Below are 288,358 nucleotides of genomic sequence, written 5' to 3'. Positions count from 1 at the left end.
TGCTCTCCTTAGATGTTGCCTCCCCCAGGAAGCCTTCCTGGACTATGTATGAGCAGGACGGTAGCCGCCCAGCCTCAGTGCTACTTTCCATACTCCCTGAGTTTCCTTCTGTGCTTGTGCATTGTTTTGTCGCTTCCTGTTGGTGTGTTTGGCACGTGCAGTAGGACACGCTTGAGGACAGGAGCTGCTCCTTGCTTCGGTGATTCCAGCACACAGCAACTCCAGCACCCTGCTTCATCCCCTTCCCTCTGTACAATTCTCATGGGTTCCATTTCTCCCTTCCTGTCTTTTTTTCCCTATTGCCCCAATCTCTCTCCCCGGCTACATGCCTCAGTTCCCAGGTGCTCTCCACCCCGTGTCTCTGCTGCCCCCGCCCTCCTGGCTTCCAATCTGCATGACTGTGTCCTCTCCACACTTCTTCACCGACACACACCCCTCATGCCTGCATTTCCCACTCTGCCCTCCACCTCCTCAGGCCCTCCACTGCTCTTCATGCCCGGGTGGGGGCTCTCCTCTCTCCTCCCCGCCGCTGGACGTTCATGCCCTGTATCTGTCTCCTCTCTCTCCTCCAGCTCCACTCTCTTGCCCTCTCATCTCTGTTTTTATCTCCATGTCCCTGTCTCTGTCTTGCTCTTTCTCTCACCCACTCTCTCTCCTTGTCCCTCACCCTTTTTCTCCATGGCCCCTATAGAACACACATAATGCTGATTTGGGGAGGGAGGGGTGCTGTTCTGGGGTGTCATCCTTCACCCCATATCGGAGGGGTGGTGGTCGGTGAGCCTCCTGAAAGCAGACACATCTGCGTCCTTCGCTGGGGACGCCATCAGCTGGGCTACAGGCTGTTCATCCTGTGACCCACTCTGTGCCTCTGTGAGCTCGTGTGTGTGAGTATGGGCGTGTGTGTCCATATGCATGTCGTGTATATGTGGGATGTACGGAAATGGATGAAGGAGGAGGAGCTGCATAACGGTGCACAGTGAGGGAAGCCGGGGTCAGCTCCCCCTAGCCCTGTCTGCTGCCGCAGCTCTCCCTCAGGCCCTGGTGGCCAACAGACACATTCAGCCACAGGCGGGGAGGATGGCTTGCCCTGCAGGGCTCCCTCTCAGGCATTGCACATGCAGCCCAGAGACAGATGTGCTCCAGAAACAGCGCAGTGCTTGGGTGCTGTGCTCGAAAGCTGCAGTGCCTGGGCTCAAATTCTGCACCACCCACCACCCCCCTACCGCCTCCACTATCTGTGTGATCAGGACACTAGTTTGACCTCCTCGTACCCCATCTCCTCCTCTCCAATGTGGAGGTAATGACGTTGGCCCAGAGAGCTGGCACAGGATCTCAGTGAGAGAGCACTGGGGGCTGTGTATCTGCCCGAGCAGCCTGTGGATTAGGACTCCTCCAGGGCACCGGGAAGGGAATCAGGAGATGGGAGTTCTAGCTCAAGCTTTGCCACCCATGATCCTGTGGTTTATCAAAGCACCATAGCCTCGCCAGGCACGGCGTACTCCTTTGTGGAATGAGATAACAGAACCCATCTACTCTAGAACTATCCATTGGCAAACATTTATCAAAGATGAAAAATAGGGTGCTTGGGGGACTCAGTGGGTTGGGGGTCTGCCTTCGGCTCAGGTCATGATCCTGGGGTCCTGGGATGGAGCCGAGCGTGGGGCTCTCTGCTCAGCGGGGAGCCTGCCTCTCCCTCTCCTCCCTGCTCGTGCTCTCTCTTGCTATCTCTGTTACTCTCTCTGTCTCTCTCTCTCTAAATAAATAGAATCTTAAAAAAGAAAAAATGAAAAATGTTCAAAAGAGAAAAGAAAGGGGAAGAAAAGCCCGCCGTGCCGCCAACCACCAACAGAGGGTGTGAGCAGTCGCTGGTACAGAGCCACCTGGGACGCGGAACCAGGTTCCCAGCCTTGAGCTCCTTTTGCATCTCAACTTTGGTAACACCTTACATCGGTGGTTCTCGAAGCCTGGGTCCCAGAGCAGCAGCAGCTTCACCTGGGAGCTGTTCTAAACATAGGTTCTTGGGCCTCATACCAGGCTTACTGACACAGAGATTCTGGAGGTAGGTCCAGGGTGTGTTTAAATAAGTCCTCCTGGGATTCCGAGAAGCACCGGTTTTCTGCAGAGTCCGGTGGGCACCCAGTGGACCAGCTGATGGGAAGGTGCTTTACAAACCACGCAGAACCAGTAGGAAGGGGCTGTTTTACCTCCCATCCCTCAGGCAGTGGTGCTGCATTTTAACCTGGGCTTAAATTCATAGCTGGAAGCTTTTAAGATCTTTCCACTGAAGACATGGAGATTACAGGCTTGATAGGGAGCAGGAAGGGGTGAGGTGACTCAGCCTGCTGCAGCTCCAGAGAGGGGGCCATGGCTCTGGATTTTTGTGCTTTAGCTTGAAATAACATGTGCAGACTCAGTGGCCCCGGGTACTGCCCAGAGTTAGCCCCCCTTAGCTCCCATAGGCTGATCCTGAAGATGCCCCCAGGAGTAGGAATGGCAAGTATCCTGATTGCCTCATGGGAGAGGAGCTTCTCAAGTTGGAAGGCAGGTGTGAGGCCTCAGAGACTTGGTCTTAGAGATACACTCACAGCCGGGCTGCCCTTCCCAGATGCCCTTCAGCCAGCCCAGTCCCTGACAGTGGCCCTCCTCCCCCCAGGTCCTGCTCCCTCTGCCCCTTGGTGCCTGGTTCCCCCTTTGGCACCCAAGGAATGCGCCATGCATTCTCCTCCGGGCTGGCTCAGCATAAAGCCCTTCCATTCCAAGGATACCCCTGACACCCAGTCACCACCCAGAAGTTTCCTCCAATGTCTTACAATTTCATGATTAAGACCCTCAATAGCCCCTGACTCATTCTATGGGGCCAGAATTGCCCTGACACCAAATCCAGATAATGACATCACAAAAAAAGAAGATATAGAGCAATATCCCTGCTGAATATAGATGGTCTAAGGTCTAAGTAACTGGTGTGTTACCTGTCAGCACTTTACCTGCACAGTCTGCTTTGACCCTACCAACAACCCCATGGAGCGGCATTCCTTTTTCAGGTGGGAGGGCAGGTGACTTGAATGCACAGCCGCAGAGCTACTGAGAGGCAGAACTGGGATACAGACTCATTTGCAACTGTAAGCAAGACAGCCCTTCCTGCAGCACCACCTGGCCGTCCACAGAGGGAAAGAGAAACAGCCCACCCAGCTGGTCTGCCCTTTGCACAGGATCGCCTCTGCACGGATGCTCACTCAGGTGACTCACCAAAGTAGTTTCTCCCTGCAGGTGAGACTCTCCCCTCTGCAGCCTGCTGGGAAGGGCACAGAGCCCACTAGAAAACGACTCCTTAGCCAAAGAACACGCAGCAGCCTACGCGCCGTGAGAGCTATGTGCACAGGGAGAAGGTGGAGTGGGAGGACAATCTGTCACTGCCGGGGCGAAGCCTTTACCTCTCTGCACCTCAGTCCCCCCACCTGCAAAATGGGGGCAAATTTCCCAAACACTGATGACAGCAAATGCTGGTCATGATGTGGCGCGACAGGGCATCTCGTTCATTGCTGGTGGGAACACAAGGTGGCACAGCCACTTTGGAAGGCAGTTTGGCAGTGTCTTACAAAACTAAACATACTCGTGCCATACAATCCAGCCACTGTGCTCCTTGGCATTTACCCAAAGGAGTTGAAAGCTTGCGTCTATACAAGACCTGCGTGTGGTGTTTACAGCAGTAAACAGCCTTATTCATCATTGCCCAAACTTGGAAGCAACCGTGACGTCATTCAGCAGGTGAACGGATAAACAATGGAATAGTGCTCGGCACTAAAAGGACATGAGCCTTGAAGCCATGAAAAGTCATGGAGGAAACTTAAGTGCATATTACGAAGTGAAAGAAGCCACTCTGCAAAGGCCACATACAGTATGATTCCAACCACAGGACATTCTGGAAAAGGCAAAACTGTGGAGATGGTAACAAGATCAGAGGTTGCCAGGGGTTAAGGGGGAGAAGGGATGCCTTAATAGGCAGACAGAGGATTTCAGAGCAGTGAAACCATCCTGTATGCTCCTGTAACGGCGGACACACAACATCGCACATTTGTCAAAACCCACACCAAGCAGGAACCTTAAACGTAAACTATGGACTTTGGGTGACAACCATGTGTCAATGCAGGTTCGTGGATGGTAACAAATGTCCCACTCTGGTGCATGCAGGATGCTGATAGAGACAGAGGCTCTGTCTATAGAAGGGGTGAGGGGTGTGCGGGAATTCTGTATTTTCTGCTCTGTTTCGCTGTGAACCTAAAGCTGCCCTAAAGAATAAAAATCTATCTTAAAAACCAGAAGCAAAATGACCCAGGTCTGAGACTAGGATAAACACGCTTGTGACCATGGAGATCATTTGTAGACAGCAAGTTGGTTTATTGGTATGAGGGATCAGTGATATTATGTTATTAAATCCCAGCTGCACCAGAAATCGGCGGTGGAGTTCAGGTCGGTCATTTTGACTTTTTGGGTCCCAATATCCTTCATTATGAACCAAGGAAAAGAATACTTGTTCTTTTGTTCCCATCCCCATGACAACCCCTCAGAGAGTGAGTAGTGATAATGATGATAATAGGCACCATTTATGTCTAGGCACTGTGTTAAGCACTCTGTACACACGATTTCATTTAATTCTTACTCCCATCCTGACTTTATAGATGAGAAACAAAAGCATGGGCTTGGCAGAGGAGGGGTAGCAGCAGGTGGAGTAGGGAACAGGCAACTTGCCCTGGGTCGCCCAGCCAGTCAGTGGCAAAGAAGGTTTCTAGAAGGCCTAATGCTTGTATTCAACCTCCTGTTTTATCCCCATGCTTTTCAGGCTGACCAAGCCCCAGGGGTTGGTCCCAATGCCTGATCACTGAGGACTGGTTTCATAATAACAAGTGATGATCATAGCCAACATTTCTGCAGGACTTAGTGTGAGCCCAGACCAACCTCAGGCACATGACACACACCGTTTCATTTATTTCTTACAATAACTCTGTGGAATAGGTAGTTTTAATGCCTACTTTAAGAAGAGAAATTTGAAGCTTAGACGTCAAAGAGCAGAAAATGTCAGACCCAAGAAGGAGTGTGGGGAGCAGCTGGTCCGAGTTTTTTATTGCACATTTTGCACTGACCCCCTCGGGTCCCTGAGCTGCGGTGAGGTCAGTTGAGTCAGGCATGAGTGAGCAAGTGTGTGTGTGTGTGTGTGTGTGTGTGCTGTTGCCTGTAATCCTTCCTTTTGGGACCCACCAAATCAATAGCCAAGAGAGGCCAAACCTGGGCCTCCAAAGCCTTGGCTCCTGCCGCATTCCCCCCAGGAGCACCTGGCGGTACAAGCCCATTTGCCCTTTTGACTTCTGACCCCATATTTCAGGCCAGCAGAGGAAAGCTTTAAACACGGAGGAGGCCCTTGGAGCAGGGATGGGTCACCATGCAGGGAGGGGGCAGGTAGTAGCCCGGGGGAAAGTAAAGCATCTATGGCTGGAAACAAGTCCCTGTAGAGTGTGCTGACTCCCCACAGGTGTGCGCCCCAAGGCTGGAGGGGAGGGGCTGGTGTCCCTGTAGGGCCCTCCTGTATCCACGGGATAGAGACAGGATTTTAAGTAGGAGCCCACCAGAGAGGATGTTTTGTGTGGCCATCAGGAGCATAAGACTTTAGAATCAGCCCGATCTGAGTCTCAATCCCCTCTCTGCTACTTGCTGGCTGTATGACCTTGGTTGAATTCCTTAGCCTCTGTGGGCCCTAGTTTCTTATGCTATCAGCTAGGGATAATGAATGATCGCAGCCACCTACTGGGGCAAAGTCTGTATCTGGCCTGGGATGGGGCCTGGAAGGTGTAAGGACTCAGAACATATTAGCTACTTATCAGCAGTCTATTGGGATTCCTAGTAATAGCTGTTTTGCCATGAAGGTAAAATGAGTTACATATATGAAAAGTGCATAGGAGGGATCCTGGCCCAAAGAAGGCACTGACTATTTTTAATATTAATACCCTCTTGGGGCACCTAGGTGGCTCAGTGATTGAGCATCTGCTTTTAGTTCAGGTTGTAATCCCAGGGTCCTGCGACGGAGTCCCACATCGGGCTCCTGCAGGGAGCCTGCTTCTCCCTCTGCCTGTGTCTCTGCCTCTTTTTCTGTGTCTCTCATGAATAAATAAGTAAAATCTTAAAAACAAACAAAAAAAACCACCCTTTTTCCTTCTCCCCCTTCTCATGTGTTCAGGGAACCTAGGGCAGGGGAATGGGGCTGCTTGACTTTAGGGTGCAAAGTACAAAGCTAGCAGTAGGTTCAGCTGCCTCCCTATAGTGGTGGAGTAAAGATGGGGCTGCAGGAATTCGTTAGCACCAATTAACACCGTGAGGCTCCCTTCTGCTCTCACCCTGGTCTGCCTCCCTGCTGGCTCGGGGCCTAGAAGCACATGGCAGACAAAGCAGCCAGGCCTGGGGCGGGGCGAGAGGCATGCTGTGGAAACACCATCTAAGACTGGGCACCTCAGCAGGTATTATTCCAGGTTCCAGAAAGGGGTGAAGTGGGCATAGAGTATCAGGTAGGCCTGGTCTCAAGGTCATAGGCAACTGCTCTCCCAGGCAGTGACCCTTTCTAGAGCATCTGGCTCCTAGAGTGAGGGTCATTCATTCCGCTGTACAAGGAACTTACTAGTAGCTATAATCCTGCAATGAAAGAAATAATCAGGGGCACCTGAGTGGCTCAGTGGTTGAGCATCTGCCTTTGGCTCAGGTTGTGATCCTAGGGTCCTGGGATCGAGTCTGCATTGGGTTCCTCATGGGGAGCCTGCTTCTCTCTCTGCCGGTATCTCTGCCTTTCTCTGGGTCTTTCATGAATAAATAAATAAAAATTCTTAAAAAATAAGATAAAAAAATAAGATAAAAATAAGATAATAAAATAAAAAAAGACAGGAGTAATAAAAATTGCTGGAAGAGATGCAGACAATGAGAATGTTTTTAAAAGATATATATATATATATATATATACACACACATGCCAATAAAAAATTTACAAGTACAAAAAAGGAAAATAGCGATGATTAATACTTTTTAGTTACATTAATATATATTTGAAAACACACAAAAAACTTGTATCTCTATAGTAGCCTGTTGAGGTAGCAAATAATCACATTACAGCATCTGCAAATATGGAAATGCATCCGAATTAATCTTCCCAAATCACATTCAGTTCATGACACTGCAGCCAGAGTTGCCCATCCATGTTTGCTCATAATTCATGAAATAACAATGATTAATTTTAACCTCGGAAAACTTTCTTCCACATGGAGCAACAGATATATAAGTAGGAGAAGTCTTAAATATAAGGATAAATTTGGTCGAGATTATTACACAACAAAATCTAGAAATTACAATGCATTTATTTCTTTGTTTCTTTAGTATTGATTACAGTGGTTTTCAAATGTTTCCATAGTCAAAAACTTCCAGTAAAAGATCTTTGCCAGAAAACTTTCACTCCACTTGGTAAAACCTCAAGTTTTTTTTTTTTCTCCAAAAAATCAGAGAAAATAGCTGAAAGAGGTTATTGACATGATCTTGACCCATTGCTTTAGAGAGATGACAGTCGACCAGTTCATGTTCTGTTTCTTCATTTTTACAATGACCCTGTACTGTAGTCACTGATGATTTTGAATCTATGAAGACACAAAGGATGCCCAAAGCTTGAAAGAATTCACTGTAATTGAAGTGTTCTCCAAACAATGCTGTGTAGAAGCTTAGTTTAGGTGTGATGAAGCCCTCTGTATGATTGGCAGTCCTCTAAATTGACTCATGTTGAAAACACTGTTTATTAAATAGTAAGTAAAAGCTGACTTATAATACCCCCTTGCCCAGTCCACACACACACACACACACACACACACACACACACACACAACAATAAATACAGTAGTTATGTAGAACTTAAACCCTCCAATGTTCTCAAAGGATATTGTAACATCTTCCTCTGGGTTTGGTATGATGGTAATGCTGGCCTCCAAGAATGAGTGAGAAGGAGTCCTTCCTCTTCTGTTTTATGGAAGAGTTTAGGAAAGATGGGAGTCAATTCTTCTTTAAATGATTGGTGGAATTCACCAGGGAGGCCTTCCAGTTCTGGGCTTGGCTCTGTTGGGAGATTTTTCATTACAGATTCAATCTCTTTACTTCTTACAGTTCTGTCCAGATTTTCATTTTCTGCTGGAGTCAAGTTTGGTAGTTTGTGTCTTTCTAAGAATTTGTGCATTTTATCCAGGTCCTCCAGTTTTTTGGCTTTCAGTTGGTTGGTTGTACTCTCGTAACCTTTTAAAATTTCTGTAGAGTTGGTAGTAATGCCTCCAGTATCATTTCCGACCTTAGTTGCTTGAGGTTTACCTCTTTCCTTAATGTTATGTCAATTTTGTAAACTTCCCGAAGAAACAACTTTTGGTTTCATCAGCTTTCTCTGCTTTTCTAATGTCTATTTGGTTTTATCTCTGCTCTAGTCATTATTAAGTCCTCCCTTCTGCTTGCTTTGGGTTCAGATTGCTCTTTTTATTAATTTATTTAAGATTTTATTTTTTATTATTTTTTGATTTTTTGAACGATTTTATTATATTTATTCAGTCATGAGAGACACACAGAGAGAGGCAGAGACATGGGCAGAGGAAGAAGCAGGCTTCCTGCAGGGAGCCCAATAGGGCACTCCATCCCAGGACCTCGGGATCATGACCTGAACCAAAAGTAGACGCTCAACCACTGAGCCACCCAGGTGTCCCTAAAGATTTTATTTTTAATTAAGCTCTAGGCCCAATGTGGGGAACTAACAACCCCAAGATGAAAAGTCTCATGCTCCACCGACTGAGCCAGCCAGGTGCCTCTCTTCTCTCTGGTTTCTTAAGGTGTAAAGTTATGGTACTAATTTGAGAACGTTCTCCTTTTATAATGTAGGCATTTCCCACTACAAATTTCCCTCCCGGCACTGCTTTCCCTGAATCCTAGAAGTTCTGGTATGTTGTGTTTTTGTTTGTATTGTATAAAAGTGTTTTCTAACTTCCTCATTTCCCTTGTGATTTCTTCTTTTACCCACTGGTTACTTAAGACTGTGCTGTTTGATTTCACATATTTGTGAATTTTCCAGTTTTCCTTCTTTGTTGGTTTCTAGTTTCGTCCCACTGGAAACTAGAGAAGATAGTGGTTGGAGAAGATAGTTTGGATGAGGTACATTTCCAAGATTCACTGAGAATTGTTTTATGACCTAACATATGATCTATCCTGGAGAACCTTCCATGTGCACTGGGGAAGAATATGTATTCTGCTGTTGTTGGGTGGAATATTTTGTATATGCCTTTCAGGTCTATGGTTTATAATTCTGTTCAAGTCCTTTATTTCCTTGTTGATCTTTCTCATAGTTGTCCTATGCATTATTGAAAGTGGAGTATTAAAGCCTTTTATTATAATTGCAGAACTGTGTACTTCTCTTTTCAATTCTGTCAATGGTTGCTTCATGTATTTCAGGACTCTGTTGCTAAGTGCACATTTGTTTATGTCCTTATATCTTCTTGTTGGATGGACCCTTTTATGAATATATAATATTCTTGTCTCTGGTAACAATTTTTTATTTTAAATCTCTTTTGCCTGGTATTAGTATGTATGGCCACTCTGCCTTATTTTGGTCTATCTTTGCATAGGATATCTTTTTCCATCCTTTCATTCCAACCTATTTGTGTCTTTGGGGGGCTTCCAGTATAGGGTTGCCAGATTTAGCAAATAAAAATATAGGACATTCAGTTAAATTTGAATTTCGAGACACAATGAGTAATTTTTTAGTATAAGTATATTCCATGTACTCTTTGGGATGCATTTTACTAAAAAAAAATATTCACTTTTTATCTGAAATTCAAATTTAACTGAGCATTCTGTATTTTATCTGAGAACCTAATTCCAATAAGAATGTAAGGACACAGCCCTATGCTCTGGAAACTTCTGATTTAAGGGAAAAACTCAGGGCCTAGCTTGGACAGTTACTTACTTCAAGGGGGAAGCATAATCCCTGTCCAGGCGGCTCACCATCTGAAGGAGATGAGGAAGAGGGAAGGCAGCACGATCTCACTATGAAGGCAAAAGGGGCTAGGCAGGCCTTGGCACCAAGGTCCCTGCTCCTTCTTGGTTCTTCCAAGGTTCCCTCACCCACTGTTCATTGACCACCCAGTGTCTAGCACCCAAAGTCCACCTTTTCACCCAGTGGGTAGGAGCTGAGGAGTCCTAGTCAGCCTGCTTTTAGGGACAAGGCATGTGGGAGACCAGAGCACTTGCAAACCCCACAACATGTGCATTCTCCTAGACACATGCACAGTCACCACAGCTCATAAACATGCTCTTACCAGCACACCAGTCACTAGATACACATTCCCATGCACTACGGTACACACAGGATCACCCAACACACCACCGGATAAACACATTCTCGTCTGCTCAGGTCCCTGAAACATGTTCCACTGACACAGACACCTGGCCCTGGACACATTTGCATATGTGTTTACACCCTGTCGACCCTGTACCCAACAGGGACAGTCACAACAAACCTCATATACTCTGCTCATCCTTTCTCAGGCACTCGTGTGTGTGTGTGGGGGGGGGGGGGCATTTTTCTCCTTCGATCCCTATCTGGGTATCCGTCCAGCCTCCTGTCTTCCACCCCAGCCATCCTCTCCCTCCCCGCAGGGAAGGCTGAGGGAGGGTGGGCAGGCCCGGTCTCCATGACAACCGAGGACCCTCCACCTGGGAAGGAGAAGGTGCTGGGAAGCAGTGCTGGCTTCTGCCCAGGCCCTGGCTCTGAGGGGGGCTGGGGGCGAGGGCAGTGGGGAGAGTGGGGGAGGACGGCCTGGGATGGCCATCTGGACCCAGGAGAGGGGAGCTGCAGGCCCTGCCCAAGTGCTCCACCATGGCAGATGGGCATGATGGTGCCTGAGAGGCGGGGGGGAGGGAGACAGCCCAGCAGAGCGTCTGCAGCCCAGTCCTCCCCGACAATCTTATCTCCTTGAGCACTCTCAGCCTCACAGATTTTGGAAAAACACCTTCCAAAGTGCCCTGGGACCCCGCCGGTACTGAGAGGTGGAGCTGTGCTGGGAGTGTGTGGTGGGGCACCCAGGCTCCTGCAAACCACCAGGGCTCTCCGTCCTTCGTCCTTCGGTTGCCGTTCCCCTGGAGGGCCGTGTGGCCCCTCCTCAATTCGCATTTTGGATCCTCTCCCTGGGGCTGCTGGTGTGCCATATGAAACCCGAGGAGTGGGTGCTAATTTGTGCAAACCTCCCAGCAGGGCGAGGAGGCCTGAGCTCTGATTCCTCTGGGTGCCTCGGGTTGTCCAGGCTCTGCCGTTGTGCAGACTGGCCCCAGGCCCTGAAAACCGCATGTGCAAGGGAGGGTCTACACTGGGCTACTCAAGGAGACCAACCGGCAAAGGTTGATGAGGAAACGGGGTGTTTGTGGAGCACATCGCTTTGAAAGAAGGGGAGGCTGCGGCCTGTCCCGTCTGTCTCCAGGAAAGTACTTGCAGACCCCCTCCAGGGAGTGCAGCCAGAGGACAGCTTCCAGCACCTTCCATCAGCAGCCCTCAGCCAATATGTGTGAGCACAGCAGGTTTCAGGGGTCTCCCCGTGTGCAGGTGGAAGTGGAGGACCCCTCAGACTGGCGGTCTGTGCTCCAGGGGTCCCTGCTGGGTGGGGGTTCGGGGGGGACTTTGTGAGGCTTGTGCAGGGCCTGCCCTGCATCTTCCCCTCCCTGTCTGCCACAAGTTTAAGCCTCGACAAACCTCCTGCACCCCTAGCTCCTCCCGCAGGACCCAAAGTGACACAGATGCCAAGAGCCACAATGGCCCACATGGGAGCACGTGGAAGCACAGGGTGGTCATGACACCCTGGAGTTAAGGAGGCGGCAGGCCTCCCTGGCCTCTGGTGGACACCGCCTGGAACCACGCTCCCCCAGTGGAGGCAGGTGGGCCGCGGGTAAGGGTCTCTCCGTGTGGCCTCAGGTTCACTGACTGTTCGCAGGGTTCACTTTACTAACAGGGAAACTGAGGTCCAGGGAGAGAAAGGATTGGTGACATAAAAGGCCCTGTGATGGGATGAGCACTGGGTGTTATTCTATATGTTGGCAAATTGAACACCAATAAAAAATAAATTTATTAAAAAAATAATAATAATAAAAATAAAAGGCCTCGCAAGTGACAACATCTTGTCACCACCAAACCTGTTTCCTCTGCTGCCCCCTCTTCTGGGCTCCAGCTGGTGCCGTCAACCTTGCTCTCTTCTTCCTTTGGGAGCCAATCCCACACACGTGCATCCTTTCTTACACGGGCCTTCTGCACTACCCCTGCTCCCCGAGCCCCTGTGACTGCCCCCCACCTCCCTGCAGCCCAGCGACCTTCTTGAAACTAGCCTACGTGGCAGCCCAGCCTCTGCACTGTGGTCCCTCCTCCCATCTGGCTGCTTCCCACCCTCACCCAACTGTCACTGAGCACCTGAGCCCCGCAGAAGCCCCACATCCCCCAGCCCAGGTGCAGTTGTTTCCGCCACGTGGACTGAGCGCCCTGCACCCACGGCCCGTCTCAGAGGCTTTCTCCCGTGTGGCAGGTGTAAGAGTCCCTTATTGCTGTTAAAACAAATTACCGCAAGCCTAGTGACTTCACCACCACACAAGTTTGTTCTCTCACAGAAAGTCAGAAGTCCAAAATCAGTCTCGCTGGGCTAAAGTCAAGGTGTCAGCAGGGCTCGTTATTCTGCAAACCTATTGAGGCCACTACTCAGTAGGCAAGGTTCAATCTGTGCGTTCAGAGTGTAAGAAGGGGGACGGGTCTTTATTTTCTTAAGCCAAAATGACCTCTGATGCATATATTTTTTCTCGTACCACCAAACAGTTCTGCACTTCTCCGTGGACACTGATCGGGTGTCCCACAACAGTTTTTTTAAAAGATTTTCTTTGCTTATACGTGAGAGACACAGAGAGAGGCAGAGACACAGGCAGAGGGAGAAGCAGGCTCCCTGCGGGCAGCTGATGCGGGATTTGATCCCAGCACCCCAGGATCATGACCTGAGCCCAAGGCAGACGCTCAACCACTGAGCCACTCAGGTGCCCCGGCTATCCCACAAATTTAACTCAGTTCTGACACTCTCTATCTGAAGATAGCATCTGATCCCAAAGGATAAGGGCCCAGTACTATAGGATTATCCCCTCATTCAGATGTCAATCCCAAGTCCCTATGTTGTTCACCTGGGCTTCCGACCCACTGGCTGTGGATCAGAGGTTCCCACGACCCCCTCCTTGGGTTTGATCGATTTGCTAAAGTGGTTCACAGAATTCAGAGGAGCATTTACTTACATTTACCAGTTTCTTATAAGGGATAAAGGTCAGGAACAGCCAAGTGGAAGAGATACACAGGGGAAGAGATGTGGGAAAGGGTCTGGAGCTTCCAGATGCTCCAAGCATGCCCTCTCCCCAAATCTCCACATGGCCACCTGCTGTTCGATGGTCTCTATAGAGCTTCATGCGTGGCCACTACCTCCCTTCCCCTTTCCAGGAGGTCCTTGTCTGGGTCTGAATGTTCCAACTCTCTAATTACTCAGTGTTTCTGGTGGCTAGCCCCATCCCGAGGCAATCTAGGGGCTCCGTCCTAAGTCACCCCATCAGCCTACATTCAGGTGTGCTCAAAAGGGGCTCCTGATGAATGACACTCCTAATACTTTGGGAAATTCCAAGGGTTTTAAGAGCTCTGTTCCAGAGTCAGGGGACAAAGATCATATACATTTCCCCTTTTTTAGGTTTTATTTATTTGAGAGAGAGAAAGAGAGAGCACAAGCAGGGGGAGAAGCAGGCAGAGGGAGAGGGAGAAGCAGGTTCACAGCTGAGCAGGGAGCCCAACATGGGCCTCAATCCCAGGACCTGAGCCCAAGGCAGAAGCCCAACTGACTGAGCCACCTAGGCACCCCGATCACATATACATTTCTTTTTACATCACAGGCACCAACCAAAGTTGTTGGCAAGAAGTCGACCATGCATTTCCCTAGATTCCAGAAATCCACTGATGAAGTAAAGCTGAGTTTCCTAGACCTCTTGCAGCTCTGACAGGCTGTCAGCAAGTGTCCAAAATGGGGAGCAGGCGGCGGGGGTGGGGGGGAGAGCACTGATATGATTTGAGAGCCTCTACTTGCCTGAAGCAGCGGGAAATTGCTGGGACAGAGGACAGTGCACAGGGACCCGAGGGGGCGGGGGCCGGTAGAAGGGGCGCGAAGTGGGTCTGCATCTGGTACTTAGTAGACTAGTCCATTAGCGCACAGTCTTCCCATTCCCGGAGCAAGTCACGGAGTCATTTCCTCTTGGTCTCTGTTTAACACAGGATGGGAACTGTCTTAGTCTCGTGTTCTGCTTCAAGAAGCAACTTCAGCGGCATCACATCCCTGCCTGGACCTGCTGCCTCTCTGAGAGGGGCTGCAGGGGGCAGGGAGCAGAGACGCCCTCTCCAGCAGGGTCCCACTGCACGGACCACATCCCCCCACCCTCACCCCGCCATCCCTGCCAGGCTGCAAGGCCTCCCAGCTCATCACTTGTCCCCCAGGGCACTCTGTGTGGCCTGGCCTCTGACCTCCCCAGGCAGGCCCACTTCCCCCTCCAGCCCTCAATGCCCACAACACCCAGCACCCATTTGATGCCACCCAGCCTGCCCTGCCAGCGGCCTGGCAGGATTTCTCAGATCCTCGCCTGCTCCAAATCTTGTGGGCAGCTTGCTAAAATGCAGACTCCTGGGCCCTGTCACCGGAGATGCTGCTGCGGCACAGTCGGAGTGGGAGCCAGGGATCTGGTTTGGGGGGTCTTCTGACCACACTTTGAGAAAGATGGGCTGAACCTCTAAGATGATGAAGCACAGGGTAATTTCTACCTTAATAAAATTCTTAATGAAACACCTTGGCACTTTTAACTAGCAGGGCTGCCACTGAGTTATCATTGTTCCTTGCCCCCCAGGACTGCGGTTGCGGTAAAGCACGGCCGTGTCTTACACATATCTGCCTCCCCACCCTTCCTGCCTAGCGAGCGCAATAGTGTCCAGCATGTAATGTGCTCAGGAAATATTTACTGAGATGAGATGATACGGCAGTGAAACAGAAACACGCTCGCTCTGTGTCCTGCGTGGGCCAGTTCCTCATCGTTTCGTCATTTTATTCCCCACAACTCCTCGGTGGGGTGGGTGTCAGGACCTGTAGACAGGGACCAGAGGCTCCGAGAGGGGAATTAACTGCCCCAACGTCACACAGCAAGTTAAGGCAGAGCTGGGATTTGCCCCAAGCTCTGCCCAGCTCCTCACACCTACCTCTCCTGCAGCCCCCAGCAACGAGCTAGTGGGGAGGCTGGTGGCCCCATGTCCTCCCCCTCCTTTTCTCTTGGAGACCACATCCTGTCTGGAGTCCAGGGGAGGGCAGTTGCTTTCTCCTCCTCACCCCCACCCTCCCAGCTCTCTGGAGCTCCAGCAGAACCCCTGGGCCTGCCAGGCAGTGGCAGCAGGAGTTTCCAGAGAGGCTGGGTTTAGGTGAGAGATGCATGTTGCATGGGAGGTCCCCACTGGGGTATCCCCAAAGCGAGTCAGGAACCAGTGTCACCTGGCAGCTTCTCCTGTGCTGCCCCAGGCCACTGGCCCACCAGGGCACTCACTGGCCCTTGCAGAAGCCCTTGTGCCTCCTCTGCCGTCCCTGCCGCCCTATTCTGGGAGGTGCCCGCAAGTACCTGCCAGGCTGCCTGCCTGCCATGGGGTTAAGACCTCCCTCGACTGCGAGGGCTCCCCTCCTCCCCCACCAAAGGCCGATCACAGCACCCATATGCCCACCACTTGAAGTGTGTCTTTGGGGCCTTCCAGAGGCAAGCCCAGTCTAACTGAACAGAGGGAAGACACTGCTGGGAGGTGGGTAAGTGTGATGCCAGGCAATTTTGTCATCCTTCGTTCCCTGCACCCCTGTCCTTGCCTATGGAGTCCCAGGGAGCAGTGCAGACTCTGAGGGCGGACCGCCCAGCATCAAGTCTCAGCTTTGCCACCCATCAGCTCTGTGACCTCGGACAGTCACTTAGCCTCTCTAGGCTTCAAAGTGAGAATGAAAACAATGGTACCTACCTCGAAGGGTTCCATGTAAAGCACTGAGACCAGAGCCTGGCTCCTAGGAAGCCCTCAGAGAAGATGCAGTTATGGGTATGAGGTGGCCTTATTTTTGAAAAGCTGGGCCTGCCATGTGCAGGTCTGGGTTCCGCTCCCCTGCACCCCCATTTTCCAGAGGTACCACCTCAGATGGATCGGCCCTGACCCTCAGCTTCCTTATCAGCATCCCTCCCAGGCTTCTGTTGAGGTTGGAACCCCATAGGGTAATGCTCTGTGTGTCCCCCTCTGAGCCCTGGCGAGGACGTAAGTGGGACAGACCTCGTGTGGGGCTCTGTGTTCCTGTCGTCTCCTTTCAGTGAGGCAGCTAAGCTTTGCCTTTCCCTTCCCGGGGACGTTCACGGCCAACAAGAGCCATTTGTTTCCAAGAGCTTCCAAGAGCTGGAAGCCTGAGTCATGTGCCAAGAGTCCCTGAGAGAGGTCTGCAGGGGGTGATTCTGAGATGCAGGGAGAAGAGGCCCACAGGCCCCAGGAGTGGGCTCCAGGAGGTGGCCAGACCCCTGCGAGGTGGCTTGGGCCGAGGATCACGGGGGCTTGGACGGTGAGGAAGAGGGCAGCCCGGGCCAGAGCGAGCGCCTCCTGTTCTGGTGCAACCCCGGGTGGGAGAGAAGACCCCCGATAACCCCCGAAGGACTCCTTACCAACCTGGCGGGACGAGCTCCCTGCAGAAGGAACATGATCTCAGGGAGGTAAAGAGCAACCCAGATGTACCCGAGGGTATGGACTGGGGCTCGCCTTGCTCCACAAACGAAGTGCTTTGGCTCTTGGGGGGAGGCACTTGGGGGTCCGTTTGACCTCCACATCTCTGGCCTGAGTCACGTCGGCCTGGGCTTTCTAAACCTTCCATTTGTGTACTTTGTGAGCCCGGTGGCCTTCTAGAGGGGAGGCCAACACCCAACTATACTTGTATTTGCATCACAAAAGGTAACAACTGACCACATGTGTGTGAAAGAGTGGGGGGAGCCAGTGGCTAGTGTGGGAAGGGGAGACGTGGCTCCCAGAGATGACCCACCTGACCGGAAGCCTGGGGGAGCCCTGCCACCCGGTTCCCTGTGGCGCTCAGGAGACGAGAGCTTTGCTCTTTCCCTGATGGCCCCAGCTCTTGTCACCCCATCTTTCTTCCTGTCCTGCATCCCTGTTGCCAGTTGGCATTGTGGGAAGACAGTTAAGATGAGTGGGTTCCCCTTCTTCTGAACTTTTCTTCTTTTTAGCCCCTGAACTCCCTCTCATCCCTCGGGGGGCCCCCCCTTCCAGGGGTCCAGAGGGAGGTAGGCTTTCTCTTTTTTCCTCTTCGGAGCCTGCCCTCATCTGCACTTACCTTTACCCCTTCTGGTTCTAACTCGCCTCCACCCTCTCCCCCCAGCACTTGGGTCATGGGGGGAGGGCCAGATGGTAGTCTGTGACCTTGAGACTGACCAGACGGACCCTGACCCCTGGCCCTCTGCACAGATTCCCCTGAGGGAACCCAGTCCCAGCTCCCCTCCTTCCAGACTCTGCCACGTGTCATCAGAAGAGCACTGGAGAGAGGAGGGGGCCACGTTCCTACCTCCCCCAGACTGCAGAGCTGGGGAAACCATCAGCTGGGAGCCAAGACTTTCTCTCATGTCTGACAATGTCCTAGCAGAGAAATTTCATCACGATGGAAAGCAAGAGCTCACCACCATGACCAGGGCATGTGGGCCCCTCTCCCAACATCGTGCTCACAGATTTCTGGATTTCTGGATTTCTTGGGAGGCAACCCAGGGAGGAGGCAGGTGAGCCCCAGAGCCGGGCGCTGCCACCGCCCGCCCTCTCCATTGGCCACCCCCCACCGCACCCTGGGGTGGGGGAGCACTGACAGGAGCAGGGCTGTGAGTTGTTCTGACATAACTGGGTTGGGTCACCTACAGCAGAGCTTGTTTGTTCTCCAAGTCCCTCTGTTTGCTCATTTGCATTAAAGGTGTGGTCTGGCCTAGAACCTGCTCTAGTTTGGGGGGCGGGAGGAGGGGAATGCGAGAGGAAGGGAAGAAACTGTTTGTGGGCAGCCACCTGGTGTTGTTCCAGGTGGGACCACCCAGCGTCCTCCCGCCCTGACTTCCTGGCCACCTGCGTGGGAGCAATTAGTACTTCTGGGAGTCCAAAGTCACCCAGCGTGGAGGCCACGTCACTGGGTGTCAGCCACCGTGACCCTTCCAGCAATCCAGGAGGACGCAGGGCTGGTTGGAGGACCCAGTTTCACACGCGGTGGAAAGACCCCATGGGCTTAGGGTCAAGTGGCTGCCCCAGGACGGGGAGCAGGAAGTGAGGAGCCGGCCGAGCTGGGATGCCAGTTGGGGACAGGCTGGGAGGATCACAACCCCGGGACAGGTGGGGAAAGGCAGCTAGGCTCGCAGCCTCCAAGAGTTACGCATCATCCATTGGCCAACAAATCTGTTCTGCGAGCTCACAGGGAAGCCACAGATGCTCCCTGGACACAGACAGTGCCATGGGGGCCTTCCTGACACGACAGTCTTCAGTGACAGTGAGGACAAGTACCTGTGAAGAGGGACAGCTTGGCCTGCCGGAGGCTGGGCAGCATAGGAAGGGGCCTCCCCACTTCGCAGTCCCCACTGTGGAGCAGGGTCCGGTGTGTGCTGGGCTGGGTCCCAGGCCCGGGAGGGAGGCCTCGGAGAAGTCTGGAAGGGAGGACTGGGACTGACAAAGGGCCAGCCAAAACAGCCATCCCTCTGTTTCCAGAAATAGCACAGGGGCTGTGGCTCTTCGAACCCAGGCTCCAGAGTGGGCAGGGGGCAGATAGAGCCCTGCGTGGGCGTCCAGAGGTCTGGGCCTACCTTCTCATCCCATCTCTGATCAGCTGTGTGACCTTGGACAAGACAGTCTCTGGCAAAGTTCAAGTTGGAAGGAACTTTAGAGAGAATCCCGAGTGCACACTGAGACCCCCCAAGGACCCTACAAATGCAGATGCCCGGGGCCTCACTGCAGAGAATCTGGTTTAATCAGCTTGGACGCAAGGCCTCAGCATCTGTGCCTTTATTACTTAAAAAAGTGCTTAGTTAATTATTTTTTTAAAAAAGATTTTATTTATTGATTCATGAGAGACACACAGAGAGAGGCAGAGACACAGGTAGAAAGAGAAGCAGGCTCCGTGTGGGGAGCCCGATGTGGGACTCGATCCCGGGATCCAGGAATCATGACCCGAGCCCAAGGCAGATACTCAAGCACTGAGCCCCCAGGTGCCCCTAGTTAATTATTTTTTTTAAAGTAAACTTGATCCACAATGTGGGGTTCAGACTCAGCCCTGAGATCAAGGGTCATGTGCCCTACCGAGCAGGCCAGGCGCCCCATCAGCATCTGAATTTTTAAAACACTGTACCCAGGGCTGGAAAGCACCATGCTGTCCGATCCGGGCTGCTCCTTCCAGTTAGAGCCCCCCCCGCCCCCGCCCCCAGGTATCAGACAGGCCTGGGTTCCCATCCCAGCTCTGCCTTCGCTGTCAGGGTGCCTTGTCTGACTTTGGCCCCCCACACCGGGGGATTGGGTGTTGAACCCTGGTGCCACCCCTCCCCCTCACCTGTCACCCCACTCAGCCTGGCTCGCCCTGGTTTCCTGATCCACGACTGAGAGCAATACCCTCTCCGTGGGGCGGATGAGAAGGGTAAAAGCGCTGGGGCTGCATCGGGCATGTGGGGAGTGGGCTGGGGGGCACCCCGCATTCCACACAGGATGCTCTCTTCCTTCGGGCCCCGGGTGACTTCGAGTCACAGCGGGGAGCACCAGGTGGCTCACTGCCCCTCTGGGCCTCAGGACTGTGGTGGGGTGAGGGCCAGACTCCGATCTGTTCTGGGGAAGCCCCGGGCTCTGGACGCAGACCAGCTCCTGATTTCCAATAGACTTTTTGGTTTATCTTTTTGTTTTCTTTTTATCATTAAAAAAAAAAAATATATATATATATATATATATATATATATATATATTTATTTATTTACTTAGAGAGTGTGAGCAGGGGGAGGGGCAGAGGGAAATGGAGAGAGAATCTCCAGCAGGCTCTACACCCAGCGGGACCCAGGGCTCAATGTCACGACCTTGAGATCATGACCTGAGCCAAAATCAAGAGTCAGATGTTTAATCGCCTGAGCCACCCAGGAGCCCCTATTATTTTTTTTCTTTTTGTGAAAGCCGTGTCTATTTATTGTAGAAATTTATGGTCTAGGGCAGCCCGGGTGGCTCAGTGGTTTAGCACCGCCTTCAGCCCAGGGCATGATCCTGGAATCCTGGAATCCTGGGATCCTGAGATCGAGTCCCCGCATCGGGCTCTCTGCATGGGGCCTGCTTCTCCCTCTGCCTGTGTCTCTGCCTCTCTCTCTATGTGTCTCTCATGAATAAATAAATAAATAAAATCTTTAAAAAAAAAGAAATTTATTGTCTATTTAATGTAGAAAATTATAGAGAAGCAAGAAAAGAAAAAAATAAAATCACAAAAACAAAACAAAAAAAACCCCAAAGTCCCAGATTTATAACCAATCAAGGTTTCACTTTAGCATATTGCTTTCAAATTTCTTTCTTTGAAATTTTCTTGGTGGAGTTGTTTATACCATTAAGACAGTTGTGCATGATATAAGTATTTTATCTTACACATACTTTGATGTAGGAAAGTATTTCATTTTTTTCAAGCATCTTTTTTGGGGGCCTCACAATCTTCCTACCGGGGACCCTGAATTCCTAACCATCGCCCTGTTGTTCATTTGATTGTTTTCTTTCCCCCAATGATAACACGGCCATGAGATACAGCTCTGTACATAAATCTTTTCTCCCACATCTCTGCTTATTTCCTTAGGACCCGTTCCCAGAAGGGAAACTACTGAATAAAAGCAAAGGAGCATTTTCCAAGCTAGAGCTTCCGAAGCTGCTCTCCAGACACACCACTTCACCACCCCCACCCAAGTGTCCCCACCAACCCGGCCACCCTGGTGATCTCTGAGGACGTTCTCCTGTTGAATAGCTATTTCTTTGATTTTTCATGAAGGTGAGCATCCTTTTCCATCTATTTCCTAGTCATTTGCTGATGGAGCCTTCATAGGCCCTACCCCGAGACCGGGGCCCCGCAGGGTGTCTAGTGGACACGATAGCCCCCAACTCTCCTTGACAGTGGGGGAAGTCAATGATTCCACAGACACCCCCACCCCCACCCCACAAAGACCGGGGCTGATTCTGTGGTTTATCAGGGAATTAGGAACGAAGGGGGTGAAAGGCCAGGAAACTAGCCGGCTGCCCCAGCCCAAGTCATAGGGCCTTTGAACTGATATGCTTCAGTCGCCAGGTCTGCGAAGACGAAGGGGCCTGGGCTGGAGGGCTGCCTGGGGGAGGAGGTTAAGATCTGTTCAGGCCCCAGCAGCCATAGCTTCTCCAGGTGGGACTCCCAGGGCCTCCACGTAGGCATCTCCAGGCCTCCTGAGGGCTTTTTGTTTCACTTGAAGCCCTCGGCAGAGCCCAGATGAGTCCAGGAGTCCACCTGCTCGCCCCAAGTCCTGAGGCATGCACCCCTGGGTGGCCCATCCTCCCCTGTGGATAAGCCCTGTCCCTCTTGGCCTCTTGGCCAGCCACTCACCTGTGTTCCAAATGTGACCCATGGCACCACCTACTGGCAAAGCCAAAGCCTCCACGTTGTTTGACTTCTTCCTCATAGGCCAACAGTCAGCAGCTGAGCTCCTTTCACCCGGTGGCTGTCTCTCCAACCTGTCACTGCCATGCTCATTTCCTGCTAGACTGCCACTCAGACTCCAGCCAGGTCTCCCACCTCTTCTTTTTATCCTCTGCAACCCATTCTCCATTTCGAAGCCAGAAGGACCTTTCTAGGATTCCAATATGACCCAGCCACCCCCTGCTTATGAGGCTTATTCCTCAAAGGCTCCCCGTTGCTCGTAAGGCCCTGGGTGGTCTGGCCCCTGCCCTGGTTTCCCTCCTCATCCCTGACAGCATGCTCCCTCCCCCCCCAAATCCTCATCACACCATGAATGGGGCACAGGAGTGGCAGGAGCCCTCTTGTTTCCTGGTCCTTGGCCGTTGCCCAAGCTATTCGTCTGCCCCTTTGCGGGATTCACTCCTACTAACTCTTCAAAACCCTGCTAGACATCACTTCCTCCAAGCAGCCTTCACCTTGACATTAGGTTCCTGTGGCTTCTGTAACCAACTACCACGAACTCTTGGTTTAAAAGCAAGAAAAATTTATTCTCTTCTACTTCTGGAGGTCAGAAGTCCAAAAAGAGTCTTAGGGGACTCAAATCAAGGTGTCAGCAGGGCTGTATTCCTTCCAGAGGGCTCAGTGGCACATCTGATCTTTGCCTTTCTTGGCATCTGAGGCCGCCTGCGTTCCTTGCTTTGTGGCCCTGCCTCAGATCGCTCCAGCCCCTCTGACATTCCTGCCTCCCTCCCGCAAGGACTATGGTGATTACACTGGGTCTGCCCAGAGAACCCAGGATAATCCCCCCATTGCACGATTCTTAATTTCATCACATCTGTAAACATTTGCAACATAAAGCGACATTCGCAGGTTCTGAGATTTAGAACATGGACATATTTGGGGGGGGGGCGCCTTATTCAGCCTACCACAGTCGCCTTTCCTGCAGCTATGGGTGAGATGCTTTTCTTTGTGCTTGTGCAGCTCCCTAAGATCTCCTCTGTATAAGCACACCCACCTGGATGACTCTGTTTCCTTCTCTGACTCCTTTGCCAGGCTGAGCTGCAGGGACTGGGCTGTCCTATGCACCCCCCTCCTGTGTACCCGGGGCCTGGCAGTGTGCCCGGCGTGCCAGCAGTGCTCACTGAATGTTTGTTAAGTGTATCAGTGGCTACCTGTCTGGCTTCTTCAGTCACCCAAAGGCCGATGGCAGGTGGCCTGGCTCTGCAACCACCAAGCACCCTGGTAAAGCAGCAAGCATCCCTGTTTCTTGCCCCCTCTGCTCCCGTGAGACAGTGACCCAGCCAGCCACTAGGTTGGGAGACCCACTTGAACTCAGGTCTGGAGGCAAGATCAAGGATGCTGTTGTAATTGGAGAGGCTGACAATTTGGGGTGGCTGTGATGAGCAAGGGGGAGCAGGCAGGAAATGAGGCAGGACAGGGTCTTAATCATGTTTGGTGGGGTGAGGGGGGGCTCAAATATGTACAGGAGGCAGTCTGCAATGGGGGAGGAGGTGGTTCCAGCCAGCTGGTGTTGAGAAGACTGGAGACTCACAGGCACACACTCGCACACAGCCTCCCTCTGATGGGGCTGTCACCGAGGCAACAGATGAAGCCGGTTGCCCAGCAACGAGGCCCACCTCCCCCATCCCTCTGAGGGCCATTTCTGCCCCTCGAGAGCTTTGTGCCCTTTCTAGATTGCTCCGGTGTTTTGATGGAACCAAATTCCTTCTGTGTCCAAATCCCAAGGGTTGCAGATGAAAGGGGCTCGTCTTGTGATGGTTGCGCTCGGGGTCATGGATTTGGCATCGGGAGAAAGGTGGGCTGAGTCAGCCTAGGGGAGGAGAGGAGACCAGGGAGTGTTTCAGCCTCAATCGCTCCTGGGGTTTTTTCTTTTTCCATTTTTACTTAAACGAAGCAGGAAGAATACCAACCTGGGAGTCAGGAGACCTGGAGTCATGGCCTGATTCTGCTTCTTACTTGCTGAATGTTTTGAGCAAGGGACCTCTTGTTGGTTCTCAGTTTCTCCACCCATAATAGGAGGATTTAAGCCAGTGGTTCCTTTCTGGGCCTGACATTTTGTGATCCCAGAACTTCAGGGGCAGAGATGGAGCAGACACCAGGCCCCAAGTTCCAGCCGGATCTCTGCACGGCCACCCGCCCAACCCATAGCAGCCGGTCTTGGTTTATGGGAGGGAGAAGGAAGGAGAGTCACTTGGCTCTGGGCCTTGCATTCACGAAGGACCCCAAATCTAGACTTTAGATGTCATACCAGAGAAGTTACAGTCACTGTCATGTTTTATAAGTGGAAACTCTTCATCTGGAATCATAAGTATTTAAAATAAGCTGCAGTCTTCGTAACTCTAGTTGCCACTTTTCATTTTTCAAATAGACCATGGTCTGAAGAAATGGGAGCGGCCCAGGCCTCCATCCCTCTGCGAGGGTCCTGGCTCCCTGGCTCCAGGGGCTCAGCCACTCAACACCTCTCCCAGGAGCCCTGGGGGGTCTGGGCTGCCTGGAGACGATGCGGGATCTGCAGAAGAAGTGAGGTGTCTGGTCAAGGTCCAGATCTGTTGGGGGTGCAGTAGGGGGCTAGCATTGGGGAGGAAAGGAGGCTGGGGAGGCAGAGCTGGGAGAGAGGCTGTCTCTGTTCCCTCTGCTCCTAGAGCTGCAAACAAGGCCAGAGACAGCACAGCCTTGTGCCCAGCTCATGCAGGGACCGGGGGGTAAGGATCTCCAAGGGGAGAGGAGCCACCTTTTGTGTTAGGTTGTGCCTTGAGCCTGCAGGTTGTGCCTTGAGCTCCTGGGAGTCATTTGCTGGGTCTCTCAGCTCCTGAGAGTGAGGTACTTGATTGCTTGGGCTGGGGGTCAGGCACTCACCTGGAATGAGTCCCTAGGGAGCAGAGGACATCCCGGCTCTGTGCCCTCTGAGCTGCCTCTTTCAGGTCATGCCCTAATTTCTCCTAATTCCACCCCGCCCCACTCATCTTGGCCAATGACCCTCGAGAAAGGCTGAGTGGGGAACTCTGTTCAAGGTCATCCAAGGGGTAGGCAGCCTGGGTCCCCTCAGTGTCCTCTGGCTGGAAAGAGACCTCATTCCCAGCCTGCTGGAGAAAACCTTTCCACCAGCAGCTGCGAGATTTGTTCTGAGACACCACCACCTGCTGGCCCTTCTGGGTATGACATCCATCCCTTCTCCGGAGACCCCGCAATCCTAGAACTCTGCCTTATATTAAAATGTACCTGTTGAGGCTTACTTTGCCGGGATCAATAAGTTATTCAAGATAGACGTTATCATGTTCCAATTTTACAGATCCGAAACCCATCTTCAGAAACTTTAAATAAGTCGCCTAAGTTGGTCAGGGGTTGGGGTGGAATTCAACGCTGCCATGTGGCCCTATAGCCCCTCACATCACTACCTATCTCCCCTTGAAGGGGAGTTTCCAGAAGGGGCCCTAGCCTGAGGCTGAGTGACCTGCCAAAGCCATACGATTGAGAGTCAATGACAAAGTTGGGAAGAAACCAAAGTCAACAAGAAGGAACATTACATCCCTTGGGGGCTCTTCCAAGTTTATTTGGGGCTTGTCTGAGCAACTCAGCATCTTCATGCTGGGGAGAAAGAAGTAGCTTCAAATCTACCTCAACTGAGCAGTGTTCTTCACCGGCAACTCCCAGCCTCAAGCACACCTGGGGCCTGGCATCTCTCCCATCCACATCCTGGCTGACTCTACCCACTCTTGGGTGTGGAAAACCTAACAAGTGTAGTGTTCCCCCTCCAGGGAGCAGGGAGCAAGGAGCTCACCAAGACAGTGCAGCTAAGTGACTGGTCCCTGACTTGTTACCAGAAGTTCCATGGTCATGGCCCAATTGCCAGCTCAGGGCTTTCTCCATTGCCTCCTTCCTGTGACACCTTCACCCTGGCCCCCAGAAGGCCTGAGCAGGTTCAGCTGGAGGCTGGCCAGGGCCAGAATGGGAATAGGATGGAAGGGACTGGAAATCCTTGCCCAAGTTGTAGGAGCTTTAGGTGCCATAAGCGCAGACACATTAGGACAGTCTGCTAACCTATCAACAAACCAATTAAAAAGACACACACACACACACACACACACAACCCAAAAACCAAAAACAACAACAACAACAACAAAACAAGCATGAGAGGTCTAGATGAAAAATTCTAGAAAGGAAAACTGACAGATTAAGAAGTGCAACCAAACCCTCAGGGGGATGCACACAGCACCCAGCAAGGTCCCTCAGTGGGGTGACATCACAGGCCCACCTCCAGGACAGATTTACCTATACATCTGGTATATTCACTCATATTACATATATATATGCCAGGCCAACATACTGAAAATGATTATTTCTGGGTAGTAGGATTGCAAGTGATTTTTCTTTTCCTTGATTTTATTTATTTTCTATTTTTTCTGCAAAGAATTTGTATTGCTCCTGTAATAAGGCAAAAAAAAAAAAAAAGATCTGTAGAAAGGAAGCATGGAGGAGGATCTCTCTATGACTTGAGGAAGGAGAGGAAGAATTTCTTAAACAAACTACAAAACCCATAAACCAATAAAGAAAAGATTAGCAAGGCGGCCTAAAAATATTTGCCACTCATATGGCAAAAAAGGGATGAGGGGATGATGTAGGAAGAACTCCTAGCAATCATTAAGAAAATGTAAATAATCCAAGATAAAAATGGGCTGAGAATATGAGAGGCAGTTTGCAGATGAGGACGCCCAAGTCATCAATAAACACACGAAGAGGTGTTCAGCCTCACTGGTTGGAACATTTCTCATTTATCACAGGGACAGAAATGCAAGTCTGAATGTAGTGAGTACTGGGAAAGATGGGGAGACACGAATACTCTCATTTGCACCTGGAAGGAGTATAAATGAGGAAGGCCACTTTGGACAGCGACTGGGCAGTAAGTGGTAAATCTGAGAACGTCCACAGCAGCTTCATTTTGACATATATGGCTAGAGAAACGTTCACATATACACACAGGGAGGCGTGTGCACGGTGGTGTGCTGGAACCCACGGGTGCCGGCTCGCAGGACCCTAGGATGGCCAATTCTCCACAGTTTTGCGTTGGGTGACATCATGTCAGTAGTTTGAAATCGGTCATGGCTGGAGTATTCACACGTGAGAGTTAACAAACACTACAAACAGGGCTCTACCCGCCCCACCCCGGAGACTGATGGTTAAACATTCACCAGCAAACCCCACAAATATGTTTTTTGCAGCTTTGATTTCAATAGAAAAAACTTTGGCTAATTTACATGCCCATTAACAGAAGAGTAGATAAATAAAATGTGGTATACTTATCCTATGGAATAATGCACAGAAATGAAAAGAATCAGATTTATGTATCATCATGGACTGATCTAAAAAAAAAACATACGGTTAAGCTAAAAACAACAGGTGACTGAATGAAACATTCAGTAGGATATGGCTCTGGAGATTAAAAACAATAATCAATATTATGCATGGGACATATGTCTACGGGAGGAGTCCTTCAGAGACTCTAGTTACAGGTGCAGAAGGCTGCTGGGGGTGCCTCACAGATCACTGAGGGTCTGTTTTTTCTTTTATTCTATTTTTTTCTTTTATTCTCCATTCATTCAATTTCTATTATTATGCCTTTAAATTTACGATTCCTTTTCTTCTGCAGTATCAAGTGGGCTGTTAATCCCATCAGGTATATTTTTCATCTTAGACATTATTTTTTTCATCTCTAGGTGTTTGCTTTGTCCCTGGGGGCACCTGGGTAGCTCAGTCAGTTAAGCATCTTGATTTTGGCTCAGGTCATGATCTCAGGGTCATAAGATCGAGCCCCATGTCAGGCTCCTTGCTTAGTTGTGGAGTCTGCTTGAGATTCTCTCTCTCCCTCTCCTTCTACTCCTCCCTTTGCTCACAATAAATAAATAAATAAATAAATAAATAAATAAATAAAATCTTTAAGAGAGAGAAAAGTTTGGTTTGTCCCTTTCTGTATCTTCCATGTCTCTACTTAACATACTTGATTTTTTCTTTACCATCTTGAACATATGGAATGCAGATATAATAACTATTCTACTGTCGTTGTCTGCTAAGTTTATCACCCGTATCATTTCTGGATCTGTTTCTATTGACTGATCTTTCTTCTCATTAAGGGTTATATTTTCCTGCTTCTTTGCATGCCCGTCCTTTTTTTTTTTTAAGATTTTATTTATTTATTCATGAGAGACACAGAGAAAGATAGAGACATAGCAGAGGGAGAAGCAGGCTCCCTGCGGGGAGCCTGATGCGGGACTCGATCCCTAGGACTCCGGGGATCACAACCTGACTTGAAGGCAGGTGCTCAACCACTGAGCCACCCAGGTGCCCCACGACTGTCCATTTTTTATTAGATGCCAGATATTGTGCATTTTACCATGTTGGGTGCTGCTTATTTTTGTACAACTATAGATGTGTTTAAGCTTTGTTCTAGGAAATTACATGGAAACAATTTTATGTTTTTTAAATTCCATTTATTTAAACTAAAAAAAGGCAACAAAATATCCAATTCAACCACATCTCATGTTTAATTCTATCTTCCTTTTTTTTTTTTTTTTTGGCTGTCAGTTCAGCGTCTGTTTTGTAATTTACTTCATTTTGTATTGTATTTTAAACTTATAAACTGATTGAAGTCTTTTTTTTTTTTTGGAATGAGGCAGGTTATAAATGAATTTATTTTCAAATCCAATAGGTAAATAAGATGTAATCCAACAAGACAGAAAGAAAGTGTCATGAGTAGTTGCTGGAAATATTAGCTCATATTTGTGGCTTTTTTTTTTTGGTCCTGGACTAAAGGACTGGATGATGGAGTGGATGCAAGGCCAACGCTAGCTGAGGTCAAGGTCAGTGGAGGCAAAGATCAGCCTAACACCAGAGAGGGGCAGGAACAAGTCTAGATGAAGGACAATACAAGGCAACATCCATTTGTTCCCTCATTTAATCATTCACTCAATAAACTATTAAGCACCAGGCACTGGAGCAGAAGCAGGTGGCCTGCTGGGGAGGAAGAAAACGCACCGCACCGGGCAGTGAAGGTGGGCCAGGCAGGAGGCCGACAGCTCCTGGTGGCCCATCTAGAGACCCCAGCTCCAGAATTACCAAAGCCCAGCTTGGGAAACCAACAAGGGGCACCCAGAGGATCTGGGCTGGGGATGGCCTGTTGTTTCCATCTCGACAGGACTCTTCCTAGTCCTTGGAACCCCCAGAAGTCCTGGGGAGAGCTGAGCCAGGATTCTCTCTACAGAAATTCATTCCACATACAACCCGAATAGGCATGTAGTATTGGACAAGTGAGGAAAGAAGGGAAATCGTAATTGGACAGCCGAATCTCAAAGCCAGGTCCTGGGAGGTCTTAGAGCAAGTGGCTCAATGTCTCTGAGGTGGGTTTATTCTTCTGCAAGATGAACGCCACCGTTTCTTGTCCCGCCAACCTCCTGGCAGGAAATGCAAGGGAGGAGAGTCTTGGAAAATAATGGACAATCAACAGAAAAGAGCCTCGAGTCCATTCTCTGCCCAGAAATGGAGGGCGGCGAGCACAGTTTGCTGTTGGCATTCTGCACTGGAAAATGAGTGACATGAGTTGGCAGAGAATGGGAGAGCTCGTGGGGTGAGGCCTGGGGTGTGGGAGACCCTGTGTTGAGAAAGTGAGACCTTTTTGGAGGAAATGCCAAGTCTCTGGGTGGCCACTGACCCTGACACGGCCATGCCCCATTTTCCCACCCATAGCCTTGAGGCTGAGGCCTGGGGACATCTGGGCCTGAGCTCAGGAGGCAACCTTGGCTCCTGCCACCCCCATAGGGTGCCCACAGCCTCCCAGACAGGCCACATTTACCTTGACTCTTTATCCTACTGAACTGGATCAGGGGATGTTTCTCTCCTGAGAAAGGAATGTTTTGGCCAGGGCCTAGGATGAGGAAGCCTCCATGGCTCCTTCAAATGCAGCCCTAGCTGTTGCTCTGCTCCCCTCTCCCAGCATTACCACCTCCTTGCCTGTTCCAGCAGGCTCCAAAGGGAGGAGGGCACGAGCCTGGTCTGGAGCACTAGGCCTTCACCTCAGGGAGCTTCAGGGATGGTGGGAAAGGCCAGTGGAATAACCCCATTCTTTATCTCAAGAACTTTATTTTTTAATTTTATTTATTTATTTTTTTTAAAGATGTATTTATTTATGACAGAGAGAGAAAGAGCTTGGGAGCATGAGCAGGAGGAGGGGCAGAGGAAGAGGGAAGAGCCTGGAGACCCATGTGGGGCCCAATCCCAGGACCTCGAGATCATGACCTGCGCTGAAATCAAGTCAGAAGCCTAACAAACTGAACCACCCAGGGGCCCCTATCTCAAGAACTTTGAAATGCAGAGAGCAGTCATCCCCACACAGGCACGCAATTCTCTCCTATTCTAATCGGATTCACAATTCAATTCAAGAAATGGAATTTACCCCTTAACGTGTGCCAGGGGCTCAGGTGGGTAGGGTAGGAAGGCCTTGGGAGTCAGGCAAACCGGAGATCTAACCCTTACAGCTGCATACGCTTTTGCATATCAAAACAATGAAAAGGTGCAAACAAGTGAAATGACTCCCCCAGATTGAAAAGTTAGAGGGAGGGGACCCGCAAAGGCTTGGTTTCACCTCTTTGGGCCTTCCTCAATGATCGAAGAGCCCATCTGTGCCCGGCATTGTAACTTGGATCAGGACTCCTTCAATCCGCACAACGCCCCGTGAAAGCAGGCCTAGGACGGCCATCACTTCACAAGAAGCAGAAAATGAGTCACAGGAAGGTTCGAGAGCCAGCAGATGTTTCAGGCTGTCTGTGCTGCGTCACCTTAAGGAATATCGCTCAGTCTCTGCAGTGCAGGGCGCTGTGCCAGGCGCCAGAGGGAGCACAGATAGGTCTACGATGTCACCCCCATCCTAAGTGTTTAGGGTCATGGTGGGGTGTGATGTCCACCCCCTCGTTCACCTGGGAGAGCTCAGCGGCTCTCCTCCAGGTGGAAGGACCACTCCTGCTTTCTGTGCCCATGGCGTGGACACTATTCTGTACACGTATGCCACATGGTATCTACTCATTTGTTTCCCCAGTTCTCCCCCTCTTTGAAAGAGGGCTTCTCAAGGGCATAGCCTGAGTGTACCCAGCAACGAGCTCAGAGGCTGGGAAAAATGAGGGGTTCAGGGCATGTATGCCAGGTGGATGGGTCAATCAATGGACTATTTATTTTAATTTTTTAAGATTGATTTATTCATGAGAGACACACAGAGAGAGGCAGAGACACAGGCAGAGGGAGAAGCAAGCTCCCTGTGGGGACCCCGATGTGGGACTCGATCCCAGGACCCCAGGATCATGCCCTGAGCTGAAGGCAGAGGCTCAACCACTGAACCACCTAGGTGTCCTTCAATCAGTGGATTAAATGGTGACTAGTGCCACGGCTCACAAGCAACACACGTGCATGTGCGCACACACGCACACACACATGCACCGCGTGTTGTTACATATTATCTCTCAATTGCTCTTCTTAATAATTCTCTGAGGAAGGCACCATCTTTATCTACCCTTTACAGATGGGGAAACTGAGCCACAGAGTGGTCCAGCCGCTTGCTCAGGAAGGGGAGAGCCAGGGTGTAGGTCTCACCTCTGCTCTCAGCCACCGCCCTCCACAATGGGCTGTGTTCAGTGCAGGTGTAACACCTGGCTGGGCTGGTGTGGTCAGCAGGCTGTGGGCCGCGTAGCCCACAGAGAAAGGCATGGGGAGGATTTTCCAGGAGGAAAGCAGGTGACTCATCCAACAGGCTAATTGTCAGAGGGAGGGTGGGGAGAAGGAAGGGAAAGGATCCCAAGTTGCAGGGAGGCTTTGTGCCCTCACCTGAATGGCCACTGGGCAGGGGACTGCAAAGGCAAGGCTGGGAACACCTGGTTGGCAACCACAAGCAGGACGGCTGCGGAGAGACCAGGGCAGGATGGAGGGGAGATTTCTACAGTTGTCCCAGGGAGGAGGAATGGAAGTCCTGAGCTCAGACCAGGCCCAGAGACTGGAAAGAAGGCAGAGATTCAAGAGTCAGTTCAAGGGAAGGCTCCTTGGAAGCAGGGGGGAATGTCTCCATGGGAACGATGCACTCCACCTCTGGGAAACTGGCCTTGCTGGCCTTCCAGTTGCATTTTTAGTGACTCCCACAAGCCCCTGGGGTGGAAAGGTGGGGGTGGGGATCCACCAGCCCTTGGATGCTTGTGGTCTCTGTGTCTCTGCCATGTCAGCAATGGTCTCAGACACCAAGATAAACAGCCACTTGACCTGGCCCAGGCCTGAGAATGATGCTGATAGGGCCTGTGAATCAGCCCCCGGCTCCAGTCCAGGACAGAGATGTTTCCCAGCCAGCGGGAAGGGAACAAGCCAGCCACTGTTCTAGAAATTTCCACTCATATTATCGTCCTTTTAGAAGGGAGAAAGCTGAGTGCTACAGAGGGGACAGGGCTTGTTCAAGGTCACATAGCCAGTCAGCAGCAGAGCCAGTATTGGAGAATGTCTCCCCGTTAGGACCCAAGCCCAGCGCCACTGTGCCTGTAGCCATTTCTGGCTCACAATGCCTCCCCCTGCTGGAAGCCTTCCTGAGTTATCTCCGCCAGTCTAACGTGATGCTTTCAGGATTGGCACTCGTTGGAGGTGAGGCATGTCCCTTGTTCTACAATAAATTCTGACAACCCAGGAGAAGTCTGCAGCAAGGTGTTTCTTGTTAAATACACCAGGTGATGAAGCATTACTTAACAAACCCCAAGGTGACCACTGGTTATCAAAGAGGGAGCCTACGCAATACATGAGCAGGCACTAGGACTGGTCAACAGTATTCCCATGTCCCTCCTCCTTGGTGTATGGTAGGCAGGACTGCATGTCTCTCTTTGGAAGTTAAAGGAAGCCATATACCTGGACCTGGCCTTTGAGATGTCAACAGAGTGATGTATGACCCTTCTGGGAGGCTCTAAGAGCCAGTGCACAGTTTCGGCCAGGTGTTCTTCCCGCATGGCAACTAGGAGAGTAGGTGTTGAGATAGATGGGCCTGGTTGCTGAGTGACTAACCCGAGTGAGGCTCTTTCCTTCTGGCCCACACTACACGTGTAGTATGAGCCAGAAATAAACTCTTGTTCATTTGTTGCTCGCATTGTTTAGACTAGCCTACTCTGACTGACACAGACATTTGTATTTGCAAGTGGGGTGTTACTGAAACAAACAAAAAACTAAAAGATGTTTAGTTTTTTTAGATCTTTTAGTTTTTTAGAGGTTGAGTGGCAGGCAGTGAGAAGACTGCTGTTGGAGGCTGGCCAGCTGGTGACCCAGGTAGTGGGGAAGCATTTGGTAAAACTATTACCTGTGGTCACTTGGAATGTACTCTAGGGAAAGGAGTTTGAAGACAGAAAGTGAATAGTGTGATATTCTTAGTGTTGGCTGCAAAAAAGTGATGAGCTCAGAAATCATGTGGTTAAGGACGGGCCAGGTTGATACATGGGTGCCTATGGTAGGATAGGATGTGGAACACTTGGGGTCTTCCAATTCCAGCCCTGAGTTGAGAAGGTAGAACTGAATTTAGGGACCCCAAGGCAGGTGGAATTCACAGGGCACAGATGACAGCTAAGAGAGCCTCAGAGAGAAAGAACTCCAGAGATCCCCAGAGGGTCCCCCTCAAGTCTTCACAGAGTACTGAGAAGCCCATGTAGGGAGGAAATGACATGGGGACCAGCGGAGAAAGCATTGGAAGAATTAGAAGGAACAGTAGGACTCACCCAGGGCCAGGAGGAATGTTCTCCAGCCAGACTGAACAATCTCATCATTCACAGGGCACCGGGCAAAGCACTCAGAAGGATCTTGCTTCAGGAGTCGGGGAGCGTTAGCTCTAAAAGGTGTTATTTTGATAAAACTAACTCACCACTGGCACTATAACTATGGTACTCACTGTAGTGAGATGGATTCCTTTGGGTTTGGCATATTATGATCTCATGTAATGATCCAACTCCTCCGTCACTTTTCCCTCTATCCAAACTACTCTAAAACCTTTGTTCACACAGCCTGACGTGACTCGGTGTGAACTTGTCATCTTTGTGCTCTGCTTCTTCCTAGCCTCGTGAGCCCCTGAAAATGAAGTAGCACTGCTTGGTGCCAACATGACTCTCAATTCAAATGAAAATTAGGGCCCTGAAAGCACACGATGATACTTAATTATCAAATATTTAAATAAACCCGTGATTTTCAAGGTGTCAGCCCCCTAGGAGCTTCCTGAGCACTCTCTGGGGCTCTACAAAGTTAAAAACTATTCTCATAATAGTACTAAGGCATTATTTTCCTTTGACTGTGTTGGAATTTGCACCGATGGAGCAAAATCAAAGGTAGGTAACACTGCTGGTACTTTAGCATACATTAGGGTAGTAGCACCAGGCTCTGGTAGTGGTCGCTGATTTTGGTTTTCACCACTATACAGTTACACTGGGGGGGAAAAAGTTGGTTCGGCTTAAGAATGTCCTGATTAAGCAGTAAAAATTATTCATTTTATTAAATATGGAAACTTGAGTACCTGCCTTTTTTAATATTCTGGTTCTGTGTGGCAAAATGGGAAAAATGCATAAAGTACTTCTGCTGCATACGAAAGTATTAGGGTTATCTAGAGGACAGGGACTGTGTGATTGATTGAATTATGAGCTAAACTTAGATTTTTTTCATGGAACACCATTTTTACTTGAAAGACAGATAAAGTATAGTTCCCCAGGCTTGTGTATTTGGCAGACACAATCTTGAAAATGAATGAAATAAGCCCATCACTTCAAGGAAAAGGATCGACAATAATTGTTGCCGATTATAACACTCAGGCTTTCAAGAGCAAATTAGAATTTTGGAAAATTTGTATCTGCCACTGTGAGATCGACACCTTCCCAATACATGGTGATTGGTCGTAATATTGAGGAATGTTTTTTTTTAATATTGTATAATGAAATGTATCAACATTTGGAAGATCTAAATAACTCAGTGAACCAGTATTTTCCAAATGCTCAGGGCATGATGTTTTAAGACCAGGCATAGGCAAAAGATGCATTGAAAGTGCAAGGTTGACAAGCGGATCTTCATGTAACAGAGTATGAAAAGTTCACTACTATGATTTCAGATTCCTCATTGCAACTAAGCCGTTTTTTTTTGTTTTTTTTTTTTTAAATAAGCTCTAGGCCCAATGTAGGGCTCAAACTCATGACCCTGAAATGAAGAGTCACACACTCCCAACTAAGCCAGCCAGGTGCCCCTCGTTGCAACTACCCTTTAAGAAACTACGATTTGCTGAGCTTTGGTGCATTGTCAAAGCAGAATATTCACAGTCATCTTAAAAACTTAAAATCCTCCTCCCTTTTCCAACGACATGTGTGTGTGACACCAGATTTTCTTTAAAATAAAAGCTTTCTGGGGATCCCCCGGTGGCTCAGCGGTTTAGCGCCGCCTTCAGCCCAGGGTGTGATCCTGGAGACCCAGGATCAAGTCTTGCGTCGGGCTCCCTGCCTGGAGCCTGCTTCTCCCTCTGCCTGTGTCTCTGCCTCTCTCTCTCTCTCTGTGTGTGTCTCATGCATAAATAAATAAAATCTTTAAAAATAAATAAAATAAAATAAAAGCTTTCAAAAGCAGCTTTATTGTGATATCACTGGCATATAAAGACTATATATATTTATGGCGCACAACTGTTTGATACACATACATATCGTGGAAAGATCACCATAATCTAACATATCTATCACTTTACATAGTTATCACGGTGTGTGTGTGTGTGTGTGTGTGTGTGTGTGTGGTGAGAAGCAGAATTTCTTTGGATACTTCAACCAAAACAACATCAAAATAGATGGACGGCAGGGGCAGATAGAAGAATCCAGCTTTCTTTCATTAGATCAAACATCAAAGAGAGGCTCCAAACATGTAAAGTAATGCCATTCTTTTCACTAATTTTATTTGTTTTGGAAAATATGGTTATTTTCTTACAATGCATAATGTTGATCATCGTTATTTTAGAATAAATTCACATTACAAACATTTCTCCATTTTTCTAGAAGGGAATTATAGACATTGCCTGTGTGTTCCAGTTATCAATTTATTGACCATCAGTTCTAAATTCATCCTTCACTGCCTACTCTGCAAAAATGGAGCCGAACCCTTTAAATATTTTTTTCTTTTGCCAACAGGCACAAGGCTAACCTTGGTCAGTAGAGGGTGCTAGAGGCATTGCAGGAGGAAGGGGCTTTCCTTTCTGGTTCAGTGCCCTCTCTTGGCAGGCTCTTGGCAGTGCCTGATTTTGTTACTCTGACTACATTTGCTCTTGATCCCTGAACTATCCCTTCTGCTGTAGCAGCCTATGGATGTTAAGTAGCATAATGAAATTCAAATGTAATGTGAATTCTTGAATTTAGACCCAAAAACTGAAACAGAAGAGCGGGATTGCCAAAGGGGTGCCTGGGTGGTGCAGTTGGTTAAAGGTCTGACTCTTGATTTTAGCTCAGGTCGTGATCTCAGAGTTGTGAGATCAAGCCCCATTTCAACCTCCATGCTGGACATGGAACCTGCTAAAGATTCTCCTTCTCCCTCTCCCTCTGCCTCTCTTCCTGCTCATGCATGCTCTCTTAAATAAATAAATAAATACATAAATACATAAATAAAATATTTTTTTAAGAGAGTGTGATATAAGGGCATCTGGGTGGCTCAGGGGTTGAGCGTCTGCCTTTGGCTCAGGTCATAATCCTGAGGTCCTGGGATCAAGTCCTGCATCAGGCTCCTTGCAGGGAGTCTGCTTCTCCCTCTGCCTATATCTCTGCCTCTCTCTCTCTCTCTCTGTATTTTTCATGAATAAATAAATAAGAAATAAATAGGAGTGTTATGTAATAATTTAAAAAATCAATAGATTTCCAAACCATCAGTGCCTCAGCGCCTTAGTGAGCTTGCCTAACACAAATGAAGACCTTGGCTATGTGTCCTTCCCTGATGGGACAAAGTGAGACCCAGGTCTGTGAGAACTTACAGGCTGCTATAATGACACCCGTTCCCCTCCTTAGGGGTTCAAGTACCCTGCCCAGGGTGCAAGAAGTCCTGATGGATCCAGGAATCCCTTTTTTCTCCCACTGGGTCTAAGGAGGTTGGGAGATAACCACGAAGCTGATGTTTTATTGTTGTTGCATTCACAGCATAGTGAGCTTCCTTTCTCTAGGGAGATACCCATTTGCTTAGAGTAAATTTGAAGACCAGGTTTTAATCAAAATAATAACGAGAACTGAAGTGGGGCCAAATCAGTTGAGGTGATCTGACCATGCAGAGGAAGGGGGAGTGCAATCCATGAGTTTTAGCAACCACGGACTTCAGCAGCAGATGCCAGGGCCACCCCCAGGACCTCCTCACCATCACCAGCGTGAGGAGCACTCTAGACCAGCCCCTCTGCAACTGTACTCAGCATTTAGGGGACACTACACAAGTCCAAAGAGCCATCTCTCTCCCAGATGCCATACCTTGTACATTTTTACCTAATGAAATGAAGCATTGTTTTAAAAAGACCAAATTATTTTATGCAATTTAAAATTATTGGGGTAGATTAAGTTATAATGTTTCTTCCCTGTGTTACCCAATGGATAGTGACTTGAAGGACATCAGATCAATTATTGGGAAAGAAAGATAAAATTATATATTTCTCTGAACATCTGAAGATGGCTTGAGACCCTGCTACCTGGATATACTTTATCTTGCTCCCCTAAATGGTGCCCTTCCTATGAATAGGATTTTCCCTCTCCCTCATGCCAGACATCTGATAGTCCATGCATACTCATTAAATTGAAGTTATTGAATACCTCCTGCATTCTACAGAAGGAGTCAGAAGCTTTTCCTGTGCTGGGCCAGATAGTAAGTATTTAAGAATTGAAGACTTTTAAGTATTTAAGACTTTGTAGGTCCCTTTAGCAATTACTCAGCTTTGCTGTTGTAGTATGAAAGCAAACATAGACAAAAGTAAACAAAACTGCATTCCAATAAAACTTTATTTACAAAAAACATGCAATATGCTACCTTTGCTTGTGGGCTATCTATAGTTTGTTAGCTTCTGTTCTAAAGTATAGTAGCCAGAGTGTGCCCAAGATCTTGCCTATCGCTGTCTTTGGAGACTAAGGGCCTCTCTTCTTCTCTCTTCTAAATCTCATATGAAGCCCTCTCCTAGGCAAACTAATCCAGAACCATTCTGAAGTGAATTCTGGGAAATGTGGTTCTTAGTTTCTCCTCTTCAAGAGGGTAGCAGTGATGCTTATTGGCAACAGATAATCCAGCACACCAAGGTATCAGAATCACTGACGATTTATAGGCCATGGTGCCAGAATGACAGAAACCAAGTTTTTAGAATCATCTATTGTTCTTTGAATTAAACTAGTGAATTCAGCTTGCTTAAAGGAGGCAGTTAAGTTCCCTTTCTTGTTATATAGGCCTGGGATAGTGCTCCCCAGTGTCAGGAGCTCAAGCTAATTTGATCTCAGTGTCCCATCAATCATAACTTCCCTGCCAAGGTCACTTTATCATTCAGGGTGGCTGCCGGAGCCAGGTCCAAACTACAGCCAACAGGAAGCAGGATGGGTGGAAGGCCAACTCTCCATATATGGGCATTTCCTAAAAAGTATGTATGCTTCTTCTGTTCACATGTCACTGACCTGAGTTCAGTTATAAGGACATTATAAACCTGCAAGAGAGGATGAGAAATTTAATTATTATTTCAGGTGACCATGTGCTCAGCTAAAAATTAGGTGGCTTGTAACCAAGGAAGAACAGGTATCAAGAGACAACTAACGGTCTTTGATATGCCAAGCATTCGATCACACTTCATAAAGATGAAGTTTCTGAAACCATAGCATGTTACTACAGGCCAGGTTACTTGCATCGCATTCTTATTGGCCAAAGTGCTGAGCTGCTGTGCTATTATATGCCAGGATTTAGAATCACATAAAGTTTTCTTTGGCCAATGCTCTAGAATTAGATAAAATTCATTCAGGCTAAAATTCCAAATTCACATAAATTTCTTACAAGCCAAGATTCAGAAGCAAAATCCAATAAACCAACCTTCCTAAATCACATAAAATTCTCTTGATCAAGCATTCAGAATTATCTGAAATTCCTACAAAACAAGTTTTCAGACTCATGGAAGAGTTCTATAGGCTAAGGCACATGGAGACCAAGACTCCAGAATCACACTTAATTTTTTATAGACCAAGCTTCCAAATCACATATTCTTGTATAGCAAGTTTCTGAAATAACAGTGTTATTACAGTAATATTCTCATAGCCAAGATCCTGGAATCAAGTATACTAATTTTTTCAGGCCAAGTTTTGAGAATCACATAACATTTTCATAAATGAAGTTTTCAGTCATGTACGTTTATTGCAGGTCATGTTTCACAAAACGTTATGAAATGGCATAACATTATCATAAGCCAAAATTGTAAATCATATAACATTATTACAGGTTAATGCTTCAGAATGACTCAAAGCTCTTTTAAGCCATTTAATCTAGAATCATACAGAGTTCCTAGAGCCCAGTGTTCCATAAACCCATACAAGTCTCACAGACCAAATTTCCAAATCTTACTGTGTTCTTAAATGACCTGTGTGCTGGAGTCCCACACAGTGCTTGTAGATGACCTTCTGGTTCTCTGGCTCCTTAGTCTCCACTGAGCTGGCATTTGAAATTTTGCCTGTCTCAAGTTAGGACTTATACATCACCCTCTTATAGGGCCAGCGGCAGGCACTCTTCCTCTTGCTCATCTCCTCCAGCTGTTGTATATCCTATAACAGATCTCAGAGATGTTTCTATATTTGTGAGAGGCAGGAAGCCAGAGTGAGAGGTGGCATCATCTGTGTATGAAGCGTTAATAATAATAATAACAACATTTATTGAATACCTATTATGTGCATCATACTATTCTTGACGTTTTTGATTTCATTTCATCATCCCAGCAACCCTATGATAGAATTACCACTTTGACTAACATCATTAATAATTATTATCAATATCCTCATTTTAAAGATGATCAAATTCATCTAAGGTCATGCAAATATGAAATTTATTCAAAATTGTGACTGGTTGTTGGTTCTGGTTGTTGGTTCCAGAGGTACAGGGAGATCCCTTGAGCTTTAGGGCAGAGCAGAGTTATCACTAATTGGCTAACATCAAATGATACAGCCCCACTGGTTCCAGCTCTAGTCTATCTACCTATTGGTGACTCTACCCCAGGTCCCTCTTGGTCAGGTTTATCTGCCTACTTGTTCATACTGTCACCAATATTTTTGAATATATATTATATGTCTGTATAATCTGCAAACCTGCTAACCCGCCTCTGCTTTCCTCAGCCCAGCTGAGAGTTTCTGAATTAAAATTCAGCACCCAGGATTTCCATTTCTGACCATGCTGGAGTAGCAGAATTCAGGCTTATTTTCCCACCATAACAAACCAGGAAAAGGATCAGAATATATTAAACAACTATTTTCAGACACTGGTTAATAGACTGCATAGGAATATGATCCCTGAGAGAAAGGAAACAGATAAGAGGAGCCCAGTGATTTCTACAGGCACATTGTGATATACAGAAGAAATCTCAAACAGAGCACAGAGGCCTCATTGAATTGAGAAGGTGGAGCTCAGTGTCCAGGGTTGCTGAAATAGCTGGAAAGGTAGCTAGAGCTCTGGAGAGGAGCTATGCAGAAGAAGAAATCCCCCAAATTGCATACGGGTTCCCTGGAATGCTTGCTGAATTTTAAGCCCTGCATATGAAGCCTGAAACATCATGACTTCAAGCAAGGAACAATGGGATTCGTCAGTTGCACCATTCCCAAAATTCATACAGGGGAGGTGATGTTAAGCTCCAACCAGAGTGGAAATTTTATATTGATCATCCAGGGCATTCAGCTCCAGACCTGTCCTAACAAAAGTTTAAGAAAGCCTTGAAAGGGGTAAGCTAATCCTTGGCAATTGAATATTCTGATGTAAAAATTCCAACACTCTTTACTGGAAGGCAACAAAATAGTTGACAGCATAATATTCACAATGAAATAAAAAATTTAACTCAAAATCACTAGACACACCAAGAAACAGGATAACATGACTCAAAGTGAGGAGGAAAATCAGTCAGTAGACTGGTTAGACTCTTTAAAGACTAGACTGTTAAAGACTGACTCTTTAAAGGGCTATTATAGGGACGCCTGGGTGGCTCAGTGGTTGAACGTCTGCTTTTGGCTCTGGTCATAATCCTGGGGTCCTGGGATTGAGTTCTGCATTGGGTTCCCTGTGCGGAGCCTGCTTCTCCTTCAGCCTGTGTCTCTGCCAATCTCTGTGTCTCTCATGGATAAATAAATGAAATCTTAAACAAATAAATAAAAGCTGCTATAAATGTGCTCAAGAGGCATTTGGCTGGCCTAGTCAGTAGAACATGTGCGTGATTCTTGATCTCAGGGTCATGGGTTCAAGCCCCAAACTGGGTATAGAGATTACTAAATAAATAAATAAACTTTAAAAAATGCTCAGTATGTTCAAGGCCCTAATGAAAAATATGAATATAATGATGAAAAACAGAAGATAAAAAAATCCTACATAGAGTTTTTAGAGGCAAAAATACAATATGTGAAGTGAAAAATTCACTAGATGGGGTTAAGAGTAGATTAAGAATAGATTAAAGCATCAATGAACTTAAAGACATAGCAATAGAAACTGTCTAAATTCAAGCTTAGAAGTTTTTAAAAAGACTGAGCAATAAATAAAGAGCCACAGTGACCTATGGGACAGCATAAACAATCTAACATATATGTTGCTAAAGTTCCAGAGGAGAGGAAAAGGCACAGAAAAATATTTAAAGAACTATTAGCAAAACTTTTCCATATTTGATGAAAAAAATGTAAACTTGTAGATCCAAGAACTTCAATAAATCCCAAGCAGAACAAAAATAAGGAAAGCCAGACAAAGGCACATCATGATCAAATTGTTGAAAACCAATAATGAAATTATTAAAAACATCTAAAGATAAAAAGCCACTCTATGTCAAAGAATAAAAGATAACAATACCACACAGACTTTTTGTCACAAGCTGTGCAAACCAGAAAACAAGAAAAGAGACCTTTGAGGTGCTGAAAGAAAAAAAAGAAATACTCTGTCAATATAGAATTCTGTAGTTAGAGAAAGTATTCTTTAAAAATGAAAACAAACTAAAGACTTTTTCAGGCAACAAAGGCTGATAGATTCATTACTGGCAGAACCACACAACAAGAAAGATTAAAGGAGATTCTTCAGGAAGAAAAAAATGGTACCAACTATAAATTTGGATCTATTGAAAGAAGTAAAGAGCATCAAAAAATGTGTAACTATGTTAGTAAATGTTTTCCTTATTCTTTAAGTTCTTTAAAAGAAAATGGAATAAATGTTTGATGATAATAACATAAAGGATAGGAGGCAGAAATGAATGTATAGTGTTGTAAGAGTAAAAAACTGCACTTGAAAGGATATAATTTGATTTAAAGGGGAACTGCAATGAACTAAAATTTTCTATTGTAAGCTGTGGAGAAACCACTAAAAAAAAATAAAGTGTATCTAAATTAGTCAATAGTGGAGATTGAATGAAATGAAAATGACACCTAATTAACCCAAAGGAAGGCAGAGAAAGAAGGAAAAAGAAGCAAAGAACAGGTGGGACAAATAGGAAATAAGAAACAAGATGGTAGGGGCATCTGGGTGGCTCAGTGTTTGAGCATCTGCTTTTTACTCGGGTCATGGTCCTGGGGTCCTGAGATTGAGTCCCCTATCAGGGTCCTTGTGGGGAGCCTGCTTCTCCCTCTGCCTATGTCTCTGCCTCTTTCTCTGTGTGTCTCTCATGAATAAATAGGTAAAACCTTAAAAAAAAAAGAAAGAAACAAGATGATAGATTCACACCAAAACTTACATTAAATATAAATGGTCTAAATACCCCAATTTAAAAATCAAAACTATCAGAATAAAAAGGTAGATCCAACTATATGCTGTCTACAAGAAATCTACTTTAAATGTAAAGTCACAGATAGTTTGCAAGTAAAAGGATGGAATCAGATACACCATGACAAAAATAAGAAGACATGTGGGACTGTATTATTATCAGAAAAAATAGCTGGATGGCTTTGGACACCTGTTCATCTTGGTGTAGGACCACTTAGTGCCAGGCCTTGCAGATTTGATCTTTTCTCCTTGTGGATCAGAGGCCTCTGCCACAGTTATGTTACACCAGATCCTGGGTCAGGCCAAAACACACCCAAGCTTGATCCTCCTCTTCATATTTATTAGGGCAGGAGGTACTGGAGCATCATTGTATGTCTTACACTTGGCATTGTTCAATCCCAATGTCATTTAGGATAGGAAGAATAACCCAGAACCTTGGAACAAATGGGATCCCCATGAGCAATACAAGTTCCATTCAATGAGTGTAGACTATGGCAAAGTGAAGATGGAAGGTCCAGACTTGTAAGTGAAATGTTTCACTAGAATGCTGCTTAGAAAGAAGGTCTTCCAGAAGCCATCTGCACAATTGTCCACTTGTCCAGGAAATATTTCCCCTCTAAATGCATGAAATCATGTTGGTGTATTGTGTTGGGGTTTACATTGATTAATAAAAATCTGCAACTTAAAAAGGGAAAGAAAACGTGGTATTGAGAAAAGAGATATGATCAGAGATAAAAATGAATATTTAATTATAATAAAGCACTACTCATCGAGAAATACAAAATCCTAAATGCACATACTTTTACTAAGATAATTTCAAAGTTAATGAAACCAAATTTATGGAACTTCAAAGATAAATAGGTGGACCCATACTTATTGTTGGAGATTTCAATACTTTCCTCTCAATTACTGATAGAACAAAAATAAAAATAAATCAGTAAACATAAAAAACACCTGATCAACACTTTGAGCCAATTTGACCTAATTGACATTTATTGAGCATCCACTTAATGACAGCACGCACAATTTTTTAAAGTGCACATGGAGCATGCACGAGAATGCCATAGAATAAATCTCAGTATATCTGGAGGACTAAAAACAAAGTCTGTTTAATTTCAACAAAATGGAATTAAGCCAAAAATCAGTAACAGAAAGATATCTAAGACCCCCAGATATGTAGAAATTAAACAATCCATTTCTTTTTTTTTTTAAGATTTATTTATTTATTTGAGAGAGAGAGAGGGAGAGAGAGCATGGGGAGGAGTAGAGGGAAAAGGAGAGGGAAAGCGCACTCCCAGCTGATTGCGGGGGGGGGGGGGGGGCTTCTGTGGGGATCCACCTCACAACCCTGAGATCATGACCTGGGTCAAAATCAAGAGTCAGACACTCAATCAAATGAGCCACCCAGGTCCCCCAAACTACACACTTCTTGATTCAAAAGCCCTTGATTCAAAAATTAAATCACAAGGGATATTTACAAAGATATCTTAGAAAGTGATTATGAAAACTCAACATAAAATTTGTGGGATACTACTTGATGAAAATTTTTTGCCTCTAAATGTTTATTTTAGAAAGGTATTTTATCAATATTTCTAGGTTCATTCTGGGGAAAAAAAGACTAGGAAAAGAAGAACAAATGACACCCAAAGTAAATGATTAAGAAAGAAAGAATAAGGAGTAGAAATAGAAAATGGACAAATAATTAAGGACTTCAACAAAATCAAAAGCAGGCTTCGGAAAAGGCCAATAAATTGAAAAACTTATGGCAAGATTCTTAGAGAATAAAAGAGATAGAGATAGAGATAGAGATATAGATGAGAGAGAGAGAGAGAGAGAGAGAGAGAGAGAAATTACTAATGTAATGAATGAAAGAAGCTAGCCACAGAATCTAGAGACAGTAAATAACAGAATAGTAAGGGAATGTGATGAACAACTTCATGCCAATAAAATCAACAAATTGGATGAAATGACCAATTGCTTAAAATACAACTTACTCAAGAAGAAAAAAAAAGGGAGGTACCTAGGTGGCTCAGTGGTTGAGCGTCTGCCTTTGGCTCAGGTGTGATCCCAGGGTCCTGGGATCGAGTACAACATTGGGCTCCCTGTTGTGAGCCTGCTTCTCCCTCTGCCTATGTCTCTGCCTCTCTTCTGTATCTCTCACAAATAAATAAATAAATAAAATATTTAAAAAAAGAAGAAGAAGAAACCCATCATAGACTGATGTGTGCTTTGAATGTGTCTCAAACTTTGTGAGTGATACCTCTCATACTTAGAGCGATTTGTATTACCTATGATGGCCTGCTTTGACTAATATGGCTGGCACCATGTAAAGAACATAAACAAATAAAATGTTTGGCTACTTCCCCCTAAACTGATAAGCACACATAGAGCAAAAAGCAGTAAATAGAGTTATGCTCACCAAGACATTAACTATGGAAGCATACTGATGATGAATACTATATCTTCTGACCAGGGAGAGCCAGAGAACAAGATGCCAGTTGGTCACACCATCATCAAGCCACTTTCCATTGGGCAACCCTGTGTTTGGCTGTCTGTATTTCTCCAAGAAACCCTGGAATGTCAGAGATCAAAGGACACCTGATCTTGATTTAGGGAGAGAAAAAGATTGATTCAGGGATTCAGGTTGTCTATCCCATTACACCTTTTTTTTTTTTTTTTTTTTTTTTGGATTTTTCCATTACACCTTTTAAGTTTGCTTTTGCCATTTAGCTTTTAAAAAAAAATAATTGCTTGAATGTATGGTGTTTAATTAAGTCACTTGAGGGTCTCTTAGTTCTGCTTCTGCATATAGTTTTTGCTAAAATCTGAGTAACGTTGAAATTGAAACTGAAGTTGGAAACTTAAGCACAACACATAGTTCATTTTAAAATTGGATTAATAATTTAAAAGCTTCCTTCCAAGACCAAACAAAACATTCCAGATCGAGATGGCTTCACCAGTGAATTCCAGCAAACATTTAAGAAAGAGATAATACCAATTTTAAATGAATTCTTTTAGAAAAAGGAGGAGAGAACACGGTCCACTCTTTATGAGATCATCATATCCTGATACTGGAACTACCTAAAGACATTATTTAAAAAAAACAACTCTAGACCAGTATTCTTCATGAACATATACTTAAAATCCCTTACAAAATATAAACAAAATACAACTTACAAAAATAGATTATTAATCCTTAAATAAATCCTTACAAAATAGTACTAGTGATATCTTAAGGGATAATACAAAGGCAAAAATAGAGTTTATCTCAGGAAGACAATCATTAACTGTAATATTTTAACATTAAAAATCAATGTAATTCACCACTGTAGTAGAATGAAGAATAAAAATTGTATGACCATCTCAATAGATGCAGAGGAGGTATTTGAGGAAATTCAACAGTAATTTGTGATAAAACTTCTCAATAGAAAGAACTTTCTATTTTGATGAAGAGGATCAGTTAATGATAAAGGTCTGTGTGCTTTCCTAATAATGTGAGAAATAAGACAAATGGGTGCTTTTACCACTTCTGTTCAACATTGTCCTAGAGAACCTACCTAGTGCATTAATTCAAGAGAGAGAAACAAAGGTCTCCTGAATTGGAAAGGAAGGAGCAAAAATGTCTTCATTCATAGATGATCTGATTGTGTACACAGAAAATCCTAAGGAATCTTCTTAAGAAAGGCTACTAGAACTACTGAGCGACTTTGGCAAGATGAGGGGATGCAAGGCCAATATGCAAAAATCAACTACTTTTCTCTAGCAACAACAGCTAGACAGCAAAACTTAACAAAAGAACATTCATGGTGTCATCCAGTAATAGGAAATATTTGGGGGATAACTTTGACAAAATATAGGCAAGCCCCGTACTCTATAAATCATCGCTGAGAGAAATCAAAGAGGACCCAAATAAACAGAGAACTATATTCTGTTCGTGGATTGGAATACTGTTAAAATATTAATCCACTCCATATTGACCAATAGAGTCAAAGCAATCCCAATGAAATCCCAACAGGCCTCCACTTCTTTTTAAAAAATTGACAAACATATTCTGGAATGTACATGGAAAGTATGGAAGGCATATGGAATATGCAATGTATATGGAATATACGAAAGACAAGCTAGATGAAAAAAAAAAAACATTGAAAGACTCATATTACCCGAGTTCAGTGCTTATTATAAAGCCCAAGAGAGTTGTGGTGCTGGCACTAAACTAGTCACAGTGGAACAGAGTAAAGAGTGAAGATAACTCAGATACATGCTCCATTGATTTTTGACATATTTCAATAAAGGAAAGGACAGTTTTTTAACACATGGTGCTGGAGTAGCTCCATGTCTGTATGGGGTGGAGGTGATAAATGAACATCCATCCCTCCTGAACACCACGCATAGAAATGAGCCCAAATAGGTAAGAGACCTAAAGGTAAAATTATAAGACTTACAGGAAAAAAATAGGAGAAAAAATTTGCAACTTTGGGGTAGGCAAGCATTTCTTAGCTAGGAATTAAAAAGTAAAAACCATGAAAGAAAAAAATGGAGCCCTTGGTCTGTGTATTGGTCGGCAAGGGCTTCCTCCACAGGTTGGGGGCGCTGAAGGAACAGAATTGGATTTCCTCAGGATTCTGGAGGCTAGAAGCCCAACATCAAGGTGCTGGTAGGTTGGTTTCTAGTGATGACTCTCCTTGGCTTGCAGAGGGCTGCCTTATCCTTCACATGGCCTTTTATTTGCCCTGGTGTCTCTTTCTCTTTTTCTAAAATGCCAGTTCTATCAGATGAAGAGCCTCATCTCCAAATATGGGGTGGGGGGGCATGGGGCTTCACTTGGGGGTGAGGGCTTCAAACTGTGAATTTTAGGGGAACGAGAATTCAGTTCAGAACAGTCTCTACCAAAACTAAAAATTTCTGCTCTTTGAAAAACATCTTTAATAAATTAAAAGACAAGCCACAGGCTGGAAGAAAATATTCACTTGACATATCATCTATCTGACAAAGGACTTCTATCCTGAATATAGGAAGAACTGCCATAACCCAATAACAACAGAAAATTGACCTAAATATGTTCAGTGGATTGGGAGAGACACTTTACAAAAGAAAATGTAAATGAGTGGCCAAAAAGCATGTGAAAAGATGCCTGACATCATTTGTCATCAGGGACAGGAAAATTAAAAACCACCGTGGGCTACAACTACACAGCCCCCAGAGTGGTTAGTACTAAAAACCTGACAATTTCAGGAATTGGAAAGATGTAGAGCTTGGGGAATAGTGGTGTTAGTGTAAAATGGTATAGCCTCGTTAGAAAATTTTGGCAGTTTTTATAAAGTTGAGCATGCATCTAGCACATGATCCAGCAATCCTACTTGTAGGCACTTCTTAAGAATCATGAAGACCCCAGTCCATGAAAGACTCACCCATAAATGTTTACTAGCAGCTTAATAAAAGCCCCAAACTAAAAATAACCAAAATGTCCATAAAGTAGTGAGTGGATAAATAAATTGTGGTTCACGCATATGGACTATTAATCTGCAATAAAAAGGAATGACTATTGAAACATACAACCACATGGATGGATACCAAAATAATTATGCTGTGTGAAAGCAGCCAGTTATAAAAGAACACATACTAAGAATTCCATTCATTTGAAATGCTAGAAACTCCAGAAACAAATCTTTTGCTACAGTGACAAAAAGCTGATCAGTGGTTGCCTAGGGCTGGTTGTCAATCACTCTGATGGACCGGGACAGGGCACAAGCACACTTTGGGGGAGGGGGTGAGGAAAGTACTTCATTTTGACTTTGATGGTGTTTACGTGAATGTATACATTTGTTCAAATTCTTTGTACTACGTAGTTTAAATAGGTTCCTTTTACTGTATATATGCATATACACATGTGAGCATGAATGCACATATGTATAAATAGTGCCTCAATAAAGTTGATTAAAACAATTTTAAAAATCCAGCAAGCCAAGCTTGAGTCTGCCTGGCAGCCCATTTTCTAAACAATGTTGACAATTTTGACCTCCTTCATGGATTGCGGTTTTGTGCTCGGGACAGATGTGAATCAGGCTGAATTTGAGACAGGAGTTTAGAAATTTTCATTGAATGAGCAAACAACAGAAATTGCATTTCTACTTTTTAACAAATGAAGAATATTTTCCCCAAACCCTGTCAAAGCCTCTGTCGAGAATTGTGTTTGTCTCAACTTGGTAACTCATCAAGCCTACTTGAATTCCATGACCCAGACTGAGGGGACACAATTTTTTTCCAAATTTTGACAAGCTAACTGGTAATCTGCTTCAACATATCTGTAGTCTTTCCTGACTGGTTCGGGAAGGTTTCATAGACAGTTCTTCTTCCCTTTTCAAAATGCTTCAGAATCTATGTTGAAAATAAAGGTTGTATTCTCTCCACCCCTGGACTTCTGAATGACTTATTTCAGAAACGGCTTCAATTTATATGCCTGTCATTTTCAACCATAACAGGACCCATTTAATGGTTAAATGATGTCAGCTTGCTTTATTTGCAGGAGGGAGGGAGAGCTGTGGAGGGGGGGATGGTTACTGGGGTTTTTTGCTGGGTTAAGCTGCCTGTCTGAGAAGGGGCGGATTTATCTGATTTAGTTATCACCAGATGTGCCTAAATATAAGACAGAGAAAACAAATACTGAGTAGGAATTTTAGTGAATTTGTTGTAGTTCTCATAAATTCCTGTGGGTTTCTTTTGGCACCAGAAATTAATTTATTATTCTCAGTTCCTTTTAAATAAAAATCTGATGCAATAGTTAGAGCCAGGGTCAGGCTGGGAGCCTCCCTTCCTCATCAGCTGCTGCAACACAATATAAATCAATTCAGCAAGCATCCCTAGAGCATCTGTTGTGTACTCCGACCCTTGGTGAGCCTGATGGAACATACAGAAGAAGGTTCTGGCTTCAGGGAGCCCACAATTTAAAAAGGAGCATGAATGGTGGCTGGACTTGGATTGGAAATAACTAAATTTTTGCTAGAATTCTTCCACTTTATTAGTAGCATTCATTCAAGAATGCTCCTTAACTTCTCCACTAAATGAATTTTATGAGCTAAGGTATCATGATTTTCAAAATGGGAAATTGTATCTCTGTGTACTCTACTGGATTAAGGTGAAGTTCAAAGATGATAATGCTTAAGATGTCAGTTTATAAACTACACATGCAAGAAAGTTGTAAAGTTCATTTATTAGAATACAATTGGGGAGATCAGCCTAAGGTGACTCAGTGAAAAGTGTATGAAAGTATATATGCTTTATTTGCATGTGACTTCACAAAATAACAAAAATGGATTGGGGGAAATAGTTTTGATGGACTCAAAAATCATTAAAGCAAGATTTTAAAGGATAGCAAGATATCACTCTAGGCTATGATGCAGAAGCTTGTGTCAAATGGAGGTTTTCATTGAGACCGACTAAAAAAGCTGGATAAAGTGTTTATTTAAATTTCTTGGTAGAGTTTTAAGACTCCCAAGGTAGCCACAATTCAAGGGGCCAAGATTTTGGAGGAAAAAAAAACTCTTTGAAAGATAAGGACATCTGGTCCTGACTTTTCCCCTTGGGACATTTGGTGTAGGGTGAGAGGCTGAAGTCCTCTGGTCATCAAGGAGGAGGTATAGAAGCCTGCAGAGATTTTAGTTGTCTCACAGAGCAGGGAAATACAAAGCACAGTTCTGGGCTTCCAAGATCTCAAGAAGTCAAGATCCAAGAGACGGTAGAGACACAGAGGAGTGAACTTGGCAGTGATATCTTTCTCCTTGAGGTATTTGCCAATTCTTAGCTATGCAGGGCAAGAAGTCAAGCAAAATTTAGGATTTGCCAAGGGTAAAGGACCCAAGAATGACCATAGGTTCTCAGCTGGGACCACTGGAGGGCTATAACTGGGAAGGAAAGACCATCTAGAGGAAGACCAAGTCTTAACAAAGCCTGAAACCAGGCCTCAGGTCCATTCAGTCCTTGACTTAATTGAGGCAGACAGGCAGCCCCTTTCCTAGCTGTTGGAGGATAGGGTGAATCCCTTACAGAGGAAGATGACACCATCCAGAGCCCACACAGTTTCATATAAGCCCATTCAATCAGAAAGATTAAGTGTACCACTTTAGGACCAAGAGAAAAAAACAGACAAGAAAAACAGGGAAAACAAACCCACAAGCACCTACATGTTAGGGTTGACAGACACTAACTTTAAAATAACTGATTAATATTTATAAAAATAAATATGAGGTAAAAATAAACAGGGCTAATGGGAAACAGGCACAATCACAAATATAAGGAGAGACTCTAATATATCTTTTTCAGTAATTGATGCAATAAGCAACAAAAATCTATAAGGATAGAAATCAGGATGACGCAGTTGACAAAATTCCCTAATTTGCATACACAAAACCTGCACTTAGCATCCGTGGAAAACAGATTCATTTCAAGCATGCACAAAACATTTATCGGCTTTGACCACGTGCTAACCCATAAAGCAAATCTCAACAAATTTCAAATGGTAGGAATGATTCAAAATATGTCCGTTGACCATAGTGTACTCAATCTAAAAATCAGGAAGACAAAAATAGCTTGAAAATTCCCAGATATCTGAAAATTAACCATGCTCATACAGATGGAAAACACACAGGAGAAATTAGAACTGAATGATATGGCGATATGACATATCAAAATGTATGAAGCTAAAGCCATGCTCAGAGGAAAATTCATAGCCTTAAAATGCATATATCAGAAAAGAAGAAGGGCTCCAATCAATTTATCTAATATTCACCTAAAGATACAGCTGAAGCTACATCCATAAACATGTGTGATTGGAGAGATTGTGATTAGAGAGAAATGTATAACCTTATGCACATATGAAAAGAAGGCTGAAAATCCGTTATGTAAGTATTCAACTCAAGAAGTTAGAAAAATCGCGAATTATACCTAGAGAAAATAGTAGGGAAAGAAAAAAGAAAATAGTCAGAAGGAAACAGTAGATATAAGAGCAGATGTTCATGAAATAGAACATAAATACTAAAAGAAAATCAACAAAGCCAAAAGTTAGTTGTTTGAAAGACTAATGAAATTGAGAAGCCTGTAGAAAGACAAATCAAGAACAAAAGGAGAGGGCACAAATTGTCAATATTGATGATGAAAAGATAAATATTCACACTGCATTTATACGGGCCATACGCAGAGTAGTTAAGAACTTCTAAAACCAGAATGCTTAGGTCTTTCAGGTTTAAAATAGAATTAATATTATTCATATTAATGACAGCAAGATAAGGAAACTGTCCATCAACGGATGATAGATAAAGATGTGATGTACACACACACACACACACACACACACACACTGGAATATTCTCCAGACATGAGAAAGGATATCCTGTTGTTTACAACAACATAGATGAAATTTGACAGCATTATGCTGAGTTCAAAGACAGAGAAAGACAAATACTGTAAGATATCACTTATTTGTGAAATGCAAAAAAGCTGAACTTTTTTTTTATAAATTTATTTTTTATTGATGTTCAATTTGCCAACATATAGAATAACACCCAGTGTTCATCCCGTCAAGTGCCCCCCTCAGTGCCCGTCACCCAGTCATCCCAACCCCCCGCCCACCTCCCCTTCCACCACCCCCTAGTTCGTTTCCCAGAGTTAGGAGTCTTTCATGTTCTGTCTCCCTTTCTGATATTTCCCACTCATTTTTTCTCCTTTCCCCTTTATTCCCTTTCACTATTTTTTATATTCCCCAAATGAATGAGACCATATAATGTTTGTCCTTCTCCAACTGACTTATTTCATTCAGCATAATACCCTCCAGTTCCATCCACATCAAAGCAAATGGTGGGTATTTGTCGTTTCTAATGGCTGAGGAATATTCCATTGTATACATAGACCACATCTTCTTTATCCATTCATAAAAGCTGAACTTATAGAAACACACCCTAGAATTTAGAATGGTAGTTACCAGGAGCTTGAGGATGAGGGCACAGGGAAGATGTTGGTCAAAGGGTACAAACTTCCAGTTATAAGATGGATAAGTCCTGGGGATGGAATGTACAGCCTGGTGATGAGAATCCTATATTATATACTTGAAAGTGGATCTTGAAGGTTCTCATCATAGAAAAGCAATGGTCATATGTGACGTGACGCTGGTGTTAGCTAACGCTGCAGTGTAACCATTTTGCAACATGTAAGTGTGTCAAACCAACACAGTGTACACCTTACACTTATACAGTGTCGTATGTCAATCCTATCTCAATAAATCTGGACAAAAGTGAAATAGAATAGAATTACCAAGAATTAACAATGTAGAATTAACCTACCTAACAGTTTTGGAAAATTCTTGGCCATTGTCTTTTCTAATAAGGCGTTTGCCCCGTTTCCTGATTTTTCTTCTTTTGAGACTCCAATCACACATGCTTATGGATGTCGCTTCTGTGTGTCTGCACACCTTTCTGAAGTCAGATCTCCTTGACGCTTGTCTGTCCTGGTCACATTTTCTGCAGGCTACTGGGACTGGGTGTCTCCCAAGGAGTCCTCTGTAGGATATTTCTGTCCTGCGGGGTGGGGGGTGGCACGGGGCACCACCACACAGCACAGCCTCCATGCACACATGTACGATGCCCAGCTATGTGCATCTATGAGTGTGAGGGTTTCCCCAGGTGTGAGAGGCTCCCCGAGACCCTGCATGCTCTGCATCCTCAAGTGGGAGGGGCTACGTCCTCAAATGTGAGGAGGCTCTGCATTTCCAAGACCCTACATCCCCAAGTGTGAGGGGCTCCCCGAGCCCTGCATACTCTACCTTTGTTCCTGTCTATGCAGGTTTGGGCCTGGAGCTGGACAGCTGGGGCGTGCTGTCTGGAATAAGTGACCAGAGAACATAGGCCCAGCCCAAGCTCATCATGCTAGACTGGAGGTCATTCCAGGGCGCTGAACTAAGGGTCTGGAGACCCAGGGTCTGAGGGACCAAGCCCGTCTGGCTCACTCATGTCTTTGAGGGCCCCTTGACTTCTCAGTGTTTACAGTCATGAAGAGAAGACCTGTTTTTCCCTCTGGCCAGCCCCCAATTCCTGCCTCCCCTGGCTCTGTCTGAAAGGAGAAGGAAAGGTCATCATGGTGTTATGAGGGAGCCCCTGGGAAGTCCTAGGGTGGAGACCATCCCGGAGTGTGTTTCTCCAGCTGCAGCTGAAGTGCTTGCTCAGATGAGTCGGACTCTCACAGCAAGACCGCAGGGAGGATGGGGTCTAGAGGCTGCCTCCTGGGAGGAGGAGAGGAGAGCCCCTAGGCAGGAGAGAGGAGTCAAGGAAATTGGGAGGGAGCAGGAAAGGGGGTGGGGGGGACGAGACAGAGGGGAGGGAAAGGGGCCTGGAGAGAGGAGAGGCAGAGGGGGTGCAGAAGAGGACAGAGAATGGAGGGACAGGGGAGAAGAGCCTGTCCCTAGGTCACGGTCACTTGCACTTTCCATAGGCTGACTCAAGAGGACTTGCACTTTGCCAGAGATGGTACCTAAGATCCCAGAGTGAGAAGCACTAAAGGTGAGATTTCATACCCAGGGTTCTCGAATACTTGAGATGCCTCTCTGTCTGCGAGGCCTGACTTCCCTGCCGAGATTGAGGATTCATCCCCAGAAGCTGGAACCCAACCCTGGCAACTGAGCGCTGGAAATGGGAGGTCTTTCTCGTGTGTTTTCAAAAAGCCTCTGCTCTTTCAAAACAACTTTTCAGTGAGAAGCTTGAACTCCAGAATCTCCCCCCAAGCTTAAACCGGCCTCCCTCCAAGCCCATGTTCTAGATCCCAGAAGCTTCTCTGTCATCCTAGGATCATGCGCTCAGACTCTCCATGGCCTTGTGAGCACATGGGCCAGTGTGAGGAGTGTCATTTCAAAGCATGGGATGGCCAGATCGATAATAAATCACCGTCCCACATGTATGGTTTGGCTCCTTGGCCCTTCTGGGAATGGGGATTCAGGGCAAAAGAATCTCCCTGATGGTTTTTCCAAAGACCCAGTCCTGCGCTTCCATGATTCTGGCCCTCAGAGGCCCCCCGTCTACCTCTGCCCGGCCCTTAGCCAGGACCATCTCCTCCATGGGCCCCCAGACTCTGGAACCGAAGGCGGCTTGTGGCTTGAAAGATGGATGGAGAAGGCGGTCTGTCCGCTCAGTGGGGAGGAGAAAGAGCACTACCAGCTGCGGAACAGAGCACGCACGCCAGGCCACCGCTGGCAAGGGAGGTTGCTTTCCAAGTGGAAAGTGGTGAGAAGTATGTTGGAATCTGCCTCCAGAGTCATGGAAATTTTTTTTTTAATGTCCTTTTTAAACACATACTTTGAAAAAATATTTAAAGGCAGGGGAAATTAATTAGGGCTCTTTGTGCTGGAATCGCCTTCCCAGAGCTCCTCTGGCTGGAGAAGTAAAAATAGAACCTGCGAGGGGTTGAAAATGCACTGCAAACAAAGATCGTATTTAAGAGCCCAACTAAGCATGACCATCCAAATAGGAAGAAAGGGGCTATTTCCAGCGCTGAAGAAGGAAATGGAGGCAGTCTACTTGGGGGTCCCTGGGAACAGCCCTCAAACTGGAAAAACCCCAGGAGGCTGGGAGGAGAGGCATTTCCGAGGGACAGACCCTGATTATGCCCCTCAAATAATCATGACTTTTGTCCTAACTCTACTACTGAGGAGGAGTGAGGAAGTCAGGAAGGAAAAATGGAGAAAAGCAGAGTTTGTAGGGCATTCAAAAGCTCTTCCATTCATGCAACATTTTGACCTTTTTAATAGATTCTGCTACTGGTTTGCTCCTGGACTCCCCCCTGGGAAGAAGGCCTGGCAGGGTCTGCATATTCTCCAGATGGCAATGCTAGGCAAGTCTAAGGTGACACAAAGGTGTTGCCTGGTGGGTCACATAAGGCCTAGGGGTCAGATGTTCGATTCCCAGCCTGGCCGAGTTTCAGTACAACACAGATGATGGGAGCAGGCTTGGGAGTCAGAGAGGCCCCAGAGAAGTCTTGGCTCAGCAACTTACAGGCAAGTGGGAAACTAGGACCCCACTCTGAGCTTCAGTTTGTCTCCCGGGATCTTCAGTCTTAAATAGATCTCACTTTTTAAAGGTCGTCATGGGGGGGCACCTGGGTGGCTCAGTCTGTTGAGCATCCAACTCTTGATTTCGGCTCAGGTCATTAGCTCAGTGTCGTGAGATTGAGCCCCATGGAGGATGTTGCTGGAGATGCAAGGACAAAGAAGCCATCGAGAACACTCCACACTGAGGCTGGCGGCCTCATGGCACGAGTCTTAAAATGGGAGTCAGTGGTCCTCTGAGTCATGTGATTTTGGGAAATTCACGTGATCTTTAAGTCTCAGTATTCTTGTCTGTAAGATGGGGCTGATAATGCCTTGTGTGGCTGAGACAATGCTATGTGTCCACCCTACCATTTCTTCTTCCTAGATTCACAGCTCCCTTGCAGTCAGATCCAGGGCCCTGTAACGGAGTTCTTCCCAATGGAAAGTAGGGACAAGGGATGTAAGTTATTCCAGTCCTGGCCTTACAGATATTCATGTGTTCCAGAAGGCCCATTTCCTTCTTCTGAGGACACAAAGAGGGTATAGCTATAGGATACAGGAGACCTGGTGGCTTTAAGGCACGACACAAAACAGAGTCACCTGACCTGAGGTGAGGGGGAGGAAAGTGTTTGCTGTGAAAAGTCACAGAGGTTAGGGGATTATTTGTTACCTCAGCATGTCTAACTTGGCCTGACTAACATACCTTCCAACACAGAGGGGCCATGAGGATCAGATGAAATCTCGTGCGTGGCAGGGCTTTGTCAACGGTGGATGGCTGCCCTTCTAGTTTCAGGACAGAGGATTTGGGCATGAATTCAGTGCCACAGACACTTGGGTCCCACAGACACTTCTCCTGGGATCTTTAGGCTTAAATACTAACACTGAAGAAAACTGCCATTTTACTGAGCATGTACTACTCAAATAAATAAAATCTTTAAAAATATATTCTATATATTTATTTAAGAGACAGAGAGATAGAGAGCACACACAAACAGGGGGAAGGGGTAGAGGGAGAGAGGGAGGCAGACTCCCCACTGAGCAAGGAGTCAGACATGGGGCTCGATCCCAGGACCCTGAGATCCTGACCGGAGCTGAAGGCAGATGCCTGACAGACTGAGCCATCCAGGTGCCCTGCACACTATAGTTTTAACTATAAATTTCTACATTCTGTCTCATTTCGTCAGATATTCTAATTCCCACTTTGCAAACAGAAAAACCGAAGTTTGGAGAAAGGGATGACTTACCCAAGATTTCTCCCTTCATAGTGGGTGAGGCAGGGCTTGAACCCAGGACTCTTTCCTCCACACAGCAGTATAACTGGGTAGCCTGTCCCTGCAGTTTCGGGCTTGCCTGAGGCAGCCCCATTTTCCCCCACGGCCTGTTCCTCTCTTTCTAGGTTGGCCTCCAGCTTCTCTGAGGGCTCCAGGGGACCAGGACAGTGCCATCTCACAGGAGAGCCACCTGGCTGTGTTGGAAGCAGAGTGACTGGCCATCCCCAGAGCTGAGGGGAGCCCCTGGGAGGGGGCGAGGCCAAGGTTTGCCATGGTCCAGGCTGCTAAGGAGGATCTGGCCAGAGCATATGCTGTACAGATGCCCAGAGCAGAGGCTGTTCGTTCAGCAGCAGTGATAAGACCTGGGGTTCCCTGCAGTGCAGAGGGGAGCAAGGGCTGCTCATGGAGCCCAGGCCAGCCTCAGGCCCATGGGAGCCAGTCTCTGGCCCATGGCTCCAGCCATACACTGACTCCTAACCCTCGCCAGGACTGATGCCAAGCCTGACCACACAAAGATGCTTAAAACCAGGCACAAAATGGCTCCAAACTCATCACAGGCTGACCTCAAACCTAATCCCAGTTACCCTACCAGAAGACTAGCTGTGAGCATGAACCATCCTTGAACACTGACCCCAGCCCTCAAGGGCTGCCCCTAACTGCAGTGAACTAGTTACTTACTGCCCACAGACTGACCTTTAACCCCAGTGCCAGACTGACCTACTGCATCATGGCCAGTCTGACCCTGGCACAGCTTGATCTAGAGCAAGTGTCATTGGTCACACAAGTACAAAGTGCTGGTGGGTCTGCCCAGTACATCTTCACTGTGGAATCCTTAGACCCCCATAAGGTTGGGGAAGGGGGTGGTCAGGGTCAGTCTCTATAGGCACATATGTCACCAGTATTCTCTGGGGAAAACCTTGATTTGAGGAAAACACATGGTGAGATTATCTCAGCCAACTCCCCAGGCCTCGGCAGCGTAAGAGCCCAGGCTCACAGAAATCCTAACAGAAAGAGAGAGGCCCCTATTGCATTGCTTGCAAAACTTGGTAAGGACAGGACAGGAAGAGAATTTCAGACAGTTCCACTTATTGACATCGTGGTAATTCTTCATGAAACAGCAAATGGGGCGCCCGGATGGCTTAGTCGGTTGAGCGTCCAACTCTTGATTTGGCTCAGGTCATGATCTCAGGGTCGTGGGATCGAGCCCCACATTGGGCTCCACGCTTCGCACAGAGTCAGTTGGGGATTCTCTCTTTCTCCCTCTGACCCCCTGCACACAGGCCCCACATGCATGCATAGTCTCTCTCTCTCAGATAAGTAAATAATTTTTTAAAAACCATTAGCAAATTATTTTAAAATAGCACATCATGACTAAGAATGTTTTATCTCAGGAATGTAAGGATGCTCCAGGATCAGGGAATCTATCCATATATTTTACTACATTAATAAACTAAGGGAGAAAAATCACAGGAGGTCTCAACAGATGCACACAGAGTATTTGAAAAGTTCATCATCTTTTTAGGATAAACATCCTTAGAGGCTAAAATAGAAGGGGACCTACTTAACTTTAGAAAGTTTCTCTACTTACATGCTACAGCAAATATACTCGACAAAAAAAAAATTTTTTTTGAGTTCAGATATATTCCTCTTCTGTGAGGATAGAAGGCAGGGATGCCCACCGTGACTAGTATTACTCCAATATAACATTGGAAGGCCCAGCCAAGGCAATCAAATGAAGAAAAGAAATAAAAATTATAATATGAAAATTGTAATAGAAAGCATTAAACTCTAATTATCTTCAAATAAAAGGTAATATTCAGCAGGCAAACTAATAGAACTAAAATAAATAGTTCTTCAGGATGGCTGGATATAAGATCAACCTACAATATTCATTAGCATTCCCTTTAAGTATCAATAATCAATTAGAAACTAAGTAGAAAATAAACTCCTATTTACAATAGTGATGAATTTATGAATCATCTAGAGATGAACCGAGTAAAATATTAATAAAACATTCGTGGATCAGATTGTAAAACTTTATAGCAAAGGTAAACACCAATTGGATGCAAAAGGTCGATCTAAAAACTTCTAGGGGCACCTGCCTGTCACAGTTGGTCGATCAAACAACGGTTGATCTTGGGATGGTGAGTTCAAATCCCAAGCTGGGTGTATAGATTACTTAAAAATAAAAATCCAAAAACAAAACAAAAAAAGCAAATTTAGAGAAGACATACTAGAAGCATATCTTTCATCTGGGGATGGCAAATGATTTCTTATGCAAGGCACCAAACACAGAAACTTAAAAAAGAAAAGAGATGATTTGTCTATGTCAAAATTGACAATTTTTGTTCAATAAAGAACATAATAAAAAAAGAACATAATGTATAAGTTGAACAATGATAATCTGGGAGGTAATATTTTTCAATGGCTAAAATGGGCTATGGATATAGAATGACACAAAAGAAACTCTTGCAAATGTACAAATTAACACACAACCCAATGCCAATTAATAAATTAGGAAAGGAAATAAACAAGCTGTTCACGGAAGAATAATATCAATGGCTACAAAGTTTGTGAAGGGACATGCAAGCTCATGGCCCTCAAACAACTATGACACCCATAATCCTGGCAAAAAGTAGAAAGTCAGAGAATATCAAAAATGGTTCAGAAGCAGAGGAGCAGGAGCCACTTACCTAGGTGGGAGCATCTAATCTGAAGAGCCATCTGGCCACACTTAGTGAATAAATTTTGTGCCGTTCTCATGGGCCAGTGATCACACCAATGGGTATACAATCCAGAAACACTCTCACACATCCATAAAGAAGATATAAGAGGACATTCACTCCAGGAAAGCTGGTGGCAACAGAGCAACTGCAGAAATCTTGGTGTGCTAAGTTGATTGTTATCAATGTGTCCTCTGGAACCTGTATAACAGGCAAGTGTGACACCCTGCGTGTGCACAGAGCCATAGGGATAGGCTTGTAAAAATGCAGAATTGACAAAAAAAAATGTAAGGAAGTGTGAGAGCTAAAGCACAATAACATTTATGAAAATTTAAAACATAAAGAAATAAATAAAATAAAACATATACACATGAAGGAACACTGTACGTTCCCCAAGACACACACGTATGACACGTAGCACCTATGCTGGGGTGGAGGCTAATGTGGAGGCTGGGAACTGTGTTCATTTTGGTGGGTGGAAGCTAAAACTGAAACAAAACGAAGGTTGTATTCATTTCTTACTGCTGGTAACAAACTTCTACAAACCTAGTGGCTTATAACAGTATACATTTATTATCAGAGGCCAAAATCAGCCTCATGGGGCTGAAGTCATGGTGTCAGTAGCATTGGTTCCTTCTGGAAACCCTAGGGAAAAACCTGTTTCTTTGCCTTTGCCTTTGCCTTTCCTTCTGGGGGCTGCTTGCGTTCCCTGGCTCACGGCTACCTCCTCTTTGAGGCCAGCAGCATGGCATCTCTGGATCTCCCTCCCTCACTCTGCTTCCACTATCACATTGCTTTTTTTGACTCTGGCCCTCCTGCCTCCTTCTAACATGGACTTTTTTTTTTAAGATTTTATTTATTTATTCATGAGAGACGGGGAGAGAGAGAGAGAGAGAGAGAGGGAGAGAGGCAGAGACACAGGCAGAGGGAGAAGCAGGCTCCATGCAGGGAGCCCGACGTGGGACTAGATCCCAGGTCTCCAGGATCATTCCCTGGGCTGAAGGCGGCGCTAAACCGCTGCCCTAACATGGACCCTTGTGATTGCATTGGCCCCATCCAGATGATCCAGAATAATCTATCTCAAGATTCTCTTTTTTTAAGATTTTATTTATTTATTCATGAAAGACATGGAGAGAGAGAGGCAGAGACACAGGCCAAGGGAGAAGCAGACTCCCTGCAGGGAGCCCGATGCGGGACTCGATCCCAGTACCCTGGGATCATGCGCTGAGCCAAAGGCAGACAGACACTCAACCACTGAGCCACTCAGGCATCCCTTTATCTCAAGATTATTACCTTAATCTCATCTATAAACTCTGCCCCAACATTTTCAGGCGACATATTCACAGGATCATTACCTCGCCTGCCACAGGGACTTTGCATCGATAGATGATGTCAGAATCCCATGAGTCAGAGAGAGTAATTTCTCAACTCTCTGTAGTTCACGGTTTCTAGAAAAGTGCTGGGAGGAAATGTGGAGTGCGGGGAGGGTGTACATTGCCGGTGCTGAGTCCCTCTTGGAAGGCTTGGGTGGCTTTCCCGGAGATGTGATGCTTGAGCAGACCTTGGAGGGACATGCAGACATTTAGCAGGCCAAGGCGGTGAGGAGGAGGAGGGTCTGGAGGATGCTGGCACCGGGCCTCTTCTGTTACAGTTGTGCTCCTTCACCCTGTCCCCGATGCTGGGCCATGGACCCTTACTGCAGGAGCCACCTCCTCCATTTTTCCCCCTCTTCCTCCTCCTGGGGTGACCCACTCTGTGGGCTCTGGGTCCTTCTCAAGGACTGGCACCATTGTCATCCATCTGTCTTGTTCTCCGTCTCTGCTCCACATGCTGTTGGGGATGTAACACGGTCACATAATTCCCATCTCGAAGACAAGAAACCAACCAACCAACCAACCTTCCTCTATTCCTCCTTCCTCACTCTCATCTAATGCACTCTCTCCTTTCCTCTGTAGCCTAATTTCTGGAAAGAGTTGTCCATGCACACAGCACTCACAACCTCCCTGGCCATGGCTATCTGGGCTTGCCCCTACCTCTCGTAATGAAATGGCTTTTGCCAAGATAATCAATGACCTCCTTGTCAATAAATTGGGTGAATATATTTCTTTTCTCATCTTACTTGGCATTTGACACTGCTGCCGTGTCCACCTTGTCATGTACTCTTTGTGTGACTTCCGTGCAACCTCTCCTGTGGTTTCCCTCCTCCCTCTCTGCTCACTGCCTCCCTTCTTCTCTACAGATTTCTTTCCTCCAATGGCTCCTTATAGTTGGATGCTTCTAGGGGCTCTGTCCACGGCCACTTTTTCCTTTCTCTCCACGCAAATGCTCTCTGGAAGCCACGTCCTCAGCTTCCATTATTCTTCCCAGGTGAAAGACTTCCAAATTGCTATCTCCAGACAGGTGACCTGCCTGTATTCATTTCTTAGAGCCACTGTAACCAGGTACCATCAACCTAGTAGCTCTAAAGAACAGGAAAGTATTCTCTGTTTTGGAGACTTGGAGTCCAGCCTCGAGGTGTCAGCAGGGCCACTCTCTCTCCGAAGGCTCTGGAGAGAATGTGTGCCGTGCCTTTCTCTTAGCTTCTGGTGTTGTCATCCCTTACCACATGGTATCCTCTCTGGGTGTCTCTGTGTCTGTCTCTTCTCTTCTTAGAAGGACACAGTCATGATGGATTAGGACCCACCCTTATGACCTCGACTTGATCACATCTGCAAAGACCCTATTCCCAAATAGAGGCACATTCACAGGTCCCAGGTGTTAGGGTTTCAACAGGTCTTCTTTAGGGGGACATGATTCAACCCATAGCAGTGCCCCTGTCATGGGCTCCCATGGCGCATGTATGTAGTTCTGTATGGCAATTGCTGGTCCTCCCGTCTACTCTCCTACCAGGAAGGGGGAGTGGAACCAGCACAGTCAGGCTCCCCATTCCATCCCCAGGGCCTGGCACATGGTGCAGAGAATATTTTTTGAATGCATGAATGCTGATCTACTGAGCAAACAGATTCCTTCACTTCCCATACCTGCCCACTCCTTCTTGCCCTAGTGGTCTGCCTGGACTTGACTGCATTTGCCAGACCCCCCCACTCAGCACCACAGAGGAGTCTTAGTCTGAAGGGAGTGGACACTAGCAGTCACAGAGCACTCCTGCGACCTCAGTCCCCCGGCCACAACCCAGGGGCAGAGGCTGCAAAGGTGAGTGTTGCATGCTCATCCTCAAATTGGCCCGCCTGCATATCTACTTGGAAGCTGCAGCCAGTGCCACAGGCCAGCTCCAGTGCCCCTCACTGCACAGACTCACTGCTCAGGGCGGGAGGTGGGACCCCCTACCACCAGCATCCCAAAATAGGCCTCTTGATGCCTCATCTGAGAACTTCCTCACCAGTGTCGGAGGGGATGGGCAGGAGGATGCAGGAGGGGAAAATGTGCAAAAGCCAATCCCTTTGACCTGGTTCTCCTTGAGAAACGTGGGCTCTCCTGGTTGCTGTCACCCATGGGGCATGAAAGGGGCACTTGGGGCAAGGGAGCAGTAGGCCTGCCCCACGTGGGTTCACATGAGGGGACCTGGGGCTCTTCCGTGGCATCACAAATGTCAGAACCATGATGATTCCTGCTGATCCTCCCTTTAAATTACGTGGTGGGAGGTGCTGAGGGGGTGGCCTGAATGGAATTCTGTACAAAGATAAAAGCCTGAGACCGAAGAAGCACAAACTCCCGCAAAGAACTGGGGAAGCAGCACCCAACACTTGACGGTTACATAATCTCATCAAGTCACCTGCTCAGCAGCCTTGTGAGGTGAGAGGGCAGGAACTGTACTCGGGGGTAGGGGGAGCCCCAAGGGCAGAAGGCAGAGGGAGATGCTGGCCATGCTGGAGACTCAGGCCTGAGGCTGGGCTGCATTTTCTGGGGCCTACAGTCCCCCCTAGTCCCTCTTGGCTGGTTGTCTAATGTATAACAGTTGGCTAATATAAGAGCCCAGGCTCTGGAGTTTTCTAGAAGGGTAGAAAGGGCTTCGAGGATTCTAGGACCCAAACTGATAGACTTTGGGAGGCAGAGAGCTTACTGTTCCCAGGAGCCGGAAGTCAGGCCTTGGGGCCTGCAAATATCATTACCCCAAAGAGACGTGCTTGGCTGTCCAGAGCTTTCAAGTCTTTAATGAAAACCAACCTGTTAACACTTCAGGAATTTGCTGGCTGGCTCTGGAGCAACCTAGTCCCCCTGCTTCCTTGGGGACGGAGTTTCCAGCAGAACCAGGCCAGATGTGGGCAGCTGGAGATGAGCCTGCGGGTGGTGAGAGGGTAGTGCAAGGTGAGCAGGCCAGACGGGGCTGGAGCAAACCCTCTGAGCTGCGCGGACAGGCTCCAGGGGCTCAGAGCAGACACTGACATCTAGAGAAAAGATCAATAAGAACCCTGGCTGGGGCAGCCCCGGTGGCTTAGCGGTTTAGCGCTGCCTTCAGCCTGGGGTGTGATCCTGGAGACCGGGGATCGAGTCCTGCGTTGGGCTCCCTGCATGGAGCCTGCTTCTCCCTCTGCCTGTGTCTCTGCCTCACTCTCTCTCTCTGTCATGAATAAATAAATAAAAATATTTTTTTTAAAAAAAGAACCCTGGCTGGCCAGCAGCAGAAACCTAAAATGTGGCCGGACAAAAGGAGGGGGAGAGGTGACTGGGGCTGGTGAGCCGGGCCCAGGTGGGCAGCAAGGATGACAGGCAGGTTTGGATCTTCCAACTAACTGCTGTTTCCCTCTCTCCAGCCTTTCCTTCTGCTCCCATGTCCTCGCTGTCTTTTCCTGATGACATCCTTCCCTTCCTTGAAGGCACTCCTCACAAGCTTCCCCTCCCAAAGGAGACCTGTCTCCTCCCATCTCCTCCCCAGACTCTCCCCACAGGCCGCCCAGCGAGGGTCCCCGCACGCACAAGCAGATGGACGGCCTGAAGCTCCGTGCATAGCCCAGGGGACGCCTGCCCAGACCCACCAGGAGCTTCAGGAGCAACCCCACTGTCTTCTCAGATCCCCAGACACCCCCACCCTCCGCTGCTCAGAGTGGGATCCCACTCTCCATCCTGCTCCTGCCAGGATGTCAGCCCAGGCCACGGGCTCTGTGGTCCTCCTTGCAATTGAAGTCTCTTGGGTGAGAAATTAGTGCAATTGAAATACTACTGTCACCATTCACAGCTCTAACTTCCATTGAACCTGAATTGCACTCTTCCCCGACTCCTTTTTCTGTGTCATGCTCTTGGTTTGGGCCCCACCGGGGATTTCCTTTCGTAGGCAGATGTCAGGTTTTTGCAAGTTCCAGAAGATCCAGCTGTTTGGAGCAAGCCTCATTTACATGGACAGAATCCATAGCTGGGGATGAGGCTGCCACGGGCTGAGCAAGGCAGATGTTGGTTGTACAAGGTACTGCAGGGACGGCCAGGGCAGCGGGTCCGTGGCCTGTCTTCCAAGTGACAATGAGTCTGGGAAGAAAAGGGGTATGGCCTGGTCAGTGGGCACACTAGGCTCACCAGGTCCCCGAATGCCCAGGGACAGTTGGTTCCAGTCCTCGGGACACGCTGCTTGGTCAAAACTGGCTCACACTCTGGGTAAAGGGAACTGAGGGGCTGTGGTCGAGCAGAAAGGGGTCTGATACCCGTAGAATCCAGCCCAATGGGCATGTCTGCCATGGCAGGGCATTGACCAGCCTTCCTCCATGCCAGCTTCAGGAAAAGTCCCCATGGGGCACCTGGGTGGCTCAGTGGTTGAGCATCTGCCTATGGCTCAGGTCGTGATCCCGGGGTCCTGGGATCGAGTCCCACATCGGGTTCCCCACATGGAGCCTGCTTCTCTCTCTGCCTGTGTCTCTGCCTCTCCCTCTGTTTCTCATGAATAAATAAATAAAATCTTAAAAAAAAAAAAAAAAGAAAAGGACACATTCCCACCCTGGCACCATGAGGCAGTGAGGACTCTTTCAGAAACCAGCTCAATGCTGATGAACCAACATGTATTTACAGCTTGTGTTTGCTCCGTGCAGGACTCCCTGGTCCTCACCACAACCTCGAGCTACGTGTTCTTTTCCCCATTGACAGATGAGGAGTACGAGGCGGAGAGTGGACCAAGGTCTCTCTCCTGGCAGGCGGTAGAGCCAAGATTTGGCCCAGGCAGTCTCACCCCAGAGCCCATCCTGACCCCTGCCGAGTGGAAAATCTTCCTCGAAGTGGGCCTGCACCCAGAAGTTTGGTTTCATCAGGCCACACTCTCCTGTTTCTCAGCTGGCTGTCGGTGTTGCTTCCAGTCTCATGCCTTTTCATGAGGCCACCAGCAGCTGAGGCCTACTTGACCCCAACTATTCTAATCCCAGAAAGGGGGCTCATAGTTTAACTTCTGAGCCACTCTTTGTGGCCCAAGGCATCTGATGCTCTAAAAAAGCCAGAGTTGGGTCACAGGACCCACCTGGGAGCCAGGCCTGGAATCAGAACACCATGACCCCAGGACTTGGGAGTGGGGAGAAAGGACATTTGCCCAGAAGACAAGGGAACAGGTGCTCCACAGGCAAGGACAACAATTGCGTCTAAAATAGCATTATTTACCTCCAATGTGTTTTAATGGGGGCGAGGGGACATAACAGCATCCTTAAAGGATGTTCTGGAAACAACCCCCCATCCCCGGCCAAGCCACACCGAACATTACAACCCTATTTGCTCTTGCTTATTACCTCCAGATATTGGAATTATTGTCCACACACATACATCTTTTGAAACAATAGATCCTCCGTCTGCAAAGAAGCCCTAGAGAAACAATGGCCTGGAGACAGTGTGGCCGGCTGCTTTCATAAAAGATACAAAGGAATCATATCACTCTGGGCCTCTAACCTCAATCCTATCATTCCCAGAGTGTTCTGGGTTTGCGGATTGGTTGGTCCGTTGGTTTTTTGATGTTTGGAATTTTGCCCTTATAGCTCTGTGGAAACGAGGGTGGCTGGTTTCTGGGGTGCTGGGTGGCAAGACTGGGAAATACCAGGTGGCAGTGCCTGGCCCTGACCAACTCCCCGTCCCCCTCCACCCCATGCCACACAGGCCGGCCTGGGCTGATCCTTATACTTGGGGTCATCCTGTGTGAGTCCTTCACCAAGGGCTTCTCTGGGCTGGTTCTCAATGCCTGGGTGGCCTATGAGCAGATGGCCAGGATCCTTTAAGCTAAGTGATGGTGGCATGGATAGTAATAAGCACAATGCACTTTGCCCAGCATGCTCCATATGACAAGTGCCACGCAAAGCCTTTTGCGCATGTTCTTTCACTGAACTCTTGTAACAACATTGCAATATAGGTACTGTCGTTGCCCTGTTTCCCACAGGAGTTTCCACCTCATCGAAGCCACCCAGATAGAGAAGGTGCAGCCCTGATCCAAAGCCACCCGTCAGACCCATGTCCTCAACCACATTGAGAGGGGAAGCACGAGGTGAAAGGGCACAGATCCTGGACCCAGACATCTTGGCTGTGTGGCTCTGAGCAGGTTACGCAACGTCTCTGTGCCTTAGCATCCTCACCTGCACAATGGGATAATTTCATCACCTACTTCGTAGGGCTGTTATAAGGGTACATGAGCTAATGCTCATAAAATACTTCGACTTCGGCCAGGCACCTAGTAAGTGCTCAGTAAACTCTAGCTATTAGTATCACACTGATGCAGTCTTGAAAAAGAGTCAGTCTTCCACGAAGGGGCTGAGGACCCAGTTCAAATGGGACATTGTGCTTGGCCCTGGGCGGGGTACAGGAAGGAGGGATAGACCCAGGGATATGTAGGTAGGACAACAGCCATGTACAGTGAACACTAAAATAAGGCAGACTAAGTTTCTTTCTAATATACTTGACAGACTTGTGTTCAGAGATGGAGGGGAAGTTGTTCGACTCTCAGTAGAAATCTGGGAGGGCTTCAAGGAAGGGGCAGCTTTTGACTTAGACCTTGATAGAAGCCCAGGACCAGGTAGGCAGATGAAGAGGAGGCATTGTGAACAGGGGCAAAGAGATAAGGAAGGTGTGGGGTCCTGGTATGAGGCTAGAGGGTCAGTACTGCAACAGAAGGTTCAGGAGGTATGGAGGGAGGGGTAGGAGGGAGGCAGGGCCCCAGGAATTTGGGCATGTTTGCTTCGAGAGGTGGTCAGCCCGGTAGCCCAAGAGGAGGGTTTATGAGAAAGCCCTGTAGCCGGGCCATGCTCCCCACCCCCTCGTCTCTGCACTCAGGGCCCAGGCAGGTCACAGCTCCATCCACCGCCACCTGGGTGGGCTGCGCCACTCGGCACAGGGCACTGGCCCTCCCCACCCGCACAGACCCCAGGAGGGAAAGCAGTCACTGTGCTCAGACTTGCTACCTCTCCCAGGCCCCTTCCCTGAACAAAGCCAGCATTTAGGGCGCGGGCGCTCTGGGGTAGGGCTACCCAGCCTGTTTATGACTTGGGATGGAGGATTTTCCTGGAGAGCAGAAGCCCCTTTCTGTCCCGTCTCAAAGCCATTTGGGCCTTTTGAAAGGATCTGGGTGATGGCATTTTGCCCTTAAAAATATGGCAAAGACCAGAAACTGGAAAGAATTCTGATGGAGTCATCCCTCCTTCCAGAGAGCTGCTTAGGCCTGAACAGGATTCCCAGGTTTTTAGAAACATGGGCAGCCCTCAGACAGTAGCAGTCTCAGTCAGGAACAGCAGCCATTCAGGGCAAGGGGAACCTGTAGTACCCCAGCACCAGGCCAGCCTGCTGGAAACAGGGAGGGGGTCTCCAGGTCCCGGCCCACATAGTCTGGCCTGGGTGCTCCAGCCACGGAAGGAGATGGACGATGGGCCTGATGGGCCAGCTGGGCTCTGAGGCCTTGTGCTCATGCTGTGTAGCATCTGCTGAAAGAGCTTCAGGGCACCAGGGGCAGGGGCCACAGAGGAGAGATTCAAGCTGCTTCCACCCTCCTTAGGAAGACGCACGGCTATCTTGACTCCCAGGCCCGGATTTAAGGCCCTACCTCATCCCCCACACCTCCATGTGCTGCCCAGAATCCCAGGCCATGCAGAGAGATGGGTGACCTCTAGCACCTGGATCCCTGCCCGAGTACATGCCAAGCTGTCCCCACTTCCTATTGCACTTTGTGATTTGAGGGGCTCCGGGAAGCCTCTTTTCTTTTCCAAGTTGCTCCTCCAACCCTGCCATGGTCCTGCTCTGAGGCCCAGGCATTGCCAGGGTCAGATTTATCACTTGGGGTCCAGGGACTGTGTCCCCAGGAGGCTCTACTTGCAAGTGAGCATCACATGCTAGGAAAAGTATGGATGAATTAGGAACAGGGAGCCTGGCAGAGGAGATGGGAGGTGTGGGGCAGGCTTTGGCAAACCCAAGAAAGACAAGGGGCTTGGAGAAAGTGTTTGATGAGTTTAAAATCTGGTGGGATGGGGCAGCCCTGGTGGCTCAGCAGCCCAGAGTGGGATCCTGGAGACCAGGGATCGAGTCCCACATCGGGCTCCCTGCATGGAGCCTGCTTCTCCCTCTGCCTGTGTCTCGGCCTCTCTCTCTCTCTCTCTCTCTGTTTCTCATGAATAAATAAATAAAATCTCTAAAAAAATAAATAAATAAAATAAAATCTGGTGGGATGATGAGACACAAAGGAGAAAGAGTAAGGGTAAGAACGGGAGCAGGAAGTGAGGGAGAGGAAAGAAGAGGCAGAGAGGCCAGAAAGGAAGGGGAGTAGGGGCAGGAGGGCGGGAACCAGGGGTAGGGGTGGCGGAAGGGAGAACAGAGAGGGTGGGGGTGGAGAGAGAAGGGCAAGTGAGGAGGCTGGGTCTGAGGATCTCTGCTTGCCCTCTGTCCAGGGGGTCCTGGTGGCGGGCGGTGGGTGGGGGGACAGCCAGTGCTGCTCCGTGGGGGCTTCTCCTCCTAGATTCTGGGGTCCTCACTTACAGTTAGACCGGGGAGCTGCTGAGAGCTCCTCATCTTCCACCTTTACCCACCAGTTTATGACCTGCAATCAGCCTCTCTTTCCGTTTGGGGGGAAAGAGAATCTGAGTATTCCCAGGAAAGCTCATTAACTCTGCAGCAGACCCTTGGCTACCTAACCAACAGACAGACACACGCACGTGCCCACCTGCACACTCACTTACACCCTCTAGACCTGCCAAGCCCCAAATGGCAGGCATCCATTCCGTGTTGTACAGCGCGGACACAGAGTGTTTCCACCATCGCAGAAAGTTCTACCTCCCAGCGCAGCTCTAGGTTCTCCCCAGAACCCTGCTCTTGCTTAGGCACCCACCTTCCCGCGTGTTTTGGAAGGTGACAGCCAAGGGTGGGTGTTGATTAGCTTGAGCCAATCTCTGCAATCCCCTATTCCTTGTCAGTGGCGGGCTTAGTCCTGGCCTGTGATGCAGCTTTGGCCAATGAGACACAAGGGGAATTCTGCTTGGGGAGGAGGGGTAGATTCTGGAACATCTTCCACACTAATAAGCTTCTTCCATGAGCTCCATCCTTCCTATGTGAATCCCCTGGAAATGCCACATCTGTCCTGCCACGTGCTGGCTGTGTCACTAAGCCTGAACTCACCCGCTCTTGGGGGCGCTGGACTGCTGGTTGTATGATGCCAGATATTTTCCTCATGTTTTAGTTATGAATTGTTACTTGCAGCCAAACGCATCCTAACACACACAACAGTTCTGTGGGGTTTTTTGTTTGTTTTGTTTTGTTTTTGTTTTTGTTTACAATTTATTTATTTTAGAGGGAGAGAGAAAGAGAGTACACAAGTGGGTGGGACAGGGAGAAGGAGAGAGAATCTCAAGCAGACTCCCTGCTGAGTGTGGAGACCTACTTGGGGCTCAATCTCATGACCCTGAGATCAGGACCTGAGCTGAAACCAAGCGTTGGATGCTTAACCAACTTTGCCACCCAGGTACAACTCCACATGTTGGTTTTAAATGAAATAATTTATGAGCCAGCTACTCTCTGCAAACGGAGCCATGTGAACTGATGCAGGTACAAGACGGGTATTTACGTGGGGAGGCAGACATTTGGCTTCTGGCAGGTAGAAGAATATTGAATTTAGAGTCAGCAGAGCTAAGGTCAGACCTAAAACTCCTACTAACTCACTAACCTTGGGCAACTCAAAGACCAGCTGAGTGTTAGTATTCCCATCTGTGAAACGGGGAGAATGACAGAGCCCTCATAGAAAAGGCATGGGATCAAAAAAAAAAAAAAAAAAAAAAAAGAGAAAAGGCATGGGATCTATGGCAGTTATAATAGTTACACCTGATACTAATAATCCTTTTCCTTTGTACAGATGATAAGTGATTCTGGTTGTCTGATCTATAAAACCCTATTTTTTAAAACAATTTTATTTATTTATTCATGAGAGGCACAGAGAGAGAGAGAGAGAGAGGCAGAGACACAAGCAGGCTCCATGCAGGGAGCCCGACGCAGGACTCGATCCCGGGTCTCCAGGATCATGCCCTGGGCTGAAGGTAGGTGTTAAACTGCTGAGCCACCCAGGCAGCCCTATAAAACCCTACTGAGATAGATGTTACTGCCTCCATTTTAGAGAAGAGGATCCTGAGTCCAGCATGTCTTAAGCTTTGCCCAAGGCCACAGCCGTCCAGGGACAGAGCTGGGATTTCCACCTGCCATCCAGCCCCGGCGCCGTCTTCTCTGACCTGGGAGGGGCTGATGGCATCCACTCACCCTTTTGTGTGATTTAGCTTCACACTGTCCAAGTGGTGGCCACAGTTGAAATGCAGGCCTGTGGTTGGGGAAGGGACTGGAACTTGAGCGGCCTGGAGAGCTGGTCCCACCTACAGCAGGCAGGCAGGTGAGCAGCCCAGGGGTTATGCCATGGTGAGGGTGCACCCGCTACTGCTTTAGAGCCCTTCACACTGGGCAGTGTTCTGGCGGAGGCCTCAGGAGACCCAGGTTCAATTCCCAACTCCGCCCTTTCTAGCTGTGTGATCCGGGCAAGTCCCTTAACCAACGTGGGCCTCAGTTTCCCCACCTGTAAAATGGAAACAATAATCCTCACCCTTATCATGTTGAACCGTAAAGCATTAGAAGTCTAAGGGATTGCTTTAAGGGTGAAAAGAACATCAAGAAGAAAAACCCAGATACGTTGTCAGACAAAGCACAAGACCCCTCGTATGGTGGGGTCTGGGTCCTGCTCTGGGGTCACTGGGGACTTGTCCCAGCACCAGGAGAAACAGCAGTTTGCCTGGAAAATGCTGACAAAAAGCCAAAGCACGCAGGAGGGCAGCTTGTTAAAAAACCAACCTGGTGAGGCCGGGGGGCCATTAATGAGGTGTGATCCCCAAAGTGCAAGACCTGAGTGGGTTCTGCAGAAAGCTTGCTGGCTTTGATCCCCCTTCTCTCATAAAATGTTATTTCTGCTCTTGGCTCCTCAAATTCCTAGACGGACGAATCAGTCTGGGCTGCCCGTGGAATTTGAAAAGAATAAGTTTTCAAAAAACCACACTTGGGAACAATGGTTACCAGAAGTGTCTGGGTCTCAGAGGGAAAACAAACACCCCGTCCCGGGCTTCCAAGTGTTTCCCAAAACACCCTTGTACCTAATGCCTTCTGCTGTCGCCTCCACCTACCAGGAGGCATGCCGGTTAATGAGGAGTAGCTTACCCCATGCTTCTGAGGCATGACAATAAAATGCAACCAGACACAGCAGCTGGGGCCCAGCAGATTGCCCCACACCCCTCCCCTAGGGAGCCAGCTTCTCCCCCCTCCCCTGGGGGGGGCTCACTTTCTGCACCACTATTTCCCCAGGGGCAGGGGCACAGAGGGCAGGGCCCTGCTATGGGGGAGGAAGTGTAGCAGTCATCTTGTCATCTTGTCTTTTACCTGCATTTAAACTGCTTAATTGAAATTTGAATTCCAACAGAAGCAATACATACATGTGCTTAGTTTCACGACGTCACAGAGTCCCATCAAATTTATAACAAACAGCAGTTATCCTGATTTTGGAAATGAGGCAACAGCCATTTGCAATACTTTCTGGAGTGCATTTGCCTTCCTATTTCTATATAACAAACTTGTAATTCCGATTCTTGATTTTTTTTTTTTTTTAATGTTGGCCATTAACTGTCAAAGAGGACAGCTCGGCTCTCTTAGTCCTGCCTCTCAGCGCTAACGACCTACGCGCACACGTGTGTGCACACACCTACAGACACACACGGACACATATGCACATGCACCAGGTGCACAAGCACACACATGTACCAGCCACGCACACAGAGGCACACACATTTCCTAAACACACATTTCCCGACATAATTGTATCACAATTTTTACCTAAGTCGCCTAAGTCTCTGTTCAGTACTGATAGGATTATGACTGTATAAATAACACACGCTTGTGGACCACAATTACGTTTCTTTGGAACAGCTTTTGTCTTTTTCAGAAGTCAATAATTGCTTTTCCCCTTTCATTTGTTTGCTTCCCATGAACCTATAAGTGACTCAGCCCCTTACCTTCTAAACTGGGAACATTCCTGCTGCACGCTCAACGGACCTCCTAAGCTGAGCCTTGTCCTGGGCCATCCCCTTCGGGCCCGTGTTCCTCTGCTCCCGTCTGAACTCTGGGATTGCTGAGCCTGTGTACATCTGTCACCCGGCCTATAACAAGGACAGGGTGGGTACACCGGTTTGGGGACAATTGCCGTGGTCTGTGGACTCTACCCTGGTGGGAGCAGAGCGTGTGGGCCAACCAGAGAGTGGCCGACAGCAGTGTGCTGTGCAGGAGAAACACAGGTGTCGGCTGGAGAGCGAGGAGGGCATAATGAGTGAGCATTGTGTCAGGCTGGCTGGGGGGACGTCCCCAGGGCTGGGGACGGGGAGTAGCAGGCACGTCTCCTGACCAGGGAAATCAGAGAGGGCTTCCCAGTGGAAGTGACATGGGAGCTGGGCCTCGGGCAATTAATAAGATTTCAATATGATGGGGAGTGGGAAATCCAAACATCATTTGGGGCAAAGGAAATAGTATAAGAATGGGAGCAGAGACCTGCAAGTGAATTGTAAGGAGTGGCTGGCTGCACGTTGCCAGAGCTTGTGACATGTGGAAAGGGTGTGCTGGGGATGAGCTCGCCTGGATATGGAGGGTGGGGGGGAGGAGTGCATATGTGGGGGCCAAGGAGCGTGCACAAGTGGTGGTCACATGCAGGTCTAGTTTATTCCATTCTAACGGCTTTGTGTGCTCTGGCAAGGAATGTGCACTTTATATCCTTTGCTGAAACAGAGCCACGGAGTATCAGAGTTTCGAGCAAGAGTGTCCTGCTGTGAGGACAGGGCGAGCAATCAGAACCTGGAGGGATGATCACAGCCAGGGGCCGGAGAAGAGACTCCTACTCTATTAAACAAGTGTATCGTTATTTTCCTAAAGTCTGTCTTCTTTGCCGGAGAACCTAGACGGGCCCGTGCCCTAAAGCTAGACAGGTGAATGCACTAGTGGGTTTTTGGTGAATATTTGACAAATGAATGAATCCCTAGGCCCACAGCTCAGCCATTGCCCCAGGAAATGGACCTCAGCTCCCCCTCCCCACAAACCTGCCAGCTTCCAGCCCTTCCCCGGACAACGTGGGATCTCCCACTGTCTGTTGCCACCACCCCCGTCCCCAGGCCCTGTCTATCCCCTTTGCTGGCATCATCCCCTTGTGAGTGCAGGCTTTCCCAGAAACCTGGAAAGGAGACTGTTCCAAATCCATTCTCTATTGTGTCTGCAGAGATTCCTGAGGAGAGGGAGCCCGAAAGCCCAGCCTTGGTCTCAGAGTGGGAAAGAACTTGATGCAGAAAAGAAAAAAAAACTAAAGATCTTTTCGATCCTTCCACAAAGCAAAAGTAAACACAAATAAACGTCTCCACAGGTTGCCCTATGCCTGGCAGGTACCCCAATGTTCTGTTGTTGCTAATAGCAACTGTGAAATGCCCCCTGGGGTCATGAAGGGCACCGTCCTTGCCTCCAGCTGCTCAGGCCGCCAGGGGACCCTTCCTCCTTCTCTTCCCAACCCCGGGTTGGCAGCAGAGCCCTAGGAATGACGCGTGGGTCAGGATCGGTGCTCCTGGCCACTTTGGGAAGGTCCCCACTGGCTCTGAGCTCTTTGCATACTCCAGCAGCTGCCCTGGGGACACGGGCTGTGAGGTCACCTCTGGCAAAGGCTCTCCCTCTGCATCCTTCTTGTCTTGAGTCAAAGCAACACATGATTTGGCCTCCAGGGAAAAGGAGTGAAGAGCAGTGAAAACAACCTGAAGGACTTGAGGGGAAGAGGTCAAGCCACAGGGCTGCCTGATGGGATTGCATGACCCACGTGGGGACAGACGACATCTCTGCTCACTGCAATTTACTGGTTCTGCGTGACCTCGGAGAGGTTATAAATCTCTTGGAGTCTGTTTTCTCATCTGTACAATGAGAATCATAGATCCTAACTCTTGGGTGGTCATGAGGGTTAAAGTGGACAGTACGGTCCACAAGCTGTGTTTTTACTGGGGAGGTGAAAATAGAGGGGACACGTTCAGAAATGTGTATAAGGCTTTGAAACTGCCTGACGTCCACGCATGTGATCAGTGGACTGGCCTCCCTGCGTAGCGTGTCGACCAAAATATTGATCTTCAGTGGACTGGACGTATATTTTTAAAACCAAAACCAAAAACCTGGTCCTTTGCTACCAGTAGCTTGCGAAGCACCGCTGTACAGGATCTGGCTCCCCAGGACACACCGTCACGATCCGAGCGGGGTGGTACTCAGAGTGGACTGGTGTTCGGGGGCTTCCCTTGCTCTCAACTGCCCGAGGTCGGTGGATGCAACCCACCCTCCTATCTCGGGGCTCCTCCAGGCCTGGCACTGGGCCTGGGGCTGGATCATCACCTCTGACTCGTGCCTCCAGCTCAGCTCTCATATCCGGCCAGTTGTCAAGCCACCAGCAGAGCTCAGGTCTTTATGACGCTAAGCTACTGTGGCCTTCCCCATTCAACTCCATCCTCCACAGTGCTTGCAGAGGGAGTTGTTTTTATTTATTTATTAATTTTTTAAGACTTCATTTATTTATTCATGAAAGACACAGAGAGAGACACACACACACAGGCAGAAGGAGAGGCAGTCTCCCCATGGGGAGCCTGATGCGGGACTTGATCCCAGGACCCTGGGATCATGCCCTGAGCCAAAGGCAGATAGATGCTCAACCACTGAGCCACGCAGGTGCCCTTCAATTTATTTAAATAAGCTTTTTATCTGAGAATAGTTTCAGACTTGCAGAAAGGTTGCAAAGGTTGCATACAGAATTTTCTTATGCTCTCAACCAGCTCCCTCTTTTGCTAACATCCTAGGAGATATTCATCACAACCAATGTTTGCGACGGCACATTACTATTACTTACTATTATTGGCACGTTACTTACTAGTCACTAAAGTCCACACCTGTCTGGATGTCATTGGTTGTTCATTGATGTCCTTTTTCTGTTCCAGGTGCCTCTCTATGCTATGCCGCCTCATTACATTTAGGAATGGGATACTCTTAGCCACCTCTGGTCTGCATCAGTTTCTCAGCAGATAGAGTATTTGAAAATGAACTTCATGGGATCTGGCCGTGCAATGACCTCCCCATTGCCAGATTCCATGACCTTCCATGGCTTGGCCCACTCTAGTCACCCTCTTCTTCCACTGTTGTATTCTCCAACCATCCTAACACCAACCAGCAGACAGCTCTGGGTGTGGCGAGGCAGTCAGAATCCGAGGGCCTGGGGTCCAGAAGAGCCCATGGTGTAATTCGCAGCCCCAAGGGCAGGAGAAGACCACATCCTAGCACAATCGTCCGGCAGAGTGGCCTGGCAATTCTCCAGGGCTTTATTGTTCTCTTTCCTTCTTAATCTATGAAAATCCTTCTTATCCTTCAAGAAAGAGCTGGAATAAAATCTCAACCTTTCTGATCACCCGCACAAGGCTCCTCCCATGGCTCACTGCTGATGCATCTGTTTAGCACTGATTCTGTTTAATTTCTATATCTTTCTCCCATCACACATAAATCCCAACAACCAGGGGGTTTGTAGTGTAGGTTAAACAGGAAGAGCCGACCCAGCTATGTTACATTAGACCAATGTCTTAGTTTCTCTGTGACTCAATCCCCTTATTTTTAAAATGAAGCCCCAAATTTATGTTCACAGAATTGTGGTAAGTGCTTAAGTAAGCAATATACGCAGAGCAGGTCACGTAGTAAATGCTCAATAAATTATATTAACGTCTTTAATATTACCTTTGTACTGCCCCCCCCCAAGTCCCCTTCCCCCTAGAGGCTGGCACATAAAAGGCATTCAAGAATGGAATTTTATGTAAAAGCCCTATCACTCTGCCAAAGTTTTTAGCATTTACAAAGAGGACTCACCAAAAGCAAAACAAAACAAAACAAAACACAATGCTGAACCCAATGGAATAAATCACGAACGGTGGAATTCCAGGCACTAGCAGAAGAGGTATTTGGGGAAAGACATTTCCTGTCTGTGCTTCTGGAGTCACACCCTGTCTGACTGTGAACCCTGGCCATGGAGCCCTGGAGTCCAGCACCCCTAGCCTTCCTCACCAACCCCACAAGGACGCCACGGGGGCTCATTCCCATGCTAGTCACATGAGTCTTGTCTCCGAGGCAAGATCACCCATAAGTCAGCTCCGGGGACTGACACACAGGCCTCGATCGGGCAAGCAGAGCTTCCAACCACGTAGACATTTATCATCAGATGCCAACCGTCATGGGGCCCTTAGACAAGCATCTCAGAGGACAGATGAGGAGCCCGAGACCTAAGGATGGAAAGCACTTGCCCACTGTGGGTCATCAGTCATTCATTCATTTGATCATTCATTCATTCAATAACCATTTGGGGAACATTTTCTCTAAAGCAGATCCCATGCTGTTGGAGACAAAATGATGAATGTATTTCCACAGTTGAGAGAAAAAAAGCAATTAGCTGAGGCTCAGTGGCATAGAAGCAATCCATAGAATGCCTTCTGGGCAGCTGTATCCCCCACGCTGGAGACACGGTGGCTTGGTTTGCCATGGAAAGCTCGTGAATAGCTCCAGCTAATCTATATGGAGCCTCAATCCCCCATGGGGTGCCGTTCCTTCCAGTTCAAGATTTGTCTTCAAATCAGCCTCTGATCCTGCTATTCTCTCCTTATCATTCCCAATCCATTCCTTCCCCTTGCCTGTGCCCTGTGCCAGTTTTATTTACCACTTGAACCCTAGCACCTAGAATAGTCCCCAGCACATGGGAGGTGCTGATAAATGAATGAAGATGCTATGTAAACTTGAAGGCCCAATACAGACCCCAGGACTAGTAGTGTTGTGGTTGGGAAGGTTGTATGTGGTTGGCTTCAGTCACTGTAGCTACTGGGGTCTTCTTGGGTTTAAACCCCAACCCAGTTTCTGGCTATACAACCACCTGGTTGGCTTTGGACAAGTCAGTTCCCCTCTGTGGGCCTGTTTCCTCCTTCACTTCATAAGATCAAATGAGACAGCCTCTCATAAGACACCAGTTCTCTGTGTGCCCACCACACAAAGGATAATCTATTAAAACTGCGTGGTTATGTTTGTCTTTCACTGTTCAGTTTGTCCTCACATAGCGGGCAGCTGGGTGTTAGGGAAGGAGAATAGAGACAGGAAATAGACACTAACAAGGCTCTCTGAAAATTCACTATTGCCATCAGCCACTGAGATCTTGGGACTGTTTGTTACTAAAGCATTACCCAGTCCCTCCTGACTAACACAGGGCCCCTTTGGGAACCTGTTGAAAGCTGGGACCGCAGGAAAATTGCACATTCACGTTAAATTAAGAACCTTTCAACTTTAATGTTGTAAAATTTCACCTGTGTCTCTAAGATCCTCAGTGCCCCACAGCCTCCTCTTCTCAGCCTTGGAAGTGGGGCCATGTGGGTGTGATCGTGATGCTGGTTGGGAGCTGTAATGTGGCAGAGGAGGAGGAACACCGTCACCAAGGAGCAAGGCCTAGGACTGTGCATGTGAGTCAGGAGCTGGGGAGAGGACTTGAACCCAAGTGTGGTGCTGTTGGGATGCTTTCTTGAGTCTGAGCTTGTTTTCCAGAGCTTTCATGAGCTTGTTGTTTGGATGCTTTCTGCTGCCAGCTACTTTATAGCCCCTCCTAGTGTGACGGCATTTTATGTTCAAAGGGCTGCAGAAGGAAGGGGCTTGTTGCTATTGTGAGCAAACACTGCATAAACAATCAACTCAGGCTGTCCCAGAGCATGTGACCAATGGCCGGGAGGGCGGGGAGGGGGTGCTCTGAGGTCCACAGAAGTCTCACTTAAGGGGCATCTCTATAGGTGGGAGCAGGGAGTCAATGCCAAGGCCACATGCCCAGGACAGAGGGTCCCAATCACTGATGGCACTGAAAACAGGAGAAGCTTCAGCACCCGCAAGGAGTCCACACTCTCAGCCTGAGTCACACTTGGAGCCTCTCCTGGGTCACACATACCCCTCTGGCTGAAAAGGCCAAGCTTCGGGGCCAATTGATGAGTTCAGAAGGCTGCCCGGGGATGTCTCTGGCCACTCAAGGGCGTGCACTTGAGAGTGGCTGGTGTGGGCTGAAAGAAGGACCCTAGCCTGGGGATCAGGACTCTTGGTTCAAATCCTGGCCTCGCCATCAGCCTCCTAAGGGTGACAAGGCTAGGTCACCTGCTCTCTGGGTGTCTCGCTGTCTGGGTGCCACTAGTGTTCTCTCCAGCTTTGAAGGCAGGGGTCTCATTCACGGGCCTTTCTGCTAGCTCAGGGTCAAGGCTGGCTTCCCAGGAGCTGGCAAGTGCCCAACTGGTGGAGCTCGACCACTTCCTCCTGTCGGATGCTCACAGCTCAGTCACTGGGCAGGGGCCACAGGAAGCTGGCGTTCACCCCAATATCTCCCTGCTGGTTGTTACTATTCAGTGTAGGAAGAGGAGGCCATTCTCCTGCCTTCGCATCAGTTACCAAAGACCTGGGGTCTGGAGTTAGAGCCTTAAGCCCGGGAGGATACAGAGCCTCCTATAACATGCGAATGCCCCCGGGCAGAGAGAACTCCTGAAGCCTATCAGTTGTGCACACCTTAGTGTGAGCCGACCAATAGCCCCTTTCCAAGAGCCAGGTGGCAGGAGCCGGATTTGGATAAAAGAGAAGGAAACTCGGGGGCCTAGAAGACAGGAACCCATGTGTGTGGGAGCGTGGTACCAACAAGCTAACAGCGAACACAGTGCCAGGCACTGTTCTGAACAATCAGTACAGATCCAGACACTGATTGACCCGTTTAATTCTGACAATAGCTCTATGGCGCAGGTGTTATCACCACCATCTTACAAATGAGGAAACTGAGGCACAGAAAGGTCCCATGAGCTAGCCTTTGCCCTCCAGATCCACCCTCCACCTTTCTCTCTGCTGCTCTGCGCCCCGAGAAGTTCATCTACAGTGGGACAAGCCCTCTGCAAGAGCCCCTGGGGCACACCGTCACCCCTGCACACACCTCCGGGAGTCGCCCCTTCTGCAAGCTCTGCTCAGTTGGATCCTGTGAGGGGCCATCTGTTCCCGGCGGCTCAAGATCACCCTTCTAGTAAGGAGCACAGGCTGCAGGCTATAGGCTCCTCTCAGCAACAAAGGCCGCAGCACCTACGGGTCTGCAGAATGGAACCCTGCAGGACCCAGGGGTCCTTGTGCGGGTAAATCAGGCCTGCCAGGGGCGCTGGGCTCCGCGCGATGCTCTTCCCAAGTGCGATTCGCGGAGACTGCGGATCCAGGACGTGGCTGCCACTCCTCTATTGCTCAGCCCTGACAGGCCGAAATGCCAGCCACCACCTCCCGGCGAACTGAACTCTCCGGGCCAGCCACCCGAGGCTGCGTGCATCAATCCTTGGAAGTGATAAAGCACCTGCTTCGTCGAGAAGGTGGTGCAGACCTGGTGGGGAGGAAGCTTGGCTGGGAGTCGGGGACGGGGTTCTGTAGAAGTCATCTGGCCCACTGCCTGCATCCGGCACCCTTCCCCGAGCCAGCCCCAGACTGTGGTCACCCATCTGACGCTCCAAGCCGGAGACCACCTCCAGAAGCCTCCAGGGCCAGCCCAGGTGAGCCCATACACAGCACTCCCTTCCTCCTCCAGCTTCCCAGTGTGGATGGATTTTCCCTGCAAGTTCGACCCCATCTTCCGAATGGGAGGCCTGGGGTTCCGGGCTGTCTCTATAGTGTGTGGACAAGACGCTACGCCCCTGAAACATAGGGAAGTGGTCTAAGCACCAGGGGGACAGCCACAGCGACCTTGCAGTGCCTGCCACATGGCAGCACCGCGGGCCGCATGGACCAGGCCTTCGCACCATGCAGCCCAGCCTCTTTATTGGCAGAGGGGAAACTGAGGCACACGACTTGCACCAGCTCTCCTGGCTCCCAGCCCACCGGTCTTTCTCCAGCACCCGGCTGCCAGAGGAGGCATTCAGCTCTAGGCTTCCACTGCAGAGAGCCAAACGTGAGGTTGGCAGGACGGGTCGGAGCTCCGCGTCCTCACCACCACCCACATTCCAAGGCTCCTCTGTCGGAAGCTTTCTTTGGAACCTAAAAGCTGGTAATTGGGAGAAGTTGAAGTGACTCATGTACCAAATGCTGTTTTTGTTTTTCCATTTTCTTAAAAATCTCAGCTATTGGCTATTTTTATTTCAGGGCCAGATTCGATTTCATCGTTTTCCTTCTCCTTTCCTAGGATTCTTTGCCCCCTGCTCATAGGAACACCGAGGGGGCCCCCTCCCAAGCTGTCATGAAGATGCCTGCTGGACAGCCAGGGGGGTGATGGAGAGGCTCGCGGGCCACCGCAGCGGCCACAGCCAGAGCTCTGAACTTCCACACCCCACGCCTCACTCTCTGGCCAGCCCAGGACGCCTGCCTCATCTGCCCCATGCTATTCCTGTCCTCAACTGACCCCTCAGTCCCCAACACTGGGTCTTTTGGGGACCCAGACCTGCAGCTCCCCACTCAGGCCCTGTCCTACTGCCCCTCTGGCCCAGCCTCCCCTAGCCTCACTGCCTCAGCCTCATCATAGACCCGGGGCGGGGGGTCTAACCTCCCCAGGGCTACCAAAGCCCTCTTAATATTTTAGTTCTTATTTAATAAAGGTACCACACACACATTATTTTAGAAGGTAGCGCTAAACCTCAAAAGGCTGTCACCCTCTGCCTCTACCCTTGGTTGCTCTCCCTAGGGCATCAACTTTGCGTTCTCTTAGCTCTTTCTTCCTGGTTTTGACTTTCCGGTTTTTAAAAAGAAATAGATGTGCATTTATCCTACAATTTCTTGAGCTGTTTGTTTTCAGCAGAATCTGTTGGCCTCCTGCCGCAGCAGTTGGGGATTTAATACTTTCACCTGCAACTCTTCCACCTTCGTGTTCCCATATTTCCTTCTTAAAAAAAAATATTTTATTTATTTATTCATGAGAGACACAGAGAGATAAAGAGGCAGAGACACACAGGCAGAGGGAGAAGCAGGCTCCATGCAGGGAGCCTGACGCAGGACTGGATCCAAGGACCCCAGCATCACGACCTGAGCCGAAGGCAGATGCTCAACCACTGAGCCACCCAGCCGTCCCTGTTCAACAGCACAGTTTTTTGTTAAACCAGCAGGCAGTGTTCACATTATGACACCTCTGTAGAAACTGCTCCTGACGGGTCAGGTAGTGACTGTGTTTACTTCCTTTGGCATACTGGCATATTTCTATTTTGCTGGAGTTTGTCCCTTAGACCCAGGCCTCAGGGTGCTTGCCCTGGGCTCCACGCTGGCTTTCTTCTGACTACCTCTCTCTGGAAGGACCCCTCCCCTCTAGACCATGCTTTGGGTTCCCGGGAGTGCAGAATTTTCTGGTTAAATGCCCCACACCCACTTCCAGGGAGTCTTCTCCAGAACTCTCTCTCCAAGGAGGATCCTAGCCCCTGGGGGTGGCCAAGGGTGGATGCTTTCTGGAGGGCTGCAGACGGAACACGGACATGAGGGCTGCATGTCCACCCAGCCATGCACTCACGTGGCAGGATGTAGAGGCAGGGCTCAGCCAGGGGCAGGATTAGATTAATAATGGCTTCCTTCCTGTCCCCCAGTTTTTTTATATTCTATATTCCATATAGAATTATATATTCTATATGCTATATAAATGGCCCATAGCCATTTCTCTGTAGTGTTCCAAAATTACCTGCCAATTGTTTATTGATAATTTTACCAAGTGCTCCAATACCTCCAATCATTTAATCCATCCGTTCTTTTTCCCCCACTTGGTGAAGAATCTAAAGAAACACTTACCACCTTCTGAGTGCAGGGCACCTGCCAGGTGCTGGGCGAACACTCAATAAGCAAGCCACAGTGCCTGTCCTCCAGGAGCTTGCGATCTGGAAACATGGGCTTTGAGGCAGATAACTGAATGCTACGCAGGTCCAGGCACCCACAGTGACTGGCAGGGACCCAGAGAGCCAGAGAAAGACAGGCAGGTGGGACTCAGGGTGTGATGTTTCTGTTTTTAGGTCCATAAACTTCTTAATGTGAGATTTATTTTAAAAAAATGAGTGACAGAAACATAAAACCAACGAGAGATAGAAATAAGTTGTTAATGGAACCTGGGAGTGACTCAGAGCATAGTTTGAAAACCACCTCTCTAGGCTATTACACCAAAGCTCTGGCTTTGGTATAATTTGGTATAATAATAATTTGGTATAATAATAAATATAAAGCTCTATATTTAGAGCCATATGCCTTTTTGCAACTCTAAGTGCCAAATAGGGACCTCACCTGTTGCTACCTGTTCCATACAGGAATTGAAATTAAGCCAAGGGTTTCACTTAGCTGGGGGGACAGAGGTCTCCTACCTCCACCCTAATTCAAAGCCTTTATTTTTTATTTATTTTTTATTTTTTTAAATTTTTTATTCATGATAGGCACACAGTGAGAGAGAGAGGCAGAGACATAGGCAGAAGGAGAAGCAGGCTCCATGCACTGGGAGCCCGACATGGGATTCGATCCCGGGTCCCCAGGATCGCACCCTGGGCCAAAGGCAGGCGCCAAACTGCTGCGCCACCCAGGGATCCCCAAAGCCTTTAAAAAACAAGATTAATTATTTATTTGAGAGAGAGAGAAAGCACGCATGAGAGCAGGGGAAGGGCAGTGGGAGAGGGAGAGAATCTCAAGCAGACTCCACGCTGAGCATGGAGCCTGACATGCAGCTCGATCTCAGAACCCCAAGATCATGACCTGAGTTGAAAGCAAGGGTCAGACGCTTAATGGACTGAGCCACCCAGGCGCCCCTCTGCCTTAATCCAAAGCAGTGTCTGCTTCCCAGTTAATGCGAGGGGCAGCGCCACGCTGAGGAGTGTCAGGATCACATCAGAGACACAACCGCCTACTCCAGAACCCCCAGGCTCCCCTGTCTGTCTGGATCTATCTCCCCATCCATTCCTCCATGTGATACTTGTCACACACTTAGGGAGCACCAGTGCGTGCAGTGTCTTTGTCAGGTGTTTGGACCTACAGTGGTGACCCTGATGCCTGTCTCAAGGGTCAGTAGGGGAGAGAAGTCGTGTGCCTCAAGAGAGGGCCGGGGAAGTGTTACAGGAGCTCAGGGCCGGAGAGAAATCCCCTCCAGCTGAAGGGATCAGAAAAGGTCCCGTAGGAGATGGCGTAACTCAAGCTGATCCGTGAAAACTGGTGGGACCTGGGGAATCTGAAGGAGCTTATTTCAGACCAAGGCTCTGGCTGTGAAAGCATGAGGACTAGCTCTTCATGGCCAGAGAGCATAGGTGGGGTGTAGGTAGAGCGGCCGTGAAATACACACCCCCCCAAAGCTGCCCTGAACCCAGACTCACCTGCACAACACGAGCTCACATGTGGCTGGGTCACATAAGTCTATTTTCCAGCATTTTCCATGTGTATGTCCCATCCTATCAACTCTAGCATGAGCACCCCAAGGGACGGTGCTATTTCCTTTCAGAAAACAGGTAGCTAAAAAAAAAAAAAAGAAGAAGAAGAAAAAAGAAAAAGAAAACAGGTAGCTGCGTGAAGAGGGGGTGCAGTAAATGCTTACTCGCTTCAACTCATTCATCCCGTGGATGTTTATTGAGCACCTACAGGCTCTGTTCCAGGCGGTGGGATATAAGAGTGAACAGAAGAGACAGTACCCTGCCCTGTGGCACTGCCAGTGAGGCGCTGCAGGCACAGGCTCTTTCGTGGCAGGCTAGAAAATCATCCTACCCACCCCCCTCAAAAAAAAGAAAATCATTCCCCGACTGACCCTGAAGATTAAGAAAAACAAACGAGAGCTCTGGGTGGACACCAAGCAGGCCTGGGTTTGAATCTCAGCTCCCTCCTTTGCTGTGAGATTTGGAGAAAGCCGTGTTGCCTCTCTGAGGTTGTGTCCTTGTTTATAAAAATGGTGTTCATAATCCCACCCCACTGTGGGGCTAAAATGGAACAATCCTTTAAAAAAAAAAAGATTTTATTTATTTATTCATGAGAGACACACAGAGAGAGGCAGGGACACAGGCAGAGGAGGAAGCAGGTTCCCTGCAGGGAGCCCGACTTGGGACTAGATCCCACGATCCTGGGATCATGACCCAAGCCAAAGGCAGATGCTCAACCACCGAGGCACCCAGGTGCCCCTAAAATGGAACAATCTGTAAAGTGTCCACCACGGCCCCTGGGCCAAGTAGTGGCTCTGTTTTACAGGGATAAGTCCCTTTCTCATAAGTCAGCTTTCTCATGTTTAGAATGACCCATTCAGGCCAGATGATCCGCTTGCAAAGGCTCCAGTTGTAGCATTTTCTGATTCCAAAAATCTGAAAAGGCAGGGGCGGTGGGAGGGCTCAGGTATTATTCTTTGCAGTAAATCAGCATCCATATGAAGTCACCCGCCCTCCCCGGCGTTGGTCAGGTTTCCCTTTATGTGCCGAGAGGCTTGGGACCTGCCAACCCCCCAAGCCACACTGGCTGCTTCTCCACGTGTAAATGGCTTTACCATCCGTGTGCTACTTAACCATCCCCCTGCAGTCCCGCGGGTAGGAAAACAGCCCCTTCTTATGCAATCCTGTCTGGAGAGACAGACAGCAAATGAGCACAGCTAAAAATATTTCGTTTTAAAGTGTGTGGTGGGGGGCTGAGAAGGAGGGGCCGGGGGAAGGTGGGTCACATTCCCAAATGCTCTGGATTCTTCTTATCTGCGCTTGCTGGGAATACAAGAAATAAGAAGAGGGGCCTCACCGAATCCATCCTGCGAAGCTTTCATTCCAGGACTCTGCGGGGTCCTCTTTCTCCTCCTTCGAGGCCACGCATCCAGCCTCAAGGGGCTGTCCCAGACCCGAGAGGGGGCCCCTGCCCACGCCCTGGCCAGATGCTCCCCCTCCCATTCCCCAACCTCTCCTGGCTACCGGCCGGCACCTGTGACCTTGGACACTGGAACAGCCTCCGCACAGGGGGAGCTGGATGGGTGGAAGGGGTCTCCACCTTCCTGCCCCATAGGCCAGGGCCGGTTGTGCAGCAGGATGGACGTGGAATTGTCGCTTCAGAGCCCCCTGCCCCTGGCGACCAGGCTTCCACCTGCAGGTGCACCCAGCTTGGCTTCTTCCGCTGGCGCGTCCTACTTCACCCACTCCCTTACCACTTTCCCATGGGAGCACACCCTTGACCAGTCCATGGCATCTGGATCCTTGGTTCCGAGTCCACTGCTGGGAGAAGCCCACCTAGGAAGCCCTTCTTCCAGGAGCCCATCCTGACTCCAGACGAGCTGTCTCTTCTGCACTTTCCTACAGACTCCTTCTCTGGTTGTCAGCAGCAAGCATTTAATGTTCCCGTTCCTCGTGCTCTCGTCCTTTTCTCTAGTCACTAGGGCAATGATCCTCAGACCGTGGCACCAGAAGGATCCAAGGGTTGTCAGAAGGCAGAGGCCAGTGTTCTGATCGGCCTGACTTACTCCTCAGGTTATTCTTGTACACACTGTATTTTCAGAACCTCTGCCTAGAAGACTCTTGGAACATTCCTTATCTCTTGCCAGACTACAAGCTCCTTGTTAGATAGTAACTAGTTTCTTCCATTTTGTGCAAAATGCTTTGATGTGCATCAATCCATTTTATCCTCCCAACCACACCATGTGCCAAAAAAAAAAAGTAGTTATGTCATCCTCATTAAAAAAAAAAAAAAAAAACCCCAAAAACAAAAAACCCAAGCAAATACGATTCAGGAAATTAAATGGGAGGGCTAGAAAAGATTCAAGGACAAATGGGTGCTCAGGATGACCTTCAAGGCCTCTCTAACCTTTTAGTGTATTCTGTTTTAAATCCCTCTTTATGGGGCACCTGGGTGGCTCAGGGGTTGAGGGTCTGCCTTTGGCTCTGATCATGATCCTGGGGTCCTGAGGTCCCCGGATAGAGTCCTGCATCAGGCTCCCTGCAGGGAGCCTGCTTCTCTCTCTGCCTGTGTCTCAGCCTCTTTCTGTGTGTCTCTCATGAATAAATAAGTAAAATGTTTAAAAAAAAAAAAAAACCCTCTCCCTGACTCTACCCAATTTAATCAACTGATTAAGGATGGAGGAAAGGGACAAAGATTTATGTCCAAAGATCTCTTTAAGTACATTGATGAGATTTTTTTTATTATTATTGTATCTACTTTTATAATAGACAGATGAATATATTTATCTATAAATAGATAATATAACAGGCTCAAAGTAGTAAAATGAAATGATAACTATGGTGCTCTTTTAAGTGCCAGTGATAGAAACCTCCCTCAAATTAGCATAAATAAAAAAGGATACTTATTGAGGCAGCTAGCTTCAGGTCTGGCTAGATCTAGGAACTCTAACAATATCCGGTTATTGCTTCTTCCATGTGGTAAGGGAAGAAGATCCTAAGCAGTTCCCACGTCATTCTTAGAATCATGGTCCCAGAGGAGAAGAAAGTACCCTTTATAAAAGCTCTTGGGGGAAAAAGAGAAAGAAAGAAAGAAAAGAAAAGAAAAGAAAAGAAAAGAAAAGAAAAGAAAAGAAAAGAAAAGAAAAGAAAGAAAAGAAAGAAAAGAAAAGAAAAGAAAAGAAAAGAAAAGAAAAGAAAAGAAAAGAAGGAAGGAAGGATGGGAGGGAGGGAGGGAGGGAGGGAGGGAGGGAGGGAGGAAGGAAGGAAGGAAGAAAGGAAGAAAGGAAGAAAAAGAAGGCTTAAGGAAGATCTAATCGGTCCTGTCTTGGTCACAGCCTGACACCACAAGCAACCATTTGGGCTCAGTTGATGAGACCTTGAATGGCCAGACCTCATCTCTATGCCCAACCCTCGCCGGTAAAGACAGGTTAGTCCTATCCGATCCACAGGGAGTGAGAGAAGGATCAGGGCAGAGCAAAGGACTGAGCCACAAATGACCTGCCAAAGGTCAAGGGCTTAGTAAGTGGTTAAGCTGAGATTTGAACCCAGGTCTTTCATCTTGATGCCAAGGGTTGGTTCTTTTATGCCACTGTGTTTAGGATCCAACATACTTAGCCAGGGCCAGAAGCCTTGTCATGGTCAACATCAGCTGTTCAATCCAAAGGGCACCTTTAACTTTCCAAATTACCTTGACCAATACTTCTTTTTCCCCCATCCCCAGGAAACTGCAAGACAGGTAGACTAATTGTAGATTTATATACTGTTGTGAGAACCAATACACCCAGTGTTCCCCATGTAACACCTTGTAAAATCATAGTACAGTATCACAACCAGGATGCTGACATTGATACAATCTATAAGATCATTTCCACAAGGATTTCCCATGGTGCCCTTTTACAACCACACTTATCTCTTTCCTGTTCCCATCTCCTCCTTAACCCCGGCAACCACTGGAGACCTGTACGTCCTCTCTTTCCATAATTTTGTCCTTTAAAGAATGTCGTACGGATGCCTTGGTGGCTCAGTGATTGAGTGTCTGCCTTTGGTTCAGGGCGTGATCCCGGAGTCCCAGGATCGAGTCCCACATCAGGCTCCCTGCATGGGGCCTGCTTCTCCCTCTGCCTGTGTCTCTGCCTCTCTCTCTCTGTCTCTCATGAATAAACAAACAAAATCTAAAAAAAAAAAAAAAAAAAAAGAATGTCGTATAAGTGCAATCATACAGGCTGTAGTAACCTTTTGGGGTTGGCTTTTCTCCCTGGGCATGATTTCTGGAGATGCGGCACGATTGCTCCAAGCTCATTTCCTTTTATTGCTAAGTAGCATGCCATGGCGTGGACGTACCACGGTTCGCTGAACCATTCACCTGTCAAAGGATGTCTCAGTTGGTTCCAGGTTTTGGTTATTAAAAATAAAACTCTTCTTAACGTTCATGTGCGGGTTTCTATGGGAACATAAAAGTCTTCATTTCTCTGGAGTAAAATGCCCAAGAGCACAATTGATGAGTCATACGGTAGTTGCACGGTTAGTTTTTAAAGAAACTGCCAAAACTGTTTTCCTGAGCAGCGGCACCTTTCTACATTCCTACCAGCAATGAGAGTGATCCAGTCTGCGCACTGACACTATTTTGTTTTGTTTTCTGACACTATTTTTTAATTCGACTATCCTGAGCCTAGTGACATCTCGGTGTAGAATTTCAGTTTGCATTACCTTAGTGGCTAATGATGATGAACATCTCTTTCTGTGATTATTTGTCATCTGCACATCCTCCCCGGTGAACTGTCTGGGCACGTCTTTTGTCCTTTTCCTAATTGGATTGTTTGGATTTTTTACTGTTGAGTTTGGGGAACTCTTCAGATATTCTAAATACTAGCCCTTTGTCAGTTATGTGGTTTGAAAATATTTTCCCTCTGTCTGTAGCTCGTTTTCTATTCACAGGGTGTAACAAAGTATTTTTCAGAGTAAAAATTTTTAATTTTGATGAGGTCCAACTTATAAATTCTCCCTTTTATGGCTCGTTCTCTTGGTGTCAAGTCTAATAATTTTGTCTAGTCCTCCATCACAAAGATTTTCCTTTTTTTTTTTCTGGAAGTTTTATAGTTTTATGCTTTACATTAAAGTCTGTCATTCACTTTGGATTAATTTTTCTACAAGGTGTGAAGTTTGGATCAGGTTCATTTTTCTGTCTATGGTTGTGCAATTACACCAGCACCGTTTGTTGAAAAAGCTACCTTTTTTTCTGTTGAATTGCTTTTGCACCTTTGTTAAAAATAAGTTAGATACATTTGTGTGGGTCTGTTTCTGAGTTTTCCAACTGTTCTATCTATCTGCATGTCTGTCCCTCCATCAATACTACTACAAGATCTTGATTGCTGTAGCTACTTAGTAAGTCTTGACATTGTGTAGACTGATTTCTCCCAATTCATTTTTCTTTCTTTCCTTTTTTTTTTCTTTTTAAGTAGGCTCCATGCCCGGAGCAGAGTCCAACTCAGGACTTGAACTCATGACCCTGAGATCAATACCTGAGCTGAGATCAAGAGTTGGAGGCTTAACTGGGCCACCTAGATGCCCCTTATTTTTCTTTTTAAAAATTATTTAAGCTTTTATAGTTCTTTTGTCTTTCTATATGAATTTTAGAACAATCTTGTCTATATCTACAAAGTATATTCTGAGATTTTGGTAGTGCATTAAATTTGGGGAGAACTGACATCCTATCAGTTTTTCCTATCAGTTATCCTATCTTTTTTTAAAATTTTTATTTATTTATGATAGTCACACACACACACACACAGAGAGAGAGAGAGAGGCAGAGACACAGGCAGAGGGAGAAGCAGGCTCCATGCACCGGGAGCCCGACGTGGGATTCGATTCCGGGTCTCCAGGATCGCGCCCTGGGCCAAAGGCAGGCACCAAACCGCTGCACCACCCAGGGATCCCCTGACATCTTTATCGAGTCATCATTCCACAAACACAAACAGCATTTTTATAAAGCTTAAAAACAAAACCACACTAAAGCTAAACACATATATTTGGTAAATACCTTTTTAAAGTAAGAGAACCATGAATACAAGTTTCAGGACACTAGTTATCTCAGCAGGAGGAGGCAGGAAAATGGGATGGGACAAAATAATTTACCAGTCCTCTATTTCTTGGTATTGGGTGGTAGGTTCAAGGGTGTTTATTAAACATTTAAAAAACAGACAAGGTGCATGAGCATATGTCATGAACCATACAGACATTTCCACATTGTGTTGATCCAGAATCTTACACAATTTGGGTGAAGGGAGACCCTCCAAGAAAAAAACACACAAAATACAAAAATAAAATCAGGTACAAAAGTGAATTTTTTTCAGAATTAGAAATCACAAATGAAAAAATTTTAAATATGGCAAATAACACGAACGGCACAAACTCCAGAAGAATACCATAATGCTTTTATTATTGGTAATAATGGACAACCTACCACACCTCAAGGATGGTGATACTTTCCTACCTCTATTTTAGCATTTCTGACTACATACACTTTGATTACCTTCTTACACAATAAGAATTTCATAAAATCTTTTTTTCTAAAGAGAGGAAAGAAAGATAATTCGGCCCTCCCTCTGGCATGGGCTGTCAAAATGCGTTTTGTGCCATTGATGGTTTGGAAAAGTTGGCTTCATGGCTTGTTACTGGTAATGCCACACATAAAGCTTACCCTGAAGTTTCTTGCTTCTCTTCCCCTGAAGTTTCTTGCTTACCTGGTGCTTTATGCCTAAGGGTCGTGCCTGGGCACCTGGCCCAGCACTGTCCACTCATCACAGTCACCCCCATCTGCTGGACAGGTACCCACAGAGCAGGGTAAGGGTAAAGTGAGCATCTTAGTGCTATCTCCTTCAGATTTTTCTCCATGGGCTTTCAAAGCAGGGCCTGCACTCTCAATGACATCCCCCAGGAGAGCTCTAAGCCTGGGGGATGGAGCTCACACCACCAGGGCACAGGTTCACAGACATCCATCCAGAGAACACCTTGCCTTGGAAGGGCCCATACCAGAGGGAGCCCTGGAGCTTCACCTGCATCAGCTCCACTGTCCATGCTCCTGAGGCCAAGGCTTGAGTAAGTAATCTACTCTGCCCCTCAGGGGTCACTAATAAGGTGATCTTCCAGGCCCGAAGCAGTGCTGATTGCCACACCTCTCCAGAGCTCTTCTGGAGAGGAAACAGCTTGGCCACAACAGCTAGGGCACAAGAGAGGCAACATCCATGGCCTCACCCATGTTTACTGCTTGGCTGTAGTTAGTCATTTACTCAACAAAAATTTAGCGAGCATTTACTATGTGCCAGGCTCTGTGCTAGGCTCTGGGGTACTGTGGTGGACCTGCGCTGGGGAGCTCCTCTACAGAGAAGATGGAATCAGTTTAAGTCTGGGCACACCTCCTTCAGGGTTAACTGCCCCCAACTCTGGCCTTCTCGGGCCACTGCTCTTCCTCCGTCAAGCTACCCTACATCTGTTCCATGCACACTGGGTATGTTGGTTCATCCATTTCTAGGTCCCCAGCACCCAACACGCCGCTCGGCACACAACTGGAGTCAGCGTTGAATGGAGCTGGGTAAACACGGTTCCCAGGGAGGGTCGACTGGAAGGCATGTTCCAAAGGAGCCTGGTGGAAGGAAATTGGACTTGAACTTGAGTGCTGCCTTAGACTGGGACCTGCGGGATTTTGTCGATGTCTCCCCAGGAAATTGGCCACATCCAAAGTGGATCTCCCTCCCGTCCACCCCCTGGACTATGAGGAATCCTGGTGCAGAAAGCAGGGAGAAGTCTCCGGAGGAGAGAGGGAGGGGGTGAAGGACGCAGTGTCCTCTGGTCTTTGGGAGCAGACTGTGCTGGACTCAGAGCTCTGCTTTGCGCCTCACCTCTCAGCAGCCTCTGCACACTCATGATTTCATTCTCTGTGAGTGATGGTGGTGCCAGCCCAGGAGCATCTTCTGGGTGAGTGGAGGAGGCTGCACATCTAGAAAGTCCACAGTGGGCTCAGTACGGACTCCCAGGCCTTTTGGTCACCGCAAAACCTCTTTGCTCCCTGGGCCAGATCTTACATGAGAGAGTAAGCTCCACGAGGGCCAGGGCCGGTCCTTATTGCCACTGAGCATCGAGGCCAGTTCCCTGGCACGTAGTGGTACAAGACAAGTATTTATCAAAGGATAGAGGGAAAGATTACCCTCAGAAAATATAATGAACATGAGATCGTACTGTCGAAGTGACACAGCACTAGGCTAGTTGCTCTGGTTAAACTGACTTCCAGACTATAAAAAATTTGACCTCAAAAATGTGTTTTCCATTCTTCAGGAGGATCAATGCCAACTGGGTGCTATTTGAAGAGCTCTCTCCTTCGTTGATACTATTATTACTAACTCACTGTGAAAAGTTCAATTGCGGACGGGGAGAAGCCGAGAGCTGAACTGGCGGCACTAGATGGTCGCAGATTTTCTGCTCAGAGTCAGAAAGCAGCACGCACTCCCCCCTTTTTGACCCCAATATTTCGGATGTCCCCCCAACGACCCCAGCAGCCTTTGTAGCACCGACCTCATCCCCATCCCACACTGATCAATCTTGTAATAAAAGAAGGAAGGTGACTGTGTGTACATGTGTGTGTGAATATGTGTATGTATGTGTTTATACATGAGTCTGTACCTGACATCTCTTGCCCCTGTCAGGTGCTCGACATGCGTGCTTCGCTTGTATATCTGGGGAGCCCTGGAGCCAGGCCCTCCCCTCTGTCATGTCCTATTTGTCAGGAAAGGCGTTAGTGCCCCACATTCAGTGGGCATGGAATCACCTAGGGATGAGCCCAACCTATAAATTTTCTGCTTGGAGGCTTTCCAGCCCTGTCTAGTTTGCCCAGACCCACACTGAAACTTCATCTTTCTGTATACCCAGCTTTATAGCATGCTTTCCGACTTATCAGGCTCATACTTTTCTCACTTTGACATTCACTTTCTCTTTTTCTTCCCACATACCCAATCTATAGCATCTCTCGGTCTATAGGTTGTTAGTCTACTGCATTGGTCCTGGCCCCCTCCTAGTCCAACATAAGATTCAATCTCATCTTTTTTTTAAAAAAAGATTTTATGAATAAATAAATTCATGAGAAACACAGAGAGGAGAGAGAGAGAGAGGCAGAGACACAGACAGAGGGAGAAGCAGGCTCCATGCAGGGAGCCCGACGTGGGACTCGATCCTGGGTCTCCAGGATTACGCCCTGGGCTGAAGATGGTGCTAAACCGCTGAGCCACCTGGGCTGCCCAAGATTCAGTCTCATCTTGACACAGTCCCTAATCATCTTCTCCCCCATATCCTTTGTCCCTCTTCCACCCTTGGACATCACCTTTAAGACCTCCTCCTGGGTCACGTTTAACTATTAGGTCTCAACCCCACATCTCACTGCATGCTCTCCCTCCAAAGGAGAGCTAACATCACTCCCTGGCTGCTGTTGTCTCCTTTCTTCTTCTGTGTTTCTGTGAGCTTATTCTTTTCCACTAGAAAGCAAGCTCTATGAGGACAGGGTGTTTGTCTGTTTTCTTCATAAAATTATCCCGTGTCAGGCACAAGGTAGGCACTCAATAAATACTACTGAACACAAATACATGCATAGTATGTTTAAGCAACTGGATAATGAATTTGGTACTAGCTCAGTTCAGCAGCTTCTGAGGCTTTTTTGGAAACCCGAATAGCTCCAGAAATAGTCTTTCTAAGGCCCCAGGAAAGGAACATTCTATTACATAGAAAACAGCCTTCTCTCGTCAAAGAAAAAAAAAAAAGAAAAAGAAGACCACCACTTCTGTCTTCCCTGCCACCAATCCTGTTGAGAATTCCACCCTTTTTTAAACAAATCCACTTGGGGAGTAAGAGCAATAGAGTGTGCAAGGGGTCCCACTTCTACTAGGTACATCTCCAGTTTCCTTAGAGCTGCAGTTTGCAATTTTAATCATGCATCATAATTCCTGAGAAGTTTGCTTACAACATTATTCCTGGATCCTTTTCTCAGGGGCTTGGTTTTAGTAGGCCTGCGATGAAGCCCGGAAACTGCATTTTAGCAATCTCCTGGAACAACTTAGAGGCAAGTGGCTCTTAAATCTCATTTTGAGAGACTCTGTCATAGAGTTTAGTATAGCAAATTAAAATTCAGCTGACTGTAGTCCGATAAGATCAGACACAAAGGAGATTAAGAGGGTGTTGGTTGATTAACCCAATATGGTGGCCTCAGACCCTCTATGAGCCGCAGCTGGGAAAGGGCATCCCTGAACTCTGAAAGGGCAGACAGACACACAGCCAGGAAGAAACGCAAAAGCATGATGGGGGATTCTTGACAAAGCTGAAGACCAGGATAAGTGGAGGGATAATTCCTAAGTGGAATTAATGTCAGTATTTGAGGACTCGTCCTATGAGCTTCAGAGGTAGAGGGACCACTACACTGACAATAATTTGGGCCTTGAGATAATACTTGCCCATGACTACATTGGATTTGAACACACACACACACACACACACACACACACTTTCTGAGGATGCACATATGTGTCTTTCCCATGTTTACGAATGGACTGAACCATCCACAGCCCTCATACCCCATCCTATCTTTTTCTCCAAACCCTGTGGGACCCTCCACCCTCCACCAAAGTGCTCCTGGGCCACAGGACTTTGGCACCAGGAAGATTCAGTATTTGCTTCCTCCACTCTACAAATAATGATTGGGCACTTGCCCTGTGCCAGGCAGGGTACTAGGCCCTGAGGATACAGTGGTGAGTGAAACCAGACAAGCTCCTGGTTCTCGGGGGAGACAGACATTATTAACCAAATGGCCGCAAAGGCAAACGTACAACGTACCGTGACTCTGCTGTGGTGGGGAGGTCTGTAGGGCTACAAGGGGGGACCCTGAGTGACGAGGATTGAGCTGGGTTTGGGGACACAAGGACTGAGGTCTGAGGATAAGCAGGTGTTGTCAGGTAACAGACAAAGAAGAGCACTCCAGGCAGAAGGAGCAGCACGTACAAAGGTGCTGTGGTGGGAGAGTGTGTGGCCGTGGGGACCTGAAGGCAGGCTGGTGTGGCCTGGGTAGTGAAGAGGGTGGAAACGGGAGGGTAAGTGGGAAGACCAGGCAGGGCTTTGGAGTGATTGGTTTTGCCATTGATTGGTTTTAAAGAGGGGACACGAAGGAGTTGGACAGAGGACACATTTACATTTCAGAAAGGGGACCCTGGCGTCCTGTGGAAAAGAGACAGGACTAGCAGGGATGCAGATAGTCCCACCAGGAGCTGACTGCATGGTCCAGAGCCATCACCAGCAGAGATTGTGGGGACAAATCCTAAAATCCTTTAGGAATGAACAGGCCTTCCCCAGCCCCAGAGTCCTCAGCCTCTGCTGCACAGCACTGGGGTTCAGGAGGGATGCTCAGCTCATTGGCCCAGCTAAGAACAACACCGGCCTCAGAAGTGGCAAGAAGTCCCTGCTTTCTCCCTCTAAGAACCATCTCCTTTTTGGCTTAGCTCAGGCATTTTGCAAAATGACGGGGGAGTGGAGGAGGGCAAGGAAGGGAAGCAAGTTCTTTAATTTCTGGGCCATTTTCCCATTTTTTGTGGGAAAGTCCCCTGCACTTATCTGCACAGATTGTCAGCTCATCTGGCAGAAACCCCAGCTGGGGCCCTTTGGGGAGAAGAAATGCATGATTCAGCCAGTGGGGTGGAACCAGGAAGGTCTGCAATCGATGAGGGAGGCTGGGGGCAAGGGGTGAGGAACGAGGGGCATGGGCTCCTCCGGGCAAGAGAGCTGGGGGGACCTGGACAGAGACAGTGAGGAGGCCAGAGGGAAGCCAACCGGCGTCCCAGGTGAGCCACGCAGGACGGGGGCTCCCAGGCACCACTTCCTGGAGGCGAAGCAGCTCCTCCAGAAAGCCAAGAAATAAGATAGGACTGATTGGGTGACTGATTCAGCAGCGGGGTTGCTCTTGGTCTGGGCCCAACCTGGAAATTACAGCCCTGGCTTGTAGCTTCCGGGACGGCTACTGGAATCGGGGGCCTGCTGGTGATTGTGGTTGCAGCCACAGGGCCCTGCCTCGCCTTCCTGGGCCATGGTCATCGACTGAGGCCGGGAGGAGGGGGGGTTCTCTCCTGGCCCCCCGCTAGAGAGCTGCAACCAGGAGGGCCCTGGCCAGGGTCACTCGGCAGCACAGAGGTCGAAGAGCGGCCCACTGCAAAGATTGGCCTGGCCTCGTCCAGGGCCGACGAGACGAGGAAGGTGGCTTCTGTCCCCGTTCACGGTGCTCATGGGGATGCAGGTTCGCGCGGACGCTGACACAGTGTGAAGGAGATGGGCAGGGGCTTCCTCATCCCAGCTTTGCTTGTGCTGTGCGGCTTTGGGCAACCCAGTTCCCCCTTCTGAGCCTCCGTTTCCAACCTGGAAACGGAGGCAGAAGTATCTGTGTTGGCTGACAGGACTGTTGTGATGGCCAAAGTTCAACACTTGGAAGAAAAGGGAGATAAAGGGGTGCCTGGGTGGCTTGAGTATCTGCCTTGGGCTCAGGGCGTGATCCTGGGGTCCTGGGATCGAGTTCCGCAGGGGGCTCCCTGCAGGGAGCCTGCTTGTCCCTCGGCCTGTGTCTCTGCCTCTCTCTGTGTGTCTGTCATGAATAAAGAAATAAAATCTAAAAAAAAAAAAAAAAAGAAAGAAAGAAAAGCAAGATTAGAATGAATGTCACCATGATGATGGCATCCCATCTGCCCTTCACCTTGTGAGTAAAGGAACCTTCACCCTATCTCAGAGACAAGGAAGCGGAGGCTCGGAGGCTCGGGGAGCTGAAGTGTCCCCCTGAGACCAGGTTGGATGTTGAGGGGCTGAGCCAGCATTCCAGCCACAGTCACCTACCGGAAGACCAAGGCTTCCTTCCCGGCCTCACAGCTGCCTGTGGGTTCCTCAGGAGTCTTTTGCATTTAAAGAGGTTTTTTTTTTTTTTTTTTTTTAAATATGAGCCCTGGAATTCAGAACCAGAGACAACAGTTGCCTTGTTAATTTTCAGATTTAAAAAAGTGAGCAAGATTGTAAGGATCAGCTCAGAGCAACCTCTCTGTGAACTCCAACCAAATGAAATATCTGGAGATTTGTCCCCACAAATCTTTGAAATAGGAGCAGCAAGGTTAGAGCAGGGTGGGTTGTTTTTGTTTGTTTGTTTGTTTGTTTGTTTTTGTTTTTTTGTTTTGTTGTTGTTGTTGTTTTTTGCAGAGCTCACCAAGTGGCAGGAACTTGAGAGATGAGGTATTTTTCCCACTCTCATCTTGCAGATAAGGTCGGTGGGTGCAAGGGAGGGAGGGACCAGCACAGTGTCATCACTAGTCTGATTAGAGGCAGAGTTAGGGTATACCTGGGTGGCTCAGTCAGTTAAACATCTGCCTGTGGGTCAGGTCAGGATCCCAGGGTCCTGGGATCGAGCCCCACATCGGGCTCTCACTGCTCTGCTCAGCAGGGAGCCTGCTTCTCCCTCTGCCTCTCTCCCTCACTGGTGGTCTCTCGTTCTCTCTGGCTCTCCCCCCTCTCTGTCTGTCAAATAAATAAAATCCTAAAAAAAAAAAAAAGAAAAAGGAAGAAGAAGATGCAGAGGTAGGAGGAGAGCTTGAGTCTCCCTTTGACTCCACACGATGATCTTTCCAAAATATCAGCTGCCTGTGAATTCATCAGAAGTGACCAGCTGATCTCAGGAAGTGAGAGGTGACACTTTGAAGGAGCCCTTCAGCAAGTTATAAGGGACTTGTCCCTGTGGAGCCTCTTAGAGCTGCGTGGACAGAGATTCAAGGCCCACATTCACCCTGGGGGTCCCATCAACCATCCATCCTCATCCTTCAAGCTCCTCTTCAATGATCCTTCATCTCCCCCGCTCCATCTTTTCACTCTGGTCAAGTGGGGTCCTCATCGCCAGCCAGCACATCCTCTCACCCCTCCTGATCTCCTGCCTCAGTTCCCCCCACTGCTGCCATCCTTCCACGTATCAAATTTCTCTTCTTCTCTTAAGGGCCTCATTCTTCTTATTCCATGAAGCTAATCCCGGGCTCTCTCGCCCTCTCTCTCCCTTCTCTGAACCAGGATAATAATAATTCCTATGGTACCCCAAGGTTCCCTCAAGTTTAGCACCTACTGAGTGTTATGCTGAGAGATCACCTCAGGTAAATCCTCATGCATTATTGCTCATTTTCATTCCCATCTTGAAGGGAACGAGGATACAGGCATCTGGAGAGTTGAGGCAACTTGTACGAGGCTATAGGACTTGTCTGTGAGAGGGGGCCCCTGGCCCCAGGACCTCGCTCTCACCATCCGGCTACACTGCATCAGAGGTTGGGGCTCCAGGCAGCTTCCGACAGCCCATCTGGGTGTTATCCGTTTCTGGTGGGCAGTCTGTTCTGACCAGCTAGATGGGGACCCCTCAAGGCAAGAACCCATAAACACCTGTTCATTTCACTCCCTGGCTCTGGGAGCCATAGGCAGAGTTAGGTCTCAGAGGAGACCATCCTTACTTGCCTCATCTTCCCGCCTCTGTGCTTCTGGGAGACGGGCCACAGGTCAACCAGGCCCCTCCACTAGACGGCTCCCTGTGTTGCTGGAAGAGAGGGTCATTTTGTCAGTAGCAGAGTAAGCGCACTCCCTCCTTCCAGCGCAGTGAAAGTGCACGTGGTCAGGAACCCCCTCCTTTTCTTTCCTCCTCCATTGCATTCCCACTCCCTCATCCCCTCCGACATTCCCAGGGACCCCACTCTGCTGTCTTCTCCGAAATCACCAACTCCTCACTGCCTGGGGCCCAGAACCCCCACTCCTGTCTGTGAGTCTGGCTGGCACTGGGAACAGGCTCGTGCCTGCTATGGAGAGGAAGTGGCCTCTCCCAGCATCCTGAGTATTTCCCCGATGAGATGTGATCAGCATCTCACCATCACATTACGACGTGACCATCCCGGGCTGCTCCGTGATAGCCCTGGAGACGCAGAAGGTGCTGGCGGCCTCCAGGACATGCTCCCCGAGAACTGAGAGCAGGGTAGGAATAAGCAAGGTTACCCTCAGAGACAGAATGGCTCCCCTGTCAGCAAGACTGAGCCACATCCTAGCAGCAAGGTCTAAACAAAGACTGTGGGGGTCAGATGGGGAAGGGCCTGGCCAAAGACAGAGGAGTGGTGGAAGGTGACGTGCCCAGATGGATCCTGGCGGTGCCAGGGAATACAGGGAGAGGCAGGCCTGGCCTTTGAGAACTGGAAGGACCTTCATGCACAGGACAAATTTATTTCATTCAATCTCTAGTCATTCATTTATGCATCAAACACACTTGTGCCAGACACTCCTCTAGGCTCTGGGATTCACTGGTGAAAAGAACGTGAGGTTCAGTGGCATTTATCATAATTTATAACTTGAATTCTAGCTGCGTGCTTAGCTGTTTATGTCCTGCTTCCGCAATGAGACCGTCAACTCTGTTGTGTTCAATGCTGCATCCCCCGCGCTCACCATGGCACTTGATAAATGTGTATTGGTTGAATGCAGGACATGTCATCCCTGTTGAGGCAAGGGATGCAGGAAATTGTATCAATATGCGGTGAGGATTCCAATGTCACTGGCAAGGCCATCCAGGTGTGAGAGGGATGGTCCCTCTGTCTTCACCAGTGAGCACCTGAGCCACTTCCTGAGGGAGAGGAGAATGTGGACACATTGATGTGAGTACTTAGATATACTCGCAAATTAACAATGTAGGATTCGAGTGTATCCATGAAATTGGTATGTTTTATCCATGAGAACCTGCCCCTCCTCCACTAAGATCAGATGGGTAGGAGCCCAAATGAAGCCGAAAGTTGCGAGTGTCTGGTGTGCCTGGCCTAGAGTCAATGCGATGAGCACCACCTTGAGGCCTTGAGGAGATGGCCAACCTGGGCTCCCCAAAGGCCCCCTTCAGAGTTAGCCTGGGAGACCTCCTTTCCACGTGAGAGTCCACACCAGGTGTCCCAGTTCTGGAGCATCATTGATTCTGTGCCTAAGACCTGCTTCTACCTCCTCTGTCATTTCCATAGAGCTGGAGACCCCCTGGGCAAAGAGGTCTCTGGAAGATCACCTCATCCAACTACCTCAGTTTATTTCTTTTTATGATGGCATAGATCATTCCACACAAGACATATGTGTTTAGTTTATAGAATCATAAAAGTGAACACCGTGTCCACACCATCCAAATTAAGAGACAAGACATTACCAGTGCTGTAGAACTGCCCACCCCCATTTCCTATAGTAATGCCCCCATGTAACACACACACTAGAGGTGAGCGTGTCTTGATTTGGGGTTAACCAATCTCTACTTTTGAAGATAGCTTTACAATGGCACCTGGGTGGCTCAGTCGGTTAAGCGTCTGCCTTTGGCTCGGGTCATGATCTCATGGCCTGGGATAGAGCTCCACATGCGGCTTCCTACTCAGTGGGGAGCCTCCTTCTTCCTCTCCCTCTCCCCCTCCCCCACTCGTGCATGTGTGTGTGTGTGCGTGCACACACGCTCTCTTTCAAATAAATAAATAAAATCTCAAAAAAGATAAATGATTTTACCACATAATATGTATTTTTATTATTGAGTTGTAATTCACATAGCATACGGTTTGCCCTTTAACATTAATGATACAGTTTAGTGTATTTACATGGTTGTGCAGCTGTCACCACTATCTGACTGCAGAACATTTTTACTAGTCCCCAAAGAAACCCCCTACCAAGTTAGCAGTCACTCCCCATTCCAGCCTCTCATCACCCCCTAGAAACCATTAACCTGCTTTCCATCTCTATAGATTTTTCTATTCTGGATATTTTGTCTAAACGGAATCGTACGATAAGTGCCATTTTATGCCTGGCTTTTTACACTCAGCGTAAGGTTCTCAAGGCTTATCCATGTTGTAGCATGTGTCAGTAATTCACTTCTTTTTATGGGTGAACAATATCCCATTGTGTGGCTATATCACATTCTGTTTATCTGTCCATCAGGTGGTCGTGGATATTTGCGTTGTTTGCTCTTTATGGCTATTGCGAGTGATGCGGTTATGAACATGTGTGTACAAGTTTTTGTGCGAACATCTGTTTTCAATTCTTTTTGATACACACCTAGAAGTGGGATTTCTGGGTCACATGGTAATTCTGTGTTTAATCATTTGAGGATCTGCCAAACTGGCTTACAAAGTGTCTGCAGCATTATACCACCAACGGTGTGTGTATTTCAATTTCTCTCCATCTCTTCTAACATGTGCTATTGTCTGTCTTCCTCATTACAGCCATCCTAGTACGTGTGAAGCAGTATTTCATGACTTTTGGTTTTGTTTTTGTTTTTTAGTATTTCATGACTTTGATCTATATTCTCTTAATAACTATTGACGTTGAGCATCTTTTCATGTACTTATTGGTCATGTGTATATCTTCTTTGGAGAGATATCTGCTCCAATCCTGTGCTCCTTTTTAAATTGGGCAATATGTATTTTTCTTTTTCTTTTCCTATTTTTTTTTTTCTTTTTTAGAGAATGAGCAGAGGGAAAGGGCAGCATGGAGCAGGGCTCGATCTCATGACGCGAGATCATGACCTGAGCTGAAATTGAGAGTCAGACATCTAACCGACTGAGCCACCCAGGCATCCTGGATGATATGTCTTTTTAAAGAATGAATTTCCACATGCAAAAGAATGAAGTTGCGCTCCTGTCTCACACCGCATGCAGAAATTAACTCAAAATGGATCAATGATCTAAAATAAGAGCTCGAACTATAAAACTCTTAGAAGAAAACTCTTAGAAGAAAACAAAAGTGTAGATCTTCATGACCTTGGAATGGCCTTAGAAAATGATTTCTTAGACATGACACCAAAAGTACAGGCAACAAAGGAAGGAATAGAGACACTGAGCATAACCAAGATTAAAACTTTTTGTGCTTCCCAGGACACCGTCAAGAAAGTGAAAAGGCCACCTACATATGAGAGAAAACTTTTACAAATTCTGTGTTTGAAAAAAAAACTTGTCGCTGGAAGATGTAAAGACCTACTGCAATTCAATAACAAAAAGACAATGATTAAAACAGGCAAAGTCGGGGCATCTGGGTGGCTCAGTCCATTGAGCATCCGACTTGGTTTTGGCTAGCTTCATGTTCTCAGGGTGGTGAGATCAATCCCAGAGTCTGGCTCCATGCTCAGTCCCTCTCCCTCTGACCCTCTCCTCAACCCCGCACTCTCTCTTGTCTCTCAAATAAATAAATAAATCTTTAAAAAATAAAACTCAAAACAGGCAAAGGACCTGAATCTTCTATCGACAAACATTTGAGTTGTTTCCAATTTGGGGTCATTACAAAGAGTTCTGCTATGAACGTTGGAATTCCAGTTATAGGGTTTCCACATGTTCAACCCTACTAGGTAATGGTAAACTGTTTCCAAATAGTTTCATCAACTTATACGCCCACCCGCAGTGGCAAAGGGCTTCATGGCTCTCTATCCTTACCAATACTTGGTACCATCAGACCTTTTTACCTTTTGCCTGTTTTATGAATGTATAACTGTATCTTGCTTTAGCTTGCAAGAGGCTGAGCCTCTTTTCCTACACTCATACACCATTTATATTTCTCTGTGTATGACATCCCAGTTCACATTTTTTTGCCCCATTTTCAATCGTTTGTCATGTGTTTCTTGATTTATAATTATATATTCCTGGATGCTATTCAATACCTTGTTAGTTTTACTTGTTGCAATTACCTTCTGCTGGTTTATAGTTTGTCTTTTAACTCTCTTTATAGTGTCTTCCATGAACAAAAATTCTTAATTTTAATGTAGTTAAATTTATCAATCTTTGTCTTTATGGTTTGAACTTACTGTGTTTTGATGGAGAAATCTTGCCCTACTCTGAGGTCGTGAAGATATTCTCTTACATTATCTTCCAATAGTTTTATAGTTTTTCCTTTTATGTTTAAGCCTTTATTCCATCTGGAGTTGATTTTTGTGTATTGTGTAAGTTGGGGGATCTAATTTCATTTTTTTCCATATGGATAACCAATTGTCCTAAAACCACAGATCTGCAATGTCTGGTCTATTGTGAATCAAGTTTCTGCATATGTGAGGGCTTATTTCTGGGCCCTCTATTCTGTTTCGTCTCTATGCTAATTTCACATTGTCTTAGTTACCATATCATTATGATAAATCCTGATATCTGGCATAGTAAGTCCACCATCAGGTTTGTTGGGGATTTTAAAATCAGTGTCTTGGCTAGTCTTGCCTTATTTTGCTCTATCTATAAATTTGGAATCAGATTGTTAAATTCTAAAAAAAATACTTTTGAGATTTGAATTGGAATTATATTGAATTTACGTACTAATTTAAAAGAATTAACATCATGAAATTGTGATTATTATTGTTTCTTTTATAGCTAATGCTGTTTGTATCCTGTTTAAGAAACTGTTGCCTATTTCAAGGTCATGAAAATGTTCTCTAGTGTTTTCTTCTATTAGTTTGTCATTTTCAAACTTTTGCTTTTCACATTTAGATCCGTAATCCCTCTGGATTTGGTTTTTGCATTTCAGCTAGCGGACCAAATATATTTTTATACATGTGAATAGCCACATGTAGGGCAAGATTTCTCCATCAAACTCCCACCATTTGTGAAAAAACAATCCATTCTTTTTTTTTTTTTTTAAGATTTTATTTATTTATGGGAGACACACAGGGAGAGGACAATCCATTCTTATACCACATTAGAGAGTTACCTTTATCAAATCAGGTGACACAATATGGGTGGATCAGTTAACAGATTCGTTATTCTGTTTGTATGTGAACCATTTTGTTTTAACCACCATAGCTTTATGACCGGTCTTGTTAGCTAATGAAAGTACTCCAGTTTTTCTTGTTTAAATATTTTAGATTTTTTACATTTTCTTTTTTTAAGATTTTATTTATTTATTCATGAGAAATACAGCAAGAGGCACAGACACAGGCAGAAGAAGAAGCAGGCTACCTGAAGGGGAACCTGATGAGGGACTCGATCCCAGGATCCCAGGATTATGACCTGAGCCAAAGGCAAGCACTCAACCACTGAGTCACCCAGGTACCCTGACATTTTCATATAAATTTCAGAATTAATTTGTCTATGCTCACCAAATACACATACATAGACACAAAAATTTTGACTGGAATTACATTGACTTTATAGGCTAATTTGAGAAAATTGACATTTTTACAATATTAAATATTTCAATCCATAAACATAGTTTATTCCTCTTCCCTTTTTAGGAGTATATCCCCTTTTTAAACATTTTTCCTCAGTAATAATCTGTAACTTCCCCCATGGGAAACTCATATGTATGTTGTGAGGTTTATTCCTAGATACTAATATTTCTTGGGATTATTATAAATTGTCTTTTAATTCTTTATTTCCTACTTATTTTTGGTACAGAAAAATAACAATTTTTAGTACTAACTTTGTGCACAATGACCTAGTGAAAGTCATTTATTAATTCCAGCAGTATGTATATTATTCTCGGATTTTCTAGACACAAATTAATGTTATTTGTGAATAAGAAATGTTTTATTTCTTCCTTTCTGATCTGTGTCTTTTATTTCTTTTTCTTGCCTCATTGCACTTGGTAGAATTTTCAGTACAATGTTGAAGATGTGTAATAGCAGGTATCCTTGTCTTCTTCCTAATTTCAGGTGGAAAGTTGTCATTATTTTATATTAGTATTATCATATCAATATTAGAAATATATTAAGCTATTGTGTAATAGCAAGATAGTAAGCATGATGTTTCCTAAAGATTTTTTTGTAGATAATCTTTAATGGTTTAATGACGTTCTCTTCTATTTATAGTTTGATATGAGATTTTATGATTAATGGATGTTAACTTTTATCAAATGTATTTTCTGAATCTATCAAGATGATCGTATCTTTTTTCCTTTCTTTTGTTAATATTGTGAATTATATTAATTGATTTTCTAATGTTAACCCAAACTTGCATTCCCAGAGTAAATCCCAAATATAATGTGCTAGCTTCTTAAATATGTTGCCAGAGTTTATTGACTAGAATTTTGATAAGGATTTTTGCAACTGTATTCATGAGAGATGCTGATTTTTGCTTTTCATTTTTTGTTATCTCCGCCCGGTTGCAATATGAAAGTGATGTTGGCTTTACAAAAAGTGTTAGGAAGTGTTCCCTATCTTGATATTTTCTGGAAGATTTGTGAAATTGGTGTTCTTTCTTCCTTAAGTGTTTGGAAGAATTCACTTGTAAATCCATTTATTTCTAGAGTTTTCTTTCTAGGGAGTTTTTTGATCATCAATTAAATGTCTTTAATAGAGGGGTGCTTGGGTGGCTCAGTCGGTTAAGAGTCTAGTTAAGCATCTGGCTAAGCGTTTGTTTGCCTTCAGCTCAGGTCATGATGGGGGGTCCTGGGATTGAGATCTTGAGCCCTGAGGTGGGCTCCCTGCTCAGTTGGGAGCCCTCTTCCTCTCCCTCCACCCCACCCCTGTCTCATGCGTGCACTTGTGCTCTCTATTTCAAATAAATAAATAAAATCTTTTTTATAAAAAGTCTTTACTAGATATTAGGCTATTCCAATTTTACATTTTTCACCAGTGTTGATAAACTGTATTTTTCAAAATCATTGTCCTCTACATTTTCTAATTTGTCCAAATAAAATTGTTCATAATATATTATTTTTTGACATCTATAAGATCCTTGAGAGTGTCTATATTTTCATTTCTGATATTGGCAATTGTGTCTTCTCCTTTTTTTTCTTGATCAGACTTGCTAAGGGGTTATCAATGTATTCATCTTTTCAAAAAACAAAGTAGGGTTTGTTGTTTTTTTCTATTGTCAGTTAACTTTCTATTTTATTGACCTCTGCCTTTACCTTTAGTTTTTCCATCTGCTTTATTTAAGATCATCCTGCTGAACTTCTTAATATCTATGTTAGACACAGCATATTAAATTTGAGCCTTTTTTGTTTTTTTCTAAGGAAATAGTTTAAAGCTAGAAATTAAAAATTTTGTACGTAGCAGTCTCATTATTGTTCAGTTATACATATTTTCATTTCTGTTGTGATTGTGTCATTGAACCATGAATTATTTAGTAGAGTGGTATATTGAGGTTTAAATTCAATGTGTGGGTTTTTTTCTAGTAAACTTTTGGTTATTTATTTTTAACTCCATTGCATTGTATTTAGAAAATATGAGCCATATGGTACCAATTTTTTGAAACTTTTTGGGGTGAGTTTTGCAACCTCCGATAAAGTTATCATAAATGTTTCTCCTATGTGTGCTTAACAATTCTTGTCTTCTTTGATTGGTGGGTATAATGATCTATATATACCCATTAGACCAAAATTTGCATATTGTGCTTCTACTGATTTTTAACATTTTATTAATCTATAGGTAGTAGAAAATGTGTGTTAAAAATCTTTCACTATAAGGTCTATTTGTCTATTTTTTTACTGTAGATATATTAATTTTAGCCTTTATCTTTTGAGGATGTTATATGCATACAAAATTAGAATTTCATATTTTGTTGATAAATTTGTCTACTTATCATTATACACTTTCCCTCTTTAATTGTAAAATACTTTTGATCTTAAAGTTCATTTTTTTGTTACTATAAACATTCCAGATTTAGTTTGTTTAGTATTTATTTGCCTAGCACATGTTTTTTTCCATGCTGGAGACTTTCAATCTTCCATTATTCTTTGTTTCTTTGTTTTAAATATGACTGTAATAAACACCTTATGACTGACATTTTCCTTTTAACCAGGTGTGACAACTTTTCTCTTTTACCTTGGGCTTTGTCGTTTTACCCTTATTCTGTTTACTGATATATTTGAATTTATTTCTAATATTTCATTATGTACTATTTCTTTTCCCTGCTTTTTAAATCTTTTCCCACTGCCTTTTTTGGCCTTCGTTTCCATTTATTGGGGTTTTCCTCTTCTGTTTACTTTATTAGAAGTTGTATATTGTTTGTCTGTTTGTTTAGTGACAGTCCTAGTTATTGTGAAATGCAGATTGAGCTTAACATGTGCCGAAGATATTATCAGCCTTCCTACCAATATAAAGATCTTAGAATGCTTTAATTCCAATGATCTCCTCCCAATTAATTTGCTCTTATTGTTCAGTATTCTAGTTTTACCTTGTTTCTTCCTCTACATAAATTGGTCAATATTATTGATATTTTATGCAGAGAGTTATTTTCTATTTGTCTGCATCTTTCAGGTATCTTTGTCCTTCATTACCTCTTGCACCTTCAATCTTCCATCTGGGACTATTTTCCTTCCTGAAGCACATGCTTTATCATTGCATTTAGGGAAGATTTTTGGGGGATAAACACAGTGTTTGTCAGATAATGTCTTATTTTATTCTAATTCTTTGAGGATAGTTTTGCTAGATATAGAATTCTATATTGGTGGTTATTTTCTCTCAACTCATTGCTTTTCTGTTAAAACGTCAGCAATCCATCTTTTGTCTCTGACTGCTTTGACGATATTTACTGTATGTCTAGGTGTGTGCATGTGTGTGTGTATGTGTTTATGCTTGGAATCTGCTAGGTTTTCTGGATATATGGTTCAGAAGCTTTCAACAACTCTGGGAGATTATTAGTATTTATTTCTTAAAACATCTCCTCTGCATTTTCTCTTTACTTCTTCCTGGAAATCAATTTAAAATATATTAAAACATTTCACTCTTTCATGTCTCTTAACACCTCCTTCTCTCTCATGTTTTCTAGCTCTTTGTGCCCACATTTGGCTAGTTCTTTGAAACCATTTTCCAATTTACAAATTTTCTGCTCAGTGTCCAATCTACTCATTAACCAATTCATTTGGGTTTTTAGTTTTAGTTCTTATATTTTTCTATCTTTAATCTACTTAACTCTATTTCAAACCTGCTTATTTCTTGCTCATATTCATAAGATATTTTTTATTTCTTTCAATATGCGAAACCTAGTTTTTCCATCTGCTAATTCCAGAATATGAAGTCTTTGCAGATGTGATTTTTGTTGTTTCCATTGACCCTTCCTTTTGGTATCTTATTTCCTTGTGTACTTTGCTTCATTTTGTTTTTACTGTGAGTTGTTCCATTTCCTTGGAAGTTTATTTGTAGAATTCTTTGAGGGTTGGATTTAAATTTGTTCCTCCAGAAATTATTTATATTTGTTTCTTCCAATGTAGGATCACTTAAAGTTAAATTCTCCACTTGAGGTTTTTGGACCACACTGAGTATGAACTTGGACTGGAAACTCACATGAAGGTCAGCTTATAGTTTTGAATTTTTAGAGTCTTCCCCCCACCCCTCCATCCTCTGGATTTTTTAAAGACTGGTGTCCACATTTTGCCCTCTTCGCAGAGTTCATTTCTGACTCACTTCCACTGAAGATAAAGCTTTTTAGGGGTGTCTTAGCTTTATGCAAAGAGATTTCCTATTAGATATTCTACCTTGGGTGGCCCCTAGGCCTCCTGTTCTGTTCCCTGCTTCTGTAAAACCATAAAACAGAAGCTCAAGATCCCCAAATCTTGACAGAAACCTACAATTCAAAGGAGAGCATTGGCACCAATTTATATTCAAGGATTTAGGGCTTTACCTCATTCATGATTCTTTATCTTTACACCAGCTTGGCGATGAAGTTGAAAATATTTTTTTCTTCTTTACATAGCATTGTGCACTCTTTCATTTAGTGGAGTGGATCATGGTCTGCCATCATACAGGTAAAAGAAGTTTCCATCACCTCACAAAAGAGGAGCTAAGGTCTAGAGAAAAGAAGCCAGTTCACAGCCATACAGAAGCTGGCATTGTCAGAGGAGCTAAATGAATCCACTGAGAGTACTACTCAGAAGGATCACTGGGGCCAGGGCTAACCTGGCAAATTACTCACCATGGCCACTGTGGGCAGTGTGGTCACTAGAAGCACATGATTGATGGGCAAGGGGGGCAAGGGTCCCTGGCACCCTTCTATCCTCTTCCCTTATCATACTTGTGTCCCACTGTACATACCATCATCTTCCACTTCATAAGAGGATAGCATGGAACACAACAGAAAGCTAAGGCCAGTCTAGCTGGAGATGGATCAAGAGCTTCTTTCCAATTAGGGTCAACCCCAGAAAATTCTCTCTGCCCCCTTCTAATATCATCCATTGGGACTTGCTGGGTTTTGGCTGGCCTTCCTTGATTCCCTACCTCACACTGAGCAGCAGCTACCTAATGTCTAGCTTTGGTTCTCTAATAGCCAGCAAGATACTGGCCTGGGTACCTGGGGAGGAAATAACCAGCCTTGGGGAGTGAAGTGCCAGCTTTGGCTCCTGAACGCTCCACTACATTTGCTTTCCAGTCTCTGCCCCAGAAAGAGCAAGTAGAGGAAAGAAAGTTGAGCAGAGTTGAGTACACAGGCCTATTACCTTCATCTTCTTGAGAGCTCATAACTTATTTACTGGATGCTTCCTTTACATTAGGCCCTGTGCTACACTCTGGCATGCACTAATTCATCTAATTCTCAAGCAACCCTGGAGTTAAGAGAGCAATGCCCTTACCCAAGGTCTGCTCTTGGTAAATTGTGCTGGGATTCAAACTGGGTCAAACTGTCTGATTCCTGACCTGAAGTGATCTTTTGGATAATTGGATACAATCCTTTTATATTGCAGAAGAGGAAACGGAGACTCAGGGAAGAAAGCAAATGGCCCAAGGTCACACAGCTTGCCAGTGGCAGTGCCAGGCTTACATGGTTTTCCTCTTGATGAAATATTCCTCAAATAAGTGAAGCAGAACTTGGATGCTTTTACTGATGAAAAGAACCTAGTTTTCCTCCAGAGAGAAGGGAGAGCACAGCTTAGGAGAGAATCTCACAACATTGCCCCTTGTGAAACCTTGGCCCCAGACAAACTCTAGACACAGTATCGAGGGAGCCCAGCACCAGGAGCTCCTTCACATCTCCTAAACACCAAGTTGGAGGAGGACGCAAATTCTCTGACTAGTTCTTTCAGTACTCCCCGCACTGAGAGCCCAGCTGCCTGCCTGCCACCTACCCACAGCACTGTGGTCAGGCCAGCCTGGGAAGTATTGCATGTTGCTGGGTTTCCATCTTCCTGACCAGCCTTGGAAAGCCCCCTCCCAGATCTTTGGGCAGCAAGCAGATTTGGAGAAAACTGCAAAGTTGGCTCTCCTTTCTGATATCCTGTGGAGCACGAGGCATGAAATAAAAAACAGCACCGCCAAGCTATGGCACAATCTAATTTAAAATGAGAGCCTCATTTGAGGACAAGTGAATGATGTATGTCAATGACAGACAATGGGGCAAGTTACAACCTTTTCCAAAGACAAAGAGGCAAGCTACAACTTTTCTTTTCTCCTGGGTTTTGTTATTTGTATTGCTATTGTTTCACATGACTTTCTTCCTGGAGGAAAATATCTGAGGAAGCCATTACCCGCCTGGAGGAGCGTGTGTAGTGTAGACCAGAATGTTGGGTGTAGTGTGTATACGGGGTGAGAGAGGGCAAGTAGGGGTCTGTTAGGGAACAATGGTAGTCCCATGGAGTAGGGGTCTCATGAGACACAGTGTTTACAAACAATATTTTTGGGTAGAGCTGGAAGGAACCTCCCCAGGCCAGCTAGCCCAACACTCTTGTTCTACAAATAAAGAAACTGAGACCTGGTATGGAGAAGCCTGGGATCCCACCACCAGAGAGCGGCAGCTATAGTTTAGGAGTCAGAAATGGAAAGTCTTGGGGTTTTTTTTGGAAGTCTGTCAATTGTCAGCCAGGAACCCCAGTGGGAAACTCCTCTCCAATGTGGACCACAGGGGTCATCAGCCCCTACCGTCATGGGGGAGGGAATGGAAGATATTTCAATGGGCTGCTTTGGGGCATATTCCCAAGGTCTCCATAACCCACATCCCAATTCCAGTGGTTCTTCCTTGGTTTGTCCTTGGCATTGACCACTTGTGGCATAGCATCCATCACATTGTAAAGCACCCATCCTATGTTTGTCTCCTCCATCAGACTGTGAGCTTCTAAAAGCCCTCTTCATAGTGCCAGGACCACACACATATTAGGTGCTCAACAAATGTTTGTTGCCTGAATGAGCAGATAAATGGATGGGTACATGTGTGTTTAGATGGATGTATGGATAAAACAACTGGTATTTTCCCAGTGAACAAGATTTCAGTTAAGTGTCATAGAAAGTTTCCAGCACCTAGAAACAAAAGGTGGATGGTTAAACCTGAGTTCACTGCTTATCAGTCATATGACTTTCTGCAGGTCTATTCAACCCATGCCTAGCATTTGGCAACAGCTGGACTCACCAAGTGCCAATCCCTGTATTAAATGCTCATCTCACATTGCCTCACTCAAAACTCATAAATAACCGATGAATTAAGCACTGTTATTCCTATTTTAAGATGAAGAAACAAAGGTGCAACCAGATTAAGAAACAGTGACATAAAGCTTGAAATTAAGGTTCAGCATCATGTGCTGCTTGATATCTGATGAAATTAAGGGGGCCTCAAACAGCCTACTAGGCTACTCTTCTTATCAGACAGGCCAGGTGCAATTCTTACTTGTCTCTGAATAGCACGATTCAGTTCCCTGCTGGACCACAGAATTATACAAACAGGCCAATCGTTGTGAACAAGGAGGCACCATACCCTCTTGATGCTACAAAGCCTGCCTCCCTCAGCCCCCAGCTGTTTACACTGCTCCCGGGTGAGACCCCCCCTGTGGTCCTGCATGATGGTGGTGTCCTCCTCCCTAGGCTGTGAGAATAGATAACTAATAAACTACTATTGGTCTCATCTGTCTAGTGTGTGTTCAGCCATCCCCATACCCTTGAGTGGTAATCTCTCTCTCACCAATGGGGTGAAGAAGTCATCAAAACAGATACTTACCCAAGGTCACACAGCTAATGTGCCATGAAGCTGGGACTTGAACTGTAGCATCAGATGCTAGAGCCTACAGCCTCTATTTGTGCCAATTTTTTCACAGTTAGCATTCAATAATAATTATGTTCCTAGTCTGTAAGTAACATAAGGTCAAGGGCCATGTCTTTTTCAGAACTGCATCCCCATAGTCTAGCATAACACCTATAGTATTAAAGGATAATTCAGTAAAGTTTTATAAGTGAATAAGCAGATGGACAAACCACATATTTCTGAACTTCAGTTTCTTCATTTAAAATATTAGAATAATTTCCCTTTATCTCACTACAGATAGTTTTTCAAAGGTGGTAAAATCTGTAGCTTTGGAACCAGATGACTTGGATTTAAATCCAGGTTTCACCAATCATGTAAACTTGCACAAGATCCTGAACACTCTGTGATTCAGTTTTGCCATTATAAAATGAAAATAATAATAGGACCTACCTCACTGACATTTAGACCTTGCCATAAGGTCTAAATGGGTTCACATATACAAGCACTCAATAATGTTAGCTTAATTACTACTGATTTATGTGCTTATTGTGAAGAACATGTTAGAATGTGTATGTACAGACTCAAGGAGAGTTGTTGAATGGGTGGTTTGTCTTTGGTGATGTCCCAACCCTTACTACCAATCCCCTGTGGTGGATACTACCCAGAAACCATTCTATTCCTTCCTTTTTCCTTCCTAATAGAACCCAAATTTTGTTGAAGAATTGGCCTTTCCCACACATGACTCAAGGGAAGATGGTCCCTTTCCCAGCTAAAAGCAGATCATGGCTAGTCTACTTCATTGAGATAATTTTATTTCCTTGGCCAGTGATTGGTATAGGAGAGGGCATGTGACCCAATCTTGCCTGATGAAAAACAAGGAGAGATGAAGGGAGGTGTATTAGGGCCTTCCTATTTTTCCTCTGGATGTTTCAGTGGCTGGAATAGACCAATGGAACTTCAGCTGCCATCTTTTGCCAGCTTGAGGACAATGAGAGAGAAGAAGCAGAGGAGCAATTAAAGTTCTGATGACCTCTGTCTGAGTTTCCTCCACGTCTAGGCTTATTATTTTGTGAATGATAATACATTCAGTCCTTATTCAAGACCATTTGGGTCCAATGTTCTGATGCTGGCAGACAGAGTATCACAATTAATGTATTTCTTCTTGTACTTGGCATCCTCATACTCTTTCTATCGCAATCGATTATTTTCAATCAATTTTTCTCTCAATCTCTCATCACATCTGAGTGTAGCTGATTTTTTTATGTGTCGCTTCACTCTCTCTCTCTCTCTAGACTATACACTTAGGGACAGGAGAGAAAGTGTCTGCTCTGCTTACCATTGTATCTCTAGGGTCTAGGTCAGTGCCTGGAACAGAGCAGACACTTAATATTTGTTGAATGAATAAATAAATGAATTCCCTAGTCCTTGAATTGTTATTAGATAAGACTAGATAAAATCACTATCCCAGATGTACTTGGTTTTGAACAGAAAATTCTAGAAGGGGGGCAGCCCCAGTGGCGCAGCAGTTTAGCACCGCCTGCAGCCAGGGGTGTGATCCTGGAGACCCGGAATCGAGTTCCACGTCGGGCTCCCTGCATGGAGCCTGCTTCTCCCTCTGCCTGTGTCTCTGCCTCTCTGCCTGCCTCTCTCTTTCTCTCTCTGCTTCTAAATAAATAAAAAATTAAAAAATTTTAAAATTTTAAAAAATTTTTTAAAAAAGAAAATTCTAGAAGGTTTACTAGAAAATTCTTGCTGAGTTTTATGAGATATTAAAGGTCATCTTGAGGAAATGATATTGTCATATTTTGGATTACACTTCCAATGTTGGCAGATTGAGTAATGTAGACAAGTTTCCCTCTGAGGAAAACTAAAAAAACTGGACAAAATATTTTCCAAAAATCAGCTTGAAAGGGTGGGAAAGCTATCAAGGTAGTAAAAAATTACTAAACTGAAGTCTGAAAGAGGAAGGAAAGCCCAGAGAGGAGAGCTTGGCATTTGGGGCTGCCTTTGCCCTGGGAACATTTGCAAATTCAAAGGATGCAGCTGAGAAACTGGGAAATGTTTTTGACAACATTTGCGGGTAAGAAAAAAATTGTACTTCTGTGATCTGTGAATGTAGAGATCAAATCTCTAACATTTTTAAGCCCTGAAGGGCTATACCTTAAAAGTAAAGGTGAATGGTCAGTAAAACAGCCCTTATATAGACTGAAATTCAGCTCCTAGACATTTGCATACCCAAGAAAGTCTCAATCTCACAATATTATTAACATTATTAACAGTATCCAAGTGCTCTGAATGACATTAGGAGCCTAGCAGAAGCAAATAATCCTTTGTAGAAGGTAAAATTCAAGCTCTCAATTTATTTTTATGATTTATGCACAAAGACAGCCAGACCCATAAGGAGATAAGGCATCATATATGAAGATCAGGAGAAATAACATGCAATAGAAGCAGATCATAATGACTCCAATCGATTAGACCCAGAGTTTAAAATAATGATGTTTCCTGTGTTTGGGAGATAAAAGACAAGATTTAAAATTTTAAAAGAAGACTGTAAAAAAACAAATATTATTTTATTCTCAAATTAAAAAATTAAATAACCAAAATTAAGAACTTAAAGAAGAGGGACACTTGGGTGGTTCAGTGGTTAAGCATCTCCCTTTGGTCCAGGGTGTGATCCTGGAGCCCCGGGATCAGTCCAGGGAGCCTGCTTCTCCCTCTACCTATGTCTCTGCTTCTCTCTGTGTGCCTCTCATGAATAAATAAGTAAAATCTTAAAAAAAAAAAAAAGAACTTAAAACTTAAAGAAGAAGTTTGAGTCAGCTGGGGAAAGACCTAATAAATTGGAAGATAAGGCAGGAAAAAAATATCTAGAATGAAACTTAGGAAGAAAAAAATAATTGAAAAATGCAAAGATGAGAGGCAGGAAGGATACTGTCTTAGTCCATTCAGACTGCTATAACAAAAATATCATAGACTAGGTGGCTTAAATAGAAACCATTTATTTCTCACAGCTGGGAAGTCCAAGATCAAAAGGCCAGAGATTGGCTTCTGGTGAAGGTCTGCTTCCTGGCCATTTCTCACCATGTCCTCATGTGGCAGAAGCAGGGATAGAGGTCTCTGAAGTGTCTTTTGTAAGGACATAAATCCTATTCATGAGGCCACCGTTGTCATGACATACTCACCTCCCAAAGGCCCCACCTCCTAATACTGACATATTGGGGGTTAGGCTCTCAGCATATGAATGTTGAGGCAATACAAACATTTGGTCCATGATAGATACAGTGATAAATTCTAATAAATGTTTAGTGGAGTCCCAGTGGTAGAGGAGAGATAAAATGAGACACATACAAAATTTGAAGAGGTAAGGGCTAAAAAACTTGAATTCACAGGTAAAAGAAACCAAAGTGATCTCAGTAGGATAAATAAAAAGAAATCTACATCATAGCAAAATTTTCTTGAAACCAAAAGAAAAAAAAATGCTTAAAGGCAGCTATGGGAAAATTAGACATTTTACCTTCAAAGGAATAATGATTAAACTGACAATTGACTTCTCATCAGAAATAACAAGAATCAGAAGATAATAGAATGATCATTTCAATGTGATGAAAGAAAAACTATAATGCTCAGAGAAAACATCCTTCAGGAATAAAAATGAAATAATACCATTTTCATACAAACAAGAATTGAGAGAATTTGTCACCAGAAAATCCAATCCTAAAGGAAATGTTAAATGGTATTCTTCTGACAGAAGGAAAAATGATCCTATGTGGAAAGTCAAAGATGCAGGAAAATCAACAAAAATGCTAAATATGTGGAGAAATCCAAATATTGACTGGCTATAAGAAAATAATAAAGTATCATGACTTTTTAAATATGGAGAGAATTAAAATAAACACGAACAATTGTATATAAATCATGAGGGTAGAAACTGCAGTGCAAATGCTCTTTGCATTGTCTGGGAGAAGATAAAAGCACTTTTTCATATTTGGTTTTCATAAATTAAAGATGCATGCTGGAATCTCTAGGGAATCATTAACGCATAGCAAGTTCTTTTATTACTTCCTACCCAACAGAGTGGGGAAAAGAATAATTACAAATGATCTATCCAAAAGAAAGCAAGAAAAGAGGAGAAAGGGAGCACACGCATCAGGCAGGACAAATAGAAAATACTGAGATGGTAGATCTAAACCCAAACACAGTGACAAATTAAATATAAATGGACTGTGTGCCTCAATTACAGTTCAAGAGGTTAATTTTAAAACAATTAAATGCTGTTTACGTGAGATAGGTCTAAAATACAAAGATAAAGTTGAAAGCAAATAAAATGGAAGATGATATTGCATGCAAACACCAACCAAAAGAAAGCCACTGTAACTATGTTAGTATCAAAAAGTAGATGTCACTAAAAGGCCTCTAAAGATAGACCTTTTGTAGCACTGAAAGGTTCAAGTCACTAAGAAGATGTGACAATTCTACATTTACATGCACCTGGTGACTTAGCTTCAAAGCCTATGATGCCAAAATTGACAGAACTATAAAGGAGAGACGTGATTCTACAATCTTCGTTGGAGATTATTTTGAGTTTTACTTTTGTGGAAGCAAATAGCACTTATTCTGTGCCGGGCACCTTTCCAAACACTTGGCATGTGTTAACTCATTCAATCCTAACAATCATCACATAAGACAGGTATGCTTAATAGGTTAGATTCTGAAAAACCAAGAGCTTAAAGCACTTGCTCAAAGTCACAGAATTAAGTGTCAGGGCTGAGATTTAAAACCAGGCATTCTAGCTCCAGAGTCTTGATGAAACACAGGGGGAGACACTAATACTACTCTCTCCATAACTGAAAAAACACACAGCCAAAATCTACGAGATTCGGAGATCTGAACATGGCTGTGAGGCTCTCTGTTACAGGAGCTCTGCTCGGCCCAAGTTTTATGGCACAGTGATGTCCACCAGTGGGTTGTCGGGAGGTTGATATGAGATCACACATGTTTATAAAATGGAAAACTGGGCAGCCCGGTGGCTCAGCAGTTTAGAGCTGCCTTCGGCCCAGGGCGTGATCCTGGAGACCCAGGATCAAGTCCCACGTCAGGCTCCCTGCATGGGGCCTGCTTCTCCCTCTGCCTGTGTCTCTGCCTCTGTGTGTGTGTGTGTGTGTGTGTGTGTGTCTCATGAGTAAATAAATAAAAATCTTTAAAAAAAAAAAAGGAAAACACTGTACAAATATTAGTTCCATTGTTTGACCCCTGGTCTTCTATTGTCGCAGGTTTTTAAATTATAATCTCTTCAGATCCTAATTATAAAGTTAAGAGTATAAACAACCAATAAGTTGTTATTGCTGAATCACAGTTTATACAGTTGGGTATGAAAATGTTTGTGTAAATAGAATCTGAGTGAAACATACTAACAAACTACATGCCAGTTCTTTGGTATTTTTTGCAGTCCACTGGTGTGTGATTCAGTGTCTGAGATACCAGCATGGGCTCGCTGGAGGATGGTATGACCAGAGGGCCAGCGTGGGACCTTATGCACGTCGCTGACCTTGGGCCTCCATGTCCTTGTTCATCCAGTGATCATGCCCGCTCGAAACTGCCTCACTGCCCTCGCAGGACTTCAAGGAGAGTTCTCGGAGACCAAATCGGAGAAGCCTTTTCAATTATATATGAGGCTAAACAAATGTCAGGCATTGTTAAGAACCTCAAATGGTGCGGATAGCTTGACTAGTCTGTTTTACGCTGTTTCATATGTTGTTAATAATAAAAACTAACATTTATTGAGAGCTTGCCATGTGGCAGGCACTGTGCCAAACCCTTTATAGGCTGCGTTTCATCCATGCCTCACGGCAACCCAAGAGGCAGAGTGGTCCAGCCAGATAGCCTACGGCCATCTCCAGCCTCCACCACTCACCAGCTGAGTGTCCTTGAGCAGGTGATGGCTCCCCTTTGTGTCTCAGTTTTCTCATCTGTAAGTGCTGAGAACTGTGTCTGGCACTTGTTAAGTGGTTTATTGGAGTTTGTTTTATCATCTCCACTTTATAGACAGTGAAATGGTTGTAAGTGGCAGGTCACCCAGCTGATGCAGAGCCAGGCTGGGATTCTAACCCGGGTCTCTCTGGGCCCAGAGCACACACGTGTAACCACTATGCTCCCTATCCCCTACAGCCTCATCAGCAATGTCAGGGTCCCCAGCCATTCACAGAACCTGTCTGAAGCTCTGCAAACACGAAGGAAGCTTAGAGTCCCTTTCCTTGCAATAATCCTCCACAGGATGCTTAACTTTTGGCTTACACGGAGGGAGGTGGAGTTAAGAGGCCTTACACCCCGCTTTTTCTCCCACATTTTTCTCACTAATGCTCAGCAGAGGATAAAAAAAGGGGTGGCGGCTCACAGAAGCATTTGCTACCCAAATGTCAACTAAAACATCTACACTCCTTGTACCTCTCCCCAATTCCGCAACCACCACCACTTAGCCTCTGCCCCCAGCTGCAAATTGCCTGGGAGATGTTTATTTCTGGTACATGCTTTAGGATGAGCAGCAGCAGCTGGGAAAGTCTGGGGACAACTTCCCTTGGCAGTACAGGAGGTGGATCCTCTTTCCAGAACTATGCGAACACAAGCAGTCTCCAAGCAAGCACCCTCTGGTGGCTGCCCCGGCCTGGCAGGTGTGAGATCACAGGGAAGAGGCCAGCCCCTCAAGCCTGGAGCAGAACGGGAGGTTGAGGGAGGTAGCATCCTTTTAAAATTCTGATCACTGGGTTTAGTGAGGCTGGCTGGAAGCAGAGATCAGAGGGTTTCGTTATTGGTCACATTTTTATGAACTTTTTTTTTTTGTTTTGTCTCAGGCTGTGCTCCCCTATCTCTTCTCTTGGACTTCCAAGAGTATATACCTGTATATACCTGTATATAACTTGTGAGGTTCAGAAATTTCTGCATGCCCCTCCAGGCTGAGGACATCAGCCAAGGGCTAGCACCACCTCTCTGCTATATGGAGAAACAGGACAGGCTACTTCTCCCCACCCTCTCACCCGCCTTCCTGAGGGTCTGCTTTCTCCACCCAGGGCCTCCAGCTGCCTGAGGGCTGATGCTCCTGACCCACAGTTGTTGCAAAATTATATCCCTATCCTCTCCCTCTTAAAGCTCCTACTGTGTTCAGGACCTTGGAGAAGAAAATGATGTAGTCAGTTAAGTTCAGACTCTGAGTGAATGGCTGACATTCGCTGAATAGGTTCACCTACCTTCCCAAGTGGAATTTGCTCTTTCAAAGAGTGTACCTACAGCCAGAAACTTAAACAGCAGGATATCCGGCATTCCCAGACATCCCAGGTGCTTGGACTGGTGTGAGAAAGACCTGGAGGCAGGATCATTAGAGTGGTTTGGAGCCTCTCTCAGTGTCCCGCTCAGACCCCCTGGGTTCAAGTGCTTACTCTTCCACTTTCTGGCTACAGAAACTTGGGTCCAGTTGCTTTACTCCTCTAAACCTGGAAGTAGACCCTGATACAAGAATTTAAGTACAAGTGTTCTGGAGTGGAGGGGGGTAGAGGAGAGGTGATCCCAGGAAGCATGGTCAGGGGAATGACAACACAGAGAAGGGAAGGAAGCCAGTACCAGGTGCAGTAGTGAGCTGGTGGCCATTGTGGGCAAATAGGGCTCAATTCCACCAGGCTCCCCAGGGCACTGCAGAACATACCTCAAAGTGGTCCCTCGGGAGGGATGTCTTAGTCTGTCTGGTCTGCTGTAACAAAAATACCCTAGACTGGGTGGCTTATGAATAATAGGGATGTATTTCTCAGAGTTCTGGAGGCCGAGAAGTCCAAGATGAAGGTGCCAACAGATTGAGTAGCTCATGAATCCTGCTTTCTGGTCCATAGACAGCATCTCCTGGCTGTAACCTCCAATGGCAGGAGAGGCAAGGGGACGCTCACAGTCTTTTATTGTAAGCACACTAATCCCATTCTTGAGGGTTCCACCCTTGTGACCTAATAATCTTCCAAAGGTCCCACATCCCAGTACTATCACCTTAGGGATTAGGATTCAACCTATGACTCTGGGGATGAAGAGACAAACATTCAGCTCATAGTGAGGGCCATGGGAACTGGAGTAGTCATCCATGGCTTCCATCAGTCATTGGTTGGGGACTGCTCCCACCAATTCCCCAGCACTCCCAGCCTGCTGACTGAGCTCTAGGGGCCAGAGAAAACAGAAACGTAGGAAAACCTCAAGATATGGCATTTCACGGGAATGGCGAGGGACCAAGGGACTACATTGGAATATTGATAGTGATGGCTATGCTACCCATTCTGTGGGAACAGAAGACCCACTGCAGGCCAAGGGGTGGGATGAGATGGTATAGGTTGCTTGGCACAGTATCTGGTCCATGGTCAGCGATGCTCAGTGATTATTGTTGGTCCTATTATTCGTGTTCTGGGCATGCTAAGTAGTAGCCACCAGGCAGAGCATATGGTATGTTTTGGAGAGTGGTAGGAAACACAATAAGGAAGGCAGGAAAAAGTCCCATTACTCAAGTTTTGAAGGGCACCCAGGGCACAGGTTTGACCCAGTAGGAAGGGCTGGGAGGAGTGCAAGGTTCCATGGTGAGCACAGCGAACAGTACCTACCAGGGCCAACGTCAGAAAAAGAGTCTTTGTGGAAGCTCAAGCAATGATTATGAAAGCCCACAATGTGTTGGGGAAGCATGAGGGGATATCTGAAAGATGATCTGGAAAGTGTTGGTCCTTTCCCTTCTTCATAGAACCTTCCTGAGTTGGCCAAAGGCTACAAGCTTCTGTCCCCCTGACTTGTTTGAATACAGACCTCCCTGTCCTTCCCCCAATCTCACTCAAAAACCTCTGAAGCCTTCTCATTATCTATCAAATGAAGGATGATTAAAAATATCCCACAATAGGACCAAAATTATTTCCACCCTTATCTTTTAACCCCCCCCAAAAAAATCCCTAGGATTTATTCCCCGCCCCCTGAGTTTGATCTGCCTCCAAAATAAAGGTTAAACTGTAAATGCTTTATCTGGGCCTTTTTAGAGCCAAAGGATGTCCTCCGGGAGCTCTGTCCCTGGCATTTGAGCCACAGATGCAGTGACTCATAACTCTTAGATTTCATCCCAAAGTGAGAGAAGAACGATGAGGAACCAACACAGATCTAAAAAATCATGGAAAATGCTCACTCTAAAATGCACAAGGGTAACCTGTACATTTGAGGTTTACTTGGAGAAATGTTTCTCTTCCTTAACATGGATGTGGATGGTACTAGATGGGAAAGTATGTTTATTGTCGGTATGGATGCACATGCGTGCATGCGACCATGTGTATGCGCATAAACCTGCAAGTTTGGCCCAATCATACCCACTAGAATGTGCTTATAGAATGGCCCAGTTCCTGGTCCCCGGGTCATGTGCACAATTGAGAATCTCTTTCTCTGCTCCACTTCTTTGTTTGAGACTGTCCTGGAAGCCCTCCGTAGGCCCATCTTGATTCTGGTGCATTCCCCCCAGACTCTTAACTTTCATGTCTTCTCCCTGAGAAGATGGGTCGGGGCCAGGATGAAGGTCTGGACAACCACCTGGGTGGTGCAGAGGAAGGAACTACAGGAACAGAGGCAGGAGTTCCAGTTCGTCCATACTGGGTGCTCCACCTAAGGCAGGTGTTCTTCCTACTGTTGTCGCTGTAATGTTTCTTCCTGACATCACTTCTCCTGCCTGGTCCATGGTCAGGGCCTTCACTCATCTAAGCTGCATCAGGAATAGCCTTTCAATTCGCATGCTGACTGCTACCTCGAGACTTTTAAGGCAGTTTGTATTATCTCGCACCCTCTGACATGTTTTTCTTCAAAAGGATGTTTCTTCATCCGTCCTGCGTGTCTGTTTGTGTTGTGACCATACGCCTTCCCTTTGATATCTTTACTGCAAAATACTGTACATACTTGTGGCTTGAGAAATGGAAATCAGAAAATAACTTCCTGGATTCGGCATAGGTTGTACACAGGGCTTGATCCCAGGAGGAATCCCGGTCCCTGACCTTCGGCGATAGGACCAAGATCAAGGCTCAGCTGAGCATTTGGAAGATGGGAGCATCCACCCCTCTCTGGCATTTTGGATCGGACTTTCTATTTCAAGTGGAAAGTGGCATGAGGACGGGGGGGCGCTGGGGAGCAAACATAAGCTATTGGGATAAATGCATTTATTCAAAGCTAACCTTCTTCACGCTTTTGGCCAGGATGAGACCTGACATGACAAACTGAAACCTAAGGCCATTTATGTGTGACCCAATCACCTTCTCATCATCTCCATTATTGGCCTAGGACACTGACACATGCCATTCAAGCAGCAGATAACAAAAACAGCCCTGTAGCTTGCTTCTACTTTGGTGTCTTCCTTGGAATTTATTATATCATGTTTTTGGCAGATGATGTGCCTTCCCAGTGACTAAGTTAGCTGAAGTTTATCTTCATTTTAAAAAGAGAGCCTGCATATCCTAAGCACAGACCAACAGACAAAGCCCGGGCCTGAGGGGGCAGAGAGGAGTCCAGGAGTCAGGGTGCCTCCCAAGGTGGACCCCCCCACACACCCCCACCCCACGCTGGCATGGTGAGTGGATGCACTGTAGGTACCTTGGGAGCAGAGAACAGAAGAGAGTAGGGGATGACACCTGGTGAGGGGAGCTGGAGGAGAAGAATATTGGAAAGGAAAGTTAGAGAAAGGGAGGCGAAAGGTCCAAGAGATGAAGACAGGGGACCCATCTGTCCCACTTGGCCAGGGATGGCTCCAATTTTGATACTGAAAGTCCAACATCCCAGGAAACCTCTCAGTCCCAGGCAAACTAGTTGATCACACTAGATCACAGAGGTGAAAAATGTAAAGAAAAGAGAGAGAGGTGCCCTTCAAAATGAAAGCAGACCGGGTTGCCTCAAGTACTTCTCTGGAAGAAGAGTGTGGAAGTCCTAGCTGAAGCAGTGCCCGGGAATGGCTGGGTTCCTTCAGAGGGATGGCATTGACCCACCTTTCCCTTTTAGAGAAGCCAGAGCTCCCCCGCCCCAGACTGAAAGCTTGGGAGCCAGAGATCCCAGCCCCAGGACCTCTCTGGACTAACCATTCTCATACAGTCCTGGTCTGAAACACCTGCTTCCCCCATCCGGCTGGGGTGCGGTGATGAGTTCTGAGTCTCTTGGCAAAACACCCGGATTTGAATCCCAGTTCGGCCATGTAGGTGCTGTGGGATCTTGGGTGAATCCCTTGCTGCTTTGAGCTTAGATTTCTGAAGTGGACTCAATGACTCTGGATTTTGTCTGTCCAGCATACTTTGTCATTCTTTTTTTTTTTTTTTTTTTTTTTTTTTTCTGTTTCCTTTAGGGAACTCTTCTATGATACGCGGTCTTGGCGGGGCTGTCGGTTATCACACCCTTCTCTTCCCAACTCCTCGGGACTGGGCATGTGCCATAGACTGGGCCAGTTACAGTACCATATTCTCCAGATACTGACTGGTTCCGGCATGGACATGAATCAAAACCCTAGACTCTTCTGCTGGTTCTAGGAGGGAAGGCTGTCTCTCTCCCTTTAGAATCTATAAAGTAGAAGCTTGGGTCTGCTGGCTACATCTTCCTAGCAGGCAGAGAAATCCTATCTGCCGCAGGAAAGGAGGACAGTGTGAAGCCAAAGTTAGAGAAGATAGAGAGCAAAAAATGGGAGTTTCACTTGAGACTCTTGATCCAGCCATACCTGAGCAATCCCCGTGCACTTCCTGTCTACATAAGCTCGTACACTGCCTCTTCTGCTTGAGTCACGTTGGGTAGTTTCTGTTACTTGCAACTGAAAGAAGCCTCATCAATACAGCCTTTTTATCTATAAAAAGTGAATATAATTCCTTGCAGGACCCTTGTGAGCATTAAATTAGATCGCAGTTACCCCCCCCACCCAGACCCCATACATCACTGATAGAAATGTATAATGGTGCAGCCTCAGTGGAAACAGTTTGTTAGTTCTTCTTCTGATTAAGCATAGAATTACCATACTACTCAGAATTCCACTCCTAGCACCATGATTCATAATAGCCAAAAAGTGGAAACAAGCAAATATCTATCACCTGATGAATGGATAAATAAAATGCAGCATATCCATGCAACAGAATGTTACTTAGCAATAAAAAGGAACGAAATGCTGATGCTTGCTACAGTAGAGACGAACCTCGGATACTAAGTTATGCTAAGTGATAGAAGCCAGACACAAAAGGCCCCATATTGCAATATCAGAAAGGGAGACAGAACATGAGAGACTCCTAACTCTGGGAAATGAACAAGGGGTGGTAGAAAGGAAGGTGGGCAGGGGGTAGGAGTGACTGGGTGACGGGCACTGAGGGGGGTACTTGATGGGATGAGCACTGGGTGTTATTCTATATGTTGGCAAATTGAACACCAATAAAAAATAAATTTAAAAAACCCCAAAAGGCCCCATATTGTATGATTCCATTCACAGGAAATGTCTAGAATAGACAAATCCATAGAGACAAAAAGTAGATTCATGGTTGCCAGGGATTGGGGTGAGGGAAAAAGAAGACCCCCCTTCAGGGGAGTCATGACCATGAAATTAGTGGTAATAGCTGCATAATATTGAACCTTGTGAATAAACTAAAACTTGCTGAATTGTAAGCAAGTTTGGCGAATTCTATGGTATGTGAATTACCTCAAGAAAAATAAATATGCTACGGACACGTCAAGGCTTATTATTATTATTATTATTATTATTATTATTATTGCACTGCTCAACTCAAATCCCAGCTTCGACAAAGCCCTTCATGCAATTCTTTGAGCTTCTCCAGACCGAATCTGGATCGTGCATCTGTCACCCAGACACAGCTGCCCTGTGTGATTTCAACAACGTTTAATAATCATTAAATAAAACATTATTAAAATGAAGGATTAAATAATAATAATTCCTTCAATAAATACGAGGTTATGTCTTGTCTTCTCAGCCCCACCCCTAGCTCCTCCAGCTTGGGCTCCTCCAGTGTGTCTGCAGGTTGAAAGAAGGAGGGCATACCTCTTCCCTCCCCACCCTGCCTGATTAGACAAAGGCACACCTGTTGTCTTCGGGAGCCCCAAGTCCCTGATGAGGACAAAGGGAGCTGAGGAAGGGGAGAATCACTGCTGCTCTCCAGAAACCCTCAACAGCACACCCACTGCTAGATCCCCTTTGGCAAGTAGTGTTTGGCCTTGACAGATGCTCCAGGGAATCCCCATATACCTGGAGTTTGAGAACCCCCAGAGAAAGCCCGAATTTTTGTGAGGCGAGGAAGTGGTTTGCGGCTGTGGGGGGTAGCTGTTACCTGTTAGGATGCTCTAAGTTCAAGGCATCCTGACTCAGGCCCGCTTCCACAATAAAGGTCATAGGACTGGAAAATCCTCCAGGGAACAGGCTGATGGGGTGGCGTGATTCAGGGGCTCAACAAGACCTTCCTGGACTTGGGTGCTTTGTTCTGTCATCCAGCATCTATCCGCCTCATCATCCCAAGGCCAGCTCTCACTTCCCCACCCTAACCCCTTATCAACTTGTGGGCTTTCATGATCCTTTGTCTCAGCCTGGGAGGGGATGTGGGAGTAGGAGAAGGGAGGATGAGTTAGTGAATTCATATTCCTCCCTTCATTCACTCTAGGGGTCCTTTTAGAAGAGCGAAGGGGCACCTGGGTGGCTCAGCAGTTGAGAGTCTGCCTCTGGCTCAGGGCATGATCCCGGGGTCCTGGGATCGAGTCCCACTTCGGGCTCCCTGCAGGGAGTCCGCTTCTCCCTCTGCCTATGTCTCTCCCTCTCTGTGTGTCTCTCATGAATAAATAAATAAAATCTTAAAAAAAAAAAAAAAAGAAAAAAAGAAGATCCAAAAAGCTTGTTTCCTAGAAAACCTTTTTCTTTTGTCACGTTTCCTTTTCTTAAACTATGGCCAGGGGATGACAATACACTGATTCACTTCAGCCTAAACCACATGCCTCCCCCAAAACACACACACACACACACACACACACACACACACACACACACACCCCTCCCAGAGATGGAATCAGCTTTCCCCAAAGTCTGTGGCCGAGTGGGAGAGGTGAGGTTACCAAAATGAAAACCAGGGTAGCTAGCAAGAAGAGAGCAATGTTGGGGAGGCAGGTGCAACACCCATTACTATACTTGCATGAACCTGGGCCTTCTCAAAGCCCACCTCAACCTCCAGGACCCAGCCTGAATGTCAACCCCTCTAGGAAGTCCTTCCAGTCCCTTCCAGACAGGAGATTCTTGGTTCTGTGCACCTCACGTTTCCTGTGCTCACCTGCCTGGTCATCGATCCACTTACTATGTCCGTGGGCGCTGAGGGCTGAGTGCTCTGTTGTGAACCTAACAGGGATTTCGACCTTAATGGGATTTTGGGTCTGGACAAGGAAAGAAAAGTTTATCAAATGATTATACTAGCGGATGTATAGTTTCTCTACTAAGCACAATGAAGGAGAGAGAGAGATGGAAAGAGAGAGTGAGCGAGCACGCACCCTGGTACGGATCCGGATTTGGGAAAGTGGTGAAGGGAGGCCTTCCTGACATAGTGATGTGGGGCCTGCGCTCTAGCTTTCCTCACCTGAGCCACCCCACCCTCTACCTCAGCTCTCTCCCTTGCCGGACAAGGCCAGCCTCCACGTTCACCCATTGGGGTCCAAGACCTGATTTAAAGTCTGTGCAACAAATGTGCATCGGATTTCCTTGTCAGGGGTTAGAGCTACTGGGAAGGAAGGTGGCTGCATTCCAAAGAAGAGCTTTGCCGTTGTAGGAGCCGGCACCCCATCCTCCTGGTTGTGTTGGGGCGCCTCGGGTAGGAAGTAGGAAGGGCAGACAGGGTGGCGTTGGGGGGACGCTCTGCATGTATTCTAGGGTCCGAAGAAGCCCTGGGGCCTTTCCATTCCAAGCCCCCCGGGTGCGTCCAGGCAGGGGGATGTCTCAGAATTGACACTGGAGGGACATCCGCTCCCCTGGGCCAAGAGACCTGAGTTGTGGCCGGGGTCCCTGGGGTCCCCTGGGATACCCCTCCGAGCTCCGTGAAGCTCTTCCCTCCGGGACATGGGAACAGAAACCACTTTTCCTGCAGAGGCTTGGGGTTTGGCGGCGCAGCGTGGAGGGGGCGCCGCGGTGGCTCTGGGGGGGTCTCCGGGACGCCGGGGGCGCGGTGGGGCGCGGTGGGGCGCGGTGGGGCGCGGGGTGCGGGCGCCGGCCCAGGTGGCGGAGCGGCCGGGACTGGCCGGGAGCCCGCGGGCGAGCGTGTCCGCGCCCCTCCCCGCGCGCGAGCCCTCCCACTTCCTCCGCGGGAGCCGGGCTGTCAGGGAGCCGGGCGCGCGGCGCAGTGCAGGCTCGGGGCGCCCGCGAGGAGCCGCCGCCCGCCCCCCGCCCCCCGCCCGCGCCCCGCGCCCCGCGCCCCGCGCCCCGCGCCATGGACCTGCCCAGGGCCCTGCTGGTGGCCTGGGCGCTCAGCCTGGGGCCAGGTACGTGCCCCTTTGCCTCTGCGTCCCGTGGGCGCCCCTGGCCGCGTCGGAGCTCGGCCGCGGGGCGCACGGGGGTCCCCCGGGACGTGGCTCCGCGGAGAGGGAGGCGCGCCCGGGGACGGGGAGCCGGGAGTTGGGCGCGGGGGGAAGAGCTGGGAAGAGCCGCGCGCGGGGCTGGCCACCCCGGGGGCCCCGCCGGGGACACTCGGGCGTCCCGGGAGCGCGGAGGGCGCGTGGACCGGGCTAGGGGGGGGGGGCCGGACGCGCGGAGGGCGCCGCCTGAAGTGTGGGGGGCCTGACACTGCGGCCCCGGGGCGCCGGGCGGCGGGGGGACCTGGGCGCCGCGAGCTGAGCTGAGTCCCTTGGGCCGGGGACGCACGAAGCCCCAGGACGGCGGCCCCCAGGCGGTGGCGAGGTCGCCCGACGCCCCCCCCCCCACCCCCCACCTCGGTACCTGACCCTTGGGGTAGGGACGGGGCAACCCGCGCTCGGATTTATGCAATTATTCAATAAACCTGGGGAAGCCGCCGTGGCCTGGCCGAGACGCGCGCCGCCCGCCTAATGCAATCCAGGTGTCGGGGCGCGGCGGGGACCCGGGTCCCGCGGGGCGCACGACGGGCAGCCGGAGGCCAGCCTTGCGCTCTGCGCCCTGGGCGCCCAGCCTGGGCTTCTCCGCTCCCCGCCCGCGGGCCCGGCCCGCACCCGCAGCTCCGGGCGGCTCGGTTCTCCCCGTGGCGACAGCTTTGGGGCCTCCCCTTTGCGCAGCCGAGGGCCGGGGGCAGGGGGGGTGCCCAGCGCCCTGCCGCGGGGACCGGCCGCCCGGCCTGGCCTCCCCTTCCGCCTGAGTTCCAGGCTGGGGCTGGGGCTGCGGCCAGTACCGAGGGGCAGATGGAGAGGAGCCGTCGGGAAGCACAGGTGGTGACCCCCCAGCCCGGGCTGACTCCCCTCTGGTCCCGGGTACCCCGGAAACAAGTGCACCCCCCCCACCCCCACTCCCACGGTCTACAGCTGAGCTTCTGGGAGGGCCTGTAGTTGAAAGAGTCTCTGGCTGCTGGAGTTCAGTCCGGATCGTAGAGCCACAAAATAAACATTAACGCTTTAAATTGTTGGGGGAAGGGGGCGTTGGGGAGGGCAAGGGGAGGGCTGCCACCAGGCCAGTAGACATCTAGAAACCAGCTGCAGGAGGGCGTGAAGCCCACTCCAGACCACTTGGGAGGGAAGCTCCAGGAGCTGTCTTCAGATCAGGAGATCCAACCCTAGGAAAGGGAAATGCGCTCCCTCCCGTGTGACTCCAACAGAGGAACCACCCCACCAGAGCCTGAGCTGGAGTGGCTGCCTTAGGGGCTGGAGTCAGTGAGACCTCAGGAAGCTCAGAGTGAAGTCTTTGAAATCAGAGCGTAGCTCCGCTGCTGGCTCTGCTGCCCACTAGCTGTACAACCTTGGGTGCATTATGCAATCCCTCCACAGGTTTCCTTCTCTGCAGAAGGGAGAGAAATTCAGACGGAGTTCATAAAGTTCTCCAGATAATAAAGCGAGGCCCTGTCGGAACAATCCTTAATGCAGGGCTTGGTGCACAGCAGGACAGAAGCAATGGTTGCTAATGTTGTTGTTACTCAAGCAGGAATGGGGGTGGGGGTGTGTGTGCTAGGGGAGTGGGGGTGAGGGACAGGGACAGGATCTGTGACTCAGAATTCCCTTTATATGGAGAAAACCACCCTTGAGTTATGTCTGGTCAGTTTGGGTTCTTAAAGTATGGGATTCATTAAACATATCAATCAATGTTGGAACGACATCTGCTTGCAAGGAACTGGGGGTGGGGACCAAGTATGTGTGCAATCTGGGCCTTGCCTGGAGCCGGGAATAAGGCAAGGCCAGGGCAAGCAAAATAGAAGGATCAGAGAGTGAAAGATGCAGAGAAGTCTAAGGGCTGTGGTTCAAACAAGAGATGTTCAGTTTCACTAGGATTAGCAAGGGAGGCTTCCTGAAGGAGGAGGTATCCTTTCAACAGGGTCTTATAGGAGTGTGGAAAGGCTCTACAAGTAGGATGGTTTGTAAGTTAGAGTGTTATTTCCTGGGACAAATTAAAGAACAAAGAGGTGGATATTTCAAAATCACAAGGGTGACCTAGTTTGGACTCTGAAAATTGGAAAGGTCTCGATGTCGATGGGCCCATTCCCCTGGCTTCAGAGCAAGACTTATGTCAGTCTCCCAACTGTATCACATGGATTCAATGTGAGGATTACCAGGAAGCTTGCCTGCCGGTGACGGTGCGGTTTGGCTGAGCAGGGGAACAGGGGACCTGTCACAGGCCAAGTTGGGAGTGAGTCTGCATTGAAGCCATTATGAGTTCAGAGCCCCTGTCTTGCCAGAGCTTCTGCTACAGGCTGGGCAGGGTGGTGGGTGAGCAAAACTATCAAGAAAGCAAGAAAAAAAGAAAAAGAAATAGACAAATCCAAAGACTTTTGTAGCTGACATCCAGAGAAAGCAGATCCATTGATAGGAAGTTTGTATCATAACACAACTGTAGTTAGGGTTGATGAATGAGGATTCTTTTTTTTTTTTTTTAAGGTTTTATTTATTTTAGAGAGAGTAAGTGGGTGGGAGGGGGGGGCAGAAGGAGAGGAGAAGGGAAAGCAGATTCCCTACTAAGCACAGGGCCCCACACGAGGCTCAGTCTCAGGACCCTGAGCTGAAACCAAGAGTGGGACATTGAAGTGATTGAGCCATCCAGGTGTCCGGGTGAGTGATGATTCTTTAAAAACTCAGTCTTTACTGAGCACCTGTAAGCTGCCGGCCTCCATAAAGGCACAGGGTGAGATCATGCACAGGGTAGGGGTGAAGGCCCTGGGGGGGTCTCACTGCCTGGAGTCTGTGCTCTTGACAAATTACTAAATGGTTCTGTGCCTCAGCTTTCTGACCTGCAAAATGGGGATGAAAATAATGGAACTTACAGACTTTGGATAACTTACAGTTATCCAAAGACTAAATGAATCAGTGCAAATAAAGTGCTTGGAAAGCTCCAGCACGTATTAAGCATTCAAGGAGGTTGTCTCTCTTCTCCGTCATCATCAGCAACAGCAGTACTCAACTAAGGGATGTAAGGATGCACGGAGATGTAACTGTCAAACCCAAGTCCCTAAGAGAAGCATAAAGGAAGTGCTGGGGTATGGGAGGCCCAGGAGGGGCATACGTGCCTAGGCCCCAATAAACCCAAACTTTTCCAGCTCCTCTCCCAAAGACCTGGCCCCAAGACTTGATCATAATGGAACTCAGAGATGTTTTCTGCCACTGAGGCTGTCACGAAACCAATGGGATCTCAGAGTGAGTGTCTTATGGCATCTTGTGGAGCACATAAGAACCGTACCGTGCAGCATGGCCCTCATGTGTCCCTGTGAGTAGGAGTCTTATTCAGCAGGAAAACCTTGTCTGGAGAAAGTACCGTATTAGGGCACCATGAGTGTGCAAAGCCTATAAAGGTCCAAGCCCTGCTCTTCGGCTTTGGAAGAGCAGAGAAAGAGATGAAGCTTGTCACTCTGCCCTCCCCCTCCACTGCCCCCCCTGCTGGGAGTTTGTCAACCAAACCTCTCAGCTACCTTTAGCTGAGGAGCTTCTGGATCCTTCCATGTAGAAGCCCTGGGGGCGCTGGTGGGACAAGAGTGGAGTCTCACCTTCTTTCTCTTTATACATCAGAGCCCATCTCTACCCCACCATGGAACCACAGACATTGGCTGTCTCCTTGCTGTTGTCCTTGTCCCAGCCTACACACACGGCGGGCGCCGTGGGCCTTAAGGCACTCAGACGGTGACTCACCTTCATTTTGACCTCTCTGAAGCTCTTTCTGTAATGGAAGCTTCTTTCAACAGCAGGGAACTTCCTTTCCATCCTCTCCCCTCATTGCTTAGAACAAAACTTTCTTCTGAGCTGGCTTGGCTCTTTTTTTTTTTTTTTTTTTTTTTTTAATGGTAGGGATTGTTTTCTAACTAGAAGTAGAATTGATATACAATATTAGCTCCAGGTTGGGACATGGTGATTCAATATATATACAGTAGGAAATGCCCATGGAGGTAAATAGTTGCCACCTGTCACCACTCAAAGTTGCTATAGTACTATTGATGAGATTCCCTGTGCTGTACTTTCCATCTCCGTGACTTACTTATTTTATAACTGGAAGCTTGTACCTCTTAATACCATTTACCTCTTTCGTCCACCCCTCCTGCCCCTTCCCCTCTGGCAAACCAGCTTATTCTCTGTTATTATTTATAAGTCTGTTTCCATTTTATGTTGTTTGTTCGTTGCTTTTTCTAGACTCCACCTGCAAATGAAATAATAAGGTGTTGGTGTCTGCCTGACTTATTTCCCTTTAGTGCAACACCCCCTAGGTATCATCCATGTTGTTGTGAATGGCAAGTTTTCATTATTTTCTGTGGTTGAGAAATACTCCAGTGTGTGCATCTGCTACCTTTTCCTTATCCATTCATCCATCAATGGACTTTAGGGTGCTTCCATGTCTTGGTTATTGTAAATAATGCTGCAATGAACATGGGAGGGCATTTATCTTTTTGAATTAATGTTTTCATTTTCAGGGAGTAAATACCCAATAGTAGAATTACTGAGTCATAGGGTAGCTCTATTTTTAATTTTTTGAGGAACTTCTGTACTGTCTTCCACAGTGGCTGCACCAGTTGGCATTCCCACCAACAGGGCACGAGGGTTCCTTTTTCTTCTTCACATCCTCACCAACATGTGTTATTTCATGTCTTTTTAATGCTGGCCATTCTGACAGGTGTGAGGTGATAGCTCAATGTGGTTTTGATTTGCATTTCCCTGACAATGAGTGATGCTGAGCATTTATTCACGTGCCCATTGGCCATCTGGATGCCGTTTTTGGAAAAGTGTCTATTCAGTTTCTCTGCCCATTTTAAAATCAGGCTGTTTGGTTTTTCTGATATTGAGTTGTATGACTTCATATATATTTTGAGTTTTAATCCCTTGTCAGATATATCATTTGCAACTATTTTCTCCCAGTTGGTAGATGTTGATAGTTTTCATTTCATTGATGGTTTCCTTCACTGTGCAAAAGTTTCTAGTTTGATGTAGTCCCAATTATTTATTTTTGCTTTTGTTGTCCTTGCCTTGGGAGACAGATCCCCCAAAATATTGCTAAGACCGATGTTGGGAGTTTACTGCCTATGTTTTTCTTTAGGAGTTTTATGGTTTCAGGTTTTACATTTAATCCATTGTAAGTTTGTTTTGTATGTGGTGTAAGAAAGTGGTATAGTTCCTCTCTACCTCCCTCCCTCCCTCTTTCTCTCTCTTTCTTCTTTCATTCTTTTTCTCTTTCTTTCTTTCTTTTCTTTTCTTTCTTTCTTTCTTTCTTTCTTTCTTTCTTTCTTTCTTTCTTTCTTTCTTTCTTCCTTCCTTCCTTCCTTCCTTCCTTCCTTCCTTCCTTTCTTCTTTCTTTCTTTCTTTCTTTCTTTCTTTCTTTCTTTCTTTCTTTCTTTCTTTCTTTCTTTCTTTCTTTCTTTCTTATAGCTTTCCAGTTTTCCCAACACCATTTATTAAGGAAACTATCTTTTCCCTCATTGTATATTCTTGCCTCCTTTGTCATAGATTAATTGACCATATAAGTATGGGTTTATTTCTGGGCTCCCTGTTCTGTCCCATTGATCTATGTGTCTATCTTTGTGCCAGTACTATACGGTTTTTATCATTACAGCTTTGTAGTCTAGTTTGAAATCGGGATTGTGATGCCTCAATCTTTGCTCTTCTCTCTCAAGATTGCTTTGTTTTTTGTGTCTTTTGTGGCTCCATACAGATTTTAGGATTATTCTAGTTCTGTGAAAAATGCTAGTGGTATTTTGATAGGGATTACACTGAAACTATAGATCACTTTGGGTAATATGGGCATTTTAACAATATTAATTCTTCCAATTCATGAATATGCTATATCTTTCCACTTACTTGTGTCATCCTCAATCTCTCTCTCTCTTTTTTATTTGGAGAGAGGGAGAGAGAAAGAGGGGAAGGGCAGAGAAAGAGAAGGAGAATTTTTTAAAAGTTTATTATTTTAATTTTTCATTTAAATTCAATTTAGTTAACACACAGTGTACTATTAGTTTTATTAGTATTATTTATTAGTATTTATTATTCGTATTGTTAGTTCAGGGTAGAACTTAGTGATTCATCAGTTGCACATAACACCCAGTCCTCATTCCATCAAGTGCCCTCCTTAATGACCATCACCAAGTTACCCTCTCCCCCTACCCACCTCCCCTCCAGCAACCCTGAGTTTGCTTCCTAAAGTTAAGAGTCTCTTGGTTTGCCTCTGTCTCCATTTTTATCTTATTTTATTTTCCTTCCCTTCCCCTATGTTCATCTGTTTTGTTTCTTAAATTCCACATGTGAGTGAAATCATATATTTGTCTTTTTCTGACTGATTTTTTCATTTAGCATTATAACCTGTAGTTCCATCCATGTCATTGAAAATGGCAAGATTTCATTCTTTTTGATGACTGAGTAATATATATATATCTATAGATATAGATATAGATATAGATATAGATATAGATATAGATATATATACCACATCTTCTTTATCCATTCATCTGTCAAAGGACACCTGGACTCTTTCCATAGTCTGGCTCTGGCTGTTGTGGTCATTGGTGCCATAAACATTGATGTGAATGTGCCCCTTTGAATCACTATATCCTTTGTATCCTTTGGATAAAAACCTAGTAGTGCAATGGCCGGATTGCAGGGTGGTTCTATTTTTAACTCTTTGAGGAACCTCCATACTGTTTTCCAGGGTGGCTACACCAATTCTCATTCCCACTAACAGTGTGAGAAGAGTGAATCTTAAGCAAGCTCCATGCCCAGAATGGAGCCCAACACAGGGCTCAATCTCTGGACCCTGAGGTCATGACCTGAGCCAAAATCAAGAGTAGGATGCTTAATCGACTGAGCCACTCAGGTGCCCCAATCCTCAATCTCTATCATTCATGTTATAGCTGTCAGAGTACAGTTCTGTCACCTCCTTGGTTAAATTTATTCCTAGGTATTTTATTCTATATGATACAATTACAAATGGGATAATTTTCTTAATTTCTCTTTCGGCTGGTTCATTATTAGTTTACAGAAATACAACAGATTTATGATTATTAATTTTATATCCTGCAACTTTGCTAAATTCATTTATTAGCTCTACTAGATTTTTTTGGTGGACTCTTTATGGTTTTCTATATGTATCATGTCATTTGCAAATAGTGACAGCTTTACTTCTTTATCAACTGAGATGCCTTTTATTTCTTTTTCTTGTCTGATTACCGTAGCTAGGATTGTGGGTGCTATGTTGGATAAGGGTGGCAAAGTTGGGCACCCTTGTCTTGTTTCTAATCTTAGAGGGAAAGCTTTCCACTGTTGGGTAAGAGGTTGGCTCTGGGTTTGTTATGTGACCTTTATCATGTTGTGGTATGTGATGGCATCTAGCAGACTCAGAGAAAGTCAGCTACAAAACAAGCTTTAAACATGCGCTAACACATTTCATAATGGTACTTCTGCTGATCCTCATCACTTAATGCCCCTATCCCCCGCCACTACCACCAAACTGCGGGCTATCATCAAGGATTGAAAACCATTTGGAACTATCTTCCCCCAAACAATTGAGAGCTCCAAAGACACCCACATGCTTTCAGTATGGAGTGCTTGCTATAGGGAACTGTGATCCAGGTGGGAACCATACCCAACCCCCATCACGTAAATCCTAACTGTACAAGTTCTTAGTGGAAGCAGCTGAAAGCCCAGACATTTGTTACCAGTGAGGAGAGGAGAGGAGAGAGACTGCAGTTGGTTATCTTGTAACCCCCAAACAAATAAGCTCCCAAAACATCCCATGTAGGGCTTTTGTACTGTGTTCTTATGACCTGAGTCACAACATGAATAAAGTCCGACCTGGAAGAAAAAGTCAGGGTGGTCACACTGCCTCCCTGTCTCTGTCCCTCATTTCTTTCTTCACCTACATGCTTCCTGAGCAGCAGTAATAATCACCATGTGCAGCTCACTGCCTGGATCCAAATCCTTTCTCCGTGAGTGATCCTGGAGAAGCCCCTCTGGGCCTCATTTTCCTTCATCTGTAAAATGGGGAGAACAATGACTTCACACGCTGACATGTGCTAGATGTTAGATGATCTGTACATGATTCATTCCTATCAAGTGCTTAGAACAGCATCTGGCGGCACCGGGTCAGCCCTCAGCTAACAGTCCCAGTTATTACCCTTCTCATCACTTATTATTATCTGATTGATGCCAGCCGCTGTGTGAGCCACCCTCTCCCATCTCAGGCCTGGCTACTGCTGCATGAGGTCACTACCGCGATCACCAGGTTACACATCAGAAGTTAACGGCTCATCCAAGGTCATGCCAATAGAGTAAGAGGTAGTGTCAGGATCGTCTGACATCAAAGCCGCAGCTCTTACTTAATCCATTCATGATATTTCTTTGGGAAATGGGCCTGGAAAACATAGAAAGATGAATAAGATACTCTTGCTGAAAGAGCGATCTTCGGGGAAAATGAGACCAGCACTCGGTTGGCCACCCGCACAGGGACACCAGCTCGGGAGTGGCAACTCCCTTCTTGTCAGTCAAGATGCTGGCTTGGTGAGAAGCGGTGCTCACATGGTGCCTCGGAAGGTGGGAGCTGCTCTCCTTCCCTTACCTCCCAGCTCAGGGCCAAGAGAGGCTCTACTTCCTGTCCCCAGGTGCCCACTACTCTGGACCACACTGCACCGGTCCCTGGGCTCCCTCTCTAGTCCAGCCTGAGGATCCAGGCTGAGCAAATCTCTGCTCCTATTCCCCAATCAAACCCTCTGAACCCCAGACCTAATGAGGTAATTCATGCTAAAGAGCACTGGTGAGTGATGACAACTTCATGTGTCCTACCAGAAGGGATCTACATTTTTTTTAAGATTTTATTTATTTATTAATGAGAGACAGAGAGAAAGAAAGAGAGGCAGAGACACAGGCAGAGGGAGAAGTAGGCTCCGTGCAGGGAGCCCGATGCGGGACTCGATCCTGGGACTCCAGGATCATACCCCGGGCTGAAGGCAGGTGCTAAACCACTGAGGCACCCAGGGATCCTGGGATCTGCATTTTAACCGGGCTGCACCTTCTTTAGAAGCCAGGGCTCTTGGTGGAATGTCAGGCACAGAGACCAACCAAGCAGACCATTTATATGAGCCAGGGGACCTGCCCTTCGTGTGATCTAGCCACTCAGCCCGCTAGTCCATTGCCCCTCAGAGGCATCCTACTCCAGCCCTTGTGGATGATGGCGGCCTCATCCTATAACTTAGGAGAAGCCAGTCTGTGGCTTGGGTGATGTGCTAAAGCAGACAGAGGTTTTTCCACGTGGCATGTGGGGTGAGTTAGGCAAGTTGCTATAGCAACGTACTCCAGGATTCCAAACAGGATGACACAGAGAAGGGGCTCCTGCCTCTGCAGCTGGGGCTGACAGCTTTCTTCCTCCAGCAGCATCACCAGGCTATCAGAAATCCTGACCCTGCAGATTTCCTGGGTCTATTTCTTTGCAGATTGGGAAAACTGTGCCTCAGGAAGGTCTTGGAAAAAAAAACATAAAATGAGCTAGTGGGTGCAGATCCTGATGAGCATTCCCATATGTTCATTCTATCAAGAGGGGGGCCAGATGAGGCTTAGCAGCCCTGCCAAGGGGGTTATGTCCATTAGATACATGGAGAAATTGAGGCTTTTCAAGGTTTTCCCAAGGTCACATGGGAACTCAGGGGCAGGTCTTCTGGCCAAAGAGGAGGTTAAGAATCTAATCTGCTACACCTAATTTAAGGAGCAACCAATGCTTCAGCCAAAGGAATGAAGTTCTAATGGTAGAATTTCTATATCTCTGGTAGGCAAGTGAGATAAGATCATTGAAGTCATTCCCTATAGACATCTGGGTGTGTCCCCAGTCTCCACAGTTCTCCCTCTCAGCCTGGCCACCCCCAGAACCTCAGACCACTGCCTCCTCCTCCTGCCAGAAAGGTGACAAAGCAATGCCCATCTTCCCTTCCTTTACTAGAATTTGTCCTTCCCTGGAGGTGATAGCCCCTCAGATCCAGTAATTGGTGGCAATCATAAAGTCCCATAAATAATCTGTAGATAGGGCTCTTCTCTGAGTTTATTTATACCATTTTCCACACCTACAGGACCAGCTACATAATCTATGGAGCCCAGTACAAAATGAAAACATAGGGCTCCTTGTTTAAAAAGATGAAGAATTCCAGGATGGCCACAGCAGAGCATTAGACCAAGCAAAGGCCCTTCTGAGTGTCAGGCCCTGAGCAATTGCACAGGTTGCACACCCAAGAAGCCAGCATTTCCAGATGGGGCCCAGGTAAAGCCCAAGCAAAGCCCAGGTGGGATGGGAAAGGATGCTCCATCAGGAAGAGGGACCTGTAGGCAAAGCAGGAGGGCCCTGGGAGCTCCCTGAGGCTCCAGCCCAGCTCAGGTGTCATTGTCTCTCTTGTTTACATCCATCAGATCTTTCTCAGCAGCAGCCAGAGTAATGCCAAAACACAAAGTAGTGTGACTCTCCTGCTAAGAACCTTCAAGGGCTCCCTATTGCCATTAGGTCGAGTCCAGACTGTAATAGAGCTAACCAGATCCTGAGGAGCCAGCCCTGGCCTGTGCTCAGGACTCACCTCGAGCAGCATCACATGCACCCACACCTGCACACTCCTATAGCACCCCCACCAGACTGAGCTTCTTAGATTTTCTGACACACCAGCTCTCTCTGGCCTCACTCATGTGGTTCCTTAGTTCCCATCCCCCCTCCTCCTTTCTCCTGGCTGCCTGTTACTCATTCTTTGGGTCTCTACTGGGGCACCAATTCCTCCTGGCAGCCTCACCTTACCCCCCTCAATCTGACCTCGGAGACCCATACGATCTCAAGACACCCTGCACTTCATGCACCACACAGTATTGCCATTGCCTGAACACCTTCCCCCACTGGACTGAGGGCCCCTGTGTCCCCTGCCCTCACACAGTGTCACAGCAGGTGCTCGGTTCATATGTATCAAATATGGAAGCACCGCCTCTCCAAGGAAATAGATATGTAAGGGCAAGATAGATGTTTTCCGTTTCTCTGCACATGATTCCCACACACACAACCGCCACCCCCCCCCCCCCCAGGAGGTCCTAACACAGTAGCCTGTATGAGCCAGGCCCCGTGCTAGGCTCTAGTGAGTAAAAGACAGGAGATGCACCCTGTCCTTCAATGGGTTTATGTGCAGTGAGATGGAGGAAGAGGAGTGATGTCGCTGGCCTGAGCAGAAGAGTTTAGACGAGAGGAAGTCAAGTCTGATCTAGACAGGTCGACCTCATAGGGCTCTTGGGGCAGGTGGCGGGGGCCCCCAGGCAGCTGGAAAGGTTGGCTGGGAGCTTGGAAGGGTGTCCATATCCCGAGAGCTTTGATTGGGAGCCTCTCACATAATCGTGCTTAGTGACACACAGGCCCCAAGTGAGACGGAGCACCCGCAGATGGGGCCTCCCACCTTCCATCCCCTTCCCGGGCCCAGAAGCAGTGATTCATGCCCCAAACTTAAAGAGAACCCAGATTTTTATTTTAAAAGCCTTTCAGAGCAGAATAAACCAAGGAGAGGGCCAGGCCAGACCACAAGCCAAGCATCAGCTGTGGAATGTGCTTGCTGCTGACGGTGAGGCCAGCCAGGGGCAGAGACGCTGGCAGGCTCGGGAAGAGGCCTCACCGATGGTCCCGAATGTAGCCACATTGTCACCAAGATCATCCCGGCTCTTTTCTCTTTTCAGCTGCCTTCTAGCTCATCCTAAGACTCGCTCTCCCCCGCCACACCCCAGCCTAGAGAGTTCCACTGGTCCCACATCACCGCGCTCTGAAAGCTCCGGGCTGCCCTCTGCCTACCCATCTCCACTCATTCGGCCTGGAGGACTGAGGCCAGGAGAAGGGCAGGGGCCCGGGGGGCCACTGGGAGGCACCCAGAAAGGCTCCCATGGCTTGTGGCAACAGCCACCTGACTGGTCTCCTGGCATCCGCCTTGTCCCTCGAGGGGACAGTTGGCCAAGGGATGCGGCTAGAATGTAGGTCAGATCATGTCACGTCCTTGCTCTGCCCCAGGCCCTCCAGGGCTCGCTTCTTCCTCTGAGTAAGAGGCCCCTTGTGATCTGGCTTCCCCTGCCTTCCTGACCTCATCCTCGACTCCTCCCCCACTTGCTCCTTCTGCTCCACCTCCACAGTCTCTGGAAGGTTCTTGCACGCACCGAGCATCTCAGGCTTTGCACTTGCCCTTCCCTCTGCCCGGAATGCTCCTCACCAAAGGGCTCCTGTCTCTTCCTTCAGGCTTTCACCCCAACACCACCCTCCCATGGAGGCCTTTGGTGGCACCCCCAGTGAAACGTTCAACCTCCCCCTGTGTGCTCCTGCCGACAAGAACACCCTTCCCTGCCTCAACCTCTCGGAGGCTATTTCTCATCCGTTAATTGTTACCTACGTAACAGTTTCTCCAACTTGTCTATGGTCAGTCTCCTCCAACAGGATGTAATCATGAGAGCAAGGATTCTCCTATGCTGTGTTTTGCTGTAGCCTGAGCTCCAGAGCAGTGTCTGGTGGAGGAGACAAGCCACAAATAATTGTGGAATGAATGAACTAATCAATGAAGACTCGCCCAGCCCCCCCCCCCCCCCATCACCTGAAATCCCCTCAATGAGTCCCTTCCGAAGTTACAATCACTCTTTTTCCAATCACCTGCCTTAGAATGCCAGGCCCCTGGGTAGGGCGCTCCACCTGACCTTCCCATGGCCATTTGTTATCCTGTTAAAAGCTTTCCTTCCAGGGGCACCCGGGTGGCTCAGCAGTCGAGCAGCTGCCTTCAGGTCGGGTGGTGATCCCGGGGTCCTGGGGTCCTGGGAGCTCCCAGCAGGGAGCCTGCTTTTCCTTCTGCCTATGTCTCTGCCTCTCTGTGTGTGTCTCGTGAATAAATAAAATCCTTAAAAATAAATAAAAGCTTTCTTTCCGGACAAGAACAGGCCAGTGGCATTCGTAGGAGGGCTGGCCAAGGAGGTGGAAGAGGGCCTGTTAAAGGGAGGAGGGCCTTGAAAGGGGCCCAGCAGTTCACAGCAGGCAGCCCAGGTCGGCCCAGCTGGCCCCGTGCTGTTCAGCATTATTACTGTGACTCCAGCAGGACACGAGGAGACCTGGGAAAGGCCTTGTTTCTACACAGTACAAACCCACGTATATGATGGGACTTCCCAGGAAACAAGGCGGGTGGAGGACAAGTTCAAAATGCTTCGTTTCCCACAAAAGGGTGGTGATTCAGACATCATCCATGTACCGCAGGATGCGACCATGTCATTTAGTCCCCGAGGAGGAGCTGGAAGTGCTCAGAGAAGATGGCAGGGACTTAACAGTAGACCCCAGGTTACGGTCCAATCCCTGGGCACCACCAGACCAGAATGCCCCCCGGGGGGCTTGGGAGGTGCCACAGAACTCATTGTACAGGTGGAGACACTGAGTCTGAGCCCAATGAGGTTCATATGAGGGGCACTTTGCAGTGACTTGGGGTGTGAGTTCTGGCCCGGACACTTAGGAAGCATGTGACCTTGAGCAAGTCCCTTCTTCTCTTTAGAATGTGTGATGGAAATTGTAATGCCTCCCAGGTAGGGTTAGTATGAAAAGTTAGAAGTGATACCGATTATCCCAAAATGTCTGGCCTGGATGAGTTGCTGAGTAAAGGTTCCTGTATTATATTTAGCAATATCGATACATTCATCAAGGGCTTCTGTGAATCAGGCTTTGTTCCAAGCACTCATCTTCTCAATAATCCTATTAAAGGAGTGCTGTTTAAGTAGCTTGTCCAAGATCACCCAGGATATAAAGTCACAGCCTGGGATTTGAACCCAAGGCAGCCTGACTCCAGTGACTACAATCCCGAGAGGTTTATGTGACTTGCCCAAGGTCACACAACCACCACCAAACAAGAGAACCAGGATCCAAGCCCAGGTTGGATCATTTCAGAGCCCACCTCTTTCCTTCTTTCCGTGTACCGCCCACATGACTTTGGCCGTGTCTGTGCAACACGCTGACTGTTTTCACTTAATTATGTTCTCTAAATTGACTTTAAATCAGTTTAATTTTTTATTTACCCCAATCCTGAGCAATAATTGCCATGAAACCTAAGCTTTCATTGGCTTATAACTTTTTAATACCCATTAAATAAAAGCATGAGTAGTCAAGTTGTAAAGTTCACTCTTGTCCCAAGTAAACGTTTCTCACCCACGACGCCATGGGGGCCACTGGCTTATACTGTGCAGTGCTCAGGAAGGACAGATGCCCCCGTCCCTACTCATGCAGAGCTGAAGTGGGACCAGGTTAGGTTTGACTGGGGGATTTTTATGAAACAGATCTGGATTCTTTTCATCTGTGGCATGATTTGCCCTGGGTCTCTCGCCTTGGAGGTTTGATCAAGGCTTTGTCAAGGGCCAGGACCCCATGGTGTTCTCCGGGAGGAGTCTAGAGGAGCTGGCGGGTGTGTCCAGGCACAGGAGTGGCCGTTTGCCCTTGTGCTTAGCCCACCCCAGGGCTTATGCTGGGCTGCTTGACTTGGGCTGCTTGACTTGGCAGAGGCCCCACTGGGCTGGTCCCCACTGCTGATGGGGGTGGGCCAGGGAAGAGGGGTCTACCCAGGGGGCCCCAGTCATGAAGGAGAAGGGAGTTTTATGTGGAACCAGAGCCCAGGCCAAAGCTTTGCTGAGCATGGGGCTAGTCTGGAATTGGTGCAGGGATGGGTGAGTGGGAGGGAGAAAGGTGGGATGTGGCGGGGGAGTACCTCCACTCTCTACAAGGTTGCCTGGCCCCTGGGGCAGCGGGCACTGTTCACCGGCTTCTCTCTTACTCCGTCCTCCTCTACATAGCATCACACCATCCTCCCAGTGCCAACACACACCCTGCTCAGGGGGGTGACACTACCTCAGGCAGGTCACACCAGCCAGCACCCCCTTTTCTCCCAACCGTGGCTCTGCTCAGCCCGCTGGACAGTAGAACAAGTGTGAACTAATTCACACAGAAGGGTTCATGGCTGATAGAGCATTAGGCTTACCCCACTCCTTACTGATTATTTAGGAGAGGCTGCTTGAAACCAGCCATGACTTGGCCCAAATGGACCAGTCCGAACCAACCCTGAGTGTTACAGATGTGGAAACCGACCCCTAGGGCTGGTTTACAACTCTCACTCCCCCTCTGAGTCAGAGGTAATGAAGAAGCCTTGGCCCGCAGGTGATGACCTCTGGGCAAGTTCAGGCTCTAGTATTAAACTTGAATGAGCCATATATCCTCTTGAGCCTTCCATTCAGTCACTTCTAAAGTAAGTGTTTGGCTCCATGATGCTAACAGCTCCTTGAGGGCTCTTCTTCCATGCTCCTGTGACCAATTCCTGAGCCAGAAGGTCACCTTTGACTATAAAGGCCACATGTAACATGGGAAAGTTGACAACAGGGACTCTATTTTTAAAGAACTGGGTCGAGAGCGTGGGTGGCCCTTCCTCATCCAGCGGTCCCTGAGCAGTCCTGGGCCTCAGGGGTCTCTTACAAGGCCTCATTACCAAGTATCTGCCTGAGAAGAAACTTGGAGCCTGAATATCCCAGACAAGTGGCCATCCTTGGCTTGCATCCCTCCAGTGACAGAGAGCTCACCACCTCATAAGGCAGGCCTTTGTTTTCCCGCAAAGACAGATAGAATCATGAACCCTTGACTCTACTAAAGACCTGAAAGTGACAATAGACATTTGAGATCATTTTGAAACCATAAGGAACTGACATATGCCAAAACCCAAAAGGCTTCTGGGAACTGAAACTCTTCCACTCCCTGGTATCCTCCATTTCCATCAAGCCTGGCCAAGAGCATCCAGCTTAACTTGGGTTCTGCTGGGTCTGTGTTGAGCTTGTGCAGCCAGAGAACTTTTCAGATGGGTGTGGGTGCGTCCACTGTAGGGCGGGCCCTGTAGGCTTGGGAGGGAAGGCCCCCACAATTCCTTTTTTTAGTTTGTATTCAAAGACCAGGGCAGACAGGCACAGCAGTTCTCTGGGTCCCACTGCTCTGCTTCCTCTCCTCCGAGGGAATGCCCTGCCACAAATTGCATATCCTAAGCCTTGTCTTGCTCTTACTTTGCCCAAACACTCCCTGGGCTGGGGCTAACTCTGGATGCACAGGGCTCTTGATCCCCACACCCATGACAAGCAGGAAATAATCTTAGGAACTGGAAAACCAAAACCAAACTGTCTGAACTCTTTGAGCTGGTTAGTATGTCAGGAAAGGGAGGAACTCACTGTCCAATTCAGCTCCCTTTAAAATGGCCAGTGGCCAGGATCAGAGTGGGCAGGGCCGCCACGTACAGCTGTGCAGACTGTACACTGCATAACCCAATCGACTGTAGTGTAAACAGCTCCCTCTGCAGTAGTGGGCGCAGTGCAGTGACTGGGGGACTGGAGGGGGCAAAGTGGCAACAGGGTACACCATCAGGCTTCGTTAAATCCTACACAGGGACTTTGAGATAGAGCATCCAGTCCCGTATGTGCCTTTCACAGACAAGAGAGCAGGTTCAGGAAGGAGGAGAAACTTGTCCAAGTTGTGAAACAAGTTAAAAGCTGTGCCGGGATTAGAACCAGAGCTTCTGGAGCCAAATTCAGTACTCTGAAGTTTTCTCCCTCTCTGCGGCTCCAAGTCTCACATTTCCCTCCTACTCCTTGTTGGCAGGTTAGAGTATGAGACTCTTGGAGGCCTGAATGCTTTTATTCCTTTTTCTGCGCCCCCCCCCCGCCCCATCTCTTTTAACAAATGCATAGTGAGTACTTGCTGCGTGCTAGGCATTGCTCCAGATGCCGTGGATAAGGTAGGGAGACAGACTGACACGGTCCCTTCCAGGAGAGTGCTGATAAATGTTTAACAACTAGTTCTGGCTCCTGGGATGAGATGGGAAGAGTCCCTATTTGTAGCATTTGCCGAACGCCGCGGTGTAAATCCTCCCACTGTGGTCAGTTAAAAGCCACCACCATGACATCACCAAAAGGGAAGATCGCACACATTCAGCTCTCTGTGTGCCTCACCAGCACACCACTGGTCCCTTTCCTTGTGGAACTGAAACCCCAGGGGGAGAGGAGACCGTGTCCAAGGGAGCAAATAGCTCTTATAACCGACTATAATTATCTTTATTCGTAACAGACATAAGGAAGATGCTTTGAGGGAGAATAATGGTTCTCTATAGCATGAAGCTCGAGGAGCAGGAAGGCAGAAGCGATGAGGATGGTGACACAAGGACACACAGAGCCTGTGGGGCCCGGGGGAGCCCTGGAGAAAGGCCTGGAATCTACCCTACAGGCAATGGGAGGACCTGGGAAGGTTTTCAGCAGGAGAGTGCCAGGATCGCTCTAACTGCCAGGGAAGAGTGTAGCTTGGAGCAAAAGTAGAAGTGAGGGACCTATCAGAAGGCTCTCGCAAGGGTCCAGGCACAAAAGGATGCGAATGACTTGGTGTGGGTGGCATCAGACGAAATGGGGAAGAGGGGACACATTCCAGAAGCACCAAGGGGGTGAAGCCTGCAGGATTTGCTGACAGGAGGTGAAGGAAAATCCTGAGGACCAACCTCCAAGCCTCTGACTCGGAGCAGTCAGGTGGCTGGTAACTCTAGGCCCTGAAATGGGGAGTCTTGGGGAAAGCCTTTCGGGGAGGGAAAGCCGAAGGCAACTTTTTGATTGTGTGAAGCACGATGCCAGGAGACATCCGAATAAAAATGTCTGCGGGGAGCTGGGCATTGACTGTGGGGCTCACAGGGCAGGTCTGGGCTGGACTGGTGTGACCTAGCGGGGGGGTGGGGTGGGGGCAGGATCCCAGGACCCTGGGCCACTTTGGGATGAGTAGAGAAAGGTGAGAGCCCAAGGCCCACACTCTTGGAGTCGTACAGGCGTATTTTGGGGTCACATCTCTTGACTCTGGTCTTCCAGGCAGCTTGAGGTGTGTGCACTGGGGGGAAAGGGTTAGTGGACCGAGGCTCTATTGTACTTAAATGAACTTGCAATGCAGTGATTCGTAATACCGACACTGGTGTGTTTTTATATCTCCTTCACAGCAGTTTTTGAAAACCTAAGGAAAGAAGTTCATTTTGATCACTTTCCCTGGCCAGAAAAGGGAGTAAGTGATGTAAGGCAGGAAAATGCACTGGCTTTCATGAAATTGTGAATCTTACTCCCGAAGGAGGCGATCCACGTGTTGCCTGAAGGCCCGAGCTGGGTGTCCAAGGCTGGGAGCAAAAACAATGTTAATTACAGCAAATTTCAGTTCGGTGTTTGCTGTTTTCAATTTTTAGGCCTGTTTTCCATGAGCTTGACATCTGCTTAACCAGCACATTGGCAAACTCCAGATTTCTCAAAAAAAAAAATAAATAAATAAAAAGGAGAGCCCAGGCGCTCGCCAGCACTGGCTCCTTCTCTCCATCTCCCCTTTCTGGATGCTTATGCAACAGTCTCGGTGTCAGCCCCGGCAAGTTGTTTGGTCTCCTCCAGAACCCCCAGTGGCGAGGCCTCACCACTCCATACAGGCACCTAACCCGTGTCTGGTGGCTTCTGATTTAGGGGATTGATTTGTGACAAGTCACATAGCAACAAGCACCAACCAGCACACTGTGGGAGTAGGAGAGAGAACAGCTGAGCTTTTGGATGAGACCAGCAGGCTGGAATAGGGGAGAGAGGTAGACCGGCCGGGCAGAAGGGCTCGGAGGCCGTGGGCACCCGGCGTGTAGCATGAGGGCAGAGCAGAGTCTGGCTGGCGAGAGCTGAGGGTGCATTGAGAAGGCGGTGGGCACAGCCACGGCTGCCCTGGGTCCCGTCAAGCGTAGGTCCTTCTTAGATGACTATCAAGCTAATTCAATAAACTCTGTGCTCATCCATTCATGAGTTCATTCATGAGTTTGTTCAGTCAACTTTATTGAGATCCTGTTGTGTTCCAGACACTGTGCAGGGCACAAGGCTGAAGAGGGACAGAAGCCCCCCTCGACTTGGTGATAGTAGCCTCCCTTTTGGCACCAAAGGTTGGGTTAGCACAGGGGGGTCTGCAGTGTCTCAACCCAAGTGAAAACTTCAAAAACAGAACTATTTCTGGTCCAGGAATGCGGGGGCGGGGGGTGGCATCCCCTTTGGGCATGAGTAGAGGGTCTCACCCAACCCCACCCTGCCTGTTCTCCGAGCACGGACACAGCTGACCTGGAAGGGACACTCGACAGGGGTCAAGGATATGTCACCTGGGAAGCGGGCAGGCAAGGCACTCGGAGCCTTCACTTCCCTGCCTGTCCAGTGGGGATCAAATCTCTAATCACGCGTTAGGGTTCAATGAAATACTGTCCTGACACCTGGCCCATCCCAGGCATTTGGTATGGGTGCTCCAAGAGTGGCAGCCGAATCCCACTGGGAGATGTCAGAGAAGGAGCGGAACGAGAGCGCTGCCTTGGGATCTCTGCTCTAAACATGTGCCACCAGCTAGATGACCTTGGTCACAGCGGGCAGCCTCCTGAGTCTCCAATTCCCCTTGGTGGGAGAGGCCCAAGCCCACCCTTGGCGTGTGTGCTCACTTCATGTTTGAGTGACTGCTGCTTGAAACACTAGGCACCAAGGGCTTGCTTCCTGCCCCTGGACTCTCCACCACAGGGAGGCAACGGGGAGCAAAGTGGGGGAGGCGAGAGCGGCCGATTCCTTCACCGTACCTGCAGGGAAGCTGTCTGATTCTCAGGTGCCCTTTTTCATACATGCAACATCCACGAGGACGTGCAAGTACATATTGACCTGGGGCTCCTCCCTCCACCAGATGAAGCAGGGGATGCAGGCTGTGGGCACGTGTCCCGGATGAGATCACTTCCCTGCGAGATTCCCCCAAAAAATGAGTGGTGTGCTCATTCCGTGGGGAGGGATGAAGCATTTCCATGGAGCCTCTGCACAAAAGGCTCTCCCATCCCTTCTCTACCGGTCGGCAGGGAGGGATGACACTTCAGAGGGATGGCACCCATGTCCTCTGAGTGCTCTCCTTCCTCTGCACTCGGTCAGGTAAAATCACCCCTGCCTGTCATTACCACTCCGCAGCTTCTCCTCTCTGGCTAATGCCTTGGCTACGCATGCACGAGCATGGGCCTGTTCTGACCATGCAGAACAGTGGGCCTGTTCTGACCTGCACCAGGGATGGAGGGAGCCGAGGATTTGAGATTCTGTGCAGAGATAAGGTTCCCTCCTGCTGCTTCAGGGGAGGGAAGGAAAAGGTAGGTAGGGGGTTGGCTGGCAATACTAGTGGTCGGAGGAATATGAAGTAGGGTGGACTCCATAGTGCTTCTTTCCGAGCAAAAGGCAGTGGGATAATGACTGGTTAGTGGACCGACATGAAGTCCATCCAGAAGGGCAGTCATTTGTAAAAGAGTAAGATGTGAGGAGTTGATCAGAGAAGATGGAGAACAGGTGGTCTTTTGTAAGAGTAAAGACCCAAGTTTGGGACATCTGAGTGGCTCAGTGGATGAGCGTCTACCTTCGGCTCAGGTCATGATCCCGGGGTCCTGGGTTCGAGTCCCGCATCAGGCTCCCCACACAGAGCCTGCTTCTCCCTCTGCCTGTGTCTCTGCCCCTCTCTGTGTCTCTCATGAATAAATAAATGAAATTTTTTTTTAAAAATCGGCCAATCAGTGACAGAAGCCAGGGGAGAACCCAGGTCTCCTGACGCCCGGCCTCATTCTACTTACCGCAGCAGTCCTAGCTCTCAGGAGGTGGGCATTATGATCTGTTGGCCTTGGCGGTGGTCCTCCAGCCACTTCTCCCAGTGAAGGGGTCATTGCTCCCACCCCTGGAGGAACCAGGGAAAGAGAAGCTTCAGCGCTTCCAAGGCCACTTAGCCATGTACTCAGGGAGTTACTGCATGAAGCGTGGCATCCACAAGTTTGAAGTAAGACAAGTCCTAAGGGAGCCACGGTGCCCCTGCCACTTGCCCCAGATCTCCTCACTGGGGTTTTAGCAACACTGTCCAGCAATGGGACAGGGCTGGGCTTTCTTGGAAAGGCGACCACATTGCCTAGACCCCCACCAACGCCACCCCTCTGCCAGCTGGGCGGGCCCGGCAGCCGCAGCCAGGGAAGAGAGGCCCCAGGGCCTGATCTCCAGGGTTCAGGCAGGGCGACGGAGTGGGGCCTGCAAACTGCAGAGCCCTATGTGACAGTTTTCTTCAGTCCTTTCCTTTGGCTCGGAAATGCAAAATATGATCACTTTTGCCTGGAGAGTTCCCCTTCCTAAATGTGTTTGGCTCCGGCCAACGTTAAGATGAGTTTGCATTCCTCCACACGGCCGGGCCTCCAACTCTAAATTGTTTGCAAAGACTCAAGACAGATGCTCGCGTGCCGACAGCTGGAAGCAGGCTGTGTGTTTGCCCAAGAGAACCCTACTGACGTGTGCGGGGATGGGGCCTTACATGGCAGAGAGCAGAACCGGCTCGTTTTACAGGTGGGGAAACTGAGGCAGTGGTGACTCTCCGTGGATGCACGGCCAAGTCAGCGACAATGCTGAAATTAGAAGCCAGAGAGCACCGGCCTGGCCCAAAATTCTCTCGGCCTCACTTTGGGCTCTGCTGACCAGCTTACATGTCCAGTGGCCCACCCACATGACTGTTGACTCTGAAGACCGCACATCTTGTCTAACGACTTGTGTCCTCACTGCCCAGCATGCAACCTGAAGCATCGCAGACCCAAACAGACTTTTATTGAATTCAAGGACCAAAGAGGAAGGTCATGCAGAAGGGCGGGTGGTGAATAAAGATGAGCATGAGGAAGAGTTGGTGACCTTGCACCAATCCCCACCCCTCTCCTAGCCTTAGCTCTCTCACTTACGACAGTAAAGGGCTTAAGCCTGATCAGGTGGTTCTCAAACTATGTTCCAGGGCACGCTAGGATTCCCAGGGATTGTCTTAGGACTCTCCCTGGGGGATAAAGAGGGACTCCCTGGCTCCCTGCCCCTAACCCCACCTCAACCTCTCGTGTCTGCATTTCATGTGTAGGCTGGCTTCAAAAAAGTTGCGCTTTGCTGCAGGAAAATGATGCTAGGCAAGAAAAAGAATAACTGGCAAGATCCCTCCTTGCTCAGAAAAAATAAAATCTGAAGAAGTTACCCTTCCCTGATAACAGATTTGCTACTCCTTTGGCCCAGTGTTCGAGTGTCTGGGGAGGTGGGCAGGGGTGGGGGACACCGTAATTGTTCATGAGCCCTGGCAACTGGGAGGAAAGGGAATGGGGTACAGGAGGGCCTTGGTGCTGTGGAGGGTCTATGGCTGCTCAGATACTACATGGATCCCAGAATCGGTGCTCAGGGTCTGTCTGTCTGCCTGTCCATCTGCTGCTCCTGTGTCTGCCATCCTGTGTCCTCACGAGGCACCATAGCACAGCTCTAAGGCTGAGTGATCTGCTGGCTGGGCCACACTGCTCCCTGACAGGCTAGGACCGGGTCTAGCCCTTCCTCACTCTGGCCTTCCCTGTGAGCCCTTGAGAAGGGAACGATCGGATTGCTACCCCAGAAACTGAATCCCCACAGATCCCCAGCCTCCCTCTCCTTATGTCTTTGTCAGTCACCCTGTAAAACCTTCCCTTCTCCTCCCTGACTGCCCATCCTTTAAGAGCTAGACCAGGGGCACCTGAGTGGCTCAGTCGGTTGAGCATCTGCCTTGGGCTCAGGGCATGATCCCGGGGTCTGGGTTCGAGCTGTACGTTGGGCTCCCTGCTCAGTGGGGGTCTGCTTCTCCCTCTGCCTGCTGCTCCCTCTGCTTGTGTTCTCTCTATCAAATAAATAAATGAAGTCTTTAAAAAGAAGAGAGAGCTAGACCAAATCAGTTACCAATGGCTACAATAATGCCGCATAACAAATAACCCCCAAAATCAGAGTGGCAGCCAATAATTAAGTAGTTCATGTGTCTGGTACCAGCTTACCTAAACTAAGCTCACCTGAGTGGCTCTGCTGGTCTCCCTGGCCTTGCTCCTACATGCTGAGGACGGCTAATCTCAGCTGGGTTTGGCTAGGGCTGCTCAGCTCCAAATATCCTTCATCCTTTTCCTGGCATCAGCGGGCTAGCCTGAGTGAAATACTTGTCACATTGATGGCAAAAGTGCAAGTGAACAAATAGAAACAGAGCATCGTTAAGACCTCCGCTCCACTGGGAACTGGCTCACTCTAATTTCTGCCTCCTATGGCCCAGCCCAAAGTCAAGTGGGAATGCTCAGCAGTGTTTGTTATGTATTGTTGTTAGGCAGAGCTAAATGTTCGACTTTAGTTCAACACATTTTGCTGAGTACCCACTGTGTCCCAAACCCTGTGTTAGGCGAAGAAGTAAATGGAACCCAGCCAGTCCTTGTCCTCTTATTGCTCAGACTCTCAGCCCTGGGAGAAGATGTAGGAAATTCACTCCACTCGGTGTATATAGGTTGAACCCCACACTTAACAAGTCTTCACGTGACACCTCCAGAAGTGGATGCACGGGCCGACGGAGCTGCTGCCCGAGAGAAGCTTGGAGGCCAGTGTGATTTCCCTGTTGTTCGAGCAGTTACCCACGGGGGAAGGACTGCATACTTTCCCCACCTGCCAGGGGCTCCCAAGAGCAGAGCCCAGATCCCCACCCTCCTGAGGGCTTCCTGAGGGAGTGTGTAGTTACTAGGTTTCCTATGAGGGCAGCGGGACCCCTGGGGGCTGGGTCCCCACTTCTCCCCAGAGCCAGAGGGCACCCCAAGCTGGGACCATCTTCTCTCTAGTACAGGCCTTCCCCCCCTCACTAGTGCCTGTGACAGGGGCCAAGACTAGAGAGAGCCCTGGGGCCTTGCCAGCCATGCCCCCAAAGCTGGCATCGCCTTCTTACATGCCTGATTTGAGACAACAGCCTCCAGGCAGAAGGGAAAGGTGGCTGGTGGCAGAACAAGAATCACTGTGCTTTTGTGCTCTGCCCAGGCAGAGGGGACAGCAGAGCAGACGGTGCAAAACAGCCAGGCATTGAATTCTCATTTCTGCCTCACTTTGGAAATGTGTTATTTTGTCTTCCCCGGAGGCAAGAGATCCACTTTACAGTTTCCTTTTGCTTTGAGTTAGTTTCTGGGTCTTTCCCTGCCCTCCTTCTCCATCTGTGTGGTTGGCTTTTAGACGTGAAGATTCTTGGGGCCCCAGTAAAACTGAAAAGAGGGAGACAGTCCGAGAGGGTTTGGGTTACATTTCTGCCTCCCTCGCCCACCTCCCAGCTCATATCACCTAAGGAAAACAAAAGCGTTTGCTTACACAGTTGCATCTGCAGCCCGGAACAGGGCCCAGGGAGTGAGCCGAGGCTGGGGTCCGGGCACACAGAGGGAGGGCCGCTGAGAGGTGTTCACTCTCAGGCTCCCCTCTTGCTGTCACCACCAGTCTGGTGCTTTCAAGGTCCCTGGAACTCTGGCTGCACCCTTCTGGCATAGCTAGTCCCCTTGTATTATACCTATTAGGGTCAGGAATTCACCGATCGGCTCTCTAGTGAGGAGGATTTAGGGTGAGGGACCCAGGACTGGGGAGTTTTTAAGAAGCAGGGGGTGGGAGGAGGTCAGGCCGGGGTGAGAGCTGTAAGGTGAGGAATTTGAGAGCTGGGAGGTGGTGGGGCTGATGGGGGAGAGGAGGCTGGATGGAGGCTGGATGGAGGCTGGATGGAGGCAGGGGGCCCGGGCTGGACTGCTGAGGCCTCGGAGCACCTCCCTGCCATTCCTAGCTGTGTGACCCCAGCCTTTTCTCAGACAGCACCTCCGTTTCATCACCTGTAAAAGGAGAAGAATATAATGTACTTACTTCAAAAGGGTATTGTGAGGATGAAATAGATTTAGAACAGTGTTTGGCACCTAGTGAATGCTATACATGGTGTTACCCTAATCTAAGTGGCAAGGGACTGTTAGTACCTAGATCTGAGAGCTAGGAGGGAAACTAAGGCAGGAAGAAGCCAGCAGGTACTGGTTCTGCGAACAGATTCTCAGAAGGTGAGAACCCCAGCAGGCAAGTCTCCCTGCATCCTTCAGGCACAGGGTAGAGATAAAAAGCCACTCCTGGACGTGGCCCTGAATAGTGTGGACACGAGTAAGAGAGCAAGGCAGAGGTAGAAACTGCTCTGATCCAAGGAAGAGTGTGAAAGTTGCTATGAGCAACCAGAGGAAGGACCATGATGTAGCAAGGTGTCCTCAGACCTGGGCCTTGATATTCGAGAAGGAAAGGAAGGCCTTCTAGGGTGGATGAACAAGCATGGGCAAAGGCATTCTGGCAGCCCAGGGAATGGGGAATCTTGAGTCAATTCACTTCAACTAAGATGTTTTGGGTGCTTCCCACGTGCCGGGCACTGCTGAGGGTTCGTTACTGCGTTCGGACTGGTAACCACCCTTCCAGGTGGGGATTATTATTTCCATTTTATAGATGAGTAAACTGAGAACCAGAAAGAAGAAGTAAGTTACCCTGGGTCACCCATTAGTGAATAAATGCTGGAGCTGGGCTTCTAACAAGCTTTCCCTGAACTCAGAGGTCGTGCCCTCTCCTTGCCTGGCCTCGCCTTTTCTCCTTCCCTCCGCTCTAAGGACTCCTGCCCACCACCTTTGGATCACCTTACCAATGTTTATGCATCACCTTTCCAAGCTGAGATCTCAGCTCCAGAAGCTTCCTCACCGCCACAGCCCACAACCATGGCCCTGTGGTCACCGCCTTGCACTTACTCTCCACATGCCTCTCCATAGCTTCTGGGCTCCCCACTCTCTTGTCATCTGGCTCACCCCTCAGCGGTGTTCGGGGCTAGCCCCTGGGCTGGGTGCTGGCTCCAGCAGTGAGTGAACAGACCCCGTCTAACCTTCATGGGGCTGCCATCCCCACGGGAAGATGGGAGCGATCCAATGATGGAAACGACTGTGTCTAATTACTGTGATAAGAAGTCACCAGTCACCTATTAGGGAGTACAAGAGGTGATGAGATCCTCAGGCCAGGCCTGGGGTAATCGGGGGTCAGGGAGGCTTCTGGGGGTGCAAGGGAGGTGTGGCATTTGTGCTGAGATTTGCTGGTGATGCGAAGGTCATCTGAGAGGCTCATGTAGGGGAAGTGGCATGTGCAAAGGCCCCAGGGCAGGAGGAAGCAAGGGGATCTGGGGAGCAGAAAGGGGCCCCTGGTGACTGCCCTGTAGGAAGCCAGAGGAAAACTCACACAAGATGAGTCTGCAGAGGCTCCCAGGGCCTTGGGACTGCGTGGAGGGTTTGGGACAGGGCTGGGTGGGGGTGGGTGGGGGGAGCAGTGAAGAAGGATTGACACAGTGTAGACTCCCGGGAGCGACACTTAGGCTCCAGTGAGTGCTCCCCGTGGAGCTGTTGGTTGACAGTAGCTGTGACCGCGTCCTGGCCAGCGTGCCCCGGTGTTTGGGACTGGGACCGCCCCACCTGGTAGCAGGGCAGTGGCCTTACCCTAGCCTGGAGGGGTGCTCAAGCTCAGTGCTGTGGCTTCCATCCCTTCTTGGGATTGACTGGCTGGTGCTTTTTCAAAAGACAGATAGGCTTCTGAAAAAGGGAGCAAGAGCTGATGTAGCTTTGGCCACAGGCCACAGGAGAGCAGCCCAAGTGTCGTGGATTCCCCGCTCGGTCCTCAATATCCAGGGCGGAGAAGCGGTGAGCTGCCCAGCCGGGCTCCGGGTGTCTCTGCAATCGGCCTGCTGATTCCCAACAAAAACAACTTTGTTTTGTTTTATTGGTACTTGGGGTTCATAAATCTCTGAGAATAGTGTGAAAGCCATCTCCCATCTGAGGAACAGGCCAGAGATCTCGTTGGGAGCTGAGGTCAGAGCGTTGGGCTGGACATGACCTTTAGGAAATCCGTTCTCGGACTCCGTTTGGTCAGAAGCAAATGCCAGAGCCAGGGAAGAAACCAGCACTTTGTAACTCAATGCCCCAGCGCTGAGGGCTTTTGTCCTCTAACCTGCGGCCAGCTTCACTCATCCTGTCCCCAGGAGCTTGAGGGTAGGGGTGTGGGGGAGACTGGACTGCTCCTAGACAGACCCTTAGGTGACGCCCATCTTCTCTCCACGTGCTTCTCTCGGTAGACCCCAAAAGCAGAGGATGTGGCACCTGAGGGCAGAGGTCAGAGAAGACACCGCCTTCTCTGAAAAGAATAGTCCCTCCTCCCTAGTGGGTCCTTCTTATGGTCCCCCAGGAGTAACACATCACCCCAGTGCCCTGAGCTATTTGATCTTGAACTTGCTCTCATCTCTCCCAACCAAGTGATTTAGGGCAAATTATTTAACCTCCCAGAGGTATAGTACCCATCTCACAGGGTTGGTGTGAGATTTAACTAATTAATGTGAAATTGATGGTTAGACACCCAGAATGTGCCTGGAACATCTCAGCACTCCGTAAGTAGCCTTTTTTTTTCTCTCCTTTTCCTCATGGAGGAGAGAGGACATGTGACCCCAGGGTGGCTCCTGGTCCCCAACCACCCAATCAGTTGATCCCTACAACCACGCACCAAGGGCTAGATCTCTACCCAGGCTCGAAGGATGAGCGGTGAGGGTACAGCAGTGTCTCGTGCCACTTAGAGAACATGAGAATATTGTCAGGGCACCTGGGTGACTCAGTCGAACATTTGCCATCAGCTCAGGTCATGGTCTCAGGGCCCCGGGATCGAGCCTGCATGTTTGGCTCCCCCCTAAGTGGGGAGTCTGCTTCTCCCTCTCTCTCTGCCCTCCATGCTTGCTTGCTCTCTATCTCTCAAATCAATGAATAAAATCTTTATTTAAAAAAAAAAGAATAATTTCGACTATCAGCCACATAACAAGAAACAGAAAAGTATCTAATATGTTTGTGATAAGTACCATCAGGAAAAATGAAGAAGGGGGATAGCGAGTGACGAGGTGGCCTAGTGGTGGACAAGATGGCACTGGAACAGTGAGGCCAGGGACTTAAGGGGTGAGCCATGCGGACAACCAGGAGAGGAGCCTTCCAGGCAGAGGGAGGAACCGGGGCAAAGACGCTGAGCAGAAGGTGGTCTGACATGTTACAGGAGGGACAAGGCAAAGCATGGCTGGAGCAGAAGGATGGAGGGGGCGGACAGGAAATTAGGGGCAGAGGGAAGAGCATGGGGAAGGGGTAGGGGGTAGTCACGCAGGGCCTGCTGGGAAGGAGTCTGGCCCTGATTGAGTGGGGTGGAGACCTGGTGGAGGGCACGGGGCTGAGGGGTGACAGGATCTCACAGGTCTTGGAAGGACCCCTCTGGCCGTGTTCACACAAGACGCACTGGTAGTGGGAAAGCCCCAAAGACACCATTGATGGCCTTCTTTTCCCCCTGGTCCTCACCCTTCTGCAGGCCTGGAAGTGGTGGGTGGGTCCCAACAGCCCCAAGGTGCTTTCCTGTTATTCAGGACCCCCCCACCCCCCACCCCCGCTGAGGTCAGATACAGAAAGAGGAGGACACGGGACCGCCATGAGGTGTCTCCAGGGGCGCCAGGGAGCCAGATAAGGTGTTGCACACCATCGGGGAATGTGCGTGGCCTGTGCATGTAAATGTGTGTGTGTGCACCCGTGTGTGCAAGCATGTCTGTGTGTGCACACATGCACATGTGCGTGCGTGGGTGTGAGCATGTATGCGAGCATGTGTGTTCATTCCTGGCATGGGTCTGGAGTTCCTCATGTGCAACTCCACTTTTTCTACCTCTCTCTACCCCCCCGGCTCTGCACAGGGGACACTAGCGTCCCTCCCTCCTCCATGGCATGCCCTTACTGGCAGAAAACCGGTGCTCCTTCATCCCCCGAAGCTCACAGACTGGGGTCCTCCTCCCCGAGCCTGCCTGCTGCCAGCCAGGCCAAGAAGTCTGTTCAAGGGCCTTGTAACAAGCACTAAAGAATTAGGTACTCCTCTTCCCCCACCCCCACTCTGGGCCATGACACCAAATTCATGTGGCAGATTAGGAATCGTGGAGACAGGATTGGCGGCTACATAGCAACTTACCACTGTCCTCATCCACAGCAGGCACCACGCATTGATCACAGTAGTCTTGCCCCCTGAGCACACGCTTGACCTCAGAATTTTTCTTAACTCAGTGCTCCAGGCAGCACGAATAATCAATTGACATGGACAAGTGCGATAACATGCATCCCATATCCCTACCCTAAGGGGTTCCAGTGTTCTCTCTGGAACTCTGATTCAATGACTCTAATGATGAAATGGTATCCATTTGCAGAGAAAAATAAGAAAGTATGGAAGAAACCACTTGGTTCCATACAGCCCAGAGTTCAGTGTCCATGGGAAGGAGAGTGGGGCGCTCAAGGTACGAGCATCACGAAGTTGCCATGGAGGTCATATGGTGACATGTATGTAGATGTTCGTTGAAATGTATAAAGTGCCCTACACAGGAGAGGGGTATTAATGACACTTGTCTATCTTGTTCTATTCTATTCTACTGATTTTATTTCACTAATCTGAAAGTTTGGTCTGATGGTAGGATCCCACCCCTGAAATCCCAGGCGTCTCAGGTTTGGTGTTCCTGTTAGTGATGACGAGTCAGGAGGCCAGATATGCCCTGAAAATTCCTCATGGAGGGAAGGAGTCAAAGAGCAGGCATCTGAGATCCTAGGTCTTGATGCTACCACTGATCTGCTGTGCATCCTTGGATAAGCCTCTTAATCTCTCTGGGGCTGAAACCCCCTCTGCCAAATGTGGATGACGCTTACTCATTCTCCCAAGGTCCTGTGAAGGAAAAGGATGGCAGATGTGAGGAGATCCAGAAACCCAGGCTGCCACGCAGATATGAGTGGTTGTTTCTTGTGATTTGGCACAAGAATGCCAAAGATTCAACACCAAGGCTCTCCAGCAGGTGGAATCGGCTAATTAACACGTGACCTTACCAAACAGGGAAGACCTTAGAGGCCAGAGTGAGAGGGTTATGGGACTGTTTCTCTGCTTTGCATCAGCTGCCCCAGCCAAGCAGTGACCCCAACTGAAACTGGGCAGAGGTTTGCAAATTGGTTCAGAAGGTGGTAGTGAGCCTGCAGAATTGGAGCTGTGGCCACTAGGACTCCAGGCTTGGCGGCAGGTGGGAAGTCATTTCCTCGACTCTTTAACAAACAGAGATGAGACGAAAGAGAAGAGGGAGGAGCAGGAGGGAGAGGAGGAGAAGAAAGGAGGGAAAAGAGAGAACAAAATGGAAGAGGACAGAGGAACTAGAAGAAGCAAGATTAGAGGTAGGAGCGGTGGAGGAGAAAAGAAGTCTCCACCTCTACCATGAGATGGAGAATTCTCGGAGGGAGGGACCTGGTCTTCCCAGTCAGACCTGGTCTGTCTAAGAGCAGGTTTTATGCCTCCCCTGTCAGATTGTGGCTCTCACAGGGCGGGAGCGGGGCCTTCTCCCAACAGACGATGGGCTCCATTTCCTATGGGGGCTCCCCAAGGACAGGAAACATACTCTTCCCACAGCCAAGACCTGCCAGTGGAGCCCATGAAGCCACTGGGGCCCAAACCTCCACCTGCCTCACTATCCTCTTCTCCCCACCCCAGGGTTCACGGATACCTTCAACATGGACACCAGGAAGCCTCAAATCATTTCTGGCTCTAGAGCTGCCTTCTTCGGCTACACGGTACAGCAGCATGACATCGGCGGCAAGAAGTGGTGAGTGAGAGCTGCCCCCCCACCCAGCCCCTGACCTCCCCACACCTGGCCCCTCCACCAGCTGCCCAAAGTGGCCCTCCCACATAGACACCCCAACATCCAGGGACTTGAGTCCCTGTCCCAGCTGTATAGGATCTGCCCCGGACTATGAAACCTCAAGCATTCCATATCAGGCCCTCGATCTTCTCATCTGAAAAATGGAAACAAAAACAGCCAAGTAGCAGGCTATGTGACAGCATAGGGAGCAGGCACCCTAGAATCAGTAGTTAGAACCATCTTTCTCTCATTTGCTTATTTTTTACTCTATTTTATTTTATATATTAATCATAGTTATTTTGAAGTCCTTGGCTAACTCCAATATCTGGATCATCTCTGGGTCTGCTTCTAGTGACTGTTTCATCTTATGATTATGAGTTACTTTTTCCTGATTCTTTACCTATTCAGTGATTTTTTTGTTATACCCTATGTTGAACATTGTGAATGGTACACATTAGAGGCTATAGTTATGTTACCTTCCTTTAAAGAACTATACAGGGCAGCCAGGGTAGCTCAGCGGTTTAGCGCCGCCTTCAGCCCAGGGTGTGATCCTGGAGGCCCGGGATCAAGTCCCACATCGGGCTCCCTGCATGGAGCCTGCATCTCCCTCTGCCTGTGTCTCTGCCTCTCTCTCTCTCTCTCTCTCTCTCTCTCTCTCTCTCTCAAGAATAAATAAATAAAATCTAATCTAAAAAAATAAAAATAAAAAAAAATAAAGAACTATACATTTTGTTCTGATAGGCAGTTAAAATACTGACAAAATCACCTAGATCTTACCATGGCTTGGTTTGGGCCTTGGTTAGAGCAGATATCATCTTGTTTTGTCTTTACTCCTAGGCTGTGGTCTTTATTCCTGGGCATGGGTTTTCTGAGATCTCAGCTGAAAGCCCACAGTATTCATTAAAGTCTCTCTATTCAGACTGAGCATGCACTCCAGTATCTTCCAAGCACGGGACAGCCTCTAAAATCTCTTCCCCCCAGTGGCTCTCCTCTAGTAGATTTTCTAGAATCTCCCATTATGCATACACAGATTAGGATAGGAGTCAGCCAAGGATCCTCAGGAAAAATTTTAGCAGAGTTTGGGGGGCTCTTTCCCTGTGACTTTCTCCTTTCTACCTGCCCCCACCAGATCCTAGTTTCGGCCCCAATTCCAATCATTGTTTGCTCCACCCAGCAAGATGGCTGCTCTCTGGATTCTCTTCCCCTGTGCCAAAATAAGGAAAATGCCTTCATGCAGAGAGCTAGGCTGAATGTGGGTTTAGCTGCTGTGCTTTCCTTTTCTCAAGTACCAAACCCTTTGTTGATTGCCGTCCAGTGTCTGAAAATAGTTGTTCCATGTGTTTTATGTAGCTTTTGTAGTTGGTTTATGGCTAGAATTGAAAGTCCTCTTTTATCTCTTTTGCCAACTGAGATTTCACTTCACATCCCTTCCCATGACTACATGAGTTGCCCCATAGAATTCCGTATTTTGTTTTTCATACTGTTTATCAAACTGGATAGCCATTGCCTGTTTCATTGTCTTTTTTCCTAAAATAAGGGATACATTCCCTGGTAATTAGTAGATGCTTGAAAGAACATGCATTGAAAGGCTAAATGAAGGATTTAAACCTCTCTCAATCAGCCCAAATGTAAGATGCACAATATCCATATTTTGTACATGGTACGAAGGGTTAAGGATGAAATAGAACTGGCTTTGACAACATTGCATTTGTTTTAACTAATATTTGTTTATTAAGCTTCTGTTTATTACTAGACTCTGCAAAATATTAGTATGAGTAAAATATGGTTTCACTCTCAAATAACTCACAAACCATTTGAGGAGGCCACACTAACATCCTTGAACTAATTGAAAAATAATACAAGACGAAATACAAGCTGGTGTTAATAATGTTCGTCTCTGTGAGGCCACTTTCTCCATGAAGGTTTCCAGATCTTTCTCCTCGCCTAAAATGGCCTGATCCTTCCCAAGCCGTCTCTCTCGGGTGACAATATCACTTCCTACCTTGTGTTGGGGTCTCTTGGGCCTGTGGCGTACCTCCCCTACTGGACACCATCTGTATCTCCCTGTGTCTGAGAGCCACCAACATAGTGTCTTGCTCATAGAAGGAACTCAGCCAGAATTTGAAAGGAGAAATCCCTGTGCTTGGGGTCTCTGGGAGGGCTTCATAGAAGAGGGGCATTTGAGTGGGGTCTCAAAGGATGAGCCTACATGAGCAGAAAGGGAGGAGAGATTCTCATGGTTGCTAACCTCACGGGAGGGGAATGGTACTGCACTGCAGCCACTTGGCCTTGGCTTGTTTTCTGCCACAGTCAGGCTGGGAGAAACAGAGAGGCCTTGGAGTCCGAGGGAGCTGAACCTCATGCAGAAGGAGCAAGGGCACACGGGACCTTTCAGGAACCTGTCCTCATTGCAGGGACACCCTTGCTCATCCTACGTGCTTGCTTCCCTCTCTGCTTCTCCCCAAGTCCCCATTTTTCCTGTCCTGTAGGCAGCATCCCAAGAGTAGTATTCAGACATAAGTCCCTGTGGATGTTGATCATAGGAAAAGTGGTTGATGCCAGTGTCATTTGAGGGACACTGGCTGGAAATTATGCAGGGGACGGCTCCACTGGTGCATGTTGATTCAACTCCATGCCAGGAGGCACCTCAAAGGGAAGACAAGTGCAAGTGGGGGTTTGCAGTCCAAAGACTGCCGCTTGGAGGGAGACCTTGGGAAAAGCCCTCTCTCTCACTCCTTGTTCATGTATTTGCTCATGAGCATTTGCTCATGTATAAAATGGTATGAACTTACCTATTTCGGGGTGCTAGGCAAGATCAAAGGATACTCCAAATGCGAATGTGTAAAGCAGGAAATGAGAGATTGAGGTGCTTGCAGCCAGCAAGCAGCCAAACCTGAAATTGGGCCTCTGGCAACTTGGTTGAGAGTCTCCCTCTGACCCAGGCTCTTCCTGCATTTCCAGCATGGACCCCGTCTCAGCCCTTTCGGCAGAACTGGCACACCTAGGTCTGCATCGAGGCCAGGGAGTCTGTTCCAAGGAGCTCCCCAGGAGATTCACGCAGGGGGTGGGGTGCTCCTGAGGATCACAGGCTCTGCTGATAGTAGGGACATGCCAGTGGGGAGCAACGTCACTCCCCAGCCCCCACACAAAGACCCCAGGCCCCAGCCCTGCCACAGAGAAGGACCCACACCTGTCTTCCACCACAGGCACTGATGAGGTCTGGCCCCCACTGACCAGGCCAGGGGACCTCCTTGACCACCAAGGCCACCAGAGCTAGGTGTAAACAGCAGGAAGAAGAGGGGAAGGACCTGGTGGAGATGCCACTTTATTTTGTTAACCCTACACCTCCGGCCCATTTCGCCCCCAGCTCCAAACTCAAACTGGGCAACCAAAGCACCAGTGGACACCAGTGTTTCAGACATCCTGAACAGTTTTCCACATGCCTTGGTTTTAGTGACAACACCACCACTCACAGACACACAAAAAGAAGAGAAAACAAACTCTTCTGGTTCTGTGCATCCTCGGCCTCTGCTTTGAAAGCCCTTGTGTGTTTGCAAAGAAATTTAATCCATATGACTCTAATGCATGTACATTGAAATCATTAAATCAGTCGGTTTTTTAAGGCCATTTGATGTCCAGAAGCTCCAGTGTAGGGTTTGTGGAGGGCCTCGCCAAGCCTTTGGTCCTCTGGAGCAGGAAGCTTCCTGGTGCTGAGAAAAAACAGAGCTGGGCCCCGCAAGTTTCCAGTTTGTCATTGATGTTCTCACCCCTGGAGAGAGAAGCCTCAGCTCTCAGCAAGGCAGAGCATCTGGCTCTCTCCCCTCCGGGGCATTGGGGAGCTGGAGCTGGACAGCCCCGGTGGGCCCCACGAAGGGACCGCTTTGGAACTCACTTGGCTTTAAGAACAAGAGGGCAGGGTGAGTTCCCTGGGGTACAGCTTCAAGGACATGAGCATCTTGTAATAGAAGGAGGCTTGTCCCCATTTTACAGGTGGGGCAACTGAGAAAGGGCATAATTAGTAAGAGTCCAGGCTAGGTCTGGAGCCCGGATCTCATTAGGCCCAGAGGGGCCCAGAGCAGAAGCAGCCCCAGCCCAGAGGCCAGCTGGAGATGTGGGCTTCCTTGGGGGTGCCTCTCCCCACCAGCCACACTGCTGGCCCCGTGAGAACCGAGGCAATGGTGTCCCCAGGACCCAACACCAGCAGATTCACATAAACATGCTGAGCCCAGCCAGGAAGGGAGGGCGTATGCTTACAGGGCTCCAGTCCCGTGATAAATAGCAAGAGAGGGGCACACAGAAAGGATCACAAGAATTCACATGAGGGAGAAAGTTCTAATTTAGGAGGCAGAGGGGCTTGGAAGAGGCTGTGGAGGAAGGCGCTTCCGGATGGGTAGGATTGCCACAGACAGAATGGACTTGGGTGAGAAGCATGTAACAGATGGAGGGAACAGCAGGGGTTCAGAGATTGAAAAGAAGAGGGAATGTTTAGGGAAAGGACCCCATCCCACGTGGCTAGAGGAGAAGGTGCAGAAAGCAGAGCAGGGAGGCCAAAGGCTGGGAGGGCGAGGAGTACCCCGGAGCAAGGGGACTGTGTCTGAAGGCAATGGGGAGCCAATGGAGGTTTTAGGGCTGGAGAGTGGTTCATCAGAGATGCAATTTTTAGGGTGCTCAATCTGGCTACTATGTGGAGGAGGGAACTGAGGGAGGAGAGCCTGGAGGTGAGGAGGCTGGTGGGAGGGCTGTGGAAGTCTAGATGAGTGGAGGTCTTGAGGAAGGGGCCTCCTTCGTGAGTGTCAGTAGTTCATTCATTCGTCATTGAGAACCTGCTGTTAGGTGTTGGGAATTCAATGGTGAACAAAGTTGCAAAATCCCAACCCCCACGATTGCTTCTCCTAGTGGGATAAGAGGCGTGGCTAGTTTGCCCATCATCTGTGAGATGGTGATCCGGGCAATGGAGAAGCATTGGGCAGGCTAAGGGGGCTTACAGGTGGGGTTGGGGGGACGTGGGTGCTGTCACCTTCTGCAGGCCGCCAAGAAGGGCCTCAGTGTTAGGGTGGCAGCAATCAGAGACTGGAAGGAAAGAGAATCTGAGACAATGAGGGATACCTGAGAAAAGAGTATTCCAGGCGGAGGGAATGGCAAGTGCAAAGGCCCTGAGGTAGGAAGGGGCTTGGAATGTTCAAGGAACAATGCATGTGGCTGGAGTCGAGTGAGCTAGAGCAAGAACGGAAGGAGGCAGGTGAAACATGAGGAAGGACGAGTGAGGGCAGATCTTGCTGACTGGGAGGACAACGGAAAGGCAGGAAAGCAAAATCCAGCAACAGGAGACTGACTTCGGGGGAATAGGAACTAAGCTTTGGTCCCATTGGTTTGAAGTGTCCAAGGGTCATCGGGTGCAGGTGGCCAGCCGGCAGCAGGGGCCAGAGACCTTCAGCTTGGTGGGGAGATGAGGCCAAGACACAGATGTGCCCTGGGAGAACTACATTCACAGAGGAGCATTTAGAGAGAAGGAGGGGGCTGGGAAAGGACCCAAGGGTGGCCTGTGGGTGTGAGTGGGGAGGAAGGAGAGAGAACCACCAGAGGTGGGGGCAGGAGGGGTGCGCAGTGTCCCAGAGGGCAGAGGAGGGGAGGATTGGGCGACGGAGGGGGGTGGGGGGCAGCGCCCTGAAGGCTTATCCCTGAGTGCCCCCAACCCCGAGAAGCAGCCGGGGGTCCCAGCCGGGGGCCCAGCTGGGGAGCTTGCAGCGCTGGGCAAACCCCACAGGACTGGAGCCCTTGTGACCGAAAGAAACACTCATGACGTGCCCTTATGCACACGGAGTGAGTCCCGAGCTCTCACGGGCACTCACCGGAACTTCTGCAGTTGCTGCTCCAGAGCAAGCGGCTCTCAGACCTCAGCGGGCACCGGAGTCCCCTGGAAGGCTTGTTCGATGGGGTTGCCGGGCCCCGCGTCCAGAGCTTCAGAGTCAGTAGGCCTGGGAGGGTGGATCTGAGAATTCACTTATCCAGCAGGTTCCCAGGTGCAGCTGTGCTGTTGGTCTGGGGGCCAGACTCTGAGAACCACAAACCCAGAGGTTTCTGTTCCCAGTATCTGAGGCTGATGACAACAGGCAGACATAAAATCACCTGAACACACCCGTGTGGGGGGTGCTGCTGGGGACTTTGGGAGCCCAAAGCCAGCTGGGGATGGGGCTGCAGGTGGGCTCGAGAAGCCCTGCTCATGCCTGTCATCCCCTGTCATCCTCTTATCTCTCTCAGTCCACCCTCTGGTGCCTTTTTTTTTTTTTTTAAAGATTTTATTTATTTATTCATGAGAGACCCAGAGAGAGAGAGCCAGAGCCAGAGGCAGAGGGAGAAGCAGGCTTCCTCCAGGGAGTCCGTTGTGGGACTCAATCCCAGGACCCCAGGAATCACGCCCTGAGCCGAAGGCAGACGCTCAACCACTGGGTCACCCAGACGCCCCCTCTGCCTTCTTTTACCTTTCAATTTTCTTTTTTTCTTCTCTTTGTCCCATTTCCTCTTCCTAGTTTCTAGACTTCCCACTCTGTTCCTTACTAGGTGGTATCTATTTCAACTAAATTCTAATTTAGGTGGGGGGTGCTGATTGGTTTACAGCACCTTTCTGCATGGACCTTCTCAGATAACAAGAGGCTCACTCATGACAGCATTTGGGGTTGACTGGAATAAATCCACAAAAATTGAGTGTCAAGCCTAAGCCCCCCCCGGGGGGGGTGGCCTCTGTTCCTGCCATCTGTCTTCTTCCAGCCCCTGCATTTCTAGCCTCTCCCTTGCAGCCCCTGCCCTCCGGGTCACTGCAGGTCCCACAGCTGGCCCAGGTGTCCTGCCAGGGCACATGAATGAAGGCACACCGAGGTGGCTTTTCACCCAGGAGATGTCTGAGCTTCAGAGCCACACAGACCTTCGCTCCCTTCCCTGCTCAGTCACTTCCCAAGCTGTGGGAACGCGAGCACCTGCCAGCCACTTCCTGGACCTCAGTTCCTTCATCTGTGAGAGGAGCACCACGACGTAAGCCCAAAAGGGTTTTCATGAGGAAGAAATAGGGGATGGTGTGCGAGGTATCTATTGTGGGCAGATTTTGCTGGCCGTGGTTCCCTGCACTGGCCTCTCCTCCACAAAAGATACAGTGTCCAGGGAGAGGTTTTGAAGTAAAAGGCCCCAGTGACTGTTGTTTGGGCCAAACATCAGGTTTACTCCAAATCCATCCCTTCTCCTTAGTGTGGGGTGCAGGCCGTCAGGCCTGGGACAGCTTCAGCCTTCACTGTGTAGAAATCACATTGAGGAGGGCACCTGGGTGGTTCAGTGGCTGAGCGCCTGCCTTCAGCTCAGGGCGTGATCCCAGGGTCCTGGGATCAAGTCCCTCATGGGGGTCCCTGCAGGGAGCCTGCTTCTCCCTCTGCCTGTGTCTCTGCCTCTCTCTGTGTCTCTCATGAATAAATAAATAAAATCTTTTAAAAATAATAAAATAAATTGCACCGAGGAGCGGCCTATAAGCTCTTCTCCTGGCTCGGGCTTCCAAGACCACAGTGCCCCCTGCTATTTTCTCCTGGAACAAATAAAATCTGGTACCATGACTCATTCTGGTTAAAGGATAAATCACTATAGAAGCAAAGCCCAGGGTAGGATGAAACCACCCAACGCACCAGAGAGAGGAAGAAAGAGAAAGAGAAAAACTGTGCTGGCGGGGAGATGTTGGCTCAGGGCCCCCCGGGGCCCAGCCACCCAGCAGACCCGGGCAGGCAGGCAGCGCCTGCACAAGCCGAGCATGAGCACAGGGGCTGGAGGAGTGGAAACCCAGGCCATTGTCCCCCCAGACAGGAGCAGGGGCCACCTTCAGGCCCTCAAAGACACAGAGCGGTACTCAGAGCCACCAGGGAGAGTCTGCATCGGGCATACTGGGGCCAGGCACCGGCAAATGTTTTCCGGGCGTCTTGCATCTCCAGATACGGATTCTCTTCTTGCCTTGTTTTCTATTCTTCTCTCCTTTCTTTAATCTCCTTCTCCTTTTTTTTAATGCCAGAACCACATAGGGAAGTCCCAGGACTTGAAGAATATGTCAGCGAGGGCCTAGGTAACCCCAGGCCTCACCAACCCCCCCCACCACCCCCACTTCCCCATCCCCTCCTTTCCCGACCCACCACACACACACACACACACACACACACACACACACACACACACATAACTGGTCAACCTGAGAGGCATTAAGGCCGGTCCTCTAGGTCCCAGAACAACCTTAGTGCTGAGCTCAGAGAGGCAGGGAGCCAACTATTGCATGCTTTGAGGGTAAGTGGAAACATTGAAAGCAAAGTCTCCTGGTTACTAACCTCCATGAAAGAAAATAAATTTAATTCGGGCAGTTCAGGGAAGGCAGAGGGATTTGCCAACTCAGCATCTCCTCCACCCACCAACCGCCTTGCCCCAGGGGCCTAGGGACTCTCCCACCTGGCTCCTCCGCCTGCAGCCCTCCTTCTGGGGACCCCCAAGGGCCTTCCTGGGTCCAGTGCAGGACAAGGAAGGAGGGCTCTTCATATGAAGCGGAGAACAAAGCAATGCTGAAATTCACTCCATCTTGAGAACGGCTTTCCAGAATTTCAGAGGTTTGGATTTTTAAGACTAGTTCTTCGTGGCACCTTAGCTCTTTACCTGCAATTCTCATAACTAACACCAGGAGGAGCCAGACAGCCCAGTAAGGGCTCCTCAGGCCCATCATCTAGGCTTCACTTAGATGTTACACCTGGGGCCAGGCTATAAAATACGAAAGACAGAACTCCTTATTGAAAATCATAATTGGAATAAACATGTTTTAAGGCTGTATTCAATTATAAAAACAAGTCAGTGTGCTATACATGCTTTTTCTCACTAACCTCAGCTATGCTGGACCACTGCTTAATCTAAACTTTGCTTTCCCCAGGCTTGGATACGATACCTTCTTCTAGCTTTTCCTGACTATTTCGTGAAGAATCAAGGGCTCTTTGGGATTTCAAACTCTTTCAAATGGCTCGTCTTCTCTCCCACATACCTGCTTCCCTCAGACACACGGCCAATGGCAATGCTTGTCGTTGACTCGAGACCATCTCGACAAGGCTGCTGTTGCTTTCCGTGGAATCTCTAAATCCTTTCCACTTTCCCCCTTGAATCACTTATCCCTGGTTTAGCTGTGATGAGTCACCCTGAGCCAATAATGCAGATAGACATGGAGAGTTGTAAAAAAAAAAAAAAAGCCAATTAAGAGAAGTAGCAAAGAGCCACCAAAGGTAGGGCTCACCTTTGATTCGTCTTTGCTTGGCACATACCCACAGAAGGAGAAGGGGAGAATGGTTCTAGAAGTCGGGCTGTGACCTATCTAAGTCTCAGGGCAGTCCTAAGCCGGATGTTCTGGTGGTAAAGGACCTGGGGACGGTGGCCCCATATGGCGAGAGGCTGAGGTATGAAGGCAGAGCCAGCTGCAGGGGAGTCAAGCAGGCAGCAGGTGGGTGGTGGAGAGGGGTCTGGGCCAATGCTGGGCACCTCACTTTGTAGCAGCACCTCGTCTCTGTACTGTCCCCTCTGCTTCTCTCTGACCACTGAGCCAGGGATTTTGTAGCCCAAGGGGGAGGATGGTTGCAACAATGTAATGACAGACTCTATCTACTCGCCAGTGATTCAAGTGAGTCTACAGGCTCCTTGCTTCTTCATGGCTTCTCCAATAATAATGCTGTAAGAAGAGCCATTACTCACAATCCAGAAGGGAGAGGGGGGAAATGAATCTGAACTTGAATCACACAGAAAGTACTTTGAAGGATTTTGCATAGCCAATAATTCCCTGTTGCAGTTCAGGGCTCCCTGGTGGGACATAGGGTTGGCCTCTGTGTGCCCCACTCTCCTGTGCCCAGAGACAGGGAGAATGAGGCCAAGGAGCTGCCGTTTAGCCAGCTGGGTGACTTGGGTTAATGTCCGAGAAGCACCTAGCACAACCCCAGACACATAATAAACTGTCCCAAACATTTATTTTTAACTGTTTTTTGATTGGGCCTCTCGCCCAGAATTCCTATGTGGCCTGTTTCCCATGATCTCAAAGCCTGGTGATCACCTGATGATATAATCCAGGGGTTCCTAAAGTGGCAGAACAAAATTACCTGCAGAAGGTTTAAAAAGAATACCTACCTATTCCTTAGCCCAGTCCAAGAGTGACAAAATCAGAACCTCTGGGGTAGGAACCCATGCTTCTAAACATCCCTACACAAGTCAGATGCCCAGCCGAGGTCCTGGAACCACTGATTTAAGGGGGCTGTGAGTTCTCGCGGATTTGTGTGTTAGCTCCTTTCCAGGCTTGCTTTGAGAGTGACCTTCAATGCCTGAACCCAAAGGGGTGGCCCATTGCAGGAATTTAGAGACACTGGAAAGTGGGGAGCAGGGAGGTCAATCTGATCAGGGTGGGGGGAATGCAATGATCCCCAAGGATGTAGGCATCTAACCATCTGTCTACACTGTGGGCCACTTTAGGTAGAGTTCTCTACACAAGTGAGGGGAGAGGGATGGGAATTTGGTGTGTCAAGGAGATGTGGGTGGGGAGGAAGAAGGAGGATGAATGGGGTGAGCCCACCTGAAGATGACCCACTCCAAGCTCTGTGAAGGCAGGGACTTGTTTGTCTCTCTGGGTCCATGGAAGCCTTTGCCACAGCAGGTGCATTAGAATCACACACATAAGCCTGACACCATCAGGACTCAGCTGCCTTTCTGCCCCGTGGGCCCGGTCCCTCTTCCCTTGGGTGACACCTATCCACCTTGCAAAGCTCCATCTCGCAGTTGCCTGCTCCGGGAAGGCTTCCCAGATGGCTGAGCAAGTGCCCTTCCTCTGTGGCTCCGCTGCACCTGGGCTGCCTCTCCTAGCATCGCCCTCTACGCCAAAATCATCAGGTGCAGGCCTCTTGGCCCCCTCCAGATTAAGGGTGTGGACTGTGCTCCATTCAGCTTTCCATCTTCAGCACCCAGCTCATAGTAAGTGTTCAGTGACTCTTTCTTTAAACCGAATCTGCCTAAGCTCTCATTTGACAGGTGAGGACACAGGCCCAGAGAGGGCAGGCGGCTCACCCCAGGTCACTTAGCCCTCCTGGGAGTAGAAAGGAATTAACTGTAAACGTGTCAACAGGCCCCAAACTAAAATACAGCATCTGTTGTTTAGGCTTTTCTCCCCTTAATGTCCATTACCCAAGTCCCGCTGCTGGAATGAGCAGCAGACACGGTGGGAATAACGAGTATCCCGGCTGTGCCTCCGCCTCCACCTGGAGGGTCTCACATTCTCTGCGCTTCGCTTTCTTCCTCACCCGGATGGGGATAAGTTCTTGTCCACTTGCCTCCCCTGGCCCTGGTGCAAAGCCATGAGCCATTGGGTGCGGATGCTGCTCACATTTTGAATGACCCGGGAGACAGAACAGGAGTTTCCACGACCACTGGCCCCGCCAGCAAGTAATCACTGAGGAGCTGTCAGACGGGCACATGCCACAACATTGGAACCATACATTCCACCGTGCAACATCTGCCCGACCTATTGGTGTGTTCAGGTTTCATTTTCAGAGGAGAGTTATTATAAAGCTAGGGGTTGAGAGAAACTCTGAGCATGACTTGGAAAAACAAGCAAGTTCATCGAACATTTTGAAAAGAGAAGGGGGATCCTCATGCTGCGCGCTCAGGCTCTTGGAAGAGAAAGCAGACAGCAGCCACCTTCCCGTAAAGCACCAGACCCGGGGGGGGGGGGGCGGGTCCAAAGTTGGTGGCCCACCCAGCTGCAGAGGGGGCCCAGAAGAGCTCAGCTCTGCTCCTAGCTACACCCCAAGAAGCAGAGTGAAGACTTCAGCTTGTCTTCGCAGAAGGAGCAGCAGCCTCCAGCTGCCCATCTGCACATTCACTCAACAATTATTAAGCCTAGACGGTGTTCATGGTACTTTGACCAGTGCCAAAGGGGGAAATTAAAGGTGGATTTGGGCCTCCTCTCTCTCTCTGCTCTCTAGAAGCAAATTATCTAAAGGAGAGGGGGTGGAAAAGACAGGAGGATTAGAAACAAAGCTTCGTGGGAAGTGAGAGAGAGCTTTCAGCTGAGAGATCACAGAAGAGGAGGCACTGAAGAGTGGATGAAAGGGGGCAGGCTCAAGAGTTTGGAATCAGGGAACTGCCCTCGCAGAGGCGGGAAGGAGAATCCCAGGTCTGGTGAAAAATAGGACAAGTGGCCCTGTGAGACCGGCATCTGGGGGTGTGAAGGGGGGGTGGCGCTGAGCTCGACGGCACAGGCTAGCCGCTCTGTTCTTTCCGGTCAGTGGGTCAGGTTCTCATTTTCCCTTCCAGCGGGCTGAGATTGTCCTCTGCGGTCACCTTCCCTCACTCTCCCCTCTTCTGCAACTTAGGAAAAAATGTTGTTTGGATGTCAGCTGAGGTGGACGCAGAAGTTTCCAGGAACAAAGCGGAAAGCCAAGCTTGTGAAGTCAACGGCTGTGATGATGCTAGGCAAGCAGTCTCTGTGCCCAAGGCGACAGGGGCCGGCTCCAGGGTTCGCCTACACAGGAACAGACGCGGGCTCTGGACCCACCGCTTGCACTGCCCCGTGTGGCTACTTGTGCTTGGAGCCTTGCTTATTCATTAGTAGTGATGAGGGGCTGCACGTCCAAGCTCTGGCCATACATACCCCCAGCAAGCAGCCGCTCCTTGGCTAGCCCTGTTGGAGGTAGGATCCACCGTCAGAAAGATCCAGGGAAGAGGGCCTGTCCTGAGCTGTTTGGGCAAGAGATTTCAGCAGCCTGGTACCCAGGCTGGGGGGGCGTGGGCTCTAGGGATCCTTTCCCTTTGACCCTTAGGACTCCTTACCCCGTGGGAGGGAGCACGGGTCAGAGGGGGTCAGAGTGGGACCCAGGACAGGGGCCCGGGGACCAGGTCTGACTGCAGCGTTGATATACACTGACATGGAAAATTGTTCGAATATAAAATAATTAATTGGAAAGAGTGCACTACAGAACCATGTATGTAGAATATTCCATTTTTCAAGTTCGCTCCATAAATGCCTGGAAGGCTTTCTGCACCTCTGTTGCTGGCGGTAGTTATCTCCTTTGCACGGTTCTGCGCTATGAACATTAGGCAGCAAGCATGCTTCACTTAAGTGTTAAAGCAGGTGTTTCTTGTGTGTTTTCTTGTGACCAAAAGAAACAAAGCAAATTTTTTAAAGAAACCATTTCCTGGACCGTTGCTGGACTCCTGAGAAAGGTTGCCGTGGTCATGATCCCCAGATGTAGTAAAAATTCCTGGGACACACGTGCTTTTTCACATGTCCAAAGGGCCTCATTTCTGCTTCCTGCCTGAACATCTGGGAGCTTCTAAGAATAGATTCCTAGGCCCTGTCCCCAGCTGGCTGAATTAGAACCTTCTGGAGGTGAGGCCCAGGAACCTGCACTGGTAACTCTCCAGGTGACTCTGATGACCAGCAAGGTCTGGGACCCACCACCCTGGAAACCCTAGTAGGCCAGGTGTGTTCAGTCCCATTTGGTAGATGAGAACACTGAGGCCCAGGGCAGTTAACAGCCTCTTCTAGGGTGTTTGGTCCTCTGAGGGAGCTTCTTCCACTCTCCCAGCTGGATTAACAGGTACTGGGAGGGCAGAGAGGGCCTATTAGTCAGTGGTCCCAAATTTGCAGGCTAAGGGATTGTAGCCATCCTACTGAACAAGGTGATTGGCTAATTTATCCCACAATTCTATTTTGGGGAGCTACTTGGTGCCAGGCACTCTTGTGGGCACTGGGGTGTCTAGAGATGCAAACATGGCCAACAAGGTCCTCAGCCCCTTGCAGCTCACATTCTACTGGGAGATAAGGATGATGAATGGGGGGAAAAGAAGGCAGCTTTAAGGGGCACCTGGGTGGTGCAGTTGGTTAGGTGTCTGATTCTTGGTTTTGGCTCAGGTCCTGTCTCATTGTCAAAAGACCGAGCCCCAAGTGGCAGGTGGTCAGGAAAGGCCCCTTGGGAGAGGTGACATTGGAGGTGAGCCCTAAGTGACAGACGCAGCCATGCCACATTCAGGGCCACCCTGATAAAAGTGGGGGCAGGCAGGTGAGCAACAGTGAGCGAATACAGAACATTCACAGGCACAGTGAAGAGGGTAGATTGTAGTTGAATGGATTTGGGGTTTTGAGCCTGGCTAGGGTTGTAGGTCACCTTATGTATTATGATGTTTCTCAAATTTAAGCAGCATCGGCATCCCCTGGAGGGCTTGTTAATGCACAGATGCTGGGGCCCCCTTTTAGTTTCTGATTCCATCAGTCTGGGGGGCAGTGGGGCAAGATGTTGCATTTCCGCTGATTGCTGCTGGTCTGGGAACCACTTTGAGAACCACTGCTGTAATGGCCTGTTAATCTGCCTGTCTCACCTGGTAGGCTCTCTGGGGACCTCTGAAGGTAGGATGACATCATATACATCGTCATGCCCCTAGTGCTTGACGCATTAGCAGGAGCTCAATAAATGCTTTTGATTGAATGAATGAGCGAATGAATGAATGAATGAATGAATGAGGGAGCAGCATCAAATACATATAAAACCCTTGGAACATAGCAAGCACCATGTAAATGTATTAGGGTTCTCCAGAGAAACAGAACCAGTAGGATGTGTGTGTATGTGTGTCTATACATGAGTATGTACAGATATACATACATATAAGGGGATTTATTATAGGGAGTTGATTCACATGATTATGGAGACTGGCAAGTCCCAAGCTGGAGACCCAGAATTGCTGATCGGGTAGTTCCAATGTGAAGTACAGCCGGCTGGAGATGTAGGAGAGCTGATGCTTCAATTTGAGACCAAAAATAAGAAAAAGTCAATGTCCCAGTTCAAAGGCAGCCAATTAGGAAGGATTCTCTGTTACTGGGGCTAGGGCCAGCCCTTTTGTTGTCTTCAGGCCTTCCACTATTTAAATGCGGCCCACCCCCATTAGGGAGGACAATCTGCTTTACTCAGGCTTTAGATGTAAATGTTCACCCCAAACACCCTATAGGTACACCCAGAATACTGTTTGACCAAATATCTGGACACCCCATGGCCCAGCCTGAATTGGCACAGGAAATTAATCATCAGCACGGCATATGCGTTTGTTCCAAACGCACACAAAGGATTCCCATGTCTGATGAGGGTGGTACAGAGGCAGGGAGAGTTAGGGATGTGCTGGCAAATGGAGGAGTCCTCATTTTCCTGGCCCCCAGGAGTCCAGGCCTTGCCAGGGGTCTGAGCCACAGTGAGCCAGAGCCCCTCCGGCCAGACCAGGAAGACCAGACAGGTGCTGACACCTCACCTCCAGCAGGTCCCAGGTGGGCTCTCCCTCCAGACCCTGCCCCCAGCCAGTGCAGCCCCAGGGCCCCAAACCTCCCACCCCCCGCATGGGGTTTGCTGCCCTCAGCACTTCCCCAGCCCCATCTTGAACACATTAGCTACCATATTCATGCTGGCTGGAGGAGATTACATTTTCCATGGAGAGAGGGAGAGGAAAAACCTCACTAAAGGAATAGTCTCTCCTTTGTTCCCCTGAGCAGTCTGCTCCTCCAGTGGACCCCCCTCCTTGATGCCCCTATCTGATTTCAGGGAAGGAAAACGAAGCCAGGAAAGAAAGGGAGCAAAGGGCCTGGGTGGCTTTGAGTGGAGGAGGGGTGCTGGGAGAGAGGAGCAGGTGAGGGAGGGATGGGATAGGTGGGAGAGGAGGGGGCTCCTGGGGCACAGGCCCAGCTGGCTCCAGGGGGAGCCCCTCTCCATGCTGGGCCTTCTGAAGTGGCCCACTTTTTCACAATGGCAGAAAGAGCACTGGACTTGGAGTCCCGGTGTCTCTCCAAGGGCTTGTCAAATCACCTTCCGAGCCTCAGATATAACTGCCCTTCCAGCCTCAAAGCTGTTCTGGTGATTAAAATCAAGTGCAACTCAATGACACCAAAAGGGATTCATGAAAATGAAAAAAAAAATAATAATAATCAATGATTGTTGGATTTCCTAGGATGTGAGGGCCAGGTCTTGCAGAGAGGGGCAAAGAGGCTTCCCCCCGGGGAGCGGATGAAACTCCACGTCCTGCCTTTCCTCAGCAGTCTGCGCTGATCTCTGGGCTCAGAACCCCCTCCACGGACAGGTGCATCAGCTGGAAGTGTCCTCTTTCCTTCCCCTGGCCTCGGATGGCCTTATGTGCCCATGGCTTCCGCTGACCTCATCTGCTGGGGAGCTAAGCTGTTCACACCTGCCTCCCCAGACCCAGCCGGTAAAAGGCTGAGCTGCGCCTAGAGCCCCGGCCCCTGCCCCCATGCTCTCCACCCTCCATGCTTTAGGGGACCGTTGCCCTGGGAATCAGGCTGCCATGCATCAGTCCAGCTCTGCCACTGTCCGCTCTGAGACCTCGGACAGGGCACTTCCCTGCTCTGGCTTCACTGTTATGTCACGAGGCTGACCCAGGGAGCCTCCCGGTTTCCTCTCAGCCCTGATGGCCTGCGAGGCCAGTTACCAGGTAACCAGAAATACCTGGAGAGCGGGGATCCCTGTCCAAGTAGCTGCTGTAAGTGTGATACACCTAGACCAAAAGAATTTCTGTTCCTACAAGGCTGGGTCAGGACACGGTTTTATGCATTCAGCTAAACAACCAGAGAAATAATATACATGAGTCCGCCCACCACTCACGACAAAGTAAGTATATGCCCCAGATGGAGCACGAGCTGAGGGATATGAGTCTGCTCCTCTCTCATTGGTCTTGGATGTCAGGCTCCTCTTATAGCATGCTAATATATGGAATTTCTTTCCTTTTTTTTTTAATATATGGAATTTCTAACGGCAATTTTAACTATGTGGGTTTTTTGGCCTTACACACTCTAGTTAGATGTCTGTGGTTATAAATACCTGAAAACTCAACCCAAATAGACCTATATGGTTAAAAAAAAAAAAAAAAGGAGTTATTGCTTGTATATCTGAAAAGTCCAGCAGCAAATCTAGTAGCCTCAGGTATAGTTTGATCCAGTATCATCAGGAGTTCAGCTCCTTCTCCTAATGCTTCTCTCTCAGCCCTCTTCCTCTCCATGCCGCAGCTCACAACTCCCATTGCCACAAGGTGGCTGCCAGCAACCCAGGGCCTGCATCTATATATGGCATCCAGAGAAAAGGAACTACTCTGGTCCCCAAGTCCCAAGCAGAAATCTTGAGATTCACTCTGACTGGGGTGAGCCAGCCTTAGTCACTGAAGCTGGGGGAATAACATTGGCCTGGCCTGAGATGTGTGCTCAGTCCCTAGAACTGAGAATGGAGCCAGGTTCCCTGGACCCCCAAACAAAAATGAGGACTGTGGGAAGAGAGACATGGGTACCAGGGAAGCCAGCAACACTGACTCTCAATGGAAGCTGGGTCACTCCTTTGAACTTCAGTAACCCCTTTTCCGGGCACTGAACTTGGGGCTCCTCTTAGGTCTGAGACAAAGCTAAAGCTCCTGAAGCTTCTGATGCTGCTGGTAGGGACAGTCAGCCTGAGGTCAGGCCAGCCAATAGGTGCTTCTCTCCTGAGTGTTCCCAGACCTCCCAGTGCTCGTGCAGCAAGGCAGATGAGGACCTCGCAGCCCTCAAGGAATTTTGACACTAAAACACCGACCACAGCAGGTGGCAGGGGAATGCACGCTAGTTCATTTGGGAAAGCCTGGGGGTTATCAGGGAGGGCTTCCTGAAGTAGGTCAACATTTTCCCAGATATTAAAGGGCTGGTGGCCAGGTGGGATGTGCACACCACTGGGCACGTGCGGACCAGTATACTGGAGCATGGAAATAAGACGATTCAAGTTCTATTTAAGTTTATATTTTATCTGAAAAAAAAAAAAAACCCAAGAGTACTGATATTTAATGTACAGACTGACAATTTCCCCGCTGGTATAATTGACATATGAATTTACGCACACTGGGGGTACATGCTACCTTTTTCTCTGATAGGAAGGTGCATTTGAAAAGGTTCAGAGACTGCAGTTGCCTCAAAAGATGGAGCCAAGGATAAGCGGAGGTCAGGATGAGTTCGCACCAGGCCCCGTCGGACAGGGTGTGAGGTCCAGAGCCAGGGCCCCTTGTCTTAGCCCGTGACCTGCTGGGAGCCAAGGCGCCCCACACCCAGTGGGGTCACACCTGCCCTCCTCGGGGGGCCCTCCCTCCGGTGAGCCTCCTCCCTTGGCAAGGCGTGCTGCTATCCAGGGCGGCCACCAGGCAGGGGTCCCCCAGGGCTGTGGCTGAAGCCATCCGCGCAGCCCTGCTCCCGGAGGAATGCCGGCAGCCCACAGCCAGTGAGTCACAGCACGCGGCCCACGGAAAGGGCCCGATGCTCGCCATGACCTTTGGGGTTTGTCTTGTCATCTGCTGTCCACACCCCAGGGATCGGTGTCCTGCCCCCAGAGGCACGGCGGGCCCTCAGGCCGCAGATGGCTCATAAGGCTGAGGCCCAGGGGATGGCCAAGCCTGCCAGGCCCCAGGAGCAATTTGGCTGGTCCTGGTGGTGACGCAAACATTTTCCCTGGGCTTGGGCAGTCACCCCCTCGCAGTGAGATTGAATCATATCCTCAAAACCTCAAGCCTGACGGGTGCACGTAATGCCAAGACTCGAGAGTGGCAAAGAGGGCTGACCCAGGCCCTCGGTTCACGGCAAAGAAATACTGGAGGCAACACAGACAAAGCTGTTCCCGGGAGAACTAGCACAGAACAACTGTGGGGCCTGGGTCAGCTCCCCTCCTGAGGCCTCAGCTTCTATATCCATACTACGGGGACAGGACGCCCCGTCCCACCACCTCATGAGATGCCAACGTCCCCCAGGGAAATGAGGTCTGGAGAACGGAGATGGGCTGGAGGGTCCGGCCCTTGTTCTTTGAAAAGGACGATGCCTGGTCTTGAGATGAGTTGGAAGTCATAGTGACTTGGTGGATTTAACTGCCGGATTGCTACATGCCAGACATTGCCAGGACACAGCTTCTGCATAGCTTACTTAGACACAGCCCCTCTGTTTCTTTCTTTTTTCCTTTTTTTAAAGATTTTATTTATTTATTTATTTATTTATTTATTTATTTATTTATTATTTATTTATTTATGAGAGACACAGAGAGAGAGGCAGAGACACAAGCAGAGGGAGAAGCAGGCTCCACGCAGGAGCCCGATGTGGGACTCGATCCCAGGACCCCAGGATCATGACCTGAGCCGAAGGCAGATGCTAAACCACTGAGCCACCCAGGTGTCCAGTCCCTCTGTTTCTTTTGACATCTGTGACTTCCCACAGAGATAGTACAGGGCTGGCTAACCCTATTTCACAGCCAAGAAAACCAAGGTCTGGAAAGTTCAGTGACTTGTCAAGGCTACACACCAAACCAGGATGAAGACCAGGGCCCTACAGTCTCAGCCAGAAGTCCTTTCCTTGTGTTGGGGGCCCACCAAGTCGGCCACTTGAGGCCTCAAAGTTCCACTCCGTAAAATGGATAGAGTCGTAAGGAGTCCACCTGGTCAGGCTGCCGGGGTGTTTTCTAGAAGACACATGGGGTTAGCTTTTTTTAACAGATGGCCATGGTTTTTGTGATCTGGAACCTGCTGTGTGCCCCATTCTCCCAGAGGCAGCCTGTGAGGCCTTCCTCAAAGGCGCTCCTCCCAGCAAGCGCTCCCCATTAGGCAGCGGTGCCCTGCAGGGAACATCCCTTTGGAAGACTTGGTCACATATCAGGTTGACCTTGAAAACTAGAGCAGCCAAAAAAGCAAGCCTGGAGCCCAAGCCTCACTGACTGGTAGCTCCCTCTCCTTCCCTCCCTCCCTCTCTCCTTGTCTCTCTCCATGTCTCTGTCTCCCCCTCTCTCCCCCTCACTGCAAAGAATGGAGCAGCCTTGACCGCACCATTGCTCATGGAATTAAGTAGCCAAAAATCATGTCGTCTAGACAAACAGATTTTATGGGTCCAATTAATTCCTGCTGGTCAAAAATAGGCATGCTTAATAAGTGGATATATTTAGAATCTATCATTATCTGGTTCCCAGGGGAGAAAGCTCAGCTCTTATTTCATAAACTCTAATTTCAAACAGAGCCCTGTTAACTCCCGCTTAAGACCTCGCACTCTGCCCTGATAGCAGCAAGAGGTGGGCAGGACCTGGGGGGCCGGGTGGGTAATTTGACCACAGGAAGCCTCTGGAGTCCTGGGTGTCCCCTCTCAACCACCAGAAGTCAGAAGACACGGCCGCTTCTTCGGGCAGCGTTGCCAGGGTGGGGAGCTGCCGGGAGAACAGGGATCCAGAACAATCTTTTTGTCCCAGTGTCTCTCCTGCCCCTGTGTCCCAGGATCCACCGCCATCTGTGGCCTGGGCCTCAGAGTCTGGGAGGCCTCTAGGGCTGTGTGAGCTCTGGCACCTTCTGTCCCTGTGAGTCACTCTCAGCGCTCAGGCCTGAGCAGAGGAGGTGGCCGCTGGCCGAGAGCAGGACTAGAGACCTAAAAGGACCCAGCTGTGCCAGAGGCGGGCAGGCGGCGCTGACAGGGTGAGCCGGTGGCACGGAAGGGAGCCCAGCCTGCTTTCAGGGCTGCACCTCACATCAGCCTGGGCTTCCCGCTGCCTCCCCGGGCCACTCTGGGCCACCTCCAATGCTGCTGCTCTCTGGTGAGCTGGAGATGAGGCACGGAGGACGTCTGGGGGATCTCTAAGGGGCCATCCAGGCTGAGTGGGACCCTCTCTGGACTCAGGGGAGGTGGCCCTGCCAGGCCTTGCCCAGGTCAGGAAGGAATGGTCACTTGTCATTCTCTGGATATATGTGTGCGTGTAAGCAAGGTGTATTAATCTCCAGCGGGTACATAACACATCAGCACAAAGTAGAAAGCTTACACGGGCAGAAACTCGGCTCTCACAGTCCTGGAGGCCAGGCATCGAAAATCAAGGTGTGGGCAGGGCCGTGCTCCTCTGCACGATCTAGGAGAGACCATTCCCTGCCTCTCGTAACTTCCAGTTGCCACAGCATTCCTGGGCTTGTGGCTGCATCCCTCCCAGCCCTGCCTCCATCTGCACACGGCTTTCTCTTCTCTCTGCGTCTCTCCGTTGTGTTTCTCCTGCTTAGGGTCACCTGGCTAATCCCCGATGAATCTCATTTTGAGATCCCTTATCTAAGACCCTCTTTCCAAATAAGGTCACAAAGGCATAGGCAGGCTCAAGGCGGATGCCCCAGCTGGGTGCCTGCCCCTGGCCACACTCCTAGCCCCGCTGGCTGCCTCGCCCACCTTGAGCAAAGATACGGGGAGCAGCAGTGAATGACCACTCTGCACCATGCCCCAGCTCCTGGTTCCCCAGCTGAAAGACTGTCATATATGGTGAGGCATGAGGCCGTCCACAGGTCGTGACACATGGCCAAGACTCCACGGCTCCAAAATCATCACTCCTCTGCCTGAATGACCTCGATTACCACCCTCCCAGTATTTGACAAACTTGTAATCATCCATTAAGCCCCAGCCAAGCACACTTCCTCCATGACGTCTGCCCTGCCCTCTTTTCCCAGGGACCAACCTCCACCTCATTTGTAGCAGGGCCATGTGGTCTTCATCTCTGTAGCTCTAGATCCTGGCAAGGGCCCGGAGCCGGTCACAAGCCCCATGGCGTCATGCCAAATGCCCAGAGTCCCTCTCCCTGGGAGACAAAGGTCTGAGTTGGAGGGTCTGCACACGGCTTTTCCCGCCTTCCTCACCCAATTCCATCCTTTGCCAGGAAGGAGCATCTTTACTTGTCTTCTTTTCTGTCCCAGGCTGGTCGTGGGCGCTCCATTGGAAACCAACGGCCACCAGAAGACGGGAGACGTGTACAAGTGTCCAGTGACCCATGGGAACTGTACCAAGCTCAACCTGGGTAACGTGAGCCACTGGCCTCTCCACCGTGAGGCCAACCACCATCTGGGGCGGGACAGGTTTCAGAGAGCATATCCACGCCCGCGTTCACACTGCCTTCTCCCAGCCGCCCTGATTCCACCACCCCCATTTTACAGAAGGGCAACCTGAGGCCAGAGAGAGGAAGCACCTTTCCCAGAGTCACACTAGCTTGTCAGGGGCCTGCCAGGGCAAACCTAGGCCTCCAGGGTTCCAGGCCGTTGCTCGTTCTGACTCCCCCCACTGGCCCTCAATGCAAGACTCTCTCTCCCAGCAGGAGAAAAACATTTCCTGTCTTCTTTTCAGTTTGGGAATAATAACAATAGCCAGTGTTCATATATCTTATATAATGTTCACCATGTGCCAGGCACTGGTTTAAGCACTTTCAGGGATTTTGACTCATTCAATCCCCTCAACGACCATTCAAGATTTAATGTAACAAAGGAGGGAATGGCAACATGTGGAAGCGAGGGGACCTGCCTAGAGTCCCCAAGGTTCCAATCCGGGCGGTCCAAAGTCAGGAAGCAGCCCTGCCTTTCTGAAATGAAGGGCTTGTCCTCACCCCCATAGGATCAGTGTGTGCCTGTGCATGTGCACATACACGTGCATCTGTTAAAACACACACGCTAATCTGCTAAAGCACTTCCACTCTGTCCTAAACATCAGACAGTGGCTGGGCCATCGCTTTGCTTGCAGAAGGGAGCAAAAAGTTCCATTTGGGCTGAGACACTGCAACCTCGGCCCAGCCGTAAGGGACTGCCTTCCCCAGAGCCCAGAGGCCTCTCGGCCTTCTAGGACGGCGGTCTCTGCCCTCCAGCAGCAGGGTGGGGCTCCCTGGGGAGGTGAAGTGGGGGTGCAGGCCTGGTGGGGGAGGTGTCAGAGCTTCAAGAGATAAGCAGATGAACGAAAAGGTCCACATCAAAGAGAAAGCCAAGCACCCGCATCCCCAGGGCGGCCAGCTGTCCCATCATCACATGGTGCGGGACGCTCCCGCTGTCCACATCTGCGTCAGCACTGTGGGTGGGAAGTTCAAACCCCGGCACAGCCGGGGCCCAGACTTCAGTAAGGAAACACTGATGGAGGCAGGAGCCTGGCTGGTGGCTCACGGAACCCAGTCATCAACCACCCTGAAGGCACAGGCTTCTGGAGCAAGCCAAGCTCGATTTCTCCTTCCAGCTGGACAGTTTCTTTGCTGCACGTCCATAGGGAGCTCACATCCCCTCTCTGAACCTCTGTTCACTCGTGTGTAAAGTGAGGAGGGTGGACTCAAGGACTCTAGGATCCATTCCATGTCTAATACGTCCCCAGCCTTTACTGAGCCCCTAGTATGTGCCAAGCACTGCGCTAGTCTCTGGGGATCCAGCAGGGAATAAGAAGCCAGGGGCTCAAAAAAAAAATAAAAAAATAAAAAATAAAAAAATAAAAGAAGCCAAGGGCTCTGCTGGAGAGGACAGTAAGCAAGCAGACAAACTAGGAAGCAGGTAGAGATAGAAAAGGATCCTGCTATAGGTAGGGATAAACACTGTGTGATAAACCACAGAGCTGTGAGAAGAGAGGCTGGGTGGGGAGGAGGTGGAGACAGGATTGTACCTTAGCAAGGTGGTCAGGGGAGGCCTCTTTAAACAGGTAACATTTAAGCAAAGGTCTGATGGCAGAGTCAGGTGGGACCAGAGCATGCCAGGCAGTGGGAGAGCATGTGCAAAGGCCCTGCGGTAGGAATGAGCTTACTCTGTTGGAGGACAGAAAGAAAGGCCATGCAGCTGGGGCAGAGGGCACAAGGAGGGGGGTGGGAGGGGTGAGACCTGAGGGGTTCAAGGCTGAGGCCACCAAGAGAAACTGCTGGTCCAGGTGGGGACGCAGACACATGACCCATCATTTAATTTCCTCTACTGCAGAAAGTTTCCCCTGCTGGCAGTGAGAGCCTGGAAAACATTCCTGAGCTGGGCATAAGCTGGGAGGTGGTGGGCAGCCCAGTGAGTCAGGGCAGAGGAAATGAACCAATCAGGAAGCCCTCCATTTGAAGAGGGTTTCTTTCCCACCGAGAGAAAGTGCGCGGCAGGAAGACCATCTGGCGGCTTATCCCCACAGTGGAAAACGCAAGGCTGGGAAACCTGACTCCTGGGTTTTCCTATGGCCTTTCCAGCCTGTGAGCCTCACCGAGCCAGGAATGTTCTTTCTTCTCTCTCCAGGGAAGTCTAGATGGGTGGCAGCCATTCACAACTCAGTGTGAAAAAGCCAATGCCTTCCTTCCCGACACCAGGATGAAGTCGGGGCTTTAGGGAAGGGCTGAGGCTCAAGCAGAGGATGCGACTCAGGAGGGCGGACTCTGCGTGAGCCGGGGCTCGTGCCCATGGTCCTCACACAGACCCACTGAGAAAGATGCCAGTGTCTCCTGGTCGTAGACCAGCAGACCGAGGCCCAGAGAGGGTGGTGACTGCCCCAAGTCCACGAGGCAGGACGCGACCCCGAGTCTCCCCACTACACTCAGCTGCTTCCAGGCCAGCAGTCCGACTAAGGACTCCGGGCTCTGAGACCAGGGGGAAGGAGGTGGTGCACGGTGGGGTGAGGCGAGGCGGCCGGCGTGCCCGACACAAACAGACGGCAGAAATCCCCACACGCTCAGGGGTGGAGGTTGTCCAGTCGGGGCTCGGAGCTTCCTCTCTGGATTTGTCACCACCACCCCACTGCCACCACCACCCCGCCACCAGACGGGACAGCTCAGGAGGCGCAGCCTGGCCTCAAGTCCTCACTCTCTCATTTATCAGCAACTGACCTTCTAGAAGTCACTAAGCCCCCCCACCCCCTGCATCTCAATTTTCTCATCTGTGAAACAGAAATGCTGACCCCTGGGCCCCCCAGGACCCACAGGGGGTGCGGGGGGGGTGGCGCATGTAAGTGATAGGCATTGTAAAAACACAGGGTTATTACCAGTCTTTTCTCTCTCTGGCTTCTTTGGACAGACAAAACCAAACAATCCCGGTCCCTCACAACCTCCAGCCAAGAGGGGCTGGATTTCCAGAGAAGCCCTACTACCAACCGAGGGAACTCAGAGAGAAAAAAAAACAACCAACCCAGCTGCCCCCCGCCCCGCAGCCCACAGCGCAGTTAGGCGGCGAAGCTCGGGCCTCTGCTATTGCCTGGCCTGCGCCCCTCTTCACCCTGCCAGCCGCCCACAAAGCTAAATGCAAACCATTCTCGGGGGCCACCCGGGTCCTCGGAAGGTGCTGAGGATGCCATCTACTTGCCCCCCACAGTACGTGAGGGTGGGCCTGCAATGGAAGGCCTGGCTCACCTCCTCCTAAACTCTGCCCCCTGCCACAGGCCCCCCCTACACGTGGGTTCACCCCGACACGCAGCCACGTACACCCCGGTGCACGGATGGGGAAGTCGAGCCTGCTTCCTCCCCTTCCGTGGCCGGTGGGATGCTCTAGTAAGACCTTCACAGAACTCCTTTGAGCAATTCTAATTGGCCACAGGCCTCTCCCGACACTCGGGTTGGCTGATGACCCTGCTGCTAACCGGCCCTCCTGGCAGCCGAGCGCAGAGTGACGTTCTCGCCAGACTCCCACACCTGCAGAGGGCTCTGGCCACCCGTGGGAGAATCAGCTAGCGTCCGTCGGTTTACCAGATGACCAGAGACCTGGGCTCCGAGTAGAACACGGACTGCTGAGTTCTGATAGCAGAGCGGCTTGAAGGGAAATGCGGAGGGGACGCAGCCCAGGGGAAGCCAGCCTAGGGCCTGCGCTCTGGCGTGTGCAGGACGGGACACGTGAGGAGTGCCAGGGACCGGTCAGACGTCTGGAGGAGGAAAAACGCCAGACTAGGCGATGCAGGGCTCTGCTGTGTGCTTACGGGGTGACCTTGAGCAGGTCGCTCGGCCTCTCGGAGACTCAGTTTCCTCATCTCACAGGGAACTGTGGGGAAGGAATAAGACGTGTCTGGGCAAGCCCTTGGTACACCATGAAGGGCTGCACGATGGGCAGGGGAATCAGGGAGGACTCTGCGAGGCCCCGACCCTGCCACAGGCACCTCTGGTGGCCGAGGGGTGTGGGGTGGGCGGGAGAGGGCTGTGGGCTAAGTTTCTCCCTCCCACCCCAGGAAGGGTCACTCTGTCTAACGTGTCGGAGCGGAAGGACAACATGCGCCTCGGCCTGAGCCTGGCCACCAACCCCAAGGACAACAGCTTCCTGGTAAGAGCCGCCCACCCCACTGTCTTTCTAAGTCCCAGGCCCTCCTGCCCCATGTACCCTCTGCTCAGGGCCAGAGAGGCAGGGGGTGAGTTAACATGTCCTTACATGACACTCGCACTCTGTCCACCAGGCTGCCTGTCCACACGCTCACGCAGCAGCTCCTCCACTGGCTTCCTTTCTGTGCCATTCTGTCTGCCGGGTGCCCTCAACTTTTGAGGTGGGCAGCCCCAGCAGGAGGACATATTGAGCTCTTTTGTGTGCCTACCCTGGGGATGAGGGATGGACAGCCTGAAAGGAACAGTAATAAAGAGCGCCAACAGGGCAGAGGGAGCCTATGCCTCCTTCTGGAGAGCCACATTTCTGAGGCAGAGACCGAATCTCTGCTCCAGGTTTGATCAAAGAAACAGGACACACCACACACCCTAAGAAGTCTCTGAAGGGAAGCCATAAATGAGAGAACATGGATTTGCTACGACCGAGGAAAGAGATACACAGTGACAGGCCACCCAGCCTGCACAGGGTTGCATGGGAAGGCTTTCTGGAGGAGGCTTTTGATTTGCTTTTAAAGAAGAGACAACGGGTCTCAGCAAGGAAGGAAGAGGAGGGGTACTTGTGCTGAAGTAGGGACATTTATTCATTTAAACAACGTTTTGAGCACTTACCATGTGCCGAGCCCAATGCCAGACACTGGGGAATCAGCAGTCAACAGAGCTCCTGGCCTGCTGTGGCTTAAATTCTGGTGGAGGGAGAGCTGATAAGTCAATGAGTAGCGTAAACGTGATGTTGAGGCAAAAAAGGCCTGCTCGCAGAGGTCTCTGCACCCTGCCCAGGCGAGCACGTGCAAACTCTGCACATAGTCAGCAAGCGCGGGTGGCCTCGTGGCAGGCACGGCCTGCTCCTTGCCACCATGAGTTGGGCAATGCTAGAGATTCAAAACAGGATCCTGCTGGGACTGCTAGTTCTAGAAACAGCTGCAGGAGATGATTTCAGAGAAAAATTACCCCAGAAAGCCCAATAAAATGAGCTACTCATTTTAAGATGGGAGGGAGCGCTTGTATCACTCTTTGTTCTTATCCAAGAGTACGTTTCTGTGGACAGATGGGACATTCAGGGTGTGGAGCACCAGACACCAGGACAACAAGATGAGTGGGATGCTCAGGGGCTGAAGAGAGTAGAGTGGCCCTTCCAGGGAAAGTCCATAGGTGCCCCCATCTATGGCCAGCCCACAGCCCTTCATCATCCCAACCAAGGCAAACAGGATGCTGGGTACTGTCCATACACAGACCTGTCAGGGGCCCTTGTTGCTACTCCCTTTTCCTTCTAAAGCTCCTTATTATGTTCCTACCGAATTGATTCCACCTACTTCACAAGGATGAAGGCCCAAGAAGGATGGTATGATACACCCTCTGGGGTTTCCATGTGTTAATTAAGTCCCTGGTTTATAAATGGCAACTTTTGTTCATCTATTCACTTATTGTCCATTCCCCAACCAATTGTTTATCTCTCCATTCATCTATTCACCCACTCATTCATTTATCCTTCCATCCATCCATTCCTACATCCATCCATCATCCATTATCCATCATCCATGTATTCATCCATCTATCCCATTATCCATCATCCATCCACTCAGTCATCCATCCATCATCTATCCACCTATCCACCCATCCATCTGCCCACCCATCCATGCATCCATCATATATCCATCCATCCATCCATCCATTCATCCATTATCCATCATCCAGCCACCCACCCACCCATCATCTATCCACCTATCCCCATCCATCCATCATCCATTCATCCATCCATCCACCTACCCATCCATCCATCCATCCATCCATCCATCCATCCACCATCCATAATCTATCCACCTATCCATACATCCATCTACCCACCCATCTATCCATCTATCCATCTATCCATCTATCCATCCATCCATTATCCATCATCCAGCCACCTATCCATCTGTCATCTATCCACTCATCCATCCATCTATCATCTATCCATCTATCTATCCATCCATCATCTGTCCATCTATCCACCCATCCATCCATCATCTGTCCACCTATCCATCATCCATCATCCATGATCCACCCTCCTATTCTTCATTCTCCCCCTTCTTCCAGAAATAATTTACTACAGCTTCAATAAAGGATGCAGATAAAACAAAACCTTTAAAATCTGACTAAAAAAAGAAAGCTAATTAAAGAAAGGAATTAGAAATGGAATAATTATTTTTCCAAACCAAAGGAAATTGCAGCACAAAATTTAGTCCTGGGCTTCTTGGCAGCCAGACAAAAATGGAGACATGGGTCAAGGTTTTCATTTTTAACAACCCTGACTCTGAGGGGGACTCATCACTCAGTCTTTAAATGAAGAGCTGACATCAATGTGTTTGGTAGCAAGTTTCAGAGAAAGAGCAGAAACATTCTTTTTTTTCTTTCCCCAGTAAGAGGCATGGGCATATTGCTGGGGCCCAGTCCTGGAAATTTTCCCAGTAAGAACCTTCAGGGGACCTCTTCAGACAGAGAGGCTCCTCTAGTGACCTTGAAGGGTCCACTCCTATGGATGATGCTGTGTGGTGGGTGGTGTGGGCAGGTAGGGTGAAGGAGCGTCACAACTCTAGATGATGGGACAGAGAATGGGACCCTTGAAAATACAACAAGGACTCTAAGATTAGTTTTTCTCCATTCCATCTGAAACCAAGGGAACTAGATAGAATACATCAGAGCAAGAAAGAATTCAGTTAGACTCCAAGAAGACTCTCTAAATCCTTGGAGTACCAATACTCAGATAGAGAATGTCTGTCTTGGGTCATGGAGGTTGGGCTGGGCCAAAGGCTGTTGGGCCTGGACCCTCCCAGAGATCCCCCCCAGCTGACTGGGGGGTCTGCACTGTGTTTCACAGGCCTGCAGCCCACTCTGGTCTCACGAGTGTGGGAGTTCCTACTACACCACAGGAATGTGTTCAAGAGTCAACTCCAACTTCAGGTTCTCCAAGACGGTAGCCCCAGCTCTCCAAAGTAAGTAGCTTCAACTCTGCAGACCCATGCTAACAGTCATGGGAGGCTCCCAGCTCTGATCACTGCCACCCTGCAGCTACAAAGCAGCACCTGTACTCCAGCGCCACCGTCCTCCAGAATCTCTGGGGCAGAGCAATGGTGGGAGGCAAATGAACTGAGGTTATGAAGACAATCCTAGCAGTCAGAGAGGCTCACTGCAAACCCACTGTGAGTGAGGAAGAGGTTGCTGGGCCATGGAGTACAGCAAGCAAGCTATGCAAAGTACAACTCTGGGGACATTGTTCACTTAGACTACAATGTGAATGGTGCCCTCTGATGTTACGCAATGCAGCTGCCTTGTAGATGGAAGACCAAGGAAAACAGAAATATCCCCAGGAACAATCCCCTCTAACTGGTGTTCCTGAATATCAGGAAGCTCTGCCCAGCTTGCACAGACCCTCATGGAACACAAAACCTCCCATCCACTCCCCACCCACCAAGTGAATCTGGGGAATAATGTTCAGACCTTGTCTCCTGCAAGCCCAGACTACTTGGCTCCGAGCCTATTTCCTCTGGGCTGAATACCGTCACCCAAGCAGCTGCTAACCCTCTCACTGAGGGTGAGAGGATTCACACCTCTAGCTAGCAGCAGCTTCCCCCAGACAACAGGCCCAATCAGAGATTGAAGGACAGGACAGTGCTTGGTGCAGAGGAAGAGGGAAGCATCAGCGCAGCAGGGATGGAAAAGTCATCCTTGTAAGGGTGAGGAGGAAGTGTTGATTCCATGCTCACCAGGTGGCCAAGGGAAAGGCGGTGCTGTGGCTGGGGAGGAGGCCCAATCTCAGTCACATGAGGTGTGAATAGGGAATCTCACCTCAGGCCAACAAATGACCATCCAAGCCTCCAGGAACTCCTCTGGGGGAGACCTGCCATCTGGCTCACCAGCAGCGGTGTGCTGGGGGCTTATCAGACACAGATCCCAGGGCCACTCCTTTGGTGTCTCTAACTCAGTAGATCTGGGACAAGCCCCAGCTAGGGTGTGTGTGTGTGTGTGTATGTGTGTGTGTGTGTGTGTGTGTGTTCACTGGAGTGTGCAGCCCTGTTTAGGAACCACAGATCTAAAGCAAAGCTCTTTCCAAGATGCTTCAAAAGAAAAATGTGAAGTTGCAAGAAAGAAGTTAGCAATAGTGAATGCATTCTAATAATAAGCATGGCTTAAAAATAAAAGAAACCTGGTCCCCCACCATTAGGTTAGGAACCCCCCACCCCTAACTAAGGAGTTTCTGTCTCAGTCACCTCCGTGACCACCAGCGCCACTCAGCTGCCCGGTCCACAGGCATTAAGCTAGACCAGCCTGGGAAAGGACAAAGCTCTCTGGTGCTGTCAGCCCAGAAGGATTGGGCCGTCACCTGCCACACACGGCATACAGGTGGTACAAGAACCACTACACGACTCCAGAAGCAGAGGTGATTCTGAGCTGCCAAGTCACCTAAATGCTTCTAAAATGCTCTCCCAAACATAAAGCCTGCGATGGGCCCCCAAGCCCAAAGCTGCCACTTTCTTATCTCTGATCACCACTGACCTCAACCAATGGCACCTTCATGATGAAGGAGTTACTGGAATGGTTAACACACAAAAGCTTCTGCTATAAAGTAGATTTTACAACAGTGTGAAAATTCTCCAGTACAAGTCAGCAGATAACCAATATTTTAATAGGATATGCTATAATACAGTATGTGTGTATCATACCACGCTGGGACGTCTAATTTCAAAGTAACCACAACTGTTCACCAATAGAAACAAGTTACTTCGATTTTAAAAGAAGTTTTTTTGCATTTGTTACAGTACCAACGTTTCTTTGTTGTTTTTTGTCATTTATTTTAACTTGATACTAGTATTATTGGGAAATAGAGAAACGTTTATGTTCAGAGCACAGGTAAATGCATAAATGCTTGACCTTATGATGTCACTGTCACATTAACAAAGTAATTTGCTTTAAAAAAGAAAAAAAAAAAAAACTAAGAGGATCCACTAAGATTTCTTGAGAGTTGACTTTGTGCTCAGCCCTTTAGAAGCCTCATCTCCTTGATTCCTCCTGGCAGTCCTCTCCTGTCACCAGGTCTGTTTTTACAGCAGAGGGAACAGGTGTAAGGTCACACAGCTAGAGCTCGGCAAAGCCAGGAATCAAACAGTCTGATACCAGATTCCTCGTCCTAAGCCATCACCCTTTACCGCTCTCCTAAAAAATGAAACTCACTCATTTGGGCTGAAAGTGGTCAGTGCATCCTGCCCACGACAGTAAAACAAATGACTGTGAGCTGCTGATCTGGGCAGGATGGCTGCCGCAGAACATTAGCCAGCTGGTGGTAGGTTGGGCCCTGATGAAGAGCAGAGGCAGTCAGGGTGAATTTAAGCTTGGTTCAAACAACCAGCTCAGAGTGGTTGAGCAGAGCCCAGAATTCCTGGGCTCATCATTCATGTTGTCCAAATAAATGACTAGCCCAAGGACAACTGCCCAGCCCAGGGAATGACAGGGTCCTTCCTCTGTTGTCCTACGGACACTCATCTGGACACCCATCCAGTAGACTCATCTGGACACTCATCTGTAGAATCAGAGACTCATTGCAGACACTGAGTCACTGGGCAGCCATGACCACATGTCCCCACTTCCCAGGATGCCAGACCTACATGGACATCGTCATTGTCCTGGATGGCTCCAACAGCATCTACCCCTGGGTGGAGGTTCAACACTTCCTCATCAACATCCTGAAGAAATTTTACATTGGCCCTGGACAGATCCAGGTAAGTGTCTCTGGGACTCTTTTCACCTCTGACCAGGGCTTCCCAGACCTATGGAAGACGCTGCCCCAGGGGCATGGAGGAGCCTCCTTGCACATGCTAATAAGGTATAGGTGCAGGGGCCAGGCCGAGGCCCTGCAGCCCAGGACACCCATCTCTGCTGGGTGCATCTGGGGACAGTCTGGGGGAGGCCCTACTTCATCGGTAAAACCTGTCGATGCTACCGATGAAGAATGACTTTGAGTAGGAAGAGTAGGAAGGAAGGAAGGCAGGAAAGGTTGAGTGGATCCCTGCTGAGTGAGGCACGGGGGATAATTAGATCTTGAGAGAAGACTGAGTGGGGAGCTCATAGCTGCCAGCACATGTCCAAACTACCACTTGGCTAAAGAGGGGTAGATTTATACTGTATTGTTTTGGCCGACCAAGTGAGGACCGACATATAGGAAGTACAAGGTGGCAGATTTCCAGTCAATCTAGGAGATTATTTTTCTTAAAGATTTTATTTATTTATTCATGAGAGACATACAGAGAGGCAGAGACATAGGCAGAAGGAGAAGCAGACTCCCTGCGAGGAGCCCGATGCGGGACTCCATCCCAGGACCCTGGGATCATGCCCTGAGCCAAAGGCATACACTCAACCACTGAGCTACCAGGCATCCCTAGGAAATTATTTTGGAACAATTAGAGCAGTTAAAAAGGGAGTGGGCTTTCTCAAGAAGTAATGACTTCCCCACGACAGGAAGATTATCCTTAGGGTATCATGGGCCAAAAGTCGGGCATTAAAAAGGCACCAAATAAACTTGAGGCCTGTCCAACAGGAAGGTTTTATTATTCTAGTCCTACTGTAGGCCTTTAAGGATTTTTGTTTGTTTTGAGGCTATTAATATTGTCTATATATTATTGACCTTGGGAATAAAAGGTTCTCTTCCAATTTTTCAGGAACCTTGATTCCAACATTTGATGAAAAATGCCCTGGCTTTCCAGGCATGCTACTCCTAATATTTTAGGCTTCAATCCTGTGTTCAAGCAAGAAACATAATCTGTTGGGCCTTTCTTTATTTTATTTTATTTTATTTTATTTTATTTTATTTTATTTTTGAGAGAGAGAGAGCATGAGCGCAAGCTAGGAGGGTCAGAGGGAGAGGGAGGAAGAGAATCCTAAGTAGGCTCCAGGCTCAGAGTAGAGCATGACCTGGGACTCGATCCCACGACCCCCAGATCATGACCTGAGCCAAATTCAAAAGTCAGATGCTCAACTGAGTGAGCCACCCAGGCACCCGTTGTAGGGTCTTTCTTTAACTCACACTCTCCTCTCTGGAGATGAACCTTCCACAGGCCTCACCAAGCCACCCATTTTTCTAGAGCCCTGTTGAACTGTTTTCCTTCCCAGTGACTCACCATCGGGATGGTCCCCCACCCTCTGTACTCCCCAACAGCCACAGACAGAGATGACTCCAGGGAACCTCACTGCCGAGGGTCCAGTTTTCAGGGGTCAGCATGTTCTGTTGTCCTCTCCCCTCTCCCGCAGGTTGGAGTTGTCCAGTACGGAGAAGACGTGGTGCATGAATTTCACCTCAATGACTACAGGTCTGTAAAAGATGTAGTGGAAGCTGCCAGCCACATTGAGCAGAGAGGAGGGACAGAGACCCGGACGGCATTTGGCATCGAATTTGCTCGGTAAAAAATGAAAAAAAAAAAAAAAAAAAACCAACCCTAATAAAATAGAAATAATAATAATGACTTACTTAAATCTCAGATAACTGTTCTAGTTCTACGTTGCTGTGTAACAAACCTCCACAAAATTCTGTGCCTCGAGACAATCATTTATTAATCCCTCCAAGTTACGGGGTAGGCTGGGCCCAGCTGGTCCATTCTCTCTGGGGTTCTCTCCTATGGTTGTAGTTTGGTGTGCCTGCTGGGGCTGTTGTCATGGGAGGGGTTGACTGGAATGGACATCCAAAATGGCACACTCATGTGACTGGCAGTTGTTGCTTGTTGTTGGTTGGGAGCTCAGTGTGGGCTGGTGACTTGAGCACCCCCACATGTGGCCATATGAGTCGGTTTTCTCATGGTGTAGCAGCCAGTCTCTGAGAAGGAGTGTCCCAAGAGAGCTTTCCAGGAGGCCCACACAGGAACTCTGAGAGTGCCTGAGACCTACCCCCTGAAGTCTCGCATATGACTTTTGCCATATTCTGTTGATCAAGCAAGTCATTAGGGCCAGTCTAGACTCAAGGGGAAGAGAATTTGATTCTGCCTCTTGAGGGAGGAATGGCAAGGCCACGTCACAGAAGAGCATTTGGGATGGGAAGGTGTTGTTGCAACCAGCTGTGGAAAATGCGCTGTGCCACAGAGACCCTAATAAAAAGTACGTGGGTTCCGTGAGGGCAGGATCTTCCTGCGGAGTGCGTGTCGTCAGTGGAGTGGGAGGAAGATCCTTAAATCCTTAAATCTGACTCCTAAAGTCCTTAAAAATCACACCGGAACTCACTCACAATGATAACCATGCCCTCGCAGCTGGCTCCATGCGTGCTCCGGAGACACCACCATTGCTCAGAACATTGTGCTCACCCCCCACTGAAATCGAGGAGTGATTTTGAGCAATTCCCCAAGATCTTTCAAGCTGCGGCCTAAACCCCTAAGGTGACTACATAGTCTGAGGCATATAGATTTTAAATATAAATTCTACATCTACAAATACAAGTTCTGCTCTGCCCATTGAGACCACAGGCCCCTTCTCGCATAATCCCACCTCACATAGGATTAGCCCATGCATTTAACAGAATTTAGTAATAACGTGATTTCATATGGTCAAATGATGAGGTTTTTTTTCCAACTTTACAACTTTTTATAATTAAGCAATGACTCCACCAAGATGCTTCTGTTTGCTGATAAAACTCACTGAAACTTTTTTCCTAAATGAACCTCCCTCCATGTGAATATGGCTCTTACTCATCCTCACAAGGAACGGGCCATTTTGCTGCTTTGCCGTCACTGGGATGAGCCCCTGTGACCCCAACACGCCCTCATGAAATTGCCACAGCAACAGAGAAAGCCCAAGCCCGCGGAGCTATCGCTTCCTCGGTGTGAACTAACGGACTCATTCAGGGATGCAGCCCACCAACCCCAGGCCAATTACGAGTGTGGAACCCATCAAGTGGTTTGAACCAAACTACAGGGAGGTGCATTTTAAAGTGAAAAGTTGCCTCTCCTCATTCAGTTATTCACAATGCATTTTTGTGTGTGTGCACCTGCAAAAGCATAAAGATCCAGACCATGGACTTGAGGGGTTACAAAGATGATTACCTGTGGCCCCTGACCCAATAGGGAACTCTGATGAGCATCAGCTTAACTCAGTGAGGATGAAAGGGTAGGATCCAAGGGAGGATTGCTAAGAGGGGCTGGCATTTGGCTTGTCCTAGGAAGACCCCAGGATTCAATCAGGGAGAGGTGGAAAGAAGACCATCACCTGGCCAAGAACAGAAGAGAGGGAAAGTTAAGGAATGATTATGTTTGGAGGCTTTGACAATGGAATGGGGGTTGTGTTTGGGGTTATTGGAGCCAGATTTGGGGGATGATAATGTCATAGCTAAAACAACCATGAACCCTGATTTCTCCCCTGCCATACTTCTTTTGTGGAATTTTGTGCCTGGGCCTGACCCTTCGATGAGGTTATAGAAATATCTAGAATCTCCTTTGAGGGACTAGTAGAGTTCTCCCTCCACGAGGTCAGGCTTAAGCTCAAAATTTGCTGTAGTCACATCAAGTGTATCTCTGGCCTCCTTCAGTTCACAGCTCATATTAAAATTAGAGGGTTTTTTTTTAAGTCAGTATATCCACAATATCACAGAGCTAGAGAATGGCAGATGGTCTGTTTCTCTTAACTGGGAGCTTGAAGATGCTCTGAACTAACTCATTCCAGGCTTTGTGAATTCCTCAACGTCTACATCGTGCACATCAGTTCATCAGCTCGCCATGTAACAAGAGATACCTCTGGTGACGAGCTTTAATCTCACTTTGGGGAGCTTAAATCCATGGGTGAGACCCAAGAAGAGTCACCACAGAGTCTAAGGGAAACATTTATTTTCAGATCCTTACTGGAAAATTCTACCTGCTGGGCCAGATATCTGGTCCAGACCATGTCATTCCTACTCAGAACCTCACAGTCTAAAGGAGGGCCGACCACAGAAGCACCAAGAACTAGTGATGTTTCCAGAGCCAGTTTGTGTGTGAGATGGGTTGCCAGCAGGGCATCATACCAGACCCCCCTGCCCCTGGCTGGGTGGCCCAACAAGCAGGCCAAGCACCTGCTCCAGGCACTGAAAACAAAATAAAAAGCAAGAAAGAGGAATATTTGTCATGGAATTGGATACTTTAATAGTTCCCAAAATAGAACCAAAATAGTCCTTGTGGGAAAAATCAGAACTTCATGCAGGCTTCATTCCGTGTATTTTATGATGAGTGTCATTTGAGTGTTGAGTTACTCTGGCCCGTCACCTTTTCAGTATGTAGAGAAGTGGGTCTAAACATCAGTATTCATCAGATCTTTTGAAAAATACTGATGCCCAGGCCATGCCCCCAGAGCTCCTGATTACATGCCCAGGTGGGGCCTGGGCATCATTTTTTAAATTCCCCAGGTGATTCTAATGTACAGCTGGGTTTTTGAACCACTAACTTAGCGCGTATAAAGGTCTCCGTCGGGCCTTGAACTTTCTTCCCAAACCCATCCTGCCCCCTTTGCTTACCCCAAACAGCATGATCAAGACTATAAAGGGACTTTTTAAAGTCATTTTAAAGCAGGGGCTCCTGAGTGGCACAGTCAATTCAGCGTCTGACCCTTGTTTTGGCTCAGGTCGTGATCTCAGGGTCATCAGATCAAGCCCTGCGTCAGGCTCTGCGCACAGCACAGAGTCTGCTTGAGTTTCTCCCTCTCCCTCTGCCCCTCCCGCTTGTACTCATTTTCTCTCCCTCTAAAATAAATAAATCCTTACAAAAAAAAAAAAAGACAAGCAGATACATGACCCTTCTGAGCAGCTGGTGAACAAGTAATGTGAGCATCTCAACCCAGTGCTTATTCACTGGTTCGAGATCCCAACCCTGTTGGGTTGCTCCCACCACCACCACCCTGCCCCAGGAGCTGAATGGGCTTGGCCTTGCTTCTGTGGCTGCCCCTCTGGAGGAGTGCTGGGGGCTGTTCCATCCCTACATCGCTCTTGTGACCCTCTCCCTATGCTCTGGTTTCAGTTCCGAGGCTTTCCAGAAAGGTGGAAGGAAGGGAGCCAAGAAGGTGATGATCGTCATAACAGATGGGGAGTCCCATGACAGCCCAGACCTGGAGAAGGTGATCCAGCAAAGCGAGAGAGACAACGTGACCAGATATGCTGTGGCCGTGAGTCCTGCCCCGTGTGTTCCACCCTGCTCCCCTAGAGGCTTTGCCATCAAACCCCTGGGGACTCCCTGGGTCATTTTCTGGGTAGTGGACAAGCTGTCCAGGCCCTCCAATAGGCCTCTCCTTGTTTCATCCTCTCCTAAAGAGTAACTTGAAAATTTTCCTTCAGCACTGTCTGGGGCTGACCACAACAGTTGTAGGGGTTGGGGGAGGAGTAGTTCTCCATCACCAGGGAGGTTCTGAAACCTCAAAACTCTAGGAAACACCCCAAGCCACCCAGCCCCCAGAACCTTATCTTAGAACAGGGGCCTTATCTGGCCTCTACGAGACAACCTATTTCAAACTACAAGTGGGACCTCAAGTTCTCTCTGTGATTGTAATGGTGGCCCCCACCACTCGGGGCCAGTGGCCTCGGGCATGTGGAGAGGTCTGTGCTATGTCCTGGTTTGTTGCCCTGCCCCTGTTACCTGGCAGGTTCTGGGCTACTACAACCGCAGGGGGATCAATCCAGAAGCTTTTCTAAATGAGATCAAATACATCGCCAGTGACCCCGATGACAAGCATTTCTTCAACGTGACTGATGAGGCGGCCCTGAAGGACATCGTTGATGCTCTGGGGGACAGGATCTTCAGCTTGGAAGGTGAGCAATACCTACCAAGAGGGGTATGTGCTCCTGGGCTCGCATCAGATGAACCCCCAAAATCCAGCCCCACCACATGGAATGCTCTAGCAGGAGCCATCCCTTCATGATAATTCCATGGTATTCTGTGCCGGACCTGAGGCTGTGCACCTCACAGACAGCCCCAGACAGTGGCTTTGCTCAAATTCTCCCCCTTTTACCTCTGAGGATCCATAAGCCTATGGGAGCCAAGTGACTTGCCAAAGCTTTCACAGCCTGGGAAGGAGACGGGGCCTGAACCAGTGTCTCCAGATTTGGCAAATATAAAATATGGTGCTTGTGGCAAACTGACCTATACTAAGAAATTATCCGCTGGTGTCTGAAATTCAGATTGAACTGGGTGTCCTTTGTGTATCTGGCCTAGTTTGAACGCAGCTGGACCTGCCTCCATAGCCTGAAGTGCTTCATCCCTGAGCCTTGTTTCCTCCCGCTCCCCCGAAAACACTTTGAGTAGGGTTCGTTCCTTTAAAAAAAAAAAATGATTTAAAAAAAAGATTTTATTTATTTATTCTTGGGAGATACAAAGAGAGAGGCAGAGACACAGGCAGAAGGAGAAGCAGGCTCCCTGTGGGGATCCCGATGTGAGACTCGATCCTCAAGCCAAAGGCAGATGCTCAACCATGAGCCACCCAGGTGCCCCGCGTACGGTTCCTTCCAATCACCTCCCTCCTTACTGTTAAACTCCAGTTTTGTGTGCACAGATCTCCTTTGCACCATGTATTGCTGCAGCCGGCCCTCGCAACACTGGGCTGGGCCACATGGGAGGGTTGCATACAGAGACAGAAAACAGAGTCCTAGAGCCTGAGCGCATTGGAAAAGATGAGCTCCAGACGCATGAAGAGGTGGAGATGAAAGCAGGCCTGATCCACAAGGATAAAGGAATAGAAAGTGTAGCCTGAGTGCTGACACTCACACTAGGGCTTAAATACCCAGAGGAGCATCCTTCTTCTAGAAATGGTCACTTTGGGTGTCGAGAACATAGGCTCCAGGGCCCTGTGCGGGGTCGGGGGGCTTTGTGGGGAGGAGCTTTCAGCACACATGGGTTTCTTGTGCAAAGCTGTGGTGGTGACAGGTCTCCCTCCCGAGGGTCGATCCAACGTTTGGGAGTCATCCAGAGGCATCTGGAACCAAACTGGTGAATAATAGGAATGAGAGAAGTGGGGAAAGAGATGGAATTTCCATTTCTGGCCAAAAATGTTGACTATTTCTTTCCATGCACTTTTCTTGCTCTTTCCCCTATTTGACAGCCATATAGCATACATGCTGTCTCGTATAACCCGTCCCAGCACGTCCTCGACAGTGAGCAGGCTCTCGGGAAGGTGCCTGGTGCCCTCCCTGGGTAGGCCGCCTGCCTCTGGGCCACCCAGGGGTGCAGTTCCGCTGGACTCAGCCTCGGGGACCCCGTCTTCCCTCCCTGAAGGCACCCCCAGGACACGGGGGCTGCGGGTGGAGCTGCAGGTGTGTGTGTGGCACCAAGTAGGTGGTCAGGCATGGAGCCCAGATCTTTCTGTCCCTCCGTTTCAGGCACCAACAAAAATGAGACCTCCTTCGGGCTGGAGATGTCACAGACCGGCTTTTCGTCTCACGTGGTGGAGGTGGGTCCGGGGTGGAATCGCCCTCCCGCACACTCCCCGGCTCTCTAGGTGGTCACCCCGCCTGTCCTGGGCTGCCTCTGCCTCCATCCGCTGCGGCTGCAAGACGGAAGCCAAGGTCTTCACCTTGCAGTAGGTTGTCCCAAGGCTTTCCAGAAAGGTGGAAGCTCCCTGCCTCTGCTTGCCTTGTCCTTGCCTCTGCTCCCTGCACAGGGTGCCGATGGGGACATTTCCGCCAGGGCCAAAGGTCCCGTTCAGTCCACAGAGCCTTGTGCAAAAATGCGGTCAACATGGGAGAAACCAATCAATTGCACTGTCCTGATGGCACCCTTGCCCCAGGCGGCCTGTGCGTGCGGGGCGTGGACCAGCGCCCATGCGGGGAGGGGGGCCAGATGTGCCAGATGTGGTCCCGGTGCAGACTCAGCCACGGATGGCAGAGGTCCCAGGTGGGCCCACGATGTCAGAGGCAGGCTCAGAGGGTCGGTCCGGGTGTCCCTCTCCCTCGACACACCTCACCTGGTTCTGATTGGCAAGACGGGGCTGACACCTCACGGGATTGCCGGGGTGGGGGCAGAGAGTCAGTATCTGGGAGAGAGTTTCAGAAATCCCTGGAGCCCCGCCTGGGAGCCCTGGTGGCAGGAGGACCGTATGGCCGGAGTCTGCGTCAGTGGGCATGCTTTGGGCAGACAGGTGTCCTAAGTGTTCTCAGGCGGGCACCGTGGGAGTGTGCTTATGCCTCCTCATTTGCTAGAAAGGACCTATCGATCCTGCCTACTTATACTTCACCTTCAATATCTCACCAATTCCCACCACCACCACCACCACCACCACCACCACCAACTCCTCTGCGAGGTAAATAGGGCAGGATTCCTTATTCCCAGTCTCCAGATGAATAAACTGAGTCACACAAAGTCTGAGTGACCTGCTGAAGGGACATAGAGAAAAACACCAGGCTTACACTCGTCCCCCCTCACACACCAAACAGCTGCTCCCTGTAAGCTTATGGACTCTAAGGGGGTCTGAGTCAGAAATCCCAAATCGGAGTTGGGGGTGGGGGAGTTGGGGGCGGGTACATGTGTGCAGTGGGCAGCAGCAGGCAGAAGGGTGGAAACCTGACTCACACTCCGCTGTTTCTGAGCTGCATCTGGACAGGCTCATGCCCACCCCAATCCAGCAAGGTATAAATGGAACTGCCTATAATAACAAGTCAGTCATGCTATAGGCACACAGCACTTGAAACTTTTCCAGGAAATTCCTGCGCCCCATTTCATGCTCAGCACAGCCCAGCCGGGTTGGCAGGTGGGAATAGTTCCTTTTAGGCAGTCATAGGGGCACATTTCTTCCGTGCCTTCTCGGTGCTGGGCCCTGCGCTGGGTCCTGGAAGGTGCCGTCTCCCGCTTCAAATACTGTGGCCTGTGTATGCTCAGGAATCAGGGAACCTGAAGAGAAGGGGAAGTTATGATGAGGTTCAGGTATTCAAAAACACTGGAATGAGCCCTGAAAATGACCCACGCAGCTCAAGTGGGACGAGTCCTGGCAGGATCCACTGCTCCCCAACTACACAGGGGAGACCAGGAGCTCAGAGCCCTGGCCTGCTATTTAGGTCAAGGTCATGCACTGCCCTCTGCAGATCCTTCCGCGTATACAACTCGTTTTCATTCCCCTGCTTGGAGAGACCAGGGTGCCTCTCCCCATCCTCATCCCCACCCCCAGCTCTTCTCATCCCCTGACTCTTGTTTTTCAAGTGACAGGCATCCAGTGGTTTTTATCTGGTAGGACTCTTAAAGAGATGATGATTAAATTTGAATCTGAGACTCTTTAATTCTTAAAAAGAAAAAAAAAATCCTTCCAAATCGAAAGGAATGGAGCAAGGATGGTGGTCTGTCTGGCACTGTGACTGGCCATTGGGTTGCTATTTTAGGGCACAGAGGTTTCTCAGCGCCAACCACTGATGCCATCATAATTGGCCACAGCCGTTCTGTCCCTGGGAGTCCAGCTCCACAGCTCTCAGGGTCAGTCAGACCTCTGTGGGGATGGGGAGCAGGTGGTCCAGCCTTTCAGCCTTGTCGAGAGCAGGTGCTGAGCCTGAGTGAGTCCATGTCCTGGGTGAGCTATCAGGCTCCATCTCCCCCAAAAGTGTTCCACAAACAGCTGCTTCTTGCAAATGTACGAAGATCCTTCAGTTACCCTGGGCCTGTTTAGCTATGCCAGAAAGAATGATCTCTAGCACTGGAAGAAGGACCCCATAGCATATTCTCAAATATGAGAATATCTCAAATATGAACCCAGGAGATCATCACTTGGGCTGCTCCTGCCTTTCCAGCAAGGAAACCAGCCTTCGAGTGAAAAAAGATAAAAGCAATGAGAGGAAGGAGAGACCAGTTTCCAGGGTAAGAGAGAAGACCCCAAAATGCCACCCGGTCACCCAAAGAGCCCAAGGCCCCAGGCCACAGGCATTGCATCCCAGGCGGAGCCACTGGGAAAACCCAGAGAGCTAGAGTCAATCCACGGAACTCTAGTCTCAATTTGCAAAAAGGAATAAGAGGATATTCTGAAAATTACCATCAGGAAGGCCAGCTACGGATCTCCGGATCTCCGGTCCAATTCTAAACAGCTTTTTAAGCCAATGGCCCCATTAGGCTTTGGAAATGAATGCAAAGGTCACTAATAGCTGGAGTGGCTTCCATTAGTCCTGGCTGCCCGCTGAGGTGGTGAACTCCCTGTTGAGCTGGGTAATCAAGAAGAAGCTGCAGGAGTCTGCCAGGAAGCTTACCAAAGGGATCCACACCTCCCAAGGGGGCATAGACTCTAAGAGTCTGCAATGCCCACAGGCCAGGAGGGGAAGGTATGGAGGAAGCAAGGGAACAATATATAAATAATCCATGCCCACTGGCGGTGGATGGAGCCAATAATCCATGCCCACTCCTCCTACCCTGCGGTCCATATGTCTCCCCAACCCCGGAGGTTTCCAGAAGAAAGCAGTTTCATTAGCGTGTATCCTGTCTACACAGATACTTGACTCACCTGAAATGGGAAGAGACTATTTTCCTTTAACCTACACATGGTTAGGTCCAGCAGGACCAGCCCTTGGTTATGTCTGGGACAGGCCAAGGGTGGTCAGCCTCCCACCTCCCCGACCAGCTGCCTCTTCAGCCTGTGCCCTTCCCGCAGCACCCCTCCCCGCCACGGTTGTAGGCTGAAGAGCAAAGGCCTTGGGCCATTATCGGAGGCTCTGAGCAGAGACAACCAACCCCCGATCGGGGCTGAGTAGTCAGGTACTGTGTACCCCCTGCCCCCCACAGCCCTTCCTTGCCACCCTGGCTATGGATTCCAGCACAGTGATGGGAGGGCTTCCCTCTACATAAAGACTGGAGGCCTATTTCTGAGGGGGGTCACCTGCCCAACCCTGCCTAAGCCTCCTGGCACTCATCCCTCCCTTTGGGCTTGTTAAAAATACATCATTTTCTGACAGGATCCAAGCAATTAATGGCAGTATAATCCATCCTCTTAATGATGTATCTGCCTGAGAAGGGGCTCTTAGCCCCTCTCGTCACTCTGATGATGGGCATGCAGGCACCAGGGAGCCATTGGAAGAGCCTGGGGAGGAGGACAGTACTCAGTGTCCTCCAGGTGATCTGTGCACGAATGCACAGGACCACCAGCGGCCACCTCCACCTGCCTGCACCATCTTACCTAACCAAAGCCAAGAAGAATTGCCGGCATCTGCTATTCTCATTCCATTACTGCTGGGCAAGGAGAAAGCACCGCCTGACTGTGCGGCCTCAGACAAATCATTTAACCTCTCTGAACCTCCACCTTTGAGCAGATGTCTGAAAAATATTTGCTGAAACTGAATCTTGAGGCTTGGAGCTGGAAGTGAACCTTTTGAGACTTACTAATAAATCAAGTAAGGGTTTCTTAAAAATCCGATCCTAATTCCACCCACCTCCTCAGTTGGCCCCCCCTCCTGCGGAGCCCCCAGTTAGGCTGCCCTTGCCCCCAACAGGGCACTCCCCTTGGGCAGCTGTAATGAGTCATCTGCAGCACCAACCTGACTGTGAGATCTGCTTCTTTGACTCCTGCCCCCCCGGGGTTTTATGGATGAATAAAAGGATGAGAAGAGCTACTATATGCTGAGGCCTTATTGGCTGCCAAGCACCATGCTAAGAATTAAAAATGTTAATTCTCACCACAAAACGATTTACAGCTGAGGCTGAGACAGAGCACCAGAGAGAGAGAGAAAGAGCCAGAGAGGGAGGGAGGGAGGGAGAGAGAAGCTTGCCCAAGGTCACACAGCTAGAAGACCTGAAGCTGAAACAGCAACCCAGGAATGTCTGACTGGAGTCTTCCTGCTCTAAGCTCCGGGCCAGGGATTCTCAGCCTCAGCCCAACTGACAGTTTAGGCAGGGCAATTCTTTGGGACTGTCCTGTGTCTTGTAGGCAGCAGCACTGGCCACTACCCACGAGATGCCATACGAACCCCAACATCACCCCTAGCTCTGACGACCAAAACTGTTTCCAGACATTGCCAAATATGGCCTGGGGGCTGAACTGCCCCCATTTGGGAACCACTGCCCTAGACTGTACTGTTTCCACTGCTAGGGATATGCCTGCCCCTCCCTCACCCCCAGCTGGGGACACAGACTAGCTGGGACACAGTTTGAGAAGATATGGTCACATGCCCAGGGAGCATTTGGCTCAGCTAGGAAGGCAAGACTGCTGCAGAGGCCAGGGCAGAAGGCAGCTAAGAGCTGAGCTAGCAGAGTCTCATAGCAGGTGCTTCGCTCAAGTTAATACAGGTACGGGTTGTCTGTAGGGAGGGCACGGATTTGGCCTTGGACCTGCTGAGGGCCACCATGCCTGCATCCTCATTTCTATGCAGGGCACCAAAAAAGGCAGCTTATGCCAAGGATCCATGTGCGAGGCCACCCAGGCACACCGGGCAATACCTGATGGGAGCTCAGCTGGCCCCACGGGAAAGGAGGCCATAAATCAGGGAGCCGGTGCCAGGCCTGGAGCGTGGGATGACGAGCCTCTGCCCTGCAACGCCCTGCCATTTGCTTTCCAGCTGGGCCTGCATGCCTGGCTTCCTCTGTCAAGGCTTCAACCCTCTTTGTGGGCCCTGCCCTTCCAGATTTTTTCCAAGTTCAAAATGTCTAGGCTCCCCGAGCTGGGGAAAGATAGTGCCATACTGAGGTGTGCTCCCTCCCAGCCGGCCCTCGGCCACAGTCCTCAGCGAGGCCTTCCCTGGCAACAGACACCTGTCGGAAAAGGGCCACCACCTGGAAGCACCAGCATGCAGCCCCTGCCAGGGTCAAACAGCGTAAGGCGAGAACCCGCAAAAGCCATCAGCCGGCCCAGTACAGCCAAATGCAGAAGTCCCTGTGGAATCCCCAAACCCCGCCGGTCGGCCTCAGGTCCTCCCCAGTGGAATCCCAGGCACGTCAGCTGAGCCAGTCCTCAGTGCATCTTGGAGGCTTCCAGTCATCTGCAAGGCCAAGACCTCATCTTCCAAGTCCTCTCCATGAAGGAAGGAGCCTGGTCCTGCAAACTTGGACTCAGCTGGAAGAGATGGGGGGACAGCGAGGAGCGAGGCCTGTGCATCACGCTCCTCCTAGAAGGTGCTCCAATGGGAAGGCAGAGAAGCAGGGTCCAGGGGCTGCCTGTGGGTGTTTTCCCCCTTGCCCATACCATCCCCCTGCTCGAAATCCAAGCCCTGCCCGACTTGCTGTGCAGCCTCAGGCAAGTCCCTTTCCCTCTCTGAAGCTTGAATGCCATCTGTCAAGTGCCATTAATGAACATCCATCCTGCTGGTCTCTCTGATGGGAAAATACTCTTTGAGGAGGGAGCACGCCCACGAGCACCAGGAGCACCGGCGGTGGCCATGGGCAGCGAGCCTGAGGCCCTGGCCCTGATCCCCGAGGCTGGCAGATGTCAGGAGCTCCCAGACAGCAGCTCACACAGAGTAGGAGGAGGAAGCTAATTAGAAAGTGTGACATCAAACACAACCAAGCATATTAGACTCTCCAGAGACCGGCTTACTTACAGCCGGAAAAACATTCGATCTGAATGGTGGGTTCCACTTCCAGGCTATTCAGACTTTTTAAGTCTTATCTATGATCAACTTCCGTCTTTAATGTGACCCCTGGGAAATGAGAAATGGAAAGTCAGCTCCAGGCTCAGAGTCCTGCCCCCTCCACTGAGACTGGCACCTGGTGACCCTGCCTGCACGGTCACTCACGGCCCTGACTATCCCAAGGCCAGAATCACATTTTCCTATTGGCACCATCGCTTTGGAGGGAAGGGGAGACGGAGTGCCTTGGGCCCCAAGTGGTGGGGGGACACCCAGCCGGAATCAGGGAGGCTCGGTGGGGGAAAGAGGTGACTTCGCCAGCTAGAGCTCCCACGGCCCAAAGCTGGGGTAACACCTGCCCGGCCCGGAATCATCAAGGTCACCCGGGAAGGTGGCCCTGCTTGCTCCCACCACCTCCTCGGGCGTTTGTTGTCCCTAGCACTTCTCCTCCTCTTCTAAGGGCTGGCTGTTTGCTTTCCTGTACTTGCTAGCTTTGTGGGTGGTTTAAGGAGGTGGGGTGGTGATGGCACCCCAGAGAGTGAGGGGACCCTGGAGTCAGTAACAGGGAGCCTGGCCCTCAGGGAGCCAGAACGCCCACCTTCCTGTCCAAGCACTGCAGCACCCACTTCCCCTGCAGCTAAAGACAAGCCCCCTTCCTTGGAGCACAGGCCATCACGGATGTGGCTCTGGCTTCTCCGTCCAGCCTCATCAGAGTCGTGCTGGCCCCCCTTGCTCCATGCTGCAGCCCATCCAACAGCTTTCAGGCCCTTAAAACCAAAGCCTCAAAACTCCCTCCCAGCCTCAGGGCCTTGGCACACCTGTCCCCTCCCCTGCCAGGTGTCCAGGTGAGCATCACTTATTCAAAAACGCTTCCCCCGACCCCCATTTCCGCCTAGCCTACACCTCCCTGTGGTATTTACATGTCGCCTGTAGCATCCAGCACGCTTTGCAACTAGTATGTTGGTCTGCACGTTTGTTTATACTTGGAGCTCTGTGAGGGCAGAGGTAGCATCCCAGCACCAAGCAAGTGCCTGGTACACAGTAGACCCGCGATGAATTCTTACTGAAGAAATGAAGAAGTAAGATTCACACACGGGGAAGAAACTCAGCTACCATGAGGGAACAGGGAAGGAGGCCAAGGCCAAGGGCACGGCTTCAAGGAGGGCCAGGAGGAGGAGAGAGCCACGGGAGATTGACTATAGGGATTTGGAAGCCCAATGAGGAACAGAGGCTGGGTCCCAGAGGTGGAATGTATTTCTGGAACATTCCTTTGTTTGACCCATTGAGGCTGAGGATGGGGTGGAAGGTCCTTGGCTCATTCAAAAGTCCAGAATCCCGGCTGGAAGTTAAATAATGAACACAGGAGACACAGGTCAGGTTGGTGCCCGAGGTGGCTGGTAGGGGCTCATTGTGCAGAACCCGGGGAGCCCCGGGAGACGCGAGCTGACGGCCCCTCCCCAATGTCAGGACGGGATTCTGCTGGGAGCCGTTGGCGCCTATGACTGGAACGGGGCCGTGCTGAAGGAGACCAGCGGCGGGAAGGTCATCCCCCTCCGAGAGTCCTACCTGAAGGAATTCCCCGAGGAGCTCAAGAACCACGGTGCCTATCTAGGTAAGAGCCCGAGCTGAGCGTGGCTCCTGGGCGGTGGGCAGGGGGGGCCCGGGGGCTCCCACACCTGAGCCGAGGGGCCTGGCTGCATAGTCTGTGAACGTCCAGCCACAGGTCGGGGACCGTTGCCCCTTCACCCAGCACCTGTAGACCAACAGGTTAGAATTAGTGACAAGCAAGCCACCTGTACCCGACGTTCAGCTGATGCTTCTAGACGCTGGGCCGGCTGTCCATGTGTCTTTAAAGCTTTCTGCCTTGACTGGGGTTTGAGCACGCTGAGCTGCCTCCCAAGGCCAAGGTGCAAGTCGAGGAGAAAGCTACCCTCATTTTTATGTGCTAATATTCACAATCAAGTGCTTATTCCCATTAAGCACTTGGGAAGCAGACATTAAAGAGAACCACAGATAGTTGGCCCCATGGTGATAGGCCCCCCAGCTGTGAGGCCCTAACCCATGGAACCCAGTCACCTCCAGTTCTAGAAGAACGGGGCCCTGGGCCTCCACGCTGAGGCTGCCAGGGCAGATTCCTTTCTGAAAAGGCCGAGCCAGAGCGAAGGGCAGCAGGCGGGGAACGGCCGGGGCTCCCATGATCTCTGAGCCACGTCTGCCATCTGTGAGATCCCTCATCATTAATGCCTCCTCGGACCCCACTCCTCCAAGAGCCCGGGCCACCCAGAGTCGGCACATCTGTCCACGTGTCCATGTCACCCTGCCTCTGTCCCCCAGCGTTTCAACCACACGCCTTGCCTGTGACGCTGCCCACACTGTGGCCACCCCATCCTCCATCTCCAACTCTGGGACCCTGAGCTGGCCACAGAATGCTAGAATCAGGACTTGCCTGGGAAACACAGAGGTGTAGGGCCCTAGAAACTTCCCAGCACTACCTGGCCCCAGGGCCTGGGCTCCAATTTACTCAACAGATATTAAACCTCAACTGCGTAAAGCGCACCTGTGGCCGATGCTCTCCGAACGCAATGGCAAGCGGGACCCAGCGTCTGCCTTCCAGCTGCTTCTCAGCCAGTGGGGGAGAGACAGGTGCACAGGTACAAACTATAATGCACATGGGGCCAGAGTTCAGATGCGAGCACAGAAAAGAAGGGAGAGATCGGAGCCCCTGCCCTGGCAGATACCCAGACGCTAGAAGAGATGTCAGAAGAACAAAGGCTGGCGCCCATTCAGTGGGAATCAACCGCGACAGCTTGTGCTCCTCCCACGTGCTCAGCACTGTGTAGACAAGTGGGGACACCATGTAAGGGATGGTGGTGCAGTTGCCTTAAATATCAGGGAGATTACATCAGCACCCAGGGCCCAAGGGATTGAGACAAACGCTGTGGGTCGTCACGCTCCAGTGGCCGCACACCCTGGCCACCCCTGGGATTGTGCTGGGGTCTGCACCAGGTCCCTGGGGCAGGAAGAGACTGAAGAAGCCAAAAAGGTCCAAGAGAAGGAGGGAGGTGTGGAAAGTGCTCGGCGGGTTCAGGACCCAGGAAGTAGACAGGTCAGGCTGGGGCAGAGGGGTGCAGCAGGAAGGGGAAGGCAGGTTAGGGCAGGCTGTAGCTGGAGGCCTCGAATGCCGGGTTGAGGAGTTGGAGCTTTATTATGCTAGCAGGAGGGACAGTGAAGGTATCCGAGTGAGAGGGTAGCAAGATGAGTCTCCCGCCACCGTCTCTCCTGGCCCAGCAGAGCTGTCTTCCTCCTCCCAGGAGACCCTGGTGGGGCAGAGCCAGGCTGCAAATCCCTTGCAAGGCCCAACCATCTTGGGTGGGAATCCTGAAGGAATGCCTCTCTCTTCTCCTCCCTCTGGGGCTCAGCCACGAGGACAGTGTCTGGGATCTCTGGAAGATTCCTTTCTATGTGCCCCAAGGGAGAGAGGGTTTTGGAGGAAGGACTTCAGGAGGCCAGGCTCTCCGCCTCCACACAAGGAAGCTGTGTGGACTTCTGGCCACGGGTCTTCCCCTGTCATCTTGTCAGGCCTTCTGGGAGGTCGATCCAGCTGTCAGGATGGCCCTGCCTGCTGGCCAAAGAACCACACGGAAACTGAAGCCACAGCCAGCAGACTGTGGGAAGCAGGAAGCTCTCAATGCTTCATGCTGCTTTGAAAGGCAGCCCACGCGTGCTTCCAGGACATTTGGCCCCCAAGCCCCTCCCACCACTGTCCCCCCCTTCTGAGGAAGCCCAGAGCCAGGGGCTAATTGAGAACATTTTCAGTAGTGCCATTTGGAGCTCAAAAGAAAGCTTGGTGGGGTGCCTGGATGGCACCCCTGGGTCAGCTGAGCATTGGGCTCTTGATTTGGGCTCAGGTCATGACCTCGGGGTTGGGAGATGGAGCCCTGAGTCGGGCTCCAAGTCGAGTATGAAGATTCTCTCTCCCTTTGCCCCTCCCCTCCTAAAAATAAAGAGAAAAGAGAGAAAAAGCAAGCAAGCAAACAAGCTGACCCCACGCCATAAGGTCATATATTTATACCCTCATATATTTATGATTGTGCTAATACACAGCCCTATCAGCCTGTGCTACCTCCTGCTTCACTGACCTTTCAAGCCCCAGTCCCCAGGATACAGCTCTAAGAGTCAAAAATGTGTCTGGAACCAGAGTAGCTCACCGTCCTGCATCCGCGCTCCCAGCCACTCAGTGAACTCGTCTATGCATCCTGCAGCCTCTGTGTGGGCAACCAGTGGACCATGGTGGCACCCTTACCCACACACACTCGCACACGCACACATGGCAGGGGGAGACATCCATTTGCCAGAGACGGTCCAGGAACTGCCAACAAACGCATCTAAAAACTGGGATCCAGCACCCGAGGCCATCGGGCAGAAAGTGGGGCTCTAGGCTCTGCCTCGAGATTCACCGCCATCCGGCAAAGCCAGCCCGAGGGCATGGAGTGGTGGCCTTTCCGGAAGGTGCCCTGGCTTCCATTTCTTCCTTGCTTGCGTAGTGTGCGTGTGGGACTGAGAGGAGCCTAGGGGCTCGCTCCTTTGAGTCTGCAAAGTTCTGGGACTGCAAGGACCCCGTGTCGATGCCCAGCGGAGCAGCTCCCTCCACCTGGCTGTGGTTCTCCATGAACCGCTTTCCAGCAGGTTACCCTGATGAGGATAACACCGGCTGGTCCCCAGACAGACAACTGGTGGGGATCAAAACCAAAGCCTGCCCAATATGTAATGAAGCCCAGCTTGGGTTCACCGTCTCCCTCCTCCCTGCTCCCCCACACATGCGGGACTCGGGACTCCGGTGAAGGAGGGGGTGCACGCTCCAGGTCAACAGTGCCTTTCAGCAGCCTCACCCGGCTGCCTTGGTGCCTCCAGCTGGGGCCGGGGTGCTTGAATTCTGTTCACCCTCCAAAGCCCCATCCTGAGCTTTGCCTCTTTCAGGCTTCCCCAGTTGTACCTAGGAGTGACCACCCTGCAGGTCTGCACCGGCTCAGCCTGCCCTGACTGGCCTGTGCTCAGGCACAGCTGAGGAGCTGGGGCAGAGACCAGCCTGTTTCCTCCTGTGGCAGGGTACACCGTCACGTCGGTCATGTCCTCCAGGCAGGGGTGGGTGTACGTGGCAGGAGCACCCCGGTTCAACCACACGGGCAAAGCCATCCTGTTCACCATGCACAACAACAGGAGTCTCACCATCCACCAGGCCCTGCGGGGTGAGCAGGTAATGAAGGGGGAGTCTGGGGGTGGAGGTAGGTGCCGTGGGAGGGCATACACAGCGGGGAGGCGGGGAGGCTGGGCTGGTGGGGACTCCGGAGTGGAGTGGAGTGACTCCAGTCGGGGTGTGGGGGGTGCATACCAGCCTTGGAGCTGGACTATCCCTTCTCCAGAAAGCCAGGCCCTGGTCCTTGCTACAGCAAGGAGAACCTCTGAGAGCTTGCTTATCTCCATTTCGTGGACCTCTTGTTTCTGGGGCCAGACCTTTGTCCCCAACAGCCAGCTTCTCTCCATTCATGTAAAGGGTTCAGGTTAGAGGCAGGATCTCGGCTGTGGCTCCCCAGCTCGGGCTGCCAGGGCCCCCAGGCATCCTGAGGGACTGTCACGTTCCTCAAGCCACCTTCACGCTGCCAGCAGTGGGAGCAGCTGCAGCATCCCCACCCCCATCCCGCCCCGGCCGGCCCCCGCTGCAATGAGGCCCCCTGGGTTCACGGGCACACCAGCTTCTTTCCTGTCCCTGGAATGGGAACAATGCAGAAGGCTAGAGCCGCCAGCGCCACCCCCCGCCCCCGCCCGGGCCGCATGGGAACCGCACTGTGTTGCTCAGAGTCCCGTGTTGGATGGTCATGCGTGCCAGTTGTGAAGCTAGGATAGGAGCACTGGTGGTGGGAAGATCAGAGAACAGGGTTCTGATCCAAGTCATTCCAACAGCCGAGGAAGACAGTGGTCCCAAGAAGCCACGTAGCTTTTCCAAAGTGATCCGGTGGATTCAAGGCTGGGTCAGGTTTAGAACCGAGGACTCTTGGTGTGGCTCTGCTTCATGCTACCTCCTGACCCCTGACAACCCCAAAGCCAGCACGCGTGTGTGCGCACATACACACACACACACACACACACATACACATACACACACACACACACCCCTCCTGGCTGCACTCAGCATCCACAGCATCCCGGGCCTGACCTGAGCCCTAGCCAGGCCTGCACCACCATCCCCAGCTCACCCTCGGCTCTGCGGAGAACTGTCCCCCCAGGAACAGCCCTGTCCCCTGCATCTTTTACTGCCCTTGGCCTGTCACCATGAGGACAAGCTCCTCGCTGGGTCTAACCTAAATCCCTCTGGCTCAGGCAGCCACGGTTCCTCTTCCCGCCTCAAGGTTCACTGGCAGCCCAGGGCATGGCTCCGTCCCCCGGCCTCCATCCTGCCTGCCCACACTCTGCCCAGGGCCGGCTCTTTCGGGAATCCAGGGCTAGACCTTGAGAGCTGGAGGGAATTTGCTGATGAATTTATGACATTTTTACTGCCCGGTTCCGCCTCCAACATCCGAACGAGAAACCGCAGTGCTGAAGGCAGCTAAATTAAGTGGATTCCAAATCACCGTGACCCACATAGCTGAGGCTACATATTTAGACAAAAGTCTCCCTTCCCTGCTCCCTTATTTGCTCTGTCTGCCTCTTAATTACTTTACAGAGGGGATAGCTCTTCCCTCCCCCACCCCTTGTTGAGATCTCCATTCTCCTCTCTTCTGTATTTCTCTCTTGCTTCTCAGTTAAAAGCTCTTAATACTTGAAGATAGATTGCTCCTCAAAGCACTCTGAGCCAGGAGGCAGCGGGGGAGGGAGTGTCACGGGCTCGGGTGTCAGACTGGAGTCTCAACCCAGTTTGGCTGTGGCCAACCTTCTGACCTTGGGCGAGTGATTTCGGTTCATTCCCTGTAAAATGAGGAGGGTGATCTCTCCTAAGGTAGCAAGAGGCTCACATGAGCCAACTGAGGCTATAAAGCATGTCACACAGGGTCTGTCCATGCAAAGAGCTCCTTCATCCTTCCCAAGTGACCCATTGGTTCAATACATATTGATTATATGTATTATATTATTATCATACTCAGGTGTGGAGGGGACACAGCACTCTCTGTAGGGGGAAGCGGGTGCTGGTGTGGGGCGGGGGGGGGGGGGGCAGATGGAGGAGGGGTACCCATTGCAGGCAGGGCAGGGCAGGGCGAGAGTCTAACAGGAAGTGAGCTGAGGATGTTAGACATTATCCAGGAGGGAGAAGAGGAGAGGAGTGCAGACAAGAGCAAAGTATGTACAGAGGGAAGCCTGGAAGCCAGCCAGAGCCTGGGGCTTTTGGAGAAATCACTGGGAATGTCAGGAGAGAGTGTGGGAGCTTGGGGGTGTGGGAGGACACAGAGGCTGGATAGGGAGGGAAGGCGGGTCCATCAGAGTCCATCAGAGCAGAATGTGGACTTCCCCGTGCACCCCCTCTGAAAGCAAGGCAGTGGTGTGGTCAGCTGCTAGAAGCCACTCTGGCTGCCCAGGGAAGGGGGGCAGGCTGGAGGGTGAGGCAGGGGGTCCTCCGCCAGGTGCCTCACCCGGAGAAGAGGCAGCAGAGGAGGGAAGTAGGACGTGTTTGGCGTGGACCAGGCAGGGCTTGCTGGGAGACTGTGCGTGGGAGAGGGGGCGGTGGAGCCAGGGAGGACTCTCAGGTTTCAGACTAAGTGGGTGTCACCCTCATTGAAATGGGGGCCACAGGCACCCAAGCGGGGAGGGGAACAGAGTGGGTGCTCAAATGCTGAAAAGAAACCATAATCCCCCATCCCAGGTGCTAATCCCAGAGTTATTTGTAACATTAAAAACTGAAACGAGGGGGATCCCTGGGTGGCTCAGTGGTTTGGTGCCTGCCTTCGGCCCAGGGTGTGATCCTAGAGTTCCAGGATCGAGTCCCACATCGGGCTCCCTGCATGGAGCCTGCTTCTCCTCTGTCTGAGTCTCTGCCTCTCTCTCTCTCTCTCTGTGACTTTCATGAATAAATAAAATCTTTAAAAAAAATTGAAACAAGCCAAATGTCCCACAAGAGGATTGGTTATACACATGCAGCATATGCGTGATTAGAATATTATAGAACCACCAGTGATCATATTGGAGGAAAAAATATAACACATCATGGAGAAATTGCTCGTGATCTATTGTTTGATTTAAAAATAGTATATAAAAAATATATATATATATATGTAAATCGTATATAGGGACACCTGGGTGGCTCAGTGGTTGAGCGTCTGCCTCTGGCTCAGGTCATGATCCCAGGGTCCTGAGATCCAGTCCCACATCGGGCTCCCCACAGGGAGTCTGCTTCTCCCTCTGCCTATGTCTCTGCCTTTCTCTCTGTGTTTCTCATGGATAAATAAATAAAATGTTAAAAAATAAAATAAAATAAATCATATATAAGCTATATATATACACTGTATATATTAAATTGTGTAATTATATGTATATGTATTATACATATAAAATAAAATAAATCATATACATATAAAATATAAATATAAATACATATAAAATCATATAAGTAGGGCAGCCCTGGTGGCTCAGCGGGTTTAGCGCCGCCTCCAGCCCAGGGCCGTGATCCCAGAGACCCGGGATTGAGTTCCACATCAGGCTCCCTGCATGGAGCCTGCTCCTCCCTCTGCCTGTGTCTCTGCCTCTCTCTCTCTCTGTCTCTATGAATAAATAAATAAAATGCTTAGAAAATAAATAAATAAATAAATAAATAAATAAATAAATAAATAAATAAAATCATATAAGTATAAAATAAAATAAATCATATATAAGCTATATATATACACTATATATATTAAATTGTATATTTAATTAATGTATATGTATTATACATATAAAATAAAATAAATCATATACATATACATATAAAATATAAATATAAATACATATAAAATCATATACATATAAAATAAATCATATATAAGCTATATATATACACTGTATATATTAAATTGTATATATTTAATTATATGTATATGTAAATTGTATATTAAATTATATGTGTATATATGTATATATATATACACTGTGATCCCAGGTTATAAAAATAAAACCATATATGCACACGCAAACCAGCCACACACACCCTGGACAAAACAGACTGAACAAAAATGCACTAAAATGTTCGTGGGAGTTATAATTGGATGTTGGGACAAAGAGTGACTTTTATTTTCTTCTTTATACCTTTTTCTTATCTTGTTCATTTTTGCCATCGTACTGGCTTACAAACAGAACCAATGGCAATCAATACAATTAACCAATGGAAAGAAGGAAGCAGGAGCTTGGGGGGCGGTGGATGATAGGAGAAAAGACTGCAGGGTGGGACCAGGTGAAATGAGTGAGTCAAAAAAAAAAAAAAAAAAGAAAACAGGTGAGTCAAAAAAAAGAAAAAGAAAACAGGTGAGTCCACGCCACGGTGGGGAGAGGAGGCGAGAGGGAGAAGACCCTTCCTTTGTTCACCCCGGTTCCGGGAGGAAGGCTGTCCCCGGCTCCCGGGACAGCACAGCCCACCCCCCCCCTTGTGCTGCAGATAGGCTCCTACTATGGGAGTGAGATCACCTCGGTGGACATCGACAGCGACGGGGTGACCGATGTCCTGCTGGTGGGCGCCCCCATGTACTTCAGCGAGGGCCGAGAGCGGGGCCGGGTATACGTCTACAACCTGAGACAGGTACTGCTGGGGTCCCCCCAGGCACCTGGGCCCTGCCCTCACTGGGCACAGGTGGGGGAACTGGGCCACCTGCCGAGACAGGCTGGGGAGAGCAGGACCCTCCTCTGTTGCCGCCACCACGGGGCTCAGGTAGCCAGAGAGAGGATTCCCGGGGGGAAATGGGGGTGGGAGGGACAGGGGGCTGCGGGCAGGGGGGACCTGTCCTTGAGCACCCTTGCCTGTCCCCCTGAGCCTTTTCCCACCCGTGTTTTGCAGAACCGGTTTGTTTACAACGGGACACTGGAGGATTCCCACGGCTACCAGAACGCCCGATTCGGGGCGTGCATCGCCGCGGTCCGGGACCTCAATCAAGATTCCTACAGCGACGTGGTGGTGGGAGCACCCCTGGAGGACAACCACGGAGGAGCCATCTACGTCTTCCACGGCTTCCAGGCCAGCATCCTAAAGACGCCGAAGCAGGTGAGGCTCCCTGGCAAGCGGCTGGGGCTGCCCGAGTCCTGGTCACCCGGGAGGCCGTGTGCTCCTGCAGGAAGGGACTCCAGTCTGTCCCAGCCCTGCTGACCTCAGGTCGGGATTTCCAAATGGGAGCTTTTGTCTTCAGGACGGCCCCATCACTCCTGTCGGCAGCCTGCTTACCTGTGTCCCCCCTGCGACAGCAAAGCCCCCTCCCTGGGGACCCGGACCTCACTCCCCCAGCACGTCCAAGCAGGCCGTGGACCGAGAGTGGGAATTCCCACGTGGGCTTGCTCCTCCCTGGAAACCTTGCTCCCCTCGAGAAGCACCCATCTCAGGTCCCGTGCCCCCAGGGTCATCATTTTGGCCTACATATTTTCTTACTAAGGTGGCCCAATACGTGTGGTCAGAGGTGCCGGGACTTGACGGCAGGTGACATGACGGAGCAGGAGAGGGCATAGCTTTGGGCTGGGGACGATTCCTGATGGTTCCATGTGGGCTCTCTCTGATGCTCCCAATCCTGGCTTCCCTGAGGGCCGCCCCGCCCCGCCCTGTGCTAACAGCACCCACACCCGGCTCTCTCTTCCCGCTCCCTGCAGAGAATCGCGGCCTCTGACCTGGCTCCTGGTCTCCAGTATTTTGGCTGCAGCATCCATGGGCAACTGGACCTCAATGAGGATGGGCTCGTCGACCTGGCGGTGGGCGCCCTGGGCAACGCTGTGATTTTGTGGTTGGTTCTCCTGCTTCTCTTGGCTCTCGGGCTCTTCTGGGGGTCATGATGGACACCGGGTTGTTGTTGTTTTAAGATTTTATTTTTTTATTCATGAGAGACACAGAGACAGAGAGGCAGAGACACAGGTAGAGGGAGAAGCAGGCGTCCTGCAGGGTAGCCCTATGAAGGACTCGATCCCAGGACTCCAGGATCACGCCCCGAGCTGAGGGCAGACACTCAACCACTGAGCCACCCAGGCGCCCCATCGCATTTTTCATACAACTTAAAAAAGGCATTACACAGAGGTATCCTACAACTTCACAGGGACAGTAAAAAAGTGGACCTGCCCTCAGTCATCAAAAATATTACAGCCTTAGCCCAGGGAGATGTCTTAGCCCAGGTTCCCTAGGAAACAGAGCCCTAGACTAGAGCTCATGAGTAATGCTTCCCAAGTGACCTCATCCCAGAGGCAGAAGTAGGGACCAAGGACCCTGGAGCAGAAAAGAGGAGCAATGGGAGTGGGGGGGCATCACTGAACCAGTTAGCACCTGCTGCTCATTCATGGGATCTCCAGTGAGGCAGGATGCACCTCTGCTTCTTGCAACAGACCATTATAGGGGTGGAAAGAGTGTAGTGTATCTTGTGGGGGGGGGGTCCTCATATCCCCTTGTATCCTCTGTTTGCCATGGCCAGAGCATCGGCTGCCCCACACCCCCGGGGGGGTGTCCCCTGGCCCTCTAAAGGCGGCCCTGGGGGTGAAGGTCTGCTCCGCATATGGGGGCTCATGAATCTTTGGGGGTGGCAGCAGCAGCAAGAGCAGCTTGGGCGGTAAAGGTATTCACTGGGTTGGTTCCAGCCAGGAAACAAGAACAGATGACCAAGACCCAGGGTAGGAGGTAGACCTGACCTAGCAGGTGCGTAGGGTGACACACAAACTGAGTGCTTTACGGGAAACAAGACACACACACACCCCCCAAGAGAGCCAGTCTGGTGGAAAGGACCCAGTCCAGCTCTAGCTTTTGAGGTCTAAACCTAAGTGCTATGTTCCTAGGGCTGAAATTGTGAGCTGGAACCTTCTGGGAAGACTGTGCGATCAAACCCCACAGACCTCAAACTGCCCCATTAGGATTCTCGGGGCTGCTTTTCTCCTTTTTTATTCTTTCTTTTTATGTGAGTATAGGTGATGTACATGTTCCATTAATCTCAGGTGTACAACATAGTGATTCGGCAAGTTTATAGGTTATGCTGTGCTCGCCACAGCGTAGCTCCCATCCCTCACCATCCCCTATTACAGTGTCAGTGGCTGTATTCCTTACGGGGTGTCTTTCATCCCCATGACCCCCACATTCCGCAGCTGGAAGCCTGTACCTCCCACTCCTCTTTCCTCCCCTTCCTTCCCCCCAGCCCACCCATTTTGCCCAGCCCCCCAGCCCCTCCCCTCTGGTAACCTTCCCTTTGTTCTCTGTATTTCTAGGTCTGATTCTGTTTTTGTTTGTTTATTCGTTTGTTTTGGTTTTTAGATTTTTTTAGGGTTTTTTTTTTTTTTGATTTTTCGCATATAAGTGAAATCACCCAGTATTTGTCCGTCTCTGTCCGGCTTATTTCACTTAGCTCATACCCTTCTAGGTCCATCCACGTTGTCACAAACTGGGCAGCTTTGCAAACCCTCATAGCCCAGGCTTTACCCAGACCACATAAAACGGAGTTTCTAGGGAAAGGGCCCGGGCAGGAGTAAGCTTGAAAGAATCCCCAAGTGTTTGTCTCTCGTGGGCAGCCACGTTTGAAAGGCACTGGTGTAAGCTAGGATGTTTACACAGCACTCCACACTGTCAAAGGGCTCCTCTCACTGACCTCCTTTGATTCCCACATCCCCCTCAGAGAGATCATGGGACCTGCCCAAGGTCCCTGGGGAACCAGTAGAGCCAAGACTCAAGCCACCCCAGCCACTGCACAGCACAGGGGGGAGCCCCCAGCCCCCTTAAGCTAGGAGCAGAGCATCAGCACAGATAATCGTGCAAAAATTCAGAAACATCTAAATCACACTACACTCACCTCTTTTTATATAAATGCATGGTGTGGAGATGCAGGACACTTCCTTCTCTGATTATGTTTTTCTTAGGCCGATAGAAGACTAAATTTGCTTTTCCGTGACTGCCCCTAGGGTAGTGTCCAGTGGAGACGTGGGGAATCTCTGGAACAGGGAGTGGCTCTCCACTTTGGCTGCACGTGGCAATCACCTGGGAGCTTTAACTCCTTGCTCTTCAAAGTTTGGTCCCAGACCAACAGCAACAGCATGGTGGAGGACTTACTAGAAATGTGGAATCCGTGTGGGCCTGTGGGGGGTCAGGATCTACATGTTAAAGATCCACCCCCACCCCACCCCTGCAGTTGTGCAAACATTAAAATTCAAGAAGCACTGCTTTCAGACATGTTGATGCCAATTCTGATCGGATTTGCCCTGGAGGGCAAACTGGGCATCAGGATTCTTTTAAAACTCTCCAGAGTATTCTAATGAATTTCCAGGGATGGGGTGAGGACACCCGAGGCAGTCAGTGTGGTCTGCAGCAAGTACAACCGCTAGGAGATGATGAAGGGCGGCTCTGGGGCTACGCGCCTGCCCTCCACCTGCCCGTCACTTTTTTTGCCCAATATTTTGACATCTGGGGCCCTGTCTGCCCTCTGCCAAAGGTGTACAGATTCATTTCCGTCTGCTGCCCCACATCTCCCCCCTTCCCTCTCCTTGGGTTCCAGGGGTGGCCGAGTACCCCAACCCCCAGCCAAGTGTTCTTCTGCTCCAGGTCCCGTCCGGTGGTTCAGATCAATGCCAGCCTCCACTTTGAGCCGTCCAAGATCAACATCTTCCACAGGGATTGCAAACGCAGCGGCAGGGACGCCACCTGCCTGGCCGCCTTCCTCTGCTTCACACCCATTTTCCTGGCACCCCATTTCGAGAAGGACACAGTCGGTAAACCAGGCTCCTCCCTACTCTCCACTTCCTACCTCCTGCTGCCAGCCCCAGTCTCCCCTGTGGACTTTGGGATTGCTCTGCTTCAAAACCTGGGCTTTCACTGAAATGGTTTTCAAGTGCCAGGTCACCCCTTGAGCCACCTTGATGACCTAATTCCAAGGAGCCAAGAAGGAGATACCATGCCAGGGCGAGAGTGGCAGTCTGCAGCAGTGACCAACAAGGGAGAGGCCGGGGGAAGAAGGAAATAGTTGGGGTGCACAATTTGGATTCAGAACAGGGACCTGGAAGCAGCGAAGCAAAGAGGGGCATCCTGGATGCAGAGAATCTGAGTCCTGAGAGGGAGCAGGAACCAAGAGGGTCAGACAGACGAAGGCCCCAGGTGCAGTGGTCACCGTGCAGAGTGGGTATGCGTCTGCGGCAGGGCATTTCCTGCTGAGGACCATCACTTCCAGCCAGGGCGGCAGCCAGACACCTGCTCACGGCCGCCCTGGGCCCACTTGGCCCCACAAAGTAGTGGCTGCGGGTTCTGGGACCGCACTGGGCCCTGGGAAGCCAATTGGGATTTCTGAAAGCTTCTTAGCCAAGGAGCAGGGCCCACCAGAAGGATGGGGTGGGGTGGGGGAGAGGTCAGGGCCAGCCTGGGCAGCTGTGCTCCTCTTTCAACGTTTATCTGTAAAAGGAAAAAGGTCAAGAACCTGGCACACGCAGGCTGGCTGGGGCACAGGCGAGGAGACGAAGGCTTTCCTGGATTTAGTAAAAGATCAATCTCATTAAAGGCTGCAGGCCTTAAACCCCGGAACGGGGTCTTAGGTTTGAGAAGCTGCCAGCAGGGGCTCGTGGGGTGGGGACTGCCGCCTGCAGAGGCTCTGACCCAGGCCTGACAGGATCCCGGAGGCCAGGGCAAAACCTGGAAGGTGGAGAGAGAGCTGGGGGGTGTCCAGGACTCCAGCAGGGACTCAAAGGAGCGCAACAGCCTGGCCCCTCGTCCTGCCTCCTCTTCTACCTCGTTCATTTCTCCTGTGTTTCTTCCTTTTTCTCTTTCCCTTTGCTATCAGCCCCCCTCTTCATCCCACCTCCTTTCGCCTCTCTTCTCCTTGGTTCCTTCTTTTTCTCCTTTCTCAGTGCTTCCCTTGATCCCTGCATGGGAGTTTCCCACCCACACCAGGCCTCCCGAGGGGAGAAGAGCAGCTCTGCCCGGGCCAGGCTAGAGGGCTTCCTGGAGGAGGCTGGCTTTCAGGAGGCTCTCTTAAAAGACAGGTGGAACTGTGGCTTCACCTCCATGGTTTTGCCCTCTCCCTCCTGCAGGCATCAGGTACAATGCTACCATGGATGAGAGGCGGTACACGCCGCGGGCCCACCTGGATGAGGGCGGCGACCGGTACACCAACAGAGCTGTCCTGCTCTCCTCCGGCCAGGAGCACTGTGAGCGGATCAGCTTCCATGTCCTGGTGAGCCTGACGCCCGGCAGTCCCGCCGGCAGGGACACAGCTCAGACAGGAAGGGGACACAGAGCTGGAGGAGGGGCTGCCACGGGGGAGGCAGAGAGCTCAGCTGGCGCCAGGCCGGTTCCAAGCCCCCAGCAGGCCTCGGGAGGCGAGCCAGTGTGCGGTGTCCTGGACCTTGGCCGCCCCATATTCATGCCCTGGAACAAAGGCCACTAGAACATACTGCCTGTCACCTTGTGGTACCCTCTGCGAAATCCCTTCTTCCCCCAACCTCTCTGAAGCCCTTTGTGTCTTTAGCGGGGGAGGAAATCTGGGGAGGAAGGTGGGCTCCGTGAGGTTGCACAGAGGGAACAGGGGTCAGCCTGCAAAGACCGTGGCTGGAGGGAATGGAAGCAGGCATTGGCTGAAGATGAGGACCAGGCAAGATGGGCCCATGGTGGGGGCGGACAGGGAGGAGGAACCCAGAGTGGGCAGCCTGGGAGAGGTAGAGAACCCACAGTGGCCCGGTGTCTGGTTTTGCAAATAAGGAAGAAGATGAAGAGTCGGCCCCATAGAAGCTCCAGATCCCTATGCCACCACTCCAGCCTTGGAGACGCAAGCAGGGGGCACTCAGAGCCCACCTGACCCCTGTAGTTCAAAGGCCAGAAGTCAGAAAGATGAGCAGATGTGGGAAGTCCTCACGTCTGTTAACATGTGGTCGCCTCTGATGGTTGGTGTACTGATTCTCAAGGTGTGGTCCCCCAGACCAGCAGCAGCCCCGGCACAGGGGACCTTGTTAGCAACACAGGTGTTCAAGCCCCAGGCCAGACCCACCGAATCCGAGATTCTGGAGGTGGGCTCAGGCCTCAGTGCGTCGCTGGGCCCGCCTGGGGATTCTGATGCGAGCCCAAGCTGGGGAGAGCCACGGCCTGGATACAGAGAAGCCAGTGGCATCAGGATTTGGGTTCCACCTGGGAGACTTTGTAGGCATCTCTAAGCGTCCCCTTCTTGACCATCTACACCTGGGCGCATCGGAACAGCCTGTTTTATCCACACATTTGTTCATTCATTGAGTCCTCACACCCCTGAAGCCGTGTCACGGCGCTGGGGCTGTGCCAGGAGCTTCTGAAGGAGGGGGTGAGACCAGCATACAGAGGCCATTGGAATTGGCCAGGGTGTGCACACGGGGTAGGGGGCACCTGGCTCCCCGGAGGCCGAGGCACTAGGGGTCGGGTGCCAGGCCTTGAAGGCTCAGCGGGAGGAGGGCCTGCTGCACCTCCCGCCACCTGGCACGCTCCTCTACCCTGGACTCATCCTGAGGCCGACGGGGAGGCTGCCCTCCCGCCTCAGGGAGCAGAAGTTTTCTCAGCGTCCTGGCCCAGGAACAGGTGCTCCACGCACCCTCACCCCGTCCCATCTCCTCCTCAGGACACTGCCGACTACGTGAAGCCAGTGACCTTCTGGGTGGAGTACTCCCTGGAGGACCCCGACCACGGCCCGGTGCTGGACGACGGCTGGCCCACCACCCTCCGAGTCTCGGTACATCCCGGGGGCACATGACCCAGGCGCTCAGTACCCTCAGCCCCCACCCGCTCCCCGAAGCCCAGATCCAGAGTGCACCCCCGAGTCCCCTGCAGCACCCTCCCCTCTCCTGCCCTTCGAACCCACAGCACGACCCCTTCCCTCCTCCTTTGTCAACGAGGTCAAGGACCCGCCTGTCTGGCCAGCATAGGGTGAGCCCTGGACGGGTCCTGGAGGATCACAGATCCAGAAACGCCCATGGGTCTCAACCACCCGCCTCCCCCATGGACGGGTGAGGGCCCTGGAGGCCAGAGCCTGCTCTGCAGCTCTGCTCCAGCCTCTCGACCACGGGCCCCAATCCCTGGCTCTGGGGACGTCAGAACTTTCTGGTATCGAACACTCATGTGCTCCTCCCGCCTACAGCCCCACTCGAAGGAAAGAGCACGGCTTAGTTCTGTCCGAACTGTGCAGGGGGAGCAGGTGAAGTTTGTGAACCGTTCCTGGACTTTAAGGAGCAGCACGGCTCCTGGAGATCCCCTCTGCTCCCATCCACCCCCCCACCCCGCCTTCCCTGACACCACCCCCCCTCCGACTCCACCACCCAGCCCTCCTCGACCCTCACCTCTTCCCTCTTTTCTCCTGCTTCTGCATCACAAACATATCAGAGACGTTGTCGAATGTTCGAGAAGGGGTGGGGAGCGGACTGGCAAAGCCAGAGTCCTCGGTGAGCCGGTGCGCTGCGTCCCCCCTGTTTTCCCCACCGCCGTAATTACAGAGCCACGACAGCAAACCCGTGGGAAGCTGCCACTCGGTCTACGAGCGAGCGTGTCGAAGCCCATGATTCGGATTAACGCGCGGGGCTGGCTCTGCCCAACGCTGCTGGAAGCTGTGCCAGCCGGCAGGAGGGCCGTAGGCAGGACCAAGACGGCAGTGAGCTCAGAGGAGCCGTAACTGAGCAATCAGATGCTCATGCCAGGGCGGGAGGGCTTCCTGGAGAGGGTGACTTTCGGTTGGACCTCAAGGAATAGGCCAGGCCCAGCTCTGCGGGCGTGGGCAGAGTGGCCTTTTACTCCAGGGGCGTTGACGTTGTAAGTAAGGGATAGAAGTGAGAAGGGCAGGCTGAAGGGATGCGTGAAGAGAACATTCAGGAGGAAGAACCTGCATCATATTATTGAGAGCTGCAAGGAACAGCTAAATTTCTAAAATCCTATTAATCTGGATTTCTAGCGAATTAGAAACATTCTGCCCAGCGCTCGTTGACAGATTCCTTTTTTTTTTTTTTTTTAATTTTATTTACTTACTCATGAGAGACATAGAGAGGCAGAGACCTAGGCAGAGGGAGAAGCAGGCTCCATACAGGGAGCCCGACACGGGACTTGATCCCGGGACCCCGGGGTCACTCCCTGGGCCCAAGGCAGGCGCTAAACCACTGAGCCACCCAGGGATCCCCCTCGTCGACAGATTCCTATGTAGCTGCTCAAGCGCTGCGGTATCTCACCTCCAGGGGGAATGAGCTGTTCCGTATAATTGAGTGCAGCAAGTTGTTTATCACATTAATTATTCCTTTTAATCAACCGGATGGAAATGTTTCTGAAGGTTATAGTACAGTTTTCATCCCTTTTTTTTTTAAAGGTTTTATTTATTAGAAGAGAGAGAAGAGAGAGAGAGAGAGCACGAGCCAGGTGAGCAGGAGAGGCAGGAGAAGCAGGCTCGCCGCTGAGCAGGGAGCCCTTATGGGGCTCCATCCCAGGACCCCGGGATCATGACCTGAGCTGAAGGCAGATGCTTAACTGACTGAGCCGCCCAGGCACCCCTAATGCAGGGGTTTTTTTAAAAGATTTTGCTTATTTATTCATGAGAGACAGAGAGAGAGAGAGAGAGAGAGAGGCAGAGACACAGGCAGAGGGAGAAGCAGGCTCCATGCAGGGAGACTGATGTGGGACTCGATCCCTGGATCCTGGGATCACATCCTGGGCCAAAGGTGGACGCTCAACTGCTGAGCCACCCCGGAGTCCCAGTTTTCTCCCTTTTTAAGCAGGAGGCTGGGTGGGGGTGGGGTATCTTATCAGAGACTCGCAGTCGCGGGGGAACATGGGTGCTGGGGTTCAGTGAAGCCCTTCGGGGCCACCATGGGCCTTCCCACTATGTCCCTTCGCCGGAAGGCCTCACTCCATCCGCTCTGGCTGCGCTGCTTCTCTGGGGGCTGCCGCGTGCCTGCTTCCAGCTGCAAATCGGCCAAGCGATGGGGAAGCCATGGGCCGCGTGGGGATCTCATGAGACTGAGGAGTTCCCCTTCGAGAAGAGTCCATGGATTTCAGATCTGTGAGGGCTTCTTCCCCCTGCCCTGGCTTTTGGCTATGTCCTCGGGAGGGACAGTTGTACTCCTCAGCTCCAGACCCGAACACCCAACCGCTTGCTGACCACTTTGCCCTGGAAAGACCACAAGTGCTTCAAAGTCATGGTGCCCCAGAACTGACTCAACATAACCCTTGTGTTTCCAAATGGATGGTGCTGCCACCCTTCCAGATGCTAAGGAAGGAACCCGTCCAATGTCCTGGGCCTTGGGCCCTGTAGCTCTGATGAACTCCAGGTCCTAGGGACCCCACCGCTGGTGCGCCCCTAACCTGTTGTCTGCTCTCCACACCCAGGACCCTTCCAATGCCATCATCATCTCTTGCAGCCTCCTCAGTGGGCTCCCTGACTCTAGCCTTGATCCCTCCAGTTCACGCACCCACAGCAGCCACAGGGAGCCTTCAGTATGCAGGGCTGATAGGATACTCCCCTGCCTGCAGCAGTCAGTGCTTCCCATCAGCTCCAAGGCACTCCCCAAGGCTCTGTAAGAACCCACCCCACCCATCTCTCCATCCTCTCCACCCCAAAATACAGCAACACTTAGACCACCCATCATTTCCCAAACTCGCCATGCTGCTTCATGCCTCAGGACCTTTGCACAGGCTCATCCTTCCGTTCGACTTCCCTGTTCCTCTGGTCACGCAGCTAACGTGGTCATCCTTCAGAACTCCGACCTACGACTGTCTCTTCCCTGAAGGCTTCTCTGACCACGTACAGGCCAAAGTGACTGTTTCCTCCCTCTGCCTCTCCTATTCCTCATACAGATTTCTAAGATTTTTTTGCACATTTCACACTCTGATTATTTATTCGCGTACCAATCTTCCCCATGAGCTGAGAGCAGAAGCTATGTCTTCCTCCTCTGGCACCCCCACTACCTAAGACCTTGCCCCCAGCACAGCTGATCTGTAAACGTGGACTGCAATCGCCCTGCTGGGGGGTGGCTACCAGCTGAAGGAGGAAGAGAGTTGAGAACTGAAAGGGACCCGGGAGAAGCTGAGTTTTAACCATGTTTTAAAGAAGGGAGTTTTCTCTGCAAAAGCATGAGGAACAGCAGGGTGGTGTCTGTGAGGAGGGCAGAGAAGACAAAGCCCATGTCTAGGATGGTGTGCTGAGGGGGTGAGGGATGGCCGGCAGCAGAGGGGCCACCCAGCCACCCCTCCCTGGCTTTCCCTGGCCCAGGTGCCCTTCTGGAACGGCTGCAACGAGGACGAGCACTGTGTCCCTGACCTCCTGCTGGATGCCCGCAGTGACCTGCCCACAGCCATGTGAGTCGGCTCCTCCCTGCCCCCACCCTGACTCCTTTCCCTCTCTGCTAGTAGATCTGGGGCTCCCAGGGCCCCCGATTACTTCCTGCAGGTCGTTCTTATAGGCAGCATGGATCAAATACTGAACTTGGACCCTGGGTCTAGCCCAGGCTCTGCCTCTTTATCCCTGTGTGACTTCGGGCATGTCTGGGCCTTTCCTTTCTGGGCCTCAGTTACTTCCTCTGCAAAATGAAAAGGACTCATCTATCCAACCTCCTCAAATTTTGCTTAGGAAAAGGAATCCTTTCTTTGGAGTCTTTAGTACCAAACAGATGAAAGGTGGAGACCAGGACCTGTGATCCTGGATGCTCATCCCCCAAGCCCCCAGCTGGGTGACCTGTACAGCCCATTGTGGACTGCTTGAGCTCAAGGCGAAGGAGGCTAGCAGAGGATTAGCAGGGTGCCCACGAGCTCCCTGATCCCAGAAGGAAGAAAAAAAAAAAGTAGCACACAAGGAAAAATCATGAAAAATGTTCTATTTTCAGTTTACATCATTTATTTTCAAATAATCCATGCTCTACTTTTACCCAACCGTGAGGTGATTAGATAGAAGACGTATACAATAAATAGAAATAGCACATGCAAACTGTGTAGAAGGGTGGAGAAGCGAATGGTCAAGCCATCTAGGCTACTCATCAAGATTGTCTCTGCGTTGAGCCCTGAGCTTCCTGGTAGCCAGAGCCAAAAGGGAAACATGCTGAGTAGAAAGGTGACACATGAGTAGTGAGATCTGGCCCTGCACACCCCCTGCCCCCCGTTCCACCTGCCTGGCCCCTCGGGGCCTCTGTCCCGCAGGGAGTACTGCCAGCGAGTGCTGAGGAAGCCCGTGCAGGACTGCTCCACATACACCCTGTCCTTTGACACCACGGTTTTCATCATCGAGAGCACTCGCCGAAGGGTCGCAGTGGAGGCCATGCTGGAGAACAGGGGCGAGAATGCCTATAGCACCGTCCTAAATATTTCGCAGTCAACCAACCTGCAGTTTGCCAGCTTGATCCAGAAGGTAAGACCTTGGTGACCTGCCGGGCCTGCCTGAGTCCAGCCAAGGGCCTGGCTGGCTGCGCAGTAAAATCACCCTGGGAGGAGGGGGTTACAAATACCCGCAGCCAGGCTTCTCCTCGAGGTTCCAGTGGATCTGGTGCCAGGTGGGGCCTGCAGCAGGAGCCTTTCAGGTGGCCTGGGTAACGTCAGTGTGCAGCCAGGGTGCAGAACCACCGGTAGAGGAGGGCCTGAGCCCTTCAGGATTGTGGGGAGGAATGTCCTTCAGCCTGTTAGGGACACAGACGAGTAGGCGTGCACACACACACACACACACACACACACCCCACGTGTGCGCACCAGCTCGTTCACACCCTCTGCCTACAGTTCATCCTTCAGACTTTCTCGAAAGGGCCCTTCTAACAAGATCCAGGAAAGGTTATTCCCCACTTTAAAATTTCCTATCATGCCCTGTTGCTCTCACAACAAATTCCAGACTGTTGTGGTGTTCAAGGCCCGTCCTGATGCCCCATCCATCACCTGCCCCCTGTGCCCTCACCCCTGCACCCTCAGCCCCCCGCCAGCCACAGCTGTTTCCCAGCACCCCTGGCCTTCGCATTGAGGCCCTTCCCACCAAGGTCCCTCCTGTCCGGCAAACTCCTGTGCCGTCTTGGTTCCCATCTTACAGAGGAGGAGACTGAGGCACAGAGAGGTGCGAAGGGGCCTACGAGCGGCAGAGTGAGGTTCCTACTCAGCGGCTGCTTCCTGAGCCAGCACTTCATGGCAGTTAGGCCTCATGTCACGTGCTCTGCAGTGGCCTCCTGAAGCCCCAGCAGGCCGCACAGGCTCCTCCAGCCCCACGCAGCACGCCCCCCACCCGGCACAGCCCTATGTGTGCTCCAAGAAAACACAGTGCCTCATGCTGGCCTGTTGTAACCCCGAAACCCGCGGGGCACAAGCACGGAGAAGCCCCTAAGACACGGTGATTGAGTAAACCCAGGACATCGCCGTCATGTGTGGGTGCTGGAGGTTCCCAGGTCCTTGCAGACACCGTCTCCACCCTCAGGGATCTCAGAGCATCAACACGGAGCCCAGAGTGCAGGGTGGCACGGGTGCAGGGGCCCCTCTGTCCTCACGTGCCCCGCAGAACTGCCACCAGGCCTTCCCTCTAGCAGGCCCAGGGCTGGGCCCCACCACCAAGCTCCCCACAGCCCTGAGTGAAGATGCGGAGCCCATGTGATGTTTGCATCTAGATTGGTTTTTTTTTTTAATTTTTAAAAGATTTTTATGTATTTATTCATGAGAAACACAGAGAGAGAGGCAGAGACACAGGCAGAGGGAGAAGCAGGCTCCCTGCGGGAAGCCTGATGTGGAACTAGATCCCCGGACCCTGAGATCATGCCCTGAGTTGAAGGCAGATGCCACCCAAGTGCCCCTGAATTGGGGTGTTTAAGGGAAACCGAACCCCAAGCCTACATCCACCTTTCACTGCTTCCTTGGCCCAGACTTTACAGTGCTGAGCCTGTTCATAAGCCCAGGGGCAGGAATCCTGGGATTTCATCTCTGTGGCACAGAAGGGCTTTGGGAACTGAGGGAGGCAAAGAGAAGAGGACAGTGTGTTCCATAAAGTGCTGCACACACACACACACACACACACACACACACGGCAGGTGGTGCAGAGGGGTAACGGGCAGCTTGGCTCCTTCACAGGATGCCGCCCATTCAGCCCCAGCCCAGGAGCTGCTCCCAGCTGGGAGATGAGAACTCCTCTCTCCAGTTTGCCCCTCTGCACCCCATCTGTCCAAGGGGAGCTCTAGTGGAGGAAGCAGCCCCCCAGCCAGATACAAATGCATTAGTCTGATCACGTGCACTTTGTACACACACGTGCGCACACACACGCGGAAGCATCCGGACCTACCTGTATCTCCGAGGAAATGCACGTGTTCCTCACGCACGCAGCCGGGCACAGGTGCACACACGTGCCTTCATGCAGACCCGCACATGCAGAGTCGACGCAGACCTGCCTTTCCATCCACACGGGCACGTGCATGCCCAACGAGACACACAGGCATGTGGCCAGCCAGCGCCCAAGGGTGCAGAGCGCATTAGGGACAGAGCTTCATCCTACTGAGTGATTACGCTGTTCTGGGTGTTGCCAGGCACCGCGTCACAGGCATTGTGCCACCTAATGCTCACAGCAACTAAAGGAGGTCGGCACTCCCATCCCCATTTCACAGATAAGCCAGATGAAACCCAGGCCGATGCCGCGTAGGCACCCAGCAGCGGCAAGCTGAGTGCTGTGTGACAGTCCCTCCCTAGGTCCGGTGCGGAGCGGCCCCGGGCCAGCCCAGCGGAGCCCCAGCTCGGAGCCACGCCACCCCTGTCTCCAGGGCCCCTGTGGTCCCAGCTCCCTTGCGAGGGCCCGTGCTACAGTGTCAGTACAGGTGGCAGGGACGGCACAGGTGGCCCCCAGACCTGGGTCCCTGGTCCACCAACTGCTGCCCCCGGTGCCCCCCTCCCGCCCCCAGGACGACTCAGACGGCAGCATCGAGTGCGTGAACGAGGAGAGGAGACTCCACAAGAAAGTCTGCAATGTCAGCTACCCCTTCTTCCGGGCCAAGGCCAAGGTTGAGGCTGGGGACGGTGTTTGGGCGGGACCAGGGTGGGTCCTGGGAGGCACTGGGGATGCCAGAGAAATGGAAGTGAACAGAGGGGAGACGGAGGAGGGATGGAGAAGCCTGCACATGGCTTTGAAGTATCTTAGTTTTCTCTCCCGGGAAATGGCATTCAGATGACCCAAGGCGCCTGCCCACCTCCAGAGAGCATCCAGGCCCCTTCACCGGTGGAGGGGAGGGTACCCGGGGGGGGCACCCCTCCCACCCACCCACCGCTCTCCCACCACCTCTTGGCCAATTATCCCTGCTGCCCTTTATCCTAACACATTTTTTCCAAGTCTGGCCTCCGTCATCCTGCTGAGTGCAGGGGGAGAGATTGGGAGAAACATGACCATTCCGTGAGCGCTCATCACGTGCTTCAAAGTGCAAGTGGAAAGTGGGTAGAAGGTGTGAGGGGAGAAGCTAATTCTCCAGGAAGGAGAATCTCCAAAGCCCAGACTCCAGGTCGTGGGCCCTAGGCCCATCACCGCTGGGCAGTGGGCAGCCACTGAAGGTTCTGGAGCAAGAGAAGACCCTACTGAGACCAGGCTGCTTGGAGAGCAGGGATCGGACAGACAGAGGGGGGCTTGAGGCAAGAGCCAGTCAGAGCAGCAGCGTGTTCCCAGGACCAGGGTGTGCAAGGCTGGGGGAAGGGAGAGGGGGACGAGAGCAGGGGCGGGGAGAGGCGGGCTGGCCATGCCCAGATGCACACCCAGCCCCCCCCACCAGCCTCCCAGGTCCCCAGCCCCCCAGAACCCTGCCACTGGACCTCTTCCTTGCAGGTGGCTTTCCGGCTAGATTTTGAGTTCAGCAAATCCGTCTTCCTGCACCATCTGGAGATCCGGCTCACCGCTGGCAGGTCAGGGCCTCGCCTTCTCCTTCTCCCCAACCTTCCCCCCACCCCTGCTCGCTGCTTCTCCTACCTTGCTCTGCTGCTAGCAACTGCACCCCCCTGCGCCCAGTGGAATCACCACCAGGCCATCCCTCCCTGCCCCAACCCGGGACGGTCCCCCCCATTAGTCCCCAAGTGTGCACGCACCTGCTGCATTTCTGTGGCAGCTCAGATATGAATAATAATACCCTTACCTTTATTTTTAAATGATTTTATTTATTTATTCATAAGAGACACACAAAGACACAGGCAGAGGGAGAAGCAGGCTCCATGCAGGGAGCCTCAATGTGGGACTCGATCCCGGGACCCCAGGATCACGTTCTGAGCCGAGCGCAGATGCTCAACCGCTGAGCCACCCGGGCATCCCATACCCTTACCTTTAAATAGCGATTTCTATGGCACCTATTTTTACAACCTCCAGTCCTAGAGCACCGTGGATAAATGGTCAGGCCTCACAGCAGCCCCTGAAGATAGGCAAAGCAGGGCTTATCCTCACAGAGTAGGGGAAGGAAGGTCTTTTCATTTTTTTTTAAAACTTTTATGTATTTATTCATGAGAAACACACAGAGAGGCAGAGACAGAGGGGGAAGCAGGCTCCCTGCAGGGACCCTGATGCGGGACTCGATCCCAGGATCCCGGGACCACGCCCTGAGGTAAAGGCGGACGCTCAACCACTGAGCCACCCAGGTGCCCCAAGGAAGGTCTTCTAAAATGGAAAAATGTCCTAGAAGAGAGAAGTCCGGGCAGAAAGAACACTGGAGAAGGAGGAGAGGAGCCAGTGCTCTGCTCCCAGTTGCACTATTTACACGCTGTGTGTCGGTGGGAAGTTGACCCAACCTTTCTGAGCCATCCTTTTCTCACCTGTACGCTGGGAGGTGGGGGGAGCAAGCCCCGCTCTGCCCGGATGAAGGTGCTGCAGTGAGGCCGTCCAGGGTGCGGGCTCAGCTGCGGGAGCCGCTGACCGCTCCACGTGGCTCTCCTTGCAGTGACAGTGATGAGGAGGAGAGCACCAAGGAAGACAACACGGCCCTCCTGCGCTTCCACCTCAAATATGAGGCTGATGTCCTCTTCACCAGGTGGGCAGGGGGGTGCCCAGGACCCCAGGCTGGGGGATGCCCAAGAGAAGTGAGGCCTAATATGCAGCTCCCTATGGGGGGCTCTAATAGGACCTGAGGTCTCAAGGGCCGGGCTCCAGTGTCCAGTGACTACGACACGGAGCTGGTGTGTCCCTGAGGGGTCTGGGAGTGCAGCCCCAGCCATGCAGGGCGGGTGGTATCAAAATAGCCGCAGGGGAGACACAGACTTGGCCTCCAGGGCACTCCCGCCAGGGACAAAGAGGGAGGCCCAGGGCCCCCCTGGGAGGTGTCCGCCCCCAGGGCAGGCAATCGGTGGGGGTGTGGTCGGAGAGGATTTTAAAATAGTAATATTTTACTATTAGTAAAATAGTAAAATACTATTTTACTATTTAATATCTTACTAAATAATACTATTTTACTGTTTAATACCCTACTAAAAGTCCATCTGCTTTTCATTATCACCACCTTGCACCAGCAGCTCTATACAGTGAAAGTGAGAAAATGCTTCTCCCCTCGAGGCAAACTGCTCCCACCTCCCCTCCCCATCCTGGGCCGCTGACCCCCAGCCTGTCCCCTGGGGGCTCCCAGGCGGTTGGAGGAGGCAGGGCAGCAACCACACAGAAAGCCAGCTCAGGCCTTCCCATGCCACGGCTGGGGGCAAGTTCATGCACCAAAGAGACCATGTCCCTGGGCAGAGGGGCCAGGGCAGGGCTAGCAAACAACGGGCTCTCTGGTCCCTGCCCGTCGCTACTTGATCTCAGCTGTAATCCTGCGGAGGCTCCGAATCCTCCCTGACACAGCCCTCCTGTCCGTGCACACAGGAGGAAAGCTCTTTTTTGTGGTCTAGGGGAGCCAGGCACATGCCCACACCCTCTTAAATGCACTTACCCAACTGGCCAAGTCCGACTGGGCTCACGGCGGCCCTGTCCTCTGTCCTCGCAGGAGCAGCAGCCTGAGCCACTACGAGGTCAAGCCCAACAGCTCACTGGAGATGTATGATGGCATCGGGCCTCCCTTCAGCTGCGTCTTCAAGGTAAGGTTGGCAGAGGGAACAAGAGCCGAGGAGCCCCCATTTGGGAGGGGAGGAGTCTGAAGTCATTGCTAGTGCCTGGGGTTCGGCCCCAGCCCTGCTTGCTACCCACTCACTGTGTGATTTTAGGCAAGTTCCTTCTCCTCTCTGAGGCTTTCAGTCCTCATCTAGAAAATAATGGGGGACACCTGGAGGGCACAGTGGGTAAGCATCCCACTCTTGGTTTACACTCAGGCCACAACCTCAAGGTCGTGAGATCTAGCCCTGCATCAGGCTCTGTGGTCAGCGGGGAGTCTGCTTGAGGTTCTCTCTCTCTTTCCCTCTGCCCCTCTCCCCCTACTCAAATAAAAATCAATAAATCTTACAAAAAATAAAAGAAAAGGGCAGCCTGGGTGGCTCAGCGGTGTAGCACCGCCTTCAGCCCAGGATGTGATCCTGGAGACCCGGGATCGAGTCCCGCGTCGGGCTCCCTGCATGGAGCCTGCTTCTCCCTCTGCCTGTGTCTCTGCCTCTCTCTCTCTTTCTCTGTGTGTGTGTCTTCCATGAATAAATAAATAAATAAATAAATAAATAAATAAATCTTTTTTAAAAAAGAGAGAGAAGAAAAGTAAAAAGAAAAAAGAGCTGGCCTGAGAGATGTATCAGTGAAGTTTAGGTGTGGCTGCATAGAATTTAAAAAATATAAAAAATGGTGGTCTAAATGGGCCAGGGTCTGTTCTTTCCATAAAAGAAGTCCACGCTGGCAGCTTCACAAAGTCATTCAGGATTGGGTCTTCCATCCTTTGCACCATCCTCGACGCGTGGCTCCCAGCCTCTCAAGTTCACCTCATGGTCCAAAAGAGCTGCAGCTCCAGCCATCACGTTCTCATCCCGGGAAGGAGGAAGCAGAGAAGAGCAAGCCCCTCCCTGCTAAAGAAGCTCCTTGGCAGTTCCTCAGTCTACCAGTTACCTCGGGAGGCTGGGAAACGTGGCTTTCCCCTCTGTCTCCATGCAAGGAAGGAGCGAGAAGGAGAATGAGGAGGCAGTCGAGCAGTCCGCCCCGTGGGTCGCACCGGCTCCTGCCCCCTGAACCCTGCGTGAGAGCTGGGGGCAGGCTGACGCTGGGAACTGCGCTTCAGACACAGTGCAGTTGGGAGGCTGGTCCAGCAGGGGTTTAGCCACTGCCAGAGGCCACACAGCTCGACACGGTCGCGGTCCTGGGCATGTCGCGGCCCCTCTGATTCCAGAGCCCTGCTGCTCCGACACCAGACGGGTCACAGCTAGAATGTGCACCCCCACTTGCTCGCCAGTTAGAGCCTTCATTAATTCATGATTCTCCCTCATGATCAACTCATTGCTCTCAGCATCTCCGCCCTGACCGCAGCCCAAGGTGGTTCAGCCAAGGGAAAATGACGTGACCTTGCTCCCCAGCCTCATGGCTCCACTGGCTTGTCCTCAACCTCCAGGAACTCGGCCCCTTCAGCACTTTCATGCAACTTTGTCCGTGCGGCCCACCCCCCACGCACCCCCGCCCCACTGTGATTCCACAGAGCTTTAGAGCTCCTACAAGAAATATGCCCCCAGGGGGCACGAAGGGGCCTGCTTCCCAGGCCTGGCTGTGGGGATCACCCCCATGGACCTCATCCTCCCCCTTCCGACCACCCCCCCCTCCCGCAGCTGCTGGGAGTACTGACTCCTCCCCTCTCTGGCCACAGATCCAAAACTTGGGCTTGTTCCCCATCCATGGGGTGATGATGAAGATCACCGTCCCCATCGCCACCAGGGGGGGCAACCGCCTGCTGATGCTGAGGGACTTCCTCACTGACCAGGTACCAGGGCCCTAGGGAACCTGCTTAAGGGAGGGGACCAGTTGGAGAGAGACCGCCCCCCAGGTGTGTCCCCACGTGCTCAGACCTCAGCTCCTCCTGCCAGGACCAGGGCCAGCAGGGCCTTCCCGGGGAAGAGAAGAGAAAAAACCATCTCTGGGATGCTGGGTTGTGCTGGTGCTGGGGGTGAGGCCGGTTGCACGTGGCCCTTGTGCAGGTGAACACATCCTGTAACATCTGGGGAAACAGCACCGAGTACCGGCACGCCCCGACGGAGGAAGACCTGACCCGGGCCCCACAGCTGGTGAGTGTCCTGCGCGCCTCCCCCTCTCCGTATCCGGTGACACTAGAGCTGCCCAGAGCACAGGGTGCCCAGCCTTGAACCCAGAGGAAACAGGATGGAGAAAAGACACGTCTTGCTCTTCATGAGCTCACCATCTCGGAAGACACGTGAGAGTGAGTGCCAAAGAAGCCAGGGGACGAGGCTGTGACAAGTGTGTCAAGAGAGTGACAGCAGAGCAGATGACCTCCAGTAAGGGAACAGGGATAGTGAAATGACACCTGTGCCTTAAAGGGCCAGCAGGATACGGAGGAGAGAGGGAAGGGAAGCCCCGCCGGAGCGAGGTGACAGAGCCCAGGACCTACATGGCTTGCATTGGACACACTGACCCCATCAGCTGGGTCCTCCCTGTCCCCAGAGATGAAAGGAGCTCATGTCACCTCCCAAAGCCCCTCCCAAAACACCTGCTTATAGTTGCCAGCTTTAGGTTCCCAGGGCTGCCACTGTCCCCAGATACCAGCTTCTGAGCAAACTTTCACTATTCTTCCCCCAAACAAAATCAAGGCTGTTTTGGTTTTTATCTCCCCAAACGAGTGCGTGACACAAAGTATTTTCTGAGTGCAGTGTACTTTTACTGAAGACCGAGCCTGGGTGGGGTTGAGGTGGCTGCAAGAGAGGGACACAAACAAGTCTAACCTAATACATTCTGATTAGTTGATGATTTCTTTGGGTTTTCCGCCGAGATGGTATCATCTGTAAATAATAATTGTGTTCACTTTACCATTCGATCCTTGTAAGCTGTTCTTCTCATCTTTTGGCTCTGGGTAGGACCTCCAGGGCAGTGGGAAATAGAAATGATGACAGTCTTGTCTTGAACCTCCTTTTTTAAAAAAAAAAAAATTGTTTTTAATTTTTCATTATTAAATATGATAGGTTGCCCTAGGTTGTTTTGTAATAGTCTTTATTCAGATTCAGGACATTCCTTGGGAGTTTTTTTTTTTTTTACCATAAACAGAAGTTGGATTTCCTAAAATGCTTTTTCTGCATCTGTTACAGTAATCATACAACTGTCTCCTTTAATCTGTTTGTGTGGTGATGACATTTATAGGCTCCCTCACGTCGAACCAAAGTTCTGCTCCTGGAAGACACGTGATTACGCACAACTTCAACTGGCATCGGATATACCATCCTTACCTTGTCTCCGGCCACCCCCAGGCCACCACCGCAGCCCATGTGTCCCCCCCACCCCCCACCTCTGTGGTCCCCTGGTCCTCTGCCCCTCCCCCCGCCTCCAGGAGCAAAACTTGGGCAAGGCGCACAGCTCGGCTATCTCTCTGGTGGCCCAAGCCTCTGCTTGGCTCATGGCTGGGCTAGCTGCCTCCCCTGCTCCCCCAGAGCCCAGTCGCTCACCCTGAGACCTACCTCCTCTTTCAGAATCACAGCACCTCTGATGTCATCTCCATCAACTGCAACGTAAGGCTGGCCCCCAACCAGGAAATCAATTTCCACCTGCTGGGGAACCTGTGGTTGAGGTCCCTAAAAGCAGTAAGTAGGGCACCTGGGCTCCACTCCAAGGAAGAAAGGGCAGGCGGTGGGTGCTGGGGAGTCTCCCTCCAGGGGAGGGGTCCGCTTCTGACCAGGCCTCTCATCCTACAGCTCAAGTACAGGTTGATGAGGATCACGGTCAATGCGGCCTTGCAGAGACAGTTCCACAGTCCCTTCATCTTCCGCGAGGAGGATCCCAGCCGCCAGGTGAGCCCCTGGAAACCCTGCAGGCCTGAGCTTGAGCCAGACCAGCTAGGGAATCGGCCCTATTTCCAACTCCTTCCCCTAGAGTTTCCTATACTCTCTGCTCCTGTGTTCCTGCAGGAGGGAGATGGGCCCATCAGCAGTTAGTGCAGCATCAGAAGAGATAAGCAAGACAATCAGGCCTTTAGGGGCCAAAGTAGGGAGGGGGCTAGAAGCAGGCATTTACCCAGTGCCTGGGGGCGGGCGGGGGGGGGGGGGCAGGCTCTGTAGCGCAGCACCCCCAGGGAAGCAGAGGAAGGAGGGTAACTTGTGGACTCTACACTAGAGGAAAGAACTGGACCTCAGGCTGGCCTGCCTGGGGGTGGGGAGGCGGAGGGGCATGCGGGGCAGGGAGGGTGGGGGAGGGGAGGGGAGGGACCCATTGGTTGGCTCCAGCAGCAGTGAGGCAGGGTCTTGGGCAGGCTGGCAGCCTAGAGTGACCATCCACCCCTCTCCTCCCTATCCATTCTCACCTCAAATCTAAAGAAATGCATATAACGTGCTTTAGAAGTCTGGTGTGAACTGAATCCGTGAAGAACAAGGGATGCAAGATGTCTCTGTACTGGGACTTTTCTTGAATTGGATAAAGCTAGATTGTCATAGACCAGACAGGCTTGAATCAGGGCCCAGGAAGGGAGTGGGGCTTCTTCCTGTGTGCCCTGCTATCCTGAGAAAATGAGAAGTTGGGTCTTGAAGAAAAGCCTAAACCTTTGGAGAGAGGAGGCATGGGACGTGGGACACTGCTGCCCTCCACTGGCCACATCCCCGTTTAAACCATCCATCCGTGGCCTGGGGTCCGTGAGAGTGGTCCTGTACCAGAGGCCAAGTTAACCCCCAGCAGCCACCCCACAACACCCCCCACACCCCCCCGGCCCCGGCCCCACAAGATGCTGGAAAGCACAGTAAGCATGGACTGGAAACCAGACCTTAATAAAACACACAAATATCACTCATAAACAGATTGGGGGGCTGCCAGGCAGAGGGGGAGCAGGTGCAGAGGACCCCCTGCTAAGAAGCAGTTTTATTTGTTCATTCATCCAGCATTTGTTGGGTGTTCCTCCTATGACTCGGGCCCCCAGGGGATGCAGAGATGAATTAAGCAGACAAGGGGATGAGGATAACAAAGCATGGCTGCAATCCGGGGGTGAGCACAGGTGCTGGGCCTGGGAGAGGGATGTCCAGGGGAAGGTCTCTGGAGACAGTCCACTTGGACTGAATCTCAAGACATGTGTCAGAATTTTGCAGGTGACCAAGAGAGAAGAGGTGCTGAACAGGCTCACCACCCCGCCACAACGCGCGCATACACACGCATGCACACATTACCCCTCCCTCTACAACTAGCTCATGTCTTCTAAGTGAATTCTCCACTCCCACCTCCCCGCAAATCCCTCTCTTTTCTTAAGATTTTATTTATTTATTCATGAGAGACACAGAGAGAGAGGCAGAGACACAGGCAGAGGGAGAAGCAGGCTCCCTGCGGGGAGCCTGATGCAGGACTCGGTCCCAGGACCCCGGGATCACGCCTTGGGCCGAAGGCAGGCGCTCAACCACTGAGCCACCTAGGTGCCTCTCAGATCTCCCTAATACTCTCTTCTCTAGATGCCTCACTTCTCTTCTAGAGAATCCAGCAGCCCCAAATCTAAGCCTCTGTTAGCTTGGCTACGTGCTTGGTGCCAGGGGTGGGGAGGTGGAGAAGGTCCCAGCCTTCCTGGGTAGAAAGAGAACATAGAAGGCCCGAGCCACCTGCTGAGCCCTGACTCTGAGCCGGGCACTGTACCTGGCTCACTCCTCAAGGCGCCGTGAGGTACACCTGCCCCTATTTTTCAGATGTGGAAACTGAGGCTGTGTGAGATAAGGCAGAGAGGGGGCTGTGATTTGCTTCCTGTTGAACACTGTGTCCGCGGCCAAGCCAGGGCTGCTTCGGGGGTTCATTCATTCAGTCATCCAGCATGTTGACAGAGCTCCTACTCTGTCCCAGGCACTGAAGATAGAACAGTGAACAGAGCAGATAAAGCCCTGCTCTCCTGGAGCTGACATTCTAGATGGGAAGACTGGCAAGACACTCGAATATATCAGTGTTGAGTGGCGATGAGGTCTGCCCAGAAAAACACAGGCGCAAAAGGGTGCAGGTTTGGGGGGGGGGGGCTATTTTATACAAGGAGATTGGGGAAAGCCTCCCTGACAAACTGACATCAGACAGAGGCCATGGAGCATGGGGGGATCACGTGGCTATCTTGGGGTGGGGGAGCCCTGCTCGCAGAAGGGACAGCAATGCAAAGACTGCACGGTGGGTGTGTGCTTGGCACGTCAGGGGCTGGGTAGCAGGAGGGCTGGAGTGGAGGGAGGAGGAGATAAGGCCAGTGGGTGTGCGGCCTTGTGCACCAGGACAAGGACGCTCATTTTCCACTCCGAGCTGGGGGGCTGGGAGCAGAGCAGAGAATACATCTGCCTTCCTCCGGCTGCCGTGCGGAGGACAGACTGCAGAGGTGGAGGCCGGGAGGCAGTTCAGGGTCTTACAGTCTCTGGGGGAGAGGACGGCGGGGTCTCACTCCAAGGAGGAGGCCCTGGAGGCGGGAGGATTGGCCGCATTCTGGGTGCTTCAAAGGTAGAATGGACACGCTTTGCTGGTGATGTGGTCGTGAAGGTAAGAGCGCCCAGTACAAGGCTTCTGGCCTGAGAACAGCGAGGAAGGACAGGGCTGCTATTTGCTTTCTTGGGGAAGCCGGTTTGAGGGTGAGGAGTGAGATCAAGAGTGTGTTTCGGGACCTGTTAAAGATGCCAAGTGGGCCAGGAAGAGGGTAGGATAGGAGTCTGGGATTTAGCAGAGAGGCCAGGTAGGGGGAGAAACGTGACAGCCGTCTGTGTATAGATGGTAAAGCCCCCCCGAGGAGTGAGCTTGCCCAGGGCTACGTGAGGCCTTACATGGCCTGGAGCACTTTTACCCTCAGAGCCCCTTCCTCCCTAAAAAATAATTTAGGGGCGCCTGCATGGTTCAGTGGTTGAGCGTCTGCCTTTGGCTCAGGTCCTGATTCCCTGGGTCCTGAGATCCAGTCCCACATCGGGTCCCCCCAGGGAGCCTGCTTCTCCTTCTGCCTATGTCTCTGCCTCTGTGTCTCTCATGAATAAGTAAATAAAATCCTTAAAAAATAATAATAATAATAATTTAGATGATTATTTTATGACAGTGTCCCTATAAAGACAAACATAATGCAAGCAAGATTATATTTTTCTTCTTCTAATTTAAAAGAAATTAGAATATCTTTGTGGGCCCCTAAAAGCACGAAGGGCCCTGGGCCCACTGTGCTCACCGGACAAGACTATAGGTAAACTTCTCCAGGAAGTGACTCTACATAAAGCAGAGGTCCAGGGACAGAGGCACAAGGACCACCAAAATTTAGAAGGTTAGGAGGCCTCTCAGATCTCACTTCTCTTCTAGAGAATCCAGCAGCCCAGAATCTAAGCCTCTGTTGGCTTAGATTGCCAATGAGGAAGCAGCAGAGAAAATAAGAAAAAAGTAGCTCATGTGATAGGATAATCCAGGAGGAGTGAGAGCGGCCGAGGCCAAAGGCAGAAAGTGTCTCAAAGAGGAGGCAGGATCACCTGGGTCACTTAACTCACCTGTCCATTGTGCAAGGGCTGGGTGCTCCGAAGACTGCAGGCTGGGTGCCACCCATCCCGCCAGCAGATCCCATCAGGCACTGGCCATCTCCTGTCACCCGGCTGCCCCCCGGGGCCCCAGAACAGTAATGCTGTTGACCTCGAGCACTCCTCCCCTTGCAGATCACATTTGAGATCTCCAAGCAAGAAGACTCGCAGATCCCCATCTGGATCATTGTGGGCAGCACCCTGGGGGGCCTCCTGCTGCTGGCCCTGCTGGTCCTGGCACTATGGAAGGTGAGGCCCCAGCAGGGAGGCGGTGGAGAGAGCAGCATCCAGGCCAGGGGCGCTAGCCTCTAGGCTCCGTATCCTCCCTGTGGGAGCTGCCACCCACTCAGCCCCCTCCCCAGAACTTGCCTGCTACCGAATCATCCGCCGCTCACCCCAGCGGACAGATTAGCTATGGCCACCCGAGGACCTTCCAGCTGTGGCTCTGACTCTTCTGTGGGTCCCTTTAAGAACCTGATAAAATCTAGGTCTTCTCTTATCAGAAAAAGAAGCAAACACATAAACACAAAATTTCTCCAGCAGAGTCAGGCTGTTAACAAGCCCCCAAACCTTTCTCTGTCTTTGAACCTCAGGTTGAGAACCCCTGGCCTCCACCTTCTATCATAGATGTGGTGAGGGAGGCAGAAGGAGGGGTGTTGACTGGGGCAGGGTCATACAGCCAGACTTCTGCCTCCTGACTCAAGCTCCATCCACTCCACTGCAGCCACCCCCACCCCCGCCAAGGGAGTCCTGCTGGGCTGGGGGTTGGGGTACTCCATGGTAGCTGGGGTATTGGCGAAGGAGCCTTAGGAGGGTTAGTGGCAGGAAGCAGGGAGGGGAGACGGGTCTTGTCCTCCCTGCCCACCGCTGAGACATCCCCCTTTGCCTCCCGCAGCTCGGCTTCTTTAAAAGTGCCAAGCGCAGGAGAGAGCCTGGCCTGGACCCCACCCCCAAAGGGCTGGAGTGAGGCTCAGAGGAGGCTGCAAGTTGATGGGGGCCAGGACACCGGTCCAGGCAGCCTGCGGGCCCAGGCCCGTGGCCCACTGAGCTGGGGTGGAGAAGACACCAGCTCGCTTTGCACTTGACCTCATCTCCTGAGAGACCAAGCCTGCACCCTCTGAAAGCAACTCAAGCTGGTTTCAAGAGGGACCGCTCTCCTGGGAGGCCCGGACACCTCCAACGCGGAGCCCTGGTGATTTGGAGGGCCCCCTCCCGCAGCACACCAAAGGCTCCCCCAGGCTCTGTGGGGGCATTTGCTGCCCGGGCCACTAAGGTGCTAGGAATTCAGAACCTTCCCGTCCCATCCTCGGAAGACACCGGGGGAGGAAGCCTGCCACTCTGCACACTCCAGGCCTTGAGTCCCAGCAGGGCCCCGTGGAGCAGCAGATCTGCATTCTTTGCTGTCCTCCCACCCCCTGCACCCCGCACCCTGCACCCCGGGCGGCCCAAGGCGCCGAGTCCCACCAGCCTCTTCCGCGGGCAGGAGATAGGTCCCTGAAGCTGCCCCTGAATGAACCGGGGCCCGGGATGGTGACAGCTGCTGGCCAGGGATGATGAAGGACCCTGGGACGCGGAGACTGGGACGGATGGGCAGCTGGGACGCAGAACAGGGGCGCCCACCTGGAGCTGGGGAGGCAGGCGGGCCCGCCCCCCGCCCCCCACGGGAGCAGGTGTGCCAGGCACTCCCTGGGGCCCGCGTCCCAGGCCGCATTTCTCCCCACCTGCCTGCCCTGCCCTGCCCCGCAGGCCCCTCAGCAGGGGGAGCAGTGCAGAGCCCCCCCATGCATCACCCACCTCCCCGCGCATGAGCGTGCGCACACCCATGCACACAAACACCCCCCACCCACCCACCCAGCCTCCCGTCCCTCCCGCCCACCGTGCACGAGAGAAAGGCTCGGCCAGCGCTGCTGAGGGGTCCCCTCCGGAACACTGCACTGGTTAAAGCCGGTGTAGGGGCACCCCAGTCTCTGCAACCTCGGTGGCAAATATCTGATCCGCTGGCTCATGGGACAAGTGGTACCACCAATGACGGCGCCTTGAGGACAACAGGCACGCCCGGTGCCCAGCGAGTAATTTATGCCTTAATCTTGTTTTGAGGTAGAAATGAAAGGGGGATGCATCAAAGGCATCTGTCCTCCTGTCACATAGTACGACCTTTACTGTCGTAAATATTTTTTGAAATTAAAAAAAAAAAAATACAGTGTTGAAACAACCAAGGTGCTGTCATCCCATTCTGTGGGCAGGACATGTCCTGGGGAGCTAACCTCTTCTCTTCGAAGAAAAGGAGGCAGATGTGGGGCCCCTCCTTCCTTCCCATTAGCTCTAAATGTTGAGAAGGGACTTGTCTACCATTTGCTCTCGACAACATCCCCTCCAAACAGCTGCCTGGTCTGGGAGGAACATCTCCAGTGATGGAGCATGTCCTCCCTCACAAGACCACCAATTCCATCTTGACCCCTTTGGATGGTTGAAGCTTCTAGGCCTTAGTTCCAGCTCTTTCCTCTCTGGCCTCCCAGACTTCTCCAGGCTAGCATTTCGACGCCAGCCTGACACCCTGACTTAAAGTGTCTTCACCTTCACACACAGATTGCTGTTAAACCAGGTGGTCCCCATTCTAATCTTGTGCCACCGGAACCCCAAGAGGCCAGGAGAACCTTGGAAATGATTTCCTTTTGTTGGTCCCTAGATGAGGGCACTCAGAACCAGATTAGTTAAGAGACAGCCCTAGGTTCCACAGCAAAATCCAGAGTCATCCCAGGATTACTCTTTTAAGCCATCGTTGTAGCCCTTGTAGCCAGCCTTGGGGGAGAAGTGGGGGCTTATGGAAGGAGAAGGCATTGATACAAAGTAACTATGGGAATATTTTTTCTCAAATGGTGAACCCCAAATCAGAACACATTTACAATCACGTTTCACTGGTTACCCTCATGAATGGAGCATCTGACTAAAGGAAACGTGAGGAACCCACACTCACAAGTGTGTCATGTGATTTAGCACGGAGTCAAGCACCATCAACTCTCAGAATGCTTTCACGTGAAACCTGCCTTTTAGAGGTTAGTATTCACATTTTTTAAAAAACTGCTATGTGCAGCCACACTGCAGGCCAAACAAAATATTATCTGCAGATCAGAATGCAGCCCAGAAATGACCAAATTACAACCTCTGGGGCTTCAGACAGCCTTTACCCCCAGTGCTCCATGGTCCCTCCAGCCCCACCCCAGCCCTACACCAAGAACAACTAAATGGTCGAAAGGTGAAAACTTGGAACTTCAAAGTTTTCAGACCTCCCTTCGTGTCTCTCCTCTTTCTCTTATCAATACTCCCTTTTGGAATTTATCTGCTCTGGGGCATAAGCGTTCAAGATTGGCCTTAAAGAGTACCTGGTAGGGCCACAGAGAAGAGTTCCTAAGGCGCCAAGCTCATGCTGGAGCAAGCATTCCTCAGGCCTGAGGAGTTTGGAAAGATACCTTTGCAAAGGCCCACCCCAGGGATTCAGATTTAATTGGCTGAGAGGGGCCAGGGCACTATCTTTATTTCAGAGTTCCCTCCGTGACTAATGTGCAGAGTCTAGGTCAACAGGCAGGTGACTGTATAGGCTGGAAAACAAATAAGGGGTTAACACGCCCAGGTGACCTTCCATTAAGGGTGGGAACTATGCCGTTGTAACGGTGAGGTCACCCTGACTCCAGCCTGGAGTTGGGAAGACTTCCTTGTCCCTGCAAGTCTCCAGAGTCAGATCCACTGGAGATTTCACTCAGTTCTTCAGGGTCCCCAGAACCCCAAGGGGGACTCCTGGAGAAGTTGAACACATTTGCTATCGTCTGGAGGAGAAACGAATAGCAGTTCCTGAAGCAGTTTTGGCATTTAGTGGCAGGCAGCCCCAAATGTGACCTCAATCAACATAAAACTCATGTTGTGGTTCATAGATGGATATTATTTGCAATGCTCTATTCTGTAGTTAAGAATAATTATTTATGATGGAGCTAAGGGCTGAACTCAAGAGTGTTAACCTGAAAATGGTTCAATCTTTTAAAAGCATTACCAGCCATCCTAGGCATTACTGTAAACAAGCTGCTTTGACTTTCAGGTGGCCACGTGATACTTGTTTAAGCAAGTCTATAGCAAACAAGCGCATAGGAGAAAAACACACGGGGCAAGGTCTCTCATAAACCAAATACCAATGGATGATGGTTTTAGAATCTGGTCCATGGAATGCCTGGATTTCCTAAGGCTCACTGTCTCGTAGAGGAAAAAGACAGACGTTGTGGAATGAATTGTGCAAGATGTTCTGTGAGGTTTCACTGCTGCTCTAACACGGTGAGACCCTAGGTGGGATGGGGGCTCTCAGAAAAGATACAGAAGTTGATGGGCAGGCCTTGGATGGACTCAAGAAAGGCCTCAAGCCCTGTGCCGTCACCGCGCAAGTGTTCTGCAGGGAAGCGGGCATCGGTTCTGGATCTCTCAGATCTGGCCAGCCGAGGGCAAGGAAAGAAATCCAGGCAAGAGTGCTGCTTCTTTCTGGCATTAGATGGTGTGGACACGTGAGCCTGCAGGGCGAAGTGTGCCTCTTAGAGCACATTATCCATCCAGAGCCAAGCTTCTCAAAGTGGGATCTGAGAGCCGCCCTGATCAGAACCAGAGATTTAAGTTCCACCCCAGACCTCACAGATCCACTATCTGTAAGGTAATGTTAAGCTCGTTAAATGAACCAGCAATCTGGAGCCATGATACTCTTATTGTAGACATCTGTGTCAGTGTCTTGAACACTGTAGACTTTCTCAGCTGCCTTGGGTCTATCTTGGTGGCAGCCATAATCAGCAAAAAACCCCAAGGGGTATCCTTCCACCACAAACAGTGGAGTTTCTGGGTTTTCCTTTAGTTGAGGAAGCTGGTATTTTTAACAAGACAGCTACCGGGTGGAAGGGGCAAAGTGCTAATACAAACACCACCGAGAGAAGTAGAATAAATGTGGAAGAGCTTTTGACAGAAGGCATGGAACTAGCCTTTCCTAGAGGTCTTTAAAAGACATGTTATTTCCATCAGTAAAGGGTTTGGGGGGTCAGTGCTCCCCCAGAATATGACACTGACCTTCAGTCAGTCCCCCTGGCTTCAAGTCCCAAGATGCTAAGCATCCTGTAAGAGAAACAGTCAGCCTACTCATGGTCCTTTTCCGGTATGACTCACTCTAACCACACTCACCCCAAACAGTAAATGGCCAGGTCTCTCCACCACCAGATCCACCTTGGGTAGCTTCACTGGATACTGCCATTAGAGGTGAGTGGTGTCCTGTTTTCACCACTTTGACCTGTTTTTACCTCCCGTTGATATCATCGTTAGCCCTTTATTCTGCACTACTTCTTACTATTCTTTTGAAATCCCCCCAAATTACCCTAACATTAGTATTAACATCAGCTAGGCTCCATGCAAAGGGCAGTTAAGCTTAGCTGCCCACATTAAAATTATGCCAGTGCTTTTGTGTCACTATCTATACCATTAGCTTTGACATCACACTAAAGTAGGACACCATGTTCCAAGCAGAAACTGAAACAGGAACAGAGTTTTCCTGGTTAAGTGTGGAGAGAGGGTTAGAAGCCTGGCACCTGGGCTCTGAAACTTTTCAATAAGATACAGGCTAAAACGCACCGAGCAAACTCACAAGGTTCAAAGTAGGGTGTGAGCAGAACATTTCCTCATAAAGGGGGACATCACTCCTTAATGGAGTCATCCTTGCTGCTCAGTTGTGCACATTCTTTGCCTTCATCTCCCTGGTACTACGTACAAAAATGACAAATAAATGATAATGTTCTCAGAAAATGGCCCAAGCCAGAGTCAAAAGGTAACATCACAAACTTTTATTTGGGAAATTAAAATTAAAATCTGAGGAAAAACAGAAAGTCAGATTTCAAATAGGGCCATCTAGCTAGATGACAAACTTATCAAGGGCAGGGATCATCTTTATTTTTGTTACGTACATTCATAGTACCGTGCATCTGTTAGAAGCAGGAACAAACCCCAGTCCTGCTCTCAGGAGAGACCAAACACACTAAATGTACAAAATACAGGGAAATTAGAATAGAAACCTTTGTCTAAGCTTGCCAACATGCTAAGTCTTTATGAACCACCCGAAATTTGCTTCTCATTTTCTAGATCAAGCATCTGATGAAATCTATTACTACCAGTATTTTCTTTAGTCTGGACATCTGTTACTTGAAGAGAGCAGACATTACTTGAAACACAGGAAAAAAAAAAAAAAAAACAACTTGGAATTTGTCTAGGTGATTCCCAGAGTCCAGCTGCATACTGCAGCCAGGGACAGACCTGGCAGAGATGCTAAGGGAAGCTTTGTTGTACAGGCCTGATAGTCTGATAGTAAAAGAGCACCGCTCACTGTATCAAGACCCAGAGCTCACCCTGGGCTCTAACATTCATTCCCTGTGTGACCTTGAATGGACAAGTCACTTCTTTCTGAGTCCACAACCTCAACTATAAAAAGAGATTTGCACTAAATGGTGTTCTCAGGTCTCTACAAAGGGGCTGGAAGGCTATCCTAAATCTAAATTTGAAAAAAAAAAAACATGTGCAGACAATGTGCTCTAATACCACCATACAATAATACTCTGCGGGTAACCTTAACTAATGTTAATTAGGCAAATGAAAGAAATACAGAACATGAATACTGAAATGGAAAGGCAAAATAATCATTACTTGTAAATAATGTGTATCTGAGATATCCAAAAATAGCAACCAGAAAATTTCATTTTTTAAGAAAAAGCAAATTTATTAAAATGCCTATGTAAAAGCATTTAACATTCAGAAGTATACATAATGGAAGAAAAGATCCTATCCACAATGTAAACAAACAACATGATAATAGAAGTTAGATGTTTGTAGAAACCTCATTAAAAAAAAACAAAACACAACTTTAAAAATGTCTCTGAGAGACAGAAGACTTCACTAAATGGGACTATCTTTCCCTCAGATATAAAGGCTCACACTTGAGAGGCAAGTCTCCCTAAATTAATCTATTAAACTCAATGCTAAACAAAATCATCTTTCAACATAACAGGTCACCAAAATTCATTGGGGAAAAAAGTGCAGTAATAAAGGAATTATATCCCCTCCACAAATGAAAACATATTAGCCCTACTAGTATTAATATTTAACATTTACCAGCATTTCACTACTATGGGTCAGGCACTTTGCTAAGTAAGCATCTTGATTCTCTCATTTGCTTATCACAGTCCAAGTTAAATATTATTGTCCCAATTTACAGAAACTAAAACTTGAATAGAAAAGTAACTTGCCCAAGGTCACAGAGCTAGCCTTGACAATAATCCCCAGAGCTCTACTGCATGGCCAGATCAACAGAACAAAGAACCTAGAAAAAGATCCAATTACATTACAGAAATTTGGTTCGTGATTGCAATCAGTGAAAAATAATTAAGGAAGTCTTTAGCTAGCTGGATCCTTACATGAAAATAAATTCTAAATAAATAAAAAATAAAATAAATTCCAGGTAGAGAAAAAAATGTAAACCAAAGAAAAGAAGAAGCAGGGGGATGGGAGAAGAAGGGAAAAAGAAGGCAGAAGAGACATGGAAGGGAAAAGCCATAAAAGCATTAGAAGAAAACATGAGTAAAAAAAGATGTTATGATCTCGGAATAGAGACAACCTTACAAACAAGATACAAAACTCAGAATCCATTTTTTAAAAATTATGATAAATTTGGCTACATAAAAATGTAAACTTCTGATACGAAACTTCTATAGTCAACGTCAAAAAACAAACTACAAACCATGACGTATGACAGGGAAAATTTCCCTAAACTTCCAAAAAATTTCTAACGAGTAAGAAAATGACCACAACCCAAAAGCAAATAAATACAAACATGTCAGTAAGTATGAGTGTCAACTTCATTCATAATAAAGGAACACAAATCAAAACTATGAAATACTATTTTTCATTAATCACTTTGCCAAAAACTAAATGATGAGGTAATAGCTGATGTCAGTAACAGTGTAGGTAGGTAGAAGGCAATTTAATCTCTATCAAAATTTTATTTATTTTTTTTAAAGATTTTATTTATTTATTCATGAGAGACACAGAGAGGCAGAGATGTAGGCAGAGGGAGAAGCAGGCTTCATGCAGGGAGCCCGATGTGGGACTCAATCCTGAGACTGGGACAGTGGAATCATCCCCGCCCTGAGTCAAAAGCAAGTGCTCAACTGCTGAGCCACCCAGGCATCCCTCTATCAGAATTCTAAATACTCAGCCACCAACCCAGAAATTCCAGTGCTAGGAATGAACTTGTTCTATGAATAGAGACTATAAGGATGTTCACTAAAGCATTATTTAGAATATCAATATATCCCACACAAGGTCTGGTTACATAAACACTAAGTCCACTCACAGAATTAAATCTATAAAGTTGTTTAAAGACCAAAAAAAAACTATACATACCAATCTGAAAAAGCATAAGATATATTAAATGAAATATACAAGATGCAGAATCGAATACGAAAAAGTCCATTTGCATTTTTGAAAAATGAATGGGAGGAAAAAATATATATATATATCTCCAGAAAAATTCTGGGAAGCTACTTAGAAAACTAGTAAATAGTGGACTCTTAAGAGTCCAAATGGGAGGCAGGTAGAGATGGAAAGGGCATTGGGTTTTTTTTGTTTTTTTACTATTTGAATTTTTCTTTAACTATCTGAATTTTTCCCCAGGCACAGAAAACTTTGAACTCCTTTTTTTTAAATGAATTCAACAAAAGATCATCTCCACCAAGGCACACTGAACAATAAAGACACAAACTTCAAGGCAGGTTTTTTTTTTTTCAAACATTTACTGAACACAAACACCATTTTTTTTCCTTTTACACAGCAATATTGTTAGTTTCAAATTAGCTGGGCTATTAGGACTGTCATTTGCCACGAAATTAAAAATGATTCTACATGTCAAACTCAAATAGAAAATGTCATGCAATATATAAATCACTAACAGACCTTTGGTGCAGTCAGCAAGTTTACTATGTTTATTAAAGTCACGTAAATGGTTTGACAAAAGTGCACAATAGAATGACATCACTGGTTTGTTATAAATCACAGTGAATTACTAGAATACAACAATGTAGTTCCTCTACATGGAGGATTACAGGATGGGGTGAATATTATAAAGGATAGGATCTTTTCAACACATTAGGCCAGTCAGATTTTACTCCCCAACTTATGTACCTTTGAAAAGACTGGTTAGCAAAGCTGAGGGGTTTTCCTCCTCTTTTCTCCTCTACCAATTACTAATAAGCCACAACAAAAAAAAAGCCATGCACAAATTTTACAACACCTGATAAAAAACAGATACAAAATCTTGTTTACTTCATCACTTGGCAAAGCTTGCATCTTCGCTCCTTCATTTTTCTGATTAGGCCACTTGTCACATAACTCACCCCTAAATGAAAAGCTGTTAATAATTTAGCAATACTCACCCCTGCACACACATCAAGATACACTCCCCATAACCATCAAGTCCATGTCCCTTCCCTGCACATTAACACAAATGAACACACCACAAACCTAGGACTAAAGACATTTACTTTACAATTTTAAAAATTAATATATATAGCATCACTATCAGTGTATTTATTTCAGATCCCATATTTGGGAGAGAGGATGCTGTACATACAACCGAGCCCATCTGAAGATTTGGGCAAATCTGCCAGAAATGTATGAGGAAGGCCCTGCGATGTGCCATACATAACCAGGTGCTTTCTACCTTCCAGAGAGGAACCCAAAGCAGAGCTGTGCATTTCCAGAGCAGGAATAAACACAGAGCTTAACATCTTATGGGCTGGTAACTTTTCATAGAGCGAAAGGCAGAGTTTTGTCTTCTTTAATTCATTTTCATGTTACAGCATAGTGAAGAAAACAGAATAGTCATCTGTACATAGATACATATGGCTAGCCTAAAAAGGAACATTTAAGATCTTTACAGAAGATCTACCATAAAAACAAGTCCTTTATTATACTCTTATCCATCTACTCACTAGTTCAATCACTGGCTGCTTCTAAACCCAGCAAACTGTAATCCGAGGTCCAGCAACTCACTCCTCACCCTGTCCCATTCAAAAAAAAAAAAAAAATGCTTCTGCATGAATAATCCAAAATGGTCTTACCCATAAAGTAGCTGCCTCAAACTATAGTGGAGACTGGAGACAGGGTGTTGTTCCCTTGGGATTTGGATTTTTAAAGACACTTCCCAAATGCAGAGTTGATACTCAGGGAGCTACTGTCCCCAAATCATATGTTACTTCAAACAGACTATCGTACCTATCTAAATTCCTCATAATTGTCAGCTACTAATCAATTATTAGTATAATGAAATAAAACTCTTCCCAGAAATCCAGAAATGAGCAAGACCAAAGCTTGCTTTTTGGTTGGTTTGTTTGAAGTTCCCACAGTAAAGAACCTTAAGGTAGTTGGACTGTGGCCTGCTAGAGCCATCCAGGGTAGACTGAAAAAAAATTTGTTGTGTCAGAGTTCTTAAATAAAAAATTTCCCCCTTCTTTATCAATTGGGGGAATGGGTTTGCTGCCCATTCCTTGAGTTAGAGACCTAAGGTCAAGAGTTCAAGGTCACCAACTCCATTAAAAGCGTAAAACCCACCTAAGTTTCACATGGTTTGCCCAGGTATTCATCCACCTGGGCCTCTAGTTCAGCCAAATTCATAGGACAATTACTGAGCAAGGCAAGTTTTAACTTCATCTATAACATCATCAAGGAAGACTTATAATCCAAAGCATACTTCTACCAATAATAAACAGAAAGTGACAAAAGTGGCTGGAAATGGAGACAGCCTAGAGTTCTCAAGTAAGCTGAGATACTCAACTATTATTACCGATTTATTTTCCTTAAAACACACACACACACACACACACACACACACACAACAAAACAAAACTTAAGCTTGGGAAGGATTTGGCTAAACATGTTTAAAATAATCCTACCAAAAACAAATAAAAAACAGGCATGTAAATCACTTGTTTCAAGAATGGTTTTATACAGATGTTTCACAATACATATTTGGATTTATTTTACAAGACAAAATTAGATCCTTAGCAATAGAGTGCACAATGTCCTACTACACTATAGTAAAAAATTTGTTACCATTAGCAGAGTTCATAGTTTATTCCACTGTCTTCCTTCTCCAACTCTGTCAGCATTTCAATCAGCAGCTCTACTTTCTCCAGCATTCATCCCTTCTCAAAAACAGTCATTAAATTTTGATGTCTGAATATGTACATGTGATCATTATCCTCATTTTATAAATAAGCAATATCTAAAATAGTGCTGGTCCTGGGTAGCCAAAGAGATGAAATGGTTTTTAAAACATGCAACATTATCTGATATTTTAAGTGTTGGTGTTTAAAAATCATACGCATTAATAATGGAACTAACTGAACACCAAGTATCACAGCTACTCCTCAGACTGTCAAAGAAGCAGGCCTTGAAATCTAAAAAACACAGAGTCTGATCTAAGCTGCGGAAAAGGCGGGATTCACTCACCTTGGGGCCATGCATTTTCTCTTTCAGGCCATGAGAGTTGCCAAGAGCAAGGTACAGGGTTTCCTTGATTATGCCAGGAGGAGCAAGGCCGGTAATTTTAAAATTAGGGCTCATTCAAATACCACCCTTTAAACCATCCTAAAAGCCCTCCTTGTAAAAACCTCAGGTTGGGGAAACAGAAATATATTACGACGACAGAATTTACCATCAAAACATTCCTAGCTGAAGCAAGAAGAACACGAAGAGTTAACTACAGTAGCTGTAAAGGTATCTTGCATTCTTGGGGGGGGGGGAGTTTTTAAGCTTCCCACCTTCCATTCCCTCCTACCCTTCAAACTATTTCATTTCGTGGGGTATCTTTTATTTAAGGCCCTAGGTGCTAATTTTGGCTTGGTCATTGTATTTTACACTGATCCAACTGCAACCCTTCTCTTATACTTCACAAAACAGTACACATACATTCAATGACCACTGAAACCGTACAAGTTTGGGGTTTTTTCTGTTTTTGTTGTTTTAGTTTATATCTGATGTTACTATGTCATCATAATGCTTTTCATTAAAGAAAAAAAAAAGCTGCAGGTCTTCACTTACAGTACCATGCACTATGAGTAGCTAAGGCATTCATTTGGCACTAAAGAGAAAAATACAGATATAGCTAATTTTATCATTTTTAACATCGATAGGTGTGTACCCTCTACTTGAATTTCTGTGATGCTTAAAAGATAATCACAGAATACTCTTTTAATCCAACAGTTAAAACGCTGCCATTAAAACAGAACAGAAAAAACAGAGACCTCTGCATAGCCTATCAGAATCTGTGACATTTTGTGGTTGAAAAACTTGCAGCTCTCACAAAAACATCTTTCAAAGGAGCATTGCAAATTATTTTCATCATCAAAACCATTTAATTTCCTATACCGCACTAGTGATTTTTCTACTAGTTATAAGGGAGACTAAGAAAGCGAAAAAATTACAAATTACAAATATCCTGGTTCCTTTTCATCTGTCATAAACACCTTATTAAGGGGGCACAGACAATGCCCTCTGGAAAAGTAATTTCCAAATTTTAAAAGAGACCACACAGGAGGAAAGGGAGAAAGGGACAAAAATAGAACATATAACTATATTATAACAATTTGTTTCATAAGAAAACACAGCATTCATAATTTTTACATGTCTGTGAGCGGAGTCAAAAGCAGACTGCTGCAATTTAGAGAAATTACATTAAAACAGACTTCAAAGAATTTGAGAATTTAAGCCCTAAAGGCAAGTAGTCCATCAATATTCTCTGAAAATTTGCTTTAAGATTATTACTACTTTGTATATACCACCCAGCATAATGCAACAATTTCCATGGGTTTAACTTTATGCTTAACTGTTATTAAGTGAGCACATTTTCAGATTAATCTGCAGCTATATTTTTTTAAATCCTCCTGATGTTATAATGTGTTGTATCACTCCACATAAATATCTAAGAGAGAAAACTACCTACAGCAGTTTGGCACGTGCAGAACACCTGGATATCCCGTTACTTTTTATGGTCCTTTTTAGTTGTTTTGCTTCATGAAATCCTCAAAACTGCTGCAAGGATAACACACTGACACAGGCTTAACAGAAATACTTTTGTAGGCAGTTTCTTAAAACATTATCAACTTCAAATCATAAATGTCCCTTGTTACATAAACAAAATATCTTATACTCGTTCCTTAAAAAAAAAAATTACAAATAGTCCAATCATTATGTTGTACACCTGAAACTGATAAAATGTATCTCAATTATACTTCGATTGGGAAAGCAAAAGACATAAATGAAGAAAAAAAGAAAGAGAAAGTTAAGTGACCAATATCCAGACACCTTAGATTATAGTTACACCTAAACAATGTGGCTTTGTTTAAAGTGTATTTGAAATCAATAACCGTTATGAGGCAAAAAAGACCAAATACAGAACTAAGGAAGGACGGGGAGGGAGGAAGGGTAGTGGAAAGAAAAGTAGAATTTATGAACACATAATTCTATTGTCTGTGATTAAAGTCCTTTACTTTTTAGCACCACATTAAACGATTTTACATATCCAGTCACTTAATGAAATCCAACAAACTCTTCAAGAGTTCTGGGGATCTGGTCTTGGTAGTTAATGTCATTAGCCCGAACTGCTCGGGCAGCCAGGCACTTGAGACTCATCTTCATCTGAGTTTTAAGTAGTATCTCAGATACCCCAGTGGTACTTTTGTCTAGCGGAGTCTTATTCTGTTTATTTGTCATGTCAGTGTGAGCGCCAGCTTCAACCAAGCTAATGATGATAGAGTGCAAGGTCAAAAAATCACTGATGGGCCTGTTGTACTGCACAATAATGTGAAGGGCACTGTTCCCCTCATTGTCTACAGCATTCACCTCAGCACCACAGTCCAGCAGCAGCTTTGTGACAAGTGCGTTCGGAAAGCTGCAGACATCGTTGGTGTGGAAATCATCAACCGGGGTGTTGGAGTTGACAGCTAGATGCAGCAAGGTGAAACCTTCCCGAGTTCTGGGATCAAGGTGAATCAGGTTGTAGATCTGCTTGTTAATTTTGCACTGATCTTCTTCGCTACACTGTGTTTTGGTGGAGATGCACACTAAATACAGAAAGGTATAGAGATTACATTCATAATTGTCCATAGCGTTGTGGACATCAGCATCTGGAATATTTTTTACTCTGTTCATACTCTGTTCTATTTCCAAAACGCTGCATCTCAAAACACATTCTATGTCTGGGGCCTTCACAGTTTCATTCAAATGTATCATCTGTGAGAAAACTTGAGCAAATCGAAGAAGATCCTTGTGGGTATTCCTGTTGCCTTTCTGTCTCAGGTGCAAGGCGTGCAGCCACAGCTTGATACACTGTTCAAATTCCATGTTATCCGCATAAACAGCTCCCCTGTAAATGATGGGATGGGACACATCAATATTGTCAGCACCTAAAATCCGTTCCCGAACTATAAGGCCTTCCATATGAAGAGCATCTCTGTCTTGCCGAATGGATTCCAGTTCCTGAGGATTTCTACATTCAGTTCTATTCCCATAAGCATGGATTGGTGGAAGAACCTCTTTCTCCAGAATGTTATCACCATCTTGAAACCTCTCCAACATGGCTAAATATAAATAGTGGTACGTCTTCATGATGTCATAGTTCTCACGGTCGTTTGCAAAGGAGGCACCCAAGAGTTCCAAAGCTTCGATCCGACTTCTTCGGTCACAATCAGCATGAGAGAGCAACAGTTCGACGACATCAGCTTTACAGCTTTCGGCAGCTACTTTTAATGGCGTCATCCCATGGCCATTCACCACTATAGCAGCGCGCCATTTTATCAGCTCTTTCACAATATCTATGTGCCCGGCTTCTGCTGCAAAGTGCAGTGCGGTGGCTCCACAATGTGCTTTAGCATTGGGATCGGCACGTTGTTCTAAAAGGTATCTCACCACGTCAGTGTGTCCCTTATATGCTGCAATCATCAGGCAGGTGTTGTCGTATTTGTTGGCAATGCTGATGTTGGCATTATTTTCAACCAAGTATTTCACAATGTCCAGCCTGCCATCAAAGCATGCTGCCCGCAGAGGGGTTGAGTTAGTCACTGTGGTGTGGTTCACGTTGGCTCCGTGGCTGACTAGAAGTTTAACAACTTCAAAATGTCCGGCTCCTGCTGCACACCAAAGAGCGGTAGCCCCGTCAATGACGTACCTATTCGTGAAGAGAACCAACAGTCAGAAAACGGAGGCCACTAACCAAAGTACAAAAAATAGATTCGTTTGCACCAACCAAAACTTCAATCTACCAAACATTAATACAACATTAGTTTGGGTGAAAATAAAATTGGGTCACTTGAGTAAAACACTCTGCATTGTACTTATACTAAGTAGAAGCTCAGGAAATGTTAGTTATTGCCGTTATTGCTGAAGTATATAATCCTAAAAAAGAGAAAACCATAAACCAACTTTCTACTAACAAAAGTAAATACATTTCAGAAAACAGAGGAAACGTATGGAGGTTCATAACTTCTTTACCACCAAGTTGATGCACTGGCTCTTAAGGAAAAACCTGTTGTTCCTTCCCAATATTCCCCAGGTACCTACAGTTTCTCCCAAAAGGTCAGCAAGAAAGCTATCCTAGTCCTCATATTAAGAATGTTAGACACTCCTTTAGGAAAAAAAATATTTAAGCAGATAATTTTCCCCTAAGATTATATCTAAGCTAATCAAATCTACGTCTACTACAGCAATGAGAATGCAAAAATCCCTGCTCCATACAATACAAAAGGATCACATAAACATGATACTGAGCAAAAGATGTCAACCGAACATAGTACATATTATATTACTACATTTATAGATCTATCTGTAGTGTTAGAAGTCAGGACACTGTTTACTTTTAAGGGGAATAGATAGTAGGAGGAAGCACAAAGGGATTTTAGTAAATAAATATATTCACTTTGTGAAATTTGTATACAATTTCAATTAGTGCATTTTTCTCCATCTGTTCTACTCCAATTTAAATCTTAAAAACGTGTGTGTGTGTGTGTTGTGGGTTTATGTACGTTCCTCAACTAAACTACTAGGGGAAAATAATAACAGCAGGAAACAAGTAGCACTTTCCTAAAACCAACTGAGCATCTTCCCTGACCTTCAGCCCATGTTTGTACTTTTTGGCTTCACAGTCATCACTCACTGGTATGTGCTAGATTCACTACTTATATAGAATTAGACTCTTGCTAGAAGGCCAATTTTCCCCATGTTTCTACCTTCCATTTCTCCCCAACCTCAATTTTTCAATTGTTTTTCCTATTACTGACCATCAGACATAAAAATGTAGATTTTTGCTGCAGATACTTAGATCTACTGTGCCCGAACCACTAAAGTAAGTATACTTGCAAGTGTTAAGGAAAAAGGTCAATCAAAAGCAGTATTTACTAGAACAAGTAAATATTTATACCAAAAACCTCAGCTGAGCTTCTCACTATACAATCTAATGTTATAACACAGGTCAAACTGTATCTTCCATGAAGTTAAAGAATATAAGCCCCCTGGTATAATATAAATATCATAGCTTAACCCCAATTAATCACCCCCCTCAAATACCACTCTCCATGGTTTCTGCTGAAAACAAAAGACCCAGTTTATAATAATTCAAGCAATTACTTCTAAGGTTTCATATAATGACACAAAATGACGCAAAAGCCTTCTAACAAGTGCCTATGGAGCTGCCTACGAGAAAGGCTGTAGGACTAACTGGGAAGAAGCTTAAAACTATTGGAAATGTCCTAAATAATCTTGATCCAGGTAGTGCCTACATGGGTGGATATTTAGGAAAATTACTCCTCAAACTGCACACTTAAGATCTGTGCATTCTATTGTATGGAAGACAAACCTCGAGAAAGAAAAAAGCAGGTTTCTAAAGTTTCTTTTTTAAAATGCCATTTAATTGTGGGTTTTTTTGTTTTAATATTTTGTTTATTTATTCATGAGAGACAAAGAGAGAGAGAGAGAGAAAGGCAGAGACATAGTCAGAGAGAGATGCAGGCTCCATGCAGGGAGCCTGATGTGGGACTCGATCCTAGGACTCCAGAATCATGCCCTGGGCTGAAGGCAGGCACTCAACCGCTGAGCCACCCAGGCGTCCTCCCATTTAATTGTTAATTGATTTTTTTAAACTAAAGTGTAAGTCCAGAGACACCTAGGTAGCTCAGTGGTTGAGCATCTGCCTTCAGCTCAGGGCATGATTCCAGGTCCGGGAATGGAGTCCCACATCAGGCTCCCCATGGGGAGTCAGCTTCTCCCTCTGTGTCTCTGTCTCTCTCTCTGTGTCTGTCATGAATAAATAAATAAAATCTTGTAAATAAATAAATAATAAAGTATAAGTCCAAAAAATAAGACATTATATCAGTGACAGTTTTCAGCAGTTGCCAACTATACCTTTTGCAAACAATTAAAATTCACTTACTAACATTTTTTTTAAGACTTTATTCATTCGTGAGAGACACAGAGAGAGAGGTGGAGACACAGACAGAGGGAGAAGCAGGCTCCCCGCAGGGAGCCCAATGTGGGACTTCATCCCCATGATCCCCAAACCCAGGATCATGCCCTGAGCCAAAGGCAGAAGCTCAACCGCTAACCCACCCAGACGTCCCTCATTTATTAACATTTTTATTGCCACGATAATACAAAGTTAAAAAAATTTTTCTTTCACTGTCCAAAAAAATACCATTTACAAAAGCATTAGAAAATAACAGTATCTAGTAATAAATCTAATGAAAACTGTGCAAGACCTCTTAACTGAAAACTATAAAACATTCCTGAGACAAATTAAAGACCTAAATAAATGGAGAAATATTCCATATTTATAGTTTAGAAGACTCAATAGTGTTAAGATGTCAATTCTCTACCAAAATGATCTATAGAGTCAATGCAATCCATCAAAATCTCAGCAGGGGCAGGTGTGTGTGTGTGTGCATGTGTGAGCATGCAGGCACATCCACATAGGTAGAGACTGACAAGTCAACTCTAAAATGATATAGAAATCCAATTGACCAAGAATAACCAAAATAATCTTGAAAGAAAAAAAAAGTTGAAGGACAAACTACAGTTAATTAAGATAATGTGTCACTGGCACAAGGGCAGACATATCACTAAAATAAAAAAACTTCCAAAAATAGATTTACACAGATAGTCTCTTGATTTATAATAAAAGCTCCCTTGAAAACCGTAGAAAGTGTCGTCTTTTTAAAAACTGATCCTGCTCCAAAGAAGACATACAAACGGCCAACGGACAACATGAAAAAATGCTTAAAATCACTCGGCATCAGGGAAATACAAATCAAAACCACAATGAGATACCACCTCATACCAGTCAGAATGGCTAAAATGAACAAGTCAGGAAAGGACAGATGTTGGGGAGGACTTGGGGAAAGGGGATTCCTCGTACACTGTTGGTGGGAATGCAAGCTGGTACAGCCACTCTAGAAAACAGTATGGAGGTTCCGCAAAAAGTTGAAAATAGAACTATCCTACAACCCAACAACTGCACTACCGGGTATTTACCCCCAAGATACAAATGTAGTGATCCAAAAGGGCACCTACACCCCAATGTTTACATGGGTCCAATGTAATGTCCACAATAGCCAAACTATGGAAAGAGCCAGATGTCCATCAACAGATGAACAGAAAAAAAAAACAAACAAACAAACAAACAGATGCACGGATAAAGAAGATGTGGTATATATGCAAAAAATGGAATACTATTCGGTCATCAAAAAAAATGAAATCTTGCCATTTGCAACAATGTGGATGGAACTTGAGGATATAATGTTCAGTGAAATAAGTCAATCAGAGAAAGACAATTTATCTTATGATTTCACTGATGTGAAATCTAAATAACAAAACAGAATCTTAGGGGAAGAGAGGGAAAAATAAGACAAAATCAGAGAGAAAGAGAGAGACAAACCTTAAGAGACTCTTAATCACAGGAAGCAAACTGAGGGTCGCTAGAGGGTAGACGGGTGGGGGGACTGGGCAACTGGGTGATGAACATTAAGGAGGGCACGTAATGTAATGAGCACAGGGTGTGATATAAGACTGATGAATCACTGAGTTCTACCTCTGAAACCAATAATACATCATATATTAATTAACTGAATTTAAATAAAAAATTTAAAAAGTTTTTTTAAAAAGTTAAAATAAATAAATAAAATTTAAAAAACTGGTCCTGAAGCAACTAGATATCTGTATGGGAAAAAAATTAACTTTGACTTCTACTTCACACTATGCATAAAAATTGTAGCACAGATCTATGTGAAGAACCAAAACATAAAATTTCTTTAAAAAAAAAGTAGACTATCTTCATGACCTTGGAGTTAATGACTATTTCTTAAACAGAATGTTAAAAAAGTGCTAATCATAGAAAAACTGATTTATTGGGCTTCATTAAAATTAAAGAATTTCAATTCAGTAAAAGATGTTATGAAGAAAGTGAATATGCAATCCACTCACTGGGAGAAGATATTTATTTACATTGAATGTACTTAACATATCAATAAAAGGCAAACAACCCAACTAAAAAATGGGTGAAAAGACTAAACAAGTATACTTCACAAAAGAAGATGAATTCAAGTGACCAATAAACATATGAAAAGATGTTCAAGGTAACTACTTGAGAGAGGTAACTAATTGAATGTGAATTAAAACCAGGAGTTACCGGATAAACAGATACCAGAATAGGTCAAATTAACTGACATGACAGTACTAAGTGTTGGACAGGATGTGAAGCAACAAAACTCTCATTGCTGGTAGGAATGTAATTTGTTTCAACCACTTTCAGGAAAACTGTTTAGCAACAACTATTAAAGTTAAAAATACACCAAACCCCATGACCCAGCAATTCCACTCTTCAGCATACACTGAAGAGAAGTGAACACAAATACCCACCAGTGAAGACGTATACATAAAAATGTCTATAGCAGCTTTATCCATAATAAATAGTCAAACACTTGAAATAACTAAAATACCTGTGTTCAGGATAAATAAGTTGCCATATATTCATACAACAGAATACTACAAAGCATAAAAATAAACTAGTGACACACACAATGGCACAGATGAGTCTCACAATGTGTTAAGCAAAATAAAAGCCAGACAGAAAAGAGGACACTCTGTGATTTCCTTGATAGGAAGTTCAAGGATAGGCAAAACTAGTCTATGGTGATAGAAGCCAGGATAATCATTACTTCTGGAAAGGGAAAGGAGAGGAACTGACTGAGAAGGGGCAAAAGGGAAACGTTGAGTGATAAAAACGTCTTATATACTGATCTACAAAGTGTTTACATGGATGTAAACATATTAAAATTTTATCACATTGTGCACTTAAAATTATGCACTTTACTAGATGTTACACCTTAACTAAAAAGAGTCTTAATTCAAAGCAAAAAGGAGACAAAATTAAAAATACTCAAAAATGAACACAAATAGCTAACAAATATCCTTCAATGTGCTAGGGACTCACTGTGTTAAGTGCTCAATATGCAATGTATCTCATGTAATCCTCATAATAACCTCCCAATAACCCTACAAGATTGACACATTATGTTCATTTTACAGATATATAACTAAAAGGTTTACATGAGATTAAAATACAAAAGTACTCTAGAAACTACAAACTGCATGAAATGTAAGTAAATAATACATGCCATTGCTCAAACACTATTTCAATTTAAAAGACATTTTTTCAAAAAAAATTTTAAAAATTAAAAATAAAAAGCATTTTTAACTAATTAATAACAGTGATCTATCAAAAAATTAATACACAGTTAATATGTAGTTACATTTACATAGTTAAATGTTTCCTTGCACTTTAAAAATATAAAAATGTTATATGCCAGGAATATCAACCTAAACCATGTAAAACTCAAAAATTTTAGATTAAAATAGCATTCATATACGTTATCTTTAACTCTCAAAAAAACCATAAAAGATAAACGTGACCCTCATTTTAAAGATGAACAAAGAGAGACAAAAAGTGATTAAAATATTTTTCTCACCTCAAACTTTCCAAAGTTAATGATTAGGAATAAAAATCAAATTACAAGTATATATTTCACTTGGTTTTTGTAACAGTTTAATACTTTTCATGATGTAGCCTAATCATTTCCACTTTTCCATATAGTGATGTGATAGAAGCCTCCATCTATTTTTATTGAGGCAATTAAAATTTTTAAATATTTTAGGACAAAAATATTCACCGCAGAATGTATTAGAAAATGACTAGTCCTTCAGAAACATTAGCCTTGAGCAAATTTTGAATTCCTATATCTAAATGAAAACATTAAACAGATTAAAGGAAATTATAAGCCTAAAACCTATGACATTCCTTTGTCCGTAGACTTCAACTGAAATAATGAGCGCAGACTTCCTCAAAACAACATACCAAACACATTTATAACAGAAAATAAAAATATGATAAAATTAATGCAATGTGTACTTAGTCCTATTGGAGAAGTATTAAAAAACAATGATCTTTCTAGATGCAGTCCAACATGGCAATGCAAACTCTCTATTATGTATTTCACTTTAAAAATCAAAAAACTGGGGGGGGTGCCTGGGTTACTCAGCGACCCTTGTGATTTCAGCTCAGGTCATGATCTCAGGGTGGTGAGATTGAGCCCCCCATGGGGCTCCAGGCTCAGGACAGTCCGCTAGATTCTCTACCCCTCTCCCTGCCCCTCCCCCACCCCCATTTATTTAGAGAGTGCATGTGCTATAAATAAATAAATAAATAAATGAATGAATGAATGAATGAATGAATAAATCTTTTTAAAAAATATGAAGAAATCAAGGTTCCTGGCTGGCCTCCATTGGTAGAGGGCATCACTCGATCTCGGGGTCATAAGTTTGAGCCCCATGCTGGGTGTTGAGATTACATTAAAACATAAAATAATTACATAAATTAATAAAATAAAAATAAATTAATTAATAAAATAAAAATAAACTATAATCTGATATTCACCTTTTTACACAAAACGTACACATCACATGATGGAAACACCTCACATAAAAGATAACATTTCTGATCACAAAACTAAGCTCAAACTATTTCCTGGTTCAATTTGAAATAAAAATGTCTGATTCAAGTATATGAAATGTAAATAAAATTCATTAAATGTAAATGATCAACACTTTATTTTAGCCAAAGTCCTTAAAAAAATCATTTATTAGATCAAATATAGTTCCTTGAAATATATACTGCCTGGCAATGATTTTTAAATGAAGCCAAATGATGATGTGCCCCCCCTCATGCCTGTCTTCTACCTGAACATTTAAAGTATTAGTACTAGCGCCAACTTTAAAAGTAAGAGAACTCAACAAAAAGCCTCGGAATTCCCAGAGGTCCTGTTCTCCTTCCCATCCATGTCAGCAAACTTCTTTTAGGACCAGGGTTCCCTTAAAAACTCTGGCACAGAGCTGTCAGGCCCTAGGAACTCAGGCCAGCACACTATTCCATGGTCACATGACACCTCGCCTTTGTTCTGTTCCATTTCTGTAACATTCTCAACAGTTCCCCATTCTCCAACTAAAGGTTCTTTCATTTCTACTCAAGTAATTTTCCTTGCCCACTCATCTGTCAATCTTAGTCTTCATATATTAAGACATAAGTAAGACGATCTCAAATGCTACTCTTAAAAATATGAACAAGGGCTCAACTATCACCATAGGGCTTGACCTAGGTAGGCAGTCCCTTCCTCCTTGAGACTCTTATGAATCCACTTTAGTTTCTTAGGGTATTATAGACATTTTTAGGCAGAACATACACTTCTACAAAATTTTTTTTAATATTTATTTATTTATTTATGATAGACATAGAAAGAGAAAAAGAGGCAGAGACACAGGAGGAGGGAGAAGCAGGCTCCATGCCAGGAGCCTGACACGGGACTCGATCCCAGGACTCCAGCACTGCGCCCTGGGCCAAAGGCAGGCGCTAAACCGCTGAGCCACCCAGGGATCGCAACTTCTACAAAATTTTTAATAAGCTATTTATTTTATAAATGTCTTCCTCTCTCACACAAAACATGCTGTATCAAACCCATAATTATACAGATAACCATTGCTTAGGATAAAGCTAAGAAGTGAAACTTTTTTTGAAATGTTAGGCTAATAACTGGATAGGTAATGAACAATGTGACAAAAAATTGTGAAGATGCGTGTACATAAGTGATAAAAACTAGAAAACACTGATCTACTTCAGCACACACAGACACCTGTTAGTCCCCACCTGGCCATGATTCTCAAGTGCCAATGGAATCTAAAGGGAGATTTAGCTGAGTACCTCTCAAAAGCCGGCCCCCAAGGGGTGAGTTGAACTTCATATTGTTAACACCTCATTGGGACTATTTTCACAATGTCTGGAATGAGTGCAAAGTAAAATCATGACATTTGCAAATAACACTCTTTCATCTAGTTCTGAAATGCCAAATGACTGGAATAAACTGCAAAATCTCACAGAATGGTGTGAGTGGGCAGAAAGGTGACCATGAACTTCAATTCTCCTCTGTTAATTAACTGGTAAGCTCCTCAAAGGTAGAGACCTCCTTACATTGTTTTCTGTATCCTCCACAGAAGGTTTAAGAGGGATAGGCCCATCGCAGGCATTTATTAAGTAAAATTCTCAACCACCTTCACACAACAGCCAATAAATTCATAATTATAATAATCCATAAACAAAAAACATAGATCGAAAAATGATCAGCCAAAATCACGCGTGACTGAACCATTTGCAATGCAATTACCTCTATAGGATTCTTGATTATTTTACACAAGGACCATCAAAATCTGGCCTCCACTTCTCTCCAGTCTCCTATAATCTCCTTCTTAATTTCCCCAGCTTGAATCTCTTCCTACAACCACAATGAAATACTTGTCACTGCAAGTTCACCATGCCGCTGCCCCTTCTCCTTACTTCCTATAAGGCCCAACTCAAACATCACCTCCCTGGAGAAGCCTTCCCTGATTCCCCCAGGCAAAGCAGAGCACTTCCTCTTCCCATCCTCCCACAGCAGGCCCAACAGACTTCTAAAACTAAATGGCATGGCATCTGCAATCACTCACTTATGTATCTATTTCTCGGTCTCCCCCCACTAGACCATCTTCCTCCACAGTGGGAACAGTATGTTACTCACCTCTGCATACCCAATCCCCACTGCATTGCCCAGCACACAGTAGGAGTTCCGTAAGTGTTTGCCACCTGAACTCTTTAATTTCACTGCCCAGCGCAGAATACTGGGCAAGTATATAGGCTCAATGTTTATTTGTAATCATTTCTAATAATTTCAAGTTCTTTTCATTCCATCTCAAAAGACCCTTCTCTTTGATAGTAAAAAAGATGGCAAGGGATGCCCGGGTGGCTCAGCAGTTGAGCATCTGTCTTCGGCCTGGGGCCTGATCCTGGAGACCCAGGCTCGAGTCCCACACTGGGCTCCCTGCATGGAGCCTGCTTCTCCCTCGGCCTGTGTCTCTGCCTCTCCCCCCGCACTCCCCCTGTGTCTTATGAATAAATAAAATCTTAAAAAAATAAAAAACAAAAACGGCAATAAGCAAAGCCTTTACAAATGCTTTAGGAGACCATTTTTTCTCACCACTACCCTCTCCTCACCCAAACAGGCCTCCGCAAGCTCCTTAGCCAGGGCGTCCCTGCAGCTGTTCCTGAAATGCCTATTCCAATGAATGCATGTGCCTATACAACTGGAATGGTGCTGGAAGTTCAGGGGTCATTCCGTATCACTCCCTGTCTAGGTATAGGAAAGGCTGTGGGAACGCAGGGAGTTCTAGAAAGGACACAGAAACCGGTAAGAGAAAGCAGACACGAATCAGGGTGCCATCTTTAATCAACAGGAAAAAAAAAAAAAAAAAGACCATCTCCTTGATGTGTTGGGAGAGGATACAGGAGATTAACCACCAACACAGGCGATTGTTTCATTAAAACGTAATACTCTAAAATATTCTGCTCTCATCTACAGCAGAAGAAAAAGCTTTTATTATTTAAACCTAAAAAAGAACCGAAATTCAACAACGCCCTAGTCAATCTTCAAGAAGCACTTTTTCAATGAGGGTTTAACCAAGCAGTTTCCAATCACCATAACTGAAGACGCCTATCTTTTTATGCTTGGACCGCATCTACCTCCGAGGGAGGGAAATGCCCAAAGAGCTTAGGCACTGGCGCACAAGTCAAAGAAAACAAATGCCATCAATGGAGAAGTTCCTGATCTGTTAGACACTTTAGGACAAATAGCCCAGCACGGCAAAGATGGCACACCTGACACCTCTGCCTTAAACACTCATTCCTACCCCCCCAAAACGTGCACACTTAAACCTCAACAAATTTCAACTATGACAATATGAATTTTTGAACTCCCTTCCTCGAATAAAACACATAGCACTCTCAAGTCTCTCCACGATATCACAGAATAACACGCATTAACAACGGCAGTATCTCCTGGTCCAGGTCCAGGTCCAGGTCCAGGTCCAGGGCCGTTTCTGCAGCCAACCCACCTACCCCGGAGCCAAGCACAAGAGTCAGGACCACCTCTTGGGACGTCTGGCGGCCGGACCACCCCTCGAGAGGCTGGAGTCCCGGGGCCTCGTTCGGACACTAAGGCTCCCACCGTCCCCCTCCCCCTCTCCCCTCACCACCCCATCCCCATCCCCCTCCCCGCAACCCGTCGGGAGCGATCCGTCACTTGGAAGGACCAAGCACCGACCAAACAACTCGTCAAACAGAGGTCCTCAGTGTTCACTGCCCACCGCGTTCATGTCTCATCTCGCTTGCAACCCCCAGAGCCACCAAGGTAAAAGCTGGGAAGGAGCACCTCCTGCGGACGACCTGCTCACGGCCTCCGTGGGGGGGGGGGGGGGGTACCAGTACCCGCTCCAGATCAAGGCAGAGGGTGTGGCTCCGTAGCCCCCGCAGAAGCGAGGACGGTGGGTAAAGGGGCCGGTGAGGATGAGCAGAACCGCGGGATCGGGGATCCCCGGGGGGCCCAGCGGTTGAGCATCTGCCTTTGCCCCGGGGCGTGATCCTGGAGGCCCGGGCTCGAGTCCCACGTCGGGCTCCCTGCGTGGAGCCTGCTTCTCCCTCTGCCTGTGTCTCTGCCTCTCTCTGTGTGTCTCTCATGAGTAAATAAATACAATCTTTAAAAATAAAAAAAAAATAAAAACACGGGATGCAGGAGGAGGAGCCCCTGGAAGACGCGGTGGGCATCCGTGCGGCGGCGGCGGCGGCGGCGGCGGCGGGAGGGGTCGGGGTCGGGGTCGGGGTCGGGGTCGGGGGGCACCTACCCGTCGAAGCGGACGGTGCCCGTCTGCTGCGTCTGCACCCGGTAATGCTCCAGCAGCAAGCGCACCACCTTGGCGTGGCCGTTGCGGGCTGCGATGATGAGGGGCGTGGAGCGCTGCCCTCCCTGCTGGCTGACATAGCCCAGCAGGTAGCGGATGTCGCTTTCGGAGCGGTTGAGGAGCAAGGCGGCCAGGGTCAGCACCTTGCCCTCGCTGGCCGCCTTGTAGACGTAGCCGGCCAGGCCCTCCATGGCCGCCGCCAACTCCAACACCCGTTTGGTCGCCACCGCGGCTGCTGCCTGGCGCCCCCGGAGGCCGCGTTCGCCAGCGCTTCCAACCCGGGCCCTCGCAGCCCATTCAACGGGGCGCCGCCGCCGCCGCCGCGCCCAGGCAGCAGCGCGGCCCGCCGAGGGCGCAGACGCGGAGGCGGCCGCGCGCCGCGGGGGGCACGTCCGCGACCCGGCCCGCGCCGCTGCGAGGACGGCGGTCAGGGCCGCCCCCGAGGTCCCAGGCGCCGGCCCCGGGCCGAGGGCATCTCCATGGCGGCCGCCGCCCCGGGCCTCCGGCCGGACCCCTCCTTCCTGCGCGCTGCGACAGGCGCGCGCCCGAGCTACGGGTCGCCGGCCGGGTCTCAAGAGGGCCGCACGCGCCCCGGATGGCGAACGACGGGGCGCGCCTTCCCGCCCGCCCCCCCACCACGCCGCGCCCGGCCCGCGGGGCCTAAGGCCTGAAACGGCCTCCGCGTCCGCGCCGCCGCCTCCTCGGCTGCAGGGAGCCCGCAGGGCCTCGCCCACGGGTGCTCAGAAGCGCCAGACGCCGCCGATGGCCTCGCAGCTCCGCGCCCGGGCGCCTCCGCAGCCAGGCGGAACGCTCCCGCCGCAGCAGCCGCCGAGCTCGGGGCGGACAGGAAGGCGCGCCTCCGCACACTGGGCCGGGAGGGGGCGGGTGCGAGCGGGAGGAACGGTTAAGCCGGGTGTCCCCGCCAAAGCCGCCCGGCCGGCAAACGAGGCCTCGGTGGAGAAAGGTTCTCGGCGCGCAGCGGGCCCGTCCGCGGCTCGGGCCCGAATGTCCTCGTTGCCCTTGACGCCTGCACCGTCCTCCGAGCCCCCACGCGGCCCCGGGGCTCGCTAGCCCGGGGGCGGAGGCGGGGAGCCGAGCCGATACCTCGGGTGGGCGGGGGAGCCCGGCCCACTCTACCGTGGACGCGGCGGGACCGCTCTGGGCCCTAATGGGGGCGCGGGGACGGGTGGCTCTCCTCTGGGAGGGTCCCTTGGAAGGAAAGGGCGGCGTCCCTGAGCCCTGGAAAAATGCAACGCGGGAGGACCTGAGGCCGGCCCCAGCCTCGGGAAGGGACTGGAATTCCGGCCTATCCTCCTTGGAGTGGGTGGGGGGGGGGGGTCCCAGTGTGCAAAGGGGGGGGGGCTGCACCTGCGCTGCAGGGGGGGGAGGGGGGAGGTGTCTGCAAGGAGGGCGAGGTCTGTATCATCCCAGGCTCTCAGCCTCAGCCTGACACAACCTCCCTGTTCTCGCACACCTCCCTACAAGCCCCTCAAGATGTCAGGGTTGGGGGCACCTGCGTGGCTCAGCGGTTGAGCATCTGCCTTCAGCTCAGCTCATGACCCCCGGGTCGTGGGATCCAGTCCCGCATGGGCCTCCCTGCAGGGAGCCTGCTTCTCCCCCTGCACGTGTCTCTGCCTCCTCTTTCTCTCTCTCTCTCTCTCTCTCTCTGTCTCTCATGAATAAATAAATAAAATCTTTTAAAAGAGAGAGAGAGAGAAAAAGATCGTTGGGGTTTGAAGAGCTCATTCATCTAAGGAACACTAGAGGTCTACTAGGCGCCAGGCTCTGCGTGGCACTGGCGATGCCGTGATGGGCAAGATGGACACAGCGCCTTCCCTTCTGGGGCCTGTGATGGTTATGAGGAGAATAGAATAAACAAGTAAAGGATAGAGAGACTGGTTGAGTGAGTATCCTCACCATTTATTGGGAAGCAAATAGAGTGATGGGGGAGGGGGGCCGCTAATTTGTTTGAGTGGTCAGGTAAGAAGAACAAAGGGTATTCTGGGCAAAGGGAAGAGCCAGTAGGGAAGGCCCAAGGAGGTCACAGGCTTGGTGAGTCAGAAACAGAGGTCGGAGGGGCTGCCACAGGGCGGGCCAGAGGAAGATGATGGGAGGCAAAGTCAGCAGGGTGCAGGTCACCCTGGTGCCCCAGAGCTTGGAGGGAGTGTTCTCAAGTTCTACTCCTAAGTGTGATGGGAGCGTTTGCAGGGTTTTTTGTTTTGTTTTTATGGGTTTTATTTATTCATGAGAGACACAGAGAGAGGCAAAGACCCCGGGCAGAGGGAAAAGCAGGCTCTCTGCAGGGAGCCCAGGACCCCGGATTCATGGATTCACGACCTGACGCTCAACGATGAGCCACCCAGGTGCCCTATCTGCAGGGTCTTAAACTGGAAAGTGACAAGATTACAATTTACATTTTAAAAAAGATCACTCTGGCTGCTTTGTGGAGAATGAACTGTAGGAGGCAATGGTCGAAGCAGGCAGGCCCTTAGGGACAAAGTCCTGGACTAGCGTAGTAGAGGTGGAGGTGACGAAGCTCCCAGGGTGGTCACAAAATGTACAAGCTCAACAGGAAGGTTTTCCTCTCTCCCGCTTACCTCCCCAGAGGACAATATTTACCCACAGAGGAAGAAAAATACATATATTTGGTCCCAAGGGACCAGGCTGGACTCAATAAGTTCACATAAATTCTTTTGTTTGACTCCCCCCTGCCCATGCCTATCCTAGTTGATGAAGGCCCCCCCCTCAGTGGCAGAGCTATTGGTAGGGTTTGGCCACTTCTCAGATTCTCTCCTCCATTGGGGCAGCAGGGTTTCACCTATCAGCAGATCCCTACACAAACATGGTTTCCTCCCCTCCTCTCCCATATGAAACAAAAACAATGTTGAAAATGGGGGCTGACCATAAGGTTCTCCTGGTAGAGTCTGAAATAGCTGGTGGAAGAGGAGGAAGCTGGTTGGTTTCACTCTGAACTTTCAGAATTGGCACAATATCCGGTGCCGACAGGCTGACCCAGGCTTCTTGACCTTTGGGGACTTGGCAGTGACACCTTCAGATGTGTGACCAGAGGCCTCCTCGACCTTTGGGGACTTGGCAGTGACACCTTCAGATGTGTGACCAGAGGCCTCCCTTCCAACTGGTTTCTTTCTCTGGTTCTGTAGAGCAATCAGGCTCCCCACCCCTTCTCTCCACCCCCCACCCCCCAACCCGGCCTTTTTGCCCTGTGTCATTTTTTTTCCACCTAACTTTTTGAGGAAGGTGATCCAGACATAGGCCCTTTATCCCCCTCAAGTTTCGTTTTCTAAGGGAGACCTGATTCACCCAACTATCCATTGCTGAATAAGAGACTTCCTTCTTCCTCCTCTCACCTTTGCAAGATAATCTAGGCTTTGTGCTAGCACGTAACAGCTCACTTTGGTACTGTCACTGCATGTTTGCTAGGCAGGGTGACTGGATCAAGAGTCGTGTGAGAGAGGGGCTCGGAACTTGCACTGTGTGACATCCTCCGCCTGATAGGAATACGCTTCTGCTCCAGCAGTCCAAGGGCAGAAGTCTTAGGCTGCTCTTGTCTTCTAAATTTACCGCGGTTGCCAACTATAAGGTTCTGGGCTTCCTTGCTTGCTCAATAGCCATTGGCCAACTGGAGACTATTTGGTTGCCTCTATTTACCTGGGCTTAGAGGGTGACATTTCTGTGGTCAGGCTGTGCAAATCTGGAGAGAGGATGTGTCAACAGGACAAAGTTGCTTTCCCAAAGGCCAGAGCCCAGAAATAGTTCCTTGAGTTTCTGACCTCTTCCCCCACGCCAATGACAGCAAGCTACTGAGCCACTGAACAACAGTACAATGTAACTGCAACTAGTAATATCCTGATGGAGGTCCATTTGCTGGTGACCACAAACCGCAGCCTTCCACCTGGACCAAAGACAGGACTGACCTCCAGCGCTTCAACTCGTGGGGATTGGGAGGGAGACCTACCAGCAAGAATGAACTATATCTTCCTTCCATGGAGCAGTCCTTTCCCCAAGCCAGGTTGGCCTGGCCTGATAGCTCCGAGTCAGTGGAGTTTCTCAGATTTTGTATAAAGGATGACCACTGACCCTGAATAGATCTCGGTTGGATTCCCTTCTCCATGGGCTTGCTGTGGCCTTGGACAAGTTTCGACAATTGAGTTAAGAAATATTTTCCTTGCAGGGCTGGTGTGATGGCAACATGCCAGCTCCTTCACCCAGCCTGGTCCTGCAAAGGAGTGCGGGTCAGTACTATTAGTCTCTCTCCTCCTAGGCCCCACCCAACGGTCATCTTCCTATTGTGCCATTGATCTGTTCGAGAAAGGACTCCCCATTCATCTGCATTTTCCCCATAGGAATGAGTCTACTTGCAAGGATGGAAAGTAAATCCACAGTATGCAAGGGATGAGGAGGCTAATTAACAAGAGTTCAGAAATTCCAACAGAGCTGCAGAAGGAAGATATCAGAAATCAGTAGAAGTGACAACCAAGAAACCACCCATGACCCTTCCCTGTGAGCCCAGAGGACTGGTGGCCTATCCGCCTTTAGCTCCCTGTCCTCTCACTCCTTAACCTCTCCCTGAAAAGCAGAACCAATGATTCTCGGAAACAAACCCTAAGGTGAGGAAGGGGGGAGCCAGTCTGTGCTGTTTTGTAATCCGATTCACCCCAGTAGATTTAGATTTACCAGGAGCAGTTTGCAGTAGACAAGTGTGTCTGCTTTTCTTCTAACGCCCTTCGTCCCTGAATCATGACACCAATCAGGTATCCTAGGACAATAATAACAGAAATAACAATGACTAGCTTTTATCGAGTGCTTACTCAGAGTGAACTCTTGAAACAAACAAGAATGTCAACTTTGCATAAGCCTCTGAAGATGCACCATTATCATTCCCATTCTTCAGATAAGGAAACTGAGATACAGATGTTGTGTAGCTTGCCCATGGCCTCATCATCAGAGTGTGGTAGGATGGCAGGATTTGAACTCACGCTGTCTCACCCCCCACCCCTGGCCCTGCCACCAGCCTTCTGTGCCTTCATTTATCCCCCTCTGAGTGGTCCCCACCCAGCTTGCCCTCTGCCGGTCCCCAAGGCTTTCTCTGGTCCTGATGGCCACTTCACCTGGGCCAACATGCCAACTGGCTAATCTGATCAGCCCTCCTGAGCTAATGGGGGAGGACTAGAGGAAACCTCCCCTACCACCACCATAACACCCTAAACATTCCTCATTCCTACTTAGCTCAGGTCCAAATCCAAAGCAAAGCCAATCTCATCCAAGAAATCATCCTTGATTTTGCCCTGAGCTTCACGCTACTTTATTTTTTTTTTTTAAGATTTTATTCATTTATTTGAGGAAGAGAGAGCACGAGAGAGGGGAGGGAGAGAGAGAAGCAGACTCCCCTGCAGAGCAGGGAACCTGACATGGGGCTTCAGGAGATCCCAGGACCCTGGGATCATGACCCGAGCCGAATGCAGATCCTTAACTGACTGAGCCACCCAGGCACCCTTTTATACCACTTTATACCTCTCTTGGAACCTTTCTTCTTTCTAATAATTACCCAGGTCTGTACCACCCTTTGTAGTCTACAAAACACTTCCTGACCGACCTTATCCACCCACCTCCTCCTAGGTGTCTTAACCACCTTCTGTAAGTGGGGCGGCACCGAGCATGGTGGTTCAGCACCCTAGCTCTGGAACCTGCTCCACCAGCATCCCAGGTCAGCCACTTGCTAGCTGTGTGAGGAGGGACGAGTTGCTTATTAACTTCTCCACATCTATTTCCTCATCTGTGAAATGGGGATAATGGTAGGGCCTCTCCTGCCTGACTGCGAGGGTTGAATGAAAGAAACACACACACACACACACACACACACACACACACACAGCAAGTCGGGAACTCAGTTTAAGTGTTGCCTATTGTTCTCTCCCTGGATCCTCCTCTAAACTCTATGGGAATAAACAAAGCGAGTCAGTTCTTGTCGTCAGTAAAAATGAGTTTATACCAGATCATCTCTTCGCTCTCTTCCAGCTAATGAATCATATTTATTTATGGACACATCTTAGCTCTTCTGTACTGTAACAACCTGCTACAGGCCCAGGCTTTAAGAGAGGGCCTTGGATACAGTGGTCGGTCCTGAAGGTCAATGTCGGCACATAACAATAGTCCCTGCCTCATCCAGGCATTGGGATGAACAAATGAGAAATTCCTGTAGAGCATTTGGCACAGTGCCTGGCACTAAGGAAGCTCCTAATAAGTCATAGTTATTGTTGTTGTCTCATCTTACAGTCAGGTTCCCAAACATAGCTGTTAAAAGCAGACTCTTAAGTCACACTGCTTGGGCTTATCCTGGTACTGAACCCGCGAGGCCTTGAGCAGTTTAATCAACCAACCAGGTTGGTTGGTTTCTGCATCTCTAAGATGGGCATGATGATAACAGCAGGTGCCTCATAAGGTTGTTGCGTAAGTCAAATGAGTTAATGTAAGTAAGGCACCTAGAACCGTGCCCATTGTATGCTTGGTGTATGTTAGTGCTTTTTGTCATCATTTACAGATGTTGAGACCCCCAGCTCCTAGACAGCCAGTGACTATTTCACGCTGCAGTGGAGTTGGGATCCAAATCTAACTAAGTCTGCCTAATTCCAGAGCCTCGATCCTAGTATTGGGATAGGTTGCTGCCAACAGAGGATCCTTATATGTTTCAACAGGAGCCTTCATTAATGGTGTCTTCACCAGGAGCAGAGGACAGTGAGTTGGCACCAGAAGCTCTGGGGACCCTTCCACAGAATGCCCTTAAATCAGAACACAGGAAAAAGCAGCTTTTTCTTCACCTATATCCAGCCATATGGCTTTGGCATTCCATCGGGCCACAGCCCAGAAGCCTATAACCATGGTACCACCCACACCTGCCCTCTAGCCTGGAATCTGCAGCAGAACCCTCATTATGCACTTTGATGTCACACTCAAAACTGAGCCCCAGCTCTTCAAACCAGACAGCAGGCCCTGGCCTTGGGGCTTTTTCCATTTCTGAGGCATGATTCAGCCCAGGAGACAAGACCAGACAGCCTCCTTCGGAGGAAGGAGGGCTGGATGGTGCACGAAGAGGAAGAAAAACAAACAGGAGTGAGAGACAGGCTGTAGGGGGAGGGAAGCAGGAGGAAGCAGAGGGAGCCTGCCTACTCCAGAGCTGCACAACACATAGCCGCCCACTGACCGATTTATCTTCCTGGCAGTCAGATTTATTGATTTAAACCTGAATCCAACTGTGCTTCTAAATTTCCAGAAAAACACTAATATCATTACACATTGATGTAGCATAAAATGATTGTCAAAGCACTTTCACACAAATACCCTTAATTTCGAGATGCTTTTTAAAATAGTTTGCTTCTCAGGGCACCTGGGTGGCTCAGATGGTTAAGTGTCTGTCTTCGGCTCAGGTCGTGATCTCGGGATCCTAGGATGGAGCCCCACATCAGGCTCCCTGCTCAGCAGGCAGTCTGCTTCTCCTTCTCCCTTTCCTCTCTCTCTGCCTCTCCACCCCCCAATCATGCTCTCTCTCTCTCTCCAATGAGTACATAAAATCTTTTTAAAAAATAAAATAAAAAATAAAATAAAATAGAATAAAATAAAATAAAATAGTTTGCTTCTCTTATTACAAAGCAGCATATGCTTATTGAGAAATATAGGGGGAAATTTTTAATGTACATTTTTAAATGTCAAATATATATATATATATATGTATTATACCACTAGCAATAACATTTTTGGTAAATTTCTAACTAGTCTTTTTTTTTCTAAGCCTATATACATATATGTAATTCACTAAAGAGAATTTGGGGCACCTCCAAAAGAGTTTTGTATTTTTTTTTCACTTAACATAAAATCATGGGCACTTTTTAATATTACAAAATATTCTGCTATGACAATTCATGACTGCATTTATTGACATAGACCTGCCACAATTTATGTAGCCACGCCTTAATTATTGGACAATCAAAATGTTTACAAAAATACTATGATTATAAATAATGCTGCCATGAACATCTTTTAATTACATGTTTGTCTGTACAGCTGATTATGCCTAATAATAATAAATTTCTAGTAATGGATTTACTAGCTCAAAAGATTTGAGTATTTTTGAGTACAGAGAGCCAAGTTACTCTCCAGAAAATATATTTAGTTTACACTCCCACAGGCAACATGTGAGAGTACACTCTCAGTCTCTGTTTTGAGCCAGTGAGCCAGCGAGTTAGGTGACAAGTTTCTCACATTACAGTTGAGAACTGGACACAAAAAGTTTAGTAACTCAACTTCATACAGCTGAGACCCAAATTCTAGTTTCTTGGATTTGGCACCAGGGCCCTTCCCACTCTGCCTTCTTTGACAAGGAGTGCTCTGAACAGGTTTTCCTGAGTAATGGAGTTGTATAACAATTAATTTTTATACCAATACTTGGTGAAAATATTTTTTTTTAATCTTCCATTTCTCAACCTTATTTGTGCCACAGACTCCTTTGGCAATCTGGTTAAGCCTACCCACCCCAACCCCCCCTCAGAATAATGCATTTATATGCATCTGTTAAATAAAATTATAAAGGAAACCAGTTATAGTAAAATATAAAAGCAAAATGATGATATGACAATATATCTGCTCCTTTATAAATGCATCAGTAACAAGGTCTAGTACTACATGTTGAAGACGCGGGCCACATGGGGCCTGAGTGTCCCTGTAACGTTCTTGCTGTTCTTGCTGAGTGCGCCAGACTGCAAGGCTTATCCATCTCTTGAAACTGAGCAGCGATCAGTAGCCAGTCACTTTAGGCAACCAGACTAGCTCATCTGTTGCTTGCTACATTTGTTGCTTGCTCAAAAAGTATGGCAGTCCTCGGCCCTAAATTCCTGTCTTTTCATAAAATCTGCTACACGTGTTCCTGTGACCTGCCCCTACACACTGACCATGCTCTGTGCAAAGAGAAATTAGGGGAACTGCACAAATACACTGACACCCTGGTTACCTCTTTTTGCTGTAAGTAATAAAGTCTTTTATCTCAGATCTAGAAGTTTTGTGTCTTCTGTCATGATCCACGAAACTGTGGCAAGCTGACTGGTTAGCTTGCAAGTCGAACAAAATCTCAGAGCCTTCAAAGCTCTGACCCTACTTAATTTTAAAGCAGCAGGGGACATAAATGATATTTTGAGATGTACGCAATAGCTGCAGTGCAAACTGAATGTACCTGTAATTTTAACTGGTGACAAATGGTCATCATTTTTACTGATGACATGACTACAGTCACTGTCGTCTCAACTTATATTCCTAGTTGAAGGAAATGCTAAATTTCAGTTACAGATTTATGAAAATAAATGTCAGGTTTTTTTTCTCATTCGAGTTCACAGATCTTGTCCATGACCAACTCCCCAAAAGAACACCAGCAAAGCCTGTTAATCAAGCAAAGTAAGTCTTAGTTTATTAGATATTTACTGCAACAAGGGAGAATGACAGCTTGATAGAGATCTCTTAGTGTCTCAGAAAGGGGATTTCAAAAAAGAAGATTTACAGGATTTGAGGGTCTGGAATCAATTGGTTTAAGGTGGTTTTTCAAAGCAAGAACTTGATGGGGATTGGGCACAGTTTGCAATATTTAAGACAGTTTAGGATTCATAGACCAAGAGAAGCAAGGGTCTTGAAACAAGTCTTGATAAATAAGCTTTGTCATAATGGTGAACTCTTTGCTAATGTGTGTAGTCTGTGGTCTTGATAGGAGGGGCTGTCATCTGTTTTGTCCCAGAGGAGTAAACAATTTGCCCAGATAAATTAATTTCTTGAGCTAGCAATTAATCTATTTATATTCCTGGGCAAGAATTTTCTGGAATAGTTGTGTCATGTTGATATGGGTGGTGTCAGTTCTTACTCAACAAGACCAACTTCTTAGCTTGAAATCCCCTTTCTCACAAAAGTGGACACCTGCCTACTTTTGCCATACCTCCCAGCCACATATAAGGACCCTTTTCACCAAATTCTCTATAACACTGGATATTAATATTTTTATTTGCTAACTTGATACTATAACTAATATCTCATTGTTATATGGATATATATTTTTTGAGTCCTAAAAATGTTGAGATCTTTTCATATATTTGTTGCCTATTTTATTTAATTTTTGAAATTAAGTATTGTCTTCCTTTCTTTTTTGAATTGGAACTCAGGTGCAGAGAATTAATAAATTATACTCCTTAGTCCATAGTTTATAATCAATACAGGTTGGTACGATGGCTCTCTCAAAATTTTTTTTTCTCCCTTCTTCTCTGATAAACATATGAGCCAAAGAAACTACACAAAAGAGTAACTACTGTATAATTCCATATATACAAAGTACAAAATAAAACAAAACTAGTCTTTGATGATAGAAATCAGAAGAGAAAAAAAAGAGAGGAAAAAAAAAGAAATCAGAAGAGAAGTTACCTTTTGCAAGAGATATTTATTGGCAGGAAGGAGACAGGAAGTTTCTAGGATTTTACAAAAGTTTTATTCTTGACTTGGATGATTGATTATATGGAGACCCTCGTTTCTAAAATCAGTTGAATTTAATGTTTATGTGCTTTACTGAAATGTTTACCAAAAAAAAACCCAAAATACCATAAAATCTTTTTTTTCATACACTGGGAATATTCACTTGGTGAGGTTGCTCTGTGCTGTACACTTTTCCATATGTATGTAATACTTGAATAATTAAGTTTGCTTTTTTTTTAAATACCGTTCTACAGCTGGCTGGCTCAGCTGGTAGAGCATGTGACTCTTGATCTCCAGGCTGTGAGTTCCAGCCCCATGTTGCGCACAGATTACTTAAAAAAAAAAAAAATCACCTTCTGTTGACCCTCCTAGCTATTGATTCTTTTTCCCCTTTGCTCCTTTTTTTTTTACATTAAAATTGCTACAAAGAGCTATTTGTACCTATTATTTCTAATTACTCTGTTTTCATTCTTTTTTTGAATACACTCTTTTATTTGGAAAAATTCAAACCTGAACAAAAGCACAGAGAATTGTAGAGTATGCAACAGTCATAAGCTCACAGTCAATCTTGGTTCATCCACACTCCATCCCAAACACATTGCCACTGTGTTATTTTGAAGCAAATCTCAGACATTGTATCATTTCATCAATAATATTTTTAAGATTTTATTTATTTATTCATGAGAGACACAGAGAGAGAGGCAGAGACACAGGCAGAGGGAGAAGCAGACTTCCTGTGGGGAGCCTGATGCAGGACTGGAACCCAGGACCCTGGGATTATGACTTAAGCCAAAGGCAGAACCCAATCACTGAGCCACCTAAGTGCCTCTCATCAATAATTATTTTAGTAGATCTTCAAAAGATAAGACTTTAAGAAAAAAGATTTTATTTATTTATTCATGACAGACAGAGAGGCAGAGACAGAGGCAGAGGGAGAGAAGCAGGCTCCATGTAGGGAGCCTAATGCGGGACTGGATCCCGGGTCTCCAGGATCACACCCCAGGCCAAAGGCGGCGCCAAACCGCTGGGCCACCGGGGCTGCCCAAGATAAGACATTTTAACTATAATATTACAAAACTACAAAATAATATCCTAATATCTAAAATATCATACAATAAAATAGCATAATACCAAAGTACCTTAAAATTAACAATGATTCCTTAATACAATGAAATATCCAATCGGGGTTCAAATTCCCAACTGTGTCTAAAATTATAGCACATTTTTTTGTTGTTTGAATCAAGATCTAAAAAGGCCCATATAAGGACACCTGAGTGGCTCAGTGGTTGAGCATCTGCCTTCTGCTCAGGTCATGATCCCAGGGTCCTGGGATCGAGTCCCACAATGGGCTTCCTTCCAGGAGCCTGCTTCTCCCTCTGCCTGTGTCTCTGCCTCTCTCTGTGTCTCTCATGAATAAATAAATAAAATCTTTTTTTAAAAAATAAATAAAAATAAAAAGGCCCTTATTTGTTTAGTTGCTATGAACTTTCAGTTTATTTTAATTTAGAGGTTCCTCCTCCCTCCTTTTTTTTTCCTTTTAATTTATTTATTGAAGAAACTAGGTCACTTGAGTTTCCTTACAGTCTGGATTTTGCTGATCCCATCCCCTGGATATGTTGCTCAACATATTCTTATCCCTATTTTTTCTGTAACTAAGTAGTTGTCAATTAGCCCTGTTGATTTGATCAGATTCAAGTTTAGAAGTTAGGTAAATATAGCTCAGAGACAGTGCAACCATCTCCTGTCAGCAGGCACAGGATGTCTATCTCTTTCTTACTTTGTCTCTCTTTTGCAACCATTGGGGATCATTGTCTATGGGTTCTTTTTTTCAGTGCTTACATCGTTCCTTCTCCATTTAACAATGAAAATACTTTTATAAAGAGAAATTGCCTCTCATCAACTAGTTGGCTATCTCAATATCAGATGTACACAGTTTTCATGGAAATGCAGGTCACATTTGACTCCTTCCTTTTGCTTTCATTTGTTTGCTTTTTTTTTTTTTTTTTTTTGTTTGCTTTCAAAATAGTAAATTGTTTCTCTAGCATCCTCCAGAAGTAAACTTTGAAAATTTGGGAATTTTTATGGTGTCATTACAAACTCATAGATCTCAACATACGAGTTTCCATTTATTCTTGTTGAAGAAAATTCCATTTCTAATCTACCACATTGTCAAAGATCATTGTTTGAAAACATTCAGTGTCAGTGAGGCTGTTGTAAAATGTTCAACCTCTATAGACAGCAGTTTGGCAATCTTTAACAAATTATAAAATGTACACTTCCTTTGACTCATTGCTTTTAGGAATATATCCCACAGATACATTGGCCACTCACACGTGTGCAAAGCGGTTGTACACAAAGATATTAATTGCTCTTGTTTATTTTAGCCAAAAATTGGAAAGAGGTATTTGTACACCATGTTCATTATTCACAGTAACCAAAAGGTGGAAGCAATCCAAATGCACCTCCATGGGTAAATGGATAAAGAACATTGTGGTATATGCATATAATGGAAAATTATTCAAACTTAACAAGGAAGGACATTCTAACACATGCCACAACATGGGGCGATTCTTAAGAACATTATGCTAAGTGAAAAAGCCAATCACAAAAAAAACAAAGATTATAGAATTTCAGCCAAACTCATCGGAATGGAAAGCAGAATGGTGGTTGCAGGAGGAAGAAATGGAAGGAAGTTGGTGTTTAATGGGTATAGAATTCCAGTTTTACAAGATGAAAAAGTTCTGGAGACTGCTTACACAGTGCTCTCTTTGGCAGCACATACACTAAAATTAGAGACTGGTCACACAACAATATGAATATACTTGATGGTGCTAAGCTGTACAGTTAAAATGGTTGAGATGTTAAAATTTTATGTGCTATGTATTTTGCCACAATTACAAATTTAAAATTTTTTCCTACCATTTGAAAATGTAAGGGAAAAAAATTTTTTTTAATATTTGATTTATTCATTTGACAAAGAGAAAGAGCCAGTGCACAAGCAGGGGGAGTGGCAGGCAGAGGGAGAAGCCCTCCGAGAGCAGGGAGCTTCATGCAGGGCTCCACCCCATGACCCCAGGATCAAGACCTGGGCCAAAGGCAGACACCCAACCCATCTAGCCACGCAGGCTCCGCTGTAAGGAAAAATTTAAGATTTTAATGATTAGCATGAATTTTACCATTCTTCGTATTGCATAATGCCAGTTTCAAATGCAGTTATCATTAGTATTTAACTCAGATGTGGAATCATAGGAATTCCATAGGAATTTTGGTGGTTTGGCTTGTCTCCAGGGAGTGCCTTGAACTGTCCAGAAGAGACAAACACAGGAAAGGTTGAGGAAGGTTGGAAGGAGGAAGACCCCCCTGCCCCCATCTCTCCCCCAGGCTCAAAGCCGGACTAGGGCACGCTTTCTTTTCCAGCTGGGACCTGCGTGCTGTTGGGTTCCAGCTCCCAGTCTGGAGAGAGCAGGGCCAGGCTCGCCCTCCCAAGGCCCCGCTGCCCCAACCAGGCAGACTGGCAACCTCTACTGTCAGCTCCTCACCAAGCGCGCTGCGCCCCTGGTTCCAAAGGGGCAGGACACCTGCCCCGGGGGGCCCCATGACCCACCGGGCCCAGGACCCTGTCCGGGCCCCACACCGTGAGGCCGGCTGCCAATGCAGGCATCACCAGCCCTACTAGTAACATCTAAAGTAGGGCCATCCAATGGAAATAATAATCATATGAATCACATACGTGAGCCACGGAGTATGTAATTTTAAATTTTCTAGTAGCCACATAAAGTAAAAGGAAACATGAAGTTAATTTTAACAGGATATTTCATTTAACTCAACACATCTAAAATATCATCATTTCAACCGGCAATCAGTATGAGCAACTAACATTTAACCTTTTTTTAATACAACCTTTTTTTTTTTCCCCAAAAAAAAATCCAGGGTGTATTTTACATTTAGGGCACACGGCATTCCAAGTGCTCAGTGCCACATGTGGCTGGTGGCCAATGTAGTGAGCAGGACCCGTCTAGAGAATAAAAAGAGAAGTGGATGGCTGGGGTACTGTTGCCACTTGGTGGCACAACACTGGCTGCTGACACAAGTATCTACCAACATCTGTCCAGTACATCACATGACTAAGCTATTGAGCACACCACAATTTCTGTAAGTTTGATGACTATGTGTTGCTGTTTTAACATCGATGGTTATGAAGATTTAAATACTCCTGTTTATAGCGGTGTCACTTGGATAGTCATTAAACCGTGGTTCTAATGCTTTTGCTGAAAAACATAGTCCCCCGTCAATAAACACAGAAGGGGAAGTTACATTTGTCTGTTGCCATGAGGGAGACCAAGTTAATAAACCTCATGCTCCATGTTGTTAATTTAGGAACCATCACCTTGGGAAATATTGGAAAATTCTAAGAAATAAAAATCGACATTCTAGGGGCGCCTGGGTGGCTCAATCAGTTAAGTGTCTGCCTGCAACTCAGGTCATGATCCTAAGGTCCTAGATTGAGCCCCAAGTGGGCTCTCCACTCAGTTAAGAGCCTGCTTCTCCCTCTCCCTCTGCCGACTGCTCTCCTGTTTATGTTCTCTTTCTCTTTGTCAAATATATAAATAAAATCTTTTTAAAAAAATAAAATAAAATAAAATAAAATAAAATAAAATAAAATAAAATAAAATAAAATAAAATAAAATAAAATAAAATAAAATAAAATAAAAATAGACATTCCAGCAAATACACTTTTAAGTTTGCAAAATGCTTACATAACTAGGCCAAAAGAAAGGCAAAAAAAAAACTGAAACTTGGCCACCTGGCTTCAAAATCCAAGCCAGAATAATGTGCACTAGAGCCGCCCCAATTGCACATGTAAACACAGAGAATTCCCCTGTAAGCTAATGGCCACTAGAACGCTGCCATTACGCAGCATCTCCTTTCTCACCAGCATTCTCCCGTTAGCAGTGACTTTACTGACGGACTAGCCTGTCATGCAGTGGTGAAAGAGGGTAACTACAGGCCACCCTATAAAAAGCTTAATGCCTAGTGTTCGAGACATCAAAAGAATAAATGCAGCATAAAATGAACTCCTGGAAACCCAGCATTCAACTTAAGAACTAGAACATTGGTTCGTCCACCCATAATACTCTTTTTTTTTTTAAATCTTATCCTGCCTCCTCACCAGAGAGAATGTTAGCTTAAATTTTATGGTGACCTTTTTAAAAAATTTTTTAAAAATATGTAGCTTTATCATATGTGCATGCATCCCTACACAAAATATTTAGTTTACTTGTTTGAGCTTTATAAATGTGGTATCATGACTTTATGCAGTTTTATGCAACTTGCCTTTTTCATACATTATATTTGATATTTGACCGGGTTATGTGTGTAGCTGCAGTTCCTTCACTAGCTAAATATATTGCTTTTTTAGTTTATACATTCTCCTATCAATGGACATTCGGTAGCCTCCAATTTTTTGCTGTTGTAAACAGTACTGCAACGAATATTGTTATGCATGAGCAGGAATTTCTCTCTAATATATCTAGTTCAATTTTACAAAATATTGCCAAGGCATCCTTCAGTTATCAATTTACAATTCTAATAATTCAAATAATCTAATTTGTAGATTCTTTTATTGTTTTCTGCATACACAATAACAACTAATGACAGTATTGTTTCCTTCTTTCTCCTTATATCTGTCCTATGCTTGCCCTATTGAGTAGACACCTTTGTCTTATTTTGCTCTTAATGGAACAGTGGCTTTTAATGATTCACTATTAAGAACTATGACTACTAATTAGAGAAAACAAACCATGAGACATTCCTAACTCTGGGAAACAAAGTGTTGCAGAAGGGGAAGGGGGGGTGGTGACTGGCTGATGGGCACTAAGGAGGGCACTGTGATGGAATGAGCACTGGGTTTTATATGTTGGCAAATTGAATTTAACTAAAATATTTTTTAAAAGAAAAGAAAATTTACTCTAGGAAAAAAACTCATTGGAATAAAAATGCTTATTCCAGATGCTTCTCCAATATTTTCTTATTTATTTTTAAAAAGTCTGGGGGATCCCTGAGTGGCTCAGCACTTTAGCGCCTGCCTTCAGCCCAGGGTATGATCCTGGAGTCCCAGGATCGAGTCCCGTATCGGGCTTCCCACATGGAGCCTGCTTCTTCCTCTGCCTCTGCCTCTTTCTCTCTCTCTGTGTCTCTCATGAATAAATAAATAAAATCTTAAAAATATATAAAATAAAATAATAAATAAATAAATAAATAAATAAATACAAGTTTGATAAATATCCTCCCCCCCCCAAAAAAAAAGAATGATGACTACTGTAGGCTTTAAAAAAAATCCTTTTAATGTTAAGAAGTTTCACTTTATTCCTGCTTTACTAAGAGCTTTTTTCATGATTAGACTTTGATTTTTACCGAATGCCTTGACTACCTCTGTGGAGACAATCATATAACTTCTCCTTTACCCCATTAACGTGATGAGTTAAAGTTATGGGTTTTCATGTTAAATCATCCTAATATTCTTGGGATAAATCCAGCTTAGTCATGATGCATTGTCTTTATCATACACTGTTGGACTCGATTTGCTAATATTTTGTTTATAACATTTCCATCTATGTTCACGAGGGATTCTGGTCTATTATTTTCTTTCTCATACAGTCCTTGGCTGATTCTATTTCAAGTTGGTACTAAACTCGTATGAGTTGGGGAGAATTGCTTCTTCTGATATTCTTTCTAAAAGTTGGTATAAAATTAGAGAAGGGGCTCCTGGGTGGCTCAGCTGATTAAGCATACAACTCTTGATTTTGGCTCAGGTCATGATCTCAGGGTCATGAGATTAAGCCCTGCATCAGTCTCTGTGGTCAACAGGGAGTCTGTTTGAGATTCTCTCCCTCGCCATCCCCCACCACATGCATGCTCTCTCTCTCTCCCTAAAATAAATAAATACATCTTTAAAATTAAAAAATAATAAAATTAGAGTAATTTATCCTATGAAAACCTGCGAGGACTTGCCTAAAAATCAGCTAAACTTGATTTTCTGTTAAGCCACTGATTCAATTTCTTCAATGCTATTAGAAACTCTTTCTTATTACCACTTTGACAAGTTATATTTTTCTAGAAATGTTTCCCTTTCTAATAAGTATTCAAATTCACTGATGTAATGTTATCCATGGTGTATTCATCCTATCTTTTTAACCCCTTCTGTATTTGCAGCTTTCTTCTGTTCCTTATCTCTATTACTGCTGATTCAGGCATGCTACTGCCTCTTTCTTAATGAATCTTACCAGAGGGTCTTTTTTTATCTGGTGTTGGTTTGCTGACATTCTCTATTGTACATTTATTGTCACTGGCATAAGTTTTTGCTCTCATCGTTACCTTTTCCTTATGCTTTGAGTTTATTCTGTTGGATTTTTTCTTTCCTCTTTTCCTCTTTCCTTTCTTTTCCCTCCTCTCTGCCTTCCTCCAGCTCACTAATTTTCAGTCTTTTTTTTCTTAGTGTAAGCATCTAAAGCTATAAATTTCCCTACCATTTTTGCTGCATCCACCAGTTTTGATATGTAGAATTTTTATCACATATCATATAGCTGTCTCTATACAATGTACAATTTCTATTATGAATTCTTATTTGACTCATAAATTATTTAGAAATGTACTTTCTAATTAATTTCCAAAACTCGGAGGAGGGAGGTCATTTTTCTTTCTGTTTCAGACTTCTAGTTAATTGCATAACTTAGATCTATGGTCATAGGTCATAAAAAGTGATTTACATAAACCATGTTATTTGAAATTTGTTGAAACTAGCTTTATGGTCTTTTATAGGGTTGCTTTTTAGAAATGATCATGTGTACTTGAAAATAATGTCTATTCCTTGATGTACAGATGCAGAGTAATTTATAAACATCCACTAAATCAGGCTGGTTGACTACATTATTCAAACCTTTCTTGATCTATCAATAATTGAAATTATTATACCGAAATCTCCCACTGTATTAGCAGATCAGTCCATTTCTCTCCATAGTTCTATACATTTTTTCAAAGATTTATTTATTTATTCATGAGAGGCAGAGAGAGAGAGAGAGGTAGAGACACAGGCAGAGGGAGAAGCAGGCTCCATGCAGGGAGCCCAATGCGGGACTCAATCCCGTGAGTCCGGGATCACTCCCTGAGCCAAAGGTAGACCTACTCAACCCCTGAGCCACCCAGGCATCCCAGTTCTATAAATTTTTATTTAACTCATTTGGATCTATTTCAGAAGGCACCCATAATTTTAGAACTATGGTATCTTCCCGATGAATTAAACATTTTATTATAATGATAAAAGGCCCTAGTGATACTTTTTGCCTTATAGTCTATTTTGTCTCATATCATTTTAATTATACCAGCTCTTGTTTAGTTAGTATATGGCTGGTACATTTTTTTTCATCATTTTTACTTTCATCCTTTCCATGTCCTGTTAATTTAGGTGTGTCTAAGGCCTTTTTCCTATTTATTTATTTTATTTTAGTGAGCTCTACACCCAATGTAGGGCTCAAACTCACAACCCTGAGATCAAGAGTTGCATGCTCCACTGTATAAGTCAGCCAGGCACCCCTAGGTGTGTCTAGTTTTAAAAAAAAAAAAATCTAGGTCTGAGAATCAAGTCCTTTTTTTTTTAAAGATTTTATTTATTTATTAATGAGAGACATACAGAGAGACGCAGAGACACAGGCAGAGGGAGAAGCAGGCTCCATGCAGGGAGCCCAACGTGGAACTCAATCCCAGGACTCAGGGGTCACGCCCTGAGCCGAAGGCAGGCACTAAACCACTGAGCCACCCAGGGATCCCGAATCAAGTCCTTTTTTAAGATTTTTAAAATTTATTTATTTTAGAGAGAGAGCACCGGGGGGAGGAGCAGAGGGAAAGGGAGAGAAATTTCAAGCAGACTCTGGTGAGCATGGAGCCCTACACAGAGCTTGATCCCACAACCCTGAGATCATGACCTTAGCTGAAACCAAAAGTCAGATGCTTTACCAACTGCACCACCCAGGTGTTCCTGAGAATCAGTCTTTTTTTTTTTTTTTTTTTTTTTTTTTTTTTTAAGAATCAGTCTTTTAATTGATTGTTTAGTCTACTTATACTTCTTGCCATTACTGGTAATATTTCCATTTCAACCTTATTTTTACTTTTTTGTTCTTCTCTAAACTTCTTTCTTACTTTTTTTTTTCTTAAACTGAGTTGGGTTTTTTTCCATATTCTAGCTTCTCCTCTACTGGCATGAAAATTATATCTTCTCTGTTTTTAGTGATTACCCTTGAAATTTTGCCATGCAAATTTAACATACTCTGAAGTGAGTCAGTATCTGAACCTTCTCAAGAAGAATACAAGGAACTTCACTTGACTGTCATCAGCCTCACCTCCCCTTTCCTCACCGACACATCATTATTGCCCAGACCTTGTTCCCACCCCTGTCAACTTCACATATTGTACATCATCATCATCTTCCACTAGTAGATTTATACAGTGTGTGTTTGCGATTATCTACATGTTTATAATTTCTTTGCCCACCATTTCTTCTTGCATTTTTAGATCTTCCTTCTAGATCATTTCCTTCTTCCTAATGCACCTCTTCTAGACGTTGTTTTAAAGAAAGTCCTATTAATGGTAAAATTCTCCGTTTTTTCCTAAGAATATCTCTGGTACACCTTCATGTTTCTATCTCACACTCACTCTTGAGTGATAGCTATGCTAGGTACACATTTCTGGGTTCATGGTTATTTTCTCTTATATTTGGAAGATATTTTTCTGTCTTATAGATTCACTGCTGCTGTCCCCATCTAATTATTGTTTCTTTGTAGGTAACTTAGATTTTCTCTCCAGCTGCGTTTAAGATCTTTGCCTCCAGCGCTCTGTGATTTCTCTACAATATGTCCAGGTGTGGGTTGTTTTTTGTTTTGTTTTGTTTTTAACCTACTTGATGTATGTTGTGTTTCTCAGTCCAGGGGTTCGTGTCTTTCATCAGTTCTGGAAATTTGCAGCCATTATTAGCTTTACAAATATAGCTTCTCCTTTTAAAAAAATATTTTTAAGTAATCTCTACACCCAACATAGGACTAGAACCCACAACCCTGAGATCAAGAGTCACACACTCCACCGACTGAACCAGCCAGGATCCTGTAGCTTCTCCTTTATTTTCTCTTTCCCTTTCTCCTGGGCCTCTGACTGGATATTATTTAGGCCTTCTCAGTCCATCTTCCCTTCTCTTAACCCTTCCTTCATATTTCTCTCTAGGTAATTTTCACTAATCTGTCTTCCAGTTCATTAATTCACTATTCTGCTGTGTTTAGCCTGTCCACTGAATTTTTAATACCAGCAATTAAATTCTATTTGCTTCTTTTCCAGATATTGCAATAGTCTCTTTACTTTGCTTATTTTTTAAATGACAGCTTTATTGAGATATAATTCACAAACAATAAGATTCACCCTTTGAAAATATACACTTTTATAGTACATTCACAGAAGTTCTGATACTATTACCACTATCTAATTATAGATTTTTTTGTCACCCCAAAAAATAAATTCTATGCTCATTAGCAGTGACTACAAATTTCCCTCCACCCCTATCCCCCAGAAACCACTAATCAATTTTCTGTTTGTATAGATTTGCCTATTCTGGAATTTCTTTTTTAAAAAAGATTTTATTTATTTGTTCATGAGAGACACAAGAGAGGCAGAGACATAGGCAGAGGGAGAAGCGGCTCCCTGCAGGGAGCCCACTGTGGGACTTGATCCCAGGACCCAGGATCACCACCTGAGCCAAGGACAGACGCTCAGCCACTGGCCACCCAAGTGACCATATTCTGGGCATTCCATAATGGTTCTAAGATTCATCCATGTTGTTGCAAGTATTAGTACTTCATTCCTGCTTATAACTGAATAGCAGTCCATTATATTAATATACCACATCTTGTTTATTAATTTACTAGTTGATGGACATCTGGGGCTATTACTGCTTTTGGCTAGTATGAATGATGCTGCTATGAACATTTGTGTACATTATCATGCTGTAAGACATATAAAGAACTATGAGGTTGAGAGAATGTACCCAAGGAACACAGACTTTGAAGGGGGGGGGCGGCTCCCTTCCCAAAGCTGGGTTGCAGCCCACTGGATGGCAGAGAAGACTGGAAGGTGGCATGGATCAGAGCCTGTCCTTAGTCTCTGGAAAGACAAGAAGTAACCTTCTAGGTCACAGGGGAGCTTCTCTTAGCGGGGGAGGCAGGTTTGCAGAAGCAGCATAGGCGCCGTTGCTGGATGGAGGCCTGGAGCATCTATTATCCGTATCAGAGGGCCACCAGAAAATGATCACTAGGCTGGACAGGGACTGCAAGTTCACTGAGACTGTGCATCCTGGGTGTCTGGCTGGGACAGAAAACCACTGGAAGTCCCCCCATCCATACCACCCTCCAAAGGTACAGCACCAAAAGCCCCTTGCTCCCCCAAAGTCCTTCCAATGCCTCCTCTTGGAAAAATTCACCATCTTCATTGTAAGGCAATGTGTCTAAAGGAATGTTGCCCATTGCCACACTGGTACTGATGAGTGAATTTGGAGCTGAGAGTCAATAAATTGATGATTGGCACACCAAGTATCTAAGTTTTGAACACAGGGATATAGAGGTTTATACAACCATTTAATCAGGGGAAGAGAAGGAGGATTTCAACTGTGACTTCCATCGGTGGCTCCCACAAGGGTGGTTCTCAAGGTTTGTCCCGAGTCTACTCTGACTTTGGCAGCCTCTTGGAAGCTCCCACCCACCCTCTCAAGCTGCAGCACCATTGCTGGTAATTCTCAAGCACATCCAGAAGCTGCTGTGAACCATGTCTCCCCATAAAGTCAGCCTGCAACACCTCTGGAGAATTGTACCCTCTCTCTTTTGCTCACCTTCAGGGCCTCTCACAAAGGCCTCTGTTTTGCAGACAATACTGGACTCCCACGGGGCAGAGGATTCTGGGAAATGTAGTTTCTGCTTCCCCGCACTGCAGAGGAGACCTCAGAAGGTGGGGAGGGCAACAATATACAATCCCTTAGAGACCAGAGCTAAAGTGGAGTCTTGAGTCAGATTCCCCCACGTTGTCACTGGCCCAAAGGGGGCTTCCCAGTAGCCGCTGAAATGGGCATCTGCCCTCAGGGCCACCCACTCTTCCCTTTGCTCTCCTGTCAGGGCTTCCAGTACATCTCAGGTC

The 288,358-nt window shown here is 48.4% G+C and overlaps 2 protein-coding genes, 1 long non-coding RNA gene and 1 pseudogene across 8 annotated transcripts; 2 read left to right on the top strand and 2 right to left on the bottom strand.

Moving 5' to 3' along the window:
• The first annotated feature begins 43,101 nt into the window (after window positions 1–43,101).
• Window positions 43,102–64,825, top strand: LOC100684041 (annotated as a pseudogene).
• A 50,187-nt stretch (window positions 64,826–115,012) lies between these two features.
• On the bottom strand, window positions 115,013–120,571 carry LOC111093320. Its single transcript, XR_005381378.1, has 3 exons — window positions 120,352–120,571; window positions 118,207–119,434; window positions 115,013–115,163 (listed from the first exon to the last, which is right to left on the bottom strand). It is a non-coding gene; the product is annotated as an uncharacterized LOC111093320 (long non-coding RNA).
• A 7,513-nt stretch (window positions 120,572–128,084) lies between these two features.
• Window positions 128,085–241,370, top strand: ITGA11 (integrin subunit alpha 11). 3 transcript variants are annotated; one of them, XM_038580816.1, is made up of 30 exons: window positions 128,085–128,171; window positions 158,769–158,880; window positions 180,685–180,785; window positions 184,901–184,992; window positions 187,900–188,014; window positions 190,668–190,795; window positions 192,321–192,469; window positions 196,034–196,178; window positions 196,653–196,818; window positions 198,382–198,452; window positions 205,990–206,134; window positions 209,628–209,776; window positions 214,136–214,276; window positions 214,532–214,735; window positions 215,329–215,459; window positions 218,240–218,406; window positions 219,715–219,857; window positions 221,262–221,372; window positions 224,886–224,971; window positions 225,806–226,013; window positions 228,517–228,615; window positions 229,425–229,501; window positions 230,521–230,610; window positions 231,553–231,643; window positions 233,335–233,448; window positions 233,663–233,749; window positions 235,160–235,270; window positions 235,382–235,477; window positions 239,294–239,407; window positions 240,054–241,370. In XM_038580816.1, the coding sequence occupies exons 1-30, from the start codon at window positions 128,120–128,122 to the stop codon at window positions 240,123–240,125; spliced, it is 3,567 nt and encodes a 1,188-aa protein (XP_038436744.1). In that variant the 5' UTR covers window positions 128,085–128,119; the 3' UTR covers window positions 240,126–241,370. The 3 variants fall into 3 exon arrangements, with proteins under 3 accessions (XP_038436744.1, XP_038436745.1, XP_038436746.1); XM_038580817.1 differs by lacking the exons at window positions 128,085–128,171; window positions 158,769–158,880 and adding an exon at window positions 175,431–175,601; XM_038580818.1 differs by lacking the exons at window positions 128,085–128,171; window positions 158,769–158,880; window positions 187,900–188,014 and adding an exon at window positions 175,431–175,601.
• A 6,803-nt stretch (window positions 241,371–248,173) lies between these two features.
• On the bottom strand, window positions 248,174–265,922 carry FEM1B (fem-1 homolog B). Of its 4 annotated transcripts, none has more exons than XM_038580812.1 (2): window positions 265,571–265,922; window positions 248,174–254,438 (listed from the first exon to the last, which is right to left on the bottom strand). In XM_038580812.1, the coding sequence occupies exons 1-2, from the start codon at window positions 265,816–265,818 to the stop codon at window positions 252,803–252,805; spliced, it is 1,884 nt and encodes a 627-aa protein (XP_038436740.1). In that variant the 5' UTR covers window positions 265,819–265,922; the 3' UTR covers window positions 248,174–252,802. The 4 variants fall into 4 exon arrangements, with proteins under 4 accessions (XP_038436740.1, XP_038436741.1, XP_038436743.1 ...); XM_038580813.1 differs by lacking the exon at window positions 265,571–265,922 and adding an exon at window positions 261,605–261,747; XM_038580815.1 differs by lacking the exon at window positions 265,571–265,922 and adding an exon at window positions 261,551–261,726.
• Between the last annotated feature and the right edge of the window lie 22,436 nt (window positions 265,923–288,358).

The sequence above is a fragment of the Canis lupus genome, chromosome 30 (assembly GCF_011100685.1).
Source record: "Canis lupus familiaris isolate Mischka breed German Shepherd chromosome 30, alternate assembly UU_Cfam_GSD_1.0, whole genome shotgun sequence".
NCBI lineage: Eukaryota > Metazoa > Chordata > Mammalia > Carnivora > Canidae > Canis > Canis lupus.
This window is presented reverse-complemented; position numbering and strand designations above follow the sequence as displayed.

Bases quoted from the DNA above. Each gene is read 5' to 3' on its own strand.
- ITGA11 (XM_038580816.1), top strand. From the start codon at position 128,120: ATGGACCTGCCCAGGGCCCTGCTGGTGGCCTGGGCGCTCAGCCTGGGG. The intron at 231,644-233,334 runs GTAAGGTTGGCA...CTCTGGCCACAG, and splicing joins CCTTCAGCTGCGTCTTCAAG to ATCCAAAACTTGGGCTTGTT. The intron at 239,408-240,053 runs GTGAGGCCCCAG...TGCCTCCCGCAG, and splicing joins TGGTCCTGGCACTATGGAAG to CTCGGCTTCTTTAAAAGTGC.
- FEM1B (XM_038580812.1), bottom strand. From the start codon at position 265,818: ATGGAGGGCCTGGCCGGCTACGTCTACAAGGCGGCCAGCGAGGGCAAG. The intron at 254,439-265,570 runs GTAGGTGCCCCC...CTTCACGAATAG, and splicing joins GGCACCGTCCGCTTCGACGG to GTACGTCATTGACGGGGCTA.